This window comes from Lampetra fluviatilis, chromosome 46 (assembly GCF_964198595.1).
Source record: "Lampetra fluviatilis chromosome 46, kcLamFluv1.1, whole genome shotgun sequence".
Classification (NCBI taxonomy): Eukaryota; Metazoa; Chordata; class Hyperoartia; order Petromyzontiformes; family Petromyzontidae; genus Lampetra; species Lampetra fluviatilis.
The window spans coordinates 1,729,233-2,017,590 of NC_136320.1; the positions used below are offsets into that span (position 1 = coordinate 1,729,233).

Below are 288,358 nucleotides of genomic sequence, written 5' to 3' on the forward strand. Positions count from 1 at the left end.
GTGCCCGCGTGGCGATCACGATCTCCGGGTGCGGCGTGCGCTTGGCGAGGTCGAGCGTCGCGACGAGGCGCTCCCGCTCGGCGCCCGCGAGCGTCGCGATGTCGCGGCGCGCCACCGGAGCGCTCCGCAGCTCGCAGCGAGCGCCCGTCCATCCCCAGCGGCAGCGCGAGCACGCGGGGCCCCAGAAGGAGCCCGCGCAGGCGCACGAGCGGTTGAAGAAGCGAAGGGGCCATCGCTCGCGGTCGTCACGGCCGTCGAGCGAGAATTGGGGGCCATGCGGGAGGTCTTCCACCACGACGGGCTGATGAACAAAGACAATGAATTTCGATTTAAAGCTTCTTTCGTGACTGCAGGGATTCATCTTCTTGGTTCTTTCGGTAAAGTCACGTAGAAGGGAAATGATCAAATAATAAAAATAAAACATAATAAAATCATTCTCACGACGTTTCGGCCACAACGCAAGCAGCCGTCCTCATGTGAAGAATGAAAGCTTGGTGGTGTTTCATTCTTCACCTGAGGACGGCTGCTTGCGTTGTGGCCGAAACGTCGCGAGAATTATTTTATTATGTTTATTTTTATTATTTTATTATTTCACTTCTACGTGACTTTACCGAAAGAACCAAAAAGACAATGAAGACGACGATGGCTACGATGATGACGATGATGATGATGGATGGATGGATTATTATTGTCACAACGCGATTTATACCGCAGCACGATATTTCACAGACACGTGGCCGTGAGTCTTGAAGCGCGGAGCCGAGCTCTGCGTCACTGGAAAGTCTGCAGAAAGAGCCCTTCAAGAAAGAGATTGGGAATTTAAGTGTCTCTTAGAAGATCGGTGTCGAGTGAACGCTGCTGCTCCTGCTGCTGCTGCGAAAGTGCAACAGGAACAGCAGCAGCAGCAGCAGCGGCGGGACGACCACGATAATGATGGCCGCGTTCCAGACGGAAGGGGCTGCCACGGGGCAACGACGACGCCCGGCAGTGACCAAGGCCCCAGTTCTTGGCGATCCCTGGGTCCACCCTCAGTGCCCAAGACCACCAGTAAGCTGCACACGCCTCCAGCCAGCCAGAGTCCTAGCCATGAAACAGCCCCCGCATCGCCTGCATACTCGGTACCCCGCAGATTCGTCGTAGCCGTGGGACTTAGGTTCCCACCGATGACATCTCGTCGCGTGGTTGCGAAACGTCGGGCAGGTTGCCGACCGACACTCGGCACTGCCTGGTCGCGCATCGGAGAGATGCACAGAGCAACCGCGAAAACCGACGGTGCGATCACAGAAAAAATAGAGCGCTGCGACAAATGTTTAGGGGCCGTCCATAAATGACGTCACACGATTTTGGATGATTTTTGACCCCCCCCCCCCAACCTTCGTCACACGGCGTCACAAAAAGTCAGACCCCCCTTCAAATATGACGTCACAAAGCTCTGCACCCCCCCCCCCCTCTAAATAAAACATGCTTCAAATCGCTTTAAACTATTGTCATTGTAGTGCGTATTTATGGTGGCGCTGCACTCTGATGTTGTAGGAGAAAACATTTATTAAAAAGTCTATTTAATTAAGTAGAACGTGTTGTCTATATCTATTTAAAGTTGCGCATTTCTCACCCCCCCCCCCTCGTCACAAATGTCTGACCCCTCCCTAGGTGCGTGACGTCATTTATGGACAGGCCCTTACGCACAAGCCACGAAGAGCCACAGCGAGCCTTGACGAGCCGTAACGAGCCGTCAAAAGGCACAAGGAGCCACAGGGAGCAGCGCAGTTAAGACGCCAAAGCACGTCAGCACACGCATGGACACGGCCTATGGGGGGAATGCCCTGCCGCCTGGGGATGGAATGAGATGATTGCAAACACGATGGGCTATCGAACCGCCGGGCTCGCACGGCCATAAACACGGCGACCATAATCACAGCCGAGCACACCCGCTGTCGTGAACGCAGTCACGATCAATCTGGATTTTAAAATCAAGATTGAAAACTCATTTCTTTGGGGCGGCCTTTTTTGTCTTTAGGTTGTTGTCCTTCCCCCGCACATCCGATTAGCAACGGTTGGCTACGTATGGTGCGAAAGAAGTTAAATATACACACGGAGACCCATAGACACACACAGAGACCCATAGACTCACACAGAGACCCATAGACTCACACAGAGACCCATAGACTCACACAGAGACCCATAGACTCACACGGAGACCCATAGACTCACACAGAGACCCATAGACTCACACAGAGACCCATAGACTCACACAGAGACCCATAGACTCACACAGAGACCCATAGACTTACACAGAGACCCATAGACTCACACAGAGACCCATAGACTCACACGGAGACCCATAGACTCACACAGAGACCGGTAGACTCCCACAGAGACCCATAGACTCACACAAAGACCCATAGACTCACACAGAGACCCGTAGACTCACACAGAGACCCATAGACTCACACGGAGACCCATAGACTCACACAGAGACCGGTAGACTCCCACAGAGACCCATAGACTCACACAGAGACCGATAGACTCACACAGAGACCCATAGACTCACACAGAGACCCATAGACTCACACAGAGACCGGTAGACTCCCACAGAGACCCATAGACTCACACGGAGACCCATAGACTCACACAGAGACCGGTAGACTCCCACAGAGACCCATAGACTCACACAGAGACCGATAGACTCACACAGAGACCGATAGACTCACACAGAGACCCATAGACTCACACAGAGACCCATAGACTCACACAGAGACCCATAGACTCCCACAGTGACCCACAAACTCACACAGAGACCCACAGACTCACACAGAGACCCACAGACTCACACAGAGACCCATAGACTCACACAGAGACCCATAGTTTGTTGTCCTTCCTCCGCACCTGGTTTTGATATCACTCGCCGCTGATGTTAGCCGTGGCCAGGAATCGAACATCGGTTCGCCGGGTTCATAGTGCAGCCCGCTAACCACTTCGTCGCCACGCACAAATTAACGAGGATTATTGAATCTGTTTCAAAATATCGATCAATTTCCTCCCATCATCATCATCATCAACCACGACCACCAGCATCAATCATCATCATCAACCACGACCACCAGCATCAATCATCATCATCAACCACCACCAGCATCAATCATCATCATCAACCACGACCACCAGCATCAATCATCATCATCAACCACGACCACCATCATCATCATCATCAACCACGACCACCAGCATCAATCATCATCATCAACCACCACCAGCATCAATCATCATCATCAACCACGACCACCAGCATCAATCATCATCATCAACCACAACCACCATCATCATCATCATCAACCACGACCATCATCATCATCATCAACCACGACCACCAGCATCAATCATCATCATCAACCACGACCACCATCATCATCATCATCAACCACGACCATCATCATCATCATCATCATCAACCACGACCACCAGCATCAATCATCATCATCAACCACGACCACCATCATCATCATCATCATCAACCACGACCACCAGCATCAATCATCATCATCAACCACGACCACCATCATCATCATCATCATCAACCACGACCATCATCATCATCATCAACCACGACCACCAGCATCAATCATCATCATCAACCACGACCACCATCATCATCATCATCAACCACGACCACCAGCATCAATCATCATCATCAACCACGACCACCATCATCATCATCATCAACCACGACCATCATCATCATCATCAACCACGACCACCAGCATCAATCATCATCATCAACCACGACCACCATCATCATCATCATCAACCACGACCACCAGCATCAATCATCATCATCAACCACCACCAACATCAATCATCATCGTCATTCATCTTCATCTCCCCTGGACTCTCTTTGTCCACGTTCACTCCGGACCGCTCTTCTCGCATCTCAGCCTGCCCAGCCGCCCTTCAGTCTTAGATGCCGCTCCACTTCCTCGCCATCAACCTCCACAACCCGAAGTTTTCCTTCGCCCCGCTGTTCTTCCCCCTCCACCCACCCACCCCACCATCACCACCCCATCTTTCTCACTAACACCCTGTGCCCTCTGCCCGCAACCTCGATTCCCCACTCCGACTCGCCCCTCACCCCTGGGCCCTCACACCTCCGCCATCACCCGCACCCGACGATTCCACCTTGCAAAACATTGGGAACATGCGCCCTCTCATCACTCAGTCCACCGCCAAACTACAAATCCACTCGCTCATCTTTCACTCGGTGAGACGACTGCAACTTGACCATACTCGGTCTCCCAGCCCATAGCATCCATTCCACTCCAGCAGTTTCACAATGCGTCTTCTGCACGATTAGTTTACAAACTCCCACGCCTCTCCCGCACCTCGTATGGAAATGCACCTGGCTCCCCATCTACTCGCGGCGTCTGTTCAAGCTCCTTGCGCTGGTAGAGACAATCTGTCCGCTGCCTTGCCCCCCACCGCGCCTCGCTTCCTCTCCTCTCGCTGACGTCTCCTCCCGCCCGCTCCGCTCTCAATCTCCCCTCCTTGCACTCGAATAAACTTCCCCTCCGCGTGAAGCGAGGAGCAAGCCACCCGCCCTGTCGAGTTTCCGCTCTTTCTTCAAGACATTTTCTCCCTGCTCTTTGGTTCTTTCGGTAAAGTCACGTAGGTATAAAGTAAAATAAATCACGACGTTTCGGGCGCAACACAAGCGTCCATCATCAGGTGGGAAAGCACCGCCCCCTCCCATCCCTAGGCACCCGTCGTAATTCCCGCACCCACTAAACCTCCCAATACCCCATCCCCTATTCACCGCATCACTTGTAGCCACCCTCATTGTGCCACTCAAGTTTTCAAGTTTCAAGTTGCATTTATTAGGTATAGCCCTGTGAGCCATTCGGCTCTTGAATCGGGTGCAACCGCAACAAACAGAAAACAAAAACATGAACAAGAAAACATCTTAAAGTGACTATGTGCAAACAGAAAATCCAAGAAAAGACAACCCAGATTTGAAGCTTTCGTGACTGCAAGGAATCATATTCTTAGGTTTTTTCGGTAAAGTCACGTAGGTAATACAGCTATCGTGCTGTGACGGTTCCACCTGAAGACGGAAGCTTGTGTTGCCTCCGAAACGTCGTGATTTTTATTTTACTTTTATTAATTAAACATTTTTACCTACGTGACTTTACCGAAAAAACTTAAGAATATAAAAGACAACCCGTGTAAAGCGCCTCGCATCAAGGCGCCGTATAAATATACGACGAAAGCACAGAGAATGTGGTGGGAGAGGGGGCCTGTGTGGGGGGGGGGGGGGTGTAGGGGGGGGGGGGTACCTGGCAGGAACCTCGACCCTCAGTGTCTCCGCATCGGTCTCCGGGCCCTGCCCCCGGCATCGGCGGGCAGCAGTCACCGGAGTTGAGCGCTTCCACGGTGGCGCAAACTCTGGGGAACTGCGCGCGGCTGGAGATCGGCAGCAGCAGCAGGAGCAGCAGCGGTGCCGGCAGCAGGAGGCGAAGAGGCTCGGGGTGAGGGCGAAGCGGCGTCATGACGGCTCCGACACAGACCGCGCGCGGCACTCGTCAGTGGCCTCTTTAGTCCACCTCAGACGCCCTTTATTGAGCGGTGGGACGCGCGTATCGACGGAGCGAGTTTTTGATTTTAAAGAGCTGCGGCGCAATGGGGCAGAGGACGAGGGATGCGGACGTGGGATTTGACGCTGATGTGGGATGGGACTCAGACGTGGGATGGGACTCAGATGTGGGATGGGACTCAGATGTGGGATGGGACTCAGATGTGGGATGGGACTCAGATGTGGGATGGGACTCAGGTGTGGGATGGGACTCAGATGTGGGATGGGACTCAGACGTGGGATGGGACTCAGATGTGGGATGGGACTCTGATGTGGGATGGGACTCAGACGTGGGATGGGACTCAGACGTGGGATGGGACTCTGATGTGGGATGGGACTCAGATGTGGGATGGGACTCAGATGTGGGATGGGACTCAGACGTGGGATGGGACTCAGATGTGGGATGGGACTCAGACGTGGGATGGGACTCAGATGTGGGATGGGACTCAGATGTGGGATGGGACTCAGACGTGGGATGGGACTCAGACTGAAGAATGGGACTCAGATGTGGGATGGGACTCAGATGTGGGATGGGATCAGACTTTCGAGGATGCGACTCTGCTGAAGCGAGGAGAGAGGTGAAGGAAATGCGAAGAGAGCAAGCGAGCGAGCGAGCGCTGAGAGTGAGTGCACTCTCTCAAGGAGAGAGAGTAGGGGAGAGAGAGAGAGCGAGAGAGTAAGGGAGAGCGAGAGAGACAAAGACCAGCGGGCGGGTGAGTGGTCCCTTTAAGAAGCAGACGTGTCCCGTGATCACTCGGAGAGAGCGCATGATGAGGATTAAAATCCTCAGCCCCCCTCCCTCTTCTCGCACCCCCCGCCCCACCTCAACAGGGCCTCGTGGTGGTCACGACCAACGCAGGATGATGGCCAGTCTCGTGATTCTGCGTAAGGGCCGTTTGGAATGGCATTCGGCCAAACAATGACCTCCGCTGTGCCCCATTTGACCATACTTCACCGCGCCGGTCCCAGCCCACTCTGCCTGCAGGGAGAGTCTCGGTTGTCAAGTTCACGTCTCTCTCTATCACTCTCGCTGCACGTGACAGCGCGTGTCACCTGGTCAGACCTTGCAAGCTAAGCGGCGTTGAGCCTGGCTAGTTGCGGACTTGTATGGCAGGGCCACCTGGGGATACGATTCAGCAAAGTGATGACCAGGATATGCCACGTACAGCAATGGATTATTGAATCTATCTGTGCGGAGCCTTCATTTGGGAGTCAGCTGCCTTCGTGTTGCGGGCGATGGGTTTCCTTTGGGTTCGCCAGTTTCCTCCTCCCATCGCGAAGCCAAAAATCTCGTTTCTTGAACTGCCTCCCAAAAAAACATCCCCGGCAAGCAGGTCCCTCCTCAATTACGAGCCTTCGAGACTCGGCGAGACATCCCTTGGATACATTCTATTGTTCATTACGATCATTGATGAGGTAGTCGTTCTCTCCGCGGAGCGGTGGCACAGATATCGGTGGTTGTCTGCTCGACGCCGACAGGGCCAACCTTCGGTCACGGCACCGCGCGCGATCCTTCCGGCATGGGGGAGCCACTGGGAGCTTCTTGCACTTGTACATCGTCTCGATTGGGAACTCATTCCTTTAGGACTGATTCTTGCGTTTAGTTTGTTGTCCTTTCCCCGAACCGCCGACTAGCAATGGTTGGCTACGTACGGTGCGAAAGAAGTTCAACATACACACAGAGACCTATAGACTCACACAGAGACCCATAGACTCACACAAAGACCCACAGACTCACACAGAGACCCATAGGTTCACACAGAGACCCACAGACTCACACAGAGACCCAAAGACTACTCACACAGAGACCCACAGACTCACACAGAGACCCATTAGCTCACACAAAGACCCATCGACTCACACAGAGACCCACAGACTCACACAGAGACGCATAGACTCACACAGATACCTATACACTCACACAGAGACCCATAGACTCACACAGAGACCCACAGACTCACACAGAGACGCATAGACTCACATAGAGACCCATACACTCACACAGAGACCCATAGACTCACACAGAGACTCACAGACTCACACAGAGACCCACAGACTCACACAGAGACCCATAGACTCACACAGAGACCCATAGACTCACACATAGACCCATAGACTCACACAGAGACCCACAGACTCACACAGAGACCCACAGACTCACACAGAGACACACAGACTCACACAGAGACCCATAGACTCACACAGAGACTCATAGACTCACATAGAGACCCACAGACTCACACAGAGACACACAGACTCACACAGAGACCCACAGACTCACGCAGAGACCCACAGACTCACACAGAGACTCATAGACTCATACAGAGACCCATAGACTCACACAGAGACCCATAGTTTGATGTTCTTGTCCCGCACCTCCGATTAGCAACGGTTGGCTACGTAAGGCGCGAAAGAAGTTCAACATATATATACACACACATACGTTCCGTGTGGCGGCTCCCAAGCTCGCGAGGGACAACGTTTTGGACCACCACCAAATCACTACCGTAGTCCTCCCGTGACTCACCCTTGGACCTCAGATTTCCTCGCACGCGCACGCGCCCCCATTGATCGCTCCGCTCCGCGAGACGCCGTGGGTTATCAACGCGGGCTTGTTTATTTCGCGGAACAATCTCCAATGCCTCGCGGACGAGAGGCGTACGGCGCGAAAGAAATTCAACGTGCGTACGGCTACGTAGGGTTCTAGCCAGCCTCGGGGCCCTTTAATCCCCGGTGCTGCTTTGACCAGACTTGATGCACGACCCTGCATCTCGGAAACTGTGCGCAAGCAAGACACAGTTTTATTTTTGTTACACGCTTTTATTGAACTCTGTCTGTTGTTGTTGTTGTTGTCGTTGTTGTATCCTCAAATCTTGTAACTCAATTATAACCCACTTCCCAATGTGGTATCGACTGCAAACTTGGTATGTTTACGTCATACTGATGACAATACAATATTCTATCATAATACATTTTTTTGACATTATTTTTTAGATGTTATGTTTCGGCTTGGGTCTAATTGTCCACGGTCAACTGACGTTGGCTGTAATTGCCCACGGTCCCTTACGTGATGGCAAGCTTCGGGGCCACTTCCTGGAGTCGTGGAATTCTTCCATTACTAGTAAATTTCATAAAAGCGTGTTTTTCAAAAAGTTGTTTTAAATATTTTAACTTGCTCACGCGTCCCTCTGTAAACCCGGGGTGTCTGAGGGGTAACCGGGGTCCCCCAATTGGAAATGGGGCCATTCATTGCCCGATGGGGTTTCACCTGTGGCGTCACAGGTGAATCAAAACAAAATCGGAACCTCTCCCGGTCAACCTCCCCAACGCTCAGCGATCGTAATTGACGAGCGCGGGAGGTATGGTCAAAATACCACCCCCCCCCCCGCCCCATGATTTACATAGAAAACGAATTTCTTTAGAACTGCTTTTTGTGTTTAGCTTGTTGTCCTTCCTCCACCGCACCTACGATTTGCACGGTGCGAGAGAAGTTCAACAGACAGCACACACATAGCCCACAGAGCGTGGAGAGAGAGAGCAATGCACTGGCTGGCAAATTGTTGTGAATGACCGAATGGTTGTTGTGAATGACCAAATGGTTGTGAATGAACAAATGGTTGTGAATGAACAAATGGTTGTGAATGAACAAATGGTTGTTGTGAATGACCAAATGGTTGTGAATGAACAAATGGTTGTTGTGAATGACCAAATGGTTGTTGTGAATGACCAAATGGTTGTGAATGACCAAATGGTTGTTGTGAATGACCAAATGGTTGTTGTGAATGACCAAATGGTTGTGAATGAACAAATGGTTGTTGTGAATGACCAAATGGTTGTTGTGAATGACCAAATGGTTGTGAATGAACAAATGGTTGTTGTGAATGACCAAATGGTTGTTGTGAATGACCAAATGGTTGTTGTGAATGACTAAATGGTTGTGAATGATCAAATGGTTGTGAATGAACAAATGGTTGTTGTGAATGACTAAATGGTTGTGAATGACCAAATGGTTGTGAATGACCAAATGGTTGTGAATGAACAAATGGTTGTTGTGAATGATCAAATGGTTGTGAATGAACAAATGGTTGTGAATGACCAAATGGTTGTGAATGAACAAATGGTTGTGAATGATCAAATGGTTGTTGTGAATGACCAAATGGTTGTTGTGAATGACCAAATGGTTGTTGTGAATGACCAAATGGTTGTGAATGACCAAATGGTTGTGAATGACCAAATGGTTGTTGTGAATGACTAAATGGTTGTTGTGAATGACCAAATGGTTGTTGTGAATGACCAAATGGTTGTTGTGAATGACCAAATGGTTGTGAATGACCAAATGGTTGTGAATGACCAAATGGTTGTTGTGAATGACTAAATGGTTGTTGTGAATGACCAAATGGTTGTTGTGAATGACCAAATGGTTGTGAATGACCAAATGGTTGTGAATGACCAAATGGTTGTTGTGAATGACCAAATGGTTGTGAATGAACAAATGGTTGTGAATGACCAAATGGTTGTTGTGAATGACCAAATGGTTGTGAATGAACAAATGGTTGTGAATGACCAAATGGTTGTTGTGAATGACCAAATGGTTGTGAATGACCAAATGGTTGTGAATGACCAAATGGTTGTTGTGAATGACCAAATGGTTGTGAATGAACAAATGGTTGTGAATGACCAAATGGTTGTTGTGAATGACCAAATGGTTGTTGTGAATGACCAAATGGTTGTTGTGAATGACCAAATGGTTGTTGTGAATGACCAAATGGTTGTTGTGAATGACCAAATGGTTGTGAATGACCAAATGGTTGTGAATGAACAAATGGTTGTGAATGACCAAATGGTTGTTGTGAATGACCAAATGGTTGTTGTGAATGACCAAATGGTTGTTGTGAATGACCAAATGGTTGTTGTGAATGACCAAATGGTTGTTGTGAATGCCCAAATGGTTGTTGTGAATGACCAAATGGTTGTTGTGAATGCCCAAATGGTTGTTGTGAATGACCAAATGGTTGTTGTGAATGACCAAATGGTTGTGAATGAACAAATGGTTGTTGTGAATGACCAAATGGTTGTGAATGACCAAATGGTTGTGAATGACCAAATGGTTGTTGTGAATGACCAAATGGTTGTGAATGAACAAATGGTTGTGAATGACCAAATGGTTGTTGTGAATGACCAAATGGTTGTTGTGAATGACCAAATGGTTGTTGTGAATGACCAAATGGTTGTTGTGAATGACCAAATGGTTGTTGTGAATGCCCAAATGGTTGTTGTGAATGACCAAATGGTTGTTGTGAATGCCCAAATGGTTGTTGTGAATGACCAAATGGTTGTTGTGAATGACCAAATGGTTGTTGTGAATGAACAAATGGTTGTTGTGAATGACCAAATGGTTGTTGTGAATGACCAAATGGTTGTTGTGAATGCCCAAATGGTTGTTGTGAATGACCAAATGGTTGTTGTGAATGACCAAATGGTTGTTGTGAATGAACAAATGGTTGTTGTGAATGACCAAATGGTTGTTGTGAATGCCCAAATGGTTGTTGTGAATGACCAAATGGTTGTTGTGAATGAACAAATGGTTGTTGTGAATGACCAAATGGTTGTTGTGAATGCCCAAATGGTTGTTGTGAATGACCACTGTTATGGTGATGTTCGTATCGATTGATGAGGTCCTGCTTTGTCAGTCCACTGCTGAATGAGGCCCCGTTCCTGTGCGGGTGGTGGTGGTACATTTCGACCATACTTCACCGCGCTGGCCAGCGTGGGTTTTGACGAATTTTAACGGATGCCGCCGTGGCGAGAGGCTGTGGGGATGGAGTGAGGTGGTGCTGGGCGGGGTATCCGTAGGGGGAGAGGAGCTGACACGCCGCCAGGGAGAGCAAATCGCAGGTTTCACCTCGCTTTGTGGCCGTGATCCGTTTGTGCGATGTCGCGTCGAGCCGACAACCCCAACGCGACAAACGTTTAGGGGCCGTCCATAAATGACGTCACGCGATTTTGGACGATTTTTGACCCCCCCCCTCGTCACACGGCGTCACAAAAAGTCAGACCCCACCCCAAATATGACGTCACAAAGCTCTGCCCCCCCCCCCCACCAAAACGTTATTTCCATTTTGAAAATAAAACATGCTTCAAATCGCTTTAAACTATTGTAATTGTAGTGCGTATTTAATGTGGCGCTGCACTCTGATGTTGTAGGAGTGTTGTTATAATAATTAGTGTTGTTATAACAATTATATATTTATTTAAAGTTGCGCAATTTTATGTGACGTCACATTTCTCAAACCCCCCCCCCCCCCCTCGTTGCACATCGTCACAAATGTCTGACCCTCCCCCCCCCCTCTAGGTGCGTGACGTCAAATTTCGATTTAAAGCTTTCGTGACTGCAGGGATTCATCTTCTTGGTTCTTTCGGTAAAGTCACGTAGAAGGGAAGTAATAAAATAATAAAAATAAAACATAATAAAACAATTCTCACGACGTTTCGGCCACAACGCAAGCTGCCGTCCTCAGGCGACGGCTGCTTGCGTTGTGGCCGAAACGTCGTGAGAATTGTTTTATTATGTTTTATTTTTATTATTTTATTACTTCCCTTCTACGTGACTTTACCGAAAGAACCAAGAAGATGCGTGACGTCATTTATGGACGGCCCTTTTCTCGGCGGCTCTGTCTTACGCGCTGCGCACGCTACTTTGGAACGCATCTACTACCTCCCCCCACGCCCATCCGTCTGCCACGTGACCCGCAAAACTACTGCCCTCTGGTGGCCACCACGCGGAGAGCAACGTCGCCCCCCCGGCAGGGACGTTGGGACACGACGACCCGGAGACAAACCCACGAGCAGCAAGCAGGGGGGCTCAAGGGCACTGCTAACCAGAGGTGGGACAAAGTCATTGTTATGCAAGTCCAAGTCGAGTCGCAAGTCATAAAATTCATGACTCGAGTCTGACTCGAGTCCAAGTCACATGACTCGAGTCCACACCTCTGCTGCTAGCTTCAGTTTCTTCATTCGACGGGTGGGCACGACCCAAATTGTCGTCTGTTTATAGAAACACAAGAGACACACACACAATGACCCTGTCTGTACACACACACACAAACACAGTAAACTATTTAAAGTGTATCCGATTATATATTTATTTAGGTTTAGATCGTATTTCACGATGCCAGCATAGAGGCGGTCGCAATCAGATCACGGCAAGCGATGATGGATCACAAAGCGGTCTGTGTGCGGCGGCGCGTGCTGGCATGAAGTGTGAGGCGGGGGGGAGCGAGAGAGTGAGCGAGAGAGTGAGCGAGAGAGTGAGCGAGAGAGTGAGCGAGAGAGTGAGCGAGAGAGTGAGCGAGAGAGTGAGCAAAAGAGTGAGCGAGAGAGTGAACGAGAGAGTGAGCGAGAGAGTGAACGAGAGAGTGACCGAGAGAGTGAGCGAGAGAGTGAGCGAGAGAGTGACCGAGAGAGTGACCGAGAGAGTGAGCGAGAGAGTGAGCGAGAGAGTGAGCGAGAGAGTGAGCGAGAGAGTGAGCGAGAGAGTGAGCAAAAGAGTGAGCGAGAGAGTGAACGAGAGAGTGAGCGAGAGAGTGAACGAGAGAGTGACCGAGAGAGTGAGCGAGAGAGTGAGCGAGAGAGTGACCGAGAGAGTGACCGAGAGAGTGAGCGAGAGAGTGAGCGAGAGAGTGAGCGAGAGAGTGACCGAGAGAGTGAGCGAGAGAGTGAGCGAGAGAGTGAACGAGAGAGTGACCGAGAGAGTGAGCGAGAGAGTGAGCGAGAGAGTGACCGAGAGAGTGACCGAGAGAGTGAGCGAGAGAGTGAGCGAGAGAGTGAGCGAGAGAGTGAGCGAGAGAGTGAACGAGAGAGTGAGCGAGAGAGTGACCGAGAGAGTGACCGAGAGAGTGAGCGAAAGAGTGAGCGAGAGAGTGAGCGAGAGAGTGACCGAGAGAGTGAACGAGAGAGTGAGCGAGAGAGTGAGCGAGAGGTGGGGATTTACATAAAGCAAAGTTATAAAAAAAAAAATACGAAATGATGAACGAAGCTAAGTGCCGAATACACCGAGCATCTTCTTGTTTCCACTGATCGTAAAAAAGGAGGGGGGGTGGCAGGTGCACTGGTAGACAGGGACTCCTCTACATACGTGTTTAGTGTACACGCCGTACAACGTGTTTGGAATCGACGGGAGTAAAGTTGGACTTACGAAGAAATCGACTTATGAACAGAACTCTAGAAACTAACTCGTTCGCAAGTAGAGGAGTCCCTATAGAGCGATAAACCGTACACCCGACAATATCACCGATCAGAGATTTTCCCATATATGCTCACTGTGCATCGATCATCGAGATGAATTGCGTAACATTCCGCTCAGTCGATCTATAATAAAACACAAAATAAAAACCCGGGGAGGGGGCAGGCAGGGGTTGGGCTATTCTTCGAGCCCAGCGGATGGGGGAGCGCGCGCGCGCGCCTGTTAGCCAGGGTTGGTGGATCACGGAACGTATGTCGTGTGAAACTCCCTCCCCCGTGGGCGTCGAGGAGTACAGCCACACACACATTGCCCTGGCTCGCCACGAGTCGGCGGTCCAGCAAAGTTCGGGCTCATCTTCATCTGTAACACCCGCGCTCGTGTGCGCGAGTGTTGCCCTCCTCTCGCTCGCACCGCGTGCGTTTTCTCGAGGTGCTCCGGCTTCAATCCCCACGAGTACGGACGCTCGTGAATCGACTAACATCCCAGTATGTCGAGGACCTCCAGAACTCGGGCAATTATCGGTATCGCCGGAACACCGCCCCTGGCTACTGCCACCTTCTTGAGCAATTTTCGTTAAACGCCGACACAAGAGACTCGACATAATCATCATTTTACAGATGGGACACGGTGGTGCAAGGCTGCGTGGCTGTGTCGGTTGTGGAGGTCGGTCCATCCGTTTCTCTGGGTCAGGGGGACACTGGCGGTGCCTCGGTGTCCTGGAGCGATCTGCCGCCCACCGACAATACACAAATGGTGATAACAACCCCCATCATCATCATCATCGTGCTGCTGTCAACCCCCCCCCCCCCAATGGTTTAAAATGTGTGGCGGCCCTCACACTGATGATGTCTTATCGGCGAAAATGCCCCCCCCCCTCCAACTCTAAAAATTCGTGAAATACGTCGCTCTGGTTGGATGAGTCCTTGGGAGATGGCTGCAGGTGTGCCGACTTTGTGCACCAGCTGCAGGGTGGGCTAACCACTGCGCCACCGCTACAAAACCCACCAATTGCGAAAAATCAGGATTCGTTAAACCCACAACAACCAACGGCATAGAGTATTTTATTTGGCTCGCGGAGTAATTTCCACAGACTTATTTTCACGGAAAAAAAGAGACGCATAGACTCACATGTCCTTGAGATCTTAGTTGAACGGGTGGGGGCAGGTAGCGGTCAGGTAAGGTCACGTCACTTGTGCAGGTGTCAGGTATTGTGACCTCACCTGCAGAGACTCAGCCGTTGTGCTCCTGTGAGTCATGGGCTCACCTGTCACGGGACCGTACACCTGTGGTGTGACTTCACCTGGTACCGACGCTCAGCTGTGATGTGCTCACTCACGTGGCACAGTGACACCCCACACAGTGACACACACACACACAGTGACACACACAGTGACACCCCACACACTGTGACACACACACACACAGTGACACACACACAGTGACACCCCACATAGTGACACGTGACACAGTGACACACACACACAGACACCTCACACAGTGACACCTCCCACGTGACACCTCACACGTGAAACCTCCCACGTGACACCTCACACAGTGACAACTCCCACGTGACACCTCACACAGTGACACGTGACACAGTGACACCTCCCACGTGACACCTCACACAGTGACACACACACACAGTGACACTCACACAGTGGCACTCACACAGTGACACACACACACAGTGACACCCCACACAGTGACACACACACACCTAGTGACACACAGTGACACACACACACAGTGACACCCCACACAGTGACACACACACCTAGTGACACACACACAGTGACAACAACCGCCATTCGCCACTAAGTGGCGGTGACGTCACCACGACGCTTGTGCCAGGCCATGTGCACCTTGAGGCCACGTGAAGTGTCGAACGCCCGCTGGCAGGAGGTCACGGGGCAGACCCAGGTGCCACAGGTCGACTGACCGAGATGACCGAGATGACTGGCTGATGCACCACCTGTGCCCCCTACTGTACCAACTTGCTGTGCTTTAGCTACCCGGCGCTCCGCTCGTTGTTGTGAGCGTTGCTCCTCCGCCCTCCGTTGTTGCTGGAGGGCGACTGCCTCCAACTGCCCAGTAGCGTCCTTCACGAGCTTCCTCCACTGAGGCCGATCTTGACACCGCTGGTACCAGTCATCGGCAAGTCCACTCAGCTCCACATCCTCCTGTACCACATCACTCCATCTCTTCTCCAGCCCGTGCCGCGCCCGTTTAGCCCCCTCGATCCGGCCGAACAAAAGCTGTTTAGGCATGCGGTGGCTGGGCATGCGGGCTACATGACCCAGCCAACGCAGCCTTGCCTGCCGGAGGAGCTCACTGATGGGACTTTGCCCAGATCTTTCAAGGACTTGTGAGCTCCTCACACAATCCAGCCTGGTTAAACCCAGGATGGATCGTAGGCAGGCCAGCCTAAATGTTTCCAACCGGCGAAGATGCTCCACTAGGGGGGTCCACGTTTCGCAAGCGTAGAGAAGGGAGGGAATGACCGTGGCCGAGAAGACCTGAAGCTTCGTGCGGAGCGACAGACCACACACAGTGACACACATACAGTGACACACACCTAGTGACACACACACACACCTAGTGACACACACAGTGACACACACACAGTGACACACACAGTGACACAGCACACATCTGACACAGTATCGTTGCGTGCCGCATTTGCCATGCACAGCGACGAAGAGGCAGACGGGAGCCGGTGGGGAGATGTTAACACCTCGGGCTTTATTAGAATATTTGGCTAACAAATAAACACTTGTACGCGAGAGAGAGAGGGAGATAGCGCAAATCTAAAATAAAAAAAAGAGAGAGATGATCAGGGTAAAACATACCTGTCTAAGAGGTACTCGTCGTGAATATAAACGGAACCGATATTGATACCAGAAACAAAAAAAAACGATCCGTCCCTTATACAAAAAACTGAATCATTATAATAATAATCATCGTTATAATCATGATCGGACGCATGGCACGCAGCGACGGAGGCGAGGAGTGAGACGGCGTCAGAGGCGCTGCCGGTGGTAGGGGTACGAAGAGGGGACGACCCGTGCGGCAGACATCCCCGCACTCCCCACCGCGACCCCCATGGTCTACCCCCTCGCAGACCAAACCCCCCCCAACCCCGTACGTATCCCTTGCCCGCCCCCGCTGGACAAAGCCAAAGCCCCCGCCACCCCCCCCCCCCCCCACTTCATCTGACACACAGGCCACTGGGCCCAGGTCAGAAAGGTCAGAACCCTGAATTTTCACCCAGCAGACGATGGGCACGTCTCAACCGCAGGGGTTGCTGGTGCCCCGGCAGAATTAGCCGGGGGCTCCGAAGAAGCTCCCGGGGGGGGGGGCGGGGACCGAAACGTCGGCGGGCAGCGTGACCCTCTCCCAACCCCGGACCCCCCCCCACCGCCCCCTCACCGATAAACGTGGCGCGACCGCGAAAAAACCCACGCGATCGATAGACGTTTTCCCCCTTCCGCAACCCTCCGCGTCGCAGCCCGAGCGCGGCTTGGTACCTGCGCCAGCCGAACGTCCGCGCCGTACCGGATCTCCACCGTGGCTGCACGGACTGAGAGGGGGGGGGGCGGTGATCGCTCGGGGGGCCAACCCGATTCGCGGCCAACACCACGCAGCCGGGCCAGCCACCGCCACCACCATAACTGCGGCACGGCCTCTGAGATTCAACGGTGGAGCCAACAAGGGGGTGGGTATGGAGGGGTATAGTGGGGGAGGGGATGCGGGCGACAATGCCCCCATCCCCTCTCCTCTCCACCTTGAGACCCTGAACATTGAGGTACCGTAGAAAATACTTTGAATGAGTCCTGGATCGGTGGGCGGTGGGGGGGGGGGGGGTACCCTGGCAGGGGCTCTGCCTGCCCCCTCACCACCCCCGAGCGAGGACTCAGCGCCGCTGCTGGAGGTGTCGGTTCTCCGGACACCGGACGTTATAACAAAGCGACGGTGAAACGGGGACGTCAGGCGAATTGATGAATGTCGAGTTAGGGTGGAGCTCTGGTCAGGAGTGGGGCTTGCTACTCACGGCTGGTTGTCTGGTCGGTTAGGGTCAGGGATCAGTGAGTAGGCCGAAACCCGACTTGACAAACGAGTAACATCGTGATCCGCTCTGCGTAGGGTCGCCACCTGGTCCAGGTTTCACCCGAAGTGTCCAAAACTTGGCATCGGCTTGTGATGTGTACCAAGATCTGGTACCTGTATACTGTTGTGGGTTTTTTATTTATTGCAGTCGTTGCCGACAGACCAAACGCCAACGGAGAAACACGCCGGGGGGTGTTTGGCCTGCGGTGGAACGGATGGCGGATCCCAGCTCTGCGTTGTGTCTCGATTCCTCGAGGCGCAGAGAGCGCACGCACGCAAGACGAGTTCCTGTTCTTTTGGCACGAGTGGTTAATACGCGGTGCGAGCGAGTGGCGCTCGCAAACTCCGCACAAAAACACGCACACACAGGTAGACGGTGAAGGCGCAGCCCTGCGATTTGCCTTGCTCATGCGACTGGCTGGCGGCCTCCACTAGAGAGGGAGCTCAAGACAGCCCGCCCCCCCCCCCCCAACGTTCGAGTGTGTTTGGCCTCCTCTTCCGCGATGGCCAAACCGTCTTTAAAGACGAGGCGGGTGTACCCACACTTTACCCCACCGTATGCGACCTGCCGATCGAATACCTGTGGTTGTATCTACAACTTATGGGAGGACAGAGGAGGTGACGGTGAGACAGAGAGTGGGGGGGGGGGGGTATTTAAGAAACTTGGGCCATGGTATCAACTGCCGCCCAGGGAGACTGCACTGGCGACCTCTGTCCGCATCATCACCGTGACCTCTTCAATCCCATTAGCCTCGGCGATAAAGGCCTAGTGGGCCCGTGCCCCCCCCCCCCCGCCCCCCATGGCATGGCCTATTAGCCCCGAGGGTTGCTTCCCTAGACCACAGCCCTGTAGCATGGGGGGTATGGAGGGGGCTGGAGGGGGCACGGCACCCCACTCCCCAACATCTGAATTGTGAACAAGTTCCATGCAGAACACATGAGGGGGACCGACAGCCGGGTGTTGTATGATTGACTCACTCTGTTCAGCACTTCAACGTGTTTGTTTCACTCCGACCGTGTTGTGAACCACCCCTGAGTTTGTGAATGTCCCCCCCCCCAAACCTCTCCAACCCCACCCCCACCCCCCACAAGGCCACACTCCAGGGCTGCGAGGTGACCTCTCTGGGTCACGCGACGGGCGACCCCCCCCCCCCCCGGGCTGTGGCTCGCGACGTCAAAAACTCCTCCCGGCAACCGCAGGGCCACCGATCAGGGTCACACGGGCCCACCGGCGGCAAGGCCAATCCGACCGCGGAAATCTCCAAAAGTAAGAAGCGTAGCCCGCTAATATTGCCGCGAACGAAATCTCAGCGCGAAGCATTTCGAGTACAAAAATAAAGGGAGCGAGAGAGATATGAAATAAAAATACAAACTTAATTTTGTTTGTTGTTGCACGCGATTATACACACGCGGGGGCCTACACACGGGCCTGGCGGGAGACCACTCCGGACGTCGGCGCGGCTCGTGGTGATGGTGTGAACGGGGGATTGACGGCGACGGATAGTGGTGGTTGCGGTGTGGGTGCCGTGTGCGGTCGAGAAGATTTGTCGGGGCCGTAGCCCCTCCTCCCCCGGCACCAAGAGACGACGGCGGCACGGTTATCGGGAGGATGGAGTGGCCCGGTCTCACGCCGGGGAGGTGACTCGGTGTTGCGGTGTGTTTGGCTCGCACGCACAGTGCCCGTCCTCCTCCCACTGGGTCATACGAGGCCCCGCAACGCGACGCGGTGGCCCGCATCTCGCGAGGGCCTCCTTCCCACCTCCCCACGGCCACAACGCACCTTTGCAGAGTGAACCCACGTGGGCACCGAGTCACTGTACACACAATTCCTTAACCCGGGTCCCCCGTACGAATGGAGAAACGATAGCGACGACGACGACGACGACGACGTTTGACGATAAAACAAATAACGACGGCGACCATAATTGCATGATTAAAAGGTAAAGGGTGGGGGGGCACCTTAATTACCGTAACAAAATTACAAAAATAAAACGATAGAAAAAAAAGGGACCGCTTGTGTGTTGTCGTTGAGTGTTCAGCGGAGCGTGGTGGTGGTGGTGGTGGCGGCGGATGCACCGGTCGGGTAGCGCGCGGGAGTCGCGCGTCCATCTCTCGACAAGAGGCAGCTACGATGAATTGCACGGAAAGAAAATGTGCATCCAGGAATGACCCCCCCCCAACCCCCCCCAACCCATCCCCCCCCTTCCGAGACCAAATCACCCCCCCCCAAAACCACTGCGGGGAATTCTATTCCCTAGTGAATGCACACACAGGCACAGAGACTTAACGAACCAACCCTGACCCCCCCCCACCTACCCCCGCCCCACCCACCTTTTACCCCCCACCCCATACATACCACGCACAAACCCCCCACCCCCAACTCACCACTCCGGCGATGCTACGCGGAAAAAGTGTACTTACAGAGTTTTGCTCTTTAAAAATGTACATTTTAGTGTTACTTCTCTCTCTCAATAATAAAAAGCACAGGCTGGTTATAATAATAATGTACATTAAAAAAAGAGGGAAGGAGGAGAAAAAAATTTCAATCGTTTAGTGGTCGCCCGTTGGTTTTCATTTCCAGACTTGGCAGCGCGAAGAATCGCTGCATCCAATCGGGTGTCAGGAGATTGGGGGGCTGGGGGGGGGTCAGTGGGGTGGGGGGTTTAGTGGAGTGGGGGGGGTCAGTGGGGTGGGGGTGGGCGGCAGGGGGTGATGGAGGGCGGTGGTCTTGGCAAGGTGCTCTCGGACTATACCATTGGTGGCGGGGGAGTTTTTTTGCCGACAGGAAAGCGTCGTCCTGTGATCACGGAGACTCGACTCTCGTTCCGTCATCGCTGCCATTGCTTCTTGTTGCTTCCACAAAATTGCAACTCCGATTTTTCCTTCTTTTGAATATTCGCTTCTAAATCCCACCGCCCCCACCCCCCCCCCCCCCCCAAAACTGGTGCCGAAGTCCAGACCGAGTGCAGCGTTAATGACGTCAGTTCTTCTCCTCCTCCGCCCCCCTCCTCACCCCCCACCATCGCCTCCCATCCGCCCCCCCCCCCCCGTTTCTTCCCCCAGTGTTCCGTTCTTTCGTACAAAATAGCTTCGTCTCTTTCTGCTCTGTACAAGGGCACATCGCCAAGAGTTCTCAGCAGACGGGGGGCGCGTGTGAAAGTTGGCGGGCGAGCGAGCGGTCGGGCGGGTGAGCGAGCGAGCGAGCGAGCGAGCAGTCGGCCCGTGCTCACTAACGCCGCCCGTCTTCTCGCCCTCGCCGCCCAGGGCTAGGAGAATCCGAGGTCCGCACTGCGCCGGAAACGGGGGGCCTCAATTTTTGATTGGACGACGACGAGGAGGATGAGGACGAGAAGGAGGAGGACGACGAGGAGGAGGAAGGGCTCGGGTTCAAGTTTTACCGTTTGGCCAATCAGGAGGCTTGTAAGTGGGGTCGCCGTGGCGACACGGCCTTTATGTTGCATAGTGGTCGAAGCTGCCCAGGTACTCGAGCGCGGCGCGGTAGCAGAGCTGGTACTGATCCTGAAACGACGAACAACAACGATGACGACGACTCAGCACTCGTCCGTCAACCGCGCCACGCCAAAACGGAACAGTATTGTGACGGACGACGGTTCGGGCAACGGCCCTTCCTCAAAGCCCAGTAAGTGCAAGCGTGCGACTCAAGGCACCTCTCCCTTTGGCCGTGTGGCCCGCGTCTCCCAGTCCGCTTAAACAACGCCTGCAACATTTTTTGGGGGGGCTCAACCGGGATGCATGGCAGCCCCCCGTCCCTCAATGTCACGGGGTTATAGGTGGCAGGTCGGTGGGTCACGGGAGACGGGTCACAGGTGGATAGATCAATGGGTCACGAGTGGCAGTGTCAAGAGGGCCACAGGGTTATAGGGCCACAGGTAAGAGGTGAAAAGTGACTGCTGAAAAGGTCATGGGGTCACAGGTGACAAATGACAGACTCACATGAGACAGGTAACATGGTCACAGGGGCAAAGGTGAGACAGGGGCACAGGTAAGACAGGTCACCAAGTCAGATCCGAAAGGTCACTGAGTCATGGATAAGTTCACAGGGTGACAGGGAGTGTGTGTGTGTCTCTGTGTTTCTGTGTCTATGTGTGTCTGTTTCCGTGTCTTTGCATGTGTGTATCTCTCGCATCTCTGTCTGTATGTATCTGTGTTTTCGTGTCTTTTTGTGCATCTTTCAAGTGTCTATTGCTGCGTCTTTGTGTTTCCATATGTGTGCGTGTCTCCCGTATCTCTGTGGATGCCTGTGTGTTTCCGTGTCTGTGTGTGTGTGTGTCTGTGTATCCGTGTCTCTGTGTCGTGTGTCTTCGGTGTCTCTGCGTGTACGTCCCTGTGTTTCCGTGTCTCTGTGCGTGACTCACCTCCGTCTGGACGGCTGCCGGCCTCTGCGTGCGCAGCATCTTCACCGTCTGGAACACGTCCACCACGCCCTCGTAGCGCATGCGCTCCAGCACGATGCTCAGCGTGATGAACACGCCCGTCCGGCCCACGCCCGCACTGCAGCGGGGGGGGGGGGGAGCAGGGGTTGGTGGGGGGCAGGGAGTTGCAAGGGGAGGAAGGGGGAGTGGAGGATCAGGGGGGGGAGGAGGAGGAGGGGGGGGCATGGAGGAAGTGGGAATAGAGGGAGGGAGTTATGGAGGGAAGGGCACACGGGGGCATTGCGGTTGACGCGTGGCCGTTGTGGGCTGTGCGGAGGTTGGTGGAGTTTGGCTCAGCGGGTGACGGAATGGGTGACCGAGGGTGGCAGAATGGGCTTCGGAGTGCAGGAGAGCAGGTGTGGTGAAGTGTGAGCGGGTGAGTGGGTGAGCGGGCGAGCGGGGCGAGCGGGCGAGTCGGTGGGCAAGCCAGTAGGCGAGTCGGTGGGCAAGCCAGTAGGCGAGTCGGTAGCGGGCGGGCGAGCGGGTGAAGTCGGCGGTGTGAGTGCGGGTGAGTTGCTGGTGAGCGAGCGGGTGAGTCGGTGGCGTGAGTGCCGGCGAGGGTCACCTGCAGTGCACGGTGATGGGCCCGTCCTGGCCGAACTGCTCCTTGGTCTTGTGCACCTGGCCGATGAAGTCGATGAAGCCCTCGCCCGACTTGGGCACGCCCTGCTCGGGCCAGTCCGTGAACTGGAACTGGCGCACGGTGCGGGACTGCCCGTCCTGCGCACAGCAACCGACATACAGAGTCAAGACAGCCGGTCAGGCACACGTGCAGTCATGTGGTCGATCACACAACAGGTCACGAATTTGGGGAATCATTACGGTCAACGAACATAGACAGCCAGGCATATGGCCACACAGATGCACGGCCACACGGATGCGCGAGTGCGCAGGCGCGCGGGCAGGATGAAAGCTCCTACTCACCCTGGCGTCGGTGACCTTGAACTCGCGCAGGATGTACTGCGGCATGTTGTACTCGGCCATGGGGTCCACCACGAAGTACTGGTAGCGCGCCGAGCGCTCCGCCGGCCAGTACTGGTGGCACTTCTCCTACACTCGGGACACACACGGGGGACACACACGGGGGACACACGGCGGGAACACGGCAGGCACACAAGGGACACATGGGGGACACACGCGATACACACAGATACACAAGGGACACAGGGAACACACACGGGGACACACGAGGGACACATGGGGGACACACGGGGACACACGCGATACACACGGGACACACGGAATGTTATTAACGTATAAGCAACTGCCCACATTAGTCACAAAGATGTATAGCAGCTACGGGAAAAAACCCTAACCTTGCCTCAATGTCTGAATTGCCATTTATCATGACGTGAGTGAGTGTGCACGTGTGTTGTTTGTGTGCTTGTATGCCCGTGCGTTCAGACGAGTGTATGATTGTGTTTCTATCTAAGTGTGACAGAGAGCTGAGGAGCAATTCTCTAAACAATGAGCGGAGCCCTAGCGGGCCAAGACGCGGCAAGTTGGCACAGTAGGGAGCACAGGTGCTGCATCTGCCGGTCATCTCAGTCAGTCAAACCATGGCACCTGGGTCAGTGCCATGACCCCCTGCCAGCAGCGAGCCTTCCTCACTTCACATGGCACAAGCGGGATGGTGATGTCAGCTGTTGTTGTTGTGTCTTCGTGTGCGTGCTTGATTGTCCGTGTGTGTGTGTGCGTGCGCGCCTTACCCGTCCCATCTCGCGCAGCTTGGTGAGCATCACCACGATGGTGGAGTTGTGCTCCCACAGCATCCTCCAGAAGTCCTCCGTCGTCTCGGCCATCGGACCCTGCGTGGCGATGTACGCTGCCTGCTGCCTGCGCTCACGCGCGTACACGTGCACACACGCGTGCGTCAGTACGCCGCACGCAGCAACCCCATTGGCCAATTCCCACGAACCCTAGCCCAGAACCGTGCAACGATTGTTGGTTTTTATTTATTTATTATCAACAAAGTGCTCATTGAGTTGGTGAGCCAAGCTGGGCCAGGATTGGACAAGGACACGCGCACCACCACTTTGCACCCAGGGCAACTGGGAACACTTTTTTTTACGGACGTGGACCGTTATGATGCGCCTTCTGAAGGCTCGACGACGATCTGCTCCCTTGAGCTGCGCGGCTGAGCGGTACGGTGATACGGCACGGGGGAACGATAAAGTATGCGTTGGCGTGCCCTCATCTCGGTCGCTTGCCACTCAGCCACGGGACGTCCGCAGGGCCGACTACGCAGCGCCAGGGCGACTCCCTACGTGGCAAATCCTCGCCGGAAGCGTTTGTTGCTTCACGAGCACCCCGGACTGCTGCGTTAAACGAGGAACTGTCGGCGCTCGGGGACTTGCCATGATGGGCGATCTCGTGGCCGATCGGCGGAATTGCATTTGTAATGAATGGTGGGGGGGGGGGGGGGGCGAATCTACGATTGATGGAATACGACAACTGTTCAATGTCCAGTAGGCTCACAGCACGAGTCCACCGGATGGCGTTGCCGTCGGCTGGCCGGAGGTTACCCTGGCACGCGGCCCGGTGGCAGCTACCGGCTCGCCGGCAGCTTACCGGCAGCTGCCGCCTTAGACGTGTCGTTTCGGGCAATAACACTTCTTGATGGCACACACACACAGAGGCCAGCGAGGTAGAGGTCGCAATAGCCTAGTTAAGTTCAACTTAATTTTGTTCAACCAGAGGTGAGAACTCAAGCGAAATAGCGTAGTCTCAACTGCACGAGAGGCCTGGGGAATTAGTCGTATGTACGTTGAACTTCTTTCGCACCTTACGTAGCCAACCATGCCAATCGGAGACGCGGGGGAAGGACAACAAACTAAACACAAAAGGCAGTTTTCAAGAAATTCGTTTTTCAACCTGTCAGTCGGAGGGTTTAAACACCGGCCGGAGAGGCACCGGTGTGTGGGCTGGCGGGTGGGCGCCTGGCTGGCGGCGCGTACCGGTATCCGTCGACGAAGCTGGCGTTGATGTAGTCGGAGCCCTCGACGCCGCGGATCGGCTGCAGCGGCACGCGCGTCGCCTCGTACGGCATCACGTTCACCAGCCGGTTCTTGAACTTGTTGCACGGCAGGTTGGCGCTGATGAAGCGTGACGGGCTCGACTTGCCCAGTGCCAACCGCTGCACGCACGCAAGCACACGCACGCAGGAGAACGAGCGTACATCGCGAGGTCAGGCCACGAACTCTCGCGCACGAGGGATAAAGGTCGCGACCTCGCTTCGGGAGCGGCAGGCCCACGCGGCGGGTTCGTCGACGATGCCGTGGGCCCGGGAATAACCGTTCCGGACACATTTAAATCGGGGAAGAAAAATCATGCACGTGCAAGGATTCTGTGCTGCTCAGACACACACGAGCGTTTGTCCTCGGATGCGTTTGAGTCGTGACCACGACGGCAGCGCTCGCGCCGGGTGCGCAGGAAGCCGTGTGATCGTGGGTCACGGCGCGACACTGAGGCTCGGATAGCGCCTCTGCCGTGGAGGCAACGATGGGGCTACGCTTCGATCAGTGTGAACGGTTGTCTTTACAGTATCACAGCTTTGCCCTAACGTTTCGTTCACATCGCTTCATATTTACGAGACTTATCGTGGGCCCCCTCCTCCCCCGCCGCTTCAGACGGACTCCCGGACTCCCGAACTCCCGAACGACGGACGTCGGGACTCACCCGGAACTCGAGCTGCATGCGCGTGGTGTTCTCGCCGGGCTCCGCCGTGCCCAGCTGCTGCAGGTGCGCGTAGAGCGTGCGCGCCGGCACCTCGGTGGGGCCCGCCGTCGCCGCCTCGAGCAGCGCCTCGTGCACGAACACGTACTGCTCCTCCGTCTGCACCGTGTAGTTGCGCTGCGAGCGCAAGCACGTGACGAAGCCGTACACGTCCGCCGTGCGCTCCGAGCGCAGGCGCTCCAGGGTGGCGTCCAGCACGACGAAGCAGCCTGTGCGGCCCACGCCGGCGCTGCGGAACACCCAGGCGAGCGTTCGGGCCCAGAGAGCGGAGAGAAACAAAGGCCGAAGGTGAGGGTCCATTCCCCCCGCAGTGCGGTTTCGTACTGGGATTGGAACAAAAAAGTTTTGCGGGCGGGCCGGCAAGAGTTCAGCGGTGACGTCACCGCGCACACGTCCGCGTTTGTGTTCGGGTGGCAGGAATCGTGTGTAGTTTAGATTGACCCGGTGTAACAGGCTATAATAACCCCTGACCCGATTAAACCCGTGGATAGTTTGGCCCAGGCCAGAGTATACCCGGGGGGATGAAGTGTCCTAGGCTAAACTATACCCCCCGGGGGTTTAAACTTGACTGGGCCAGACTATACCCCTCCAGGCAAGAAGATGCCCCATGTGAAAGTTCAAACGAACTTCAATCGATATCTAAAAAGCATATAAATGGAAGTAAGAATCTCAATTTAATCAATTGAGGCATTTTTAGGGTTAGTGATAGGGTTAGGGTTAGGGATAGAGTTAGGGTTAGGGATAAGGTTAAGGTTATGGATAGGGTTAGGGATAGAGTTAGGGTTATTATTAAAGTTTTTCTGGTTGAAGCAATCAAAGTTTATGTGTTTACAGTTTTAAATAAAATGTTGGAAAAATTTAGTAATTCATTTGTATATCGCTCAACACACGGGGTAGGTGGTGGGACAGGGGGGGAGGTGGGGATGGGGGAGGGCGAGGGTTGAGGGGGGTGGGGGGCAGCACCTGCAGTGCACCACCATGGGGCCCGCGTCGGACGGGTTGCAGGTCTTGACGCGCCGCAGGAACGCCAGGAACGGCGTCGGGTACTCGGGGACGCCGTGGTCCGGCCACGCCGTGAACTGGAACTGCCGCACCTCGCGCTTCTCGTTGGAGCCGTTCTAGAGGGGTGGGGGTCGACATCGTCGTCGTCACTGGTCATCGTGCGTGCGGTCGTCAGCCACGTTCTCTCCACTGCCGGATGAAGGCATCCGTGTAATGCGTCGTCCGCGGTCTCGCGACGCAGCGATGTCGTGACGACGGTGAGAAAGGGCACGGAGGCAACAACGGGCGGTGTGGGTGAGTGTGTGGGCGATGGTACCAAGGTGTGGATATGTGGGTGAGTGTATCAGGATGTGGGTATGTGGGTGAGTGTATCAGGGCATGTGTGAGTATGTGGGTGAGTCTATCATTATGTGGGGGAGTGTATCATGGTGTGGGTGAGTATATGGGTGCCCCTACAGTCTGTTAAGGCTATATGGGGGATCTTTGTTTTTGTTTGAATGTACCAGGGTGTGGGTGAGTGTACTGGGGTGTGGGTGCCTATGTAGGTGAGTGTATTAGGACGTGTGCGAGTATGTATGTGAGTGTACCAGGGAATGGGTCTGATCACGTGGGTCAGTGTACCAGGGTGTTTGGTGAGTATGTGGGCGAGTGTAGCATGGTGTGGGTATGTGGGTGAGTGTATCAGTACGTGGACGAGCGCGTGGGAGCGTACCTGGGTGTGGGTGAGATCTTGTGGGTGAGTATATATAGGTGTGCGTGTGTGCGCAGTGGGAGAATATGGGGGAATCGTGGGTGGTTGGGGGGGTGAGCGACGGTACCTTGTGCAGCGTGAAGGTGCGCACGGCGTAGGAGGCGAGCTCCAGGGTGTCCACCAGAGACACCTGCACCAGCCCGTACGTCTCGCTGCCCCGCGCTGGCCAGTACTGGTCACACTTCACCTGCCGGGGGGCACGGGGGGTGGGGGGGGGGGTTCAGGGGGCACGGGGGTCAGCTGGCAGAAGCGGGGTGGCTCGGAGGTCAGAGACGCCGAGACGCTGAATGTGAATTCGGGATTCAGCCGCCCAACTGTGATTTGTGACTGGGATCTCTCGCGATGGTGAGTTGGTGGTCTCAGTGCGGTCACAAGTTCATGATGCGGTTGATCACAGGGAAATACACAGACGTCCGCGGAGATCCATAGACTCACACAGAGACTCAAAGACTGGACTGTGATTAAACAAGTGAGTTGATGGTCACAGCCCGGTGAATTGTTTTGGTTCGGCGATAAATTAGGCTAAATATCAGCCGCCGGAGATTAACCGTCCCGGTTTCACTGCCGTGCGACGAACACCGCACTTACGCGGCGGCCGCACGGGCACGCCCTGCCCTCTGCCGTGTCCACCAGGTCACCTGAAAGGATTTTTGTGCAGCTTGGGAACGCGACATCGATTGGCCGATTAAAGTTGACCGATCGACTGGACTTTTCGAATCGACTCTTTCATAAACGGCGGCAGTCACCACGTCCCTGCATTCCGAAGGCGGGAAACCAGCCAACGAGCCACACCCGGCGTGACACGGCCGATGATGTCACCAAGCCCTGCCCATCACCACCCGTCCAGTGGCACACATAGAGATCTTGCCCCGCCCCCCACCAAACTATTTTTCGTGGTATCTGATGGGTTGGGTACTTGAACTGATAATCGGAAGAGGAATCCGATTGGAACGTGCAGAGCTGGGCTCAACGCGTTTGTGAATAACGCCGCGGCATTAACGCGAAAAATACACAATATAAAAAAAATAGGCGACGTTTCGGGACATGGTCCTTCTTCATAGCATATAGATGGCAGTGCTCTTGGTGAACGTGCTGCGTTGTTTCGTTACGTGTGTTTGAGTCACCACTGCCAATGCACACTCACCAAGTGGATTTTGTTAAATCTCCTCTAGGACCCAATGAAAAAATAATCCCCATGCTGCTGCTGCTGCCTGCCTGCCTGCCGCCCTCTGCTGGCAGCAGGACATCATGGTACACGCATTGTCACGAGCAGCCTGCGGGCGCTCACCATCGCCCGGTTGCTACAAGCAACAGAGCGCCGGCGTTTGCGCACCGCCCCGTTCGTGCCGAATTGTCCCCAGGACGTGACCGGCTCGGACAGCAATCGCCTGAGTCGACCTAGGGGAGGTCCAGGACCGGTTCAGATAATCGTCACCGGTGTTGGCTGAGCGGCGATCGAAACTGGGGTCGCCGGGGTTTCGTAACGTGGAGCGCTAACCGCCGCGCTCCAGCTCCCCACGCACGCTCGAGACACTAACAGAGACAATCGGAGGGACACACGCCCAGACACACACAGACAGAGACGACGTGGTGGTGTCCCACTGCACACGGCGCGCGTTAGTTCTGGCTGGCGGGACCGGGCTCCTCTAGCTGTCTGCTCTCGGGTCGTTTTGTGTCGTTGTGGCGTTGTTTGGTACGATGTCCGACGTTTCGCCCCACGTGCTGGGCGCTCCTTCAAGCAAGCGGAACACGCCCGACTGCGATAGCAGCGTGGCACACGCTCGATTCGGTTGCCGAAGAATGTCTCGGCGTGGGGGGGGCGAGCGAAACGGAAACCGAATTCGTTTCACACGGGCACAACCCAAAAGGCACAGCACCACAAAAAACCTACGCTGGGTGAGAGAGCGGTGGGGGAAGGGGGGGAGGGAGGAGAAGGTTATTAGTGTTCGTGCAGGAAGAGCAGGGTGATGAGTGGGAGGAAGAGGAGTGGGCAAGAGGAGGGGGGGGGCACAACACACAGCCCTTGCCTTTTCAGACAGCACTGACTGGCACTGAATCTGAAAAGATGGAGAGGGAGCGAGAGGGAGAGAGAGAGAGCGAGAGATGGAATGAATGAATTAAAGATTCGAACAGATGAGCACGCATTCACACGGTCACACGCTCACACCGTGCGCTCCATCATCACGTGGTCACGCGATCACACGGGCGGGCGATCATCGCGGGGTGGTGGACGGGGTGCGGGTGGGGAAAGCGGGCACGGTGGGCGCACGGGTGGCGTGGCACGGCACCATTGGCTGGCGGCGGCGCACGGAACGCGCCACCGCAGCGCGGCCACGCCAACGCTATTATCCGCGCGAGGAGGCATTAAATATGAATAGGAGCGGAAAGCAAATAGAGAGGCTCATCCATTTTAATGCGAATGTAAATGACAGGTGTTTAAAATAAATATACGGACACCGGCAGAGACGGTCCGTGGCAGGGGATGGAGAGAGAGGGGGGGAAGGAGGATGGGGGGATGGGGGTCAGTGGGGGCACTTGAAACGAAGAACAGAAAAGTTGAGAGAGAGGGAGGGAGGGGAGGGGAGGAGGGACAGCAACCGACTGAGCCGACTCGATAATAAAAAATAAAAACCCCCGTGATTGGACATCAAGAGCAAACATGAAATATTGAAAAGCTTCTCCCAGAGCGCCGCACTGATGGGAAACGTAATTAGAGGCGGTGGCGGTGATTGATGGTGATGGTGATGATGATGGGGAGAGATGACGGGCGGAGGGGGGGGGTGACGCCTGCGATGGCCGGCGAAAGATGATGAATTTGACGAAGTCGATCGGTCGGCACGATCGAGACGAGGAGTCTATGGGTCTCTGTGTGAGTATATGGGTCTCTGTGTGAGTCTATGGGTCTCTGTGTGAGTCTATGGGTCTCTGTGTGAGTCTATGGGTCTCTGTGTGAGTCTATGGGCTTCTGTGTGAGTCTATGGGTCTCTGTGTGAGTCTATGGGCTTCTGTGCGAGTCTATGGGCTTCTGTGTGAGTCTATCTGTGTGAGTCTATGGGCCTCTGTGTGAGTCTATGGGTCTCTGTGTGAGTCTATGGACTTCTGTGTGAGTCTATGGGTCTCTGTGTGAGTCTATGGGTCTCTGTGTGAGTATATGGGTCTCTGTGTGAGTCTATGGGTCTCTGTATGAGTCTATGGGTCTCTGTGTGAGTCTATGGGTCTCTGTGTGAGTCTATGGGCTTCTGTGTGAGTCTATGGGTCTTTGTGTGAGTCTATGGGTCTCTGTGTGAGTCTATGGGCTTCTGTGTGAGTCTATGGGTCTCTGTGTGAGTCTATGGGCTTCTGTGTGAGTCTATGGGTCTTTGTGTGAGTCTATGGGTCTCTGTGTGAGTCTATGGGCCTCTGTGTGAGTCTATGGGTCTCTGTGTGAGTCTATGGGCTTCTGTGTGAGTCTATGGGTCTCTGTGTGAGTCTATGGGTCTCTGTGTGAGTATATGGGTCTCTGTGTGAGTCTATGGGTCTCTGTATGAGTCTATGGGCTTCTGTGTGAGTCTATGGGTCTCTGTGTGAGTCTATGGGCTTCTGTGTGAGTCTATGGGTCTCTGTGTGAGTCTATGGGTCTCTGTGTGAGTATATGGGTCTCTGTGTGAGTCTACGGGTCTTTGTGTGAGTCTATGGGTCTCTGTGTGAGTATATGGGTCTCTGTGTGAGTCTATGGGCCTCTGTGTGAGTCTATGGGTCTCTGTGTGAGTCAATGGGTCTCTGTATGAGTCTATGGGCTTCTGTGTGAGTCTATGGGCTTCTGTGTGAGTCTATGGGTCTCTGTGTGAATATATGGGTCTCTGTGTGAGTCAATGGGTCTCTGTATGAGTCTATGGGCTTCTGTGTGAGTCTATGGGTCTCTGTGTGAGTCTATGGGTCTCTGTGTGAATATATGGGTCTCTGTGTGAGTCAATGGGTCTCTGTATGAGTCTATGGGCTTCTGTGTGAGTCTATGGGTCTCTGTGTGAGTCTATGGGTCTCTGTGTGAGTCTATGGGCTTCTGTGTGAGTCTATGGGTCTCTGTGTGAGTCTATGGGCTTCTGTGTGAGTCTATGGGTCTCTGTGTGAGTCTATGGGTCTCTGTGTGAATATATGGGTCTCTGTGTGAGTCTATGGGCTTCTGTGTGAGTCTATGGGTCTTTGTGTGAGTCTATGGGTCTCTGTGTGAGTCTATGGGCTTCTGTGTGAGTCTATGGGTCTCTGTGTGAGTCTATGGGCTTCTGTGTGAGTCTATGGGTCTTTGTGTGAGTCTATGGGTCTCTGTGTGAGTCTATGGGCCTCTGTGTGAGTCTATGGGTCTCTGTGTGAGTCTATGGGCTTCTGTGTGAGTCTATGGGTCTCTGTGTGAGTCTATGGGTCTCTGTGTGAGTATATGGGTCTCTGTGTGAGTCTATGGGTCTCTGTATGAGTCTATGGGCTTCTGTGTGAGTCAATGGGTCTCTGTGTGAGTCTATGGGCTTCTGTGTGAGTCTATGGGTCTCTGTGTGAGTCTATGGGTCTCTGTGTGAGTATATGGGTCTCTGTGTGAGTCTACGGGTCTTTGTGTGAGTCTATGGGTCTCTGTGTGAGTATATGGGTCTCTGTGTGAGTCTATGGGCCTCTGTGTGAGTCTATGGGTCTCTGTGTGAGTCAATGGGTCTCTGTATGAGTCTATGGGCTTCTGTGTGAGTCTATGGGCTTCTGTGTGAGTCTATGGGTCTCTGTGTGAATATATGGGTCTCTGTGTGAGTCAATGGGTCTCTGTATGAGTCTATGGGCTTCTGTGTGAGTCTATGGGTCTCTGTGTGAGTCTATGGGTCTCTGTGTGAGTCTATGGGTCTCTGTGTGAATATATGGGTCTCTGTGTGAGTCAATGGGTCTCTGTATGAGTCTATGGGCTTCTGTGTGAGTCTATGGGTCTCTGTGTGAGTCTATGGGTCTCTGTGTGAGTCTATGGGCTTCTGTGTGAGTCTATGGGTCTCTGTGTGAGTCTATGGGCTTCTGTGTGAGTCTATGGGTCTCTGTGTGAGTCTATGGGTCTCTGTGTGAATATATGGGTCTCTGTGTGAGTCTATGGGTCTCTGTGTGAGTCTATGGGTCTCTGTGTGTGTATGTATGTTGAACTTCTTTCTCACTGTACGTGCTAATTGGAGGTGCGGGGGGAAGGACAACAAACAAAAAGCAGTTCTAAAGAAGTTAATTTTCGATGGCACGAACGACGCGGATCATTGTTTGGCATTCGCCCTCCGGCCTTGCTGTTTTCGGGCCGTGCCGCGCGTCGTTCCGGAAACCCCGTCCGACGTTTCACCGCCACGGGTCACCCGAAAGGGCGCTCCCCTTCCTTGGAATTCCTTGCCGGGTCCGAATAGCCGGACGTCGCGTCCCGAACGCCGCAGCGGCGCAGCCCGGAAGCGCGCGGCGCCGTCCGGGGGGAAGGAGGCGGGCACGCCGGACGGCTGGCCCTCTTGCTGTGGAGAGGCTCGCGGCACGGATCTGGCGGCCGCCCTGGTTCATACATCCGGGCGTACGAACCCAACACACGACGACGTGCCGTCTTCGCCGCGGTGGGCTTTAAAGAGCCCGCGACGTTCATTCGAAAATGAGCGGAGGGGCCAACTGTGCCTGGCGTCAAGACCCAAGTTTACTTCACTGGGTTAAACCACGCAGCGACATTGCCCCCTCCTGGCACACCCTTTATGGCACGGACATGGGAGGCCAGCCCGTGGCAGCCCGTGGCAGCCCGTGGCTTCCTTTGCAAGCGCTCTGATTGGCATCTCCGCCCAATTCGTCTGCATCTGTGGCCCCGACCCCTTTCTGACCTATGCCCCCACAGCCTCCTCCTACCCCTCCTCCTCCCCCTCCCTCCGCGTCGCGGCGGATTTACTCCCTCCCTCCCTCCCTGGTTCGGAGAGGGCCGCCTCTATCCGCGCGGAACGGACACCGAACAATTCCCATCGCTTGCATTTCACGCGAGCGGATTGCCATGCAGTCAACGCCACCGCCAATCCACCCCGTCGCGTCGTCGTAGTCGCGATGAAGGAGGAAGGAGGGAGGAGGAGGTGCGACGTTGCCCGCTCTCACCCGGCAGCGCTCTTCCAGGCGCGTCATCATGACGATGGTGGAACTGCGCTGCTCCCACACCATCCTCCAGAAGTCGGCGAAGGTCTCGGGCAGCGGGCCCTGCGTGGCGATGTAGGCGTTCTGCTTGCGGTAGCCGTCCATGTAGTTGGCGTTGATGTAGTCGCTACCTGGGACTCCTGCAAGGCAAGAGTGGGAGGAAGCAGGGGAGCACGGGGAGATATAAAATGACGACGATGATGATGATGACGACGATGACTCTTTGATAAGGGCCCTCCCACCCTTTAAGCCGGTGGGTGTCACGGAGCATTTCACACGTGATAAACATTTTGAAAGGGGCACCCCCGGTGGCAGCTGTTCCTGAACAGCACTCAAAGATGGGGCGATGATTGCCGCTGTGTGTAAACTCATTGAGTATTTCTCGGATTTGGTAAATTTTGGACCTTGATGCTAGCAGACAATGGCCGACTTGTTTCGACTGATGTCGACGTTTTACGCACAGCACCAGGTACTCATTTAAGGCCGAGTCGACCTAGGGGAGGTCCAGGACCGGTTCAAATATTCGTCGTCCGATGTTTGCCCGTGAGCGGAAATCGTTCCCCCAAAATGACAAAGATCCCCCAGTATAGCCTTAAAGACATACACACACACGGACAAAAATCAAAGACACACACAGACACTCACATACACACGGACACACAGACATACATGCGTACCTAGAGATGGACACGGAAACGTACGGACACACGCACGCACTGCCCTCACACACCTCCCCAGCCTGCCCTTTCCCCCCTGATATTGATTCATGTTAATGTGAGTTATTGAGTTATGTTAATATCGTAATATTGGATTATGTTAATGCAGGATATTGGATTATAATGCTTGCGAAATATTGGATTATGTTAATGTGCACGGTCAAGGTGTGCGCTTTATATGCGCCGCAGGATTTATGCACGAACGCTGCAATTTTAATCACGCGGCTTGCGCGGCGGAGATGCACTCGCCGGCCGCGGTTCTGGGCTGCGGTGGGGTGCGCGGGGAGAAGCGAGCGGTGCTGCCGCCGCCGTCGATTCTTTGCGACAGCGTCCATCCTCCCCCCCCCTCCCCCTCCGTTGCAATTGCACGTCGCGCGCAGCCCTCGTCCGCTCGCGCGTCGGTCGCCATTTAGTCCCGCCTCTGCACTCGTGCGCAGCGGCGCCACGGGGGGCCACGGCCTCGTGACTTTGTCGCTGGACGCAAATGAATGTGCGCATTATTAGGATTCATATTTGTCATACGTTGAATTCGTCGTGACTGTACTGCGATCGGTCTGAAAATAATCTTCCCCGAGTCAACGCACGCTGCAGGGAATTCATTATTGAACATGGATCCGTGCTCGTGCAATGTTATTTTTCATTTCTCACGTGACGACGCAGTTGTTTTTGCGCCGATTGCTATTCGCTTATTTCCTGAACTGGTGGCCCAGGCCCCTCTTGCGAATGAGACTTCCATCCCGGGTCTCTGGAATTCCCAACCGGGGTTAAACAAAATCTACTTGACTTGCATACTGTGCTGCAGCACATGCAGGACACTGCAATCGTGCCCTGTCTGCAACGTGTGCTGCTTTCTAGCCACGTGCTGCAGAGGCACGTGGGGACGGCTGCCGCAGTGTAACGGCTATCACACCGGACTTGCCATCCAAAGGTCGTTGGTTCGGGCCGATCGGGTGGCGTGGGCGGCACGTGAGATGTTTCACATACACGTGCGTGTGCACCCACGCACATGCGCACACACACGTGCATGCTCGTGCAAGCGCACGGCATCGTGTGCTTGTCCACAGTCACGTGTACGCTCACACATAAAAACAAAGATTCACCCCCACCCCCCCGCTTCACGTCGCACGCCACGTCGCGCTCGCTCGCTCACCGTCCTGCGTCTGCAGGATGACGCGCGAGTGGTCGTACGCGATGACGTTAGCGTAGCGGTTCTTCGGCTTGTTCACCTCCAGGTTCGAGTGCTCCCACGTGAACTGCTGCCCGGGGTCGATCGACTAGGGAGGGACACGCATCGCAGCCACGGTCAACCACACAGACACCGGCACAGTGCATCCACGGTCAACTCTACAACAACATCGTATTCATCGTCACCTAATATTTGCAAACTTCAACGGAAGCACTTCTCTTCGGAATGCCAGACGCTGGTGGGAGATTTACAGATCTCTGCGTAATCCACCAACCCTGAAGATCGCAAGGGCCTGTGCCACCACCTGGCCTCTTCCACTACGCATTGCCCGCTGCACACGCACAGTCATTTTTGCACGGGCGCTCAGAATAATCGGGGCAATGTCCACGAATCCGAGATCCAAAGTAAGGGCGCCCCATCCAACGGCACACGCTCTTCATGAGCTCGCACGGCATAAAAGCCGAGCCGAGCCCCCACCACGGCAACGTCAAAATGTCGCCGCTGCCTCTGCAGGGGCTGTCAACGGGGAAGATGATCACCGCCCCTCGTTGCTCATTTGAGGAGGAAATCGGCTTTGGTTTGTGATGGTCTCGTAAGCGACCGCCGTGCTGGGTTGGCAACGAGTCATCGCCTAACGGACACCCCACAGTGAATTCTCTTCGAATTGAGCACGGGGGAAGGGAGGGGAGGGGAGGGGGGACGAAATAGACGCAGCAGGAACAATTTGAATGATCGAGGCTGAAGATAAAGTGAGGGACGGAGCTGGGAGCTTTGCAAAGGAGGGAGAGATGAAGACAGAGATGACACGAGGAGGGAGGGAGGGGGTGATGGAGTGACGAGCGGGCGCGGGGCGATAAATCCGCCGCGCCGCCGTGCGACACGCTCGCAACGGTACATCCGTGATGAGAGAATAAAGAATAAGATTGGAGATAGGCAATTTGCATGGCGCATAAATGGATTAAGGGTTAACCAGTAAATATGATTTATTGGGGATTTTCCCCAAGAAGAATGAAATGGAGACGCATTCGGCCCCCCGTGGCAGTGAGATTTGAAAGCAGCCTTCGTGACGAAATAATATCAAACGCGCGCGGAACACAAATCCGACGACGCAGGATTTACCTTTGAGCGACGCACACGTGCGACCTTGACAGATGCGACTCAAGTACGTGGCCCGCATGACGTGCGTGCGCTCGTACGTACGTGCGGGGGGGGGGTGGGGCGCGTGTGATGCATGCGAGTGTGTGCACTCAGGCTGCACACGAGATATTTTCACGCACACGCACGTGCGTGCGCGTGTACGCTCGTACAAGCGCACGCATGCATGCTCGTATACGGTTACGCCACACACGTACGCTTACACATGCACACAAAGACAAAGATCCCCCTTTTAGGCAAAACAGACTGTTGGGGAAAGTGCTGTTAATGAGCACCTATGAAAGGCTGGCACGGCACACGAGGGGGTGGGTGGCCAGCACCACGCCACGTCGCCTTTCTCTCCCGAGTGGTGATGTTGATCTCATCGCACCAGGTACTCATTTAATGCTGAGTTGACTTAGGGGAGGCCCAGAACTGGTTCAGACTGGTGTTGGCCGTAAGCGGAATTCGAATTCTGGTCGCCGGGTTCGTAGTGCAGTAAGCTACCAAGACACCACCGCTCCCCACATGCACGCATACACACACGCAAACAACGCACACGCATACACGCACGCAAACAACGCACACGCATACACGCACGCACACGCAGGTGTCAAGCGGAGGCATCACATCAGCGAGGTTTTGTGTCACATGGAACTGAATTCTGCCTCCTGGCATCTGTGGCGCTGCGATGCACACACGCACACATCTGGCTTTCACTACGACACGCGCGTGTGTGTGCTTGTGCAAGTGTGGGTGCATGTGTGTGCGTTTGTGTATGTGCAAATGTGCAAGCGTGCGAGTGTATAAGTGTGTGCGCGTGTGCGCAAGCATGCACGTGTGAGTGTGAGTGTGCTCGCGTTCGCTTGTGTATGGGTGTGTGTGCAAGTGTGCATGCCATTCCGTAAGTGCGCGTGTGTGCGTGCATGTGTGAGTGTGCTCTCGTTCGCTTGTGTATGGGTGTGTGTGCAAGTGTGCGTGTGATTCCGCAAGTGTGTGCGTGCACGTGTAAGTGTGCAGACACACTGCGCGGTGTGGGTGAAGTGGAGGGAGGGAGGGAGATGTGGTGGTGGTTGTTGCTGGTGGTTGTTGATGGCGGTGGTGGTGGGGGGCACAACGGGGGGAGGAGGCGAGGGGGGTGGGTAGGGGATGCATTTGAACAGGCTTTGTTGTCAGAACTAATTTAAATGTAATTCAGTTATTCTTTCAGCTCAGCGGAGACGCGGGCGTCACAAATCTGCTGAATAATTGGACGATGATGCCCCCGGCGGTCACACAAACCTCGGCTCGACGTGGCCCCAACTCCCAATCAGGATGACATGGCTACCTGGGGGAGCTCTACCGCCAACACGAACATAAACCACCACTACCCCGAATACTACACCTAACCCCTAACACTACGCCTAGCAACTAACGGGAACACTACCCTACCGCTACACCTACCCACAAACACCACCACTACCAACGAAAGTACACCTAACACTAACACTCACACTATACCTGAGCGATAATGGATATCACTTACACTACCACCAGGCATAACCTCTACCCCTACCATATTCCTACCTCTACCACTATAACCGTACTCCACACACTTCCCAACCCTACGAATTCAAGTGGTAGGTAGCTGATTTTTACATTGTTTAATCCCACTTTACGTCTAACCGTAACCCCACCATAACCAGACATTTTAACCCCGAGCTTCCCCTATCCGTAACCTTCAGCCAAATCCTAACATTTGCGCTCACCCCCTAACCCGGTCTCATAACCCCAAGCCTAATACTATCCCCCTGCGTATAACGCGACCCCTAACTCCCAAGTATACCTGCTAACCCTAACCTCCGACCCGTTAGGACAAACAAAAAAGGCACGTGGCCTGTAGCCGTGCGTCACGTCACTCCGCACGTGACATTGCCCCCCCCGCCAACCCAAAGAGACGGCTCATACATGAATAAATGAATCTAGATTTGAAGCTTTCGTGACTGCAGGAATCCATACTCTCTGCTTTTTTTCGGTAAAGTCACGTGGGTGGGCACTAGTCTATTTTGCCGAGCTAATTGCATCCGCAGCGTTTTGCCATTGCTGCTGCATTGTCATTGGTGGCTTCATTGGCATTGCTGCTGCATTGGCATTGTTGCTGCATTGGCGTTGTTGCACCCCCACCCCGCGCACCCCCCCCCCCAGCTCTCTCAGCTCCGCCCACTTCCAGCCCCGCCCACTTCCCTCCCCCCTCCGTCCAGCTCACGTCCCTCTCCTCGCGTCCACGCAACGCCCCCCTCCCCCTACCCCCCTCCCTTGCCCCTCCCCCCTCCCTTACCGATATAACCTCTTATCCACGGCATCTCTCACCACTTCAGCAAAACAAAAACATTATTGCTGTGGTTTTCCCACCTGATGGTGATTGCTTGTGTTGCAATCGAAACGTCGTGATTTATTTTCGATTGTATTTTATACCTACGTGACTTTACCGAGAGTATGAATACATTCACTAACGAGTTCCATCCTCGTGCGAGATGGCAGCAGCAAGGTGGTCAGCAAGCTGGACGCCAACGAACGAGGTCTGCTCGTCACGAGAGGGATTCAGGAGAGAGTTGGCGTGGCGTTGCCGTCCCTCGTCCATTGAAGGAGCGCAGGCGACAGTGGGTTTCCATAACCGAGGTTTTGTTGGGTTAGATCGCGTAAATTAACACAGCCAATTGATGAGTTTTGTCATGTAAACAGAACGTGCCAATTCGTTACTAGTGGGTTTACTGAACGGTCCGTAGTGTCAATTTAACACGTAGGCTTTCGCGACCAATATTATTCATAATATAGGTTTTTGGGTCAGATCGCGTTATTTATAAATGTGTCGTAACCCTCCACCACCCAACACGGCCAAACAGTAAAAAATGTGTCACGTTTTTCAAAGGACAACATAATTAACTTCGTAGCGTCGCTTGCATGGCCGCAGTCGCACCGCTGTGGCTCGTGCCTTTAACTCTCCACTCGTGAGGGAGATGTGCGCATCGGCCTGCTGAAGTTCTGATGCGGTTGATGGTGACACCGATGAGATAATATGGACATGGTGCATGAACCTAAGTCAACGCATTCATCAATAACACCACGGGCCTTAATAAGCAAAAGGCGACGTTTCGGGAATGGCCCTTCTTCCCTGCACACAGAGAGGCCAGAGAAGGCGAGTGAAATTCACGGGTGCAGGAATCAGTAATTTAAGTTCACGGGACCAGTGACCATGACAGGAGCGATAAAAGAGTGATAAAGAGGCGGTCGGGCCTGCGAGGGAGGGGTATGCAGACAGGTCACAGGTCCGGTGGCTGGCACAGAGTGACCACAGGGAGGGGGGGAGTCGCCCCCAAGTCACCCGCGAGTCGCCCGAGAGTCGCCCGCAAGTCGCCCGCAAGTCGCCCGCAAGTCGCCCCCGAGTGGCCAGCGAATCGTGTGCATACCTCGTACTCCTGCGAGAACTTGAGGTTGTTGTTGGACTTGAGTCGCTCGACGTGGTCGGAGAGCTCCGCGATGGGGATCGGAGGGTGGTTGATCATGCCTGGGGTAAGGGGGGCACGGGGGAGTGGGGAGATGGACCACCGGGCCCATGCACAGCACACGATGCACAGCACGCGCACAGCACACGCACAGCACAGGACAGACAGCACGCGCACGTGTGATCGTCATGAGACAGGCTAAATCGCGCCATCGAATGGTCATTGGATGGATATTAGATGAGTTGAACATGTGTTGTCACGGGATGAGTAAACATGTGATAGGCATGACAATGGCAAACATGTGACCGCGAGAATGGTGAACATGCGATCGTCATGAGAAAATTCACTCACTATCGCCATGAGAACGGCGCACACGACAATCGTGAGAGCAGCACACGCGATCGTCATGAGAAGAGCACACGTGCATGGACGCGTCCGGCGCTGCACTCCGGTGTTAATGCGGACGGGGTTAATGGCGTGAAGATGCTGTGGCCGAGAAGCCAGGAAACCCAATAAACTAAACTAAACACATTTTTTTTGTTCCAAGGTAAGGCCCACCAATTAGCTGTATAGCTCGTTTTGAGGAGCGACCTGGCCACAAATGATAGCTCAATGAAGTGGCTTTTCGCGTGCAAATTTATGGCGGCCAAATGCTCTAAATGCACGTTGATTCTACATGTGGAGGGAAAAACCGGGGGACCTGGAGAAAAAGTCCAAGCGACCACGTGGAGAGAGAGACACGCAAACTCCAAATATGCAGACGTCAGGGTCGGAATCGAACCCATGACCTCCTGTATACCAGGCAAGGTGGTCAACACCTCGCCACCATGGCGAGATGACCTGTGACACGGATGAACCATGACCCAGGAAGCTTGCGGTGCAGCTGACGTGAGACCCAGTCCACCTCTGGACCACGTGACCTATGACCCGAGCGACCCGCGACCCGAGCGAGACGTAACAAGGCGGCCGAATTGGACGGGCGCGAGACGGCCGCGGGCCTTTTTTTTCCCAGATCGCGGGCCGTGGATCTTGGTGCCGTCGTCCATATGAACGCGGGCAGCCAGTGGGGGGGGGGGGGGGGGGTGGGGGTGGACGGCGCTGGTGGCAACCGGTGTCCACCAGGAGCATGGGATGGAGGCGGAGGCAGGGGGGGGCAGAAGCCGTTGGGGCCTCGGCCCCTCCGTGAGAACGGACGGCATGCGCGTTAGCGTGGCCGGCAGCAAACGGGGACGGTTACGTGGCTATGCGGTCGCGGCGAATGGGGGTCGCGGTTAAAAATGCGACCCGATCATTTCGCGGCTCTCGCCCTATGAAGAAAGAGAGAGAGGGAGAGAGAGAGAAAGAGAGCGGAGGGAGAGGAAGCCTGGGGATGGATGGCTTTAAATAGACACGCGTTCGCCAGCCACGCCGACAGTTAAAGAGGCAGCGCGCATGTGGAGGGAAGAAAGGGCGAGGGGCGGTTAGTGTTTCCGGCACGAGGCTGGAGAAATGACGCCGATTGGGAGAGACGTGAGTTGGTGCCGAGCGGGTGGAGGTCAGTGCTTTGCAGCCGAAATGGGGGGGGGGGGGGTGGTGGGGGGAGTGGGGGGCGGCTCCCCTAGGCCGAGGGGTGTGGGCGACCAACAGCACAGGACAGGCCCCCCCCCCCCCATTTTTGTCTCAGCAGATTGGCCCCTCATTGCACAAATGGCAAAGGGCCAGGGTGAGGAGAAAGCTAGTGGTGGCATCATCATCGGCTGGGGCCTGTTGGCTCGACTGGGCCCTGTCAGCCAAAGAATTATGATAAAGTGGGGGGGAGCGGGAGGGGGTGCAGGGATGCAGTTTTGAATGAGCCCCAGCGAACTTTTAAAAGAGCAGCCACCCGCACACCCTGGGCTCCCCACCCACCCTGGACCCTGCCGGGCCTCGCATGCCATGAGCGGATGGGAGAGGGCGGGGGTTGGAAAGGTGGCGGCGGTGTGTGGGGGGGGTTAACGTGAGTGAGATGGAGAGAGAGGGGGGAGGGTAGCGGACGAGGGATGGCGACTAACTTTGGGGGGCGGCCAGCTCGCCGGGCAGACTGCCTGCAGGAAAACCTGCGAGGAGAAGAAATAAAAAAAAATAACGGAGGGGAGGAAGAAAAAAACGGAACAAATAAAGGTATGAAAATAAAACGCACGGAGACAAGCGACAAAGGAACATCTTGAGGGAGAAGTAAATTAAAAATAACGGAGAACCGCCGACGGAAATAAAATAACGGCAACTGTAACGGTGCTCGCGGCAGCGATTTCCGCACGGAGAGAGCAGCTGACGCGGCGGGCCCCCCGCAGCGTCAAACACACGGAGAGGAGGCGGCAGCGGCGATGGTGGATAAAGGATGTGGGTGGTGGGGGTGGGCGGGACGGGGGGGCGGGGGGGGAGGTGGTGGTGGAGGTGGGCGGGGGGGGGGGGGCGGGGGGGTGGAGGTGGTGGTGGGGGGGGGGGGCGGCACCTGGAGTCTGGAAGTTGATCCTCCGCATCTCCACGGGGTCCGACGTGTGCAGTGGCGATGTCTCCTTCGCTCCTCCTGGCAGCATCGGCTTCCCCGGGTCCGAGTCACTCCTCTTCCTGTGGTGCCCGGGCAGGGTGGGCGGGTGGGGGGGGCAGCCATCGTAGCTCGTCAATGAAGGAGTTCTGACCCCGCCATGACTCCTGGCTGTTGCTTGACACCCCCCCCCCCGGTTAGATATCCTACACCCCCACTGGGACTGGGTGCCAACGCTCAAAATTGGGACGCGCTCGCTGGGACGCAGAGCCAATTCCGCACCTTGATTACTGATTGTTAAGGTTCCCAGAAGTGTTCGTACCTGTTGCCAGCTCGCCCACACTCTCTCTTCGCTCCCACCTGGTTCACGCTAGCTCAGGCTGTTTCGCGTTCACAGCTGGCACAAACTCACGGAGGAAACTACGAATAGTCGGGCATCGTCTGGGGATTTTATTTCTATCACGGTGGCCGGTGACGGCTGGGTGAGCGATGGCTTCCCGATGTCTTACCTGTCCGGTTTGCTGCGGTTTCCATGAGAGCAGAAGAAGGGGACAAGGACACAAACGTTGTTATCCACTGTCAACGACGCTGCCCGAAACTCGCGATTTGCAAGTGCGACACGGGGGGGGCATTAGTCCGCTGACCAGAGATGATCGCTACCTCCGTGTGCGCGTGTGTGACCCTAATTGAGAACATTTTGCGGTTGGTAGAATATCGCAATTGGCAAATTTGGACGCTGATGTCGGCACACGATGGCCTGCTCTAGCGATTGGCTGTCAGGGGTGGCAGGATCTTTAACGTCCACTGCGAGCGAAGCGGACGGCGCGTAGTCTCTTCACGGTTAACGCCCGCCGCGGCATTAACCAAGGTGGCCGCTTGATTCCAACAGTGAACCTTTGTAACAGAGGGCGGCGAATGCGCTACCGCCGGGGGCACGCCACCTGCTGCACCGCGTGACGTGAAAAAGATGGCCTTGTTGCCGTTGGCAAGCAGCAGCGCCGTGTGATGGATGGTGGCTGGCGACGTGGTGGGTGATGGCGCGTGGGTGGTGTTTTGGCGGGCTATCATAGCGGATATTAAAAATAAATGATCAGACAACGGCGCCCCCCGTCACATCCCATCGGCCGCACGGCCTTCTTGGCAGCACGCATTATGTTTTCGGCAGCATCGGTGGAACACAGGCAAAAAACGCCGGAGCGGTTTCCGACAATCGGCGCCTCGCCAGCGGCAAAGCCGGGCTCGCTTCGAACGGCGTGGGCGAGGGGAAGACGAAGGGACCGCACCTCTTGTAGAGGAGGATCGCTATGACGACGCAGATGATGAAGACGACGGCCAGCACGGGCCCCACCACCCAGAGCAGGCCCTCCTCCTCCTCCGTGATGGGCAGCGGCTCGGGGTCGGGAGACACGACGGGGTCCGAGTAGGGGCTCGCCACGAACATCCGCTAAACGAGTGCAGAGACGGAGAGAGAGAGGTACGACGCAACGGGGTCATTCACTCAACGCGCGGATTCACGAATCATCCTGGCCGGGTCGGCTCAGGGGTTAAAGATGCTCAGCCGGCACATGCTCATTATCCTGGCTCCGATTGCAGCATCATCATCGTCATCGTCTTCTTGATTTTCGTATTCTTCTTCGCTTAATATTCACACCTTTCCTGCCATGCCGGACGTGGCGACGCGTCATGCGGCAACAGACCCCGCCAGCGCAGATACCCAGTTGGGAATCCGCCTGCCAGCAAGGAGCGGCGTTGCTGTGGCTGTTTTACCGACTTAGCCATTTGCGAGTAACTCGTTAACTTTGGCGAACGTGGACCGCGACGCTGGGAAATACTTGGCCTACTGGTTCTCAAATAACCCCACGGAGATCTTGAACGTCCATTGCAGAGCAGACGGTGCGTATTTTTAAACGATGAAATGTATTTATTTATTTACCTGGTCAAGCCCACTGAGCTATAGGGCTCTTATTCAGAATAGACCTGGCTACAAATGGTAGTTCAAGGAAGTGGCTTATGTGGAAATTTATAGCAGCCAAATACTTTAAATGCATATTTCTTAAATGTGGAGGGAAACACCAGAAGACCTGGAGAAATATTCTACACAACCACAGGGAGACATGCAAACTCCAAATATGCAGGCGTCAGGGTCGGGATTGAATCCACGACCTCCTGCATACCAGGCGAGGGAGTTAACATCTCACCACCATGGCCAGATAACCTGTGACCCAGGAAGCTTGCGGTCCGGCTGACCCGAGACCCAGTCGACCTCTGAACCATGTGACCTACGATCTGGGTGACCTGCGACCCGAGCGAGACGCACGGCTCGGAGCGGCATTAACCAGGGCGGCCGTCGGGCTCGCACCGGCAGGAAGTTGGAGGTGGGGGAGGTGGCGGCGCGGGAGTGGCGCTGGCGGTACTCACGCTGCCCGCATCGTGTGGCTCCAGCTCGTAGAGCACGAAGAAGACGTAGTCCTGCCCGGCGGAGAGCCGGCGGTTCACGTGCCCGCCGTACTCCAGCCCGTCGCCCAGCGTGAAGTCGGCGGGGAGCCGCCCCCCCGGGAAGCGGGCCGCCACATACGGCCGCGGCCCCTCGACGTCCCGGGCCGCGCGCGCCACGGGCCCGTGCCGCCTCCGTCTCCTCCTCCGCTGCTGGTTGCCGCCGTCCACGATCTGCGGCGGGAGCGCGGTTTGTGGGGGGGGGGGGGGGGGGAGAGGCGAGCTGCTCGTTGTTGCCGTTTTTGGCCGGATTTTTGTTTAAAGTGGGGCGCGGCGGGTCGTGGCGGGTCGCGGCGAGTCGCGGCGGGTCGCGGCGGGTCGCGGCGGGTCACGGCGGGTCGCGACGGGTCGCGATGAATTGAATTGGCAATGGGTTGTCGCGATTCGGGGGGGGGGGGGCGGGGTTGGGTCACCTCGTCGAGGTCCAGATCGTCGGGAATCTCGGCTGGTTTCACGAAGCGGCCCTTGTGTCTTTTCAGCGGCACGACCACCACGTAGTACGCTCTGCGACATGCAGACGACACGCAGACGACGACGTGCAGACGACACGCGGTCCGTTTTATGGTTTCGTACGCAGACGGGAGAGATGGGCAGTCAGGGTGTGACGATTAACATGGGTTCTTCCGGGTCTAACGATGCATCGATCAATATCACAGATTTTTCTAATGCTTTGTAGCATCTGTCTGTCTGTAACAGGGGGGGGAAGGTCACGATAACTCTCGAAACGATGATCCGATGCCTGCGGCACTCTCGTGAAAAGTTGTGGCCTGAATCGGGCAGGGATCGGCAGCGCCGGGCAGGGCTCCCCCTCACCTCAAGCTGACCTCCTCCGGTGGGTCCGGCAGCTCGGTGGGCAGCGTGCCATCGGGCCGCACACGGCCCAACGCCAGCGGCTTTCCCTGGGGGAGGTCGGGAGCCGTGCGCACCCCCACCTCCTGCTGGAGCCCCCCGGCGCCGTCGCCGCGGCTCGCCAACCCAAAGTAGTACTCGGTGTTGGGCAGCAGGCCGGCGATGCGCTTGCGAGTCGCCCAGCCGTCCACCTCGATCTGCTGCCCGTTGTTCACCACGATCTGCCGTGGGCGGGGTGAAGAGGAGGGTGGCACGCGTGGGAACACGAGCCTCGAGACGAGTGGTGGAAATTCCAGATTCTTAAAAATATTCTATTTTTTCCAGGTAAGGCCGAATGTAGCTATTTTTCAGAAGTGATCTGGCCACAAATGATAGCCCAACGAAGTGGCTTATCATGTGGAAATTTATACTAGATTTGAAGCTTTCGTGACTGCAAGGAATCATATTCTTAGGTTTTTTCGGTAAAGTCACGTAGGTAAAACATCAAAATGAATGAAAATAAAATAAAATAAAACAAAAAATCACGACGTTTTGCATCAAGATGCAGCTAATTCGGCTGTGACGGTCCCACCTGATGACGGAGACTTGTGTTGCCTCCGAAACGTCGTGATTTTTGTTTTATTTTATTTTCATTAATTTTGATGTTTTACCTACGTGACTTTACCGAAAAAACCTAAGAATATGGAAATATATAGCAACGAAATACTCTAAACGCGTGATGTTGATTCAAAATATGGAGGGAAAATCCGGAGGACCCGGAGAAAAATCTGAGCGACCACGGGGAGAGAGATAGATGCAAACTCCAAATACACAGCAGCAGGCATCAGGGCCGGGATCGAACCCACCGCCTCCTGCATACCAGGCGAGGGAGTTAACATCTCGCCACCACTGGGCGGGTCGCGTAATTTTCGACGGGCTAGCCACGAAGTGGTGCGTTGGTCTATCCGTCCATCCTGGGGGGTGGGGGGGGGGTGGGGGGACGGAGCGAAGCGGACGGCACTCCGAGAGTTGGACGTCCAGCCAGTGTGCCGGATCCACATGGGCTCGTGACAACCGCAGAACCGTGACGGAAGGTGATGACTTGGGGGGCGGGGGGGGGGGGAAGCCTTCATCCAGCGGACGGACTGAACACGTCCGATGACAGAGGGATGACGAGCGGGAGGATCAGGGTTATGGGCAAGTGTTGAGATATGCGTTGTTTGTTTTTATTTGATGCTGTTCGGGCGTTCGAGTCAAGGATGAGAGCAGGCGGTGGGTTTGGGATAGGGCTAGGGTTAGTTAGGGTTGGAGATGAAGGTTAAGGCTAGTTCTAGAGTCAGGGTTAAGGGTTAGGGAGAAAAATAAGTTGAAGGTTGTGCTGAGATATCTGGCTTTTTAAGCTCTCGGCTAAGTATCACTATCACCATTGCTAATTATATTCTGGGTGTTGATTAAATGGCAGGACAATTTTATTTGGCTGTCTGCCACCACTATCACCACCACCACCAATATCATCACAACCACCACCGACACCCCCATAGTTACTGTCATCACCACCACCACCAATACCCACCATTCACGGCTAAGTGACAGGGATGCCACCACGGCGCCTGTGCCAGGCCAGGTGCACTTTGAGGCCACGTGAAGTGTCGAAGGCTCGCTGACAGGAGGTCACGGGGCAGACCCAGGTAGTGCCATGGGTTGACCGACTGAGATTACTGGCGGACGCATCACCTGTGCTCCCCACTGTGCCAGGCTAGGTGCAGGAGAAGGTCACGGGACAGACCCAAGTAGTGCCATGGGTTGACCGACTGAGATGACTGGCGGATGCACCACCTGTGCTCCCCACTGTGCCAGGCTAGGTGCAGGAGGAGGTCACGGGGCAGACCCAGGTAGTGCCATGGGTTGACCGACTGAGATTACTGACAGATGCACCACCTGTGCTCCCCACTACCACTGTCACAACCACCACCACTGTCACCACCACCACTGTGACAACCACCACCACTGTCACCACCAAAACTGTCACAACCACCACCATTGTCACCACCAACCCCACCGCCCATATCGTTTCCTTTTCCCGGCACTCATCGATTGATCGTGAACCCTTTTGCGGTGGCGTGGCGCCGGTGACGCCGTGCACACTTAACCTCCGACCTTTAGGGGTGTAGGAGCGGCCGCTGTGATTGTGTTTCCCGTGCCCCCCCCCTCCCCGACCCCTGCTAATGTCTACAGACAAGACGTGTCTCGGCGCTTGCTCTTCCGCCCGATCGAAGGCCAACCTCATGCCAGGGATTAATTGCTCGCCGAACATGTTCCGGCTCACTGTTCGACTGGAGCAGTTGGCACGTGACGAGTAGCCACAGCCATAGCGAGATGTATGGTGGAGGTGGTGTGCCGCATTTAGAAGCGACATGAATCCTAAATTGATCAACCTGTATTGAGGTTTAATATACCAAACGGCCCAGCCAAAGCACGCAAGTATGTTTCTACATTTATCTTGAGATATTTAACCGACTGTGCCTGCAGCATTCTTGATATGCCTACAACCCTATTCGCTCACTCACTCGCCTCCCGATCTACTCACCCACCGACAAACTCATTCAGCCACTCACTTAGCCAACCACCCACTGACTCCCCCACCCACTCGGCCACTCGCCCACTAACTCACCGACTGTTGCCAACAGCATTTCTCACACGACAGTTAGAAGAGGGAGTTACAAATGCAAGGAGCACAGCAACTAAAGGCCCATGCCCCGCAATTGCAAACGACTTCCGGGAACCGCCAGGAAGTTCTCCAGCAGCTGATCTCAAGGCGCGACTGGAGGCACCCAGTGCCGACAGTTCCTGCGAACATCAAGACCCCACCGCAGTTGGTCTACGGTCGTGGAAGAGTAGGCCAAAATACACTGCGAAGCTCCACTTAAGTAGAGGCACCTCTGCCAGCAGCAGCGCGAGCAAATATCAGCGCTGCGCAGACTTGCCAAAGTTTGGACCGTAACGGTAGCACACACACGTGGCCTCTACTTTATTGAAGCGGGAAGGGAGGGCGGGCAGGCGGGCGCCACGTTACATCCATTGCAGCCGCAGTATTAACCGGGGCGGGGGGGGGACACTGGGCTATAACCGCAAACCCGAGTGGCTGACGCTCCTAACGCTCGTGTCGTCGCCTCTCCCCGACAGTGCCCGGCCGGCCCCGTCTCTCCATGAGCTGCACCCAGGCCAACACGGCGCTGGTTGAGTGGCACCAGATCGTGGTGAATCAGGCTGAAGGCAGCCCGGGCTAAGAGGAAAAGGTAAAATTTGGCCGAATGAGTCCTTCCTTTGTGAAGAATGTCGCTGGCTTTTTTTTATCCGGGCGGGGGGTTGGGGGGGCAGACAAAAGTGATTGACCCCCCCCCCCCCAAGGTAGAAACACGCACGGGAGGGAGGAGTGGGGGGCCTGCGTAGCGAGATATGCTTGCCGTGGGAACGGCACGGCCCTGAGCGGGGAGCTGAGATGGGGGGGGGGGCGGTGCGGTGGGGGTGGAGACATGTGAAGAAGCGATAGGGCGGGGAAAGCGATGCGGAGCTTGAACCGCTGAGCGAGAGATGCAAGCGCACGGGCGGTTGGGATGCAGGAGGTATCGCAGGCGGAGAGAGAGAGAGAGACAGAGAAAGAGCAAGCAGAGCAGTGGCGGCCCTGTGTCTTAAACACGCGGGCGGGAGCACAACGCGCCGGATGGTGGAGCGAGCGCGGCACCAACCCTGCGCCGCTCCCATTCCAGCGCTCCCGTGCGAGCGCTCGACCGGGGCGTGGCGGTCGCACCGGCGGTGTTGACCATGTGGGAGTGCACGCTGGGCGGGGTGTCGTTATACCCCCCCCCGGTAGTGCCTTCGTGGTATTGCCCCATTGGTAGTACCCCCTTGGTCGTGTTCCTGTGAAAGTGCCCCCTGGTAGTACCCCCCCTTGGTAGTGCCCCTTTGGTAGTGCCCCCCCCCACCCCACCTTGAAGGGCTGCTGGGGGCTGTAGGAGTCCGGCAGCTCCCAGGTGAGCAAGGCCGAGGAGCGGCTCACCGACTTCACCCCAAAGTTCTTCACGAAAGCTGCTGGAGGCAAAAAGGCACAGGGCGGAGGAGGGGAGAGGGCGAGGAGGAGGAGGAGAGGTGGTGCGGCGGGGCAGGGAAGGGAGAACAACGGGGCCCAGGTGAGAAGCTCGTCAACCGATTTGCTCGTCGATCAGACGAGTGGATGGCAACCGTCGGAGAGGAGATGGAACCGTCCCTCCCGAGCACAATCCGAGACGCACACGCTCCCGCGATCGTGACGGGGAGTGATCGCAGCACGGCCTCCCGCTCCGATCGGCAACGAACACACTGCCGCGTCCTTCCCAACGAAAACAATCGACACCCTCTCGCGATTGAATTCCGGATCAGATTCAATCGCGCGTCGAGCGGGCGGCACCGCCGCACACTCGCTCGCTCGTTCGCTCGCCACTGTTCGCGCGGCCGTGAGTTCACGGCTGTGCGAACAAAAAGCCCTGAACGTCCGTGGGTTTGCCATCGGCCACCGGCAGTGACCCCAACCACAGATTTGCAGCTCCGTTGCAGAGCGCGCTCGCTCGCTCGCTCGCTCCCTGGCTTGCTGGCTGGCTGGGTGGTTCGCTCGTTCGCGACGGCCCGAGTCCACCCAACGCCGAGTCCATCCGGCACGGCGCAGTGGCAGCATCCAGGGTGGCGGCCACGAAGAGTCGGACCTGATCCTGATCATCTCTCGCCGAGAAGAGTTGCTCCTCATCCTGGCGGCGGCTGGAGGCCACGGGACCTGGCTGGCGCCGTGTACCGTGGTACCGGTCGCCCGAAGCGGCGGGGGGTGTGGGGGGGCGGTTGCGGTGTAGACGCTCCATCGGCCTTACCCCTGTCGCCGGTGCCCGATGGCGCAATTCGCGCCTGAATGCTGGGGCTGTAGGGCCCGGGGCCCTGCGCCGTGTGCGCTCGCACGCGGATGTCGTAGGTGGCGCCGGCGCGCAGCCCCGCAAGCGCCTGCTCCGTCGTCGCGTCGGCGCCCGCCGCCGGCTCCACCTCGGCGAGCTGCTCGGCGGCGCCGTCGATGTCGCGGCACGACAGCGTGTACCGCGACACGCGCCCGTTGCGCTCGGGGAGCGCCGGCGCCTCCCAGGCCACCTGCACGCCGGTGGCCGTCGCCGCCACCACGCGCAGGCCGCGCGGGAAGCCCGACGGCGCCGCCTCGGGGGTCACGACCTCGCGCGTGGCCTCTTCGCCGAGCCCGGCGCGGTTGCGCGCCGACAGGCGGAACGAGTAGACGGCGCCGCGGTGCAGCTCCGTCACCGTGTAGTGGTCCTCGCGCGTCGAGAAGTCGAGGGAGGTGGGGCGGTCGCCGTCAGCGCGGCCGAACGCGAGGCGGTATCCGAGCAGCGCGCCGTGGGTCTCTGTGGGCGCCTGCCACTGCACCAACGCCGTGTTGGCCTGGGTGTAGCTCACGGAGAGACGGGGCCGGCCGGGCACTGTCGGGGAGAGGCGACGACACGAGCGTTAGGAGCGTCAGCCACTCGGGTTTGCGGTTCGAGCCCAGTGGTTCCCCCCCCCGCCCGCCCCGGTTAATACTGCGGCTGCAATGGATGTAACGTGGCGCCCGCCTGCCCGCCACGTGTGTGTGCTACTGTTACGGTCCAAACTTTTCCAAGTCTGCGCAGCGCTCATATTTATTTTCTCACGCCACTGCTGGCAGAGGTGCCTCTGCTTATGTGGAGCTTTGGAGTGTATTTTGGCCTACTCTTCCACGACCGTCGACCAACTGCGGCGAATTAGAATCTGTATTTATACTGGAGGAATTCGATAAAGCAAATGAAGCTCTTTCTCACGGAATCCATTCCCACTGCTGGCTGCACAGGGGCGGTGGAGTGAGGGATTTAAGAAACTTTCAATCGCACCAATGACCTCTGGACTGCAAGTCCGGTGGCGCTGTTATCCATTGAACCGTGGAAGCCTTCGGAAAGAGTGAGTGCATGCATGAGTGTGCGTGAGCATGTGCGTGAGTGCGTGTGTGTGAGAGTGCGTGTGTGTGAGAGTGAGTGTGTGAGTGTGCGAGTGCGTGCATATGTGAGTGCGTGCGTGAGTGCGTGAGTGCGTGCGTGTGTGAGTGCATGCGTGTGTGAGTCTGTGAGTGCGTGAGTGTGTGAGTGAGTTCGTGAGTGCGTGCGTGAGTGCGTGCGTGAGTGCGTGCGTGTGTGAGTGCATGCGTGCGTGAGTCTGTGAGGGTGTGAGTGCGTTCGTGAGTGCGTGCGTGCATATGCGAGTGCGTGTGTGCGTGAGTGTGTGAGTGCGTGCATGAGTGCGTGCGTGAATGTGTGCATGTGTGTGAGAATGCGTGAGTGTGCACGTGAGTGTGTGCGAGTGTGAGTGCGTGCGTGTGTGTGTGAATGCATGCGTGCGTACGAAGCTGCGGGCTGGCGACGATTAGGAACTTCCCCTCTGATTTTATTGTCCTCCATTAAACCCATTCGGCCATAAAATCGACAGAAGTTTGCACTTTTTTTGTTTTGCCGTCGTTAAAGAGAAAAATTAAAATTTCGGGGATAATAGCAATAACAGAAAGAAAACCGCCACATGCGGCCGCACAGTTGTTTATCTGGCAATCTGTCTCGAGTAATCGTCTCGATAAATAAAAGCCCAGCAGGTGTTCGCCTGGCACTGCCCCCCGTAGGCATCGGCTACCGTCGGATCGGCCCTGAGCATTAGAGTGGTTGTTGTCCCTCCCCCGCACCTCCAATTCGCACGGTTGGCTACGTACGGTGCGAAAGAAGTTCAACGTACACCCACATACATAGACTCACACGGAGACCCATAGACTCACACAGAGACCTATAGTTTGTTGTCTTTCCCTCTGATTAGTACAGCTGGCTACTTACCGTGCAAAAGAAGTTCAACATACACGCAACAACAATGACCGCCATTCACCACTAAGTGGCGGTGATGTCATCAAGGCCACGTGAAGTGTACACTGGGCAGACCCAGGTGCGATGGGTCGATGGACTGAGATGACTGGCCGATCCACCACCTGTGCCCCTTACTGTGCCAACTTGCTGTATTTTAGCCACCCGGCGCTGCGCTCATTGTACTGAGCGTCGCTCCTCTGCCCTCCATTGTTGCTGGAGGGCGACTGCCTCTAACTGCCCAGTAGCGTCCTTCATGGGCCTCCTCCATAGAGGCCGATCTTGACACTGCTGGAACCGGTCATTGGCAAGTCCACTCAGCTCCACATCTTCTTTTACCACATTACTCCATCTCTTCTCTAGCCCATGCCACGCCTGTTTAGTCCCCTCTATCCAGCCGAACAAAAGCTGCGGGCTACATGACCCAGCCAACACAGCCTTGCCTGCCGGAAGAGCTCACCGATGGGACTTCATCCATATCTTTCGAGGATTTGTGAACCCACACAATCTAGCCTGGTTAAAACCAGGATGGAACGTAGTCAGGCCACATTTCGCAAGCGTAGAGAAGGGAGGACAGGACCATAGCCGAGAAGACCCAAAGCTTCGTGTGGAGCGACATATCAGGGAGCTTCCAGACAGCGTTAAACAGCCGATGAAAAGTTAATGCCGCTCGACTGATTCAGAGTGAGACCTCTGCTGTCAAACTGAAGCCGGTCATGAGCACACTCCCCAGGTATGAAAAACTCTCCACTCTCTCCACAACTGCCCCATCACCAATTAGGAGTTGTGGAGGTGATGTGTCTGATAGTCCAAAATACCCAGGCAGGTGCTTAGCTTTGGCGGGGCTAATGGTAAGGCGCCATCTGTTGGTGGCACATTGCAGGTTCGGCAGCAGCGCCTCAAACTCCTCCTCCGAGTGAGCAGCAATCACCAGATCATCGGAATACGTAACATGGTTGACCAATAGGGAGCCATCCCTTGACCGCACCTGGGCATTGATCAGCCTCCCTTTGGTTCTGTACCAGATACTAGGTGGTCGAAATAGATGTTAAATAATGTGGGAGCCAGAGGACATCCCTGTCACACCCCAAGTTGAACAGGGAATGGCTCCAACTCCTGGCCACGTCGTTTTACCCGGGTCTGCTCACCATCATAAAGGTCCTTAATGATTATGAGCAGAGAGCCATGGATTCCAAAAGCAAAAATAACAACTCAGAGCCCAAGCCTACTGATGGTATCGAACCCAGACCGTGGAGCGGGAGAGGCCTTGCCCACCTGCTCCGAGCGTGACGACCAGACGAGGTTTGCTGCGGGCCCCGTCTCCCTTGGCCGTGTATGCCGCCACTGTCACGGAGTACGTCGTTTCGGGGGTCAGGGCTCCGATAATCATCTCCTATGGGCACGGGGGGGGGGGTGTGGCAGGACATGGGGGCAGCAAGGGTTGGGTTGTATCGTGGGGGGCGAAGGGTAGAGGGAGGAGTGAGAGAGAGGCAGCGAGTGTTATACACGCTTCCCAATTAAAGTGGCGGGGAGGGAGGGGTGGGCGATAACTCTCATAAAGATGATGCAAAACGAACGACACTTTAATGTGGAGTTGTGTAGCTACTGGGGAATCACACTGGGGACCACTGCCACGTTGACCCAAGGATTTGCCTAAAACTCGCAGAGACACAAATGTGCTTTGCCTCGGCAGCCACCCGCCAGATTCCACGCTGATGAATTAAACCGTTCCGAGAAGTTGGACACAACCCGCGCTGTGTGGGCTCCCCCACCTTGACCATCGCACACTGACCAGCGCGGTGATGTATGATCAAACAACCCCCACGACCCGCAATGCGTGGGGAGTCGCTCATGGGCTGGACAATCACGTTGATTTCTCATTGCCAATCTCATTTAAACATAAATATGGGAGGAGGGGGTGGTTTATCTGCTTGGGGTATGGGAGTGGTGGCGCATTTCTATTCCAGTTGAGTGGTATGCGAACCAGTCTTGGGCCCTCATCGACCGAGCCGCCGAGCAGCGGATTGAGAATGGGCGGTGGGAGGTGCGGTGCGAGGGCTGTGTGGGCAAATCGCTGTGCTCACGTGTTCGGTGGAATCGCTGGCGTCCGCCTGGATACCGGCCGGCACGTCCGGGCCGAGGAGGGAAGAGAGGAAGGGGAGAGATCAGTGCGCGTGGTAAACATCGAGCGTGCGGTAAAACACGTGCGCGTGGCGAGAGTGCGCAGGTGAGCGCAGGTGCGAGGAGTGGTGCGTGTGCGAATGTGTGGGCGAGTGTGCAGGGCCAGCCCTTGTGTGTGTATGCACAGGCGTGCATGCTGACCAGTGCGCGGTTGAGCGCACGTGCGGGGGCTAGAATGCAGGCAGTGTAGAGGTTGAGTCGGGGTAAGAGTACGAGCGAGTGTGCGGGTGAGCGTATGAACGAGTGTACAGGCGAGCAGGCGGGTGAGCGTGTGAGTACGCGTGCGAGCGTGCGTGCGAGCGTACAGGTGAGTGCACATGCGCGCGTGAGCGTGCAGAGCGGCCGCCCACCTGCGCGTCGGGCAGCATGACGTCGCGCAGCTGCGTCGCTCCGCGCGGCTCCCCGTTGACGATGCGCACCAGGTGGACGTGGAAGCCGCGGACGGCTCCGTGCTGCCGCCCGGGCGCCGGCGGGCGCCACGACACGCGCAACGCCGTGGCGTTCAGCGGCTCCGACTCCACGCGGCGGGGCGGCCCGCTCGGCACTGATCCCCAGGCGGCGACACGGCACAGCTCAAACCGCGTACGTGCGTACGACCGCCCGATCCCATTGACTCGGGTCGCCGCGATACGGCGATGCTAACGGCGAATAGACATCGCACGATGCGAGATCCACGATCATCCGACGTCTAAGAAGGGGTGGCAGTGCCAACACTTTGCCCCTCTGCACGCGACCCGCCGATTGGCTAACCCAGGCGCTGGGTGGACAGGCGCAGGGCGATTGAGGAACCGTGCTCGTTGTTTGAACGGCCACACCGGGAGGTGGAATCGAAGCGGTGACCCCAGGATTGCAGGTCCGGTGTGCGAACCGTTCCACTTTCGGTTATTACGTGGCAAGGTCCACAGTGATCGCACCGTGCGCCTTCAGGAAAACATCTTCGTCTCGTGATTATCGGTGCCCGTTCAACTCTCATGAAATATTTTATCGACTGGCAAATTACCTACGCAACGTCAAGCGCAACAACAATTATTTTACGGTTCCAAGAAATTGCGCTCGCTCCATCGCCAAGGCAACGCGAGTTTCAGCAGCACTTTTCATCGTCACGGACGATGTTACGATTACCGTGGATCGCACATCGTACGACATACCGCAAGGTACCGCCAGCTCGCAGCGACCTGACTAACTTTACTATCACGGCCGACGGACCACGGCGGCCGTCCCCCGGGTTTGCCGAAACCGCGCCGCAGTGCAGCCGGATCCGGCAAAAGAGACTTTCTGCCAGGAGAGTTAGAGTCGCCGAGGGGCCGGACCGGAGAGCAAAGGAATGTCGCCACAGCGAAGAAGTTGGCGGCGGCGGCGTGAGCACCGGACACCAGAAAGCGGAGCACAAAAATACAAAAAGAGGGGCCTGGCGATGCGGCTGAGTTAGAATCCCAATCTTTTATCTATACAGTAAAACCTTGGATTGCGAGTAACTTGGTCTGCGAGTGTTTTGCAAGACGAGCAAAATTTTTTAATAAATATTAATTTGATAAACGAGCGAGGTCTTGCAATACGAGTAGCACGTGTTTACGCTTTGTCTGCCGAGCGTCACGTGATCACAACTGATATACGAGTGCTTTGATATACGAGTGCTTTGGATTACAAACACGTTTCCGGAACGAATTATGCTCGCAATCCAAGGTTTTACTATATTTACTTCTAGGGCTATGTTCAGGAGGAAAACTCGTACTCAGAGTGCTGTTTTAGGTTAGAGGTAATGCTAGCACGAGTGGATAATTGTTCGAGTCACAAATAGATGGAGGGCTGCAACAAGTGGTTGTTGTCTAAGTTGTTTTGGGGCTTTAAGCAGTGACAGGGCGAGCGGTGGTCGGCTCGTTGGTCAGGGTTCGTACTCGCGGCTGATTGGCGAGTTGGTTAGACCAGGGTAATTACAGGTGTGAGTTCGTCGCTTGGGAGTAGGGCCAGCATTTCGTACATCACAGGATTCGTTAGGTCGAGACATTGTTTGGATAGTTGGTTCGAGTTAGCGGCCGTTTAGGCTCGTCGGTCAGAGTCAGGGGTAGAGCTGGCGCCCGTAAGCCGGTTGGCTAAATCGGATCGAACTCGGACCGGGGGCTCGCGTTAGCATTTGACCAGCGGGTGCCCTCAGCCCTGACCTCCACCCAAAACGTCTCGCCCCTCACCCTGCCCCTCCCCATCGCCACGCATCTCCCTTCCAGTGTCCGCCCCGGCCAGTGCGGTGGTCACGTCGCCGTGCTGGTTAGTCCGGCGCGGGTGGGAGGGGTTTGAAAGAAGGGGGGGGGGGGGGGTCAAGGAGACAGCCAAGACACCGGCGCTCGCCGGGATGATTCCAGAAAGTCCTCTCGGTTTATTGCTTTTTTTTTTCTGGCCCCTGGGCACGGAATCACACTTGGCAGCGAGCGGCGGCCACGGTGATATATATATTTCAGCTCTCCAAGAAAACGGCACGTGCTCGGTTGTAATGGATTAGTTTATTATTTAATTCGTTGAAGAAGAAGGGAGGAAGAGGAGAGGCGATGAATTACAGAGACAGAGAGACATGGAGAGAGAGAGAGCGAGTCAAGAGAGCCAGAGAGAAGGGTTGCGGAAGAACGAGGCGACACGCAAAGCGTTTTCAGTGCCTCCTTTATTGGCCGAGCGCGCAGAGGATGCAGCAACCGGCGGTGCAGGTGTGCAGCGCAGTGCAGGTGTGCAGCGCAGTGCAGGTGTGCAGCGCAGTGCAGGTGTGCAGCGCAGTGTAGGTGTGCAGCACGCTGGGACACCGACACGGCACCACAGGCAGCACACGTGGTTAGGCAGTACAGGCGGTTGGTTATAGGAAGCACAGGCAGGCAGGCGGGGTTAGGCAGTACAGACGGTTATAGGCAGGCAGGTCGGTATAGGCAGTACAGGTGGTTTATAGGCAGTATAGGCAATACAGGGCCTTGGTTAACAGGCAATGGGATTGCTCGAGCATCATTAGGGGCGTCCACACTGTGTGTATGTGTGCGTCGAGGCCCAGATTGGAGAACGTGGGTTGCACGTGGACGGAGCGACGTTGGGGAGAGGAAGAGAGATGAGACGCATTGAGAAGAGAGACTACGAGAGATGCATTCAGACGACGTATGGGATGGAGATGGGAGGCAGTTTGCATTGGGAAGTGAGATCGGAAGTGCATTCAGCAGAGATACACAGGACATCTGTGAAAACTACTGGACGTCAGTGAAAAAGAGCTTTATAGCTCGTCGGATTCCTCCAGTATAAATAAATGTTCTGATTGTGAGACTCATCAGGAGGGCAGGTACGAGCATGAGAGGTAAGGAGATGGATCGAGAAGGCGAGGCGAAGAGGGGTCGCAAATTATTCGGAAGAGACGCACGCGCGGGCGAGAGCTGTACGAGATAAACGGGAGAGATGTTATCGGAAGAGACGGAGAGATGCGTGGATGGAGCGGGTGGGAAGAGTGCCTAATGCCACTCCACTGCAGGCCACGGAAAGGGAGGGGGGATGGTGGCCTGCATTATGCGATTACAACACCGACATACCCAAGCCCACGTGGTTGGACGGCGGGCCGTGTGAAACAAAATTCGAGTTCGCTAATTTAACTTCAAAGCCGCAGCGAGCCGCCTTTCACGGCTAAATGTGAGCGACGCCGAGGGCCGGATTAAGTGAGCTCATGGGCCGGATTTTGGGGGCCATTCCGCGCAAGTTTGGACAGCGCAGCCTCCCCCGGGGGTTAGTGGAGACTTGACTGTCACGGACGGTTCGGTTATCCAAGGGGGGGGGGGGGGGCTTAAGAGAAGTAACACGATGACGCGCAACGCAAGTGAGCAGAAGCAGGGGGCCCGGCGTACTGTGTTATTAAGGAGGATACGCAGACTTTGTTGTTAAGGAGGATACGGAGATTGTGTTAAGGAGGACACTGAGACTGTGTTGCTAAGGAGGACACGGAGACTTTGTTCTTAAGGAGGACACGGAGGCTTTGTTGTTAAGGAGGATACGGAGACTGTTGTTAAGGAGGACACTGAGACTGTGTTACTAAGGAGGACACGGAGACTTTGTTCTTAAGGAGGACACGGAGGCTTTGTTGTTAAGGAGGACACGGAGACTGTGTTCTTAAGGAGGACACGGATGCTTTGTTGTTAAGGAGGACACTGAGACTGTGTTGTTAAGGAGGACACTGAGACTGTGTTGTTAAGGAGGACACGGAGACTGTGTTGTTAAGGAGGACACGGAGACTGTTGTTAAGGAGGACACGGAGACTGTTGTTAAGGAGGACACGGAGACTGTTGCTAAGGAGGACACGGAGACTGTGTTGTTAAGGAGGACACGGAGACTGTGTTGTTAAGGAGGACACGGAGACTTTGTTGTTAAGGAGGACACGGAGACTTTGTTGTTAAGGAGGACACGGAGACTGTGTTGTTAAGGAGGACACGGAGACTTTGTTGTTAAGGAGGGCACTGAGACTGTTGCTAAGGAGGACACGGAGACTGTTGTTAAGGAGGACACGGAGACTTTGTTGTTAAGGAGGGCACTGAGACTGTTGCTAAGGAGGACACGGAGACTGTTGCTAAGGAGGACACGGAGACTGTTGTTAAGGAGGACACGGAGACTGTGTTGTTAAGGAGGACACGGAGACTGTGTTGTTAAGGAGGACACGGAGACTGTTGTTAAGGAGGACACGGATACTCTGTTGCTAAGGAGGCAACAGGTGGCTCAAGTTAAACTCTGGTAACCCCCCCCACCACTCAAACCCAATTATCAGTGTGGCATTTGTTGCAGAAGTTTGTGGTTCGATTCCAAGCGGTCGCCCTGGTGAATACTGCAGTGTGAATTAACTGCAAAAATACTACTCCTGTGTTACTCGCCGTCTGCCTCACTGCGGACGTTAAATATCCCACGGTGTCATTCGCAAGAGTAGGCCATTCTGTGCCGGAGGAACGGTCAAAACTACTTGAAAAATGACTCAATTGAGATTAAGCATAGCAATCATTGCACCATCCATCCCCCCCCCGCTCCCCCTCCCTCTCCTCCACTGCACAAAAAGACTTGGCAGGACCCGTCGTGGTGAGGATTTCTTCTCGCCAATTAATAGATTACGGAGCGGGGCAATCGGTGCGCGCAATCAATTCCGTTCATTTAGACCCGGGGGGGGGGGGGGGGTCGGCAAGCATAACAACAAGAGCCATTTTTTTTTGCGATTTCGGAACAACAAAAAACAAAAACTCAATGAATAACGCCACGAAGGAGTTCCTGAAAGGAGCCACCCGCGTGCGGCTCTGGAGCTGTAGGTTTTTGCTGACCCCCGATTTCGACGATCCCTGGAGAGAGCGAGCGAGCGAGCGCACAGCCCGCAGAGTGCGCCGGCGTGGCCACACGTGTCGCCCTTGCACGGGCTCTGCCAAGGGACAACCTCTCTCTTGCTTGCGGGACATTAGAACAATATATATATATAAATAATAATCCATGTCTTAAATCACTAAAAAAACATATTTTGGTCAGTCCAAATTTTTTTTTATTCCAGCCACCCGTCAAAGACGGTGTTCCTCCCGCCGCCACCTGTGGTTAGGGGAGCTGCTTGTTGTTGTTTAGTTTGTTGTTCTTCCCCCCGCACCTCCGATTAGCACGGTTGGCTACGTACGGTGCGAAAGAAGTGCAACGTACACACACACACAGAGCGCGAGACCGGGAAGCTTGTCAGGTAATAAGACGGTGTCACCGTGAGTGAAAGCCGACTGAGAAGGAGGAGGTTAATAAACAGGTGGTTAATAAAGACAAAGATAACATTCTGGCAGAAAGGCAACCGACCAACCCCACCCCCCCTCCCCAAACAATGCTTACATTTCAGCAGTGGTTGCAGGGGCTGCTTTCTAATTCCCGGGGCGATGTTTAGGAGACTACCACTACGGACCCACGGGCGTGCGCGCAACGAGTGATTGCAATCATCTCCCGGATTGCAATCCGACGTGGCGCGATGAAATAACGCGGAGTGCAATAAACAAACAAATAACCGCGTCTGATAACGGAAGCGATGGATGGTGGCGATGGCGATGTTGGGGATGGTGGTGATGGTGGTGACGACGATGTGGAGATGGTGGCGATGGTGGTGGATGCGAGGGAGGTCACCGTGGTAATGGTGGAGATGGTTTACGAGGTGGTGTTCAATGCTGGCGATGGTGGATTCGGTGGTGATAGGGGGAGATGGTGACTGTGGTGATGGAGGTAATTCGTGTGACCACAGTGGTGATGGTGGTGGTGGATGTGAGAAGGACAAACCATTGTGATGGTGGTGATGGAAGTGATCACAGTCGTGGTGGTGCAGATGATGGTGGTGATGGAGACCATGATGGTAATGGTTGTGGAGGCGATGGAGATGACGTTGGTCATGCCGATGGTGGTCACGGTGATGGGGAGGAGATCATGGCGACGATCGTGGTGATCGTGGTGATAGTCGCCACGGTAATGGCAGCGATGACTGCGGTGCCAGGAGTCATGACCCTTTGCGCTCCGTACCATCCTCATCCGTCCTCACGGTGCAGGCCCGGCTCTCTGGCCCGGCCCCCACGGCGGTGTAGGCCACCACCGTCACGCGGTACTCGGTCCACTTCTGCAGGCCCTGCAGGGTCCACAGGAGCTCGCCGCGGGCGGCCGCTTCGCCCGCGGCCGCCCCCATCTCGACGGCCTCCTCTCGCGTCGCGCCGTCCTGGCCCTGCCCGTCGGGCAGCGCCCGGTAGCGCACGGCATAGCCCACGATGGGGCCGTTGTGGGCGTGCGCCGGCGGCGGTTGCCAGGAGATGAGCAGCGAGGTGGAGCCCGGGCTCGAGCAGGAGACGTCTTGGGGGGCGGCCGACGGGGCTGGCGACGCGCGGCCGAGGTTCGTTCGTTCGAGGCGGAGGGAGGACGCGAGACGTGGAAGGAGGATGAGGGATGACCAGGGGATGGGGATGGCAATGGATAGAGGGCGGGAGGGAGGGGGGCGGCATGGGATGTCAGACGATGGATATAACGGAGCGTGGGATGCGCAAATCATATCTAGCGTTGAAGCCGCGTGACTCCGGGGTGGGGGGACGCCACAGCGGCTACACCGCCGCAGCCGCGTGGTAATTAGCGCGGCTTGTCGCTTTAATTGCCGTGGAATCGCTTCAGGAAGCGCGCGGCAGGCCCCGCGCCGACGGCGGGCGCCCCGCCGGGACGGCAATTGGCGGCGGAGTGGCCGCGGCGGCGCGGACCCGTTGCCCGTGCCATCGCGGCCGGATTAGTTGGCGTCTCAATCCTCGATCCGCGGGGGTTGCGCGGGCGACCCCCCCCCACCTCCCCCCACCCCTCCGCCTCCCACCCCTGAGGCGGGGAGAATCGCGGTAGCGATGGCCGCGGGGGGGGCGTGGGGGCGGCGCGGCGCGAGTGTGCAGTGGCACGAAACAAAGGGAGATGTAATTAAACCGCGGCGTCTAGGCCGCGGCCATTGTCTGTGCGCCACGGGAAGCGCGGTGCGATTCGGAGCGGTGCGATAACGCGCGGCCCGCGGTGCTGAGCAATCAACTCCAGGAGCGGAGGCAGACTTCCCTCGCCCCATCCCCCCGTTCCCCGCCCCCCTCGACCCTCCACCCCCCCAACTCGCTCGTTAATCCCCGTGACGAGCTGCCGGCGTCGACCACCGCAGCCCTCTTCCTCCTCCTCCTCCTCGGCCCCCCGCGAGCGAAGGGGGAGCAGAGCAGCATGGCGAGCTGGGTCACAGGTCACTCTCCTGCGGGACGGTGGTCGCCCTCCCCTCCTCTCGTTAACTTACCCGTCCTGGATGCCCTCGGGCTGGCCGCCGGCTGTTGCCGCTGCCGGCTGTTGCCGCCGCCGACGCAACAGGTCAACCGGAACCACCCCACACCCACCAGTCCCAGCCTTGCTCTCACCCGGCCGCCACCCGCCATCGAGGGTGTGTGAAACCGACCGGAATGCCGAATACGCGCCGTCGAATAGCGAGGTAAACATAAAAAAACGCGCCCAATATATATTTTTTTTCTCTCATCCTCACGCTCCCTCTCTTCAAAAGGAAAAGAAAAATCTAACAGAGGTGTAAAGCGGCGGCGTACGCGTCCGAACGATGTGCTGCCCCCCCCCCCCTCCCCGGTACGGCCAATCGACCTTGGCCTACAGCCGCACAGCGCCGGGCACCGGGAGGACGGCGACCGCGACCGCCACTGCTGCTGCCGAGCAGCGCGGTCGCCCAGGGAGACGAGAGGGATTTACTCGGCTTTTGTTTTCTGCGAAGAGCAGCGACGGAGTCGGGAAGGGGAGTGAGTGAGGGAGGGAGGGAGTGAGGGAGGAGGCGGCTAGGGCAAGGGGTGGTGGGGGGGGGAACATTTTCCTGGATAGGGCTTTCAAAATCCTGTTGGCAGGGGGCCACCACATTAACGCAGGCATTATATAATAATAACATCAATGTGAGAATTAATGAGGCTTCACCACCTTTATGTGAGTGCAACGCGAAAAGTTCGAAAGAAAGTGTCGTGGCCACATCGAAAATATTGCATTCTGGCGTCCGATTCGTGGAGCTGAGATCGCGCTCCAGATTCAAGGCTGCTGCGCACTTTCAACCCTTTGTCCGAGTTACGATTTCAAGAGAGATATTCCTTCGCCATTTCATTTTTATCCCCCCCCCCTCCAATAAAATGTTCGCAAGCATGATTTGATCGGCTATGAAAATCCCGTACGCGGTAAGGAAGGTGTCAAACCGTCGCAAGTGTGAACGCTTATATCGGTGGCATTGCCGTGACGGATGAACATCGCTTGCTGGTGGGGCCTCGTGGTGGCACAGGTTGTGTGAAATTAAGTAGCCAGTCGTATGTGGCCCGTGTCGCTGTAAGGGCTCCCCACTCCACGAGGGAGCCAGGGGAGACCCTGGGGAGACCCATGCCAAGGGGATACGTGACAGCAAACTAAGTTGATGGGGAAGGAGGGGCAGGGGGGGGGCAGGGGGGGGGTGAGGGAGGATTTGAGAGTGCGTGAGACACGGGGGGGGGCAGGACCTACTTGAGGGCAGCGTCTGGGCGGTTACGATGGAGGTGGCTGCCCCCAGGCCGTGCTCCGAGCGTGCCGCCAAGCGGAACTGGTAGAGCGTGTTGGGCCGCAGCCCCTCCAGCAGGTACGTCATGCTGGGTTCAAAGGTCACGACCTGCTGCTTGTTCGACGCACGCCGACGATGATCCGGCGACGATTTCGGTGGGGAGGAGGCAGATCGTAAAGGTGGGGGTGGGGGGGGGAAGCGATAAGACAGGGCAGTCACGCACAAGTAGAAATGTCCGGAGCATTTCTCGCCACGTCTTCCTGATAACTTAGAGACGTTGGATAACTGATCCTCGCAGCGGTTTCTGGCTCGCCATCGAACAAAAACGGTCGACGCATTGCGCACTTTCAGATGCGCTTCTGTGGCCATCTGGAACGCTCTTCCTTCCACTGGAGCTACGCACTTTTATGATGCTCGTGAAAGAAGCCACTTGGCCGAGTCGACACAGACGCACACGCGCGGGGGGGCGGGGGATGGGGGGGGCGGGGGATGGGGGGGGGGCGGGGGATGGGGGGGGCAGGGGAAGGGGGAGGACCCACCTCCTTGCTGAGTGGGCCGTCCCGGTAAAGTAGCTCGTACTTGATGATGGAGTCCTGCCGCGGGGGGATCCACGACAACAGGACGCTGGTGGCCGACTCGGCCTCCGCCTTCAGGTTAATCGGCTGGCTCGGCACTAACGGTGGGGACGGCGAGGAGATGGCGGTGATGACGACGCACGTCAGCACACCACGCAAACACGCGCACGCGTATTGATGGCGCACGGAGATTCATATGTTGGTGGGGGGAAAAGTTAGAAATAGTTTTGCCAAAATTGTGCTTGCAATGCGTAGGTTCGTATTTATTAGGGATCAGTGTGAGATGACATTCTTTGAGGTGTCGTGTTTTCCTATTTTTAAGGCCCAATTTCAGACTTCATATGATTTCTGGATAAGAATTGTGACCTTCATTGTTTCCGCACTAACGACTTTACGAATTTTTTTAGCATTTATAAATTTACTCGATTTGATTTACAAAATCGTTCCAACAGTGACATGGTAAGTGTCATGTTAACGTGTTAATGTTGTAATAATCAAAGCAAAATTTTCGTCACGTGACATTAATGAAGAGACATCACTTCTTGTGAAGTGAAACTTTCAGATCAGGCCAAAACAGACACTCAAATAGTTTCATTTAATATTGGCCCGATTTAAACATTTTTGACTTAATTTGAAAATCCGGAACATATGTCTCGTATATCTGAAAGTTTAAACTAAATGCACGAATACATAAACCTCGTACGGATTTCGGTAAACACAGGGGCTGGATGGCACAAACCTTTTTATCCAGGCCCTACAAATTCGCATTGAGTGGTTTTCCACCATAATTCAAAGTCACTCATCATATCTGAGCACACAATTGACCGCGTTATAATTCGCAAAACTTTCATTACCCTAATATTAACGGTGTCTGAATTGAAAAGGGCGTCAATAATCATTCATTATTCATTTTACAATTTCACGTTTTAGAAAAATCTCATAAATGGCCCACGACATAAGTCGGGGGATGTATGGATGGCGCCCTCCTACCCCCCCCCCGCCCCCCTCCCCCCCCAATAAATCGGCCGTACTGATTGATCGTGGAATTTATAAAACATAGCAGGGGGAGGGGGGGGGGCTCACGGAGGTGTGATGCGTTAGCCAATCGCACGAGGAGCGGGTGGGCGGCCATCGATAACGTCGATCGTCAAGCCAGGTCACACGGGGTCATTGTGCATTCACACTGTGTCATGTGACTTACTAACGGGCCCCCCCTCAAGCTCCCCCCCCCCGACCACCCCTTGATCAATGCGGCACCGCTGCAGACTTAGTACGAGCGAGGTCGCGTTGAGGAACGGAAAATAATGTCCGTCCCGCGGAATGCACAAAAGGACGTGTTGCACCTGCAGCAGAAGGGTCAAGCAACATGAAGGGGATGATGAGGTGGAGGATGAGCAGAGGAGCGGAGAGAGGAGAGGACGAACGAGCAGGAGGAGGAGAAGGAAAGGCTGGAGATTGTTGGAGGAAGAGCAGAGCAGCAGAGGAGTTTGGGAATGAGCAGAGGAGGGAGGAAGGGGAAGGAGGAGGGAGGGAGGGAGCGAGCGTGCAAAGAGCGAGCGAGTGAGCGAGCGAGGGAGAGACAAGGAGGACCCTCACCTCCCTGCTGCGTCTTGACGTGCAGCTCCGGGGAGTGCGGCCCGTCGCCCACCGACGTGAACGCGAGCACGCGCACCGTGTAGTCGGCTTGCGGCGTGAGGCTACCGATGGTGGTGAGCAGGCTGTCCTCCAGGTTGTGCTTGAGCCACGCGCTCACGGGCTGCCCGCGCTCCGTCGTGTAGTAGACGCGGTAGCCGCGGATCTGCCCGTTGGGCTCCTCGGGCTCCTCCCACGTCACCAGCATAGTGGTGGCGCTGAGCATGCGCGCCTGCACATTGCGCGGCGGGCTCGACGGCGCCTGCTCGCTCGTGCGCGTCAGCACCGCGTCGCTCTGCGAGCCGCGCCCGATGTTGTTGACGGCCGCCACCAGGAACTCGTACTCGGAGTAGGGGCCCAGGCCGCCCACCGTGTAGCGCGTCGTCGCCACGCCGTCGATCTCTTGGTAGTGCCCGCGGCCGTCCGGCGCGCCGCCGCCGCCGCCCCCGCCGGTGATGGGCCGGTAGCGCAGCACGTAGTAGGTGATGGGCTCGGCGTTGCCCGAGTCCCACGTCAGCGTCACGCTGGTCGCCGTCGTCTCGGTCACCACCGGCATTGACGGAGGCCGGGGCAGCGCTACGGGAGCGGAGGGGGCAGGCGTGGAGTACCAACAGCGGCGTCGTCATCGTTGTCATCGTTCGTAAGCGATTTTTTTTGGGTTAGGCCGCGACGAAATGATGTGTCCTAAGACCCACAACCACGCCACACCACGGCCACACCACGGCGCACGCCACGGCGCGACACCCGCGCGACTCCGTGCCCGCGACGCACCTTTGACGGTGACCTGCGCGGTGGCCTCGACGACCCCGAGCGAGGACATGGCGACGCACGTGTAGTTGGCGCTCTCGCGCACGTTGCTCAGCTCCAGGACGTTGCGCCCGATGGGCATCTCCTCCTCGGGGGTCAGGTCCTCGCCACCCGACATCCACTTGACGTAGGGCATGGGCGACCCCACCGCCACGCAGGACACGTTCACGCTGCCGCCCGGCATGATCTCCTGACTCTTGGGCGGAATGGAGAACCGTGGAGGAACGTGCCTCACTGGAAGGGGGGTGGGGAGTGGGGGGGGGGGGGGCGGTGGGTGGGGGGCCGTGTGAAGGGGGTTTTCGGGGGAGGGGCACGAGTTGAAGGTGGGGGGAGGGTAGGTTTACAGGAAGGGAAGAGGGGAGGGCGTGGGGGGCGAGGGGTCGGGGCGGGGGGGGGGGGCAGTAGGCAGTGCCGTGATATCCATGCAATCGGCGGGGCGCCGCCCGGGCCCCCCACGGTTCACTGATGCGTGTGCACGCGCGCGCGATATGCAATATACGTATGTGTATACGGCGGAAGCGTATACAGATATGTACGCGGGCGCATATGCGGCGGGCGCGCACACGCACTGCAGTGGCACCGTCGGTCCCGATGTAAATCGGTGGTCGCGTCGGCTCCGCCGCCTCGGCGATCCGGAGATGCGGTCGCATCGATGTTGGCAAGTTACATCCGAAATTGGACCGTTTCGGTACCGTGTCGGTACTGTATTGTCGGGTAAGCGTACAGAACTCGCAAGGGCTGATTTTTTTAAAATACAAATTTTGAAAGTTAGCTTACGAGATCAGAAATCCTTACGGGACCAACACTTTCAGGTTGTTATGTTACAAATAAATATTACAAGAAGATTGCCCCCACTGTGGCTGGTGCATAATCGATGTTGGCGGAAAAAGAGTAACGGGACCCCCCCCCCCCCGGCCCACCTCCCTCCCCGACCCCCCAGTTCCTCCTGTCGTCACGATCACAGGAGACACCAACACGCTATCGTAGGCACTGCCTCGTCACTTCCATAACCGGCACGTCTTCAACGATTATTGTGTGCAAATAATGGATCCATTGATTCTGTCGCGGTTTCACCCTAGAGGTATCGGTTACGTCGTTTTTTCGTGTTGTCGTTGTAAGTTTCAATCCAATATTGACTTCGGTGGGAGACTTTCCGGTGCCATCATTTGTGGGGGATCCTGTGACCTCCCCCCCCCCCCTGACCACCACCCCCCCCCCTCATATTTAACTTGCACTACCATCGAGGGCTACCCAATCAATTGATCCGTTATTGTGCGCGATGAATCGTTGAAGCTGAAGAAAACATTTCCCAGCGGGCGAACTTGAGACTGCTGGCATGCAGAGGGGGGGGGGGGGACTGGAAGGACAGAGAGGAAAGGAAGTCGGAGGAGGAACAAAGAGAGATGGTCCATGCACATCGTCATGATGAGGGGGGAGGGGGGGGGGGGACGGTAGGGGTGGGTGGGTGGGGGAGGAAGGTGGGAGGGGTTTGGCAGGGTCGGAGCGGGGGTGGGGACGGGGGGCGCGCTGGGCTCCTGGGGTAAGAAAGATTCGGAACGCAAAACGAAAAGACGCGGGAAACGATGGGAAGCAATCGCTGGGTCGATGTGAGTGAATGTGAATCCCCCACATTGTCACATCACTGCTGGAGTCGGGTAACAGGGGGACGGGGGGGGGGGGCTGGAGGGGCAAGGGGGGTCGTGGGGGGGTGGGGGCTGGCAACCACAGCCGCTCCGTCCTGAGTGACATTTCCCTCTCGTCGAGAGACGCCCCAGCCCGGGCGGCAGATTTCGTGCCGCGAGGGGCATGCGGGACGGCGAAGGTCACGGGGGATGAGGGGAGGATGGAGGAGGAGTGGTGGGGGGGGGGAGCCGAGGCGGCGAAGGGGACGACGATGGCAGATTGAGCAAGTCCGCTTGCTCGCTCTGCGGAAGCTCGGCTCCACCGTCGTGTTCATCCCACGAGGGGCCGCTTCCCCAATTGTGGAGCCAGCTTTGCCGCAGTGGGGGGGGGGGGGGGATGCAGTTGAAAAATAAAAGATTCCACATTCCCTCTGGCATTCTCGTGGCCACGGGCGTCTCGTCGTCGCTTTTTGAATGCCGTGAATGAATTTGCGGCTGAGAACGAGGCTCGGCTCAACGTTACGGAATCGACCGCGTCCCCGTAAGATGACGAACAAAACTGAAATAAAAAAAAATGTAAACGCCAAATTTGAAATCTCAATTTGGCGTGTATCGACACGCAGGTGCGTCGGGTAATTTGTCTCAATAATTTAACGCGAGCTGCCATTAATGGGGGGGCAGGGCTGGTGGTGGGGGAAGAGGTGGGTGGGATGGGCGGCGGATGGGGGGGGGGCGTTAGAGGTCAGGGTTATGGATCCGCGTGCGGAGTTGCCGCCAAATTCTGCCGCTCGGGAAGGGCGCTTCTCCTCCCGGGGACGATGCCATCGAGGAACGGGACATTTGGGAAAGAGGGGGAACAAACGAGAGGGTTTTTTGGGAAAAGGCGGTGGGTGGTGGGGGAGGGAGTTGGGGCGGGGGGGCTAGGAGCGGGGTTGGGGGGCAGGGGGGGGGGTTGGAGCAGCAGTGGGAGGACCGAGAAAGCAAGGGGAGTAGCAGGCAGGGATCACCGTTCCGCTTCCCGCTGGGGGGGACAGATAGCGCAAGCATTCGGCACGAGACAGAAGCAGCGGCAGCAGCGGCAGCAGCAGCAGCAGCATGGGCAGCAGCAGCGGTAGGAACATGCACGGCCTCGCGCACAAGGTCGCGAACGTCCGCCAGATCGATGCCTCCGCATCTCATTCATTACCCGCGATTCTCCGCCGAGCGGATTTGATAGGATCGGCTGATTTATCCGCTGTGGATTTGCGTCCTTTGTTTTTTGTGCGTTTTTTTTTCGCGTGAGAATTGTGGGCCGTTTTTCACGACGAACGTCATCGCGAGGGTGGGACGAGGACAGAGGAGCTCCCTTCCGGCGGGAGACCGTCGCTAGTATCCCGAAATTACCGCGCCGTCCTACGGAACACCTTCCGGAGCCTCTCGACACCTATCAAATACCGCGGTGTCTATCAAATAGCATGACAACTATCGAATAATTTGGAATCTATAAAATATGAGTTCTAACATTGAACTTGACAGACGTAAGAGCCTTTGACAGACGTCATGGCATCCCGACAGGCATCAAATACTACGACGTCTATCAAATACTTATGGGAAGATATCACATCCCAAGGTGTATTTTGAAAGCGATACCGTCCATCAAATCCGACGATACCTCTACAATACCACGGCAGCCTATCTGATACCGTAGTATTTAGGCTTCATAAGTAGCGTCTTTGTAATGGACCACGCGGCCTTATGGCGGATGGAGCGGCTCGCAATCGGGAGGATTACAAATTCAAATCCTGGTTTGGGGGTCGGGGGGGGGGGTGGCGACTCAGCCGATCATCATCCCTCTGCGGCTCCTAAAATAACTATCACTTTACGGTGAAGGCAGTCGTGGTTGTCTTATTAAGTGACTCGGTCCCACCATAGGAATATGAAAGGGCCTGACAAGGCTCGTTCGAGCAGGAAATTTACGTTTTTCGACGAGGAAAGTCAATCACCGCGGGTGTCTGCCGAATGGCGTTCGCCGCGTCTTTGGCACGGAGGTCATGGCTTTGACGTCGCTCCCCCGTGCAGCGTTCACACACACACACACAGCAGCAGCAGCCACAGCAGCAGCAGCAGCAACAAGCAGCAGCAGCAGCCAGGGTCCCAGAAGATCTGGCACCTTCAAGAGTCCAAGGCCCTCAACAATCTGGTTCTCGTCGACAGCCAGGTCAAACCAGGCTCTCCGAAATCCGATTCTCAGAATCCAGTGACCTGACTTTCAAGGACCCAGGTTCAAAGACCAGGATCTTAGATCTTAGGTGGCCATTTTTCTTCCACTGCCGCCGCCGAGCTGAGCCTGTGCGTGGGGGGACTTTCGCGGTACGTGGCGGCTGTCACGCCGAGTCAGAAACAAAACGCCGGCCTCACCGGAAGACGTCCGAGTCTGGCTCGTGGCCAAGCAGGGCCAGGGGGCGGGGGGCTGTGGACGTGTCAGTTGCGTGCGACGCCAGTCAGTAACAACTCAACCTGGCGTGGCTCGGTTGGGCAATGGAAAAACTGGACTCGGAAACCAGAATCTGAGTCCCCAGGCTTTCAGTGAGCCAGTTCGTCAGGAAACCCGGGTTTAAATGACCTGGCTGTGAAGGAGCAGCCTGTCAGACAGAAGGCATCATGGGCCGTGGAAATGTGGTGCGAGCGGGGTACGCAGGCACGAGGAGGCAGGGGGGGGGGGGGACCACGATAGGAGGGGAGGGGGGGGCAGCACGATAGGAGGGGCGAGGGGCTGCAGGCGCGGCAAGCAAAACGTGATTCACGGCGACCGCAGAGCTCCGATTCGAGAGATCAGGAAAAACAACAACCACAACAACTACAACAACTACAACAACTAGATCACAAGTGGCGGTTGAAACGATCCCACGCAATGGAGGAGGCTGTCACGAGCACGCGGTTGATGAAAGATGAAAGGGGGCAGCAACATGGCAGTGGTGGTGGAAAGGGGGGGGGGCGGTGATGCCCGTTCCACGGGTGTGCACGCACGCACGGGCAGACTTTTAAAAGCACTCCGCCTGTGAATTAGAATCTCCGGGGTTCTCGCGAATCTCGCCCGGGGCCGACACCAGTCGCGGTGTTTTTTTTTCCAGCGGCGCGGCCAATGTGGGAAAAGCGTGGCGAACCCCTTCACTCTGCGACGGCGCGTTACTATCCCTCGGCCGCTCTGCAGCAGCGCCGTCCACTCGACGCGTGTTTCACGTTTAACGATGCCTCGCGTCGCAGTGATCGTTACGTCCACAGTTATGTACCCGGCAAACCTGCGTGCCGTGCACATTTTTGTCTTTCTCCCCACTATACAATCCCAACTGTGAAAGAACAAAAACTATTGAGTGGGCACGATATATATATTTTTTTCAGGAGATGAAATTTGGATGGAAAACCCAACCCCGCCCCATCCCAACAAAATTTATTTTTGCTGTCGCCACCAACGATTGTGACAGCACCACCCACGTGACACACGTGGCACGTGGGTGGCGCTGGGGCTGCCCGTGCGCGCGGTGCACGTTCCCCCTTGGAGCGCTCGATGAAAAGTCGAACGAGACGAGGTGGGTAGAGGGGTTGAAGACGGCAAGGTGAGAGAGCGGGGATGTGGGATGGGGGGGCGCAAGCAGGGGATGTGTCCGGCCGGTAGGCAGGGAGCAGATGCGCAGCTGTGACAGCAGTGGTGGCAGCGGCGGCAGCAGCGTCACGCTCACCAGATACACCGGAGAAACCCGTCCACCCCGCCGCTCCGACGGCGACGGACGAGGCCATGAATTAATGACGCGCGGCTTGATTACAGAGTCACGACAATTGCTTCGTGTTTAACAGAGCAACTGTTCCATTACCTATTAATGGGAGCTGCCAAACAAGGAGGCTGTTTATGCCGCCAGGCACGGCAAGCAGCCCTTAGTGCGCACGCATTACAAATTAGCGCCGCTTCGTTTATTTAAATCGTGAGTAAAAAAAAATCTATGTATAAAAGAGTTTCATTCAACTCGCTCAAGCAATAATTATAAAGTGTAACTCCTCCACAGACCGGGGCTGCTGGGCAGCTGCGTAGCGGATTCGGTGCGGGTGCTCTCGCCAAGTAAGACAAAGGTGGGTTGGTGGTGTGGGGTGATGGTGGTGGGGGGGGGGGGGGTGGTCCAGCCACCTTGCCCCCCCCTCGCCATCCCCCCCCCCTCCCCCGTAAATCATCGTGAGACGAGTCGACCTCGTTAGCGCGTGAATTATCGTCGGGTCTCAATCGCCGAGGCCACGTTGGTGCAAAGCGAGGAGGAGGCTCGGATGCAGCGGTGAGGGGCGACGGGGGTAGGGGAAGGGGGTGGACGAACACGCACACACACACACACGGTATGTGCACCACGTACGTACGGCATGCGCACGAACAGCACCGGGGCGGGCTCATGCACAGTGCGGTGGTGGCCACAGGCAAGGCGGACAGGCACATGAGACTACCGCTAGGCGACTTGGGCGGGTAAGTAAGCGATAGCGCTCACCGTGTGGGTAAGGTGAGTGGCGTGAGTGGGTGGGTAGGTGTGCGCGCGTGTGTGGGTAGCGCAGGGTAAGGGGATGGGGGGCAGCTGGGGGTGTGGGGGGGGGGTGAGTGGGTACCTCGACTCTTTGAGGGTGTGGCACTTTAGTGTGCTTGTTTGTTTGTTTGTCTACGTGACTCGTGTGTCTCTCTCTCTCACGGCGTTGTTGTGACGGAGGGGGAAGGAAAACAAAGATTAGGGTGAAACACACCAACCTGGTCGCAGCTCTGGGGGGGTTGTGAGTGTTGTTGAGTGATGGTGGTGGGGGGTGGGGGGCAGTAGGGGGGGGGAGACGGGGCCGGGAAGATTGAATGCGCAACGAAACGAAAATGACGGAAGGGCAGGAAGAGAAGAAATAAAAGAGGAGAGGAGAGAGGAAAACAAAGAAAGAAAGAAAGAGAGGGGAAACAACAGAGAGAGTAAAACAGGCCGATAACAGGGCACATCGCACGTGGGGGCCACGCCGGCACGGCCTTCACAGCCAGGCCTGGCCGGCCGGCTCCACACGGCCACGACATCATCGACAACATCATCATCATCATCACCGTCACCAGCATCGACGTTATCACAACCGTCACCATCGTCATCATCATCATCATCATCCTCGCGTGCGCTGGTGGTTTTCGGGCCGTCCGGCGTCATGCTCCGCGTGCTGGCAGCTTTCTTCAGGAACGGAAATGCGCGGTAGCGAACTGTTGGACGCGGAGGTCACTGGGTGGGGGGCACGGTGGGTGGGGGGCACGGTGGGTGGGGGGCACGGTGGGTGGGGGGCACGGTGGGTGGGGGGCGCGTGGAGCAACGCGATAACGCAACGCATAGACAGACGCTTCGTACAACCCTGGAGGCACCTACAGAGTGGGTTACCCCCCTTTCTCCTCTCTGCACATTCGGTGAGCCGTGCAGACGGGGGTTGGCACCGGCGGCGGTGGTTGGCGACTGTTGTACAATTGTTGAACTTCTTTCGCACCCCACGTGGCCAAACGTGCTAATTGGAGGCACGGTGATGGTGGTGGTGATGGCGGCGTGGGGGAGAGGAGGAGAGAGGGCACCAAAATGAGATGCGCAGGCAAAGTCGGCCTAATGGGAACGTCTCATTACTCGTCATTTTGCACAAAGTCGGTTAGCCGCACATGAACAATAAATGGACAGGATCGCACGTCCACACAGAGCTGTAATGAGGCCAACTCGAGCCGTTTGGTCCAAATGGGCAGCCTGGAATTGCAATCCTGGACTTCAAATCCAGAGATTGCCAGTTTGGCTACATCTCCCGGCACGCTAGTTAAACCAATAAGGCAGCGTTTTTTTTCAATTTCGTGGAAAAAGAACAGCAATGCCGTCGTACTTATAATGACGGGGGCCTCCTCCTCCTTATCGCACAGCCGTGATAATGTCGGGAGGGAGCGCCGACGGTTTGCGGGACGTCGGAACGCACCTCCAGCGCTGTCTGGGGCTGTTATGGTTGCAGATGTTTCGCGCCGCCTCTGAAGGAGTGGGACGATCGTCGTGGAGGGGGGGGGGGGGGGGCGCTCGGCTCGTTAGCGGGGCTATCGGAGCGGGGATGATCGCGATGTCTCCCCGCGCCGCACCCGCCCCCCCCCCCCACGCGTCTCCAATTGAAACATTTCGGGCAGAGGCGATAAAAAAAGAAAAAACCCGAAATAAACCACCATCGCAAATTCCATTCCGCCTCACTTGAGATATACCACTGAGCAGAAACACAGCTCCTTTCACACGTGCGATTTCGCCTCGACGCACGCACAGGCAGAGTTCCCCCACATAGTCTATACAGGCTGTCGGGGCAAGTGCTGCTGGCGAGTATCACCTATGAAGGCCGGCACGGCGCAACGAGGCGGTGGCGTGCCCACAACACGACGCCTTTGACTCCCCAGTGCTGATAATTACCGCACTGGGTAATCATTTAAGGGGAGGCCGAAGACCGGTACAGATAAACGCATCACTGATGCTGGCCGGAGGAAAGAATTGCACTTTCGACCTGTCTACGGATAGAACACTTGATGATGATAATGTTAGCCACGGCTGGAAATCCAACTTTGGACGTCTGCTACATGGTGAAATTCGCTGCAGACACACACACTGACTGACACACACACACACTCACTCACCCACCTAACCATTGATCCCAGAAACCTCGTCTCTCTGTGTTAACAGACCCTCGCGATGGAGAACAAAAACGCGAGTACAGTGCGATGCCGTTACCATTATCTTTGATGCATCTCCTCTCAAAACCAACAAGGGCACAAACCCAGTCTGGTGCCCTCACCACCACCAATGGTCTCCCCCTCTATCGACACACCGCGACCGCTCTCCCCATCGCGTCGCACGCACGCGGCATCGCTCGAACGACGACGCCGGCGGGCGGTCGCGGGCGCGATCGGTCACGGAAAACCTGCGCCTCGTTTTCCAAACACCGCGGCCTGCCTGGCCCGCGACCCCCTCAACCGCACCGGCGAGCGGCCCCGCGGACGCCGCCGGCCGGCAGCGCGAACGAAGCTGGCAGGTCAAGCTCAGGCCAAAGTGTTGAATTTTCTCGTGCAGCAAAGCGGTGGATCTCTCTGGACGCCTGCGCTCTCTGCTGCTGGAGCCGGCGGTGCGGTGGGTTGGCGGAGGAGGGGGTAAGGTGGAGACGGTGGGGATGGCGGGGCGGGGGGTTTGCTGCCTTCAGCGGCTGCACCGAATACATTTAATTGGCTTGGCTCTTTGTTAAATTTTGCAGCCAGCACTGTGAGCGCGAATGGCGGGGGGGGGGGCGGCATGGGGGGGGGGGGAGCCATGCATTTTTCATCGTCGGTAGATCACGGCCGAGGAGCGCTAGCACCACGCTGGGCTCGCTACTCGTCGCCCGATTTTGTTGAGGGGTGGGGGTGGGGGGGTTACGCAGCGCGTGCCAGCGACTACACGGCAGACAACGGGAGACCCGACAGGAAATCGTCTTAAGGAAGATCGCGGGCAGCCAAGGGAAGCGCGAGGAGCGTCGAGGAAATTCGGGGCACAAATGGGGGCCGGCCGCATCCGCATCCGCGCCGCCGCCACCGCCCTCTCCGCGTGGCCAACACAGCCCCGGGGGGGGGGGGCTGCGTTCGCTTCACGTCTCTCCGAGCGGCGATCGGGGAAACTGAACGCGAGGGCTCCCGGCGCGTGCTTTGTTCGCGACAAACGCGCTCGCCGCACTCGTCACTGTTTGCTAGACGGTTCGTGGTCGCGGCTCCTTCCCGAGTCACACGACGAGTTTACTCTCCGGGGCTCTCGCTCCGTTCTATGCCCTCCTCCACCAGCTGCCTGCGCAGTGCTGCCCCCCAAGTCCCATTTGATCCATCTACCCCATGCTGCCCCACACCATTAATCCACTCCATGTCGCCTGCCGTCATCTCAGATCTCCATGCTGTCATTGGCTCTGTGCTGCCCTGTGTCTTATAGTTGTCCGACGCTGCCCCATGCCATTTATCATTCCCATGCTGCCCCATGCTTCCCGATGGCACGTATGAGCGCCACGCTGTCCCCCCCCCCCCCCCCCGTGTTGCCCAACATGCCTTGGCTAGCTGCACGTGACAGCGAGTCGGCGCGTTGGGGGGTGGGGCGCTTCATTAGGCAGATGTGTGTGTGTGTTTGAGATGTGTGTGTGTGTTTGAGATGTGTGTATGTGTGTGTGTGTGTCTGTTTGAGATGTGTGTGTGTGTGTTTGAGATGTGTGTGTGTGTCTGTTTGAGATGTGTGTGTGTTTGAGATCGGAGCTCGCTCCGTCGGCAAGCTGAACATTACCGGATTTAGTCAGCGGTGCGTAATTTTACAACTCATGAGTGCCTCTCTCTCTCCATCGCTGCCGCCGTGCGAAAGAGCACATTTAGGAAATTAGGGAGAAATATGCTATTTGAGATCGTGCCTGCTGAGCGAGCGCTCGTGATTGTGGCCGCGTCGAGGAGGGCTGGAGTACCCGCTGATATTGAAATAGTACACAGTCGCAGGCTCCGCGATGCTGCCCTCCATCCTCCTCCCCTCCACTACCAACTACCACAACAACAACCACCATCATCATCACAACCACCACCGCGTGCACAAGCGTCGAGGCGTCGTCGGTCGCACTCGTCCCACTCGTGTCTCGCCCCGCGGCAAAGGTCACCGACCTCCACGGCGAGACTCGCGGCGGAGCTGCAAACAACACGGCGAGCGGAAGCAGCGACGCCAACGCCAATCGACCGACGCAGTTAGAGCAGCGATGGTGGCGGCGGCTCCGTTGGCCACCGAGCCATTCCCTTTCACCCCGATCGGGCCGAGAGAGCGACGGAGTGGGGGAGGGGCGCGGGGGGGGGGGGGCAACGGACGGGGTCGGGGAGGTCAAGGCGGAAGGCTCCATACCTCTCACGTAGAGGTTGGCGGGAGCCGAGTAGACCGTGCCGACGTCGTTCGACGCCACGCACTCGTACTTGCCCTGGTCCGAGTCCTCGCTCAGGTCAATCTGCAGGGCGCCTGCAGGTCGGGGACGGTAACGGGGTCAAGAGTGCAGGAGGGGGGGGGGGGTCCGGGGTCAGCGTGGTTTCGCGTGTGATGGCGGCGGCGTCGCGTTCACCATCGTCGTCGTCATCGAATGGTCATTGACGTGGAGCAATTGAATGGGAGTTCCCCCCTCCCTGTCCAATTCCCCCCCCAACCCTCGCCCTCCATAGCCTCCTGCCTGGGCTCATCCACAGTCCGTGGGCACCGGTGCGTTTGCACTGCCCGCACACTTCACTGCTACGCCAACTGCCTGGGGGACACGGGGTACGCTACCCAGAGTGGGCCCCGTCTCCGTGAGCCACGCGGCTGCAGAGGGAGAGAGGGAGAGCGGTCGGCCACCCGGCGCTCGCTCCGAGACCGAGCTGGCCTCACGAAAAGGGAAGTCAAAAGCGCAGAGCGGCGAGGGACGTGCTGCGCTCGGCGCGCGTCCCCGCGCTTTCCGTCCGAACAATTTCAAACATTTCCTGTGAGCGCAGCATGGAGCTTGGCGGAACACAGCGCAACCGCGCTGGTTAATATTTGTTTCCGAGCTCCCCGCGAGATGTTTACTGTCTCTCTCTCTCTTTCACAATTTTCCCCTCTTTAAAGATTTTTATTTTGGCAGCCTCCCGCGGTGTCCGCGCTGCCTACGCGCTCCTCGCCGCCGCTAAGAGGAGCGTGACGCTGGGTGGCCTTCGCTTAACGAGACCTTTTTGGTGGTGGCGTGACAGGACGGACTCGCTCCGGACCCCGCTACCCCATCGCTCCGTTACATCCGCGTCAAGCCACGAGGCTTAAGATATCCATTTATATCCGGTGCGGACCAGTGTAGGTCTGACGTGCTAGAGAATGGGCAACGGAGGCGGATATCACAGGGCTACCTCCGAGAACCCTTTAAAAAGACTCATGGTCAAGACGGCAGAGGGCAGACATATCCCAACCCACTCGGCCGAAGAAAGCAATGTTCATGGAATGGATATGCAAGTGGGTATTTTTTTTTTAACGCCCACAGCTATACTTTAGCTAAATTAAGTGTAGAAACATTGAATGTGGGTGGGTAAATGTGCCGTTGAGCGGTTGGAGCGATGGAGCGTCGTGAGTGACGGGGGTTGGGGGGAGGGGGGATGTGGGGGGGGGGGGTCTACCGGGCATGGCCCAAGGAGAGTCCGGGCCATGTTCAGAGCCTCTTGAGCTACACAGCAGGGTCACTCGGCTACTGATAGTCTCATGGCACCCTTTCTAAACTAGTGATGATAATGGTCACAATAATCCCCCCCCCCCGCCTATTCGAAAAACACGGGGAAAGTAAATCAACAAATGCGAACATTTCCTCAGCGCAAGTCATTTTGAAAAAAAAAATGTAACTAAGAAATCCGCGTGGGGCAATTCATTTCCTATTGTAATGAAAGATGAAATAGCCGAGGCCTTTTCTGTGAATTTGTCAATTATTGTCGTACGCATCCCAGAAATGGGATTCTAAAGATGAACATTATATTTCCCCCCGCTGTATTTCTCCTTTAATGAAACGCGCAGGACAAATTGGTTTGGGGTTGTGGGGGATTGCGAAATATATATAAAGTAATTTCTGGAGACTGGAGGCAATGTGAAAGCCTCGATTTATATATATGTGAAAAGCTACTCTTGGAACTAATGTCACATTCCATATTTTTTTTTTGCGGAATAAAAAAAAGGTCAGAACGATGCAGGCAAAAAAAAAATCGGTTCATTTCCGAGCGACCGTTGCTAAAAATCCATTTCATGAAAACTGAGCAACGCGGCGATTAGAAGCGGTGGAGGTCACATTCAACAGGGATAGGGAAATTGGTTTTTAAAAGTTGACGATGATTTTTTTTTTAACATACAAGCACCAGGGAGGTTTCTGGTATGTGTGGCGGGCGGTTGGGGGGGGGGGGGGAGAGGGCGATGGGTGCCCATTTATAACATAAGCACGTTTAATTCGCCCCCCCCCCCCCCACGTGAATCATGAGTGGCAAGGAAAAAAGCACGCAAAAAAATCGATGCCACGGCCGATCAATCGCTTCCCAAAAAAATGTAATGGTAATGTGCGTCGGAACGCGCGATGCTTTCGTGTTGCTTTGAAATACACTCCGCGTTTATAGTTGAGCAATTTAGCGAGGTGGCATTTGTTTTCGTGCGAGAGGATTAATTAAAAACGCGTTTGGAAAAAAAACCCCCGCCAGGAACCGAGGTGAAAAGTTCGTGCCAGAGTTTTCTCGACGACAGAAGTGGCGGAAGGCTCCACTTCCTCGCGATATCACCGGACGCTGCTGCCTTTGTGTCACCACCGCCACCGCCACCACACGAACTGGGCCCAGGGATCGGCAATTATTTACCCAGGAAAGTTTCGCCGAGGCTCAGGGCCATTTTCAGGTGGGTCCTTGTTTGGCCAGTTCCATTAATGATTGAGCTACAAGTGTGGGGCTGGGTGTGAGTGTGGGTCTCTGTCTAGGCTTCCTAGAGTGGTGGTGCTGCGGTCAGCGCGCAGTGCTAAGAACCTGTCGACCCGAATTCCGATTCCCACTCACGGCCACCAACACCGGTGACGATTATCTGAACTGGTCCTGGGCCTCCCCTACGTCGACTAAATGAATACCTGGGGGAGTGTGCAAAAGCAATTCAACTGGACTGGTTCTGGCCTTCATAGGTGCTCCTCGCAAACAGCACTTGTCCCAACAGCCTGTGAAAGGATATACGGGGGATATTTGTCTTTGTCTGCTTAGGCCTCCTGTCGAGGTCACTTCAGTCAGCGTGGCACAACACAGACGTAAATAGCGCGTCGGTGTTCGTGCTCCTGCCGTATCGCTCTGCGATGCACTTTTGGGTCGACCCGACGTGCCGACGTTTCACTGTGCGTGCGATTCGGCTCCCGAGGAAGCTCCCAGCACGTTCGAGCGAAACGTCGAGACATCGTGTCAAACGGCGCACGGCGCGACCCGAAAACGCGTGTGTGCGTGGGCATATGGGCGTGTGGTTGCGTGTGTGCATGGGTAACTAAACAGTGGCCTGCAAGCGCTCGCGACGTCGACGGGGAGGAAGCGCGGAAACGTGGGCACGCACGGAACTCACTCACTCACACACGCGTTCACGCATTCACTCACGTGCTCACGCACGCACACACTCACTCTCACGCGTTCGTGCTCATGCACGCACAAATGCACGCACACACGCACTCAGCTGCACCAACGGCTCAGTGGCGGAAACGCTCACACGGCGGAGGAAGAAGGGCACAGGGATGGCCGGTGGTGGTTGTGATTGAAATCGTTGGTGGTTGTGGTTGGGATCGGTGATGGTTGTGGTTGGAATCGGTGGCGATGGCGGTTGTGGTGTGAATCGAAAGCCATGGTACATGATGGCACGTGACAGCACGCGGTGCGTGGAGCCGGCCTTACCTCTGATAGGGCCACTGCCTGGGTGTACGAAAGAGAAAATGAATAAACAAAAAGAAAACAGAAATAGGAGAGAGCGTTAGAGCAATTCGACAATTGTTAGGGGGCAGAGGTCGCTTTAGCGACCACCATGGGGGGAAGGGGAGGGTGGCTGCTGGAGGAGGAGGGTTCGTGGATGTTAATTCCAAGGGGATGGACATTGCCACCTCCCTTTTGTACAGGCTATGCCCGTCGCAGTGTCTTTACCTCTAAGATTGTCGCGGTTACCAAATGCGCTATATGGATACGTCGCAATTAACGGGACGTCGGCCAAGTCGCGCGACTATTCATTCGCCGCGGACACGCGGTGCGAGGGCCGTCGTCGGAATTGCCGCTGGCGATTGTTTTGAAAAAAAAAATCCTCCTTTGACTTCCACGGAACCCGGCCTCCTCCCGCGATCGCCACGACCGCCCCTGGGGCTCCCGAAACCCCGAGACACAAGCAGAAGGAAACTCGCGAGCACCTAGCGCAGACCGCACGAGTCGGGACGCGGGGAGCACGGATGCGGGGGTGGGGTAGGGTCGGTCAGGGCAGGGAACTTGCGAAGGAGGAAGGTAAGGGTAGGATCGGGTGGTGGGGGGGAGGGAAGGGTGGTGGGGTTAGCTGGTGCTGCTAGTGAAGGAGTGCCTGGCAGCTATGACCCCGATCTCATAATCAGAATCTTTACTAACACTGGAGGAATCCGATGAGTTATAACGCTCCTTTCCACGGATGTCCAGACGCTGCCTCGGAGGTGCCCTGTGGAAGGCGCGCACCGTCCACGCTTGCCAGGGTCGGTCAATAAATTGGGAAGCCACGTGGCAACTTCCCCCCTCCCCCACTTACTGGCAGAATCGGCGAAGTGATGCCATTCCCGGGTATGCATCAATAATACTTGCATAGTCTTCGCCTTGTGGCGTGCTCTGGTGTACGCACAACGGTGGTGAGACAAGGCCACGAAGAAGAAGGCCATCTCTGGTGTAGGCCAATCAGTTCCCAAGACAACGGGTACATGGGTCATCAGAGAATGTTTGTTTGCATGTTTCTGCAGGCGAGTATGTGTGGTTAATGCAGAAGATATCTTACGCACTGTTTGAACATCTTAACAGCTGTTTATTACCAGAAAGGGTCAAACCTTAATCTGATTTCTCATCATCCTGCGTCGGTTTACTCCGCCTAACGCTTAGTAGATCGACGAGAGAATTTTTTTTATGACGACTTTGGAAAGGTCCTGTATCCCGGCCGGGTGGCTCAGTGAAATAGCCAGTGGCTCGCGATCAAGAAGGTCGCGAGGTCAAGTCCCGGTTAGGAGGAGGGGGGGCGGGCGGATGAAGGGGGGGGGGTTGACTCAGCTCATCATCCCTCCAGGGTCGATGCAATTCGTGCCACCACTCTGTGGGCAAGTCAACAGTGGTTGTTGTCCTATGGATAGACTTGTTCCGACCACAGGAATGTGGAATTTCCAGCACTGGCTCAGGGCTGTAAACGGGAGATGAGTGCAGCCTCAATGCTCAATTGAGCAGGATCTCACTTTGACTTTTTAAATCCTCTCAAGGAGGTCGATTTGGCCCGGGGTCTATCGACTTTCTAAAGTTTTGTTTGACCTCCAACCAGAAATTGTCTCGCGACCGCCCCCACCCTCCCGCGGCCGCCCTCTCTCAATACAAACCGCCTCTCGCAATCGTAGCAGTGACATCTTCTCTCGAGAATGCCCCCCTCTTCCTCCTCCTCCTCCTCCTCCAGGAAGACGGGGGCGATTGTTGCTAAGCTAATAATTACCACTTGTCAGCTGCCGCTTAATTACACACACACACTCGTGTGCGCGCGCCGCCCGACGGGAAATGCCGCGGGGTTTTTTAGCGTCGGGAAAATTCTGCGGCGGCGGCGGCGGCGGCGGCGACGCTAATCCCCATTGCCCCTCCGCTCAGAGGCGCAGGAGTCAACTTCACACGGGAATACGGGGACCTGCCCCACCCCTCCCGGCCCCCCCCCCCCCGGCCCCCCACGATTCCCGATGGGTGACGTGCCGAGACCCGCTTAGCGATGGACGAGAAGCAGAGTTGGCAGCGGTTATGAAACGCGGTTGTGGTTGTGGATGCGGTTGTGGATGTGATTGTGATTGTGGATGTCGTTGTGGATGTGTTTGAGGATCTGGTTGTGGTTGTGGATATCGTTGTGGATGTGGTTGAGGATGTGGTTGTGGATGCGGTTGGATGTGTGCGAGCTGTGTGTCGGCCGTCACGGGCGAGAGCGCCGTGCGTGCGGGAGCCAAAGACCAAAGCCCCGCCGCGGTTGAGCTCGCTCGCTCGGCTGACTCCGAGCTCGCTCATCTAGGAGCGCACCCGCGAGCATCTCCGTCTGCTCCGTGAGAGTTTTTTTTTGTTTTGCGACCCGCGCTCATCCGGCTCGGGCTCGTTCCAGACCGAGCGAACGAACGTCTGTTGCCAGCGAAATGGAGGCGCGTGCACTCACCAAACGACTCTGACGACGAGGATGAAATGACAGACGGGGGTGCCGAAAAAAAATAGAGAGAGAGAAAAGACAGCGTGAGAACAGAAAACAGGCAGGAGTGAAAAAAAAACAGAAGGCCAATTGTCACCATGACACCCATCGCGCACGAGGGAGGATGACGCGGAAGGTGAGGCAGGGGGATGGAAGTCAACCTCACCTCACCTCACCCGTGTCACCGACAGGGAAGAGCAGCCAGAGGAGGTGGGGTGGGGGATACGAAACGCATAAAAATAGGGAACACACACGGAGGTGAAGAAAAGATGCGAAACAAGTCCAACCGACGAAATGAACCAGAGAAGCAGCAGCAGCAGCTGCAGATGGTGTTCGTGAAGGCAGCACTTGGAGGTGCCAAGAGCGGCGCGAGTGAAGGCGGCCCCCGGGCAGATCGCACGCACACACAGCCTCTCACACGCTCGCTCGCACACACGCGCGCACACGCACATGCCTGTGCACACGCACGGACGCGCGCACGCACACCCCCAGAAATGGCGATACACACACACAAGCAGATGCGCGCACGCACGGCACTCTACCCATTATTTCCCGAGGACATTATTGGAGGGGCCAAGCCGCTGCACGTGAACGTCTCGTGCATCGCAGCGGAGCCGCGCGTGAGCCGCGCGTTAGGGATTGCCTGGGAACAAAGACAAAAATCCCCCGTGTAGCTTCAACAGACTGCTGGGGCAAGTGCTGTTAGCGAGCACCTATGAAGGCCGGCACGGCACACGAGGGGGTGGGTGGCCAGCACCACGCCCGGCCGCCTTTGTCTCCCCAGTGGCTGATGCTTACACACCGCACGAGGTGCTCATTTGAGACTGAGTCGACCTAGGGGAGGCCCGTGACCGGTTCAGATATCCATCACTGGTGTTGGCCATAAGCGGGAATCGAACTCGGGTTGCCAGGTTCGTAGCGCAGCGCGCTAACCGCTACACTACCGCCCCCCCCCCACAGCCGCAAGCACAACAACAACAACCGCCATTCGCCACTAAGTGGCGGTGACGTCACCACGACGCTTGTGCCAGGTCAAGCACGCACACACACACGCACTCCGCCGTTACGGTCCGTGCGGTCTACTGCTGGGAGCAGGCCATGCGGAGCAAGGGGGAAGTTGGGCGGGTGGGGGGGAGCAAAGGTGGTAGCAAGGATGTAACCCTCTCCGCAAATGGGTTTTTTCTCTCGCTTCGAGGAGCAAAGGTGACGGGGGGGGGAGGTGGGGACCATAACATCGGGGCCGTAGGGGCCATGGTCCTCGATTTGTCTGGGCTCGGACGCCCTCGATGGGTCCGCAAGAGGGCGGCTTTGACTGGAACGCCGGGCCCCTCGCCGCTGGTTGTGTTGGAGCTGCGGGGCTCGGAGTGCTCAGGGTGGTGTGGGAGTGAAATCGTTCCCCCCCCCCACTCTGGCCCTGCTGTCCATCCCCCCCCCCTCCAATTCCCGCCTTCATAGCCCGTGGGTCCTGGCACAGTAGCGCCACCTGCACGCTGTCTGAACCCCAGGGGAGGCTTAGTCCGGCTCTCCAAGCCTCCTGAATTAACACTGAACCCCTTTGGCAGCCTTAGTCTGGCTCTAGGAGCCGCAGTGATTAACGCCCTACCCAGCGGCCTAGCGCGGTCAACACTGTTCCCTAGGGCCCCCCCCCAATCCCCTCCTGTACGATTCCCTCACCCCCCACTTTGTTGCCCGGAACCTGAGGCTGTCGGCCCTGAGGCTGTGGGCCACGGGTGCAATTGCACCGCCTGCACCCGCTCGATCGCTGCACGGCTGCTCAACGTGGACCACCGGGTTAACCGCGGGGACCTCGTGGGTTCCACGCAGGGACCAGCGCTCCCCGGGGTGGGGCGGGGCGAGATCGTAAGCGGCGGGGGACTCGGGCCACTAACTATTGAACCAAAATGATCCGCAATGGGGGGGGTTTGGAGCGGCAAGTTTTTATTTTGACGTTCGCGAAACCTCGAATTAAATTCCGGCTCGGCGAGTGGCGCTCAATCCGTTGTGCCCGCGCATGCTCTCTCATCGCTCGGCGGCACACGGGGGCCGAGCGCGTAATTTCATTCCTTCATTATAAACGATGGCGGTGACGTTTCATACAAACGCCGTGCTCCGGAGGGGGTGGTGGAGGAGGTGGGGGAGATGGGGATGTGCGGGGGGGGGGGGGAGTTTGCGCTTGGCGGTTGGTGGTTATGCACAGCCCAGGCCGTAATGAACTGAGCAGCTCCTGTAATCGTTTTCAATCTTCTCCCCGCGAATTCAATTCTAATGCTCATAGGAAACATAACAACTGGATGGTGGGAGTAGAAAAAAAAAATCACATGCGCACGCAAACATAAAAATGAGTTAGGGGATAATTCGAGCACACTCTCACGCTCGCTAATGTAATGAAACAAACAAATAACGTGCGGTAGAACGTGGCGATAAAATGATGGAGCGCCGCTTTCGAGCTCTCACCTCGTGGGCCACGAGTTCCCCCGCCTGGGCCTGGTGCTGGCACAGAGAAGGAGCCGGGGGAGGGGGGGGGCGGGCCGGGAGGCCGGCCACGTCGCAATCGCTCGGGGAACAGCGCGGCCTCGCGAGGATTATATTAGGTGGACCTCGGCGGGACTCACCCGGAGGTCTCTGCCTGAAAGCGCGCGCGGCGCCATTTAGATCGGCAACCAGGGGACGGGGCCAGCGCCGGTGCTCATCTAATTGAGTGAACGAACTCGGATGGCCGCGGCCAGAGATACGGTTCGGGCCCCTGAATCTAATCGCAGTCATCTCTGCACTAGCGCACTTGCGCCGCGCGCTCTGCATTCAGCCCCGGCGAATACGAAGCACCGGGACGAGCGAGCGAGCGAGCGTTGGAATGTCTGGCTCGTCGTGGACAATGCTCGCTCCCTCCTGGCCGCTCGGGTTTGTGACGGAGCCGGCTGTGCGGCACCACGGTCCCCGCAGAGTTGCACCGCCAATTACGGAGCAAATTTGATGTCCTGTAGCAAAGAAGCTCCCTTGGGTTGCAGTTGATATTTTTTTTTTTAAAGGGAGCGTCACTTTCACTTAAAAGGGTTGAATTGGAGGATGGGTTTGGAGGTTAGAGGTTTATGGGGTTAGAGATGATGGTTTAATGGTTAGGACTTAGGGTTTTAGGCTGTGGTTTAGGGATCAGGGGATAGGGTTTAGTTTCACGGCTTATATTTGGGCGTAATATGTTAGATTGAGGGTACGGGGCTTGGGTTAGAGACAGAGTTGGACTATGATTTAGGGGTAGGTTTAGGCTTAAGGGCTAGGTTTAGGGGTTGGGGTCATAGAGGTTGGATTTAGGGTTAGGGGCTTGAGTTAAGCTCCCCATGAACTCCGCTCAAATGGGCCCTCCCTCGCGACCACTACTGCCCGACCCTCTAACATCACCACCACCTTCCACAACGCACGGACATGGCGGAGCGACTGCCCCCCCCGGGGCCTCCGCCCCACCGCTCCTCCTCCCTCCACCACCCACCCCCGCCCCCCCCCCCCCCCTGTGTGCCCCCCACCCGATGGGGTGAGGGGTGGTCTCACGAGGACCGCCTACCGGTGCGGAGCTGCTTGATGCGCCCGGCGCTGGCCTGCGTGTCCACGGGGAAGAAGTCCTTGAACCACCGGATGTCGGGGTCCGGGTTGCCCGTAGCGGCGCACAGCATGGTGGCGGTGCGGGTCCGCTCCACCACTTTCAGCTGCGGCATCATGTCGATGCGCGGAAACCCGGGGGGCACCTGGTCCTCTGTGGGCGAAAGGCGACGAGGGGTGGGGGGTGGCAGCGCAGCAGGTTAGATGGGGCGGTGGTCGCGGCCTTTGCTGAGCGCGCGCTCGAAGATTGCTGCTGCACAGTCGACACGCAGCCGTCTAACTCGCTGGCCCCACCGCTGCTGGAACGCTTTTCTGTGGCCGTCTGGAACGCTCTTCCTTCCGATATTAGGAAGCCACTGGAGCTATGCACTTTTAAATAATTGACATTGAAAACTCGTTTGTTTAGAACTGCTTTTTGTGTTTAGTTTGTTGTCCTTCCCCCGCACCTCCGATTGGCGCGGTTGGCTACGTACGTTGTGAAGGAAGTTCAACACACACACAGACATACCAAGACCCCCAGAAACGTTTAGCGGCCAGCAACAAACAGCACCAATCAAAATTGTCACGAATAACGTGACATGCGTGTACAAGGGGCGGCGTGGCCGGCGCCACGCGCCTGGGTCGGCCGCGTTTGCCTCCCGAGTGCCGATGTTTCGCACACACACCACACCAGGTGCCCGGCAAGGCACAGGAACGGTTCGGACATCGCCCGCCACTGACAACAGCCGTGGCCGGCAATGGAACTCGGGTGTCTGGGTTCCCTTAGCACAGCGGTGTAAACCACTGCACCACCGCTGCCAGCACACAAACAAAGATCCCCCGTATAGCCTTAACAGACTGTAGGGGCAAGTGCTGTTAGCGAGCACCTATGAAGGCCGGAACGGTACACGAACGAGGGGGTGGGTGGCCAGCACCACGCCCGACCGCCTTTGTCTTCCCAGTGGCGATGTTTACACACCGCACCAGGTACTCATTTAAGGCTGAGTCGACCTAGGGGAGGCCCAGGACCGGTTCAGATAATCGTCACTGGTGTTAGCCGTGAGCTGGAATCGAACCCGGGTCGCCAGGTTCATAGCGCAGCGCGCTAACCGCTACACTACCGCTCCCCATGAGCACACAAACACACACACACGCACGTGCAAACAAACACACACATACACGTGCAGAAGCACGCACGCACACACGGAAAAAAAGCCGTCGGGGCACAAAAAGGTGACGTGTCTAAACTTGGCGTGAACGCCGCAGACAATGGTGTCACTCAAACACGGGCGACTTCGCAGTGTGACGGGCAGGGGAGGTGGGAGGGGTGCATTACGGGGGCGCACAGAGCGGGAGTGGCGAGAGGGGGGGGGTCGGAGGCATACGAAGTGGTGTGTTGGAGGGGGGGGGAACGCATAAACGCGCGCAAACAGCTTTTGCTTGCACGCGTCCTTGCGCGGGTATGCACACTCGGGGTCACATTGTCGCGAGTTGCTGAGAGACAAGGATTTCCCAGATAGCTGAAGCTCTTGTGTATGCCGTGGGCTGATGAATGGAGGCAAGTTGGGGGGCGTGGGGGGGGGGCCTGTGTACAGGGAAGTGGGAGGGGAGGGGGGCTGGAGGGGAGGCGGTGGTGGTGGGGGAGATGGGGACGGCTCACAGAGCAGCTCTGATGAAAAGCAGCCAGACTAGCGAAGCCTTCGGGGTCACGGGCGAAACATCCACGGCGACGCGAGCTCGCGGACGTGACCCCATTGACCCCTCCTCCTGCTGCTGCTGCAGCGAGACGCGACGGGGCCACGGGGCCGGAGACAACGAGCGCCGGACAGGCGGGCGGAGGAGGAGAGCCGTCGAGGACCACGGCGCAGAGAGATCGGCACTCGGGAGACAAAGGCGGCCGACCGAGGCGTGGCGCTGGACACGCCCGCCCTCTTTGCACACGCGTGACACGTTATTCGTGACAATGTCGATTGCTGCTGTTTGTTGCTGACCGCTTAACGTTTCGGCGGGGGGGGGGGGTTCTTTGTATGCCTGTATGTACGTTGGTGCGGGGAAAGGACAACAAACTCAACACAAATCTTGTCTCACAACAAACAAAGAGCCATTTGGGGTGAAAAAAAACCAGGACAGGTGGCAACCGCACCCACACCCCGGCGCGTCCCCACACCCCAGTACCCCCCCCTCCTCCAGGTGTCACCCCCCCAGCCCTCACCCCCGCCCCCCCAGCCCTCACCCCGCCCCTCCCCAAGCCCCCACTCTAGCCCACACCCCCCCATGCCTTAGGGGGTGGGGGGGATTAGGGCGCGCGCACGCGAGCTGACGTCATGGGCCTGTGGACCGTGAGAAGCGAAGCCGATCCCAGGCCAGAGAGACATTTGCAGCGATGATGTCACCGGCGCTCGTTTGTCACGCGTCATCCTCCTCCTCCTCGGAGGTTGCATGCAACTAAATATTAAATAGTGATGACCATAACGAGTCGTAACAAAGCGATGTGCTGCTCAAAACGGGCATTCGCGTCCCGATGCTCAACGTTCAGAGTCGGTGGGTGGGAAATTACACATTCCCATCCCACAAAGTTGTACTAATGTTCTCTCTCTCTCCCCTTGCCTCCTCCCTTTCTTACCTATGTAACCTCTTGCCACGGCAGCCCTCTCGCCTATCAGCATTTTCTTGCTGTGGTTGTTCCACCTGGTGAAGATTGCTTGTGTTGAGATCGAAACGTCGTGACTTATTTTATTTCATACCTACGTGAATTTACCGAAAGAACCAAAGAGTATGGACTCCTGCAGTCGCGAAAGCTTCAAATCAAGATTGTACTCATTTTATCGACCCCCGGAGGGGTGGTGAGCGGAGGCAATCCGCCTCCCTCCGCCCTCAACCAGCAGCCGCTTGCTCCACCGCTGAGGGACAGCACGCGGTTTTATAATTACACAGTGCAGCGTGTGTAATAATAGTGATTGAAATACGTTTGGAATTCACGCAATTGCGACAGCGCAAGCGGCTATCGTGAAGGCGCTGCTTCGCCTTTTAGTCTGCCAGTAAAGGGGCGATGTTGCCGTGAGCTTTCAACCCAATCTTTTAAAACATTTAACAGCGGGGCGGTGAAATACACTCGGCAGTATTTACCAGGGCGGACGCTCGGATAGATTTGTCAGAACGCAATTGCAAGGGGCGGAAAGCGCGCTCCCGGCTCGGCCATGTCACCCGCCAGATCAACACGTTGGTGGAAGATCCTAAGTACGTATCATGGGATCTTTATTTTTGTGCCAGTAGCAAAGTAGGAAAAACAAGAGTAGGTTTTTACCCTTTCTGGCAATACGACAGATACCCTGGTGAGACTTAAGCCATGAAGAAGGCTAATATCTCTGGTGGAGGCCAATCAGCCTCAAAGACAATGCCCATATATTATCATCGGATCACGTCTCGTTTGCACGTTCAACACAAGCACGCGTGGATACTGCAAACTTGATTCCTTGCAAAGGGCATCTTTTTTGTACTTGCATGATGAAGATATCTTGCGCACCGTACGTAACCAACCGTTGCTAATCGGGGCCGCGTGTGCATGGGCTTACGTAACGCTTTCCAACGTGCGTGTTGTCTTCGCAAGGTATTTAACTGGCGGTGACGGTAGGGGGGGGCAGAAGCCGACGGGTAGCTATGAGAGTTTTGATTGCCAATGCTTTGGTACGACGACAATGTGTCTCGGCCCTCACTGCCACTCGCGTCTAACAGAATCTCGCACGCGGACCCATCGTGGTGGCCACCGCCCCGCACCCAGTAAAGGACCGACACGACAGAGAGGGAGCAGCAAGCTAGATGCACCAAAAAATGGCTTTGAACACAAATCCCTTCTTCTGTTGGGACGCATTACAACGAGTGCTCCCGCTTGCCCGGGCGTGCCTTGAAAGCGTCGCTTCAGTCGCTTCACACCGCGAAACAAAACAAACGGATCGAGGGGGACCCTCCCCTCTCACCCTCTCTCTCCCCTTTTTTTGTAACCCCCCCAAAAATAGACACACAGCGTGGGCGTTGTTTGTTAGCGCTGCTTAATGCCCGCACTGTGTGCGTGCCTGCAAGGCGAACTGCCTCCCACGTTCATCGTTATAAACCGACCCCCCACCCCTCACCAGAAACGCTTCACAGACCGTGAGCGCCACCGCCACCTTTTGCCACGAGTGGGAATCACCGGAGGAGGAGGGGGAGGAGGAGGGGGAGCGAGATCCTAACGAGAGAGCGGGCACATTAAAAGGAGTCGGGGCCCCCTTCGCAATGGGCACGCCGGAGTCACGCGGACGTATTGATTAGGGGGTTACACGCCGCCGCAGCGCGCCTTGACGGGGAGTTTCCAAGAAACCTCGAAATCTGGAGCCAGAAATTGAGCGGCGACCCAGCATCCCTTAAACGTTTCCCTAATCCCGCCACCCCCACCCAACCGCCTCTGCAGGAGAGGCTCCATGTGCTGTCCGAGGTGACACGTGGAGCAGGGCCCAACTAGGTGACTCCGAGGTCAGAGCGCTGATCTGACACCGCAGGTATCACGGGTTCGAATCCATGTTTCAAGCCGCCCGTCATTACAGACCGCGTTCTCAATTGTAGCGAATGGATTTGTCTCGACGCGGTCACCGGCGACGGCACAGCAAGAAAATCGCGACGTGAAATATGTGGTTCTTCGCTCATTTTGATAATAATAATAATAATAATTATAATCAGCTCTGAGATTTGGTAAATCTGTTTGACCGTCACGTGACGAAACTCGCTCTCCTATGGCCGTGCGAGTGGGAAGTGCTGCCCCTCGCACTGCTCGGTGAGATTTCGGATTCTCGTGACGCTGACGCCGATCGATACGAATAGAGATGTAAAAAAAAATAATTTCGAAATGAAAAAGAAACAAACAAGACGACGCATGCCACTTTTCCCACGTGCTCTCGGGTCACAACCCCGCGATGTTCGGCGTGACGGCCGAGGTTTCGCACCACGTGACCAGCACGTGGAGCCAAACGACGAACGTCGTGCAGAACAATCCGCATGCGCGTCGGAGAGCCGCGCAGCGCAACAGCGAGAACCGACGTCGCTGAGATGACACGTGAATGCAGAATCTGTCATTTGCATTGTACACCCAATGCTCCCTCCTTCCAAGAGATCTATGCAATTTCACTTTTAAAATAATTATCATAATGTAACGGGTGATGGTATAAAGGGCACCGCAGTGAGCGGAAACTCCCACAGCGTTCAAACAGGGTCTTAGCCCATATCATAAATGTGGTTCTCTTTAATGTATTCACAACTCTCTCGCTCCCATTCTTCCTTCTCGCCGATGCCTTTCAAAAAGGTTGAAAGCGTTCGTGCATTAGCTCCGCACGTCTGTCCGTAATATGCGGGTCATGATAACTATCGCAAAGATGAGCCGATGTGAGTTAAATCTCAGTATACAGTCGTGTAGCTTTTTTCGATTTAAAGCTTTCGTGACTGCAGGGATTCATCTTCTTGGTTCTTTCGGTAAAGTCACAGACCTGTTCTTCACCTGAGGACGGCTGCTTGCGTTGTGGCCGAAACGTCGTGAGAATTGTATTTTATTATGTTTTATTTTTATTCTTTTATTATTTCCCTTTTACGTGACTTTACCGAAAGAACCAAGAAGATGAGTCGTGTAGCTATTAGGAACCTACACTTAGAAAAAACTAAAACCGCGCAAATTGATCGAGGAGTCACCCAATGCTTGACGATAAAAAAAATAAAATTAAACAATCGATAAGCCTTTTCTTCGGGCGAATTCGGAGGGTCGTGGTTACCACCGTCAATAAAACGCGAATTAAAGGCAAATCAAACGCTTCCGAGGAACACCAACGCACGCTGAGAAGCGCCACGGAATCCATGCAGCGACGGAGACGTCCTTCTCAATTGAGCATTGAGGCAATGGTGCCCATCTCATGTTTATAGTCCTGAGGCAGTGGTGGAAGTTCCGCATTCCTACGGCAGGTGCGAGTTTATGTACAGCACGGTGGGACCCAATAGCCATGTAAATCTAGATTGAAAACTTTATTTGATTTCAACCTGCTTTTTGCGTTTGTTTTGTCGTCCTTCCCCGCACCTCCGATTAGCACGACTGGCTACATACGGTGCGAAACAAGTTCAACACACACACACGTGCGGTAAGCGCTGTTTTTCTTTCTTTTTCTTTATTTATATCGGTCTCCCGCCGGCTGCTCCTTCGCATGGAAACTCGAGAGGCGGCCACGAGCGCGAGATTTACTGCGTCAATATCATCGCGCCTCTCTCCCCGGCCCCGACACTTAAAAGGCACCTGCGGCAGCGGCCGCGATTGGAGTTCCCTTCGAGCATTTGCTGACGGGAGAGGTTTTTCTGTGCGGGGTGGGGGTGGTGGGGGGGGGACCGGCCCCCACGCTCGGGTAACGACCTTCGCACGCGCGCGGGCCCCCCCCCCCCTCATTCATCTCGCTCGTGTCACTTTCTCATAACCGATTTGAAAACGGTAGGCGGGTAGCGGCTGTCTGTGCGTGCGCGCGGTGCCCGCGTGTACGCGGCGCAAGGCGCGCGTGCTCGCGACTCCTTATGCGCCGTACCGTGGTGGGGGGGGGGGGGGGTTAGCGTTGCGTGCTACGAACCCGGCGGCCTGGGTTCGATATCCCGTCCACGATCAATAACAGTGGGTGAATATTTAAACCGTTCCTGGCCATCCCCTAGGTAGACTCAGCATTGCACGAGTACCCAGTGCAGTGTGTAAACGTCATCATTTGGCAGACAAAGGCGGCCGGGCGTGGTGCTGGCCACCCACCGCATCGTGTGCTGTGCCGGCACTTGCCTCAATTTGCAAAGAGGGTTATCCACGTATATCTGTGTGCGTACGTGTGGGACAAATTGCAAGACGAGCCCAGAGCAGAGTCTTGTCACCTGGAGCGATGATCATGTCGGATAAATCAAATACCAGCGCCATGAGCATCTGTACAGGCCCCACGATGACAAACCGGCCCACGGCATCACGCGTCGCACACCCAGGATGCACGCATGGGTACACGGGCCCGGAGAAGCCATTTCAGTGCCGAGCAATGAGATGGCGCTCACAAGAGAGGCAGAGAGGGGAGATTCACTGCAGAGCCTTTCTCTTCAAAAACGCAGAATACATTGACCCAGCACGGGCAGAATATGACCACGTGCCACTTCATCGCGTGCCTGCAAATTTCCGTCGCGGTGAACGGATCGACAGATATGGGGCATTGCGCACCGGGAGGGCCGCTTCCACCGCTGATGTTCGTGAGAACGTGTGCCGCAACGCGGAAACGCATCGGGAGAGATAACCCATTTCGTCGCCTGGTAACTGCGGCCCGAAAATGTAAAAGCCACCTGGACGAAATTGGCCAAACCCATCATTGGAGGCCATAAATAAACCGGTGCGTGACTCGCTCATCACCGCTCGATTCCTGCCAACGCTCGTTTCGGCGGGGTGGCTCCGGCAATCATTTGCCGCTTCACAAGGCGGTGGACGTTTCCGCGTCTCGATCCGTGAAGGGCGAAACCGGAAACCCGACACGTGGTGGGCCCTTGCCGTCACTGTGGGTCCGGTCCATGACTCGGGGCACTTCACGGGGTCCCTGGCAGTAGCGCCTTTGAAGGCTGAGAGTGACCTCTGGGCAAAAAAAAAAAAATGTCTTCAGTTTTTTTTCTTTTTACCAAAAAAAACAAGGGGTCAAGTGTCACGGGGGGGGCCTCGCCTCCTGCGTGGCAGCGAACCCCGAACTGACAGCCACGCAGTCACTTTCCCCGTCGGGTTTTTCCAATTTTGCGAGCGGTTATTAGGCACGTGGAAGGTCACCCGCCGCTCACGAGATAATGACTCATCGCTATTTTAGAGGTCACGATGCGATTCGAGAATCCTTTTTAAACCACCGCGTCGCGTTTTTTCGAAGTTGTGCTGCGACGCGTTTTAGGGTCGTGCCGCTGCGCACTATCCGGCACGGTGTCCGACGTTTCGCTGCACGTGCTTCAGGACACGAATGTTCAGCTCTCCCATGCAGCAACGTGGATTGAAACACGGCAGGTCGTACCCAACAGCACGCTCGGATGTTGTTTTTATCCTCTAGCTTTCACCACCTCATTAGTAGCGTTTTCTCAAACGTTCTCTTCAATGTGGCACGTGCTTATAATTGAGGTGTAGCGTCGTTGAAAGACGAACCTCATTCATTGTACAAACAACGCCACCTCTCCCGGCGTAAACTCGCCACCGTTGATGCCTGAACTCGGCACTGGCAATCTTCGTAAGGCTCAGTAGCTGCCCGGGCTTGCTCCTATTGGTTGAGGAGTAAGCCGAATCAAATTGAATGGCCAAACTGGCCAGAGGGCGCCCTCTGATTGGCAGCCGATTCGAAATAGAGGAGGGCCGGGAGATACAAACTGAGGGCACTGTGGAATGTACGAGAGAAGGGGTGGGGGGGTTGAGGGGCTGGGGGGGATATACGAGGGTGAGGGCGACGGTGACCCTGGGCCCCCTGGCGTATCCTACGCGGCATTCTGGATTCTTTTCGCGGTGCAGTAAAATAACCCCGAGGGAGCAACTTCCCACACACAGAGGTGTCCTCGTGAGAACGGATGATTCGGGACTTGTGCAAGCGAGATTTTGAGGTTGTTACAATTCGGGGCTGATGTCACAAACAGCTGCGTACCCGGCGGCCCGACTCAGATTCCCGGCCGCGGCTCACGCCGACCGGTGCCTACCGAGCCACCCCACGCCCCGCTTCACCAACCCGCGCCGAACCGGCGTGGTGAAGTATGGACCACACAACCCCCCATGGCTGACACGGTGCGGGGGAGGCCTCCACCCCGTACCGATACGTTCATTACCACGGATATAACGAATTACCGCCGATAAGTTGATGTAAGATGTCATTGTTACGATGAGAACTGCCGCGAGCGTGGGAGTGGTTCAGTAATTCGGTGCAGGCTTATAGAGGGGGGAGGGGAGGGGGTGGCGTCGTACCAACAGGCCCCATGAGGGGACCCGCGTGCAGACCACGTGGCCCGTTCCTTTCACGAGGACGATAAGAGGGTGGATTTTTGTTAAAATTTTTATTTGGCGCCCTGCTGACGGGCAAACGGGCGGGCGGGCGCATGGGGCGGGGTGAGAGAGAGAGGCACAGTGTGGCTGACACGCTGGGCCCCCCACATCGCCACCCGCTCGACCACACAGCCCTCGAGCGAGCACCCTGTTTAACATAAGCGCCTGCGTCGGCGGGTTTTCTTGTTCCCCGATTTAGCCAAACGTGGCTTGGCCTTTGGCTTAATTAAATCAGAAAACGTGCTTCTTCCGCAGGTTTTCTCCTTTTGACGTCCCCACTCCCACCCCACCCCCCTTCCACCCCTCCCTCCCTTCCTACTCCCCCCCCACACCCCCCCCCCCCGTGTGTCCCTGAGCGATGCATAGCCAGGTGTCAGTCCTCCAGTCAGAATTGCGGTTCATTACAGCCGGTGATTTATTTGTCGCAAGAAAAAAAGGTTCACCGGTGTTTTTGAACCCTTTCCAACCGAGCTTGAAAGAGTTTCAGCTCAGCCTGTGGCTTTGTCTGCGTGTCACTGACGGCGGGTGAGGGGGGGTGGGTGGCAGAACGATAACTCTTTATTTATCCAATATGAACAAAACTTTGGGATGAAGTTGCCAAATACAAAGCAGACAAATTCGTGAGAGCGTAGCTCAAAACATGAAGACATACCAGCAACGCAAAGGAGACTATTTATATGTTTAGCTTGTGCGACTACCTCGCTTACATTCCGCTCAATAAATACATCCAACTTGAGTGCGCGTTGGCGAGCCTCGCAGAATCCATCCTTCCGCAGGATTATTCCTAATTAGTTTTTTTTGTTGTTGATGCAGTCGTGCGGCAAGGAACGTGAGGGCTGGCAGGTGGGGGCGGCAGGAGCCCCCCTAAAAAGGGTGACAGGTGCCAGCTGTGAGAATTTGGGGGGGGGCAGGGGTCAAGGGGTGCGATCCGAGGCCTTATGGAGCCTTCAGAAGAGGTTTGGGACGATCACTTGGGATGAACGACAGGAAATGGATCCAAGCCCGAGGGAGGGTTGGGGGGCTGGCGGTGGTTCATCCGTTCAGATAAACAGCACGTGCCGGAATGCCTCTCCGCTCCACTGTCGAGACATCATCGAGAGGAGAGAAACTCCAAGTGACAGCGACGCAATACGCACCCAGCCAGGGCTTCGTTTCCGACCGAATATGTTCCGGGTCGGCGGTCGGCTCGAGAGAAGCGTGGCATGCGAGCGGTGTAACCGCGGCCACAGCGAAAGGTGCGGCGGGTGTGGTGACATGTCGGGCTACCGAAATGCAATCCAGGTACGGAAATATATTCGAGGTCGCCAACCCAGCCGAAATCAAATCCCCCCCCACGCGCATCCAAGGGTTGAGACAGCAACCCGATATTGGCCAGTGCTAGGCGGCACCACCACCACCACCACCGTCGTCGTCATCCCCACGGACGGTTATTTATTTCCCACCACACAAGCCCTCGCTCGCTCGCTCTCTCTCTCTCATCGCAGCTTTGCAGATTTTCCCCCGCGCGTGTAAATTACGACGCTCGCGGGCGTCAGCGGGAAGGGGCCGTAAACCCGGCCCCTAATTCCCATTCCGCATGCGGCCCACGGGCCAGCGGCGACGGCGGCGGCGGCGGAGGCAAGCGGCCGACAGTTAAAGTCAAATCAGGCAAAACGACCTTTAGGGTTTGCGAGAAGGACGGCGGTGTGCAACAACTGTATTAATAATGCAAACAGCAGCCAGGTCGCATCAATCAGGACCCCACAATGCTAGTGCCATCCGTATTCATTACATCCCCCTAATGCACCTTTCCCCCCCCTCGACAACTCCATATATCTTTTCGTTTTTGCACCTCCCCCCACCCAAAGCCCCCCCCCAACCCCCCCCCCTTCTTTCCTCCCCGCCCAATCGCACGCCCGATCTCCGATCTCCGCGCGGGCTTCTGCAGGTTGTCTCGGTAATTACGCGCCGGACGATCGCGCAGAGATGCTTTCAATTACAGTTATGGGTTTGGTGCCCCGATTGGGAGAATTTAATCTGTTCAATGCTGCCCCACACGTCCCCTTCCCCCCCACCCCCCCACCCCACTACCCCAGCCCCACTCCACCCCCCCCGACTCCATCTCCTCCTCATCCAACCTCCCTGGCCGGGCCTCGTGATTGGTGCAGCTTAATTGACCGGCACACTCGGGGTCTGGACTGTGGAGGACCGGAGTAAATAATGGGAGACTTTCCAGAGGCTGGCATCTCGTGCGTGGTGGGGCGGTTAGACGATGCCCGTCTGCCGGAGTTATGCGTGCCGTGCCACCACGGACATCTCACTACAACCGCCGATGACATCATCGATGCTTCGCTACCACAGCGACTTTCTCCTCATCGGTGACATCGCTACCCGGGTGTCATCACCGCCAAGGTTGTCGCTTCATCCGCATCTGTCCGGGTCGTCATCCCGGAAAATATGTACGTGACCCGGCACACCACATCCAGTATACACCTTGCTCAAGCTGTGGCACGTACCACCTACTCCAGTCTCGCAGCGACCTGGGCAATATTTGGTCAGCAATTAAACCCTGATCACCACTCTAATCATGATCACCGTTATATTTAAAATAATAATACAATAATCTTGATTTGAAGCTTTCGTGACTGCAGGAATCCATACTCTTTGGTTCTTTTGTGTAAAGTCACGTAGGTAGAAAATAAAATAAAATGAATCACGACGTTTCAGGCACAACACAAGCGTCCCACCTGATGATGGACGCTTGTGTCGCGCCCGAAACGTCGTAATTGATTTCATTTTATACCTACATGACTTTACGGAAAGAACCACAGAGTACAGCGATACAATAATTCGCAGCCCTTTGTGAATCCACCGAGTCGGTCACAGCGCCACCGCTGCTCAACACGCTCATCCGTGGCGGTGGTGGTGGCGGTAAAGGGGCAGCATCCGCAATTGCTTGTGCGCGTGTGCTCGAAACTGCCTCCCACTGATGGGAGCTCCAGAGAGTCCCTCTGGAGGGAGAGCGTCCGAGTGGTGGCCTTAAAATATGGTTTTAATTCAGGAGAAATCCAGGAGGAGTGTATACGAAGCAGCGCGGGCCTTTGTAAACGTCCGGGAGCGGTGTGCGAGCCAAGAGGCTGTCACGCCGCACGTAGACCTGCGCACATAGACCTGAGCACGCAGATCTGCGCCGGCGTTAGCTGACGCCTCCGAGAAAGAGTGTGGGGGGGGGGAGGGATGCGGGATTTCTCAGGGCCACCTTTGTCTCCCTTTTGTTTCGTGTTGATTTTGTGTTGTTGTTCCGTGCGGCTCTCAAAATTAAAATCTGTTAACAGGACAGGGCCTGGAGAATGATGGCTGTGCGGACGCCTGCGGACACAATGGCCCTCTTTGTGCCCCGAGGGATGAGACGAGGGGGGACCGACCACACACACAAAGACAAAGATCCCCCCCCCCGTGAGGCCCACACAGGCTGTCGGGGCAAGTGCTGTGGGCGGAGTGCCGACGAAGGATGCGCTCCGCGATGCATTACGAATTGCTGTGCCATGGTCACACAGAACCTGTGTGCTCATGTTGAGAGTCCATGGGTCTCTACGTAAGAAAGGCTACGGGTGTCGACCCAATGTTAGTCTATCCACAGACTCACATGGGGACTATGGGTCACGATGCAGGATCACTGGTGACCGCATGATGCTGAGACCATCAACTCTTGATATTTGAGACCCTGGCTTAAAAAAAAAACTTCTAAAAGGAGAGTCTTGAAACTCAGGACGCCGTTATTGGATAAACAAAGGGCTAGTCTGTGTGGCCCTGTGGTGTCTCTATGCAATCTGGGTCTCTGCAAATCTACGTCTATCTATGGAATGCTACATTTCTGTGGGTGTCTCTGCATCCCTATTGGTTCCCGTGTGAGTGTTATAGGTCTCCGTGCGAGAGTCTGCGGATCGCGATGCCAGTCACCGCTAACCCGGGGGAGGGGGGGGTGAAAATCTTCACCGCCGTGCACTCGAGAGACGCGGTCGAACGACGGTCGTTCGTGCGGTCACGACACCCGGTCGAAGCGCAAGGCTCTCGTGACCTCAACACCCTCAACTCAAAAAGCCCTCCTTATCAGGCGACCGCGGCTGCGCCGCCGATCGAGCGGGGCGCGCGGACGAGGAGCACGAGGCCGAGGCGGAATGCCTTCCACGATGCCCGCCCGCACATTCCCCACCCCTCACTCCTCACCACCCGCGCCGTTGCCACCGCCGCCACGGGTGTGCGTTTCCGAGGGCTGCGCGGGGCAGGCGGGCGGGCGGGCGTTATTCATTTTCCCGCAAGCAGATGGCGGCGCGGACAGGAAGCGATGGAAGCGACGATAACAGTGGCGATACTCTGGGAGAAAGAGTCAATTTATTTATATTTTTTGGTCTTTTTATAAAAAGTATATATATAATTCGAAAACTGCAAGCCGGGACACGAGCCTGCCAATCAAAGCCCCACGGCTGGGTTAAGAGAGAGAGCATCAAACGCTCGATTGGAGCTGTTGTTTCATATCCCTCCCTCCCTCCGTGCTCAGGAGAGGCCACAGGGTGAGCTTGCCGGATCGCTGCCGTTCAGCGCTTCTCTTGCGAGGTCCGGGCCCAGGTTCAGAGCAGCCGCATCGGGCGCATTGCCTCGAGAACATCGGTGGAAGGAAACATTAGGGGGGCAAATGCACCTGCCCCCCCCACCCCCCAGCTTTTGGGCAGGGTGAACACGCTCTTCTGTTAAATGTATTCGTGGGGACCTGCTCCATACGAGACCCCCCCCTTGGTGTCTCGCCACCTCTATGCAACAGGGTAGATTAAATGAATTATGCTCACGTCACGAGGCATTATGGGTAGCTTATCTAATCCATGTCGACGACTGTAACCGAGCGACTGATGCGCTGCATTGCAACGCAGTGCCGCGTGCGTTTCTGTAGCATTGGCCAAGCGTGTGGCTGCAAGACGAGGTTTTTTGTTGATGTCGATAGAGGCAGTCGGCAAAGAGGCAGCGTTAAAAGAGAAGCTTCTGATGTTCATAGGGGGAGAGGGGGCGGGGTTTACAAAGCCCAAAATCTGGCACAAACATGGTCGAGGCAACGCTCACACCTGGGCATATCGGAAAGCGACACTTTTTTCAGCTTGGGTCTCGCAAAACAAATGTGTGGCCTGTGGTTTGATTGGTTGTCACGCACAGGGTAGAGGCATACCCTAACATCAAATTCAGAAGCTTTTTTCCCAAGTAAAGCCCGTTTAGCCGGGCTTTAGCTGCGCGACTCGGCCGACAGACGTGCTCAAATAAAGTCCCACGTATATATCCGAGTCTCGTGCTAAAACAAGCAAAATGTTTTTGTTTTGGTTCTTTCGGTAAAGTCACGTAGAATGGAAATAATATAATAATAAAACATAATAAAATAATAAAAGTAAAACATAATAAAATTATTTTATTATGTTGAATTTGTATTATTTTATTTCCATTCTACGTGACTTTACCGAAAGAACCAAGAAGATGAATCCCTGCAGTCACGAAAGCTTTAAATCGAAATTTTTTTTGTCTCTCGCGTTGGAACCATGAGCCCAACTCGACACGCAAACTCCCTTCTCTTTTCGGGGCCCACGGCCACAACCGTGCGGGTCGCACGTAACGAACGCGCGTCGCCGCCGATGATTTCTGGCGTCAATTGCTCCAAAATTGCCTCCCACCCACCCTCTGCCACCCCCCACCGTGCATCACGGCCTTTAATCTGTTCGGCGGAAGAACCGGCGACGGTGCATTATCGACCGTAATTTAACGGCCCGGCGTGTTTCACCCAACGTGGCAGATTTGCGGCCTGATGCGCGGACGCGGCGCGATGCCCGTGATGCCGCGGGCGATGATGAGAGGCGGCGGCAGTCGCCGCGGCTGCCTGGGCTGATGATGCTACATCAGCCGGCGCGGGCTCTAGCCCCCAAACACAAGCGGCAATCCTAAACCCCTACGCCGTATCCTGAACCCAGAACCCTTGCAGGTTAACCACAAAACCCTAAAGCCCGAACCCCCGAACCCCCTAACCTTATCAATTCGGACACCTAAATCCTAACCCGTACCCTAATCGCCAACTCCTTCCGAAACCCATACAGTTATACCCTTACCAATATCTCATGGGACTTCCTTTGCCATTACCGAAATATGATAATGGGGTTTTCCCCTTTATTCTGGCAACAAAAACAGGTGTTAAAATGTTAAAACACCAAACTGAAACCTTTAACAAGGAATCATGTCTGCATTAACCACAATATTTGTGGTCAGAATGCAAACAAAAAACATTCTCCGAGAATATATGCATTGTCTTTGAAACTGATTGGTCCACACCAGAGACAGCTTATTTTTTAGCCTCGTCTCAAACGGTGTTAGACCAGAGGACGCCAAAAGGCGTATAGCCCAAAGACAATGCACTATCAGAGTAATGAGAGCTCGGGGTGAGCATCTACAATTCTACATCATGGGACCTCCTTTGCCAGTACCAAAATATGATAATAGGTTTCTGACCACAAGCATTGTGGTTAATGCAGACATGATTCCTTGTAAAAGATTTCAGTTTGGTGTTTTAACATCTTAACACCTGTTTTGTTGCCTTACCAATACTGTAACCCTAATCCCCAAAACTATCCATAACCAATATCACTACGCCTAAACCCCTAACCCAGAAAACCAAGGAAGGATTAGACTATAATCCGGCCAATGATTGGATAGCCACTTTCAAACTTTAAATCACTGACCAGCCCGCCCCCCCCCCACGCCGCCACCAGGGGGCTAATAACCTCTGTGGCGATCAAACGAGGTAACTGCAGCGCTGGCGATCGGCGTAGTGGGGGCCCGAGCACCGTCAACCGGAGTTCCCGAATTCCTAATGCGGCGGCGGCGGCGGCGGTAGCTGGGAGCTGTCCCGTCAAGGCCACATGAGCACTCGACAACTTCCAGCTTCGCCACCACCGCCGCCACCACCACTTTACTAAACAAACTCATTCGTCACCATCGCCTGCACCATCATCGCCGCTCCCCACCCCACTCGCCCCTCCCCCCCGCCGCCACCAGCACAGCTGTCGTTGCCCCCGAGTGCAAAGAGGCCGATTGCCGCTGATCTTTTGCGCCTGACTCAAGGGGGAGGTGGGGGGGCCATCATCACAGCCGATCCGCAGAGGATGGGGAACGCAGCCGCGTGACTTAACTGGCGCTGGCGATCGTACGCAGACGGACACACACGCAAATTCATCACCAACCCACCCACACATCAGTACGCAGACGGGCACACACGCAAATTCACCGCCAACTCACTCACTCACCCACACACCAGTACGCAGACGGACACACGCGCAAATTCACCACCAACCAACTCACCCACCCACACACCAGTACGCAGACGGACACACGCGCAAATTCACCCCCAACCCACTCACCCACCCACACATCAGTACGCAGATGGACACACACGCACATTCACCATCAACTCACTCACCCACCCACACATCAGTACGCAGATGGACACACACGCACATTCACCACCAACTCACCCACCCACACATCAGTACGCAGACGGACACACGCGCAAATTCACCACCAACTCACTCACCCATCCACACATCAGTACGCAGACGGACACACACGCAAATTCACCCCCAACCCACTCACCCACCCACACATCAGTACGCAGACGGACACACACGCAAATTCACCACCAACCCGCTCACCCACCTACCCACATGCCGGTATTTTGGCCGTAACGTGGCGCGTTTGCCGCTATGCTGCAGACGTTTGCGATTTGAGACCAGCGGTCGCTCCGGCTAATTCCGTCAAGTTAATGGACAAAAATAGGTCATGTGCGCCAGGGTGTCATGCTCCAAGTTTGTCAAACGAGAAATGTTGCGTGCAAATGCACCGAAGCAAAGACCTCACGGCGAGACCAGCCCCCGTGAGAAACGGCGCCTTCCTACGCGATGGCCCTGCGCTGCGCTGCGAGGGCGATGCCAGCACCAAACGTTGCTCATCGTTGGTGTAAAACTCCGGGCAGAACAACTGCGAGGACAATACCAACGAGAGTGTGACAACGGAGACCTTAAAGAGTTGTACCGCCGCGTGCTATTTGGTATGAACTTTGACATGTCATGGAGTGGGGGGGTGAGTGGAAGGTAAGGGAGGGGGCAGTGGGGACAGCTGGGGGGAGGGCCTACGGAGACACACGGCAAGCCCTTAGGGGGAAGGGGGGGGGGGCAAGCCGGTGTGCGTACAGCCGGCGCGAACGACGAGGGGGCCCTTCGCTACTCCCGGCACAACGCGCGACCCCACGAGGCCGAGTGAGCGGCGGGGTGGCGATGGCGGAGTCCGTGTCTCGGGGAGCGCCCGTCAACGCGTCTCCTCCGCAATCGCCCGCGGCGACAGCGACGTCTCCTCCTCGTCGCCCCCCATCCCCCATCGCACACGTAGCCACCCCCCCCGCGCCCCCTACCGATCCCTACCCCCCACATCGTGCGGGCGCTGCGTGTGCCTTCTCTCACGGCTGTAAACGGTTAAACAGGAACCGTTTAACACCCCCCCACACGACCGCCCCCCCCCCCAAACGCCCCTTCCCCCCATCAGCAGGGTGGAAGGGCACGGCTGTAGGGGGTCGCACCCCCCCCCCCCCGCCGCTCTGTCACCTCGCCCCGTGTCTACACAGCCAAGGTCGCACAGCTCTCTCTCGCAACGATGCGACTGCTCCGATGATTTCTTAAAAAAAAAAAGTTTATCGCCGGGTCCGTCGAGGGCTTCACACAGCCGCCGCCGTGGAGGTGAATCTTCTCTCGTCTCTCTGCCTCCGCGCGGCCGCCGAGTTTCCTTCCCTTCGGCTGCAGGTCGAGGAGGCCGTCAACGACCACCCCCCGGGTTTTGCGGCGTCGGACGGTGACAGCGCCCGGCCGGATTTTCACCGAGTGGTTGGACATTCGCCGGAATGCGCTTTTCCACCGGGTTCTTTTCCTCCACGGCGCGAGCACACAGTGTGGGCACTCGTGATGAGCAGAGGCGCGGGGTGGTGGTGAGCGACGTGGGGTGAGCGATGGGATGAGCGTCAATGTTCAGGGTGAACATATACAGGCGGTGTCAAATTACCTGGTGACGCTACGTTGACATCGGCGCACGAGCACACACAAACACGTTCGCCAATAACAACGCCGTGACCTTAAAATTAAACGTACGTAACAGGCGTCATTTCGGGCTATGGTCCTTTTTCAGAGAGCATGGATGTTCAACACAGTGGTAGGGGGAGGGGGGTGTTGGCGGTTGCAGCGTGCGTTGCCGCACAGCCCACGGGAACACGCGGCAGCGGGCGAAGAGCGACAGCACGAGACGCGACGGGATAAGTGACTGGGTGAGCGATGGGACGAGTGGGAGGGTGAGCAATGGGACGAGCAGCAGGGTCGGCGATGGGGTGCATAACAACCGAGCAACGGAGCGAGCAACGGGGCGGGCAATGGGACGAGAGGTAGGATGAGCGATGGACAAGCGATCGGGTGAGCGATGGGGCGAGCCAAAGAACCGGGGAGCGAGGCACATGACCAGCATGCACGTTGGTGGGGAAACTTGGAGAACTCTTTAGATTTGCTGGGGGCAGGAGAGGAGGGGGTGGGGAGGGTGCTGAGCCTGGGAGGCGTGGAGAGGACCAGGGTTGGGCTGGGGGGGGGGCGGGAATTTGGGATTCTGGGAGCCTTCGGAGAGCTGGGAGAGTCGGGAGAAAGTCGGCGGAGCCAAGAGAGCGGAGAGAGGGAGAGCGAGCTTCGGAGACGGTCTCCTATTCCGATTCCGTCCGCCCGGACAACACACAGGCCGCTTTGTGCCGGACACAGCAGCGCTCATTCAACTTCGCTTGCAGATGCTTATCACGACAGCCACCCCAAGAATGTACAATTACGTTCGAGATGGAACAAAAGCCCATAGTTTAACCAAAAAAAACTCCTGCGTTGCGAGCGTGTGCGTGCGAGTGTGAGCGAGTGTGTGTGTGAGTGCTGCCTCTGAGTGATATCTGGGGTTATTGTAATAGTCTTGCTGACAGAACGCTTATCTCTCGCCCCCAAACTTCCCCCCAAAAACTTGCCGCGCACGATACTGATTTCAGGATGTCACCTCAAGTACTGACAAGCGGACGGCACTGTCAGCCGCCCACGCGCCGTTGAGGGGGGTGGTTTGAGGGGCTCACCCCCCGGTCGACCGCGTGGCCAGACGCCCCCCCCCACCTGCACCGCGTCCCAGAAGTTCGCTCCTCCGTGGGCTCGGCGTGCAGTTGGGGACCGAGGATGGAGAGTCGAGAAGTTCCCCGCACGACGTCGCCACATCTCTCAAAAAGCGTCATCCGGCTCATCTCTCTCATTCTCTCTCGTCACTCATTTCTCAACGTTGCACCTTCCCCTCTCAACAACGCCACCTGTCTCTAGAACGTCATCCATCTCTCAATCCCAGCCAGCTCTCTGTCGCATCACCCCCACCCACATCTCTGAATAGTGTCAACTTACTCTCAAAATTGACGCCCAATTCGCCCATTGCCACCCATCTCTACCCCTCGTGTCACCCTCTCTATCAACAAGGTCTCTGTCGGTACCTCGTTCTTTCTCAGTGTCTGTAATCTCTCTTAATAGCCGCCCATCTCTCCAGACATCTCTCCACCAACCCCTCCCCCCTGTCTCTCTCTGTATCTCCCATCTTTCCTCTCCTCTCTCCCGGGTCTTGGCGCTTCCCGCTCGGCTGTCCGCACGTCGCCCGGCCGATTAGCCGCGCCGAGCGAAGCGCTAATGTCAGAACCGTCGGCGTCCGTGCAACGGAGAGAAGGCAGTAGGGGCTGGTGGCGGGGTGGGGGTGGGGGGTGCGGGAGGGGTGTGAAAGGGGGGCTCGAGGGGGGCTGGGGTGGGCACGGCAGTGGGGGGGGGGAAGGTACCCAGAGTGCGGTCGCGACCTCCGGAATGGGCCACAATAAACATGAACAGAAGGAGCCCCCCCGTCCTGCAAATTCTAATTTCACACTTTAGTGCCTCTCTCATGTCGGCTTTTTTTTCTCTCCCTCCCCTCCATTCCCCGCTCGGCCACTTAAAACTGCAGCGGTGGCAGCGCTCAGCTCGGCGAGCGGCGGCGGCAAGTTCAGCGCCTGCGGCAATAACGGCCTCGTCTTTCCTCCTCCTCCTCTACCGCCGCTGCAACATCGTCACTCTCTCGCCCTCGCCTGCCCGTCCTCTCTCGCTCACGGTCTCCATCCCACCGCCTGCTCCCTCCATCACTCGCTTACTCTCTTTCTCCATCGCTCGCCCACTCTCCCTCTCGCTCACGGTCTCCATCCCACCGCCTGCTCTCTCTATCACTCACTCATTTGTCTCTCTCTCCCTCACTCTCCCAATCGCTCGCTTGCCACCTCTATCACGCGCGCTCTCTCTCCATCACTCGCCCACTCTCTTTCCCCAACGCGCACCTGCTCCCTCCACCACTCGCTTACTCCCTTTCTCTCTCCATCGCTCGCCCACTCTCTCTCTCTCTCTCCATCGCTCGCCCACTCTCTCTCTCTCTCACTCTTTCCATCACTCGCCTGCTCCCGATATCACTGACATACTCTCTCTCTCTCCGTCGCTCGCCCGCTCTATCGTTCCCCTGTTCCGTATTTTGGTGCTCGCCTCGCGCTGCACACGTGGCCACATCGACACATCTCCGACATCAGCGTCAGTGCGCGTTGTACGGCACGGGCAGAAACCATCGCGTCTGCTTGGAGACCGGACCATTATCACAGCCACAGCCACAGCAGACGACATATACAAAGCCCCGCCCCCCGTATAGCTGACACAAACTGTTAGGGCAAGTCGCGCTAGTGAGCACCTATTAAGGCCGACGTGGTACACGAGCGGATACTGTGGCCAGCAACCGGCCCAGCCAACATTGATTCCCCCAACCCTGATGTTTCATTAAACATGGCGTCAGCTACTACTTTAAGGCCGAGTTGACCTGGAGGAGTCCCAGGACTGGTTCAGACATCAATTGCCTCTGACAATAGCCACAGCCGGGAATCAAACAGAGGTTGCCGAGTTCATAGGGCAGCGTGTGTGTGTGAACTACTGTGCCACCGATCCACACCCAACACTCTATTCTGCAAGAACGCGTTAACCCTTGCAGCAAGCGGTTTGTTGTGGGAGAAATTGTGGGTAACCCACAGTGTCTCATTCGACAGGCCACAAGTGCAGACACACCCCAACAAAGGCAAGAATCCCCCGTATAGCATTCGCAGACATTTGGGGCAAGTGTCGTCACCACTACATACACACAAAGACAAAGATCCCCGGTATAGCCTTGCCAGACTCTTGGGGCAAGTGCTGTGAGTGAGCACCTATCAAGGCCGGCACGGCACACTGGGGAGGGTCCGGTGGCCAGCACCACTCCGGGCGATGATTACTCCTCACCCGGCACCAGGTCTGTACTCACGTGCGGCTACCGACATACACACGTGCGCACGCACGGACCCACGTGCGCGCGCACGGACCCACGTGCGCGCGCACGGACCCACGTGCGCGCGCACTGACCCACGTGCGCGCGCACTGACCCACGTGCGCGCGCACTGACCCACGTGCGCGCGCACGGACCCACGTGCGCGCGCACGGACCCACGTGCGCGCGCACGGACCCACGTGCGCGCGCACGGACCCACGTGCGCGCGCACGGACCCACGTGCGCGCGCAAGACTGGCCTGCGGAGCGACCGACGCAGCGGGCAAGGGAGGTGCGGCGAATCGGCCGGCGGAGTGACAGCGAGAAGCGGGAGGGAGGAAAGGCACACAGCAGAGAGAGAGATGTACATTATGGTAACAGATTGCTACACGCCACATTAACCTAGCAATATATCTGTGGACCGAAAAACCGTTTCGTTTGCGCCATCAATTATCTGGTGGGCTGAGGGGGGCACCCCCCCCCAACCCCCTGACCAGCCCCCGCCTTACTCCCCCCCCCCCCCCGTCGCTGCTGCCCCCTAATGCTTGAGTTCATACGGCACCAGTGTCCACCGTGGTAGGGCGAGGAGCACCTGCCGAGGTGATCACGGCCATCACGTCGGCCTTGTCACGCGTGTTTTCCCTCCGCATTTATAATCGACATCACACGTTCCGAGCGTTTGGCTGCAATACATTGCCACGTAATAAGCCGATTCGTTGAGCTATTCTTTGTGGCGAGGTCACTTCTGAAGAGCTACACAGCCAGTGGGGGCCTTACATGGTCAAATACAAAATTTGTGGTAGTTTTATTTAAAATAGTGAATAGTTTGCTGTTTGCATAGAGATCTCGCCCGTTGGCGAAGCCCTTGTGAGAAGGGAATTGCAGGGCTGCGCCTTCATGACGCCGACAGAGCCTCGAAGGAAGCGGCTTCATTTCCGCAAAGACGTCTCGCAGACAGCGACAACAACCGTGACGCGCTCCTGCACGGCGCGCTCACGCCTCGTCAACACCTCGCAGCAGCTACCGCAGCAGCAGCTACCGCAGCAGCAGCTACCGCAGCAGCAGCTACCGCAGCAGCAGCTACCGCAGCAGCAGCTACCGCAGCAGCAGCTACCGCAGCAGCAGCTACCGCAGCAGCAGCTACCGCAGCAGCAGCTACCGCAGCTGCTCCAGCAGCTACAGCAGCAACAGCAGCTACAGCAGCTACAGCAGCAGTCACAGCAACTACAGCAGCTACAGCAGCAGCTATAGCAGCAGCCGCAGCAGCAGCTACCACAGCAGCAGCTACAGCAGCTGCTCCAGCAGCTACAGCAGCAGCTACAGCAGCAGCAGCCACAGCAGCAGCTACAGCAGCAGCAGCCACAGCAGCAGCTACAGCAGCAGCAGCCACAGCAGCAGCTACATCAGCAGTCACAGCAACTACAGCAGCTACAGCAGCAGCCGCAGCAGCTACAGCAGCAGCAGCTACAGCAGCAGCTACTGCAGCAGCTACAGCAGCAGCTACTGCAGCAGCTACCGCAGCAGCTACAGCAGCTCCAGCAGCAGCCACAGCAGCAACAGCGACAGCAGCAGCAACTACAGCAACAACTACAGCAGCAGCAGCAGAGGCAGCAGCAGCAGAAACAGCAGCAGCTCCCCACATCGCCTTGCCCGGCGGCGAGGGACGAAGGCTGCGTTTGTTGAATAGCCAATCCGTTTACTCCGAAAGCCGCGGGGGGGGGGGGTTTGTGAAGCCAGCTCCCTCCCTCCCCTCCACCCCCTCGTCACGCGGACGTGAAGGGTGGCCTACTAAAGAGAGGGGCAACACCGCAGCGACTCCATTTGCTCGTCTCTTCCCGGATTAAGTTGACGGCCGGTTAGCCGCCGACGCCGCTGTTGCGTTCGCATCGCTCACTCGCGTGTTGCCCATCGCGCGTGGCTGCCCATCGCGCGTGGCTGCCCGCCAGGGTGGATGCCTGTCCAGGGTTTTTTTTTGTTTTACCAGGAGCGCCCTCTCTTGTTTAGGGAAGTAACACAAATTAACTATCTGTCAGTACATTCCCGGGCAGTTTGAAACATTCCTGGATGTTTTTGTTGTCAGCTGCCTAATAATTACTCGACAGGTTTGCCCCCTCCCCGCCCCTCGCTCGCGCTACGCGGCGCAGTAGTAGATGCGTTCTCAAAAAAAGAAAAAGGGCGCACGAAGGGAAATCGCGTAGCGTGGAGCGCGCACACAGCCACCCAACCCACAGTGCACCGCACGAGACAGCTGCCTGCCGACTAACGCGCACAGTACACGCAACGATTCTGCTCCACGTATGACCGCAAAGCCGCATCTGAGTGAATTCAAACCGGAGATAGCCAATTTTGAGGCAGTAATAGGTTCGCCGCACAATACGCGGAAATCGCACGAACTAAAACCCACGCACACCTCGTCGGATTCCTCCGGTGTGAATGCGCGTTCGGATTCCGAGGTCAGAGACGTCAGAGTTGAAGCCACGAGACCGAAGCTCTGGCCCTGGATGGGTTACAGATCGAGCGATGCCAACGGGCGATGGCGAGACAAGCGGCAGCGGCGGCGGGCACCCAGCGGACACAGCACATCCGATGATCCCTGGGGCAGCCGCTGGCAATGCGTAAACCAAGCTCCCACCCCGACCACCAAGCACACCCCCAAGACACCCGCCCCCCCCCCCGACTGCGTTGTCACATGGTCGTTAAACAGCAGTTAAAACAGCCTTTGAGATGTTCGGCCGATAGGGCCGCAGATGTTGCGGTGGCTCGGAAAGCGATGGCTTTCATTCGAAGCTATCGCCACCGGATCGTGGCCCAGTGTCTCACAAGTGTTTTCATTTTCAACTATCACTGGATCTTAGCCACTGTTTTCAATTTCAGCTCGCCGCGGCCGAATTCGGCTCTGCGTGTGTACGTGTGTACGCGTGTGTCTGTGTTGGTATCCGTGCGTGCGTGCGTCTGTGTTGCTATCCATGTGTGCGTGTGTGTCCGTGTTGCAATCCATGTGTGCGTGTGTGTGTCCGTGTTGGTATACATGTGTGTGTGTGCGTCTGTGTTGGTATCCATGTGTTTGTGATCCGTGAACACGCGCGCCTGCAGTAGCGGTGGGCGCGCTGCTGACTTTGAGAAACCCGGCGAGGCCTGAGTGCAATTCCCGCTCACGGCCAACATCGGTGACGGATATCTGAACCGGTCCTGGGCCACCCCTAGGTCGACTCAAATGAGTACCTGGTGCGATGTGTAAACATCGCTACTGGGCAGACAAAGGCGACCGGGCGTGGTGCTGGCCACTCACCCCATCGTGTGCCGTGCCGGCCTTCATAGGTTCTCCCTCACAGCACTTGCCCCAACAGTCTGTTAAGGCTATTCGGGGGATCTTTGTGTGTGCACGGTTTTATGTGTACATGTGTGCGTGCAGGGTGCATGTGTGTGTGTAGGGTGTGTGCGCATGTGAGTGTGTGCAGGGTGCGTGTGTGCGCGTGTGTGCGTGTGCGTGCAGGGTGTGTGTGTGCAGGGTGTGTGTGTGCAGGGTGTGTGTGTGCAGGGTGTGTGTGTGCAGGGTGTGTGTGTGCAGGGTGTGTGCGTGCGTGTGTGTGCAGGGTGTGTGTGTGTGCAGTGTGTGTGTGTGTGCAGGGTGTGTGTGTGTGCAGGGTGTGTGTGCAGTGTGTGTGCAGGGTGCGTGTGTGCAGTGTGCAGGGTGCGTTTGTGCAGTGTGCAGGGTGCGTTTGTGCAGTGTGCAGGGTGCGTGTGTGCAGGGTGCGTGTGCAGGGTGTGTGTGTGCAGTGTGCGTGCAGGGTGCATGCGTGCAGGGTGCATGCGTGCAGGGTGTGTGCGTGCAGGGTGCGTGCGTGCAGGGTGCGTTCGTGGAGGGTGCGTGCGTGCAGGGTGCGTGCGTGCAGGGTGCGTGCGTGCAGGGTGCGTGCCTGCTGCTGGAGAGAGGGAGAGAGAATTTTTCACGCGCGTTTTGTCGAGTGCGCCGTCGAGGGCTCTGTAATTCGCGTGTCGGCTTCGCGCCATAAAGTGGCTCCTAATATTCTACAGCAGCACCCGGGGGGGGGGTGGTTGTGGTGAAGAGAGGGGGGGGCGTTGGAGTGGGGGTGGCCCTGGCTGTGTGCAGCAGGGGGGGGGGGGCAATTCTCCATCTCTCTGCCGCCTGATCGTTGCGACACATAGAGTCAGCCGACCCCCCCCCCCCTACCTGCCCCCCCTCTCGCCCCAACGTCGCGCGACCGCCGACGACGGTGGCGGCTGCGGCAGCCGACGACCCGCACCTCCACGGCGGAGGTGTCGCTCTCAAAAACAAACTTCCACGAGTTTCCTCCACATCAGAGGCGCGCCGCGGCGTTTGCCGCCGCCACGGCGGGATGCGAAAGAACAAAGAAGTTCAGACTCACGGTCACCCCCCCCCACCCCGTGTTGGCAAGGTGTGCACCCACACGTGGTGCCCTCCATTTCCATAGGGGTGCCCCCCTCCCACCACCACCACCACCCCATAATCGTCTGTGCCTGTCACTCTGTGCGTCTCTCTCTTTGTTTGGGGAGCGGCGGTAGTGTAGTGGTTAGCGCGCTGCGCTACGAACCTGGCCCAACCGAGTTCGATTCCCGCTCATGGCCAACACCTGTGAGGATTATGTGAACTGGTCCTGGGCTTCGCCTAGGTTGATTCGGCCTCGAATGAGTACCTGGTGCGGTGTGGAATCATCGCCACTCGGTAGACAAAGGCGGCCGGGCGTGGTGCTGGCCACCCACGCCCTCGTGTGCCGTGCGCCGGCCTTCATAGGTGCTCGCTCACAGCACTTGCCCCAAAAATCTGTAAAGGTTATACGGGGGATCTTTGTCTCTCTCTCTTTGGAGAGGGGTGGTGCAGCGGTTCACGCGCTGCACTACGAACCCGGCGACCCGGGTTTGATTCCCGCTCACGGTGAACACCGGCGACGATTTCCTTCAATCCTTCTTCAGTCCCTTTGTGTCAAGTGCAAATCTACACCCCCCCCCATGAACCCTGCCTCTCCGTTCATGTGTACTGCGCGATTCCCAAATCGAGTAATTTCCCGGTGTAATTCTCAAACGTGACACATCACGGACCCTGTCGCCGGCACGCAACTGAGACGGTCGCTCTTGCGAATGGCGTCACGGGATCTCTACCGCCCCTCTCCCTCCCCCCCTGTTAAGCAGTTTGTTTCATTGGCAGTACCATCAGCCAGGGTGACCCGTTTGGACTGGAACTGCGAACCCCTTGCCACAAGCGGGGGAACGAGCCACTCACCGCCGCGCCACCAACACCCACCCCCTCCTCCTCCTCGCTTACGAAGGGGCCAGGAAACTCGAGACTTGAAGCCAAACGCAGGGCCACTCGTATCTCTAGGAACCCATCGTTCAGCGGAGGGGAATTTTAGTTTTTTTTATCTGCCTCGACATTTACAGGCACAGCCAATAATAATAATCAGCCAACGAGGGGAAGAAAAACAACAACCCTCCCCTCGTAATCTGGACGGCTTTAAAATAACCAACGAGAAATGTTAAACAAGCAGCCACCACAACCGCCGCCCCCTATCGCCCTTCACCCCCCTCCAACCCGCGGAAGCAAAGTTTGTTTATAAAAAATAATCAGGTTTGATTTCCGTCGGCTGGCAGGCACGCGACGCGCACGCAGACCAAACATCGGAGCGATCCACCCCATCCATATGGTGGCAGGGGCAGGGGTGGAGAGGGGTGGGAGGTTGTCCCTGGCACCGAACGTTGGCACAGGCGCTGCAACCGGCCACTGCCATCGAGAGGAGACAGTGGCGGCGGTGGGGCAACCCGGCTTGCGCCCCCCTCACCAATAAACTCGTCACCTTTTTCCACTGTGCAGACCAAAACCCAGACAGCATTATCCAGTTAGCGCGGGGTCTATTACACTGGTCAACACACTTTTTCTGGCATAAGGTATTTCAACGGTTTTAAGGTAATTTTGGGGTGCGATCACATCAGGTTTTTGAGATATAAAATATTGCATTTTTAATAAAAACTGCAGAAGAAAAATATTAAATAAATGTGGATATCTACATAAAATGATATTATAAACACACTATCCTAAAAATACAGCACCATATTTTAACACTAAAGCAGTCACTGACTGGCAACAACTTGCGATCATAAGTGACAGAGTTAATTTCGGGTAAAATCAATAAAAATGGGGTATGCCTATAGCATAAAAATGAGATGTGATAGAGCAAATATGAGATGAGATTTGGAATCAGCACCCTGAAATTAGTCTAAAACAGCTGCAAAAGTCCAGGCCAGAAATTTTGTTGTTGTTGTTGACCAGTGTTATCAACGTTGTGCAGCAATCAAGCGACGAGGTTTCAACATGACGCCACCAATCCTCGGCCACAAATCAGTCCCATGCCACGGGACCTTCTTTGCCAGTACCGAAATATGAGAATAGGTTTTCCCCTTTTTTCTGCATTAACCACAATACTTGTGGTCAGAATGCATTGTGACCACAAGTATTGTGGCTATGACATGATTCCTTGTAAAAGGTTTCAGTTTGGTGTTTTAACATCTTAACACCTGTTTCGTTGCCAGTTAAAAGGGGAAAACCTATTCTCATATCAGTTCCTGCCAGTCAAACGCGGACAGGTGGAAACTCGACCTGCCAACAAAAACAAGTAAACTGGGACATTTCATGGCAATAAGAACAGAACTACAGGTAACCGCCCTCTGTAGTGTGGCACGGTGAAATGTGCAACATTACATTGTCCTGTATGTTGAACCTCGTTCACATCATACGTAGCCAACTGGGAAGGCTTACAGATTTACCTTCCCAGGATTGCTATCCTCTGAAAAGCAGGGCAATCGTGGGTATATTCCAGGACAGGTGGCAAACGTTGACGAACACAGGCGTCCATGGGCGTCACGGTGGCGAGATGTTAACTACCTGGCCTGGTATACAAGAGGTTCACGGGTTCGATCCCGACACTGACGCCTGCTGTATATTTGGAGTTTGCGTGTTCTCCCTGGGATCGCGTTGATTTTACTCCGGGTTTTTTCCCCCTCCACATTTAGAATCAACGTGCGTTCAGAGTATTTGGCTGCTACAAATGTTCCACGTGAGAAGCCACTTCGTTGAGCTCTCATTTGTGATGGGCCAGGTCGCTTTTGAAAAATTAGCCACTTAGCTCAAGGGAGGGGGGGGGCCTTACCTGGTAAAACACAACAATTGTTTAATTTTATTGTTTACATTCTATGCAATGAAGTACTAGCACCGGCGACCACACGCCCGGGCATTTCGTGGCATCGTTTGGGTCGTGGAGTGAGACTCCACAAGGTGGCATCGCCGAATGGAGCACCGTGCAGTCTGGGAGAATTTCCGCGCAACCCAGAGACAACCGCGTCTTGTTGAGTGTAAACAAAAAGAGAGAGAAAATTAAATTGTTTTTTATCTAAATGTTTTTGGCCGGAACCGGAAGCACAATCTTACAGCCAGCAAGTTTACGGAAGCCTGTGAACGTGAGGCTGGAGCGACGATGCGCACGGATGATACCGTGGGAATGGGGCAGATAAATAAGCTGCGACGTATTCGCCCGCTCACCACGTCCGGACACAGATAGCAGGCCCCCGGATTCCCTGCGCGACCGTGGTTAAGTCTTTTAGCGAGATAACCATCCGCTTCAACCGGTGGGTTGCAGGCGGAGGTAGACGCCGCCCGGCCACGGAGGGCAACTAACAAACAGATTAACGGCGCTGGTGGAAGTTTAATGCCTCTGTCAACACACCTGACGTAATCTAAGGCAATAAAGTTTGTGCTAAGAAAAATAAGCGCCCGCTGTCAATGTCCCGAGCTTGCTTATCGCCGCCACCATCATCATCATCGTTTAAGTTCAGCTTTTACCACTGAAAGCACTCGAACTCACTCTCGCCCGCCCGCCCGCCCGATTTACAGTTTGAAATCTCGGTCAGCGTAGCAAATTTTCCTTCGAGAAAGAGAGAGAGAGGAAAAAAAAGAGTTTTAAATTGGCGGATGTTACCCACTGAGAGATAACGGATCATTAACGTGGACGTCGGTGAAATAAAATGAAACTAAAGCTGAGAGGGGGGGGGGGAGGGAGAAAGTGGATCAGGGAAGGGGTTCACGTGGAACGGGTAAACACTCCGAAAAGGAATGTGAAAAAACATCGCAATGTAGCGGCAACCCTCCCTAGAACGAGTCCTGAGACTCGGTGAGCCTTTGGTGGTTGATGATCACAGAGGGCATTGTTGTTATTTTATCAACCAGCGGGGGGGGGGGGCATAGAAATGAATTATTTCCAGGGGAGGAGCGCGCACCTGTGTAGGGGGGTAGGGGCTGTATTCCCCAGGTCGAGCCGAGGCTAATTTAATCTGCGATGTCTGGTATATGTCTAAATAAATGCCGAGTCAGCTGCGTTGGAACCACATGAATATTTACGACAACGTGTGAGCTACGTACGCGGGGTGCGTGCTGGGGCGAGCGTGTGTGTGCTTGTGTATCCACGTGTCTGTATGTACAGTATGTGTACAGTATTTGTGTTTGTGTGTGGGCAGCGGTGGCGTAAGTGGTCAGTGCACTAGATCGACTCAGCCGCAAATGAGTACCTGGTGCGGTGTGTCAAAAAATCGCTACTGGGGAGACAAAGGCAGTCGGGCATGGTGTTGGTCACCCACCCCCCGCGTGTGCCGTGCTGGCCTTCATTACTTCATAGGTGATATTCGCAAAACGCACTTGCCCCAATATCATGTTAAGGATACACGGGGGACCTTTGTCTTTGTGCGTCAGACGGCAGGACTTTTACTCGCCCCCAAAGACAAAGATCCCCCTTATAACCTTAACAAACTGTTGGGGCAAGTGTTATTAGCGAACATTCATGAAGGCTGGCATGGCACACGAAGGGTTGGCTGGCCAGCACCACGTGTGACCCCCTTCATCTCCCCAGTGGCGATATTTGCACACCGCACCAGCTATTAATTCGAGGCCGAGTCGACTTAGGGGAGGACCAGGACCGCTTTAGACAATCGTCACCGGCGTTGGCCGTGAGCGCGCTTCGAATTCGGGGAGCCGGGTTTGCAGCGCAGCGCGCTAACCGCTGCGCCACCGCTCCCCACCTCCCCCTCCCCCCTAGTGGCTACCAGCACGGGCAGGGCCTTCACTGGGCCCAGCCGTGTCTCGTAAATACCGCAGCGGGGCTGGCGGGCCGCCCTCCATATGCACGGGTCACGGCACAACGCTTGCGGGATTTTTTATGCCAGCGCATAAAAGCCTGATGTTTGACGTTGCTTTACTTTACACTTCACTATAAAGCATCCCGTGTACTGCAACAACCGCGCGTCATCGCCTTTCCCCCCCCCCCCCTCTCTTTCTTGATAAAAATAAAAACAAATATAAAGGAATTTTTTGAAAAAAAATACTTTTGACAAGTCCCGCGATGCAGCGGTGTGAAAGTGTAAATATTGCTTTTAGCATACGGGGCTTCTTCCAACCCGCGCCGAGTCAGCGTGGTGAAGTACTATCAGACAAGCCGCCCGTCCCCCTCTCTCCGCCCTTCACAAGACCGATTGATACTGCACGGGGAGGCCTTCATCCAGCAGTGGACTGACAGAGGGTTGTACGTCGACTTTATTGTGAGTGGTGGTGTGTTCACAGTGAGCACGAATGCAATTGCTGGATTTTACTTTTTAAATACCACGGTTTTTGATAAATATCCATCCATGCCTCTGTACCTCCTAGTACAGGGTAGCTCAGGGTATTGTTTTCTCAAACTTAATTCCGCTCGAAATGTTATGAAAGTAATTTGACAGAGCCAGCATGTGTATTTCGTGGGGAATTAGATTTTTTATTCAATATTGACAAACGTTTGCCCAGCCCATTCTGATCTCTCCCCCCCTCACTGCTGCAATGCGTCTGTTTTGCTGCAATTTTCTTTTCGTTTCTCACTGTTAATTTCTTTAGAATTACTTTTTGTATTTCATTTGTTGTCCGACCCCGCTCCTCTGATTAACACGGTTGGCTACGTACGGTGCGAAAGAAGTTCAACATACACACACTTACAATTCGTTGTATTCCTTTCCGTCATTTTGGCGACCGGGCCCGCTCTCGCAAACGAGAAACCGGCTCTTGGGCTCGGTAAATATTAACAAAATAAAATCGACAAACTTAAAAACCACATTGAGTTTGACAAAAAGAGCGTGTGGGTAAATCGGCCTCCCCCTTATTCATCTATTTATTTATTTAAAAAGAGGAAGGCCAAATCAAATGCGGCTCACAAGACGGGGAGGATGAGAGGAAAAACGACGGATTTAAAAAACAATAACACACGCCTCTCGCGAGGTCTCCGATAAAAGTTTGCGATCGAGCGCTCGGGGAGGCCGTTCCTAATGTGACGTGCGCACACCAACAACGCCAGCCTCTGTTGACACACACACTCACACAAACAGAATTGCGGCCAATTTTGTACTCATTTCATTGATCGTTTTTCAAGAATTCTTTGCCAAAACGGAGGAATAGTTCGAAGGCGGCTGGAAATTGGAACACCCGAGGACAACAAGATGGGGCCACACCAGGGCCACGACGGCCTCCTTCCAGTTCATTAATAAATGGAGATATTTGGAGTGCAGCGAGTCGACTGGAGCCATCGACGGGCTGAGATTTCCCCACCGTTGCAGTGGTGGCTCCAGTGGGGGCAGGACCCACAGAAGGGAGGAGGGAGGGGGGCGTAGAGCGATGATAGCGATGATTGTTATGCCGTCGAATAAACGGCTCGATGCGCAATGTTTCAGCCCACAGCCCCTCTGGCGATTTAATTAATTGTCGCATTTCAAGGAGAAAATTCGATAATTTAATATACGTATATATATACACTTTTTTACACGGTGGTGAATGCAGAAATCTGATTTTGGTTTGTTTGCAGCCCTCTGGGTCAATCCGCTGCCGGATGAAGGCCCTCCCGACGTCATGTCAGCTGTGTGAACTGTTTGGACATACTTCACCACGCTGGTCCGTGCGCGTGTTGGTGAAGGCGGGGCGAGAGAGGTAGGTGGAGCGAGGCTGGGAGGGGGGGAGGCCCAGGACCGGTTCACATTTCACTCGCCACCGATGTCAGACGCGGCCCCGGTCGCCACGTTCATAGCGCAATGCGCTCGCCGCTGCGCCACGCCCTCGAAAGAACAAACGTCAGCAGGCGACGGCGCCGATAATTAACTGGAATCTAATTAAGAAATTTACGAGAGGGATTCAGGTGAAAAATGCCAACGGGGTTGATATCAAACGTCACGTCGCGCTATAAATACTCGGGAGGCGGGCACGGTCCAAGCGAGCGTTGTACCGCACCTCCCCACGCGCGCCGTGCCGACTGATGCACGCAGACCACCGTAGCCGGTTCCATGTACCCGCACATTCCCCCCCGCCGCCAACGGCCCCACACAGCACGCGGAGGACACGGAGACAAGGCAAGGTCCCCCCCGCCGCTCTCTGCGTCTCTACACGTAAATGACAATGTTTTTTTTCGTGTTTTTGTCTTGCTTTCCCGTTGGCTCCACAGGCCAAACTATAACGCTCATTCATTCATCACGCACAGTCGGCGAAGGACCGTTGCCGCACACGTGTGACCTCTTGCGACAAGCGTTCGCGTGAACTGCTCTTGTTGCCATATTCCGGTGTGTCTCTAGTGATTTGTTTGATCCACGGATCACGCGGTGGGGGGGGGGGCGAGCACGGGGGCAGTGCCATTCCTTCGAGGGTCGTGATCCACTTCGAACGTCGACCGCCAACGGAAGGAAGCGAGCAGCAGCATTTGCTGCCGGAGTTTGTGCATCGAGACGGGGCGACGTCGAACGGAGCTCTCGAAAGATATCCTGAAGCAGAAGATTGGTGCGCTGTATACAATCACCTTTACAAATGTGGTTTTTTTTTACACTTTGATCCTTACCATCCCACTCCCCCGCTCCCGTGTAGTATCGATGGGCCAATTTTTACGTGCAATTTTATTAAGGGACTGTGGGTTGTCTTGCTGCGGTCTGGGACTGTTCTTGTTGTTTTACTGCCTTGTCCAAGCTCGCACTTGGTGTTGAAATGTCGGCAGGCATTGATGTGCAATTTAGACTCACATAATTTATTTACATGTATTTTTTTATCGTGACTTGTTCACCTTTTCTCTATTTTGTAACTTGATGGCCCATCCCTAACTGGACATCTGGACCACGCCAGTTTTTTTTTCAACAACCAGAATAATCGACAAGCCCCTTCGGTCACTCAACACTGGCTGTACGGAGTCGCCCGCGACACCGCCTTTAGGTCACGGCGATTGTTTGACCATACTTCACCACGCCCGTCAGGATGGTTAGTGAGAGTTGGGTTGGGAAGGGGGGGGGGTGTTCTGGTACCCGTTAAGGCATCACCTGCGATTGATGGTCAAGCCTTGCCTGGGATTCGAACTCAGGCGCCCGCGTTTAGACCGCAGCGAGCCTAACCGCTGCGCCACCACTCCTCCACCGCTCTAACAAACGAAAGCTTATTCCATCCGCCACGGTCGGCGCACGGCTCTCGCAAGCCTCCATCCCCCACCATGCCTCCCCGCGTCTTTCTTTCTCTCCCACCCTTCACGCGCTCGCTCCCCACGTCTATCCATCTCACTTTCTGCCTATCTGCAGCGCTTCCCTATCTATCTCAATCACCTCAACCTGCCCCGCCCCCCCCCCGGCCCCCCCCCGCTTCGCTCTCCATTTGCCCGAAATGTCTACGGTGTCCGCGATGTCTCCGTCCGCCGCAGCCGCCCCCTGGGTCCCAACAGCTCCGTCAAAACAACGGTGACGTCAGCCGCGCTTAAATCTCGTTGCTTGTCGGTGGAACATTACGGGATTAGCGCTTGTGGAGTTGCAGCGGCGTTTGCCCTCGCCGTGCCGCTTTGAAACGGGGGTGGGAGGTGGGGGGGGGGCATTTGGGACCTCTTTGATGGGTTTAGGATCGCGGGTGCCCACAGCGGGGCGATGCCCAGCAACGTTTACACAAATCGTGACAACGAGCCGACGACGGCGTCTCTCTCACCGATCTGCTCACTCGCCGACTACTCACTCACTCATTCGTGAAAAAAAAGTGACAGTGATTAGAAGACCCGTTGCAGGCGCTTGTTGAGTGAACCGCAGTTCACATCGCGTGGTTTCATGTTCCATGGCACTCGCGGGCTCAGAGTTTGGTGTGGGGGGGGGGGCGGTTATAGACGTTCAGTGCAACTGCTATTGGCTAAACATCTCACTGCCGAACAACTACCTGCGAAATAACTCAACTGAGATCTCACACAGCAGGAACATCGTCGCTCCCCGACTGCGATAACTTAGCAGGACCCTAACTTAGAGGATTGCTGCATCATTCATCGACCTGTTCTCGTGCTTATTCACCTCGCTCGTTAACCATTCATTCACTCACCGACTTTACTCGCTTACTCACAAACCAACTACTCACTCGTCAATCACTGCCTTTTACCGACCACTTGCTCATCTGCTCCCTCACTCCCCCACCCACCCACCAAGTCGCTCACCCACCCACCATGTTGCTCACCTACCCACCCACCCACCAACTCACCCCCTACCCACCCACCAAATCGCTCACCCATCCACCAAGTCGCTCACCCACCCACCAACTCACCCTCCCACCCACCCACTCACCCACCCACCCACCCACCAACTCGCTCACCCACCCTCCATGTCGCTCACCTACCCACCCACCCACCAACTCACCCCCTACACACCCACCCACCCACCCACCAACTCGCTCACACATCCACCAAGTCGCTCACCCACCCACCCACCAACTTGCTCACCCACCCACTAACTCGCTCACCCACCCACCAACTCGCTCACCCACCCACCAACTCACCCCCCACCCATCCACCAACTCGCTCACCCACCCACTAACTCACCCCCCCACCCACCCACCCACCAAGTAGCTTACCCACTCGCCCGCTCACTTGCAACTTTGGCAGGTGATGCGTTTTGTACTTTGGCAGCAGCAGCAGCAGTTTTTTTTACGCTGCGTACCAGAGATCACTTTCGACGTTGACGCACAAGGTGCACAATTAGTTTTCTTCTTTCACCTTCCACGATTTGAAAGAAAAAAAAACAAAACAAAAGAAATGTCACGCCGCGCGTTTCGGGTGCGGGATGACGATCCCGGTTCGCCGTAAATCATAAATCACCGCTCACGGGGCGTCGTCTACAAGCCACGGGGCCCTCCTTCACATTCTTGCACGCCTGCCCATCGCGACGGCGCGTGGCCTATGACCTGCCGCCACGCCCGGCCCCGGCACCGACCCCGGCCCTCCCCACATCCACTCCCTCGCCCGGGCGGCATTCCTGCGCCCGATACCATCTGCCGCATGGGAAGGCAAACATCCGAAACTAACCCCAATACGCGCTTCGCACGGTGGCCCCTGGCCAACCCTGGCGGCCACTCTCGCACGCAGTCTCACGCTCTCTCGCTCTCCCTCCCCCCCTCTCTCTCTCTCCCTCTCTTTCGCTCCGTCTCGCTCGCTCCCTCTTTCTCTCTCTAGCCCCCCTCCTCTCTCTCGCCCCCCCCCCTCTCTCTCGCTGTCTCTCTCGCTCGCGCCTCTGTGGGTTCAGTGCAATGTGAAAATGATGGCACAGCCGGGCATGCAGCGCAACCAGCAGATGTGGCTTTAGTGTCGCTACCCTAAACACAAGGCCCTCTGTACATCAAGCCATCTACAAACCAGGTCATGGATAAACAAGATCATCTCCAAAGTAGATACTCTTCAAAATACATCTCTCTCTCTGAACCAGGCACTCGCAGATGCAGACGTTATTTTAGCCAGTAAGGCCCATTGAGCCAAGCGGGTATTTTACACGGACAATCACACTTTCCAAGCTAAGAATAAGACAGGTCCTACATTTTTACTTAAAACTTTCGTAACTGTAGGTCCTCCCTAAAACATAAGCCAGACTCCTCTCTAACTCAAGCAATCTGTAAACCAGGTGATCTATAAACTAACATTATCTTGAAAACATATTTCTAAGAGCCAAGCCTTCTATAAACTGGGCCGTCTGTGAATCAAGTTCTCTTTAGACCAAACTTAATTTCAAGCACGTCTGCTCAGCAAGAGGCTAGGAATGCTCCGGATAGGAAATTGGCCTGAAGCCTTTTGAGTTCAGATGACAGGCCAGGAGAGTTTGCGACAAAGGCGTGTGGGGAGGTGAGAGGGTTAACACCGCAACCCCCCCCCCCCCCCTCTGGGCCCAGCGGCGCGGGAGCGGCTCCAGACAGCACCGCGCCCAGCGTCACGGCGCGTGACGCGAGGCCTCGCCCTGGGCGGCCAGGCCGCGGTCATCACGGCCGTCCCAACCGTCTCACGCCGGCGGCTCGCGGCTAAGGGACCGCGCGGACTAGGCGCGCATTCCCCGACTGGTCCGTGGCGGCTCTCACGTTGCCACCCGGGGCAGGTCGGGTTGCTGCTGTCCCCGTGGTCGGATTGCTGCCCCGTGGCTGCTGCCAAGCGTCGTCGGCTTCTGCGGAGAATTGCATTCTGCCACGTTGGCAGCGGCAATCCACAACCGTGGCAAAATACAAAAGCAGAGAATGCCACCTCCTCTGCATGAAACACATTTTTTTTATCAGCCACATGGCCCTTCTGGGAGTGTATAATTTTATCAGCATTCATTGGTTCAACAGAAACAAATATATGGACCGGTTTTGATATTCAGTGTCTCATCAGCACTGTCAGGCTTGCTTGAATCAATGTTGGAGAACCTATCAGCCACATGGCCCTTCTGGGAGTGTATCATTTTACCAGCATTCATTGGTTCAACAGAAAATAATCTCCGGACCGGTTTTGACATTGAGTGTCTCATCAGCACTGTCACGCTTGCTTGAACCAACGCTGGATAACTGCCCAGATGTTTATAGGCAATGGTCCACTCCGTTAGAAAACACAACACAAAATAATCATTATAATCACTGCGGATAATTAAAAAAGGCAGATAATGTAATCCTTCACAAATCTGTCCCTCAAATGAAGATTTGTTCTACGAAATAAACACTTCACGAGACTCAAACATTGCATCTCCTGGCTTTGACATTCATGCTCCTCGAAGACACCGGTGGTGGAACCATGAACCGCACATCACCGGAACACCAACAGCAGGCCGATACTGCACCGCATCTCCTTCATGAATGGGAAAACTAAGAGGCACGAGCCACAGTGGTGCAAGCGTGGCCATGCGACACAAACTACGGACCACAAAGTAAACCCACAGAGATACAGAGGGATGCCCAGAGACCCGCAGAGATGCGTAGTGAAACATTAAAGACAGGCCACAGCGGTGCGATTGTGGCCACGGCAAACCAAAACTATGATCAATACAGCAAACCACTGCACTCCTTCAAACGGAGGAATCGCAAAAAACCATGCGCTCTTTTTTTCCCCCCCCGAAGCCATCTCGAGGCTAGCAGACTACGATGTTGTCGTCTAGCCGCTGGACGTATTGCCGCTCGCAAGGAGAGACGGAACATTGAGCACTGCGTTACCGTCTCCCAGCCATCTCGCAGTGAACATCATGTGTAGATGTGTATTTGTCGTGACATCGCTGGATGCCAACATGTTACATGTTGTGGGTGTGGTACCGGCCTTAGAGGGGCACGGTGTGCGCTGAATAATAGCGCTGGATGGCACCAGGTCTCAAGTGCAGTGCCGGCCCTACACGACAGGGTGTGTGGGTGCCGACCGAAGGATGAGGTCATGTGAGGCCATGGCGCTCTGGTTGACCCGGGAGGACACGTGACCGGGTAAGTTGACAGAGGGGCCCCAAGAGGGGGCTGGGGGGGGGGGGTCACGTGATTGGGACCCAGATCCTTCCCGAGGATTCTGGAAGGTGGACGTGGCCAAGGGTGGAGCCGGCCACGCCACAGAGAATATAAGCCGGGTCCACCGGCTTATATTCTCCAGAGGGACCGGGGAAGTTGTTCATCTTGGAAGAAACCCTTCATCTACGATCTCCGTTCAACGAGTCTCCAACACGTGGACCCGGGCCGAAGCTGTTGGTCACGGTCTGTAGTAGCAGTTACGTTGTAACTAGTGTAGCTAGCCTGGTGGTCACCACCCGGTTAACTACACCAGTTACGTTGTGACTAGTGCAGTTAGCCGGGTGGTCACCACCATAGGTTGTTATTCTGTTAAGGGGAAGTCACCCCGTGTGTTGGAACTGAATACAGTTTTGTGTTGTGTTACCTCCAAGTCTACGTCTGCGTCTTGGTTGAACCCAGTGCATATTTATAAAAAAAAGACAAAGATCCCCAGTATAGCCTTAACAAGACTGTTTGGGCAAGTGCTGTTAGCGAGCACCTATGAAGGCCGGCACAGCAAACAAGGGGGTGGGGGTGGCCAACACCACGCCCGGCCGCCTTTGTCTCCCTCGTGGCGATGTTTTATTTTTTTTACACATAGCACCAGGTAACTCAATTGAGGCCAAAGTCGACCTAGGGGACGCCCGGGACCGATTCAGATAATCGTCACCGATGTTGGCCGTGAGCGGGAATCGAACTCGTGTCTCCGGGTGTCGTAGCGCAGCGCACTGACTGCTACACCACCGATCCCCATTATACAATGCGCACACACACACACGCGCGCACGTGTATGTTTACGTCGCTAATGTATTATTTACGTAAGCTGCCGTTACCATTGCCGCGCGCGCCGTGCGTGTTAATTACGCCGTGTTTGCGTTGCTCATTAGCGGGCCTCGTTAATAAAGCCCCGGCCGTCACCGCTCGCTCCCTCCCGGGCCACCATCCATCGACCACTTCGGCTCGCAAAACTCCCAGCTCGCGGGTAACATAAATACACAAACAGCGACGCACACCGCCACCCCTCGATTCCCGCCGGGTAAACAAGCATTGGTGCATTAACACAATCTCGATTAACGGAGGTTTTTTTGTTGTTAAAATAAACTAATAAATTATCATACGATGTTATGAAACAAAAAGTTTTGCTGGCTGTCTGGACACGTTCGAAGGATGCGCGGGCTCCAAGAATATATATAAATTGATGAAAAAAAAAAACAAGTGTGGTGTTATGGTCAGCACACTGGACTTGTAACCCACATGTCACGGGTTTGATTCCATCTCCCCGGAGCGGCATTTGAAACAATGGAGGCGAGTTTCCCAAATCCCGCCCACCGCCCCACACCGCCTCTGTCCACCAACGAGTATATATATGTAAAATAAAAGACTTCACCATGGGTGAGTCGATCGGCAGGTCATGTGTGGTGGGGTAAAGTGTGGGCACTCCCACGTCGTCCAAGATGTCGAGGCAGCATGGAAGAGTAGGCCAAAAATACCCTCCAGAGCTCCGTCTGGCGCGAGAGCCGGCAGTGGCGCGAGAGCCGGCAGTGGCGTGAGTGGGACATTGCAAGGCTGTGCCTCTACCACCTCAAGGGTAATTCATTCCGGGAGGCTGCCAGGGGAAAGAATCAATGCCCAAACTAAAGGGAATGAAAGTGTTGGAAAACGTGATGCCTGTCACAGCTAACGATGGGAGGAGAGAATCCACAGTGGAGCAGTGCAGTGTGGCGAGTGAGTGCGTGGGTAAATGAGCGACTGAGTGTGTGGGTGACTGAGTGAGTGGTGGGTGAGTCAGTGGGTGGGTGAGCGAGTGGGTGAGTGATTAAGTGAGCGACTGAGTGGGTGAGTGAGTGAGTGGTGGGTGAGTCAGTGGGTGGGCGAGTGAGTCAGTGGGTGGGTGACTAAGTGAGCGACTGAGTGGGTGGGTGAGTGGACGAGCGAGCGAGCGTGTTGCTGTGACCTGCAGTGTACTGGGGTCTAACACTGCGTGCGGGAGGCAAAAGAGTCAGTCTGGGTGGACCGAGTCCTCATCAACCACGGGGTGGACGTTAGTGGAAACCACGGTGGTGGCAGCGACGGACGATGAACAATCATCATCGCATCGTCTGGCCCAGCGGTCGGCGCGAACGGGAACAGAAAAACGTGGCCTCGGCATCCCCCCACCTCTCCCGGGACCCCTGCTGAGCCATCCTGCCGCGCGCACCTCGATCCTGACGGCGCGATCGTTCCTGATATCCGTCACCGCATGGAGCCTGCGCAGCCCAGCAGCGGCGTGCAGCGCGGCGCCGTTTAAATCCCACGTTGCGCTCTCCCCTTTCCTGCTCTCTTCTGCCGTCATGCTTGTACCCTCCTCCCCAACCCCACCGACCAGAAAATCTAATTGCTGTGCCTCTCTGGGACATGTGTGCCGCGACTCGTGCTCTAAATCTACTTCTCACTTGCGTCGCTTCACATGCGCCACACTCCCTTTTAATCAGAGCCGCCGATAACAACAAGCGGGACCCCCCCCCCGCTCTCTCTCTACCCCGCGCGTCTCGCGCTCGCACCACCTCCGATTCGTTCGCTCCAAGCGAACGTCCTTGGGTCAGAGAAACAAAGGTGAGCCCCCCCCCCTGCCTGCCCCCCCCTGCCTGCCCCCCCCCCTGCCTGCCCCCCCCTGCCTGCCCCCCCGCCTACCCCCCCCGCCTGTTCCCCCCCGCCTACCCCCCCCGCCTGTCCCCCCCCACTGCCTGGCCCCCCCCACTGCCTGGCCCCCCCTGCCTGCCCCCCCGCCTACCCCCCCCCCGCCTGTCCCCCCCCACTGCCTGGCCCCCCCTGCCTGCCCCCCCGCCTACCCCCCCCGCCTGTCCCCCCCACTGCCTGGCCCCCCCTGCCTGTCCACCCCTGCTTGCCCCCCCGTCTGCCCCCCCGCCTGCCCCCCCGCCTGCCCCTGCCCCCCCCATCTGCCCCCCCTGCCTGCCCCCCCATCTGCCCCCCCTGCCTGCCCCCCCATCTGCCCCCCCTGCCTTCCCCCCCCATCTGCACCCCCCCCCCCCCGCGGTAAAACAACGACGGCGGCTTGCGGTTGTCCGTTGCTGCTCCTGCTGTTGCTGCGATCATCAAGCGGCAGAGAGAGAGAGAGCGGTGGGGGGGGGGAGAGCGGAGTCGTCGGAATCGGTTCCCCTCGCACGGCTCGCCAGGGTACGGCCACCGCCCTCGTAGCAAGCGGCGTCGAGAGAGAACGTTGCTTTTGAGCGAAGGTCACGAGTTCAGCCGCACGGATAGATTTTTTGCCCACTGCCGCTGGCCTTCGCCGGGAGGATGCGAATCGACCGGGCCACGTTACGGCGCGCGGCGTGGCACAACGGTGGCTAGGAGATGTTATCTCCCTCGCCTGCGAAACAGGAGGTCGTGGCTTCGATCCCGACCCTGACGCCTGCTGTATATTTGGAGTTTGCGGTGTCTCTCTCTCTCTGTGGTTGCTCCGGGTCCTCCGGTTTCCCCCCTCCATATTTAGAATCAACATGCATTTAGAGTAATTGGCCGCGATACATTTCCACATGATAAGCCACTAAGTTGAGCTATGATTTGTGGGCCAGGTCGCTTCTGAGAAAAGGAGCTATATAGCTCAGTGGGCCGTACCTGGTAAATAAAAAATTGTTGAAAGTTTACAACGGAAACCGCAATGAAGTATCCGTGCCCTTCTCGTTCCTTGCTCCTGCCAAATAGAAAATGCGGACCGGCTGTTTTGGCTGGGCGGCCCTCTCTCATGGGTAGCTCCTTCACTGTCATTGAACAAAGGTGCAGCCCTGCAACTTGCCTGTCCCCGCTCCCCACCCACCACACCTCCGATTAGCACTCCTTGACTACGTCCGGTGCAAAAAAAGTTCAACACACACACACACGCGGAAGGGCCTTCCCTGCAGGAACCACCAGAGATCTCGTCTCGAGGGTTCCTTGGCCTAATCTTCCACACCGTCACAGACAGATTACCCCGCCGCACACAACATGCCGATCGCAGACTAACCTTGGCGTTCCGATTGCTGGGGTGGACATTTATTTTCTCCGGTGGGCGGGGGGGGGGCAAATGGGGGGGGGGGAGGGGGGCCTCGTACTGCTTCGTACGGCAATGTTAATTCATTACAATAATAACAACAATAAATATCTATTTATTTACATCGTGGGAGGAGAGCTCGTGCTGCTTTGCAAGGCAATGCTTTTTTTTAAATTTGTAAAAATAATTATAACAATTACTGTTATTTATTTATTTACGTTCACTTCTCGCGCCACCGATGGGAGCTCGGTGGTGACGGCGCGTTGCTGACACCGATCACTTGCCAAACTCGCGCCGGGCCATCAAAATATTAATCTCGATATTCATTTCCAGCCACGATCAAACTCTGGCAGGACCTTGAAACGGCGCTATAATAATTGCCGTAATTGGATCCTACAGGATCTATAATTAGCGTTTTCTCACAGCCGTTGGGCCAGGAAGCCGCTGCAGCCAGCTGTTACGGGCAATTTTACTGCTTAATTAATCTCGAAATGACCTTGCGAGTATTTACTGTTCGTTGTAATTGTTTTCTCCTCCGTTCACATTTGAATATAGAAAAAAAAAATTTCACGCCATGCCTCCTCGGATTCCCCCCCGAAAAAAAACCCACACATGACCCTGGGGTTTAATCTGGAAGCGAGCAGAGTCGGCCGGAGGGGAGACACGGATCGTTTAATCCTTAAACGCCCAAACAAGGGCACCTGGCCACGCCGAAACACCTTTAATCCGTCAACACCCGCGGGTGGCCGATTTTGCTCGTCGTGCCGCGGAGATGAGCCGACGTCTTAATCCTCACCGGCCTCCCCCGTGCTCGCAGCCCACAGAAAAAAAAGTGGGAGAAGGGGGGGTGGCGAGGGGGGGGGGGGCACACGTCCGCCCCCACCTTCAACTCTCAGCCGCCCCGTTGTCCCGTAGCACCCCCCCCCCCCCGTGCTCACTACGCATCGTTAGACGCCTTAACCCCCCCACCCCCTGCAGAGGTGACGAATAACGCACGCCGTGTCGATTGTTGTTGTTTTATCCCAGTTGTGCTCTCTCTCTCGTCCCTCGGGTTTATGGGGGTGAAGTCGACAGTGGGCGGCTGTTCTGCTGGCTCATCACGTGGCTCCGTGGGGGCAAAGTGCCGCGGGGAGGAAAAGAGCCCAGGCCGGAGTTCAAAAAGAGCTACTTCTCTCTTCGCCCACGTGTGCCGCTGGATGGGAGGTGGTTGGCGGGAGGGGGGGGGGGCTTAGCGGCACCATCAGCATCATTGGTCGCGTCACGCCGGGCGCTGCTCGGAGAGGGGTTTCCTGCCTTCAGAGGACAGGATGTGGGGGGCGGCCGCCATTTTTTACGCGAGCAGAGTAGTCGATTGCAACGTTTTGCGGATGAATCGACACAATCGAGTGAACGAATGATTGAATGAGCGAGCAGTACACGAATGAGCCAGCGAGTCAATGAATGAACGAGCGAGTTAGTGAATGAATCAACGAGCGAGCGAGCGACTGAACGGTCGAGCGAGCGCTGCAGGGGTTGACATCACAATTAGGCGATGCTTCACGAAATAATAGCATGCGACTCGCGCGTAAATAAATAAATGCACTAGCTTGGCGGGGGGTACTGTGGATGTTGGTATGCGGTGGGGGATGCGGGGGGTGGGCGGGAACGTGGGGGGGGGGGGGGAAACAGGGTAGAGAGGAAGGGGGGGTCTGCAAGGTGCTGCATTTAGAAAAGAACATCTCCGTTTCCATGACAACCCGCCTGCTTCCAGCCACGTGACACGTGCCGCCACGCGCAGCCATCTGCGGGGGGCCCCCTGGGAGCCCGCCGGGTCCTCGCGAGCTCGCCCGATAAAATATTCATGCACCTACCCTAGTTTTCCCGTATTTCATTTCACGTTATCACTTTCGACTAACGTTTATCTTGCATTCCCCCACACCCCCCCCTGCTAGGTGTGGCCTCCCACCACCAAACACGAGGGACAGGTGCCCCACCGTGACCTCTGGCCCCCTGCTGACCCCCGCCCCCCCGCTGGTAGGGTCACAGCAAAGTGGCGACGGCTACGTGATTGTGAGTTCCACCAAATCACGCCGGTGCTGCGTCGTCGGGGAGCGCGGGGGGAGGGAAGGGGGGGGGATGAGCATCTCCCCCCCCCCTACACTCCAACTTCCCCCACATCACCCGCCACCTCAATTCCTATAGTCGTCAAAAAATGTTGGTTACGAAAATTAGTATAATTAAGCGATGGGCGTAGCAGCCGTTCTGCGTACGCACGGGGGGTGAGCGCCAGAGCAGAACGCTCGACAGACACCAGCGGATCGTCGCATCGTTACTCATTCCGTTTGGCATGTCTTATTTATAAAAAGTTTGTTTAACATTCACTGATGTCGTGCCCCTCTTCACAGCCGACCACCCCCCCCTCCTTCCCGCTGAGCTTTTGAATGGCCACCACGGCGGTTGGCTTCTTCGCTTGAAACGAATAGGGTCGCTCGGGGCCGACCGAAAATAAGGACGACAATCACGGTGACGTGTGACCTGTGAACTGCGACCCGTCCGGGGGCCGCGCACCGCTGCGATCGATTCCGCACGCGAGAATCAATCGTCGCCTTTTCCTTTCTGTTAGATGCCTTCCCTTCTTTCTCCCTTTCTTTCGGCGGCCGACGCCGCGAGAAATTCCGATCGCGGCAGGACAATCAAGAGACTCGCAGGGCGACGGGCCGGCCGAGGCTGCAGACGCCACGAGAGGAAATGTGAAGCTGCAAAAGAGTCGTGGTTTTCCTGACGACTCTCTCCCAGTGTCGTGCCCCCCCCCTCCACAAGTTTATTTCAGTTCCTCTTCAAATTGACGTGGGCCCTGTGAAATTTCGCTGTGCAGCGCGCGATGAACACGAGACAATGCAGAGAATACGCAAATAAACAATCGGACAATAATTCGACGACGATTCCCCCCGGTGACTGTTTGGGTTTTGCGAAGCCGCGATGATCGCATCGCACTGACCGCTGCTCGAGCCGTGGACGCAACCCCCCCCCCACTCCTCCACCCCCCCCCCCTTACCTGCAGTCACTCGGGACGCTGTCAATCACCGACCGAGGTTCATAAACGTAAGGCTCAAAGGGCTCTTGCTTACCTAGTTGAAAATAACGGGTTCGATTTACCTGGTGTGGGGACTGGGGGGGGGGTGTGTGGGGATGGCAGTGGGGGGGGTGGGAGGTTGGTTGGGGGGGCAGTGTAAACGGTCACGCATGGTGGGGTAAACCGTGGGTATAACTCCTTACTCTTCCAAGACGTTTGACTGGCATAGAAGAGTGGATCTAAACACCCCTTACGCAGGGGGAGGGAGGGGGGAAGGGAGAAGGGGGGGGGGCTGTCTTTAAATGAATTGATTAAAAACTGCTTTTGTATTTATCCATTAAAGAGTTTTTTGTTGGGTTAGATCGCGTACATATAACAGTGTCGTTAGACCCGCCACCACCCGCCACAGCCAACTAGTAAGCGTTGTCACGTAAGCAGAACATTGATATATTTACGCGATCCAACCCAAAAAAACCCCTCTATTATGGATGATATTGGTCGCGAAAGCCTGCTGCGTGTTAAACTTAAAAGCCACTATTTTGCGTTCAGTACATTAAGCTCCCTCGAGTTGGAGGCTCCTTCGGGCGGCAGCCTCGCGAGCGAGCGCTTGCACGGTCTGCGCTTGTACCTTGACCGATTCAACGAACTCCCTGGAGACGACGCAGGCTAAGGTGCGGGGTGGGGGGGGGGTGCTCGCGGCGTCGTGCGGAGGACGTCCCGGAGATTAGAGGGAGAATCCACCCCGAACCGAACGGCAAAACAAAGCGCAGCACGATGCTCGCGTCGATAATACAGGGGGGGGGGGGGACGGAATTGGTTTCCATTCGTGATCTTTGAAGAAATCTTAAGGAGAGGCCAAATCCGAGAGCGATTGGCGGGAGAGGCCGGGGGGGCCGCGAGGGGCGGGCGAGTTGCACCGGGGCTACCGTGGCCCCGGGCCGGTGGTGGTCGCGATGTCTTTCTGAGATTGCCGAGATTAGCCGAAACATCGTTACCCCCCCCCTCCTACATCATCCCCTCCTCCTCCTTCTTCCTCCTCGCTCCGCTGTTTTTAGCGGTGCTGCGCGTTACGCTGGAGTCCCAGCGACAGAGAGCAGCCCTCGCTTTCACCAAACCATTTGTAAAAATAAATGAATGAATGAGTGAAGAATTAAACAATGTATGTACATGTATGTACGTATGTTGAGCCGCTCCCTGTCCACCCAGCGGTGCAACGTCCGTAACTCTCAACTTGTACGTACGTGTGTTGTACTTTTTCTGCACCGTACGTAGCCAGCCGTGCTAATCGGAGGCGCGGGGGAAGGACAGAAAGCTTAACACAACAACAAGCAGTTCTAAACAAACGAGTTTTCAACCTAGAGTTACATGGCTATTGGGTGCTACCATCCTGTACGTAAACTCGCCCCCGCCATAGGAACGTGGAACTTCCGCCACTGCCTCGGCACTGACTATAAGCATGAGACGAGAGTGATTTGCCTGAATGGCCACGTGAGAAGGGCATCTCCGTCACTTTGGAATCACGCCGTCGATGGAGGCTCCCGGTAGACGTGGAGCATTGGGCCACAAGGTTGGGCCACAACGTTGGGCCACAACAATGCCAACAAACAATGCCAACCCACTGTGCCAACGTTGGGCCAAGGTTGCGTGTTCGCTGGTCGTTCGTAACATCCAAACCGCCCGGAGAATGCGTCCGGTCTCGCCACATTGCGGACGCAAAGCAGGGGTTGAGCCTGGACAGAGCTTGGATGGGCCACCACCGTGCGTATTGTGTTCGGCAGAGTGCGGCGCATTGTGTCCGTCTATGATGTCGCATCTACACTTGCACGGTGAGAGGAGACGGGACTGCAACAGAGAAAACTCACCTTGCAGGCAGGGAGATAACACTCAAAAACCCCGCACGAATGGACTCACGAAATCCACCGTTTGTACTGCCATCAGCAGGTGGTCTACACCAACCCCCACCTCCACCCTGGCGGACGTGGGCATCAGTGAGTCTGTGGGTCCATGGGTCTGTCGGTCCGTGTGTCTGTGTGTCTGTGGGTCCCTGCGTCTGTGGGTCCATGAGTCGATGAGTCTGTAGGTCCGTGTGTCTATGGGTCCCTGCGTCTGTGGGTCCATGAGTCGATGGGTCTGTGGGTCCGTGTGTCTGTGGGTCCATGAGTCGATGAGTCTGTGGGTCCGTGTGTCTGTGGGTCCCTGCATCTGTGGGTCCATGAGTCGATGGGTCTGTGGGTCCGTGTGTCTGTGGGTCCCTGCGTCTGTGGGTCCATGAGTCGATGGGTCTGTGATTCCGTGTGTCTGTGGGTCCCTGCGTCTGTGGGTCCATGAGTCGATGGGTCTGTGGGTCCGTGTGTCTGTGGGTCCCTGCGTCTGTGGGTCCATGAGTCGATGGGTCTGTGGGTCCGTGTGTCTGTGGGTCCCTGCGTCTGTGGGTCCATGAGTCGATGGGTCTGTGATTCCGTGTGTCTGTGGGTCCATGTGTCCGTGAGTCCGTGTGCGCGCGTGGACGTAAGGAACAGCGCGACACTCACCGCGCAGTACCCTCAGCTTGACGCTCTTCGAGATCTGGCCGAGGACGTTGGAGGCGACGCACTCGTACTCGGCTTCGTCACGCGCCGGCCGCAGCGGCTGGATGCGCAGCACTGAGCTCGCTCCGTTGTCGTAGTCGATGATCTGTGCATGCGGGGGTGGGGGCGGGGCACGGAGGAAGGAGGGGGGCCGTGTCAAGACCGAAGGCACGCCACGCGCCGGTCGCCTGCGATCGAACCTTTCACAAACAAACGACGCGTCGTTGATGTTTAGAAGGTGACGATTATCACGAGAGCGGGCGGGCGGGCACCGTCGCCGCGTTGTTTGGACCCTGCCGGCCGGCGGGAGAGACCGGAGGTCACGCACCTCGAACCTCTGGGAGCTCAGCTTCTTGCCCTTCTTGGCCCAGGTGATGTTGGGCTTGGGGTCGCCGGTGGCCCGGCACACGAAGGACGCCACGCCGCCCGACACTCCGACCTGGCTTTCAGGTGGGTGCGTGAACCGCGGTGGCGCTGCAGGAGTTAGGTGGGGGGGGGGGGGGCGGCACAAAGATGCGGGCGTCAGCATGGTGCCGGGACGATCGGCGCAAGCGACGGACGTTTCCGGAGTTGTTTGCGGTGTCAATCACTGACAGGGCTGCAGACAGATGCAGCGAGCCACAACGCTAGACGCTGGCAGTGTCAGTCACTGCTTTAGTCATTTACGGCACTAGCCACACTCTGCATTACACACGGCAATAAAGACAAGATCTCCATTTAGGCTTTTAGACTGTTGGGTTAGAATTCTGTGAATGAGCAGCTATCAAGGCCGGCACGGTGAATGAGACAGTGGTGTGGCCAGCATCATACCAGGCCGCCTTTGTCTTCCCCGTGCTGCTGTTTACACACCTAACCAAGTGCTCATTTTTAAGTAGACCGAGCAGAGGAGGTCCAGGATCAGTTCGCTCCAAGTACTCATTTGAGGCTGAGTCGACCCAGGTGAGGCCCAGGACCGGTTCAGATAATCATCACTGCTGTTGGACCGTGAGTGGGAATTTAACTTGGTTCGTAGGTTCATGCACAATTGCGCTAGCCGCTGCACCAACGCTCACACTATTCACACAGCACGCACAGCGCCATGCACCCTCTCTCCTAATCACCAACACGTTCATCCATTTACTTCAAACAATTTGCGTTACTTTACGGGCAAAGCACAAATGACTGCAGAAAGGTCAGCCACTCTGTTACTGTGCCACCGCAAGCCGATTATTCAGAGATACGCTGAATATTAAGCTCTGCTGAAAGTAAAGACACCAGCCACAGTTGCGCAATGGTGTCCATGCAACCCACACTGTGGGCCACACAGTAAACCCAGAGACTCACAGAGATACATAGAGATACATAGAGATCCATAAAGATACGTTAAAGACACAAGCCACAGTGGTGCAATTGTGGCCATGCCACCCACACTGTGGGCCACACAGGAAACCTATAGAGACTCACAGAGATACATAGAGACTCATAGAGACCCATAGAGATATATTAAAAACACAAGCCACAGTGGTGTTATTGTGGCCATGCCACCCACACTATGGCCCACACAGTAAATACATAGAGACTCACAGAGACCCATAGAGATACATTAAAGACACAAGCCACAATGTGGCCATGCCACCCACACTGTGGGCCACCCACACTGTGGGCCACACAGTAAACCCAGAGACTCACAGAGATACATAGAGATACATAGAGATCTATAAAGATACGTTAAAGACACAAGCCACAGTGATGCAATTGTGGCCATGCCACCCACACTGTGGGCCACACAGGAAACCCATAGAGACTCACAGAGATACATAGAGACTCATAGAGACCCATAGAGATATATTAAATACACAAGCCACAGTGGTGTTATTGTGGCCATGCCACCCACACTAGGGCCCACACAGTAAATACATAGAGACTCACAGAGACCCATAGAGATACATTAAATACACAAGCCACAATGGGGCCATGCAACCCACACTATGGTCTACACAGTATCCACACTGTGGTCTGCGCCCCTTCAACGGAGCAGGAGGAGGAGGAACAGCAACACCACACAAACTCTCTCTCTGCTGAAAACCTCTCGTCGTGCCAGTAGCACCTCCACATTTTACATCAAAATCCTGGACATCGTTGTTGCTGCTACTGGTGAATTTTTTCCCCAAAATAAATCACACGCCTCTGTTCGTTCTGAAGAAGAAGAAACACGGCAATTTTTGCCGATGCACCTGAACATTAAAAGTAAAACTTGCTTGTCTGTGTCAACCGTCCCACCAAGTGAGCGTTCTTGTCAACAAATGCTACCACCACCCCTTCTCCACCCCCATATGGCCCAAACAACCCCCCATGACTACTGACACGGTGTGCGCAGAGGCCTTAATCATCCAGCAGTGGACTGACGAAAGGGGCTGTAAACGATGACAACTTTAGTAAATTGTAATTTAGCAGGCACGTAACGACCAGTATCAATTCTCCGGTTTCCATTCTCATGCTCAAGATGCTAGAAATATATTACAACGTATGCAAATTATATGCAAACGAGATGATTATATCACGTGTTGGGCTAAAGGTGTAAAATGAGACTACAAATGAGACGGAGATAAAAAAAAAAACCTCGACAAAGATATTTTATTCTGTGAATCAAGAAAGGGACCTCAAATCACGATAACTGAATGACTTCAGGGGCCAGGAGAGTGGGAGTTAAGTGCTTAATTAGGGCTCCACGGTAGCGAAATGTTAACTACCTCGCCTGGTGTACAGGAGGTCGTGGGTTCGATCCCAGCCCTGACGTGATGCCTGTATATTTTGAGTTTGCATGTTCTCACTCGTTTTCCCCTCCGCATTTAGAAACACGCGTTTAAGAGTATTTAGCTGCAATGCATTTCCACATGACGAGTCACTTCAATGCGCTATCGTTCGTGATGGCGTGGAGGCCCTCATCCAGCAGTGGACTTACGAAAAGGTCGGGCGCGTTATGGTTTTTCCGCTACCGCACAACCTTTGTCTCTAACCCCACCGGCCATGTAGAAGACTTGCCGTTGCAACGTTTCGCCAAACCCGCTGACCCGCCCATACTGGACATCTGTGTAAAAAAGAGCTTCATAGAATCGTAATAAAGATTACGATTCTTTCGGTCTGCTCATAAAAAAACGCGTAGAAGGCCGCACCGCGTTCAGGACGAGTGCGTTTCGGGGCGCAGACATCAGATGCGCAGCCCTCATCTTCGACGATGAGGTGGGCTAAATTATTATTTTTTTAAACATGAAAGACAGGGGTGGGGGAGACGAACGATTGGGAGCAGATGGGCCTAAGCACGCTCCCAATTATTTCATATTACTGGCTTAGTCGCGCCCGTATGCCGGCACCACTGTCCGCTGCCAGTACTCTAATCCTGGCCACGAAGGGGCCCGGGCGTGCGGGGCGTGCACGGCGGGGCATGTGTGGCGTGCGGGGCCAGCTCGAAGCTTCCACGGACCCTGCCGCTGGGACGGTGGGCGCCAAGGATACGCCAGCAGTGGACGCCGGCTGCCACCCTCTCCTCTCTCCTCCCTGCACACCCCGGCGGCGCCGCTTTCGTGAAGGGTCGCGCCATTCGTGCGCTCGCACTTTGGAAATATGGCACCCGCAAAATGTTTCAATGAAACTGTGTTAAATTTGACAAGGTAAGGCCCCCTGAGCTGTGCAGCTCTTTTTTGTTTGAGAATTGACCTGGCCACAAATGATAGCTTGAACGAAGTGGCTCATCACGTGGACATTTATTGCAGCCCAAATACTCTAAACGCACGTTGACTCTAAATGCGGAGGGAAAAAAACCGAAGGACCCGGAGAAAAATCCACGTGACCACGGGTAGAACATGCAAACTCCAGGGTCAGGATCGGACCCATGACCTTCTGTATATCAGGGGAGGGAGTTAAAATCTCGCCACCGTGGCGCCCCCTGATATGGCTAAGAGAGTTCTAGACACTCGCACCGAATTGTCAATGGAATTTCATCGAGCGCTTCACTCCACGCCCCCTCCCTTCAATGAGGCGACACTAATGCTGATTGTGCTGACGATGGGGCCTTTAAATGGTCACGCACGGTAGACTTAGCGCCGCGCCAGTAAGCAGGTCGTCGCGTAGATTTAATATGATTAGAATTCAGCAGAACCCCTCCGATCAGCGACAAAGTGGAAGGGCGAATTTCCCGCACCCTATCTGTAATCTAATCAATTAACAATATTATTGCGTTATACGCTGCGTCAATGGCGCAATTGAATCTCGGAGCGCCGTCGATCGCGAGCCACAACGGCGCGCGAGACGGAGCGTCGGGGGACACGACACGGACGCGGACGCGGTCGCGGGAAGAGAAGGCACCGGAGTAATCCGGCACCCCTCTAAGGGACGGAACGCGTCCGGAGCGGGCGTGCGACGCAGGCAGACGCAGGCCCTATACGGATTGCTGCACCGTGAGGACAGCAAAAGATGGCGGCCGCTTGGGGAGGCCTTCACCCAGCAGTCGATAGATCACGACCGACGATGGTGGTGACGAGAACCGGCCCCTTCTACATTTCGCACTCTCTCACCGTCGTCCCCGTCTGTATGGCAGCATCTATTTTGAAATCCCACTATTCACCATCATCATCGTCGCTGTCATCTACAGCCAGGATCATTCCACTGCTGGATGAATGCCCTCCAAAGCCATCCCCATCACTCGCGGTCTTGGAAAGCAACAATGCATGTAACAACTGCCCCTTCTATTCGACACCCTCTCTCCTCTCCCACTGCTTTTTGTGTTTCGTGTTGTTGTCCTTCCCACGCGCACCTCCGATTAGCGCGGTTGGCTACGTACGGCGCGAAAGAAGTTCAACATGCATACACGCTATTGATTACGACTCATCCCATCCTACCTGGCATCCTCAATTGTTTACCTGTTACTCGGTTTCATCGTATCTGGGGGACCCCTTCCCTCCTGCACCGCTATTCGGCATCACAAGCCCTCTGTGACCCAAGGGGGTGGGGGGGGGGATCGCCACCGCCGCAGCCGCAGCAGCGGCAGCATCGTCAGCGTGCTGACAAAATCCATAATGCCACGCGCTCCCAAAAAAAACAAACATTGATACAGAGGCTGACAAATAAGCGTGCGGCGTTGATAACATCGGGGCCAACCCGCACAATCACAGGACTTGGGGATTAGCGCGGATCTGATATTTTTGATTTTTCCATCAGCCCCGCTGTTTCTATTCCCTCGGCGTTTCACGAGGTTATTCAGTCAAAACCAGGGAAGTGGGGGTGGGGGGCAGAGGTGGAGCTGTGGAGGCGGGTGGGGGGTGATGGGGGCAGAGGTGGTGGAGCTGGTGTAGTGGGGAGTGGGGCAGTGGTGGTATAGCGGTTAACGCGTTGCGCTACAAAACCTGGTGACCCGAGTTCGATTCCCGCTCACGGCCAACACCAGTGACGATCATCTGAACCGGTCCTGGGCCTACCCTAGGTCGACTCAGCCTCAAATGACTACCTGGTGCGGTGTGTAAACGTCGCCACTGGGGAGACAAAGGCCGTCAGGCGTGGTGCTGGCCACCCAGCCCCTCGTGTACCGTTCCAGCCTTCATTGTTGTTCACAAACAGCACTTGCCCCAGCAGTCTATTAAGGCTATAACTTTGTCTTTAGTGGAGCGCAAGGGGTTTGGAAATTCGATAATTGGAGCGGCCGCCGGCTCATCGTCGTCATCAGGTGCAATATATCTGCCACCATCTCTTGCTCGCGGTCGCGCGATGCACCGATCTGAGAACCCGTGGTGCACGGTGGACGTCCTCTGAGCCGCTGCTCCGTGACAACTCTCGACCATCGGCACGGACGACCCGGGCAAAGAGGCTCGCAGGGCCACACAAGCTGGCCACCCCGTCACCGCCAGCAACAGCAGCAGCAGCAGCATCAGCACGTGCGCGTTCACACGTGCACACGTGCACACGCACGCCTCCGCTATCGGGCGGATGAGCAGCCCGTCTAAAGTTACTCGTGCCGTTCCCTCCCCGCACTGTATGTGGGAATCTCTGGAGCCGATCATTCTCACGCCGCCTCTTTTTTTTTGGACACGAGCCCCCCCCCCTCCTCCAGCCCAGCCCTTGTACCCCCCTCCCCACTTCTCCCCACCCCCCCCCGTGGACTCACGCTGCAGCCCCCCCCCAAACCCCAGCCCGTCCACCCCGAGCAAGCCCCCGTACTCTCGCACTTGAGTTTGACCGCGTGGGTACCGTGGACAGACCAACCACACCCCCCCCTCCCCGACCCCTTCTCTCTCTCCGAGCTCCCAACTCGTTCGCCACTTTCACTCAAGCCCCCGAAAATTTGCATCCAAAACACTCGTAACGCACAAAGCCACCGCGGAGCGGAGGCTGCGCAAACGAGCAGAGCGCAGCACGACGCATCCTAATGGCGCTCGGGAACAAACGCGCTCTGTGCGGGGGACCCTTCATGCTCGCTGCATCCACACCGCAGGGCTCTCACTCCCTCCTACCCCCTAGCTGACCCACCCCACTCGCCCGTTCGTCCCCCGGAGGCCCAAAACGCTCACTCGTTCACCCACTTGTTCACCCGCTCGCTCGTTCACCCGGTAGCCCGAACCGTTCACCCGTTCACCCACTTGTTCACCCACTTGTTCACCCACTTGTTCACCCGCTTGATCGCCCCGTTGGCCCACCTGCTCGCTAGTTCACCCACTCGCGAGTTCACCCGCTAGTTCACCCGCTGGCCAACAACGCTCGCTCGTTCACCCACGTGTTCACTCCGCTTGATCGCCCCGTTGGCCCACCTGCTCACTAGTTCACCCACTCGCGAGTTCACCCGCTGGCCCACAACACTCGCTCGTTCACCCGCTAGTTCACCCGCTGGCCAACAACGCTCGATCGTTCACCCACGTGTTCACCCACTTGATCACCCCGTTGGCCCACCTGCTTGCTCGTTCACCCGCTAGTTCACCCGCTGGCCCGCAACACTCGCTCGTTCACCCGCTAGTTCACCCACTTGCTTGCCCCACACAGCACGGTTGCCCGCTCGCCCACCCAGTTCCTTGCACTTCCGCTTGCCCCTTCCCCGCCCATATGCGACATTAACCGCCTTGACGCTGCCACCCCGCACCCAATCACCGGTCTCTCCATCCGCGACGAAGTTGAGCTCGCAAACCATTAACCTTAATTGCTCGCCAAAAGAAAAGACCCCGTTAGATGTCGTTAGGAACGAGATGCGCGGCTGAAACGAAGGTCGGGGGGGGGGGTGTAAGGGGCTGCCTCGTCGGCCGGGAACGCGTCGACGTCTCTGTCGGACAGGGGCACCCTGGGGGGCACAGAGGCGCAACAAGGCGGCAAGCGGGCACACGAGTGGCACACGAGTTCAGCGAACCGGCGAGAAGGGACCAATGAACTGCAACAAATTATCAAGCAACATAGACGCCAATTAGCGCCACTGATTTACCGAACGGAGCCCTTCTGCTCACGGGCACCGCTAAAGGCTCATTTCTCTTCGCGCACCTGCGTATTTATTTACGTATATCGGGATAATGACGTTGATAATAATAATAATACAATATCAAGTAAATGAGATACCGTTTCAACACGTGAAAATAAAATAACGTTTCGGGTTCAATCAGTCCAGTGGCGTAGCGTGGCTGCCATCACGGGCCCTGGCGCAAGAAGTGAAATTGTGGGGGGCCCTCGGTCCAATTTCACCCCCCCCCCACACACACATCTGTGTATCTCGGTTCCTTGGCCTCTCCAGCCCATGGGCCTTGGTGCAATTGCACCGCCCGCATGCTTACATCGGCCATACGGGCCTTCTGGAACAAACCCTGGACTGTATTCGACTTCTGTCGTGGTGGTCCGGTGCAGGAGTCACTGATGATGAATCCACTGCTACCGCAATCTAGTCACACTCAACGTGATCGACTGGCAGGCGTCGTCAGGGAAAGAGTGTGTAGCTCCTTCAATGTGGAGCCAGGAGCTATGACTGGCGACCGCCATCAACACAAAATGCGAGACCTTTATTTTGCACAATAACAATTTGTATTTTTTATTTTACCAGGTAAGGCCCACTCAGCGGCAATATAGCTATTTTGCAGAAGCGACTTGCCCATCACAAATGATGGCTTATCATGTGGAAATTTAGAGCAGTCCAAATACTCTAAAGGCGTGATGTTGCTTCTAAATGTGGAGGGAAAAACCAGAGGACCCGGAGAAAAATCCAAATATACAGCAGGCGTCAGGGTTGAGATCGAACCCACGGACCTCCTGTATACCAGGCGAGGCAGTTAACATCTCTCCGATTAGGTCACCGGGAGCTGCCGTCTCTCTTGCAAGGGAGTATCATAACGTTTGCTGTAGCGCAGAGGACGCCGGCCAAATAAAACACAAAATAAACATCGCAAAAAACATAAAACAACACCGAGTGGCAAAACGGGGTGCCAGCGTGGCGAATCAACGTACGGATTTGAACGTCGTGCGAGAGTGGACGGATAACGTGACGGGCATCCGGAGTGGTCTACAGTTGCGCACAAAAAATGGAAAGCGTGGCGCTCAAGCATCGCGGACTGCATGCAGGCAGCAGCAGCAGCGGCGGCAGCGAACGGGTTACGCGGAGCGGTGAATTAAAACGCAGAGCTAAACAAATGGGAAAAGGATCAATATCATACATTATTAATACACAAAGTAAAGAAAGGATCCAAACTGTAAACAACAACAACAGCAACAGCGACAGCAAACGTAAGGCTGAATTTAAAGCCAGTATCTTCAATACAATATTAAAACGTCAAGGTTTTAAGTGAGTGGTAATTGGTTTAGGCATAGTGAATCCAATGCGAATAATTCAATAACATTTTAGAGCCTGAAGTCAATCAACTGCAGGATAAACGGCTTCCGATACTGTGTCATCCACGGGGATAATTTGACCATACTTCACTCTGATGGTCAATGCAAGTTGGCGAACACTGCAGGGTGCCCAGAACCGGTTTTGGATGAGCCACGGCCGGTTATCGACGTCGGATCTCAAGGATCAGTCGAAGCCTTTAAGTCTGGGCCCATCAAACCATCATCATCATTATCATCGCCGTCGTCATCATCGTCGTCGTCGTCGTCCTCGCAACTGAATATTCACACCGCCGCTCCCACGCAGTACCCCTCGAGGTGCCCTGTGACAGGGGATCCCCCGGTGGCAGCTGTCCCACTGCGGCACATGGGAGGCCCATTGCGGTAGCAGTGGGGGGTGGGCGCGTAATTTTTATTATTAAAATATATTACCCGACTAATCTCTTGAGATTGAACATTTCATTTGCAAGTGCGCCCAGCAGGGTCGATGTCCCTTCCCAATGAACTCATTTACGGAGTAGAATTTTCTTTTTTAAAATCAAAGTTCAGAGCCTACGCCGCAGTCCACTTTTCGGAGCGCTACGTTGGAGTTGTCGCCTCTCTGCCACCGCTCTCTGGTGTTGGGAATATCGAACGGTTCAGTATCCCCGCACGGTTCTGATCGTAGACCGAGCTGCTTGCCCGGTGCTGCATGGGGATTCCGCGTAGTCCGCTAACTGGACCTCTCGAGGAACAAGGGTACTTAGGAAGGGAAGCCCCGTTAAATTTCGATTCAAAGCTTTCGTGACTGCAGGGATTCATCTTCTTGGTTCTTTCGGTAAAGTCACGTAGAAGAGAAGTAATAAAATAATAAAAATAAAACATAATAAAATAATTCTCACGACGTTTCGGCCACAACGCAAGCAGCCGTCCTCAGGTGAAAACCAGGTCTGTCAAACGCTGTCGCCTCGACAGACCTGGTTTTCACCTGAGGACGGCTGCTTGCGTTGTGGCCGAAACGTCGTGAGAATTATTTTATTATGTTTTATTTTTATTATTTTATTACTTCCCTTCTACGTGACTTTACCGAAAGAACCAAGAAGAGGAAGCCCCGTTTTTATATATTTTATTACACTTTCATTTAACGTGCCCGTTTATATTCTTTCAAAGCTTTGACACTTGATATCGTCGCATCAACGAAGCCTAACGAGTTGCAATGTTGGACACAGACTCATCGTCTCGCGTGACAATTCAAGATTTCATTTAAAGAACCGGTCCAGGTCCCGCCGATCCTGGGCCCCCTTCGTGTTTTTCACTAAATTTTTTTTCTCCGTCTTAAGGAGAGAAGTGCGTGAAAATCCGCGACTCATTTGCCCATAATGAAGACCACAATGACCTGGTCGGGGGACACGTGACCTCCACTTTTAATCAGCCCGGGCGCAATAGCCTCGAGTGCCAGTGTCAGGTGCCGGGCCGAGAGATTTAATTGGATGACTGATTGTACGGTACACAATTTAAAATTCACATTAACTCTGCGGAGAAAGGCCCGGGCATCGAGCGCTAGATGTGGAGGCACAGTTATTTCACCTCTTGCCTCGTCTCAATTAATTTCAATGCATGAGCTGCGCAGGCAGAACAGCCAGTCCCCCCTCCCCTCGCCCCTCGCCCCACACCCGCGGCCCCCCACCCCACCACAATCATCCACCCCCGGCTCCTACCCCCTCAACAACACAGGCTGCTGCTCCCAAATGCGTGATGAATTGCCTGCCTCCCTCCATCTCTCCATCCCTCCCCGCCACCCCTCTCCCCCCTTCTGCCTTCCCTCTCTCCCGTTCGATGATGGCAGGAGGCACTACCCCGTGGCGTGGGGTGTGTGGTTTGGCATGGGCCCAAACCCAGTGCGAGGAATTAAATGCCCCCCCCCCACACCCGCCATGTCCAGTTTTGCCCCCCTCGTCGTAGGTAGGCGCACAGCGGCGCCCCCTTCAGGCTGGATGCGAGATTATTGCTACCGCCGCTCATGAGGTGATCCGCTCACGAGACATTCGAGAGCGGCGTCCTTCATTGGAAGGCCCGCGGATCACTGGCAGCCCCTGGTGGCCTTAAGTGCGACCCCCCCCCCCCCACCGGCAAGCGGACAAATGTGAAAACAACCCCTTGCAGGCGGTGTGGCGGATCTCACACTGATGATGTCTTACAGGCAAAAGTGGTTACCCCACCTCTGAAAATTTGCGAAGAACACCGCTCTAGAGCATCAGTGTGCTGAACCACTACGCCACTGCACCCAACGTACGTACACCATACACACACAAAGACTGCTGGCTTATAAACTCTGGGGGCAAGTGCCAGGGTGGTCCGAGGCGGGGTTCAGTGATCACCTGCCGCAGATGTTAGCCGTGGCAGGGAATCGAACTCGAACTCGGCAAGTCGCCCGACTCTTGCTGGATGGAGGGAGGAGGGTGACCCAGTCCATCGCACCTCGCCAGCATGGCCCTGATCCGTCTCCCGCTCGGTTGCGAGCGACTTGCTGTACGCACAGCGAGAGCGGACCAATCAGCTCATTTGCATAAGCCAGCATTGGCAGTGTTGCACTTCAGGGCCGTGAGTGAGAGAGATGGCGATGACCTGGGGCGGCCTTCACCCAGAGCGGCGGATTGATGATGGGCGATTGTGATGGGAGTCCCACGTCGCTCCGCGGTGGGACCCCTCGGCAGCGACGGGGCAGCTGGGCGTGGGCGAGTCGGGGATTTATTTTCGGTTTTAGGGGGGTTGCCCCACTTTTGCGTGGCAGGTGGCGCCATGGGTAATCCTCATCCTCTGACCGGCGCGGCGCGGCTCTGCTCGGTGGGGGCCACCGCCTAATCCCCTTCGTTTCACCGGGACCCCCCCCTTCCTACTGTACAGACACTCAGCTGTGTGTGTGTGTGTGCGTGTGTGGGTGTGCGTGTGTGGATGTGTGTGGGTGTGCGTGTGTGGATGTGTGTGGGTGTGCGTGTGTGTGTGGGTGTGGGCACGCGCACCGCGATTCCCGAGTTCAACTCCCGCTCACCATCAATAACATCGGCGAATATTCGAACCGGTCCTGGGCAGCAAGTTGGCACAGCGGGGAACAAGGGCAGTGCGCATCTGTCAGTCGTCTCAGTCAGTCAACCCATAACGACACCTGGGTCTGACCCGTGACCTCCTGCCAGCGAGCGTTCGACGCTTTACGTGGCTTCAAAATGCACCTAGCTTGGCACAAGCGCCGTGTTGACGTCATCGTCACTTGGTGGTGAATGACGGCTGCTGTTTTGTACGCGCATGTCTGGGTGTTTGCGTGCGTGCGGGCGTGGCGCTGGCCACCCACCCCATTGTGCGCCGTGCCACTCATCATAGGTGCTCGATAACAGCATTTGCCCCCAAAAGTCTGTTAAGGCTATACGGGGGGGGGGGGGGGTCTTTTGTCTTTGTCTCTATGCGTGTGCGCGAGCCACTGCCCCTGACGCAGCCCAATTAGGACCGCTTAATTGGAGCGCTGCCTCGTGGCTGCAAGGAAGCTTTCACTCATCGCTCCGCCGTCGCAGCGGCTCGGGGGTTAGTGGGGGGTTCGTTGGGTGGGTTAGGAGGGGCAGGAATGTGGATGTGTTCACCCAGGGGGGGGGGGGGGTCTCTCCCCTGCGAGCCAGGTGTACGCACAACGAGGCACAGCTACAAACATCCGACGGGCTCTCACTCTCTCTCTCGCTCACCGAGAGGAGAGGGGAGGGAGGATGGGGCCGTGTCCTGGAACCTGTCCCGCTTGTATCGTTCGCGAAATACCCATAACCATATACGATCGTTTAAGTGCTGCTTGACACGGGCAATTATATGCCACCCTGAGTTGTTTTTGTATTGCCAACCCCCGCCATCCCCTTCTCCCTTTAAAGTTACAGATTTTGTACCACTCCCCCCTGGGTTGTCGGGACGATGCCGGATCGAATTCCTGGCGCGGTCGTTGAAGCAATTTCGCGAGTTTCTAAAATCCACCCTCCTGCCTCTTGTCCATCCCACATTCAGTGGCGTGTGCCCCCATCATTTCCAAGACGTTTGCACAACGTGGGAGAGTAGGCCAAGTAGCTTTTAGGGGGTGAGAGCAGGCTCTCTAGAGCTTCCTTGCTCTGATGGAGGTCCTTTCTGCCAACAGCATCAGCAAGGAATTGCGGGGGGCGGGGGGCACCTTTACCCCATTTATAGTTTCCCCGTTATGCCCCCCACTGCATCTGGGGGACGCGACCATCCACACCGACTCTAATGAGGCACCTAAAGTCCCCCCCCCCCCAACAACAACAACCGCCATTCGCCACTAAGTGGCGGTGACGTCACCACGACGCTTGTGCCAGGCAATGTGCACCTTGAGGCTAGGTGAAGTGTCGAACGCCCGCTGGCAGGAGGTCACGGGGCAGACCCAGGTGCCACGGGTCAACTGACTGAGATGACTGAAACGACTGGCTGATGCACCACCCATGCCCCCTACTGTGCCACACACACAGACACGCACACACGCACACATGCACACACACACGCACACACACGTCTCTCGCCTGGCGTTCGAGTCTACAACGATCTTGGCTCTTCCGCCACGCCTCAGGAGACACGGTGAGCAAAATATCATCATCATCATTACAATTATAATGATTAAAGCAGGCCACGATAATTTGGGGGCAGGGGGAGGAGTGGGGTCGCGTCCCCCACTCTCAACGCAGCTCCGCGTCGCGCTGCGAGCCGCTGGAGGCGCGGCGGTTTGAGAAGGCGAGAGGCGAGAACACCATCGGCGCTGCGAGGGCGATATCGCCGCTGCCCCACCCCCCTGTACCACACCCCCCTCGACGTTCTCGGCTCCCCTCATGTCCGAGTCTTTAAACTAAACCGTAACGAACAACAGCAAGAAAAAAAAATCTGCATCGTTAAGCGGAAAGTCCGTGGCGTCCCCTGCTAATCTCCGCGCACGCACGCGAGTGGTAAGCGCCGTTAATTCCTCCAACTGCGCTGCGATGCACAGGCCACAGATTTGCCAAGCCTTGTGGGTGGGTTGGCGTGTGGTGGGGTGGGGGCATTCACTATGCCCCCCCCACCCCCCAATGGAGAGATGACCATCACCTCTGTGGGAGGCAACACCTAGGGTTGATACTTGTGTCGGTGGTCCCACACGGTGAGTGGTTTGCCCCAGGCCCTGCACGCCCCCCTCCAATATGGACGGCCCTGGCAGTAGGTACACCGCACGTACAAATCATATCTCGGTGCAAATAATTTCTAACCACCACCCGAACGTAAATGCCAATTCCGTGATAGTCCCGGGTCAAACCCGTACAGGTTGCAACAGTAGCACCACCGAATGTTGTGAGGCAGGGCCACCCAACACAACGGCCTCTCGTGGCTGCAGCAGTCACGTGAGCCCATTAGGCACAAATAGAGCACGTACGAACAAGCAGGGCATTGATTCAGAGCGTGTTTGGTGAGCATAAGAATTGATGATTCATCCCATCATTACAGCCCTGCACTCCCAGATTCTCAAAGAAATTGCCTCTGAATTGGAGGCACATGGGGGTGGCAGGGGGGTGGGAGAGATATCTCCAATTGTTTATCTTCGTGTGGAGAGAAGGGGTGATGAATTGATAGCCGATGGTCAAGACTGTTGACAGTGGCAGCCAAGTAATTGTATTTATTCAGAACATTTCACCTGGAAAATCCCTTGAGATGGAGCACCTCGTTGTGCAAGGGTGTCCAAAAGAATGGTAACGCGTCTGAGAGGACGACGTGGGGTCGGCACAGATGGCACCGATGAAATCAGTTCTCGCGTGGGTGGCGATGCAGATTATTCCATCGCAAGATTGCGAGAGATGGTAGTGGTTTGGGGGGGGGGGGAGTCCTTCATCCAGCAGTGGAATAACCATGGCAGTTGGTGACAATGATGATTGACGGTGGGGGTTGGGGGGCATGGCACCCCCTTACATTCACTCGGCCGCGTCAGTCAAAACCACGGCAAAATGTGGAACAGCATATTTCATCTCATCTCATCGTCGCTCTGCGGGAAATCTTTTGCCCAATGTTGCATAACGATTAAGTGACACTCAGCTGCCCAGCTGGGGCTGGAGGCCAGGGACTGGGGGTTGGGGGCTGGGGTCTAGGGTCTGGGGTTTAGGGGCTGGTGCTGGGGTCTAGGAGGTGGGGGCTGGGGTCTCGGGGCTGGGGGCTGGAGGCTGGGGACTGGAGGCTGCTACAGTTGGGATGAGCGGCCCCACGTGACAGGCGGGAGGGGCGGGCGAGTCTGAGCGAGTCACCGGAGTGAACGCGTAAAAAACAGAGAATGAGATTATCGCGGCATATTGTTTAGATGAATAAATGAATGAATATGAGAACCATCTAGACGTCGTCAGCGTTATCACGGCATATTGTTTAGATGAATAAATGAATGAATATGAGAACCATCTAGACATTGTCAGCGTTATCGCAGCGTCGGCTGGCCGAACATCTGTGATCGCTCCGGCGATGTCACTGTGCGTGCGAGCGAGCCAAGCGCATTGTTACTCGAGTACGTTGCGAAAGGGATTTGAACATTGACCCGTCGTATTCAGGGGGCGCCGATAATTCGATCTTCAAACCCAGATCTCTGCTTCAGCCTCTGTCGCGAAAGGCGGCGACCAGCGACGGGGCCGGCGGTTTCGTGCACATTAGTGATCATCAACCGCAGAGCGCCGGGGACAGAGTAAAAGTCCATGAGGGCCGTGCTGGGGTGTTGGTGCGATCGGCAGGCAGCTTAATGCCGTGGCCACGGCGGTGGAGCCAGCCCATTGGAGGGGCCTGAACAATCAATTATGTTTGTGTGCATCACGTGACTAGACATTGCATGATGGGTGATCACAGTTGTGCGAAATGATTAAGGAAATGGACGAATTAAATTTAAAATAACTTTTCAATGGTGTTATTAGAAGGATGCGATGTTACTTAAAAAAAAATCAGGAAATGAATTCTGGCTGATCTCTAGTTCACTGCTATTTTTTTTTACGCTTGAATTTAGGTCGCAGCCATGAGCTAATTGGGAGACCCTAACACTTTTGCTTGTTTTTTTTGCTTCATGACGAGAACCTCTATTGCGCGGCAAACCCTAAATGGACCGACGTCACGATAAACAACAGCTGGCGGCAGCAGCTGTGACCGAGCTACCTTCGCCGTAAGCCACTCGAGATTTCATTTAGGGAGACAATGCCACGTTTTTGGTGAAGAGCCTACGGCTCAAGTTGAACCCCATCGCCGAGCCTCGTGAGCAACCACGCTTTGTACGTATGTACGCTGAACTTCTTTCGCACCTCCGAATAGCACGGTTGGCTATGTACGGGACGAAAGAAGTTCAACATACGTAACAAATTGTGCTAAATCGGTGGTGCGGGGGAAAAGGACAACAAACTAAACACAAAAGAGCAATTCCTAAAGAAATTATTTTCCAATCTCGATTGACACGGCCCAGTCGTGGCGCGATTGGCTGCTTGCTGCAGAGGATTGCGGTGCGAGGCCTGGCTGCCGCCCCGGTTAATACTGCGGTGTGCATTAACCGTGCAATGCTGTGACGTGCTCGTCCGCTACACAGCTGACGTTAAAGACCCCGTGGTGTCAATCGAAAGAGAGTCCTTACATGAAATGTTACAGCGACACAAGACAGCGGAGCGATGGGCATTTTATTCCATCTGTGTAGTGCTTGGAGTGTTGTCCCCCCAGGTGCTCTGTGAAGGTTCATCCTACATGCGAAACGTCGTACTCAGATTGTAAATGTTGTGGCTTGGCTCTCCAACACACCGGTGTGCTGTACTAGTGACGAATTGGCCACGTTCTGTTTACGTGACAACCCTTACTAGTTGGCTGTGTCGGGTGGTGGCGGGTTTAACGACACATTTATATATTTACACGATCTAACCCAAAACAAAAACCTCTATTATTGTAGGCGTTGCATACCGAAATCAAAATTCCTCTACTCTCCTACACTTTGGGCCCATCGCGATTCTCATCTCGACGTAAATGTAATTTTCTCCAGAATTTTTTGTTGGCAAGCAAAAAAAAACGCGTGTCGGTGCCTCCGATAGGAACAACGGCGACGATTTGGCGATGCGCGTCGCTCGTTTCAGCGCAACGCGAACCTGCCCCAACCCCCCCCTCCCCCACCCATGCGGTTTTTTGAGTTTTTTTGTCTTTCTTGATTTGCAACCCAAATGTTCCAGACCACACGGAATTTGAAACTATTAAAAGGCCCGCTGGGCTGTATAGCTCTTTTTCAGAAACGACCTGGCCACAAATGATAGCTCAACGAAGTGGCTTATTATCATGTGGACATTTATCGCAGCCAGATACTCGAAACGCGTGATGTCGATTCTAAACGTGGAGGGAAAAACCGGGAGGACCTGGAGAAAAATCCACGCGACCGTGGGGCGGAGAGAGACGCGCAAACTCCAAATATTCAGCAGGTGTCAGGGTATGGGATCGAACTCACGACCTCCTGCATACCAGGCGAGGGAGTTAAAATGTCTCCACCGTGGTGCCTAAAAAATAAATCAATAAGTTCGCCGGGCACTGGAGAGATAGCCGCTCGCAAGTTAGGACAGCGCCGCGTCACATGCTACAGTTATTTTTTTTTATTTCATTCTCTCTTTATTCCCCCGCGCGTGAATTTCAGCAGCGACGGTAAACATTTGTTTCCCTGCCAAACAAATTAGTGTCGTCTCGTCGGTTGTCCGAAAAGAGAGCCAATTTAGCTTGCAAAGCAGGCAGCGTGCGACGCCCGAGTCCACCTTGCAGTCAAGAGGTTAGAGAGAAGCCAGGCAAGGAACGTCTGCTAATTAAATAACGAGGGTGGGGGGCTGGTGAGGTGACGGGGGGGGGGTACACTTGAGCGGCCTGTGAGCTCATGAAAAAAAAATCATTACACGTAATTAAAGCGAGGCGGTGGAGAGATTAGTGCTTACGTACACAGGAAAATTAGCGAAGCTGCCGCCGCACTCTTTGGTAATTATGGCGGACGCATATAAAAAAAAAATGCACGCATCAAAACGAAATCTGCGCGGAGGCACAATTCGCAACGGCATCCCGCGCACGTTAAACGGCCGATGTGATTTGCACATCAATTACGAGCAAACTTAGAAAACAAAGACGTTTTAAAATGAAATGAAACAAAAAACAAACCCCGACCGTTGGAGGAGTGTTTGCGTGAATGCGTGTGAGCGAGCGAGCGATGCGTTGCGGTTTTCTTTGTCCCGTTTTCTGTGCCGCGGCCGAGATAATGATGGAACCGGGATGGGTGGCCGCGCTGGGAGAAGTGGGTCTGACCGGAGCTCCATTGCCACGCAGTGGAGGAGGCAATGATTCAGTGACCGATCTTCCCAAGTGACTTGACGAATTGTCAAGATTGTGGGCTCACGGTTTGTTGACTCGGTGTTACCCCCTCATTTGCATGGCATTGTTCCGTTCGCTCGATTAACGTACGCGAACAATTTGGCGAATCGTTTTGCGAGCGATTGGCAGAAAATGTTGACGATTGAATCGTACGCGCGCGTTTCGAGGCGCGTATGATGAGCACGAGAATTTACTTTTCTCCAAATTACATTCCTATTACTCAGACACACAGACATCACGGATCACCATCAGCACTCAGACAGACCACTATCGCCGCTCATCCAATCTGGTGAAGCATGAGATCCCAGGACGAGACGCGAGAGGAAGTCGCACCATCATTTGTCAGCCGTAATCTCCGCCATAATTTGCCTAATCGTGTATAATCGCACAATTATATTGGGTGGAGCACTGCGCTATGAACCCGGCAACCAGAGTTCAATTCTGGGCCACGGCTAATGTAAGCGGCGAGTGATATCCAAACCAGTCTTGCAATTCCCCTCCACATTGCCCCCCCCCACTACACCAGCTCACAAAAGCCAGCGTGGTGTTCATCTTTCACATGAAGGGGATTTCTTCAGCAGCGTCTCTATGTTCGTGTCGAGGTTGGCGAGAGAGCCATGCGGACAGCTTCAAGAGTAGCCACGCGGTGACTACCCGAGACGCTGCCGGAAAATGATGAAAGAGGCCTACGGTTTGAGATAAACAGACTCACGCGGGAGAGTCATAGACTCGCACAGGCGCTCAAAGACCCACACAGTCACCCACAAACTGACGTTTGATACCTTTACTCGCACACACAGACACCCCGTAGACTCGCACAGGGACGCAGAGACTCACACAGAGACACCCACAAAACTCCCCGTTTTTAAAAATGTTTTTGTCAAAATAAAAACTCACCATTTCAAGAGCCGCAATGCATCGTTGGTGAACTATAAATAACGCCACGAAGCAGTCCTGAAAAAGCCGCGCGGCATAAAAAATTCTGTAGAGTAGTGGTGAAGTATGGTCAAACGATCCCCCGGGGGGAGGAATCGACGCGGCATGGAGGGAGGCGCTCGTCCAGCAGTGGACTGCCAAAAGGTCTGTAGATGATTTAATGTCGCGTGTTAATTGGGCCGCGAACAACAGTGAGAAAGAATGCAATTATCACCGGTCTACCCGGCGATCACGATACGCAGATTCCCCTCGAGTGCGAGTGTGTGTGGAGCGGTGGCGCAGCGGGTTGCGTGCTGTGCTACACCTTGTGACAATTATCTGAACTGGTACTGGGTCTCTCCTAGGTCGACTTGGCCTGAAATACGTACCTAGTGTGGTGTAAACATCGCCTTCCTAGAGGTACTCGCTAACATCACTTGCTGGCAAAAGTCTATTAAGGCTATACTGGGGGAGCTATTTCTTTTGTGGTCAGGTGTAGTCTGCACGTGTTGAGCTGTCGTTTCTACTACAGCTGTCTTGATGGACATCGATTCATCGGTGAATATGGATTCGTGAGCCCACGATGAGCATGCCGAATCGCGTGTTCAAGTATCAGAGGTGCAACTACTGACCAACGGAATATGGGACTGATCCATCGATGATTTTTCTCCGACTAGCCGGTTAATCATATGCAGAACGAGATTGCGCTTTTGCACAAACAGTAATTGGCATGGCATGAATACGAATTGATATATTTTGATTTAATACATGTTGCACACAATAACAGACGCAAATTTTTTTCGTTGGATTTACACGGCGCTTGCTTGAACGCCTCCTCAATTCAAAGTGCCTTAACATCGCATCTCATCTCCAACGTCCGAACGTTCGCTACGAGTTCCATTAACGGCCACGGGATTTCCATCGGTAGCGACTGCCATCAGAACCAGTCCTGGGCCACCCCCGCGGGACATCTCAGCCTTAAATAAGTCTCTCTTCTGGATAAACCCAAACCCTCTCTCCCCGCTGTGTGCCGTGTACAAACATTAACAGTACACTCGCTAAACAGCACTTGCGCTCACGGCATGCTGCTATAAATGCTATATTCAACAGGGCGGTGGCTGATGGGATGTATACCAAAAAAAACGCTTTTTCTTGTAAGTGGGAGGGAGATATGTGAAGGCGGCGGTATTGTATACTCATTTACACAGCAGGGGGGTCGTCGTGTCTTCTGTACGTTATAGATGCGCGAGTGCGCGTGTACGCGTGCGGGGAGTGGTAGTGTAGTGGTTAGCGCACTGCGCTATAAACCTGGCGACCCGGGTTCGATTCCCGCTCACGGCCAAGACCCTGTGACGATTATCTGAACCGGTCCTGGGCCTCCCCTATGTCGACTCAGCCTTAAATGAGTACCTGGTGCAGTGTGTAAACATCGCCACTGGGGAGACAAAGGCGGTCGGGCGTGGTGCTGGCCACCCACCCCTTCGTGTACCGTTCCGGCCTTCATAGGTGCTCGCTAACAGCACTTGCTCCTACAGTCTGTTAAGGCTATACGGGGGATTTTTGTGTACGCATGCACGCTCCAAACAGCCGATGTGCGACAACCGCTCTGATCATCATCATCGTTGTTGTTGTCGTCGTTGTTGGGAGCACGGATGGCGAGACGGGGAGCACGGTGACAGCCGCCATTTTCTAAGAAGAGCTCAGCTAGACCCGGTGGACACCACGACCCCCGCGCCCCCCCTGCCCCCCTGCCCCCTCTCCACCCGGCAGCCGCCCCGACCGACTCCACGCTTCAACCTCCCGCGCGGTCACCATTCAATTAAGCGACTGCCCCCCCCGCATCCCCTACCCCCCCCCACCCACCTTTGTAATGCAATCTCGGCACGGCTCATTATTCAACGGCCCCCCCCACCAACCCCAACCTAATGTCGGCCTCCTTATCGCGTGCCCCGCTCAAACTTTCCATAACTTCCCCGAGACAAAGGGGAGGCGAAGAAAATCAATCGGCTATTGGCGCGGCGCGGTTATCAGCGCCGCCGCCGGGTAATTGGAGGTGAAACAAATGTGGTCGATGGGCCCCGCGGGTGGGAGGGGGGGGGTTAATGAGGGGGAGAGCCCTCTCCGAGGTTGCCGGGGTGACCCGTGACCTCCACCCCAACCCCCCCCCCCCCAACGGCGCCTATCGGGGGGGCATTGTGCTGAACTGAGCCAATTAACTCCATGCAAATAGGGGCTCCCGAGGAGGGAGCCACGATGGGCAATGATTTTGTGAACCAATTAGCGCCTCCGCCAAAAAACGTCGGACGTTTTCGGAGCGCGAGCGGCGCACAACCGCAGTGCCTGAGAGCAGCTCCCCTGCATCCCCTCCCGCCGCCTAACCCCACCCCACCCTACCCCGTTCCTCGTTAATGGGATATTCAGATTGTTCTTGTCTTTAATCAACACTACGGGACCCTACCGGCATGCTGGGAACAATCGGAATCTGCACCTAAAGGGGTCAAAGGTCGCACCGGACCAGAAGCGCCGCACGGCCGTGGCGGTCACGCGGCCAGAGCGACTCTCGCGCGGAGAGCCGGCCAGGAGATGGCAGCACAGCAAGCGGGTTGCATCGATCGGCGTGGAGCTCCCTCGAGTCTTGTCCCGACCACGCGTGCAGACGCGCGGTCGCTTTTTCCTCCGGCACAACCTCGGGTCCCCTGTCCGCGTGCACTAAAAGCCGATTGATGAAATTGTCCAAATATCCCAAATCCAGGAGCCCTCCTGAGAATGGGTCTTGGGGCTCCGTGCGGCTTTTTTCTCTGGATAAACAGTGCACAATTATTATAGTAATATTATTATCCTGACATTATTATAGGTCACGACCCATGGGCGGTAATTGGCCATGACTGAGCTAACATACTTGGGGAAGCCCCCCACCCCGCACCCCCCCCCCTTGCGTTTCCCCCCTCGTGTCACACGTGGGTCCTCAGATGCTCCGTGTCACCTTCTCACACCCACACACACCGCCCAACCCACACCCAACCGCCAGTGCCCCCCTCCCCGGTCAAACACAGCATCGCACTCTCAAACGTAATTGCAACCGCTCCCCGATCCCCCAATACAACCCACATGCTACGAGAAAAGCCTAAACACTGTCATATATATGCTCACTCACAACCGAGCTCTCTACTCTCTCTCACACACACACAAAGACAAAGGTCTCCCCGTATAGCTTTAACAGACTGATGGGGCGAGTGCTGTTAGCGAGCACCTATGAAGGCGGACATGGTACACGAGGGGGTGGGTGGCCAGCACCACGCCTGGCCAGATTTGTCTCCCAAGTGGCGAGGTTTACACATCGCATCAGGTACTAATTTGAGGCTGAGTCGACCTAGGGGAGGCCCAGGGACGGTTCAGATAATTGCCACTGGTGTTGGCCGTGAGCGGGAATCAACTCTGGTGTCAGGGTTCGTAGCACAGCGCGGTATTCCACTACACTACCGCTCCCCTCTCACTCGCAGACACTCACTCACTCACAGACACACACACTCTCACTCACAAACACACACACACACACACTCTCACTTACAAGCACACACACACACACTCTCACTCACAAGCACACACACACACTCTCACTTACAAACACACACACACAATCTCACTCAAAAACACACCCTCTCACTCACATATACACTCTCACACAATCACATACACACACACACACTCTCACTCACAAACACACACACACCGTCACTCAGACACACAGACACACACTCTCACTCACAAACACACACTGTCACTCACAGACACACACACTCTCACTCACACACAGACACACACTCTCACTCACACACAGACACACACACTCTCACTCACAGACACACACACTCTCACTCACAGACACACACACACTGTCACTCACACACAGACACACACTGTCACTCACACACACACACACTCTCACTCACACACAGACTCTCACTCACACACACACACACTCTCACTCACACACAGACACACACACTCTCACTCACGCACAGACACATCACCCTCACACACAACCGCACACATCCACATACATCCCAACACACCATCCACATCTCCAATCACAATCGCACATTCCCACATGCTCCGAAAACACTTGTTACTACCGCTCGTAAAATACAACAAAAAATACACAAACAATGTTCTTCACGACGATAATATCCACGTCTGTGTTACGTCCCAACCGCCAACAACCACCGGGGAGTGCCAAAGATGGCAAAATTTAATAAGTCACTCGTAATGTAAACGGGTGGATTTACGACTAAATAGCAAAATGAGCAATCACAATAATAAATGTCAGATTTATTTTTAAACCGAATGTGGGTGTGTTTTAATTATCAGCATTCGACCTTCACCCGGCGCACAGAATGCCAGCCGGCATTACGCGGAAATTTAAAAAACATATAAAGACAAATGCAATCACTGAAATCATTCATCGTTCTGCTTCGTGCATTTTTTTTGTCTTAGTAAGTCTAACCTAGGACCTTTAGAATACGTCTCATTGAGCCGATGGGGAGAAGGGACGAACAAACACGTCCACAAAACATTTATTCGCGGCAATCACGCCTCGCCTCACACTAACACACACACACTGCCCACCTCATACAAACACACACACACTGCGCTCACCTCACACTAACACACACACACTGCCCACCTTATATAAACACACACACACACACTGCGCTCACCTCACACTAACACACACACACTGCGCTCACCTCATACAAACACACGCCTCACCTCACACTAACACACACACACACTGCGCTCACCTCATACAAACACACACACACACTGCCCACCTTATAGAAACACACACACACTGCCCACCTTATATAAACACACACACACGCCTCACCTCACACAAACACACGCCTCACCTCACACTAACACACGCCACACCTCACACTAACACACACTGCCCACCTCACACTAACACACACACACTGCCCACCTTATACAAACACACACAGACACACACAACAACCGCCATTCGCCACTAAGTGGCGGTGACGTCACTTAGTGGCGAATGGCAGACACACACACGCCTCACCTCACACACACACACAAACGCCTCATCTCACACACACACATACACGCCTCACCTCACACACACACACATACGCCTCACCTCACACACACTGCGCTCACCTCACACACACACACAAACACCTCACCTCACACACACACACACGCCTCACCTCACACACACTGCGCTCACCTCACACACACACAAACGCCTCACCTCACACACACACACACAAACGCCTCACCTCACACACACATACACCTCACCTCACACACACACACACGCCTCACCTCACACACACTGCGCTCACCTCACACACACACAAACGCCTCACCTCACACACACTGCGCTCACCTCACACACACACACACAAACGCCTCACCTCACACACACTGCGCTCACCTCACACACACACACAAACGCCTCACCTCACACACACACACATACACGCCTCACCTCACACACACACACATACACGCCTCACCTCACACACACACACGCCTCACCTCACACACACACACACACGCCTCACCTCACACACACTGCGCTCACCTCACACACACACACGCCTCACCTCACACTAACACACACACGCCTCACCACACACACACACATACACGCCTCACCTCACACACACACACATACACGCCTCACCTCACACACACACATACACGCCTCACCTCACACACACACACGCCTCACCTCACACACACTGCGCTCACCTCACACACACACACAAACGCCTCACCTCACACACACACACACACGCCTCACCTCACACACACTGCGCTCACCTCACACACACACACAAACGCCTCACCTCACACACACTGCGCTCACCTCACACACACTGCGCTCACCTCATACACACACACATGCGCGCTGCTCACGCAAATCCATCAGCAGCCCGTGCGGCAACGCGACTCTTTGTCTTATTGTTGCTCTGTGATGACATTTAAGAAGGGACAGGCACAGGTTCCCGCGTAAGCTTCCCTGCTCGTGCGAGTTGCCCCCCAGCTGTGATTTAATTAGGGTCGGGCTCCTTCCACGATGTTATCGTTCTGGCTGCTGCTGGCGACCTCCCCCCACTTTCACTCCCCCGCACCTCCAGCCCCCCCCCACCTACAATCCTGCCCCCCCCCACATCCCACCCTGCCCCCCCACCTCCAATCCTGCCCCCCCCACCTCCAACCCCGCCTCCCCCACCTCCAACCCTGCCCCCCCCACCAACCCTGCCCCCCCCACTTCCACCCCCCCACCTCTAATCCTGCCCCCCCCACCTCCACCCCCCCACCTCCAACCCTGCCCCCCCCACCTTCAAACCTGCCCGCCCCATCTCCAACCCCCCACCTCCCACCCTGCCCCCCCCACCTCCCACTCTGCCCCCCCCACCTCCACCCCCCCCACCTCCAACCCCCCCCACCTCCCATCCTGCCCCCCCCACCTCCAACCCGAGCGCGGCGGCTTTGCATTTCACCGCTGGTGCGCGGCGGCATCTGAAGACCCCCCCCCTTCCCCCCCCCACTCCCCAACTAAAAACCACCCTCTCCCCAAGACGTGTCACAAGTGATATATAGCCTTTGTTATCTTTACCCAGGCAGAAAATGCACCACTACCCACCCTAGGACGTGGCGCTACCGCCCCGCGCCCCCTAATTCATCCGCCCGCTCACGCCAACTCCACCCGCCCCTCCCACTCCACAAAAAGCCACCGGAGCGGTCGCAACCAGTTGCACGGGTACCACCTGTGCCACAATCGCCACAGGTGCCCCCCCCTCCCCAACACCGCCACCCCCGGCTGACTTTTCCCCATTCCACACTGGGGGCGGCAAAAGAGACAGAGCCCCTCCCTGTCCTCCCTGGGTCCCCAGCTCTGTATCCATAGCAACCCCATCCTCCGCATCCTCCCCAAAACCCATGGAACTTGTCTGCCCTTACCCCCCCCATCCCGCCGCCCCCACCACCTGGTTTCCACGCCAACCAACCGAGCCCTCTGTCTCCACGGCTTTGTAGTTGCCGTCTGTCTTCCCCTCGCATTGACACTCGGCGCAAAGAGCGCGGGACTGCCGCTGGAACCCAGACGCACCAATCATCGGAGCGCGGTGGCGCGCGCGCGCGCGCGCGTGCGTCGGAGCAAGAGGGATACGGGGAGGAGAAGGGGGGGGAGGGGTGGGCGTGGATGAGAGCGAGGGGAGCAGCGAGGAGAGGGAGTGGACCAAGGGAGGAGAGGGAGTCATAGGGAGCAGGGGCCAGGAACGAGACGGAGAACAGGAAGGGGAGGGAAGACGTGGAGGAGCAGGGAGGCGAGGGGACACGTGGAGGTTGGAGGAGAGGGGGACAGGCAGGAGAGAGGGGAGGGGGAACAGAGAGGAACGGGAGAACAGGGAGGAGAGTTGGGTGGGTTGATAAGGGGGATGGGCAGATGAGGCACAACACAACAGACTGTGAGCGCGAGTGAGACGGGAGGTGGAGATAGAAGGCAGCGGAGGGGGGGGGCAAAGCAGAGAGGCCGGTGAGGGGATGGGGGCGAGGAGGAGCAGGAGGAGGGGTGCCGATCCGAGAGTGAAGCGACCACCAAGGCCACGTTGTCGCTCATTCACGCTTTCTGAATTCACGGCCAGGGCGTAAAGCACACGAACGCACAACAAACGAGCAAAATAGAAAACGCGTGCCTACACAACGAGCAAAATATAAAACACACACACACAAGGACAATATGAAACACGCACACGCAATTTTCCAAATATAAAACACACACACACAAGGACAATATGAAACACGCACACGCAATTGTCTAAATATAAAACACGCACACACACACAATATAAAACACGCGCACAACCAGCAAACTATGATCACGCAGCTCGCGTTGAGGAGTCACTGATGAGAGACAGAGGGACGCATTCCTGATTACGATGTGCCCCCCTCCCCCCCCGATGGAAATTTAACGCATGGCCATGGGCCGGCTCCGTAGGGGTCACGGAGCCGAGGGAGTTCGCGCCGCCGCCGCGGTGTTTCGAGTCGGCGTGCCCATTACGTCAGCCCCCAAGCATCTGTACACCCCCCACCACCACCACACACGGCCTTGGACAAACACGCGGTCACAGCGCGGGGTAGAGGCGTCGTCGGCGGCTTTATCGCGCGCCATAAAGGCAGGTCCCGGGAACATTACGGCACCTCTCTGGCACGCGAAGGTGCCTGCGTAAGAAGAGGTTTTTTTAAGAAATAAATAAATATTTTAAATTGGGTCGCACGCGTGCTGTCGCGCACGTAAAACCATTGACGTCCCCCCCCCCTCGACAACGACCGGGTCCGCGATAGACAACGGGGAAGGAGGAGGTGAGTTCGGCTAAATCCTAATTGGCAATCGACTGGCGAAGTGTCAAACCGATCCCGCGTGCTAATCATGCGCGGCACATCCTCCCCGTCACCCCCCACCCCCCCCGACAGAAACTGCTGCTGTGTCCACGTTCTTGTGGCAGCAGTCCTCGACTTAGGGTTGCCACCTGTCCCAGGTTTTTTTACCCGGACAGTCGTGAGAATTTCGCATCTGGTGTTCGGGTGTGGGGCCAGACATCGATTTGCGCCCGAGATCTGGTCCAGCTATTGCTGCGTTGAACTGGCACGGTGTTGATTATACACTATGTAACACAATTTTTGTTCCTGGGTACTAAGTGTTACTTCTTAATTGCTTATGTCCTTAAAGTATAAAAAATGCCTATTATGCCCCACAAACTTTCCTTTTGTGACCAGGACTTTATGCGAACGAAAGACACAAATGCACACGTTTTATCATTGAAAATAGGTACATTTCAAAATATCAATGTCCTGGTCACAAAAGCAAAGTTTGTGGGGAATAATAGTCATTCTCTGTACGATTGAGGCATAAACAATTAGGAAATAACACTTACTACCCAGGTACAACAACATGTTTCTTGTTAAACAGTGAATTATATTATAGACCTTGTGTCTGGGTTTAATCTACAGTGGGAAAGGTGTTGGCCCTTCCACCACTGTTGGCTATCATCACCATCGTCACCATCATCACCATCATCGTCATATCCCAACAGCTGCTGCTGCTTCCGTGTCATTCATCTCCTCTCTGGTGCCTCCTCTTCCTCCTCCTCTGCGTCGTCGCTCCATCGCTCCCTCTCGTGCTCATCCTCCTGTCCCCGTCGCTTCTGACACAGCCGCTTCTCACTCTCTCTCTCTTAGCGCTCGTTTAATCTTCACATTAAATCTGAGCACTCTCATTTCAAATTCTCTCTGACCTTGTTACTCTGAGTGTGTTTTTTGACAGCGTGTCATTTCCAGGTGCCCGTGGCTGCATGCTGCTTCACGGGGCCTGTTACCCAGCAGTGTGGAGGTGAGGGTTGGTGGAGCACACACACACACATTCGTGAAACTCCCTCCCACCATATCTTGACTAACCACGGAATGATAGCAGTGCAGCAAGCGGGTTTTTCCCATCTGTACGTGGAATGAGTGTTACCACCCCCCCCCCCCCCCGATATAGGGGACCGCAGAGCTTGGGCAATTGTTGGTAGCGCCGGTTCTGGCTGCCTTCTCGCTCCGAATTCTCCATCGTTGTGAGATGCAACGCGCACGAATGACGCACGATAGCGTCATTGAAACCATCATCGTAACGATTACTCTGATTATTATTTGCACAACTATAGCAGAAAAAACACACACAAACGTCACGTCCATGACCCCCCGCGCAAGCAAGAAGCGTACGGAGAAATTCAAGCCAACCTGGGTGGCATGCGCTGTGCCCTCGCCCCCCTCTCCCCAACCGAGAAATGACAGCTGCCCTCCCGCGCTCCGGCCGCTTAGCGGCTGCGGCGGTTTCAACAAAGGCTTTCCGTGGATTTCCACGCGTGCACACTGATTATACAACACACTTTGGATTTATGGCGCATCCCCGATGCGATTTACGGAGCGTCTCTCTCGTGCTCTCTCAAGGCGCCGCTCGCTCAGAGCAAGGGGTAGCTGCATGCCCATTTTGGGAGCTGGTGGGGGGCGGTGGGGGCGAGGTGGGGTTCTAGGGATTGAGGAATTATTCTTTGGGCTATTTTCATAGCAGAGGTGCGAAGGCGAAAGGGGGGGGGGGGGCTACGGGACAGAGAGGGAGAGGAGATGCCAAGTGAGATGAAGGTAAGAATGAAGACACTTCATAGGAGAGGAGAGGCAGCGTGTCATAGGTAGAGCCAGCGAATCCTTTGATTCTGGACTTGAAAAGAGAAAGGAGATGGAGTGAACAAGTGGCAACAATCAGGGGAAGGACTTTTTAGACTTACGGGCGGAGCAGCAGCACATAAAGAGTGACCTCTCATTGAGCAAAGGCTTCTACAGAGGGAAGCACAGTGATAGAGTATTGTATGCATGGGTTTTCTCTAGGTGCTCTCCTTTCCTCCCACATACCAAACATTACCTGAACAGGTATTGGACAGATATCGTATTGTATAGGTATTGGCCAAACTTGCCAATGCAGGACCCAGAGGGAGAGAATTCCTGACTCGAGCAACTTTCTTTGCGGAGTCTATACCTTCTCCCTCTGTTCTGTGTGGGTTTCCTACGGGCTTTCTGCTTTCCTTCCATCGCTAAAAACCCCCACACAAGTGTACCTGGGAATTGGCCAAACATCCCAAATGCTAAAAGATTACCAGCAGATCACATCAAATGGGACTACACAGAGCAATTTTGCCCCCCGACTGTTAACGAACTTGGCATGACCCTCCGAGAAAAGGGTCATACGCGGAATAAACACGTTATGGGGTGCAGCAGAGGAGAAGGAGCGACCTCCCAGCGAACAGATGTGGAACATGTACATCATTCACCGCTTTCACATGTGTGTGTGGTGTCATGTGTGTGTCGTGTGTGTGTGTCAAGCATGCCTTACAGATGATCTAAAAGCAGCACAGCTGCAGCTGCCCACGATTTAGCCGGGATCTCATGTGTAGCGAGTGAATGGTCTAGGCCCGGACACCACTGACCATGGGAATATTTTACAGTATTTGGAGTTTTACTTGTTTCGGATGCATTTTGGCGACGGACAATTTTTTTTCTGCCAATAGTGGTTTAACAGTCGTACCTTTCGCAGAGTTTGTTTGACCATACTTGACCACTCTGGTCAGTGCGGGTCGACGGTGGTGGTGGCTGGAATCGGTTGGGAATCCGCTCGCAACTGGTGCTGGCCGTGGCCCGGGAATCGAACTCAGGTCGCCGGGCCATAACCACCGCGCAACCAACCGGCGCTGCACAAGCCACGGACAATTATCGGCAAAGTCCGTCGGCTGTGTATACGACGACGTATGGCGTATAACACGCGATAGGTTTAAAATGCCACGACTGCGATGCATGGCATTTGAACACACACACGCACACACACGCACACGTGCGCACAACACGCACGCTGTGCGCACCACACACACACACAGCCGTCACGGTGAACTCAGGGGGAACATGCCGCGCCCTTGCACCGATTTGGCGTTCGCACCGCATCTCAAGTTGCGTCAGCGGGCGGCGTGAAATGTTTTGGACGGTGGACGGGTTCCTGGCGGTCCCGGCACACGGCACCCAAGCTCCCCCCCCTCCCCCGCTCCTTGAGTGCACATTCCCTGGCATTAGGCCCCCATCCCCTCCTCAGCTAGGGTCTCTCCACCGCTGGATTAATGCCTCCCCATGCCGTAGCCAACATTCACGGCCCCGGCGCCGATGCCATCAATCTCGCTCCTGCACGTGAAGCGACTTCATCGCTCCATCTCCCGGAATGCTCGTTCCCTTTGGACGCCTTAATAGACCCGATAGGGACCGACGGATGCACAGCCGCGCATCCGACGGAAAGCGGCCGAGGGTGAGAAGAGAGACGACGTTTAACTGGCGCGCACGAGGGCCGTGAAAATGTAACGACCGGGGCGAGAATTACGATCCTCAAGAACCCGATAACAAAAATTGAACATTAACGTCCAGATAAGCATTGGCTGGGGGATGGCAAAAGGGGTGCGTGTGTGTGTGTGGGTTTACGTGGGTGGGGAGCAGTAGTGTAGCGGTCAGTGCGCTGCGCTACGAATCCGGCGACCCGTGTTCGATTTCCGCTCACGGCCAACACCGGTGACAATTATTTGACCTGGTCCTGGGCCTCCCCTAGGTCGACTCAGCCTCAAATGAGTAGCCGATGCAGTGCGTCAACCTCATTTCACGCTCATCGAGATCTGTCAGCATTAGCAAATGCCGAGTCAGTGTGCATCTGTAAATCTAGCCGGTGACCTCCGTCAATTGGCCAGGTCAATTCTAAAACAATAAATTAATACCTCAGGGGGCTTTAACTGGTGGATGTGGATGATTTAGTTTCATGTGTACGTGTTTGAGTGATTTGTTTACCTTTCTTGTACTATTCACTACTATCATGTTCTTACACTTTGTTGTTGGAACGTTCTTAACTGGCTCCCACTAGCCATCTGTGAAAAAGAGCTTTGTAGCTCATCGGATTCCACCAGTATAAATACATTTTCTGATTCTGTGTGGCTGCTGCATCGCCCGGCAGGGGCCCAGCCTGGGGTATCGCGATTCCCAGGAGCCGTGGCACAAACGCACGTGAAATAAATACAAGGGGGCCCTCTCTCTCCGCGCCGTCCCGTGGTGCCCTCCGACCTTCCTCCGGTTGCCGCCACGTTGCCGGGGAAACGCGGGGAAAGAAAAAAAAATTCGCGCTGCGGATTGTTGGCGGACGTGCGCCGCGGCGCCTCTGTCCGATGTCCGGAACCGTCTTGTGGTGAAAAAAAAACTACGGTCCAAAGAAAAAAAAATACGAACGCGCGCTCGCGCGCACGGGTGTCGAATTTATCTCGAGTGCGGCAGTGGACTTCGCTTTCGCGGCAGGCGAGGAGGAGCGGAGGGGGGAGGCGGTGACGAACCGTAAGTTATGTGCGCCCTCAGAATCTGTCTACCCCTGCAAGAGGCCGGCCCTGCCTCGACACGATAACGAGAGTGCTTTACAGCAAAAACCCCACATAAATAAAACAAAAAAAACAAGCGCCAGGAAACATCGCAAACGCTCGGCTTTATCTCGCATTCCAAAAGCACCTCCCCGCCTGCTTTTCCCACCTGCGCTCGTGTCATTCCATCAGCCTGCCCTGCCTGCCGATCTGCTCGTCCGTCTGTCTTTCTCTTTCGTTGGTTGATTGTATATTTCTCTGTCTGTCTGTCTGTTTCTGTCTGCCTGTCCTGCCCGTCTCTCTCTCTCTCTGTCTGGTGCCCTCTCTGCCTGTCCGTCTATTACTCTGTGTAATTGTTTGTCCGTGTGCCTGTCTATCTCCCTGACAGTCTAGCACTTAGTCACACCAAAAGACAAAGATCCCCCGTATAGCCTTACCATACTGCTGGGGCAAGTGCTGTTAGTGCGCACCTATGAAGGCTGGAACGGCACACGAGGGGGTTGGGTGGCCAGCACCACGGCCGGCCGTCTTTGTTTCCCCAGTGGCGATGTTTACACACCGCACCAGGTACTCATTTGAGTTTGAGTCCACCTAGGGGAGGCCCAGGACCGTTTCAGATAATAATCGTCACTGGTGTTAGCTGTGAGCGGGAATCGAACCCGGGTGGCCGGGTTCATAGCGCAGCGCGCTAACCGCTACACCACCGCTCCCACACACTACACACACACACTACACACACTACACACACACACTACACACACACGTCCTCACACACGCACGAGTCTGCACACCAGTGGGTGCCCACACATTAAATTCAGCGCCTCCGCCAGGGCAAGGGAGACGTGATGCCCCCTTGTCCACGATCCATCCCGGCTCAATTTGCCGGGGACACACACACACCCCCCCGGTTCGAAGTCGCGCGTCTGACATGCGCATCGCGAGCCTTGCCAGTTTAAAAACCAGACCGGGCTAAGCGAACGTCTCCTAGCGCGGCGCGGGCGATGTCAGGAGGCGCCGCGTGCCCCGTGAACTCTCGCACGGAGGGTACGCCAATTACCCCGGCACGCCGCTCCTGATCCGGCACACGCAGAACCGGAGGTTGACGGTCGCGGGGAGTTGGGTTGTCTCGTTGTTAGCGCGAACCCCCCGCCCCCCCCCCCCCCCGAGGGTCGCGAAGAAGCACAGCCCTTGCAATTGCTCGCTCGCACACACCGCTGGCAGAAGGGCCTCCCCGGACTCGATATAATCTTCGAGGGCTTCCGGACGTCTCGGGCGAGGTGGGAGCACTCCACGTCCTCGTTTCACCTGACCACACGCGGACCTGCCAGCACTCAATAGACTAACTTAATTTAAGACTAACTGTCGTGAACATTGTCATGCTGCTGGGTGGACAGGGCGCAGGGAGGTGTGTGTGTGTGTGGGGGGGGGGGGGGAATTTAAGAAACTTGCACCATTGCACGCAACTGCTGCACCTAGGAGATCGAACCGCTCCCCCCCCTCTTTCCACCCATCGGCACAACGTCCATAACTCTCAACTCGTACGTGCGTCGCACTTCTTTCGCACCGTACTTAGCCAACGTTGCTGATTGTTAACGAACGAAGGTGCGTGGGCAGTGGGGGCACCAAACCTACCACGCGGAGGAAATCTCATCGGACCGGTGACCTCTGGATCGCGGGTTCAGCATGCTCAACCATTACGCCACTGTCGGCGGCTGCCCTTAAATCCCTTTATCGAGGCCAATTTAAAATGCACGCTAAGGTGCATTTATTCCGGGCGGAGGCTCGCAATGCGATGTGGGTGATGTGGGCGATGCGGGGCGAGCAGTTACGACCACGTTACGCATTCGCCGCACGGCTCTGCGGAGGAGGTGGTGGTGGGGGCAGGAGGCGGAGGGAATGGATTTCTGCTTATCGTCTCTCTCGAAATTTTGTAATAAAGCATCTCTGTTTCTCAAAAGCACGGCTCGAGATGCGCCCGCCCTCGACTTATTATCTGCACGATCTGAGCCCGAGGAGGAATGGACCCGAGTAGTTGGGGTGGTGGCGGGGCGCTCGCAGAGAGAGAGAGAGCTCATTGATTGAGAGGTTTGTAATCAGTCGACGCCCGTAATCCACACCAAGGACAGCGTGACATGGCCCCGGAGTGGCCATCGCCGCCACAAACCATTCCCCTCCCGCTATGCCCACCGTGGGCTCGTGGTCCACTCGCGGCTACTGCTGCCGCCGCTGCAGCCGCGTCCAGTAGCATTTCCATTACTCATAACGATACTACTACTAATAATACTAATATAATCATAACCATGGTAGCGTTGCCACCGGTCATGGTTTAGCTCGGATTCGAGGTACATATCCTGCTGAGAAATCTATAAGTCTTCCCCGCGGCATTAAAAGCCCTGTTTTTTTTTATGTGGCCGCTTAATAATCCACCACTCGATCACGACACAATTTATTACGCGAAGTTCTGCTACTGTGAGATAATTCTTCGTATTCTTCTTCTTCCCATGACGTGTCCTCATTTTTTTTGTTTGCACCTCAGGAGGTGGCAACCCTAATCCGTAAGCCATTGCCTATTGTTCACATGCTTCCTTGGCCTTTGACTTTCAACTTTTACTTGAGATTGTTGCCAAGGCCTGCTTCTGCCTCTTGCTAACGCCTGCAATTCGCCTGTTTGTTCAGGCTTGCTGCTGCCTGTTATCTGCCATAACTGCCCGCTTACTTCCGTGATAGCTTTGTTTCATGTAATACATAATTAGTATGATTTTAATCCCTCAGAGGACCATGCATAAGTACGTTTATAATTCATAGCACTCTCCCGAACCACATCTTAAGACGCTTTGCCTTGAAACACTTCATATTCAAGCTTGCATAATCGTATTATTCTTCTTCTTCTTTTTTTTCTTTCTCGCAAACAAAAAAAACATTGTCTCGCTTCGTGTGATGTCTGTTTGATCTCGAGGCACTGGGGATCGTTGGTGCATTAAAGCATCCCGAGGGACCGGCTCCGGTTGCCACCACCGCCCCCCCCCCCCCCCAATGGTACCAATAATTATAATCTCACAACATCAGCGGGAAGGAAAAGCGCGCCGCCGCTTGTAAACGCATCGCCTTGGAGTTGCAAATTAGTTCGGCCAGTCCTCGTTTAACACGCTTATTAGTGGCAGATGCGTTCCTGAAAAATGTACCGCGTTCGACAACGTAGTAACAATGAATTTTGGGGAGATGCGATGTGCTCCTACTATACTACGCGCACCACGCAGTGAGATGGCGGGACAAATAACGGGTGGTTGGCCGCCACTGTGTTTACTGTATCACTCCGTGCACTGTATCACTGTACCGCTCAGCTGTGCAGCTCAAAAAAGTAGTTCGTGGTCGACCGCTCAGAAACCGCGTTATAACGGTGCACGCATTCCGCGTTATAACGGTGCACATATTCGGGTTATAACGGTGCACGGTTCCACGTTATAACGGTGCGTGCTTTCCACGTTGTGCGAAAGGTGTTCCCGAGGGGAAGAACCACGTTGTAGCAAAAACGCGCTGTGATGTCAACACCGCCACGCGTTAAGCGAGGACTTGCCATATGGCTAAAATAAGTAGCGCAACTCACAAAAGCCAGGAACGTTTGGATTTCCCGGGGAAGGCTTCGAGATTTCCCAGAGGACACCAACAGCAGCTACCTCTTTAAAAAAACGAGGACAGTCCTGGGAACACCGGGACAGATGGCAACTCCAACAGCGGCCTCGTAGCCAGTAGACAGAGTGCTAGCCGGCTGGAGCCTCCACAACCGGTGCCGTGCAAGTCCATTTCCCTTCTCCCGTTCTTTCGGCTTCTCTCCATAAACTTTGATTTGTGCGATGAGAGGCGCGTTTACTGCGATTGTTTATGATAACGGTCATCATAATGCATTATGGTTGCTGAGCCGGCGCGCGTGCCGGTGCTTTTAATGCCCGGGGGCAGGACTCGGGGAGCCGATGGCGCGCGGGAGAAGCGGCGGAAAAGTGACTTGAGAACTGGCGGCGCCGCAAGCATCACCTAGCACGCGATCGCGCGCAAGTGAGTGAGCGCGCGGGTGAGCGAGTGAGTAAGTGAGCGAGTGAGTGAGCGAGTGAGCAAGCGAGCGAGGGAGTAAGCGAGGAAGTGAGTGAGTGAGCAGCACGGCCGATGAGTTGAGCAAAGGAACACAGTAATCCATGAGCCAGAGCAGAACACGGCTCCGCGGGTGATGGCTGGGGTTGCTACCTGTCCGGGAATTGGCATCCATGTTCAGGTGGTGGCACGAATAGATTTGTACAGAGACCTCATATCAGTGTTTTGCGCTGCACTCGTTTCGTGCTAACGGCACGGTTTTGATGATAGGCCCGGTGCTGACTTGAGGGACATGCCTAGGGTTTTGTCCAGAGCGGGAAGAGGTTGCGACCAGAGCGGTGGGAAATATGCAGGGGTAACGTGTGCTATGATGAATGGTGGAGGTGATAATGTATATCTATTAATTACGGTTATGGCAAATTCACTTTATTTGCCAATTTATTGATGTTGGTGTAATGCAAGCGCTGCCATCTCAGGTCGTATCAAAGAGTTAAATGGTTGGCTTGGGCCTATGGACTGCAGCCCCCAGAATGCAACCGGGGCTGCTGAGGGGCCAATAGAACATTGGCCTTATCACCCACGTGTTCATGACTGAGCTTATACTATTTTTTTTAATCCTAGACAGCCCAAAAGCTACATTTTCAGAGACGCTGCATCAATTAGGATGCTTGGTCAATTTCTTATAATTATTTTGTGATACAAACTCCACTTTAAATGGCCCACTGCCCCATGAGGCATCTCACTTTATCCGTTGCTTAAAGCATCTCGGCCACACTAATCAGGTACTTGGGCGGGGATATTTCCCACCTGGCAACACCATCTAATATTAGCACGCTCAGACACTTCTGCCACCAGGAGTGAGAGCAGCGGCTGTGGTGTGCGCTACTGTGTGGCTGCCCACCAAAGGTATTTGAAAGTCACATTCAGCCCTCATTACGGACCACAATCATCATCCGTTACTTACGCCCAGCGCTTCAACGCAGTGCCAAGAAGGTTCCCCGCACCTGGCCCGGAGTGATAAAACTAAAGGGAGCGATTTCGATTTAAAGCTTTCGTGACTGCAGGGATTCATCTTCTTGGTTCTTTCGGTAAAGTCACGTAGAATGGAAATGATAAAATAATAAAAATACAACATATTTTATATTATTATGTTTTATTTTTATTATTATATTATTTCCATTCTACGTGACTTTACCGAAAGAACCAAGAAGATAAAGGGAACGACTCAACTGGAGCTTAGACAGGCGGTCCAATGTGTCCCTAAACCGCAGACCCGGAGGATTCGTCGGAAGGCAGAGGCGACTCCAGCCCACGCTTGCAAGATCGTTTGGTTGTGGCAGCGGCGGTTGCGGCGGCGTCGCCGTGGGTCTCGTTAACTCATCCCGTGAGCCGCTATCGCCGCCACCGCTCGCCGAAGATTTCTCACAAACGCAGCGGCACGGCGACGACAACGTTGGCGGCGGCGTTGAGACGAACAGCTCCTCCATTACTCACGCGGCTCCTCAGAGGGAGCCTCGCGCAGTTTAAGGTTCAAAACGTCCAGAGCGAGCGAGCGAGCGAGCGTCGCGGCGGTCGCAGCTAAGCCTGTGATAAATTGCAAATTGGAGGGGGAGCATTCCCGCACCCCCCCCCCCCCCCCCGCTTCTACCCCTGGGAGGAGCGCTGCGCCCTGCGCCGGTTCTGAATAAACAGCGACGTTTTTTTCCCGCGCAACTCGCGACAGAAAGGTCCGGCGACCTCGCGATCGCAATCCGCGGCCTCAATTAAGCGAGCGCGGTGTTTCATTAACCCCCCCCCCTCCCCGCCGACTCCTCCGCCTCCCCCCACACCCCCACCTCCCTTCACCGCGTCGTTTCCCGGAGAGCGCGATTGTAGCGTCGGATTCTGCTCGTTTGTGTTGCATCCCTGAGGCCGGGGCCAAATTGCGGCCGCCCCCCCCACCCCGCCGTTCCCCCCGCCCCCCTCCCACGAAGCGACGACAGCCACTACCGCCCCCTAGTCCCTCGCGAGATTTGTCGCTTCCCAATGGACATTTATTCATCGCAGCCAACTTCACAGCCACATCAAATTCACACATGCGGCCGGTACCATTAGCATGCCAATTTGCATGTCATTATGGTTATCTGTGGCGGTGGTGTTTTGCACCGAGCCAACTGCCCTTACTATGTGTAATTTTACGCAAAAGTGAAAACTTTAAATGTCATTTCTGGCTCGTCTTGTCCAGCCACTGCTGGACGAAGGACCTTGTCGCACCGTGTCGGTCGTTGGGGCCTGTTTGACCGTACTTCACCGGCCTGGTCTATGCAGGTTCGCGAAGGCGGTCATTTTGTGTAAACATGCAAATCGTAAAATAATAAACATGTGCAGTGCGCCGTCAATGTCATTCAAGTTATCAGGGAAAACCTCACCGAGTCTCAAGACTTGTTTTTTTAGGTGGGTCCTGCATTGGAACAATTGGCCGTTGCCATTTTGAACATTCTTGTGTGTGGGTGGAACACAAAAAAAACGCTTTTGTATCTTGGTAAAAAAACAGAAAACAGTTTCTCTGGTCCGTGGCACCAACCACCCAGCGGAACGTGATGCAGAGGGAGTCTTGTTGGGGAGGGCACGAAGTGCCGCTGTGTGCCCATTTCTGCCATCTCAAGTAAAACTATAAAACATTTTTTTATTTTACCAGGTAAGGCCCATTGAGCTATTTTCCAGAAACAAGCTGGCTTTCACAAATGATAGCTCAACGAAGTGACTTATCATCGTGTGAAAATTCATTGCATCCAAATACTCTAAACGCACATTTGTAAATGTGGAGGGCAAAACTGGAGGACCCCGAGAAAAATCCACTCGACCACAGGGTAATAAACACGCAAACTCCAAATATACAGGTGTCAGGGTTGGAATCGAACCGACGACCTCCTGTATACCAGGTCGAGGTAGTTAACATCTCGCCACCGAGGCACCCCTAACTTACCCCGCCCACTATCTATGAGCCTCATGAAGAATGCAAATAAAACCCACCACACGGAAGGTGATCTCCACGATGACCTCCACGCCAACCGGCTCGCGAACCTACCTGAGGCACTACCGCCTCCTGGTCACCTCGTGAGTTTCACAAATCTCTACGGGATCCGCCAAACCCCTTGCCTCCAAGAGCGCTCGATCACGGGCGTGTTGCCACCACAAAGCGAGGCTGTTGGTGATGAGCCTCAGCAGCAACTCGATGATCACCCGGTCTCTGGGTGGTGTAAACACCTGCTGTCTCCGCTTGCCAGAGCGATAAGTTAAACAAGTTTGGGAAGAAATTACACCGATGCAATTCGCGTGGATTATGTAACGTTTTTTTCCCCTGCGCGCGTTTGTCTTCAGACGCATTTAATTGGCGCAAGGGAAGCTGATTGGTAGCTGTCAGGGCAAAAAAACATGTATACGTCTGTAAATAGCCCCTTAATGCTCTGATTTGAGTCTCCATGGTTTGGGCAAGGCTTTGATTAATCTGGCTGATGTTCACTTAAGCCCTGAATAGCAACATAATTGTATTCCAAAGTTTGCCTCGTATTAATTTAACACGTAGTAGGCTTTTTCGCTCAATGTTACTCATTATCACGTTTTTTTGGGTTAGATCGCGTACATGTAAACGTGTCGTTCGTTAACCCATCTCCACCCGACACAGCCAATTAGTAAAGTTCGTGACGTTGTGAACAAAACACGTTCATTAGTGACTACTCCAGCACGCCGGTGTATTGGGAATTAAACCCACGACGTTTTACAATTTGGCTTGTATTGCATCATCTTTCAGAGATTCATTGTGATCTCCATTTTGCCAATGGACGGACGAAGCGATAACGCCTTCAACCTTGGTGGGAGAGCATAAAAAACTCGTTGACCGGTACGGTGGAATTGGCAGTCTATCGTGCAGGCCATGTAACTGCACCAGGGCCCACGTGCCGGAGCGGCTCTGCCACCGGAGGAAAACTGGGCAGGTGAAGGGCGGACCCCCCCACTTAATCGCTTGCACCAGGGCCCTTGTCATCGCTTGAAGTTCATGCCAAGCCGCTTTTGGACCCATGCGCTTCACCTTAAAACAATGCGAATTCAACCCCTGATCAAGCCTGGAGAGTTGGATGGAGTTCAAATGAAACTCGCGAAACAAACATATTGTGAAAGACCCAACGGTTTGATCTTCCACAAATCTCACCCGAAATCGCATCCACTGCACAAACTATGGCAGATACCTTATGCACACACGGAAAATGTAAAACTCTCCAGCATGGGACTGTGGTCATCCAGAACAGACCATACAACATATCACGATGTAATGTCCGATACACAAATACGAAGGAGACATTGCAGCGATAACACTCCGCTGTTCCCGAAGGTAGTTACCTGGCCTGACCACCTGAATGTGAGATTGTAGTTGCAGCTCTGCATCTACATCAGCCGTACGAAAGAAAGAAGACCACCTGAATGTGAGATTGTAGTTTTTGCTCTGCATTTACATCAGCCGTACGAAAGAAAGGAGACCACCTGAATGTGAGATTGTAGTTTTTTCTCTGCGTCTACATCAGCCGTACGAAAGAAAGGAGACCACCTGAATGTGAGATTGTAGTTTTTGCTCTGCGTCTACATCAGCCGTACGAAAGAAAGAAGAAGGGCCAGGGCACCACGCAAAGCCACGCTGCGCCGATGGGCCATGCGGCTTTTTGATGGGCGTGGAGGGGTGAGCCGCTGCTACTCACTCTCGGCGCGGGAGCAGGAGGCCAGGCAGACGAGCAGAGCTCCGGCCACCATGGCCAGCAGCGGTAAGCGGGCGAACACCGGCGACATCCCGGACGGCTCGGGCGATCGCGGGCGGCGGGTCAAAGCGGAGGGGAGCTGCTGCGGACCAGAGTCACCTGGTGCTCTCGACGTTCTGGATCAGACAAAACCTGGAGAGGGACAGAGGCGGGAAGGAGAGAGTGGTGTCATTGATGGGCAGGTGGGGGATGTCTCGAGAGGGTTACTGTTGTCATCGTCATTGTTATCATCATCAGTCTCGTCCATCACTTCATGAGTGATGGTGGGTCTGAAAGAATTTCGACCGTGGTAATTGTTTTCTTTAGACGGTATCACTACTTCGTTCAATCTCGATCATCTTTCTTCTACCACTTTTCTCCCTGCATCCATCCACCTGGTTTTATGTTTTTGGGTCACTGCGAAGCCACACATTTGCTGGGAGGCTCAACTAGGACACAACATGGAGTTGGCAGCCCCTTCCTCTGTGAGCCCCACCCACTATTAGAGCCACGCCCACTCAGTCACTAGCACCGCCCACACAGGAAGCGGCCTCCTCACTCTTTATTATAACCACCAGCCCTTTGCCCGTCCAAGGACGGGTGTATTTCAGGAAATCTGAAACTTGCAAGCGAAAAGCAGACGTGATATTAATTGCATCAATTCGTGTGACACAGACTTCTTTCATTTAAAGGTTACAATCCCTTGTTCATCATGACGTCCTTTTTATTTCTGTCTCAATAGCGTTACGGAGATCGCGTGACGTGAGGGTTATGCCTTTGTAGTGAGGGTTGTAAGTTGAACCTGAGGAGGGGGGAGGAGGCGCCTCGCCTCCCCATGTGGAGTGACGTCACCCGCTAATTATTATTAATGGAGGGGGGGGGGGTGTCCATTTGGAAGACGTCAGCTCTTCACGATTATTAATGAGGGGGCTCTTCGATGTGGAGTGACGTCACGCATGGGACGCACAGATATTCTTGGCTCATTATAGTAGTAAATGAGTGGGAATCGAACCTGATTAACAAAGCTCGTAGCACAGCGCGCTAACTTCTCCCCACACAAAGACAAAGATCCCTCCGCATAGCCTGAACAGACTGTTGGGGCAAGTGCTGTTAGTGAGCTCCTGTGAATGCTGGCACGGCACACGAGGGGGTAGCTGGCCAACACCATGCCCGGCCGCCTTTGCCTTCCCAGTGGGCAGACACACACATATACACTACGACATACACACACACACGAGGCTGAGATCATTGTCAGCTCAACACCCCCTTCGAACCAAGAACCAAGTACAAACCAAGCCCTGGGGGGGGGGTGGGCGTGGGGGGGCACGGGATAATGGGATCAGCTCATTTACGCGTGTAGCAATTCCGCACCAACACGGCCGGCGCCACGAGCAACAACACAACGGCCGCATTCATAAGTGGTGGATTAAATATATTCAGTGTGAAATCCGAGCGCTTGTCGAGAAATCTAAATCGAGGGGGGGTGCCGGGGGGGCCCTCCCCAGCCGACCCCGTCTCCCCACGCCAGCCATACCTTCCCCCCGAACCTAGATCCTCGCTGGCCAACGCCGCTCCTGAATTGCCCGCTAAGTGCACGCCGGTAATTCCTGCTCTGCCCTCCCCTGCCTCTGCCTCTGTGTTCATTCACCGCACTGCAGGTCACAGCAACACGCTTTCCTCGCTCGCTCGCCCGCCCGCCCGCCCGCTCGCACGCTCGCACGCTCGCCCGCTCGCCCACTCACTCACCCGCCCGCTCGCCCACTTACTCACTCACTCGCCCACCCACTCGCTCGCCACACTGCAGGTCACACCACTTCTCTTTCTGCTTCTTGCCTCGCCACTGCTCCACACTGGAATTCCCTCTCCTCTCATCACCGTCGACATCATTGTCGTCACCACCGTCTCTTTTCCACAAGCTCTTATATAACCGGGCTCAAGTCAAGACACGTGGTACACAGTTTAATAGTGCTGTTTGTTGCTGGCCGCTTGGCATTTTGGGCCACTGCTCCGCAACAGTGATGAGAAAAAATGTAACACCTTCCTCTCTCTCCGTACCCCCCCCCCCCACCTTTCCGTACCCCCCCCCCATCATCGCAAACGCCTCCACGTTGTTACGTGACGCAGGGCGATCCATTCACGGATACCCCACTAAACTAACCTGGAGGCATTTTACCTTCAAAGCCTCCTCTCACGCGTCTCCCGCGAATCTCGAACACCTCGACAGCGTTCAAACAGCCGTTGGGAAGAAACAGGGTCGTGCAAAACGAGTAGGGTATCTTATTGACGGATCACCCTGTCAGATGCAATGACGCTGACGATGACATAAACAACAACGTACAGCAGCCCGCTGTTAATCGACTGCTGGATGAAGGCCTCCCAACCACCCCCCCTCCACCCCTCCAAGCCGTGCTTTCGCGTCGAGCCCCCGGGGGTGCGGCGCGAAACGTCGGGCACGCCGTCCGCGACAGACAAACAACGCGGCGTCGGGGAAAGCTGCTGCGGCCGGGACCCCCGGAACTCGGCTCGCGAGGTTCAAGTGCGGCGCACCAACGCCGGCCACGGCCGCTCGCGCCGGTTAATTGTGGGGGGGGGGGGGGGGGCGAAGGGGGGGGGCATCGTCGTTAGCGGCTGTGGACCTAGCCGCCCCCGCCCCCCCTGCTTAGGGCAATGCTCCGTCCACGCTGGTAATTGCCGCCCGCCGCTGATTTTGGAGCACCGTGTGGGCTGTCAGTGACCACGTCCATCGATCCGCGAGGACAGAGCCCACAACACCCCCCCCTACACCCTGCACAGTCCTGTAGCACTGGGTGGGGGGGGCGGGGGTTGGAGGGGGCTGACCCCCCCCCCCCCCAACTTCGGAAGGTTCAGTCCCCCCCCTGTAAAGAATTCTGAAGTCAAAATTAAGCAATGGCAGCAACGGGGTGAGCGCCAGAGCAGAACGCCCGGTAGACGCGGGCGGGTCGCGTCATTACTCATTCCTTTGAGCGTTAAACATCACTTTAAAGTTTGTTTAACGCTGACTGTGCCGAAGCGCCCCCCCCCCCGCCCCCCCATGAGTAATTTAACCCCCCCCCACCACCACCCCTCTCGTGCAGCCACCACAAGCAGCAGGGATTGCTCCAACCTTCGCTTCTTTTCCCTGTGTGTGTGTTTTTTTGAATCTTCAAGAGCGCACGGCGTTTTTGTTTTGCTGCCCCAATTAGACGTTCGCTCCGACTCCGCTTTGCTTAACGATGTCTGTGAAGCCGCGGGTTCCACTTGGAATGCGTTCGTTAGGGATGCGGGCCCGAGATGAAGCCAATCTCAGCTGGGCTGACACTGGCACGTCCTCCCCTCCATCCTGATACGATCGCTCCCCCTCCCTCCTCGTCATCCACCGCCACACCCAGACTGTTTCTCTGCTCACCACTTTTGCGCAATGCCTCAGCCCCTCCTCGGTCGCACGAAGACATCAAAGCCTCCACCAGGCCCCTTCTGCTGGAGGAAGGCCTCCTCCCCAAGTCACGGTGCTCTTTGTGGTGGCATTAAAAAGTCACGTCTTTTCCCCGAAATGATTGAAATTGTGCTTCCGGCGTCGTTTAACGGGATAAAATTCCCGTTTTGGAAATCTCATGTGAGAGAATGGTCCGCTGAATGAGGTAAAACAGAACTACTTCTGAGATCCAGCCGAATCATTTGAATTCTCGGGGCTGGAATTTCCCCCCAATTCAACTGCGAATCCCCAAATGCGACGACGATGGGTTTTGTATCACCGCGCAGTTGGTGGCAGGCCTGACAGCGCCGACCGTCGTCAACTTACCGCACTCGCAGAAAACGAGCTGTAACCCCAGACGCGAACCCAGGCATCTCAGCGGTGCCGGCTCAAGGGTGCCCGCTGATCCCCGAGCCATTCCTTGTCACCCACCTCCTCTTTCATCGAAGCGGCGCAAGGAGAAACCGCACGCAGCCCAAAACGCCCACTTGCTGGAGCAATCCTTCGCAAACGTCCGGCGCGTTTGATTTATGCGAGCGCCGTAATGGCTCGAGTCGGGCAGCATTCCCACTTGGGGCGGGGGGGCTCGCACGTGATGGAGAAGGGGGGTGGGGGTAAGCAGTTGGGGGGCGGGAGAGGTCGGGCGCGGGAGCTTGGCCGTGATCTGCTACCATGAGCATCCAGTGCCATGTGGGTTTACTGCGGCCTATTTCAATCCCCCCAAATCTCCAACTGTGGCCCAACCCTGGACAGATTTAGATCCCCGGCTCTGGCATTTCAGCCTCGCGTGCCATGCGCAGTGGGTAAGAGAGAGATAAAAAAATTTATAAACTTAAAAATAAAAGAGGGCCCAGACTGGGGGAGGGGTGGGGTGGGGTGGGGGGGGCATGTGGTCCAAAGTTCTGGCACACGTCTCATTCAGTTATTTGATGCTCTTTGATCAATTTTCTGCTGGATGATGGCCTCCCCGCGCCTCGTCTCGGTCATGGGGATTGTTCGGGAACACTTCACCACGCTGGTGGTGGACGAGGATTGGTCGGTAAAAAAGTCAGGCTTGCGTCCATTGTTATTTCGTGTTTAACTAGATTGCACGTGGTGTGCCACGCGCCGAAATAATTTCTGGGTTGCCGACTCTGACCATTGTTGCCCCTCCATCACAGAACTACGGGGACCATGAAGCGCATTTTCCGTGGCACGGCCGTTCATACGAGCGGGCAACTGAGCGGGCGAGTGACCTACCCACGCGGATGACCCCGGCAATGCTTGGCCAGGTGTAGGAGGGGGGAAATTGGCTCTCCCTGTAGGTCCGCTGCTGCACCCTGCTCGCCGCGGCAACGCTTCCTTGGTTTGCGTACATGCCGGTGACTCGACAGCGGACGTTTCAGATTTCCGCAAATAGACCTCCGCCCGCGTCAATCCAGGGCTGGCGCAGGTACTTTGGAAGGTATTCACGGTTAAATCCACCACCACCACCCCCCCGGGTTATTTAGAGGAAGAAAATGCCTCGCATTCCGCGTGCGTGCCAGACAGGTCATACATTTTTTGCATGCTATTTTACTTCTGCCATAGGATGAAATCGTTCTAATGAGAAGGGCTTTAAGCATTCAACTTTTAACAATGGAGAAAAAAACCACTTTTCTTCACTAACAATCACAGTTTAACTTTCGCACCGCAAATAACACCCGATACGAACATTGCCAATTATACGTTCATCCGGTAGAGGCCTCCGAAATCCCAAGACGATATATTTTTTCTCGCTACATCAGGGGTGGGGGCGGTGAATTTCACCAACGACAGTTTTCCTTCGTGTGGGAGGAAACGCCGCCATTTACTCACAACACATCTCAGTCCCACACTATAACACCCGGCGAGGCCTGAGTGTGCCACCCACACAGCGGCATAGTTACCGATTGTGTCTATGGGCTGGTGCCCGCCAGCCTCCAAGGGCAACGGTGGGAATTTGGCGAGGTGAACCTTTTCATCCACTGCACAAGAGGGCCCATGCCAACCAGGGCTATGCCAACTGTAGTGGTGCACGTACACCACTAACCACGCCCGACCCTGCGTTAGCTTCCGAGATCTGACGGGGGAATAGTTAGATGACGAGAGATGCTGCCACGGATTAACGGTTAGCAAGCTGGACTTGCCATGCAGAGGTCGACGGTTCGATTCCATCTGCTTGGCGCGGGAGGTTAAAACAGAAGGGCACGTTTCACGCCTCTGTTCACCCAGTGGTATAGAAATGGATACGTGTATGCATGCACGTTGAACTGCTTTCGCACCGCACGTAGCCAACCGTGCTAATCGGAGGCGCGGGGGAAGGACAACACATCGGAGGTGTGGGGTAAGGACAGTGTTGGGCGATCAGTAGATCGCATGCGGTGGGGTAAAGTATGGGTACTCCCACTTCTTCCGAGACGTCTTGGCCAGCGTGGAAGATTAGGCCTAAACACCCTCCAAGAGCTCCCTCTAGCGGAGGCCCCTTCCGTCAGCAGCGGCTTGTGGCAAACAATTTGCAGGTCCGCACCTTCCCCCCCCCCCCCCTTACGAAAACGGCTCCGAGTGCGCGGAACGACGTGAGGTTGACGTAACGCGCGACCGGTCAGTACTAGGGCGAGGGGGGGGGGGGCGCTGTGGCCGCCCGCCCGACCGCCCACCCACCCACGTTAATCGCAGTTCTTAGGTACGGTCCTGCTCCTGACGCTGCTTCGCTGCAGCTCTGCAGATCTCCAAACCCCCCACGAAAGACGATCCACGTTCCCGGGCCACCCTCATCATCAGCGTCCCACATGCCGTATTTCGCCCCGTGTCGATTTGCTGCCCGGATCCCTCCCCCCTCGCCCCCCCCCCCCGCCCCCCTGCACAGGCACTCAATCTCTGAACGCAATTAACATCCACGCATCACTCCCGTCGCTTTTATTCCTCTCGCTTCCAAGGGGTTTCGTCCCTGGAGACGCGGCCCGTCTTTCCCAAAACTGTGAGCGCAGCACGGACACGGAGGAAGGGCTGGGGAGGTGGTGAGGGGGGGGCTGAGCAGTTGGTTGGGGGGAGGGGGCAGTGGGCAGTTCTGGGGGAGGCGATGGGCAGAAGCGCCTGGCGAGGGTCCGTCGGACGTTCATGGTGGCGACTGCATCTCACGGTGCGCTGCGATGGCACGGACTGAAAACGAGAAGTAATTTGCAGCCTCATCGGGCTCTGCCCTGGTCACGCACAGCAGAGGCTTCGGGCGAGCGAGGTGCCGGTTAGATCGCCAATGCAGGCATCCAGAATCCTAGTTTACACTGATGAGCCATAGCGCTATTTTTCACAGATGTCCAGTAGGGGCGGGTCAAAAAGTTACAACAGAAAACATCACATAAACGCGACGTGAGTGCAAAGTATAGGAGAGGTAAGCAAATCACGATTTTTGTTTTTAACCAGGTAAAGACCACTGAGATACGAGCTTTTTACAGACGCAACCTGGCCACGAATAACAGCTCAACGAAAGTGGCTTATCATCGCGTGCACATATATAGCAGCCCAAATACTCATCTAGGTGGGGGGGGGGGGGGTTAATTTGCACGGTACCGAGAGACACCGACAAGCGACAACAACCTTCAACGCAGGCATCACATCTGGTGCCCCATCTCGCCGGGGAGATCCAGTCCACCTGGAACCTGGTACACCTGCAACTCAATGCACCCGTGACCCAGTAATCACGATTGGGTAAAGGTGGGCGGCTCCTTCGTGGTATCTTGGGCATTGCATTTCACGGGCACAAATTGCGTTCTCCCAACGCTAAGAGAGAGAGAGGCAATCGCCACGGCTATAAAGATATCAGTGTTCTTCACTCATTTTCAGAGCGGGAGGGGGGGTGGGTGGACACTTTCGGTGATAAGACATCATCAACGTGTTGGCCGCCACACATTATTTAAAACCATTGGGGCTTGACAGCACGATGATGGCGGGTGTTTTCACGTTTGTGTATTGTCGGGGGGCCCGCACATCAGTAGCCACACTAAAGGCTACCAGGGGCCGCCAGTGGCACGCGGGTCTTGCAATTTTAAAGACGACTTGACACACTTCTCTTGAGATGGCACTTTAGTGAAGAGCCGTTCACTTGACATCAGGCGGAGACCCCACTGGAACAGCCCCGAGTCTCCTGCGCATCTCCCTTATATACGGACCGAGGCCACGCCCCCCCCTTCCCGAACCTTCTCGCCAGCTCTGGACGCTCGCTCCACCGGCAGACCCCATCATTCTCTTCCGTCACCTGACCACGCTCCCTTCTCGATCATTCCCGTAGCCACCAGTCCCTTCACACTCTAGGCTGACTCCCCCGTCATTACCTCCCGTGGCCACTACTCAATTCGCACTGCAGGCTGACTCCCCCTGTCATTACCTCCCGTGGCCACCAGTCCACTCACACCGCAGGCCGACTCCCCCTGTCACTACCTCCCGAGGCCACTAGTCCACTCACACCGCATGCCGACTCCCCCTGTCATTACCTCCCGTGGCCACTAGTCCACTCACACCGCATGTAGACTCTCCTGTCATTACACAAAGAAGAACACTGAACTACCACCATAACGAAGCACGTGATCATGCCCCCCCCCCTATTGCATTAACCTGATGCTTTACAAATTTTTACAAATGCCACCTGCTCTGTGGCCCGAACCATGAGCAGGGTCGCCACCTATCCTGCTTTGTCCAAGGCATCACATCCTTTTGTTGAGGTGGCTGGCGATAAAAGTCCCGGTGTTGTAATACGTCAGTTGTGTCATGGTGATCACGACAATAACGACATCAAAAATACTGCAACCACTCGGGGCTAAGAGTGCAAACGCACGTGTGGTTCTCCCCTAGGCTCGTATCGTGTGAGAGGCGCAGCTCTTCGTCTTATTCTCATCATACGTCCCGTTGTATTTGTATCTCGGATGTGGCAACTAATTCGCCGTGGGGAGCCTCCGTCTCGGGACGATTATTCTGCCCCCCCCCCACCGGAGCCCGCGTGAGAGGCGTCACCGCGTGCCGGGAGCAGCAGGCAAGAGCGCAGGCTCCATCGGGCCCATCCCTTCCGGAGGCAAAGGGAGGGCCCGTCAAACACGCACGTCTGCTGGAAACGGTTTACACAACCTGGACGACAATTTACATAACCTATTTGGGCATATGTGAAAGAGAGCTTTATAGCTCATCGGATTCCTCCGGTGTAATTGCAAAACTAAAATCTAATGCTGAACAACACGTGTTTGACAGGGCAGGCTTAGCACGAGGGGTTTGGGGTTAGGGGCTGCTACCCAGGACCTCAAATATTGAGCCACCCTCCTTACCCTGACCCACACACTGCCTCCCAAACATGTGTGTGCTGCTGTATAACAGATTTAAATGTAGTCAGGTGACTCAGCCTATCATCCATCCCTCCCTCTGGGGGTCGATAAAATATCTACTGTGCCAAAAATGTCCCTGTTTTTGTTGTTGTTGCTGCAGAGCCTAAATAATGTTGGATTCTCTGCCAGTTGCTCAGGGCTGTACACGCGAAGATGAGCGACCACATTTTTTTTATGCTGAAACGCAGCACAAGCGTCGTGCTAAACCCTCAGGTAACGTGACAATTAAAGCCATAGCGTCACCTTGTGCATAACGTTGCCGGTTATGTAAACACAGCTTCGTCATTTCCACATTTGTTTCGCTTTACAATTTTCTTTGCGTATAAAAACAAACCAGAGCCGAAATAACCAAAGGTGAATAACGGTGGAGTGTGTATTGGCGTTTGGGCGTGGGTTGTAGAAACAGGTCAACGGAAGGAATTGAAAATCCCCCGCAAAAAAAAAACCGACATCCAGGCCTCGTGTATCGAGTGCCGTATTAGTTTTCAATTAGGCGTTTCGTTTGTTTGTACGCATCGGCGCTATTTAGGGTGTCGCGGTGAATGAGGAGGAAGTACAACGGAGCGAGGTTTAATTGGGAAAAAGTGGAGCGTGGGTGCGCGCCGATGGATTTATATTTATATTTTTTTTATTTAAGGAGCCAGGTAAAGCAAACAAAAAAACCCCACCGTGCACACTGGTAGATTATACACGAGCCTCGTTCGCACACGCAGCATTTCATTAGCGGCACGGAAGATGACGGGAACCTGTCAAAGGGCGACGCACGTTTTAATGTCTGAACTGACTGTGGGGCCTTTTAGCGCTGGTTATGGGGGTCTCCCAAGTTTTGGCCTACGCTGTACCCAGTTTTTTTATTGTGGAAAGCCTCTAACGCCTCAAGTTACGCTCATATTGGATCATCTTTACAAGAGTTATCGTGATCCCCCCTGATAACAACAGATGGAGAGACGGACGGACGGAGCTAACGCAATAAACGCTTTCAGTCCCGGCAGTTGTGAAGCGTTGGCGTCATGAAAGTCGCCACAACTAAAAGTAAGACTGCTACGCGCGTCTCAGCCTCTGTGCAAAGTTTGCCGAAGGTAAACAATCGCGTCGCAGCGTCTCAGTCGTTCGTGTTCCGCGCGTTGTGGGAGGGAGGCGTTTCCACGGTGGGAAAGATCTTCTTGGTTCTTTCGGTAAAGTCACGTAGAAGGGAAATAATAAAATAATAAAAATAAAACATTATAAAATAATTCTCACGACGTTTCGGCCACAACGCAAGCAGCCGTCCTCAGGTGAAGACCAGGTCTGTCGGCGTCTGAAGACGCTGTCTCCCCGACAGACCTGGTCTTCACCTGAGGACGGCTGCTTGCGTTGTGGCCGAAACGTCGTGAGAATTATTTTATTATGTTTTATTTTTATTATTTTATTATTTCCCTTCTACGTGACTTTACCGAAAGAACCAAGAAGATGAATCCCTGCAGTCACGAAAGCTTTAAATCGGTGGGAAAGATGTTAACTATCTCGCCTGGTATACAGGAGGTTGGTGGGTTCGATCCCGACCCTGACACCTGTTGTATGTTTGGAGTTTGCATGTCTCTCTCCCCGTGGTCGCGTAGATTGTTCTCCGTGTCCGCCGTTGTCCCCTCCCGCATTTAGAATCAACGTGCGTTTCGAATATTTGGCTGCTATGAATGTCCACACGAGAAGCTACTTTCGTTGAGCTATAATTGTGTGGCCAGGTCTGAAAAAGAGAGATACAGCTCCACAGGCCTCACCTATTAAAATAAAAAGTTTTAGTTGATTTGGAGTCCCTTTGTGCCGGGCTGCCCGGCTTACCGGATCATTGTCTGCCATGGCGAGGGAGCAACTCAGAGCTACGCAAACGGCGAGGAAAGTAAAAAAAAAGACAAACTTAGCGGGCGAAACGTGGGTGGAACGCGCGTGTGATGCTTCATATCCGGGCTTACCAAATCCCCCCGCCCCCCCCCCACGAAGCGTGGATTAATTTTCATTCCCATGCAAAAAAAAAGTAATTCCAAGCTTACGGCGCTTTCCCGTCGTAAACGGTCAGCACACTGCGTTTGCAATCCCGCAGTTCGATTTCAACTCCTGAAATAATGGGGAAAGTTTCTTGAATTCCTCCCCCACCCCAAACCCCTCTTGCCTTTGTCCCAGCCAGCCGTGTAAATGAGTTGTGTGTGGTGGGGCAAAGTGTGGGTACGCGAATCTCTTGCGACACATCTGGGGTCAGCAAGGAAGAGTAGGCCAAACCAAATGCCCTTTGGGAGTTTGCTCGCTATAGTGGAGGCTCCCCCTTCCGCCAGCAGTGGTGCAAGCCAGCAATTGCGGGGCCGCGTCTTTACCGATGTATGCACCGCAATGCTGCAGTTGAATGAGCGTCCCGGAGGAGGGTATGGCCAGGTTTTCTCCACCTGCTTCTCGTCCTGCCATCTACGATGGTGATCGGAAATGTGGCCACGTGACTGCAGATACGCCCCTGGTGTGTATATCTGGTTAGTCGACGTACACATGCATCACTCTCATCCACGGCCTGGTGGGTTTTTTCTAGCTTTATTTCGGCTCTGCAGAAAAAACAAACAAACTGGGACATTTCATCGCGGGAAGAAGAATATTATCTCGCATCGGAAGTGGGGAGCGCCATGTGTGTTAAGAGCATTGCTTTCAGTGGTGGGATTAGCAACTGCATCATTACGCAACTGACGAAAACCGGGACTTGCATCGCTCCGGGAAGACAGAGATTTCCCAGGACAGCAGCTGGGCGAGCCGCAGTCAAAAACAGCGGGCTTACAGCTAGCCTCACTCTCACACGCGCGCACACACGCAGTGGTGAACAACAAGAGGACGACCGTGGGAAAACCAGGACAGCTGGTGAGCCGAACAGGGACAAAACCATCATCGTCTCCCCCCCCTCCATCTCCCCCCCCCTCCATCTCCTCCCCCCCCTCCATCTCCTCCCCCCCCTCCATCTCCCCCCCCCCACCCCCCCCCCATCCCCCCCCCAGTTGGCAGGACCACTGACATATGAGGATGCACGAGGCCTGAGTTGGCTCGTTTGTCCATCGACTACCCCCCCCACCACTTATTTATTTATTTACCGATGAACCCCCCCCCTACACCCACCTTAATCAATTAATCATCGCTGTGGTTCAGTTCAGTGCAATGCGTGCAATCACGCAGGAGGAGTGGGGGGGTGGGGGTAGGAAGGGGAAGTCCGTTAAGTTCCTTTAACTGACAGCGTAACCGTGGCAACGGGGCCAATCAATGACCGCCGAGTGCTAATGTGAGCTCCTTTGCCTACCCGCAGTTAGAACAACGACAAAGATCCCCCGTATAGCCTTACACGGACTCTTGGGGCAAGTGCTGAGAAGCGAGCAGCACTTATGAAGTCGGGCACGGCACACGACGGGGTGGGTGGCCTGTCTCCCCATTGCTGATGTTACACACACCACACCAGCTACTCATTTGAGGCCGAGTCGACCTCGAGGAGGCCCATGACCGGTTCAAATAATCATCACGTGTAAGTCGAGTCACAGGGTTTATAGCGCAGCGCGCTAACCGCTACACACACACACTCGGACGCACACACACATTCATGGGCACATCAACAAAGCTGGGGTTTGCTGGAATCCAAACTCGAGGCTCTGTTCAGAGAGTCGTGGTCGCTTTCAGAGAGCACTTACAAACTGTGAACAAATCGCCGGGAATGTGCCAGATCGTGGGCAGATCTCGCCAGATCTTTCCAGATCTCGCCAGATCTCGTTAGAGCCTGCCAGATCTCGTCATATATTTATTGCCAGATCTCAGCAGATCCCAAGCAGGGTGGGGAGGAGTCTGGATAGTGATTCGATGGGTGACCACCACCATGCACACACAGGTTGTCATAGGGCTGCAGGACGACGCAATGGGAACCAGAGTGGTGAAGTATGGTCATATAATCTCCACTCGCATGGGCATGCCAAGGAAGGCCTTCATCCAGCAGTGAATTGACAAAAGGGCTGTAGGTTTATATACGATTAAAAACGATATTTTATTATTTTATTATTTCCCTTCTACGTGACTTTACCAAAAGAACCAAGAAGATGAATCCCTGCAGTCACGAAAGCTTTACATCGAAAACAATTTTACGATTACAAACTTACACGGAAAATGTCTACCGACTGTGCCTGTGACCACATAACCCTGAATGCGCCTGATGCCATCAGATATTGGAAGCTAAGCAGAGGGCTTCAGCCTGGCTAGTGACCGCAAGGCGTTGTTCTCGGCGTGGGCTGTGAAGCGAGCAGGGTACGGCAGCGCCGGGTGTCACCCCCTCGTCTGCAGCGTGGACGCTAGATGTTCTTCCGGGGTCTCCGGCTCATGATCACACGAAGGCAAAATTTTCACCACTCGAGGGAATCGTGGCCACACATCCCAATGTAGCAGGGCCCTCCTGAATTGTCGGTTCTTGAGACCGAGTGCGGTTTTTTTTTATTTCTCCAGCGGTTAATACATCGCCGAAATTTTTTTCCCCATTCACTACGGTTTACAACGAATATTGAAAGCGACAGCGCGTTGCATTTGTCTGTTAGCCCTATCGTGTTGTCCGTTAACTTGCGGGATCATGACGTCACTCGTAATGACAATCCTACGTCAGTGAAAAGCGGGTTTTAAACTCTTGTTGCTATTCACGACTTGCCCCCCCACCCCCCGAGAGAAAACCCGGGCAAATTGGTCAAAGGTTTGTTCTTATCAATAACTAAATACGCAACCAAACACAGCCGTCACGCTCTGTCTATTTGATGCGTGTGATGGTTGTAATCGTTCTACGATCAGTTTAATCGCAGTCGGCCCGGGCCGACTTGTGTTTGCGGGGAATGTAATTGTTTATAACACGGAATAATGTTCGTACTATATTTTCGATTTCTCACGTCGTGACAAATGAGGCAGTTGGTTTTTTTATTTGCTCCGGTTTCTATTTGCTTCATGGCTGTCACTTAATCTCGACTTGTTTGGCTTTTGTCAAGAGGTTACTCTTGACAAATGAGACTTCTATCCTGGTCTCCTCGAGTGTCTCAGCTGGCCACACAACAATATAAACCCGTGTCACCTGGTTACACAACAATATCAACCCGTGTCACCAGGTTACACAACAATATCAACTCGAGCGACCAACCGACTGTGGGGCCTTGCTGACAGCACACGGAGCGAAGCGAGGCATAGCCGGGAGAACGCGGTTGTTTGGCATCAGGAGCAAACCTGCCGTAGGGGTGACCAACAGGGGAAGAAAAAAAAACCTCAGCTGCGAGCACTCGCCACGGCAATAAAACTTTGCTTTATTCTCAGCGCTCAAAAGGCAAAGAGCACCCCCTGTGTATAACTGTATACGACCCAGCTGCCATTGTGCCCGGGCTTGAAAGTGGTTAAAGCAAACGGAGGGGCTTCCGCCGGGTTAACAATCGCGGCGTTGTGGTGGCGATGGCCTCGGTTCCACCGCCGCGGACGTTAACGCGGCAGCCGCAACAAGCGCCGATGTGAGGAGCCAGGCGTTGCCCGTGGCCGGGTTGACCCTCGCGATCCGAGGTCAATTCCACCAGCTGGACGGAGAAACCTCCGCTGCCGTCGCCAGCGCCACCACCACCACCGCCACCACCTCTAACGATCCAGCCGATTTAACAATCCGGCCAGCACTTGCGCACGAGCCATCGTCCCCATTCTCGCCAAAACTCAGTTATTTTTAAAATCCTTTATATTAAGTTCACTTGCTTGCGCGCTTACGACCGTGCAAATCTTTCGGTCGTTTTTTAACTCACTTCCCGTGATCCAATCGAGCTGACATTTTGCACACAGACTCGTTGTGCGTGACAATTTATTTTCGTGGAAATTTTTTTCCATAATTTTACACTTTTTAGGAAAAAAGAAATTATATTTAATTACCAATTGCTTAATGGTGGCAGGCAATCATCTGACCCATAGGTGGCAGCCATCTCAAGCTAGAGGACGAGAGGATTCTAGCCGCCACGCATATAAAGGATTCATAGTGAAAAACTTTGTTTTTACGGGTTAATTTTTTAATTAACGGTGTGGACGATGTCATTGCCCTGCACGTGTTCTCTAATCCTTGCGTTTCTCTTTCAGCCTCTCAATGTCATTCCAAGCATGTATCTCTCCGTGTCACCACCGTGTGTGCACTTTGTGACTTGATACAAAAATAACACGTGTTTAGTTAATCCCAGGTCTCCCTTTATAAATAATCTTCTGGTCTCAAAGGGCTCTTAGCTTATCATAAAGGTCATCTATCTGCCCATATAGGTCTATGAGCCTCCACCTAAGTCTATGGGTCTCCTATGTAAGTCGGTGTCTCAATGTAATTATATGAGTCACTTTGCAAGTCTTTGTGCAAGATGAGTCTCAAAGTACTCGATGTGTTGATATGTCAGGTCTTTTATGCAATATATGGGTTTCTCAATTAATGGTTCTTTATGCACCTCTATGGGTTTCTACGTAAGTCTTATGGGTCCCTATGTAGGTCTGAGGATTCCTTTGGAATTATATGGTTTCCTATGCAATCTATGGGTCTTCACCTAAGGCAATGGGTGTCTATACGAGCCTTACGGTCTTCAATTTGTATGAATGTTATCTCTACCAGCCAACTATGCTTTAATGTAGTGTTTTTTTGCAATGTTTCATGTGTTATTTGTGTTCGGTTATCTCCATTCCAATTCTCTGCCCAACTCCACCTGAATGCATCCGACCTTGTCCGACCTTTGAAGCTAAGCAGGCTTGAGAGCCGGCACGGTGCTCGTTGGGTGATCACCACCATGCACATCAGCTTATTATAATAGGGCTGCCGCTGGGCTACTTGGTGGCCACCACAGAGGGCAGTGTAACAAAACGAAATAGTTGTACCGCACTTTCTGTGCGCCCACATACATTCTCAATGGCATCGCCAATCCGCAACTGACCAGGGCGGTGAAATATGGTCAATCGCCCTCCTTGACCGGCACGGTGTGGAGTGGCCTTCATCTAGCAGTGGATTAACCAAGGGCTGCGGATGAATTGAATCATTACAATTGACGGTGTTTCTATTTTTGAGCAATGACGTCAACGTTCCGTTTCATGGGAAATATATTTCATGATTACAATTTTACTTTTCCTTTCGAGCAAAGTCATGGTTGAATTTTTATCGTATATTTTTTGTATTTTTAAGCCCATGCGTAAGCTCCCGCGGCAGATGTCATTATTTGACTGTACTGCGTGTGCATTACGCACTATATTACTGTGTGCTTTGTGTGTGCGCGCACAAAGATGATCACGTGGCACAGACCTCGACGAAGATTTACCACCGAGCTAATGTTGTTACTAATTCACAGGTTTTAGACTGCAAACAAAAAAATAATGTGTCGCAAGCAAAGTGTTTCTCTCTCAAGCTCTACGTCTTCTACGCATGGGCGAGCGGTAAACGAACCTGTGAATGTGTAACGCATTAAAGAGGGTGCTGCCCTATGGAACAATGCCGCCACCCCCCCCCCCCTCATTGACTCCCTTACCCCGCTCCCAACCCAACTACCCCCCCTCTTTCCCCTGGCAGTATTTACATCCTAACCACGGGGGGGGGGGGGTGTGGCTGGGGATGTTCTGTAGGCACCCATTAAATGGAACAGCGGCTCCCTGGCGCGTTTTCGTGCTGTGGCCGGGAGTCGTTCCGAAAGATGGTCCGACGTTTCGCCCCCCCCCCCCACGTGCTGGAGCCAAATATGTTGCAGAGAGCCGCACAGCAATAAACAAAGACAACGATCCCCCGTGTAGCTTTTAACAGACTGTAGGGGCAAATGCTGTTAGCAAGCACCTATGAAGGCCGGCACGGCACACGGGGGGGTGGGTGGCCAGCACCACGCCCGGCCGCCTTCGTCTCAAAAGTGGCGATGTTAACACACCAAACCAGATACTCGTTTGAGGCTGAGTCGACCTAGGGAAGGCGCAGGACCGGTTCAGGTAATCGTCACCGGTGTTGGCCGTGAACGGGAATCGAACTCGGGTCGCCGGGTTCGTGGCGCAGCGCGTCAACCACTGCACCACCGCTCCCCCCCCAGCAATACCACCACGGACACTTACGAGCGGTGAGCGAACGGGCGACACGGCCGTGTAACGAGCGAGCGCGCGGTGTTCAAGCCCGAGCGAAACCGCATTGCAGCGGGCCCAGAATCCATCGCGAATCGTGTCGTGGTGTTAGCCGCCGCACGCGCACATTCATTTGGCATCATCGTCATCGGCCATTTTCGATCCACTGCTGGATGAAGGCCTCCGCCCCCCCCCCACCCCACCCCCGCCACCACCAAGCCGTCGCCAACCTCTTAACTTGCCGATCCGCACCGACCGCATGGACACCTGTGAAAAAGAGCTTCATAGCTCGTCAGATTCCTCCAGGATCCGTCGATGTTAACAATCCACCCAAGCACCTGCCCCGCAGGGCTTAATTTTACGAAAAATACAATAATCTAGAGGAGGGATTGTTTTAGCACGCAGAGATGAATTAAAGTTAACACACTGTGTCCAACAGCCCTATGGGCTTCATCTTCTTGGTTCTTTCGATAAAGTCACGTAGAATGGAAATAACAAAATAATATAAATAAAACATAATAAAATAATTCTCACGAATTCTCACAAGCCCTATGGGCCTTTCAGAACAATGTGTCCCGAGCAGCACTTTGCGTCAGGGGGTAAATCTGGGAAGCGGGATTGTCTTCTGTGGGTCTCATCAGCAGAGTGCGGCCCATTAAATGAATACTTCCAAACCAATGCTGAGTGCATCCAGAGGGACTCCACTAGAGCACCCTGTAGTGGAGGCCCTTCCACCAACAGGGGCATGAGCAAGGAATTGCGAGACTGCGCCTCTATCTCACCTATTTATTGTTACCATTGCCCACAATGTAGTAGCGCGTAACACACTTCCGTACAATTTGATTCGGTATTTTTTTTTGGTTTTCTACAGAAAATAAAAAAGATAATAAATGCAAAGACTGCCGCCCCACTACGGTATCGACGCTTCCCAGGGGGGGGTGGGCAGCTCGTCTCGCAAAAGAGAGAGGTGATGAATCTCAATGGGGTCTCTCACCCGACTAAATAAAGGACAGCGACGGAGTAAAGTGCATCGTGATCCAGACCCTTAGAGTCATGAATCATCACATGCAGGTCAGAGCGAAGGGCTCGCCTCTCATTCTCTTTCGCTTTCATCCTTCCGACGCGCAGACACAGCGGCGCGGCGCGTTCCCCTCTTCCCCGCGAAGCAAATGTCCCCGATTAGGTTCAACGAGTGAGCGTCTCGGCTTGACGTGTCGAATGCTGCCGAAGGAACGCGACGCGTTCGAGGGATGCGTCCGCCCAGGTGGTCGGGAGGGTGGAGATGGAGCGGATGATTTCTGCACGCTCGAGAGATGGCTGAGTCAAAGCCGATGACGACGGTGACGGCGGCGGCGGTGGTGGTGATGATGGTGGTGGTCGTGATGATGATGGTGGTGGTTTCAGGACGGGCGATAATGCGTGAGCAGCATGCGGATTAATTTTTTTTTTCCGGAGACGTCCGCTCGTAACGGCGAAGCCGTCGGTCGTGCGTGCACATCAGCGGATATCTGCCGAATTAATCCGCGACGGCGTCGGATGAAAAGAACCGTCATTCATCGTCCGTCTAACATTCTCTATCCACTGCTAAACGGTGGCGGCCTGCAACGAGTCAGTAGACCCGCACTCCAATCACGCCCCTCACCTAATGACATTTCACGAAGGGTTTCTGCCGCATATTTTCTGAGTAAGTTGAATTTGGATGACAATGAGTTAGTTGATGGCGGTTGACGTTTGATTCAAGGTCAATTAAAAAACTAGAGATATATTTTTACATTTTACCAGGTAAGACCCACTGAGTTATACAGCTCTGTGTCAGAAGGGACTTGGTCGCAAATTACAGCTCAACGAAGTGGCTTATTGCATGGAAACGTATGGAGGGAAAAAAAAACAGGGGACCTGGAGAAAAATCCATGCGACCACGAGGAGAGAGACACCCAAACTACAAATATACAGCAGGCGTAAATGGTCGAGATCGAACCCACGACCTCCTGCATAGCAGGCGAGGTAGTTAACTTCTCCTAGCCACTGTGGGCGCCCTCTGAAACCATGCGAGAGGCGCCGTTAACTGCGCGCATCCCCTCCATGTTGACACCGCTATCATCTCCCAAGGCAGCGCAGCTGAAAGCAAAGTGGGTGCATTGCCCCCCCTCACCTCCCTACTCTCACCCCACCCCCCTCCTCTTGCCAATGCCAGCCACACGGCACAGGAAATGCGTGTGCCACACAGCTGAGCCCACAGCCCACTTATCCCGGAGCCAGGGTGCCAATGGGAAATCTGGGCCCGTGTCCGGGCTGCCCGGTTTTAAAACCGCTCATCGTGCAAATGCAGGGCCAGATGTGCAGCTGTTCTCTTGGGTTATTCGTGAGCACTTTCCTAAGGCCGGAAAAGGCCCCGTTCCCAGTGGTCATGGGAACGCGGCGCTCGTGATGCGGTAACAGCGCCCACGTGGCTCCCCGGGACGAGGGGATGAGCCTGCAGTCATCCACCGAGCGAGCAGACGCAACCGGAGGAAGCAGCGTCGACGCAATTCCACTCAGCTCCTTGCCACGCACGCTGCCGCCAACCCACCGCCACCCAAACCTCTCCCCGTGCACCCCCCCCCCCCAGCAGCAGCAGCAGCAAAAAACAGCAGCGAGCTCGCGCACGCCACTTAAAATCAATATTCATCTGCAAGAAAACAAAGTACCACTTTTATTTATTTTTCATGGCTATTGTGCGCCGCCCGTATAAATAATACATCGCGCCTGTGACGGAGGCGGAGCGGGCGGGGAGGGAGGGAGGCGCGATGGATTCGTGGAGCCAGCGGCATAGCGGCGGCATTTCGTGGAAGATGGAGTGGCGCGTGAATGCCAGCCTGGGTGCCCCCCCCCCCTCCCTGGGTGCCCCCCCCCCTCCCTCCCACCCCCTCCCACGTCTCGACAGCTCCATGGGAGGGAAGTGGCAGAGGAGTGGAGGGGCTTATGGCTTGCGGGGGGGGGGGGGGGTTAAGCACCCCCGGTTGTTAAAGGTCAGTGCCCCCCCTTCTTATAAATTCGCATGCTGTTATATTCGCGCGAATGGAAATGTATCGAGGGGGAGTTAAATGGATACAATTCTTAAGGAGACTACACGGGGCGTTTGCTGTGGAGCCGTATCTCTGTCATGGCAGATACACGGATTCTCTGTCTGCACGCATTCAACCGGGGTGGTGTTTGCAGGCTTGATGAATATTGAGTCTGCAGCTAAGCCGACAGGCCCGATGGACTTAAATACGATGTTGTTTTTTACGTGTAGGCAAAACACACAAGGGAGTTCTGCGTATGTTGAACGCCAAGTCATCTGATATTATTGTAACGGTACAGGATTAATAGACCGTTCGGGCACACTTTGGATGGGAGCTTGGCAAAACGGCGAAAAACAATTGACTGTTTAACATTTAGGCTTTCGTTACCAATATTGTCCATAAGAGGCTTTTGGGGTTAGAGCGCGTAAATATAAATGTGTCGTTAAACTCGCCACCACCCCACATTGTAAATATTGTGGGTTTACTCTGCAACACGCCGGTTTGCTGTACTAGTAACGAATTGGCATGTTCTGTTTACGTGACAAACCTTACTCATTGGCTGTGTTGGGTGGTGGTGGGTTTAACAACACATTTATATTTACGCGAACTAACCCCAGAAAAACCTCCATTATGGATAACAAGGAACCAATGGGCGACGCCTGTGACAGCTGTTGTGGGGGCGATCATGATGGCAAACGGCTTCCAGTGTCTGCGGACTTGGCACTGATGAATACAGTGCTCAGGGGGGCAGGATGGGAGTACAGGGTAGACTTCGCGCCGTTCTAGAGTACCAGTGTTGAGGCAGTGGCGTGGCCGTGCTCGCAAGCTCGCAATGGGCTCACGTGCCAGACAAAATTGAACAATAGGCCCCATTTCTCAACGGAACATTTTTTTTTATTTTGGCAGGTAAGGCCCACCGAGCTATGTGGCTCTTTTTCAGGAGCGACCTGGCCACAGGTGATAAGCTCAATGGCTTATTACGTGGAAATGTACAGCAGCCCAAAAAATACTCCGAACGCGTGACGTTGATTCTAAATGTGGAGGGAAAAACCGGAGGACCCGAAGAAAAATCCACGCGACCGCGGGAAGAGAGACACGCAAACCTCAAATGTACAACAGGCGTCAAGGGTTGGTATCGAAACCCACGACCTCCTGTAGACCTGGCGAGGTAGTTAACATCTCGCCACCGTGGCGCCCTTCTCAATCCTTTGCACCAGGGCCCTTGCCAACCACACCACGCCACTGAGTTCATAGGAACTGATCTAGCGGAGTGCAGGTGGTGATGGGGGGGGAGAGTGCGTGCCGCAAGGTAAACAAGTGTCAGGGAGTACAGGGTACAAAGGTTCAATATACACGGAGTTCGGCAAAATAGGTACAGGGGTTCAAGGTATACGGGTTGTAGGAGCACGTGCGGGGATTATACAACCTAGGTCTGTCCTGGCACATTGATTTTATTTTATTATTCGCAGCAAAAAAGACAGATTAAAGACAACCAGTGCAAATAAAAAAAGAAACAAGGTAAAAAAAAGTGCACCAGGTGAGGTTTCAAACCCAAGAGGGCTTGGCTTATATGAAAACCACACACCAAAATAAAATAACGATGTATATGCAAAACAGATTGTTCAATCAATTAAAGTTCAAAAAAAAGCAAACCGATTACAACTAAACACGTTCAACTCAGTGTCCAGTATGCCTCGGACCCGTGGCTACTGGTCACGCAGCCAATGCAGTCAAGTGACAAGTTCCAGGTGTATTTGTTTGCTTGCAGGCAGGTGAAGCGAGTATCGAGTCTCAGTCGCAAGAGCGACCCTGCGTCACCACAGCGACACGAGCGGCACAAACATCGTAAACATGCAGCAGGGGAGCGAATAGAACCCAAGAGCAGTCAACCGGCGACCCGTAAAGTATCAAGCGCGATCTTTAGCCCCTGAGTTACAGGAGTGCAGCGTACAGGGGTTCAGTGATACAGGTGAACAGGCAGAGATGGGCAAATACGCCCACGAACTGCAAGTTACTGGAGTGATGTAACGGGGAGGTCATTATGACCAAGTTCAACCGTGTCTCGTGTAATTCGGATGCAAATGGAGTTTTTTTTGCATCCCAAATTTAACCGTCGAATTAAATGAACCCATTTGATGATGCGAATTATCTGTGTGGTTCATAGAGCGGAGCCGGCCATCGACATTCAAGGTGGGGCCCCCCTTGTTAAAAAAACAGGGTCCGAATTGGCCAGGTTCGTAAATTACGCCGCAAATGACTCACTTTGGACCACACGCAGCAGCAGCAGCGATCATCGCCCCGCTACAATATCGGCTAATCTCCAGGCCAGGTACCGAAGTCAACCCTTGCGCCACGCAGGGACAGCTGCCACTGGGGGGTGCCCCATATTTCTAACGTGGCGAGATGCGATGTGCAAGCGCTCAGCCGGAGAGCGGCCCACGTGGGTTCACCACGGAGTGCGCGGGGCCTGCCGGCTCAAGCACCGCACAGCGCACGCGGTGCGCACGGTTCACGCGAAAGAGAAGGGCGCTTTACAAGGGGAGCCACGAGGGGTGTTGGGGACGGCTGCGGTTAAAGCAGCTGCTCGAGTCACCCCGACTGCGATGGTTGCAGGGCAACCTCCCTCCCCGCGAGACAAAGGGGGGTAAAGTTGTTTGGCTGCCTCCGTGGAGTACCGAAGCGTGTGTGTCTCTTAACAACACCGGGTGCAGCTGGGCAGTAAACGTAATACAATCTGATGCTTTTCATTATTATTTTATATTACCACCGCTACTACTACTACCGCCACCACTTCTTTCTTTCGTCCGTACGGCTGATGTCGATGCAAAGCAACGACTGCCATCTCACGTCGAGGTGGGTCAAGGCAGATAGCCACGTCAGGAGTCGCGGAGTGTGATCGCCGTGACGTCTCCCTCGTACTTGTTGATTGGAGGCGGGGGGGGGGGCATTCGCGTGATTCCACGTTGCACGGTCCTGTTCTCGATGACCGCAGCCGCACGCTGCTGGGAGTTTTTCATGTTTACGTTTGTGCATCATCAGCTATCTGCTGCGGTTTGTGCAGTGGATTAGGTGTAGGGTGGACCATGAGCTTCGTGGAAGATCAAAATCAGGGATCTTCTGCGTTGGTTCTTTCACTGCTATTACCCTTGCGCTGCTGATGCTGCTGCTCTTTCCAACGACCCCTCCCGTAAAGGAATTTTCGCCGAGTGGTAGAGATGATAAGGGTCCCACGGTAACATGCTGGTGTCTGGAAACTTGGCCTGCCCCGTGTGTGCGCACGTGCGCGCGTCTGCGTGCCAACATCAGCGGCGAATATCTAAACGGGTCCCCGGGACGACCCATGCAACGTCAACTCCCTCTTTAACGAGCACCTGGTGCGGTGTGTAAACATCGCCACTGGGGGAGACAAAGGCGGCCGGGCGTGGTGCTGGCCACCCACCCCCTCGTGTGCCGCGAACAGCACTTGCCCCAACAGTCTGCAAATGCTACACTTTGTCTTACACTTCGATGCGCTTTTGGGTCACACCCTGCGTGACTTGGCACGATCCCTTTGACGTATTCGCTGCACCACAACATCTCCCGGCTGGAGCGAAACGTCGGACATCGTGCCGTACGACACTCGGCACAACCCAAACACAACACGAGGGAGAGGCTGTACACAGCATGTGAGCGGCGGGGTGGGGGGGAGGCTGGTTGTTTGTGTGCACGCGTTGGTTGGGTGGGGGGGAGTCAGCCGTGGTTCAGTCGTGAATATTTGGTGGCGAAAGTGTGGCGGGGTTGGCATCGACACCCATCCCCCGTCCTCGAGTGCCATGCCAGTCAGCGATGATGCTGGCATCCTAACCCTAACCTCACGGCGGTTCCCCTGTGCCCACACAAGTGGCACAGTGTGGTTGGCACGGACGCTGGTGTGAGGATTTAAATGCTCACCCCCCCCCCACCGCCCTGTCCAAATGTATCTTACCACCTCTTCGTAGCCCGACGCCTGGGGTCCCTCTGAGCCGTGGGGGACCTGCACATCGGCACTGATTGCTCACAGGATAGCTATGCCAATGACTATCCACTCAGCTCTCTAGCCCTTCTATATCAGCATCATCACCATTATAATATACAATCATCACTCGGCTGTCTCTACCCCTTTCTGAACATCATTCACATCAGTCACAGTGGGGTAGTGTTGCTGGCGTGGGTGGGGGCCCTGGTGCAAGGAATTAATTGTGTGTGTGGGGGGGGCATCCTTTTACAATCCCCCCCCCCCAACTCTCAGTTGATTGGAGCCTGGATGCCTCTGCTGCAGTCAGACCGCCTGTACACTCAGTAGCTGCGTCACTCACCGGGATTTGAACTCCGGTCGCCGCCGGGTTCATAGTGCGATGCGCTAACCATTGCATTACTTCTCCCTCCAATCGTGTGAAATGGGCGTGTGTGAAAGGTGTGCGTGTGGGGAGCGGTATTGTAGCGGTTAGAGCGCTGCACTGCGAACCCGATGACCCGAGTTGGATTCCCGCTCACGGACAACACCAGTGACGATTATCTGAACCGGTCCTGGGCCTGGTGCGGTGTGTAAAACATCGTCACTGGGGAGACAAAGGCGGCCGGGCGTAGTGTTGGCCACCCACCCCCTCGTGTGCCATGCCGGCCTTCATAGGTGCTCGCTAACAGCACTTGCCCCAACAGTCCGCTAAGGCTATGGGGGGGATCTTTGTCTTTGTCCTTTATATATGATATGAACCCAGGTCTCACCTGATAAATTGGGCTCCCACCTGGCTTCAAATACAGTAAAGGTATTGTGTTTCCGAACGTGAGGACGAGCCCGGTGCGTGTAAACAGGGCTCAATTTCTCACCGAATATTTCCCTCCATGTCACTGGGAGAATAATGCACGTGGCACATTGCTGGTTGCTACATTTTGTTCCCATCACCACTACCACGGTTGCTGTTCCTTTGGACTTCCCTCGAAGATTCCTCCACCCAAGTTGAGGACTCAGCCGACCTGACACTGACTCTTCCGTCTCATCCACACTGTCTTCAACCACTACTACCACCACCAATGGCTGCAGGCCTCAATAACACTTACTCAATCACCCACCCACTCACCCACACACTCAAATCACCCACCCACTCACCCACACACACACTCAATCAGCCAACCACTCGCCCACTCACCACACCGCGGGTCACCTCACTGCTCTTCTCTACTTCTTCCCTCGCACTGCTCCACTTTCGAATTCACTCCTAACCGTCATCGTCGTCTCCTTTCCCCCGAAGCTTGTATAACAACGATAACCTTGCTAAACTCAAGAAACGTGTTATACTCTTTAGCTCTGGCAGCTTTTAGAGCGTGCAGTTTGTTGCTGACCGCTCGGAGTTGTGTGGCCCTATCGGCCTGTGCTCTGCGTCCACGATAAAAAAAAACAAATCCAAGCTTCCAGACCACTTTGTCATAATTTACAGCAGCTCATGCGGCATTGACTGCAGGCTGGTATCTCGCACGACGGCTACTCGCAAATTATCCCCCCAGCGATGAATCACGCGCTCCCTAACGCGGGCCCTCCTTGTGAAGTCCACGCACGTGGGGCTGCTGAACGGGCCAATTACGGGAGGAATGAGTACAATTGACCGGGTCTGGATGCACTTCCACATCGGTTCCTCAGTGGAACGAATGTGAATTCTTGGGGGTGCAAATGTATTTTTTTGGGGAGAGAGGGAAGAAGAATGAATGAGAAGCGTGCTGTCGTGGGGGTGGTTCATTTAATTTCGCTCCGCGTCTTATCGAGAAGGGTGGATCCAGGATTTGGGACTTATGGGGGCTACCCCAGTTGCCTCGGCTGCCCAGGATGCCCCAGCTGCCCCGGCTGCCCCTCGGGGCAGTTGTTGGTTGCTGCCCGCCGGTTGCATTGCACCGGGGCTGCGCTATCGTTTTTGTTTCGTCTCTCCCCCATCGCTCGTGTTTCCCTGCCCTGTCCCAACCCGTCCCACCCACCCCACTTCTACCCTTAAAATAGAGCTCACCTTTGCACGGCGTCTGCAAGATACGGCTGCACTCAGGGACGCTATAAAAATCGAAATCCTCCTCGCTGTTGACGTTTGGGTTGGCCGGGTCCTTGCCGGGTCTTTGCCCGCGCGAGTGGCCAATTCTCCCCCGACGGCGGCAGAAAAATCATGGCGGTCGTGGGAAATATTCTCCGGCGTCCTTCACGGAATCTCTCATTGCGTTCTGGGAACGCGGTTGAGGCCTCTTGTGCGGAGGTGCATGGGCGTGTGGGAATGGATCGCGTGACCACCCCGTTGCCCTGCAGCGACAGGCCGTCACTCAGCCGTGCTCCGTTTTCACCGCTCTCGCCCCCCACCCCCCCAAATCCTCTACCCCCCCCACCTCCGCCAGCGCCACCCCCCACCAGCACAACTATTTTTACGAGCGAAAAACAATTCTAGTTACTTAGACGCAACTCCGCTCCGCGCGCCGTCGTCATAACCCCGCGCTCGAGACTCGACCCCCGCGGGACGAAGATCAGCGAGCGTTGCCGGAGAGGAGGCGTGTGACCTCCCGTGACCTCCCGTGACCTCCCGTGACCTCCCGCGGCCAAGACGTAGAGATACCACAAAGGGAATTCTGGGCCAACAGGTCACTTGAAGGGGTCTTGGAGGTAGCCCTCAGCGCAGTCTCTCGGGGTAATTCCGAGCGTGCGCCTCCAACCACGCTTCTTCGCTCAACTGTTCAGATTTTTTGTTCCATTTTCTTTGTCGGTGTCCACGTGTCAAGTCCGTGCGTCACAGCAAGCAGGTAAATATTCACGGATTTGAATGCCCGTACACGAGCGGCAATAACAGTGGCAAATGAAAAACACATGGGGTGAAAGTGTGTGTGGGGGGCGGGGGTAAGTATTCTGCTTCAGAGCAGTGTGGAACGACGGAGAGATTTGACTGGCTTACAGCGAGGGACCCCCGCACTTTGCCTAGATGGCAGAGTCTTGGAAACAATGGGAAATTTCAATAACGTTTACATGCGACCAGCTTGCCTTCAATCAAATCACCCCGGCATGCATCTCACCTTATCAGATCTCGGAAAGCTAAGTGGGGACGAGTCTGCACAACGCGTGGACGGGCGATCACCTTGCGTAAACCTCTGTCACGCTGGCCCGACGTCTTGTGAAAAGAGGCGTGTTGTACCCACACTTTACCCCACCACTCGCGACTTGCCGACCGTAGACTCAACTGTGGTTGTTACCCATTTGCACCGGCTGGCTGGGTGGACAGAGGCCGGCCCGGGGTGGGGGGGGTGGGTGATCGGGCGGAACTTGAGAAAACTCGCCCCCCCCCCCCGCCCCCATTGCTTTGACTGCCGGTGCCGAGAGGTGGAAATCGAACCCTCAAACCTCCGGCTCTGCGAGCCCAGTGCACTGCTGACCGTCACACCGCTAGCGGCGGCGGCAGCAGCGCCCCGTCACGCTCATTTCTCATCGCCAGTCACCGGCAGCGGCTCGACGTCGCTGAGTTAGGACTCGGTCGAGCGGCAAATGTTAGCCGGTTAACCTGAACTACCACGGCGCGGCTCAAGCCGGCGAGGTGCAAGCGGAGCTTCCACCCCAACCGGGGGGTGGGGGGTGGGGGGTGGGGGGGGTGTGCGCAGCCATTGACTGTGAGTGTCTTGGGGCTTGGGGGGGGGGGGGGTCCGGACACACTCCCCCCCCCAAACATGTTCAGCAAAGGCCAAGAGACACGCACAACATGCATTTTATGGACGAAAATAGCGGTGTTTTTGGAGTGCTGTGTTTTTTCTCCCTCCAGACAAGGCGACGTCAAACTCCCACCGCTGAGCGAGGAGGACTGCGTGCAGGAGACGGGAACTGCCTCCATGCTCGCTTCACGAGCGAACTAGACGTTAGCACTCGCGTTAAAATCTACTCTTCATCGACACACTGCGGGGGTAAGTTACAGTGTTACAGATGCGATGACCGCCCCCCCCCCTTTCTCCAGTGTGAATAAATCACTTTCACTTGTAAAGGAACTCTGAAGTCGAGGTAGTGGGGGGGGTGAACGCTGTGCTAATCTAACCACTAGCCATAGCTGGCAGTACACCAGTCAAACTCTCTGTGCGGCGGGCCGCGCGGTCGCCGGCGTTCACCGACCACGCCACAACGACAACCGCCACCGCCGCCGGCGCCAACCGCAGCAGCAGCAGCCACACCGCCGGAGAGGTCATGAACCCGACACCCGAAGCCTTCACAGCATCATCCTCTTGTGGGTCCCCGCCGACAGCTCCCCCCCCAGCCCCTTTTATCTGCGCCTGCATTCCTCGGGAGAGGGATACGCCCTCTAAACGAGCCGGCGTGCCAGTGACGGTGGGAGACCTCTCATTATTATTATCATCATCATCATCGTCGTCAAACTTCGCCGCCACCGTGGAACGCATTGGGAGTGTTCGGTGGCCTTCCTCCCGTTTGGCGGCGGGGAAAGTTGACCAGCTTGTCGAGAAAGCTTCCGGGCACGTGGAGCGAAACGTCGGACATCGTGCCCGAGCTAAGTGCGGCAACACAACTCGGTCCGAGAGCTATAGAGCGGCGGCAACTGCGAAAACCCACGCCGTCAATCTTTGCCTCGAAACGGATTCCCAGAGTCATTGGAAAGATGCGGTGGGCCGCGGGGAGAGATGCTGTGGGAGGGAGAGACGCGGTGGTTACAGGAATCCCACACCAGTGAAGGATAACAGCCTTCACCCAGATGCTTGTTCATGCCTGGCAGATAAGGCCACGAAGTTTGCTGGGGTATGATTTAGTAAAATTCACAGCCAAGGTGCAGTGGGGGAAAGAAATACAACCTCGGTAATTCACGGAAAACGTTCATTCAACAAATATTTTCTAATTCGTGGACTCCGTTTAGAATTCACGAGGGATTTACAGCCAGTTGTCGTTAATTCTCTGCTGGATGCAGTCCTGCGTTTGAATCTGCGTGTGAGCCACCCTTGATAAAAAAAATAAAAAAGCAGACTTCTCAATACATTCCCTCTGCTCCTCTGCCGATGACCGAGTGTTTCTTTCTCTCCGTAAAAATAAATATCCACACCGATTTTTGCGCGGCGCCTGGAGACGTGGTTACATTTATGCGCCGCTACATAAATCCACATTGCATTGGAACGCATCAGGCCTGTCTGATCATACTTCACTCGGTCACAGTGCGGGTTGGTGGTGAAGGTGGTGGTTGGTTGGTGGTGGTGGTGGTGGTGTTGGTGGTGCGGTGGTGGTGCGGTGGTTGTGCCCAGGACCGTTTTGGATATCATTCTCCAATTGATGTTATAGCTGCGTGCCTGGAATCGAACTCGGGTCATGTAGACTCCCAGCGCAATGCCTTTCAAGGCAAATCATAAAAAACACATGACTGCATGAACACAAAAGTATGCGGACCAATGGAATATATGAAAGACGAACAAAAAAACCCTATAAACATGCATCAATAATACCCCAGTAAACGTGCAACATTGGGCCAACGTTGGTGGGAACTGTTGATCCAACCTTGACCCAACGTTGATCCAATATTGATCCACCGTTGGATCAACGTTGGATCAACGTTGAACCAACGTCAACGTTTGGTTGAACGTTGGGTCAACGTTGAGTCAACGTTGAGTCAACGTTGATCTAATGTTGATCCAACGTTGTGTCAATGTTGGATCAACATTGGGTCAACGTTGGATCAACGGCTCCCACCAACGTTGACCCAACGTTCAACGTTGGCTCAACTTTGACCCAACATCGGCCCAACGTTTCAAGTCTTCTGGGTCTGCCTTTAAAAAGGAAAAATAAAAATAGGCGACGTTTCGTGCAATGGCTCTTTTTCCCACAGCACATAAATGACGAAGGGGAGACACTTATGTCCCATGATGAATGAACCGTTGCTCGAAACGTCACCTGTAATATACTGTACTTGTATTCCTTTTAAGGCCACGCGCACACGCGCGCAGTCTGTGATAGACGAGCGCGTTGAGTTTTTGCGTCGTTATTTTGCGCTCGTGCTCCGATCGCTGCCAGGGCAGCAGCAGCAGCGGCGGCGGCGGACATCGGCGGACGATTTGTTTATATGACGCGCACGCAAAATAGACGCGTCCATCACGCGCACGCGCGTGTAGCGAGATAGAGCCAACGGGAGCCGCTGCGGCGGCTTACAGAGACGGATGGCGGCGGGCGCGATACCGCGGCAAGACTGAGCGAGGACGCGTCCCGGAGAACGCGTTTGACTTTAACCCGCGTCATGCAAAAGGGAGACCGCCGCTCGACCGTCGATAAAAAGATTAAAGCGCAAAAACCAGCCACGCGCGGCGCGTCGCTGGCGCGTCCGCTCACGGCGGCGCGCGCACGAACACGCGGACGGATGGGAGGGACGATCGCGCACCTGCGGAGATGTTCGCCGACGCGTACGTACGTAGGTGCGCGTGTGTGCGTACACAAAAAGAAAACAACGAAAATCCTGGAAAGCGGCCAACTTACCGCCCAAGGAGCCATCACTCAGCCACCCCGCACGACACGCTCGCTTGCGCGCACGCACGCACGGACGCAACGGACGCACAGGCACGCACGCACACGCGATGGGGGTACACGCCAATGCGTTGAACGGGGGGGGAGGGGGGGGGTTTACAAGTGTGACGTGCGTCAGGCTCAGTGGCCTCAGCGCCGCATGGATTGCCCCGTGGGCATGGGGGCACCGGGGCATGGCATGGGTGGGGACTGGCGCCAGGGGCACGGGAGAGGGGGGGGTCAAGGTGTGCTCACAGGTTCTTGCCGGGGTGCGGTGGGAGACGGTGAATGGCTGTCAACAACCTACGGATTTACATAGAGACCCATAGACTTGGAGACCCATTACATAGAGACCCACAGACTTACATAAACATCCATAGACTTACATAGAGATCTGTAGACGTACATAGAGACCCACAGACTTCCATCGAGACCCATCGGCGTACATAGAGACCCATTACAGAGACCCATAGACTTACATAGAGACCCACAAACTTACATAGAGACCCACAGACTTGCATAGAGACCGCATAGATGTACGTAGGGATTCTGAGACGTACAGAGACCCAGGGACTGGTGTGACGCAGGTGGTGTGACAGCTTTTTGCCAGGGATGAGGGGGCTATGGGGGAGGCATGTCAGGAAGGTCACCAGTGAAAGGGAGATGCAATTTATCAACAGCAGAGACCCATATACATGCATAGAGACTCATACTTAAACGGAGACCCACCAACTGACACAGCCTCATTAGCATGCATAACGACTTAAAGACAGATAAGCGACAAATAGACCGATACAGAGACTTAGATATAGTGTAGATGCACAGCCTTGCATTTTTGACCCTTAGTTTGACATAGTCCAGTAGACATACGGTACTTAGAGACCCATAAACCTTTGACTAGAACGAGACGTACACAGAATCATTGAATAACCCAAACGGTAATGAGAATCCATTGTCATTTATATGCATACATTAACATCCCCCCCCTGATTGGCTCACGACTGATGACATCACATACTCTTTGGTTCTTTCGGTAAAGTCACGTCGGTAGAAAAAGAATAGATCACGACGTTTCCATCGCAACACAAGCAACCGTCTTCAGGCGGGACAACCACAGCAAGAACAACTGCTGAAGTAGTACTGACGACGATTGCTTGTGTTGCGATCGAAACGTCGTGGTCTATTATTTTTCTACCTACGTGAGTATGGATTCCTGCAGTCACGAAAGCTTCAAATCAACATTGATGACATCACATGTATCTGTTCTATTTAAGACAGACCGAAGCAGCAGGAGGAGGATGTCTCCGCAACTCTGGCTGTCGCCTGATGATGCTGGTTGTTGCAATTACCGGCGAAACGTCACTGGTACTCGGAATGCAAATGTTGCGGTGGGTTTGCTCTCCAACACACAACCGGTGTGCCACACTAGTAACGAATTGGCGTGTTTTTTTTACGTGACAAACCTTACCAATTGCCTGTCGGGTGGTGGCGGGTTTCACGACACATTTATATTTACGCGATCTAACCCAAAAAGAAACACCCCTATTATGGAGAATTATAGACTTATATAGAGACATATATGCTCTACAGAGACACACTGGTTTAGATATCCATGTACACTTATGGGAGACGCGAAAACCGACACAAAGACCCAAATACATACGCTCTATAGAAACCCATAGACTGAAAGAGATCTAAAGATAAACAGAGGCTCTCACACCCACACAGAGACTCATACATGTGCAACGACACAGACATACTTTGAAACCCATATACTTGCAAAAAAGGGTCATAGACCTACACATAGATCCATATACTTATATAGAGACCCATAAGCGTAACAAGCGCCACTGACTGACTCAGAGAAACACTCAGTCTCGCCGAGATCCATATACTACAGAGGCCCATAAACTTACTGACAAAGAGAAAAACTTACACAAAAAACACAGACATATTTTGAAACCCATATACTTACAAATAAACCCATAGACCTACGCAGAGACACTTAGGCTTGCAACAGAGACCCCGTACACTTGCACATACGCAACAGATGAATTCTCATCCTAATGCACATACGTAGATTCACACAGACTAACAATGACAGACGGCATTCATGCGCTTGTACGACGCTATTGAGACAAAGAGTCCTCTCTCTCTCTCTCTGTCATGCTTGGCCTGAGTTCCTGGGTAGAAGCGAGGACAGCGAAACGGCAAAAAAATCTAATTTCTGAGCAGCACAAAGGACAAAGACACCACGTGATAGAGGAAGTGAATGGGACACGGGGCATTCCATCGCGCCTCCACCCAGCAGTCAAGAACCAATTCATGCACTCATTCACCAGTTGTGTTCATCTCACGAGCATTCCTCCATCGAAACCCTCTGTTGTATGAAGGGCTCCCCTTGATATGCGGTGGCGAGATGTTAACTACCTCGCCTGGTATACGGGGGGTTGTGGGTTCGACCCCGACCCTGATGCCTGCTGTATATTTCGAGTTTGCATGTTCTCCCCGTGGTTTATTCGATTTTTCTCCGGGTCCTCCGGGTTTTCCCTACAAATTTAGAAACACGCGTTTAGAGTATTTGGCTGCTGTAAATTTAAACAAGATAAGCCACTTCGTTGAGCTGTCATTTGTGACCAGGCCGCTTCTAAAAAAAGAGCTACATAGCTCAGTGGCCCTTACCTGGTAAAATAAAATATTTGTTTGTTTTTTAGTTTTAGTTTGTGTAACCATACTTCACCACACTGGTCAGTGAAGGTTGGTATAGAGGGTGCCGAGGATGAACCTGGCACAGTTCAGATAATGCTCACCACTGATATTAGCCGTGGCAAGAAACAAAAACAAATTTGGGTTGCCAGATTCATTAGGCAATCTACTGTGCCAACACTCCACTACCTATACACTATGAGATCTCTTTTACCAGTGGCAAAATATAATGGTAGGTTTTTACCCTTTTAACTGGTACAAAACTGACACCTTTATTCAAGGCATCATGTTTGCAATGACCACAACACAAGTAGTCAATAAAGCAAACAAAAAGAAGCAACTCTGATAAGGATAATAATATGCACTGTCCTTGAAGTTGATTAGCCCACACCCGAGACGGCTTTCTTTAGAGCCTAGTCCCCATTGGTGTAGGGCCAGATGACACCAGAAGGCGTACAACTCAAAAACAGTGCAATATCAGAGTATTGAGAGTTCGGGGTAAACATTTACACTATGAGATCTCTTTTACCAGTGGCAAAATATAATGGTAGGTTTTTACCCTTTTAACTGGTACAAAAAAAAAAATAAAGGTGTCAGTTTTGTACCAGTTAAAAGGGTAAAAACCTACCATTATATTTTGCCACTGGTAAAAGAGATCTCATAGTGTAAATGTTTACCCCGAACTCTCAATACTCTGATATTGCACTGTTTTTGAGTTGTACGCCTTCTGGTGTCATCTGGCCCTACACCAATGGGGACTAGGCTCTAAAGAAAGCCGTCTCGGGTGTGGGCTAATCAACTTCAAGGACAGTGCATATTATTATCCTTATCAGAGTTGCTTCTTTTTGTTTGCTTTATTGACTACTTGTGTTGTGGTCATTGCAAACATGATGCCTTGAATAAAGGTGTCAGTTTTGTACCAGTTAAAAGGGTAAAAACCTACCATTATACTCCACTACCTTACACATGATTGTATATATACTTTATAAAAAAGGCAACAAAGATATAACATCACATCAGCAATTATCAATCCACTGCTGAATGAATGCCCCTGTAGATGTATATCCCAGTGCGCTAGCCACCACGCCACCACTCCACCCCATGGTATACGGTATTTGTATTTTTTGCTGGATAATTATTCTTCGTTGGAGTGTAAACCATTTCATATGGTGGCGTGCGTGCGTGTTCTTTGTTTTTACGCGCTGGGATCGGTTCGGGATTTTGTTTTAGAGGTAATTAAACCCAGACGCCCCTTGAAAGAGAGACTTCGAGCCTCAATTGGCTCCGCACGTGCACACACGCAAGTACAGCCCTTGGTCAATCCACTGCTGGATGACAAATACAAAGAGAAAGACCCCCCGTATAGCCTTAACAGACAGTTGGGGCAAGTGCTATTAGCCAGGACCTATGACGTCCGGCAAGGCACACGAGGGGGTGGGTGGCCAGCATCACGCCTCGCCGTCTTTGTCTCCCCAGTGGCGATGTTAACACACCGTACCAGGTACTCATTTGAGGCTGAGTCGACCTAGCAGAGGTTCAGGACCAGTCCAGATATCACTTGCAACTGATGTTAGTCGTGGTCGGGAATCTAACTCGGGTGACTGGGTGCTTAGGGTATTGCGCAAAAGCACGAAGAAATATACAAAACGTATGAATTATGTATCCGCCGGCTTATAAATCTCCAGCGCGCTCTGCAAATCACCTGTACCAGCTGTGGGCAGCAGAGACAGAGAGAACAATGTGAAGGCTGCTTCCAGAGGGATGGCACCACGGTGGCGAGATGTTAACTACCTCGCCGAGTATACAGGAGCTCGTGGATTCGACCTCGATCCTAATGCCTGTATATTTGGAGTTTGCGCGGTCTCCCCGTGGCCGTGTGGATTTCCCTCCCGCGTCCTCCGGTTTTTCCCTCCACCTTTTAGAAGCGTGCGTTTAGAGTATTTGGCTAATATAATTTTATACGTAATAAGCCACTTCTTCATTGAGCTATCATTTGTGGCCAGGTCGCTTCTAAAATAAGAGCTATGTAGCTCAGTGGGCCTCAGCTGGTAAAATAAAAATAAAAATTGTTCAGTTAAAATGGGATTTTTGTCCAATTACACCTGCAAACGAATCAGAATGATGCTCGCCTTGGCCGACGAAAGGGTGAGAGTTCACGCGAGGAGTGGGGTAAGGGGATCGGGGCGGGGGGGGGTCTCGCTTCATGCGCCTGCAATTCGCAAATCCCGAAGCGGACTTTTCATCTCCAACTTTCACACAAATCTCTGCCCCTGTAATCCACCGGCTTGTTTTATCATTCGAAAACAACAACGAAAACGTACAGAACCCGCCCGTTCTCGGCGCACATTACGTGCCTGTTATGGCATCGGCTCGCGGAGTAATATAAACATTTATGCCGAGCATTTACTCGCGAAAGCGGACGACCGTAAGCCGCTGAAAAGGGCAGAATGCAGTGTTTGGACAGGGTCCGTCACTCCTGGGGCGCGAAGAATGTGCGATGCTCACGGCAGCGCCCGGGAGACTCGCAGGGACCTGGCAGGCTCCATCCTCTCTGGGTTGCTTCCACACTTGGGCGCGAGTGCATTCTTGTCGGAGGAGGCATTCCGGTAATGTCAACACGGCTCCTAAGCACACACACACAATCCCCGGACAGCCTTCACCCATCCGGGACCCCCCCCCCTCTCTCTCATGGGAGCCAGACTGCCGCCCCGTGCCGCCCCGTGCCCCCCCCCCCCTTTCACCTCCCCCCACCTCCATCACCTGCACCCCCCCACCATGGTGGCGATATTAATGGCCCATTCGTGGGAGAAGTGGTGGGGGGGCATACATTATTTCTAGATTTGAAGCTTTCGTGACTGCAAGGATTCATACTCTTAGTTTTTTTTATTATTATTTTATTTCTATTAATTTAATTTTTTACCTACGTGACTTTACCGAAACACTAAGAGTATGCATACATTATTTGTTGAGGCCACCTCGTTTAAATGTACAAACTCCGAGTGAGATGAGATAAGAGATATAGGCGAGAAATATGCAGCGTTGTAGTGAGATGAGAGACACGTGGGACGAATTATAGAGCTGCATCGAGATGAGAGTAAAGAGATGCAGATGAGACCAGATGTAGTGAGATAACAGGAGAGAGAGAGATGAGATATGATTCAATTGTTTTTGTTAATTGCATTTTTACAGAATTAGCATCTGAAATTCGAGCAAATTTTTTGTGGTTGTTGGTGAATTATTTGTCTTGCTGTCACAGATCCGTGAGCCTCTCTCTCAGCTGCTAGAGGGCCCTGAAATCTCGACTCGGTTTCCTTACGGGCCCATTTGCCTCCAGGACTGCCCCCACCCACCACCACCACCACCCCCGGGCAGCCCAGAACCACCACACACTCGTCGGCTCAGTCGCGCATGCCTAAACTCCCGGGGTAAACGTCCAAACAGCATCACTTTTCACACTAAGTACTGCTAACTCACCACAGCTGTTACACAAGCGGGCAGAAGGGAGCAACCGGCGTTCGGCCTGGAGAGAGAGTGGGTTGGGGGGGGGCTCGGGACCCAATCGCCAGGGCCCCCACGTGTGAGGCCCATGTGTAAAAAAAAAACCACTCAGCGCTCTCATTCCTGGCATGGCTTTTCAGCATCATCATTCACCGTGATCGTTATCAGCCACGATATATCCACTGCTGGATGAAGCCCCCCCCCTCCCAAACCCAAAGTCGTCGTGACAACTGTCGCGGTGCTGCGATGCAGCAGAAGCCGGGCTCACAGCCAAGGTGCGGCTCGCGTCGTCATCGTCATCATCATCGACGAGTTCACGCACGCCAGAGATGAGATCAGCTGCGTGGTGCTCGCTATGCATCGCGAGGCCACGGGGGATGGCCACCGCCAGGGGAGGGGCCTTCACTCATTCCAGCAGCAGAGAGATCACGGCCGATGACGATGATGATAGGGCCTCGGCGGGCGGCCGGAGCTAACGGGAGCATCTGCCACGGAGATGGAGCGATGGAATCAGCTCACGTGCAAGGCGTTGGATGGATTTGTCTCGCTGCAGGACTGTGAGAGGCGGGCCGAAAGCTTGGGGTGAGGCCTTCATCCAGCGGTGGATAGGTCATGGCTGAAGACGTTTAATGGCGATGGTTCGAAGGAGCCTCCCCACCATCTGGCTTCTGATAACGGAGCTGCGTCGGAGCAGACGAATGGGCAGGAAGTTCACGTGGTGCTTGTAATTAATCCAGCAGTGGATAGACAATGGCTGACGACAACGGCGGCGGCCGTGGCGGTGGTGGCTGCAAGTTCGATTTCGCACCACCGTTCTAAAAATAAATAAACACCTTGTTTTGTTTTAATTCCCCGAAGTTTCCTTCTATTATACGGCACTGTCAACGCGTATCATTTGTTAATTTAAACAGACTCGCAGCGCTTTCCAACCGCCACGGCTCGAGAACATTCCCCGCAAACCGCCGGTGGGGAAACAATTGAAAGCGAGCGCGACTGCGTGGTGATGTTCACGTGTATGAATGGTGTGATGTTTGTGCGTGTGAATGTGTGACGTTCACGCGTATGACTGCCACGCGATGTTCACGTGTGTGACATTATACATGTGCTTGGGCACTGAAGATACGTGTACAGTACGAGTTGTGGATTTTACAGCACGTGTACACACACACACACGTGTACACACACACACACACGTGTACACACACACACACACGTGTACACACACACACACGTGTACACACACACACGTGTACACACACACACGTGTACACACACGTTTGCAGTGTGCGTGTGCGGCATGACACAGGAGAGAATGGGTGGAGCACACCACGCTTTTGTCTCCCTAGTGGCGATGTTTACACACTGCAACATCTACTCATTTGAGGCTGAGCAGACCTAGGGGAGAACCAGGACCGGTTCAGATAATCGTCACTGGCAGTGGCCGTGCGCGGGAATCGAACTCGGGTGGCCAGGTTCGTAGCGCGGTGTGCCAACTGCCACTCTACCGCTCCCCACCCACAATCAGACAAACAGACACACATACAGACACACACACACCGACATATCATCCTATCAAACATTTATTCTGGACGATCAATGTCCCGTGCCACCAACTTGATAATTACGAATCGTGCACCTGCACACACACACACACACCCGCGCATGCACACACAGACACACGTGCACACGTGAGCAAAAAAAAACCACACAGAGTCCTGGGGAAACGGATCCACAAACACAGGTGTTGTTTGTCAGCTGTGGGACAAGCTGACGGGTTCCTGTGGCCCTCTTCCAAATGATGCCCCCCCCCCCACACACACTCACACGGAGTCCACGCTGTGAGAGAGACCCCCCCCCCCCTCAGTATTAACCCGCACCCTCCCCCACAGGATTAAGGCCACCCCTTAGAGATCTTGGCCCGGTGGTCGAGACTAACAACGGAGCGACAAACCAAAGGATGGAACAAAAAATAACCACATGGCCCGAGATTTATGTAATCTCGTTGAGCTATCATTTGTGGCCAGGTCGCTTCTGAAAGAAAAGCTGCTGATGGCTCATTGGGCTCTACCTGGCAAGCTAACAAGTAGTTCAGTTTTATTTGTATATTTAAAAAAAAGGTTATTTGTTTTACGTATCCTATACTTTTCACTCCTACCGTGTCTTTATATTCTTTGTTGTCGTAACGTTCTCACCCGCCCCAACTGGACATCTGTTAAAAACAAAGAGCATTATAGCTCATCAGATTCCTCCAGGAGAAATCAATATTTTGATTCTGAACATCGACCGCTGAGACGGATCAATGGAAGCAGCTTCGGTGCTCCGGAGTTGGGAATCGGGCAGGACGGAACCGCCTTCATCCAACAGTGTATAGATCACTGCTGCTGCTGATGATGGTCGTGATGACGACGCTAACGATGAAGGATCTTTGGCATCGGTGTTTTCCTCTCTGGGCAGCAGAGCGAGCCGCTGCCAATCGAGGCCTCTCGTTCCACGCGATGCCTGCTGACGGGGGGCGGTGGGTGTAGGGGGGGGGAGAGCTGAACCCGATGTCGTTGGGGCATCTCCGCCGCTATTAACTTGTCAGCACAAATTATTGAATCCCGAGAGAAAGAGAGAGAAATCGCGCCGTCGCTCCCCTTACTCGATCTTCACAGCGGCACGTCTTCCGCGGCACGTAACCACCGCCGATGGCTTTGGAAGTGTCACTGCAAATGACGATGGCGAAGTAGATTATAGATATATGTACGTGTGGGAGAGAAAAGGTGGCCGTGAGGGGTGGGGGGAGGGAGGGAGGAAACCCACAACCCCAAAGCCACCAGTGCCATTTGAATTCACACGTTCCCAGCTCTTCCCACCTCACCGCACCCTCAACTCGTCTCGTTTGTACAGCCTCGCTCGGGTCGGACGGGAAGGGGCCTGTGCGGGCGGTGTCCTCGGAGGCCTTCGCGAGATTTGATGGAGCCCGGGCCTCCCCCCACCCCCCGCCTGGCCCAACCTCGCGATCCGTGTCACGCTCCATTCGCGCGTCGGCGTCGGCGGCGGCGTCGGCGTCGGCGGCGGCGTCGCCGCAGGGAAAACGCGGTACGGATTCCGTCACCGACGCTCCTACTTCTGCTACCGCCGGGGCTGCTGCTCCCCGCGTCATTCTCGCTGCAACTGTTGCAGTCGTAAGTTGCTGTTGCTGCGTCTCGGTTGGTGCCTCCTGCTGCCGGCGCTGGTGGTACCGCGTTGATTGAGGCCGGGGCCGTGGCCAGGGGTGGCCCAACTCCCGACGGCAGCCACCCCGCACGGAGCACCCCGAGGGGGCCAGCTCTCACGCTCATCTGCGTCTCTCTGGCCGCGGTTCCCATGAGCACTTTCCCACTAGGCCCGGCCCGGTTCAAGATCTCTGGGCGGATGGGCTTCTGCATGAACGTGAAGCTGTTTTAAACTTTGGCCTGCGTGGCCTCGTATTTATTTATTTTTCCGGGGTCACGTGGCTTAGTTTGTAACTGTGGCTCTGCGTCGTGATCTCGTGGAAGAAGAGCGTCTCGCTGAAAGCGCAGCTCTGTGTGTGTGTGTGTGGGGGGGGGGTGTTTCTATTAAATGAAAACATGATGGGAAATTACGACAACAACAAAAATTACTCATTATCTCGGGAGAGCGCAAGCTAACCCGAGCACATGTTAAACTTCGTTAGAATTGATTTTTAACGATTACGTGCGCGTCCCCCCTGGCCGCGAACAGAAGGAATAGGCAGAATGCGGAAGAAACAGGATGCGGAGATGGGGGGGGGAGATGAGTCCATGGGAACTCGTGTTGGGTGGGATAAAAAACACGTGGACCGAATTGGGCTGATCCGGGAAAAGTCCAGCACGGCTCGTGGTTAGCTTCTAAATTGCCGTGAAAACCCAGCGGCTCTCTCACTCAAAGGCAAAGATCCCCCGTGTAGCCTAAACAGACTGTTAGAGCAAGTGCTGTTTGCGAGCACCTATGAAGGCCGGTACGGCGCACGAGGGGGTGGGTGGCCAACACCACCCCCTTTGTCTCCCTCGTGGCAATGTTTACCCACCGCACCAGGTACTCATTTGAGGCTGAGTCGACCTAGGGGAGGCCCGGGACCGGTTCAGATAATCGTCACTGGTGTTGACCGTGAGCGGGAATCGATCCCGGGTTCATAGCGCAGCGCGCTAACTGCTCACTCACTCGCACACACACACACACGTCCCCCATCGCATGACACCCTTGAAATTATCTGAACCGGTCCTGGGTCTCCCCTAGATGGCACAGGAGCGCACCGCCGCCGCCACCCACCGCCGAATCCCCCGTCACAGCCAGCGCCGCCACACCTCGTCGGGACGTGCCCTTGAGGAGCCCGGAGCTATTTACGTTGATGCACGAGCCGCCCGCCCATTATTGACCCGTCTGAAAAAATTGCGCGAAAATTAGTTAGCCCCAGACACGCCGAATCGCAGCAGATGTCGTATCGACCGAGAGCCCGGAATCCGCTGCATGCATTTGCACGGCGAAGGCAAGCGCGTGGCGTGGCCAAGTAACCCCCTCGTCCATTTGTCTGCGGCCAAATCGCTCCAAAAATGCGCCGGCTCTCGGTTAGCACTGCTTTGGGAGATCACCGATGGCTTGCCAGGAGTTGTAGGTGTGGGGGGTGTGGGGAGGCTGCGAAGCGTGGCCAGCAGAAGAGAGGGTGCCGAGTGAAGCGACGTTTCCTCGTACGTGCGGTTGCTTGTTATTTGTTCTCTCTCTCTCCTCGTTCGCTCCGCACATTTTGCTCGCGCGTGAAGCCGCTCCCTCATTGACGTGGCCAAACTCACCGGCAGCGCGGGGGGGACCCCGCTGGCATTATCACGGCCATCATCATCGTCGTCGTCGTCGGGACAGAAGTATTTGTGGGATTTGCAAACCCGCAGGGCCCTCTCTTGGCTCGGCGCGATGCGTTTCTCCGCGCAAGCTGCTGCGGCGCGCAGGCTCCTGAGCGCGAGCCTAATTAGCCGTAATTGTTTCAGGAAGAAACACTGGCGGTAAAAAGGGGGGGGGGGGAGAGGTGGGGTTCAAGCCGTCGATCAATTAGGCGGCAGCACGGAACCGCCGCTTGTTTGCATCAGCTCCCGGCGAGCGAGGCCTTGTCCACGAGTCTCGTCACAACAACACCGCCGCGCCGGACACCATCGAGATGCTTGCGTTGAGACGGCCGTGAAAATTAAGGCGTTTCACATTCTCGCTTTTTCTATTCAAGCGAGGACCGGTTATTTGAGTAAAGAAGTTGCTTATTTTTGTTGGTGGCGAGTAAAAGGTGACAGCGCCAAGTAAATATTGATACGAGCTTTCAAATGACGCATCCTGCTTGCTTTAGGAAGATAACTTTACGTCATCCATCATCATCGTCATCACCAACATCGTCAGCCATGGTCAATCCACTGCTGGATGAAGGTATCTCCCAGGCCACCGCCACTTCTCAGGATCCCCACAATACAGCAATTCACACAGCGCCTGTGCGTCAGCAATTTTTTTTTACCACATCAGTTATTCCCCTCCCCCACCCCGATTGCACGCATGGTTGCGTGCGGCGAATGCGTTTTCTAAGTGGAAAAACTAAATAAAAGTCACACGCGCGGCAGATTTCATCCAATCACGGAGAGTTGTACATTTCCACGCCAATCGCCATCGCACGACGGCAGTGGCGGCGGCTACAGGGGAACAATTCCGTCGATTTAAATGGGACAATTTCTCAGCTCGTGCAAATACACCTCGATTCAAATAAACCGAGGTATTACTCACGCTTCTCTGTGGAAATCCAGAGCGTGACTTTTTTTTCTGCTCATTGTATGCATCTATGTTGAATGTCTTTCGCCAACCGTGATAATCAGATGTGCGGGGGAAGGATGTAAAAACTGAACACGCAAAAAAGCATTTCTAAAGACATGAGTTTTGAATCTAGATGCTTTAAAAGTGTGAAGCTCCAGTGGCTTCCTGACATCGGAAGTGCATTCCAGACGGCCGCAGAGGCAGCGGATCTGAAAGCGCGCGAATCAGTGGCCGTTTTAGTTTGACGGCTAGCCAAAGAAAAATCCCCGAGTTTATTTCTTTGGTGCCACCAAAAATACAGAAAGATACCGGCGGGCAGCCAGGCATTAATTCCATCCGGAGCTGTCTGGGGCCTCTGCTCCAAAAAAACATTTATTCGGTGGGGTCTGAGGGGTGGATTGGGCTGCGGCGTTTACCGCGTTCCACGAGAAATTCAAGCCCCTGCTGCCCACCCGTGGAATTTGGTCGAACAAAAAAAGGAGGCTCAAGCAGAGAAGGTATTTAACGACGACCATTCCACGCGGCAAAGCCACGGCAAACAGAGGATAAGCACAGCACGGCGAGGAACAGAGGAGCTCGTTTAGGGCACGGACGTGTTATGTTAAACAGCGCGAGGCATGGGGAGTGGGGGGGTCCGTGGCTTGAAAGGCCGGGGGGCGTCTGTGGCCGACCGTCTGTGCAAACATCTCTCGCGTTGGGCTAAGCCCCGTGCAGCGTAGATGGCTTCGATCGTTTTCTCGCTCTCCCGCCCGCCCGCCTGCCCTGCCCGCCCCGGCCAACACCTTGACACGGCACCTCAACATTCCGGGGGGATGATGAGGCACTTGCCGCCCCGGTCCTCCATATGCGCAAGAATGTCATCATCGGATTCCTCTCCCCGGACGCGGGGAGGAGGGTCGGCCGGCAGTGGCGGGAGGTGGGGGGACGGGGCAGACGCTCGACGAGGAGGAGGAGGCAGAGGAGCAGGGGGTTGTGCGCAGTAACATTCAGCATGAGAATCCCCGTGGCAAGTGACCCAGCGACTTTGAATGTCAGCGGGCAGAGCAGATGCACTGGGCTGCCCCCACTTCCCGTACGCGCACTTCACTGCTCCAGCCCCACCTCCTCTCCCTGCTCTCAAACATCCTTTCTCCTTGGGACCCGATCCATACCCACACCCCCCCCCCCAAAACTTCACCACCCTCATTCCATCCAAGAATTCCCCCCCCCCCCCCCCAAAAAAAAAATGAACTGGTGGAACCCAGGCCGCCACATTCTTGGAATCCTCCGTGCCGTTTGTAGCAACAATGCGTCAAGCAGCGCGGTGCCCCGATTGCTCTCCCCGTGACCTCTCTGCGTGACCTCTCGACATTCCAGGGTACATTATTGCTGTGTTTCCACGGGCACTAACAGCAACCACGGACTCAAACCAATCTTGACCATTCCGGGGCCACGGCCGTTGATGGAACGGCATCACATCCACATCGGCCACGTCACGACGTCACTACCGGTTAAGGGGGGAGAGCCAGTCGCCCCCGCCACCTCTCCCTCGTGAAAGAAAACCGAGCTGCCTGGAGTACGTGTGCTGCACAGCTCGGTAATACCTCTTTTTTCCACAGAACAACCGAGCCCTGCCACGGCCCTGTCAAGCCAGCCCAGCACAGCTCGGGACGTGCGAGGTTGTTTTTGTTGTCGTTTTCCACTGCAGAAGATGCGTGCCGACAAACTCTGCGCCTCTCACGTCGCAGTGACTGACGTCCAAAAGCAAAGGACGCCGTCGTTAGCCAACGCCCCTGGCCCTGCTTGGCCCAAAGCAAGATTCAGACGCCCTCGTGAGACCAGCGTAGCACGCTTTGGGCTGAACAGATCGCCAGTGGAAAACACCTGGAGCTTGATACGTCTGCTCAGACGTACCAGTGGCAAAGGTGTATTTACTATCGTTGTGGGAAATCTGAACGAAGCCTCCATGCCCGGTTCGTGAACCCGGGGCCGTGAACCCGGGGTCCGGCTCGCATTCTAAAGTGGTCATGGGAACGCGGCATTCTAATAAAAGGTCGAGTGTTCACGTCCCGGATTACCGCGAGAGAGCGTCCGAGGGGGGGGGGAGGCGCGCCTTGTTGGCAGCCGCCTCGCCTCGGCACTCGTGGGAAGGAGGAGGAGGCGGCAGCAGCAGCAACACCGGGCGTGTTTTGTAAACATTACGCACGCCGGTGACGTCACCATCCAGATAGACATTATTTCTTTTCCATTTGCGTGAGCACACGCACGCACGCAACACACACGCACACAGATAAACAAAGACAAAGATCGCTCGTATGTGGTCTTCACCAAAGTATTGGGGAAAGTGCTGTTTGCGAGCACCTATGAAGGGCCGATATGGCACCAAGCTCGGCCGCGTTTGTCTCCCCAATGCTAATGTTTACACGCCGCACCCGGTTACGCAACTGTGGTTTCAGCCAGCCTACGGGAGTCCCGGGCAGGACGGGTTCAGATATTCGTCAGCGATGTTTGGCCGTGAGCGGGTAATCGAACTCGGGTAGGGTGGTCGGGTTCCGTGGCGCAGTGCGCTAACCGCTGTGCCACCGCTCCTCGCGCGCACACGCAGACGCGCGCGTACGCACACGCGCGCACGCTGTGCGACGATCCGGCCACAATAGCCTGCGGCGGGACGGGTTGGGTGCGACCTCTCCACCCCCAGCGCACCTCACCTCCTCACCGCCTCACCGCTCCGATGCGCGCCCAACCAGTTATGCTAATTCGCCACCACCAAACACGACACTGGACGCGGGCGCTGGGCGGGGTGGTGGTGGGGTGTTGTTGGTGGTGGTGGGGTGTTGTTGGTGTTGGTGTGGTGGTGGGGGGGTGGTGGTGGTGGAGTGGTGGTGGGGTGGAGTGGTGGTGGGGTGGAGTGGTGGTGGGGTGGTGGTGGTGGTGGGGTGGTGGCGGTGGTAGGGTGGTGGTGTTGGTGGGGTAGTGGGGTGGTGGTGGAGTGGTGGTGGTGGAGTGGTGGTGGTGGAGTGGTGGTGGTGGTGGGGTGATGGTGGTGATTGGGGGGGCAGTGGTTGGGTGGCGGTGGGAGACGGCCTCGGCTGTCGAGGGAGCAGTCAGTGCCACGTTCAGCTGTTTGGCCACAGCCGGCTACGCCCGGCCTCGAGGGGGGGTTAGGAGCCTTTGACCTCCAACGCCCCCCCCCACCCAGTCTCGCACCTGTGTTCTGTGACCCCCACCGCCCGCCAACGATTGTACGGTTAACCCTACACACACATCATTATCATCATCATCGTCAGCCACGATCTATCCACTGCCGGATGAAGAGAATTGCTCCAAGCCGTCGTAATTCTCTCAAGGCACTTTCAATGCAAAACAATCCACCCAGCATCTCAGCAACACGAGATGTACTGCATCGCTCCCGGGCGCGTTCCCTCTGGTAGCTGCCAACGCCGTCGTTCGTCACGACCGCGAGCCCTCGTCCTGTCTGGTGACGAGTTCCTGCCCAGGCCCCACTTGCGAGATGTTAACTACCTCGCCTGGAGTACAGGAGGTCGCTGGTTCGATTCCGACCCTGACGCCTGGTGTCTATTTGGAGTTTGCGGTGTCTCTCTCTCCCCGTGGTCGCGTGGATTTTTCCCCGGGTCCTCCGGGTTTTCCCTCCACATTTAGAAACATGCGATTGGAGTGTCTGTCTGCTATACATTTCCACACGATAAGCAACTTCGTTGGGCTATCATTTGTGATAGCCAGTTGGGGCCTTACATAGTAACATGTTTTATAGTTTTACTTGTCTTCCTATGTTTCCTGCTCCAACGCATCTGGACGTCTGCGACAAAAAGAGCTTCATAGCTCATCGGATTCCTCCCTGTCCAAACAACGATTCTGATTCCGCGTCGGCAGCAGCGAGCGCTCGCAAAGAACTCACGAACCGAGTCCACGTCAAGAGCCACGCACGCTCTGCTCTGAATCGCAACACCGGTGCAGAACAGCGCACCGGTGTACCCAATCGTGAAAAACAACGGCAGTCTCAGAGCGGCAACGCCTCATTGCCATCTCAAGATCATCATTTTTGTTTCAGGAGGCCTCCGGCTAAAATGGGATGTTTGGCCAATTCAATTAACGGAAGCTCACGCACGAGGGGGCTGGGGGTTGGGGGGGGTAACACTGCCACTGCCACCCCCCCCATGTCTGTCACCGCACTGCACCTGGTGGGCTCCCATCCGTGTACTAACGAGGTTCAAACCCCTCCTGCTTAGCTTTCCGATATTTGACTTGTTCGCAATTTGCCAACGCTGTACAGCAGGAACAAGACGTTGGTCTACGCCAGTGGTTCTTCTTAATCTGGGGTGCACGAATCCATTGCGGGTGCGAGATGCCCTTTCTGGGGGCTGCGGGACATGGGCAGTTATTTTTTTTTTAGAAGCAAATCGTCGAAAAAACACAAATTAAGCACGGGCACGAAAGTCACACCTTACTTGTGTCCCATCAAACCCTGTTGCATGCATTAACGTTGTAACATCTTTGTAATGACTGGAGATCCCAAAGGGGGTGCATGGCTGCAGTGAAGGTTAAGAACCACTGAGCTAGGACAACAGCTGTGCTGGTTTGACCGTCCCCGCTGCCGCTGTCGACGAAGAGCCAATGGGCGCAGCCGGGTATAGGTGCGATGTTGTTGAGAAACACCGGGGAAGAGAATGGGGGGCGAGCGGTTGGGGGTGGGGGGGCAGCGTGGGGTGGGCGGAACGGGAGGGGTGGGGTGGAAGTCAGCAGTGGGAAGCAGCTGGTTCCATTTGCACAAATTAAGCATTGCCACGTAAGTACAAATACTTTGTTTCATGAAACCCTATGTATCTATTAACATTATGAAGGGGTGCAAGGCTGCAGTAAAGGTTAAGAAGCGCTGGTTTACGCCCTGGCATGTAACACAGCGTGCGATTGGCGAGGATGTTATTTTTTTCTCCGCCCACGAGTCGGGCATTCACTATAGAGTTTGTTTTTTTGCTTAGATCGCGTAAACATATAAACGTGTCGTTAAAACCCTCCACCACCCGACACAGCCAACTAGTAAGGGTTGTCACGTAAACAGAACGTGGCCAATTCGTCACTAGCACAGCACACCGGTGTGTTGGAGAGCCAAGCCACAACATTTACAATCTGAGTACGACGTTTCGCCAGTAATTACAACTAGCTTCATCAGGCGACAGCCAGATTTATGGAGAAGTCCACCTGTTTCGTCGGGCATTGCTCACTCGAAGGTGGGCGCCGTCTCGCTTCGGTTGCGCTCATATCGTCTGAATTTCCCGTCCCCCAGCTGCCCATCCTGTCGACTCCCCTGCCCAGGCCTTTTCTCGAATATATAAAACAAAAATTAATCAGGCTAGCAGCCACATGAATCAGCCTGTTCGAATGTGCCTGACAGCGTAGCGGTTAGTGCGCCTCTAGGTCGACTAAGCCTCAAATGTGTTCCTGGTGTGATGTGTAAACGTCGTCACGAGGGAGATCAAGGCAGCCGGGCGTGGTGCTGGCCACCCACCCCCTCCGTGCGTCGTACCGCCGGCCTTCCTATAGGTGCTGCTACTCGCTAACAGCACTTGCCACAACAGTCTGCTAAGGCTGTGCGGGGGATCTTTGTCTTTTGGTAACCGCACGTTCTCGAGCGAAAGTAGATTATTAATCGGGACGCCACACGCGGTCCGCGATACTTTTTTTTTAATTTTTTTTCAAACATCAACAAACCAAAGAGGCCTCTTCCGAAATGAGATTCATAATCAGTTTGACCTTGTCGCACCTCTGACAGCAACCTAAAGTGAGTGCTCAGATTAAAAAATATATATAATATATAATTAATGAGCACTCAGACTCGTCGAGTCGTGCGCGGCTATAAGAGACAATTAGCCGACACGCTCTTAATTTGCTTCATTTGGAACTTATCTCGCTGGGGTGGGGGGTGGGGGGTGGGGCGTGTGGGAGTGGAGGGGAGGGGGGCAGTGGGGGCGAGGTGCTATTTGGACACAGAGGCCACGCAGCTGTGTTTGAGGCAGGGTTCACAAACAGGAATGTTTGGGGTCAATAATGACAGCGCGCGGGCAGGCGGGCGGGTGAGAGCACGGTGCGAATTTGCCTCTCGTGCCTTCTCAAAGGAGGCAGCCGTAGCGGCCGCGTCAGATCGACTGGAACAAGGGGGGGGAGGGAGGGGGGTACTTGCGCTGATCGCACCACCACCGCTCCCCCCCTTTCACTGCAAAAACGTTGCACGCGGCGAATTAAACAAAAAAATGTTTTTGGTTTTATTTGAGCAGGTAAGACCCACTGATAATCACTTGATTCAGCTATCGTGCTGTGACGGTTCCACCTGAAGACGGAAGCTTGTGTTGCCTCCGAAACGTCGTGATTTTTATTTTACTTTTATTAATTTTAATTTAATTTTTTTACCTACGTGACTTTACCGAAAAAACCTAAGAATATGAATCCTTGCAGTCACGAAAGCTTCAAATCTAGAATTACGACCCACTGAGCTATGCAGCCCTTCTTCAGGAGCGGCCTGGCTATCGCAAATAATAGCTCAGCGAATTGGATTCTCATCACGTGGAAATGTTTCGCAGCCACATTCTCTAACCGCGCGATGTTCATTCCAAAGGTGGAGAAAAAAACACGTGGACCCGGAGAAAAATCTACGCAAACCACGGGGAGAGAGGACACGTGCAAACTCAAAATATGCAGGCGTCAGAGTCTGGCTCGAACCCACCACCTCCTGTATATCAGGCGCCCCAAAAAGGGGAGGGGGGCACTTTCGTTGATCGCCCCCCCCGCCCCCCACCGCGAAAATGTTGCACGTGTCAAATTGGTGGCAGACCCAACGTCCCGTGACTACGGACGCACCGCAGAGCACACGGTGCACTGTGGGGGTGACACGAGGGGGTGACACGCGGGGGTGACATCTATAGACTCACGGAGACCCATGAAACTCACACGGAGATCTATAGACTCGAACAGAGACCCATAGACTCGCACTGAGACCCATAGACTCACACAGAGACCCATAAACTCAAACGGAGATCTATATATTGACACTGAGACCCATAGAGTCACACTGAGACCCATAGACTCACACAGAGATCCATAAACTCACATGGAGACCCATAGACTCACATAGGGACTCACACAGACATATAGAACCATGGCCATGCATAGAGACCGAGGCTCACACGGGCGTCTGTAACAATGGAGGAGGCATCACATCGATTCACCACTCCGCTCCTCCCGACGCAATCGCCTGGCTCATCAAGCACCTCGACGTGAAATTACAGCCGTGGCTGTCCATCAGCGTCATCAGCGGCCGCGCAATTGGAGAAGACGAAGGCGATGGTTGCATTCGAGTCTGACGTTCGACAACGATCTGCCACAACGGCGCCCCGATTGGCGATGCCTCTCAGCCATCTCCCGAAGACGCCAAAAGCCACGGATGATGGCGCGCTACTCGCCTCCTCTTGATAAAAACGTTCGATAATACTACACATTTCACGGCCCGCTTTGTCAGTCTGCTTGCTGGATGACAAATACAAAGATCCCCTGTATAGCCTGAACAGACTGTTGGGACAAGTGCTGCTAGCGATGCTCCTATGAAGGATGGAACGGTACACAAGAGCATGGGTGTTTCTCCAAGTGGCGATGTTTACACACCGCACCAGGTACTTGTTTGAGGCCGAGTAGACCTAGGGGAGGCCCAGGACCGGTTGAGATAATCGTCACTGGTGTTTGGCCGTGAGCGGGAATCAAACCCGGGTCATGGGTTCGTAGCGCAGCGTAGCGCTAACCGCTACACCACTGCTCCCCCGACGTGGTATGCGGCGGTCACTTATTTGGCCGTACTCCACAGCGCCGGTCACCGCGTGTTGGTGAAGTAGCGGGGGAGGGGGGAGCCTGCTGAGGAGCGGTTCAGGTCATCGCTCAACTCTGATGCTGTTAGCCCGGGCAGGGAATTGAACTCAGGTGGCCAGGTTCACAGCGCAGTTCTGCTTAACCACGATGCCGCTGCCGTACGCCATGTTGATTTTTCACATCTCGTTTCCGTGCTATTCTTTAAGATGTTACTAAAAAAAACACCGCAGCGGAAACACATCTACATATTACATACATGCGTTTCGTACGTGGCTATACATTCACCATAATCACAACTCCTCAGGGTTATACACAACTCCTAAGGGTTAATTACAAGTAGTAGGGGTTAATCACAAGCCCTAAGGGTTAATCACAAGTCCATAGTTTTAAACACAAGTCCTCAGGTTTAATAACAAGTCCTGAGGTTTAATCTCAAGTCCTAAGGTTTAATCACAAGTTATAAGGTTTAAACACAAGTCCTAATGTTTAATCACACGTCCAAAGGGTTAAAAACACAAGCCCTAAGGGCGAATCACAACTACTAAGGGTTAAACACAATCCTAACGTTTAATCACAAGTCTTCATAGAGAGGAGGACCGGGAGACTGGGGATGCTATGCAGTCCACGCCGCCAGACAGCTGTCAGACAGCTGTCAGACAGCTGTCAGACAGCCGACCCGCCGATGCTGGGGATGCTGATGGTGCGTTCTGTCCCGCGAGTGTCAAAACCATCGACGAATTCCTTCAACAAGCTGTCCGTACGTTATGGATCAATATGTAACAAAAAGTAGTCGGCACATTCCATCAGTGGCAACACATTTATTCAACACATTCACCTCGTGTGCTATGTCATCGCCTAAAAAATGCCGCCTGTCATAAATTTGTTTCACTTGTGACGCTACACAGTTGTTGTTGTTGTTGTTCTTCACGAATGTGTTGAGATTTTAGTGTTGTTGGTTGTCCACGTGCACCACTGCCAAGCCAAGCATCACCAAGCAGGTCACTCGCTCCGCGCTAGCGAGGCGTCGTGTGCCGTACGAATGCACCGGGTGCTGAACTTCTTTCGCACCGTGCTTAACCAACCGAGCTCATCGGAGGTCCCGTGTTGTGTACGAGTTCGTGTGTTGTTGTTGTTATGTCCATAAAGGGCATTTGTGTCACGTGCTCATATCAGCTGTGTGCTTTGTCGCCGCTAACCTGCCTTCTTACATCCGCCCCTGCGCATGCAAATTAGAAATTTCTCCTGCACAGTATCCGTGCCGTAGCCTGTGTGTCCCCTGCCCCCCACCCTGGAATGACCGGGAGAGGCGCGACCCCCCCCCCCGTCCCTGCCACCCATCGGCTGCGATCCGCATGACAGAGGGAGCGTCGCTGCAGACGCCAGCGTGTGCTTCACACGCGGCTTGTGGTGTCCAACTGGGACATCTCTTCCTCGGCGGTTAATTTTTCATTCGTCTCCAACCCCCTCTCCAACGACGGCGGATTATTATATATTTAACGATAGCTGCCAACGCCTTTTTAATAGGCGCGCGACTATTTCGTCTCCCTCCCCCCCTTTGCTGCTTGGCGACGGGAGCGGATTGACTGTCAGACACCGATCCCGATTGGCGCCACGTGTTGGGTGCGCGGCAACACGCGACTCCGTCTCGTTCGTGTTGTCCGCCTCGCTTGCCCCCCCCCCTTCTCAATGGCATAACGCCACCCCCTCTCACCCCGTCCCTGTTGTTCGCCCGTTCGCTCCGTGAGCCCCCGAGGGCAACATTTGCCGACGATTTGCGTAATCCATACCGACGCGATTCTTGAACACGAGCACGATTTTGTGCGCTCGTCGCGAGCGCGTTAATCGATGATTGGCATCGGCGCATCAACGCACACACACACACACGCGTGTCTGCATTATAACTTCAATCCCCGTACCTGCGGGGTAAGTATTGACTGAACGACAATGGGGCAGGTATTTTGGTGGGGGGGGGGCAGGGTGGGACAGAGGACAGGGGCAATGAAAACAGCTGGTCCGAATATCCACCACCAGCTCAGATCCGTCACAGGTTTTTTTATGTTACCTAAATCCTTCCCAGCCATGTGCGCCTCACAGATAAGACGACTCCACAGCCATCACACCTGTTACCTGTTCGGCAACACCTGTGGGGGGGGGAGGGGAATTTCCCGCCCCAATCCCAACCGCACCCCCGCCGCCACCCTCCCCCAACAAAGGCAACAGCAGCGGATCGATTCCCCTCTTCGCCATGCATTGTGCAGTGGGGCTCAAGGGGATGACAGCGAGGGGGGGGGTTTGGAAGCCCCGATTCAGGCGCCTTCCACAAATGCACAGACATCGCGGCTCTGCTCCGTGTAGATTCCAAACAAATACCCCATCGGTAAAGCCTCGCAAGACGGCAGAGGGCAAAGCGGTGTGGTTAGCGAGCACCTATTAAGGTGTGGCAAGGGTGGTGTGTTGGGGGCGGGCGGTGAACAGAACCACGCCCGGCCGCCTTTGTCTCTTCGTCGCCATGGCGAATGGTGTTTTATCAACAATTGCAACTCGTTTCAGGCTGAGTTGATGTAAGGGAGGTCTGGAACAGGTGTGTATATACTACCACACACACACACAAAGACAAATATCTCCCTTTAGCCGAACAGATTGTTGGGTGCAAGTGCTGTTTGCGAGCACCTATTAAGGCCGGCGCGAAAGCGGGAGGGCTGGCTGTGGTTTTTACACACCGCCACTCACTATGTTTTTTTAGGCTGAGTCGATCTAAGGGAGGTCCGCTCTGGTTCAGAAATTCGTCATTGATATAGGCCGCGGATCAAACCCGTGTTGCCGGGTTTGCAGCGAAGCACGTTCACCACGACGCCACCGATTTTACAGACAGACATATAAAAGACAAATATTCCCCATATAGCCTTAACGGACTGTTGTGGCAAGTGCTGTTTAGCTAGCACCTATGAAGGCCGGCACGACACACGAGGGGATGGGTGGCCAACAGCACGCACGGCCAGCCTTTGTCTCCCCCGTGGCGATGTTCACACACCGCAATCAGGTGCACTCATTTGAGGCTGAGTCGACCTATGGGAGGCCCAGGACTGGTTCAGATAATCGTCACTGGTGTTGGCCGTGAGTGGGGTTGTAGCGCAAGTGCCCTAACGGCTACACAACCACTCGCCCTCCCCCCAGACACACACAACGCACATAGATGGCCACACCTCACCCGGTAAGCGAGTGAGGTGTGGTCGTCCGTGTGTTGTGTGTGTGGGGAGTGAGCCACCCGGCAGGACGACTGACATTGGGAAACGCAGTGAGCACATCATCCATCCCGGACCCCTCTCCATCCCTCGCAGCTCAAGATCACCCTCTGCAGCTTCCTTCCTCGCCTCTGCCTTGTACCCCCCCCCCACCTCAAGCTCACCTCTCCCTTTCTCTCTCCCTCGTCGGCGGAAGAGTTACAAGAGAACGACCGCCGGAGAGAGGCTTAGGTTAGGGGCGAGGCGGAGATGGAACGGCCAATTCATTGGTGGGGTGAGTGGGGTGGGGTGGTCTCTAGCTGGGAGCGCCGAGGTGGGATTCCTGGTTGCGTGAGAAGGATGAGCGCTGGGGGGAGTTTGTTGGACCGCATTGCGAGAACAAAGCGAGGAATGGATGCGTTTTTTGCGTTTTTTTGTGTGTTTGGCAACGTTCCACAAAAAAAGTCTTCCCCGCAGGCGGACTCCTCCACGCGTAGAGAGGGAGAGAGCCAACACTGACATTCCTTCCCCGTGGCGGGGAGGCGACGTGGCCCCCGAAACGTCGGACACTTTTGCAGAGGTGAAGGTGCAGGAAAAGCGATTGTGAAGCGACGATGTTGAGGACCGCTGACATGCCAGCTGTCTGACAACTCATTCCTCCTCTCTGGACAATCGTGGAATAGTAGGTCACGTGGCCCGAAACGTCGAATAGTAACCAGCAGTATATATGTAAAAAAAAAATAACTATAAACATTTTGAGCGATGCTGGCAAAACGCCGATATTCAGGGCCGAACCGACAACCGACTTCATTGTCTGTCCGTGCGGTCGTCCCAATTGCCCCGCGTCAGGGCTACTCGCGCGAAACGTTGAACAGTAAAAGCTTGGGGAAGACAACCCCAGCAAGGGGACGAGAGTTGGCAGGGGGGGGGGGACGCTGGCTTCAGGATGGATGGATGGCATCGAAGCCGACACACTCCTTCTGCTTTCACTCCGCCGTACAATCGGATCGCGTTGCGCGCCACTGATGCACGCTCAACCGCACTATTTATCGAGCGCGTTGCTAATATAGCCCCGGCTAAACTTTTCCAGTATCGATGTCCCACCCCCCCCCCAATTTAGACGACTTCTCCTGTTGCCCAGGTGACCCACCTCTAAACTGGTTCTGTCATCGTAACGAGCGACTTGCCCGGACTGTGTGAGTGTGTGTGTATGAGTCTCTGGTTATTGACCCACTGCATGTCTATAAGGCGGGGAGCGGTGGCGCTACGCTGCGCTACGAACCCGGCGACCCGGGTTCGATTCCCGCTCACGGCCAACACCGGTGACGATTAATCTGAACCGGGCCTGGGCCTCCCCTAGGTCGACTCAGCCTCAAATGAGTATCTGGTGCGGTGTGTAAACATCGTCAGCGGGGAGACAAAGGCGGCCGGGCGTGGTGTTGGCCACCCACCCCCGCGTGTTTGCCGTGCCGGCCTTTCATAGGTGCTACTCGCTAACAGCACTTGCCCCAATAGTCTGTTTTAGGCTATACGGGGGATTTTTGTCATTGTATGTGTGTCGACTCGGTCTCACATGAGTACCTGGTGTGGTGTGGAAACATCGCTATGAGGGAGACAAAGGCGGCAGGGGGGGGGGTGACTGGCCCAGCCACCCCGACGTGTGCCGTTCCGACCTTCATAGACGCTGGCTAAACAGCACTTGCCCCAACATTCTGTTAAGGCTATACGGGGGATCTTTGTCTTTTGTATATATATATGTGCGTGTGTGTCCGTGCGTGGAGCTGGCCACACCACCCCCCCACCTCTCGCTTGCCGTGTTGGCCTTCTTACGCGCTGGCTAAACAGCACTTGCCCCGACAGTCTTGTTAAAGGCTATACGGGGGGTCTTTGTATTTGTGTGTGCTACTGTAAATGCCACGGCCGCAGTGCAACGTGACGGCAGAGAGAGAGAGGGAGAAGAGACGAAGGGCACGGGGCGAGCGCGACTGACTACCACCCATCGCACCTCCGGCGAGCCATCCGCCGTCTCCTCCTCACGCCCTGCTCACGTCCTCCTCCGACTGAAGGCCCTTCGTGACAAATGACGTCCGATACACCCCACGTGCTCCCCGCCTCGTGTCATTCGAATGACGTCCCAAGCAACACCCGAGTCGTCCTTCGCCTGACATTCTGCAACAAAAATCCCTCCACCAGACGTCCTACTGATGTCACCCGTCTGACTTTCTACACCTGATGCCCTCCACGATTCGTCCTACTGATGTCACCCACCTGACATTCTACACCTGATGCCCCTCCACCAGACGTCCTACTGATGTCACCCACCTGACATTCTACACCTGATGCCCTCCACCATTCGTCCTACTGATGTAACCCACCTGACATTCTACACCTGATGCCCCTCCACCAGACGTCCTACTGATGTCACCCATCTGACATTCTGCAACTAAAATCCCTCCACCAGACGTCCTACTGATGTCACCCATCTGACATTCTACACCTGATGCCCTCCACCATTCGTCCTACTGATGTCACCCATCTGACATTGTACACCTGATGCCCCTCCACCAGACGTCCTACTGATGTCACCCATCTGACATTCTGCAACTAAAATCCCTCCACCAGACGTCCTACTGATGTCACCCATCTGACATTCTACACCTGATGCCCTCCACCATTCGTCCTACTGATGTCACCCATCTGACTTTCTACACCTGATGCCCCTCCACCAGACGTCCTACTGATGTCACCCATCTGACATTCTACACCTGATGCCCCTCCACCATTCGTCCTACTGATGTCACCCATCTGACATTCTGCAACTAAAATCCCTCCACCAGACGTCCTACTGATGTCACCCACCTGACATTCTACACCTGATGCCCCTCCACCAGACGTCCTACTGATGTCACCCATCTGACATTCTACACCTGATGCCCTCCACCAGACGTCCTACTGATGTCACCCATCTGACATTCTACACCTGATGCCCTCTACCATTCGTCCTACTGATGTCACCCACCTGACATTCTACACCTGATGCCCCTCCACCAGACGTCCTACTGATGTCACCCATCTGACTTTCTACACCTGATGCCCTCCACCATTCGTCCTACTGATGTCACCCACCTGACATTCTACACCTGATGCCCCTCCACCAGACTTCCTACTGATGTCACCCATCTGACATTCTACACCTGATGCCCTCCACCATTCGTCCTACTGATGTCACCCATCTGACATTCTACACCTGATGCCCTCCACCAGACGTCCTACTGATGTCACCCATCTGACATTCTACACCTGATGCCCTCCACCATTCGTCCTACTGATGTCACCCATCTGACATTCTACACCTGATGCCCTCCACCATTCGTCCTACTGATGTCACCCATCTGACATTCTACACCTAAAGCCCCTCCACCATTCGTCCTACTGATGTCACCCACCGCACATTCTACATCTGATGCCCCTCCACCATTCGTCCTACTGATGTCACCCACCTGACATTCTACACCCGATGCTGTCCACCAGACGTCCTACTGATGTCACCCATCTGACATTCTACACCTGATGCCCCTCCACCAGACGTCCTACTGATGTCACCCACCGCACATTCTACACCTGATGCCCGTCCACCATTCGTCCTACTGATGTTACCCACCTGACATTCTACACCCGATGCCCCTCCACCATTCGTCCTACCGATGTCACCCACCGCACATTCTACATCTGATGCCCCTCCACCATTCGTCCTACTGATGTCACCCACCGCCCATTCTACACCTGATGCCCTCCACCATTCGTCCTATTGATGTCGCCCACCTCACATTCTACAGCTGACGACCCCAACCTGATGTCCCACAGTCAGCCGAGACCGTTCAACCGACGTCCTCCGCACGAAGTCATCCACCCCACGACGGACAGCCGACGCCCTCCCCACACCGGGCAAACCTCCACCGCACACGCGCGTTCCGTCAGCGCACCCCGCCTGATGTCCCCGTACACGCGGCACCGCGGATCTGCGATCCTCCACCACGTCCCCGCCGCCTCCTCCTCCTCCTCCGTCTGCTCCCCTCCAAATGAAGTCAACGCATCTACACGAGACGCGCTCCGCCCGATGGCCTGCACCTGCCTTCCTCCACCCGGTGTCACTCCCTTCACCTCGAACACAAACGCGTCGAGCCTCTCCGGCACAAGACCCACGCTACCACCCGGCATCACGCCGCACCTCCGATTAGCACGGGGTTTGGGTACGCACGGTGCGAAAGAAGTCCAACGTGACGAGTACTCGACTCGTGCTGTCGCGACGCGCTCAATAGCACCCTACGGAACAGGTGTTCAACCGATGCATCTTGACAATGGGGGGCGGTGGACGCAGATAGGAGGAGGGGGGGGTACGTGTCCTTTATTTCAACCAGGTGAGAGTCGAATGACATACCCGAGTAGTCATCTGCCAGGTGAGACGTGGGATACAAAGGCGGATTTCACGCCGAGACCACACAGCGGCTGGGTGCGTCCTGCGCTTTTCAACCGGCGTGGGATCACAACGCTCGAGTCGACGACCACCCCAGCCTGGGTTCGACTCCCCACATCGCCCCCCCCCCAACTCAAATGCGTGTTGGGGTCGTTTCCTTGTACCACAGGGGTGCTTCCCTCCCCTCCACACGAAGCAAAACTGTGAAGCCACCCGGCCAAAGCGTTCACCGATTCGGGAGGCAGTGAATAGAATCGGTCAAACATGGCCCAGGATCCTCCTGACAAGCACTGCCGAGACTCCGCGAGGCTCTCCTGGGTGTGTGTACATAGCCACAGAACGTTATCAGCACACGCATTGTTGTTGCTGTAATTCACCGAAAGTCGTTGCGCGATTTTTCAAAGCCGTGCACCGAACGCGCCCCACAGTCGCAGGGTCAAGGTTAGACTCCTGCTCCGGGCGACGACATCGCGACTCGCTCGGGCTTAACCAGACGGGAGAGCCACACGCGGACCTAAACACCTCACCCCTTGCGGCCACGTGGGAGCACGGTAGGGCTTTGGAAGTGGGGGGGGGGGTCCAACGCCACTGATGGGTGACCGCGCACCCCTCTCGGCTCCGCGGGGTACACACGGAGCCAAGCTGCAGACCCCATCCTCAGCGTGTGCGCCTTCCTCCTCCTCCTCCTGCTGCTGCTGCCTCGCGCCATTGTTTAGCACGTTGAGAGAGGCGAAGCAGAGGGCCGGGGCAAGTGTTCCCAGGGTGGGTAGGGACACCCAACTAGAGGGGGGTACCCCGATCGAGCGAAGGAGGGTAGAAGAGGGGTGTGGAGTGGGGGGGGGGAGTCCTCGCTCGGGGGTGAAGAGGAGAGAGGAGGGGGGGGGGGGTCCCACTGCGCTCACAACCGGCACGGCGGAATCGCAGTGCGGAGTGGCTCTCACTCGCGCACTCACCAGTCGCTCTCTCGCTCTCTCTCTCCCGTTCTCGCCACTCACCTTGCCGTCGTATCACCCGCCCGTTCGACTCTCCGACATATCTTCACGATCCACAACCGCGGCGCGCGCGGACCCCGGCACTCCCGAGATTTTATTTATTAATCCGCAACGGAATCTTGGGCTGGACGCGCGCGGGTGTGCGCGCTGGTGCGCGCGCGCGCGCGCGTTCGCTGGCTCGCGAGAGAGAGAGAGAAAGAGAGAGAGTCGAGCGGGCAGCCTCACGCTCGGCTCGCCTCTGTCGATCTGTGCAGAGAGCCGAGCGCTGCAGCTGCGAGCGGGGAATGTGGGAGGTGTGTCCACGCCTAGTCCCCTCCCCGTCTCCCCTCCTCCTCCTCCTCTCCCCCATTAACCTCCTCCTTCTCCTCTCGCCCGCGCCGGCTCCCTCCCACTCTTTGCCTCTCCACCCCCCCACACCCCTCCCCGCAACACCCAGGCTGCTGTCTGCCCTCTCCCTCCCCGCGCTCTCTCCTCGCGGCATCCCTCTCCCCCGCTGCTGCCTCTTCCCCCTCTCTGCGACTCTCCCCTCTACCCCGCATCGCGCCGGCTCCGTCTCTCCCACTCCCCGACGCCACTCACCGCACGGAGAAGCGGACTGGCTCCTTTTTTATTGGAGCGGACAGCAGCCGGCCACATCGACTGATTTCTCCCCCTGCCTCCCAGAAATCCGTGGCTCTCTGCTCCCTAAAATCCGTGGCTCTCTGCTCGCCGTGGCTCAGTGTTCCACGTGGATCTCTGCACCCCGTGGCTCTCTGCTCCCCGTGGCTCCCAGCTGTGTGGCTCTCTGCTTCCCGTGGCTCCCAGCTATGCGTGGCTCTCTGCTCCCCGTGGCTCCCAGCTATGCGTGGCTCTCTGCTCCCCGTGGCTCCCAGCTATGCGTGGCTCTCTGCTCGCCGTGGCTCACTGTTCCACGTGGCTCCCAGCTATGCGTGGCTCACTGTTCCACGTGGCTCCCAGCTATGCGTGGCTGTCTGCACCCGTGGCTCTCTGTACCCCGTTCCACCCCTCCCACCTCCCAGGGAGAGCCATCACTCTGGTTTTTTTTCATCGCATCCCTAGCATTTATTTGGATCTCTCCGCTCTGAAGAAGGTCCATTGCCCGACACGTCTGCACACGATGTATATTATTTACATATTCTACAAGGCCAAAGAACGCCAATGACGAACATTGCGATTGGAGTCCTTCATCGAACAGTGCGTTGACAATGGACGGTACATTAACGAGTATGATTTAATTAACTTAGAATCCGTTAATCTCATTTATATAAGACAGTGTTGACGACAGTCCCGTGATGTGTGTGGTTGTGCGCGCGTCTCCATGGGTGCTCAGCACAGACCCGAAGGTCCAAAACGCAAAGCGGTCAGTGACAATCAGCACTCTCGGGGTCGAGTTGAGAGGAGCCTTGAAATGAGCAACGTCACGCGAGCTTGGGAGAAGGAGACTGACTGATGGGAAGGAATTCCAAAGTTGAGCGTGTGTACATATGCAGAGGCACGCTCTATTAATTAATTAATTATCCGCTCGAAATAGTGGCTGGTGAGGTGACCTTTAGCTGCGTGCAGTGTACGGCCTTGTGTTAAATCGCTGTGAATTGCGAGAGCAATTTACTCCTAACGAAGATAAAGTGAGTGGGGCCACCCGGCTCTCCCTCCCCTCCACCACCACCACCACGCTCTCCCTCCCCTCCACCACCACCACCACCACGCTCTCCCTCCCCTCCACCACCACCACCACGCAGCTCTCCCCTCCACCACTACCACGCTCTCCATCCCCTCCACCACCACCACCACGCTCTCCCTCCCCTGCACTAACACCACCACCACCACGCACTCCCTCCCCTCCACCACAACCACCACGCACTCACTCCCTTCCCTCCACCACCAGCATCACCACCACCTCCACCACCACCACAACCACGCAGCCCCCCCCCCTCCACCACCACCACGCCACTCCCCCATCACCACACAGCCCCCCACCCTCCACCACCACCACACTCCCCCTCCACCACCACCACGCAGCCCCCCACCCTCCTCCACCACCACAACCACGCACTCCCTCCCCTCCACCACCTGCATCACCACCACCACCACAACCACGCAGCCCCCACTCTCCACCACCACCACCACCACCACACTCCACCACCACCACCACGCAGCCCCCCCTCCACCACTACCACCACCACCACCACCACGCTACTCCCCCATCACCACACAGCCCCCCACCCTCCTCCACCACCACCAGCACACTCCCCTTCCACCACCATCACCACCACAACGCCACTCCCCCACCACCACGCCGCTCCCCCACCACCACCACACTCCCCTTCCACCACCACCACGCCACTGCTCCACCACCACCACCACCACACTCTCCCTCCACGTGCCACGCTGCCAAGCGCGTACATCAATCACCACGGTTACTCACTGACAAAGATATACAGACGCAATATACACATATGCTATGAAGAAGGGCGATTGCCCGAAACGTCGCCAATTATATATTTACATTTCTTTTTAGGCAACAGTGTTCCTGAATGATGTGCATGAGGTTGTTTTGTTATTTGTGCTTTGGCACAAATCATCATTAAATATATGTATGCCCTCCCATCAGCCACAAATACACAAACAAAGACAAAGATCCACCATATAGGCTGGGCAGGCTGTTGGGGCAAGTGCTGTTAGCGAGCGCCTATGAAGGCCGGCACGGCACACGAGGGGATGGGTGGCGTAGCACCACGTACAAAGACACACTGACACACGGCAAATCTAGACACAAATCATACACACACACACTGACACACAGCGAGGGATACTTCAGACACACTAATAACTCAGTGACTCAGACAATCACAGCACACCACGAATGCACAGACGAGACACTTGACTAATCAGACAAAGACACACATTGACACACCCAACCAATATATGTTCTGTATCGTTTTATAGACTGGGGGGTGTTAGCGAGCATTGTTAAGGTTGGCACGGCGCACGATGGGGTTACCGTGGTCAGTACCGCGCCCGGCCGCCTTTGTCTCCCCAAATATTGTCGTTTACACACCGCACCCGAACGAACACGTACGTACAAGGAACGAAGACACACACAAAGAAAAATATACCCTGTATAGCCCGTAACAGGCTGTGGGGGCAAGTGCTGTTAGCGAGCACCTATTAAGGCGGCACGGCACACCAGGGGGTGGGTGGCCAAGACCACGCCCGGCCGCCTTTGTCTCCGTAGTGGCGATGTTTACACACCGCGCCGGGTACTCATTTGAGGCTGAGTCGACTGAGGGGAGGCCCATGACCGGCTCAGATAATTGTCACTGGTGTTGGCCGTGAGCGGGAATCGAACTCGGGTGGCCAGGTTCGTAGCGCAGCGTAGCGCTAACCGCTGCACCACCGCTCCCCACACACACAAACCGACACACAGACCAATAATTCACACGCACCGCTAATTCCTACAAACACACACGCACTTTAAGGAAATCATATAATAATCCACACACACACATCCCAATACACGTCCATCCACTCATTATTCACGTACCAACTCTTGCGAATTTACAGACGTATTTATTTACATACCACAAAGACACACACTGACGCACCCATACTATTGTGCAGTATTTTTATTCATAAATAGCCCGTATAGCCTTCACAGACTTTTGGAGAAAGTGCTGCGAGCGAAACATCTTTGAAGGCCGGCACGGCCCACACAAAGGGGTTGGGGTGGCCGGTACAACGCCCGGCCGTCTTTGTTTCCCCAATGCTGATCTTTTCACAACGCATCAGACAATCATTTAAGGCTGAGTCGGCCTTAGGGGCAGGCCCGAAACCGGTTCAGATATTCGCAACTTTTAATGGCGGGAATCGAACTGGGGTGGTAAAAGCTTGCAGTGCGCTAACCATTGCGCCACTACTCTCCACGAACTCACACAAACAAGACAAAGATCCCCCGTGTAGCCTTAACAGGCTGTTGGGGAAAGTGCTGTTAGCGACCACCTATGAATGCCGGCACGGCACACGAGGGGGTGGGTGACCAACACCACGCCCGGCCGCCTTTGTCTCCCTAGTGGCGATGTTTGCACATCTCAGCAGGTACTCATTTGCGGCTGAGTCGACCTAGGACCCGTTCAGATAACCGTCACTGTTGTTGGCTGTGAGCTGGAATCGAATTCGAGTCACCGGGTTCGTCGCGCAGCGCGCTAACCGTTGCACCACCGCTCCCCACTAATGCACGCACACACACACACCGACACACACACACACCGACACACACACACACCGACACACACACACACCGACACACACACCGACACACACACCGACACACACACCGACACACACACACACCGACACACATATCCACTCTACTAATCCACGCACACGCGCACGATGAGCTCAAGGAGGGGTGCCGCCGGAAGGAAAGTGGGGGGGTGATTGGTAGGGTCTGGTGGGGGGCAAGTGGGGGGGGGGGGGTCAACCACCACCACCACCACCAACCACCAATCCTAGTTACAGAGACGCATTAGCGGTGATGTCATTATTAGCGGAGAGATCGCTCTGTACGTGCCCGGCTTGCTGAGCGCGCTGGCGGCAGCGATGCCAGCCAAAAGGGAACGCGTAGCCCCCCCCTCCCCCCTGCGTTTAACACAGAGTAGTCGTGGGGAGAGGGTGTGGGATACCGTAGTTCAGATGGAGTGCTCCTGCCAATATCAAAGTGTGGAGCGCTGCGGCAGTGGTGTTTGTGTAGCGGAATTATCGTCGTAGTCGTGGTTTACAGCACGTGCTCCCCGAAGCCTGCTGAAGCTACACGGGTGATCTTTGCCTTTGTTTGTCGTGGTGGGTGGTTAACGGGCTGCGGGATACGAACCCGGCGACCCGAGTTCGATGTCCGCTCACGACTAATAACGATGGCGAATAATCTGAAGCGGTCCTGGGCACCCCCATCGCCACCCCCCCCCCCCATGTCAACTCAGCCTGAAATGATTACCTGGTGTACGGTGCGTGAACATCGGCAGCGGTGAGACGAGACGAAGGCGGCCGGGCATACATGATGACCACATCACCCCACACGACTGCGCCGTGCCAGAGCCTTCACGACTGGACATCTGCGGAGAAGGGGCTTCACAGGCTCATCGGATTCCTCCCGTGAATACAGTTTTTTTATTTTCAGTTTCATTTATTAGGTGTAGCCCCGTGAGCCATTCGGCTCTCGACTCGGGTGCAACCGCGACAAACAAAAACATGAACAAGAAACATCTTAAAGTGACACTATGAGACCTCCTTTACCAGTGGCAAAATATAGTAATAGGTTTTAACCCTTTCAACTGGTACAAAAACTGACACCTTTATACAAGGCTTCATGTTTGCAATAACCACAACACAAGCAGTCAAAATGCAAACAAAAAGAAACAACTTTTGGCGTCATCTGGTCCAACACCAATGGAGACTAGGCTCTAAGAAAAGCTGTCTCGGGTGTGGACCAATCAACTTCAAGGACAGTGCATATCATTATCATCATCAGAGTTGTTTCTTTTTGTTTGCATTTTGACTGCTTGTGTTGTGGTTATTGCAAACACGATGCCTTGTATAAAGGTGTCAGTTTTTGTACCAGTTGAAAGGGTAACAACCTATTACTACTATCTTAAAGTGACAACACGCAAAATGAAAAATCCAGGAAAAAACAGCAAAGTCTTCAGATTTGGAGTGTGATGTAGGCGCTCGACAACAGCACTTCTTCCCTAAAGCTTGTTAAATTCCTTACGGGGGATATTCGTCTTTGTATGTGGTGTTGGTGGTGAGAGCGTGGTTTCTGTTCAAGGTGAGGAGGAATGCATGATGGACTTCTTTCGCGCCGTACGTCACTAACCGTCATCGGAGGTTCGGGGAATCGGCCGAACTTCCGAACGCTTAGCGCTCCTTGAAGTGGATTATTGAGACTCACCGTTAGTCTAATTGTGTGTACGTGTGAGTGTATGAGTGTATGTATGTATGAGTGTATGTGTGTATATAAATGTGTGTATGTATTTATGTTCATGTATGTATATGCATGTGTGTGTATGTATGTGTGTATATGTATGTGTGTGTATGTGCGTGTGTATGTATGCGTGTATGTATGTGTATGCATGTATATATTTGTGTGTGTGGGTAGCGGTAGTGCAGCGGTTAGCGCGCTGCGCTACGAACCTGGCTACCCGAGTTTGATTCCCGCGCACGGCCAACACCAGTGACGATTATCTGAACCGGCCCTGGGCCTCCGCTAGGTCGACTCAGCCTCAAATGAGTACCCGGTGCGGTGTGTAAACATCGCCACTAGGGATACAAAGGCGGCCGGGCGTGGTGCTAGCCACCCACCCCTTAGTGTGGCCTTCATATGTGCTCGCTAACAGCACTTGCCCCTAAAGTCTGCTAAGGCTATACGGGGGATCTTTGTCTTTGTATGTATATGTGTGTGTCTTGAACCGCTTTCCTTCCAGCTTCTCTGGACCGGAGCTGGGAGGCGACCAGCGCGCTTTGTGCTGCTTTGTGGGCCCTGAAAGCCGCCGCTCAAATAAAGGAATGAATAAATGAATGAAGGGCACGACTGCATGATTGAGATGTAAATGAGATGCGGTGATTGATGCACCTCACGCACGCACGTGGTGGTGGACAGGGAGACAAAGGCGGCCGGGGGTGGGTGGCGCTGGCCACCCATCCCCCTCGTGTGCCGTTCCGGCATTCATAGGAGGTTTGCTAAGAGCACTTGTCCCAACAGTGTGTGAAGGCTATACGGGGGATCTTTGTTTTTGGTGGTTGTGGTGGTTGTGGTGAATGTGAGACCGTGGCCTGTGCAAGTGCAGCGGCATTTACACTGACACACAACGCACACCACCACCATACATCCACACACACCCGCATTGTCACACACATCACGTATACATTAGTACACACACGCACACATCACACACACGCACACATAACACGCGACATCACCGCACACGACACAGCAGCACCACAAGCGTGCAGCACATGGACACAAACACCCGTCTCTCCACACCACCCCAGCATAGACCGCCAATGTAACCACACACACACACGCTGTCAGCACACACACCCCACATCAGCACACACACACACACCCCACGTCAGCACACACACACCATGTTAGCACTCACACACACACTCCACGTCAGCACACACACACACCCTATGTTAGCACTCACACACCATGTTAGCACACACACACACCCCACGTCAGCACACACACACCATGTTAGCACACACACACTCCACGTCAGCACACACATACACCCCCCACGTCAGCACACACATACACACCCCACGTAAATACACACACACACCCCACGTCAGCACACACACACCCCATGTTAACACACACACCCCTCACGTCAGCACACACCCCACGTCAATACACACCATGTTAGCACACACACACACACCCCATGTTAGCACACACACACACACCCCATGTTAGCACACACACACACCATGTTAGCACACACACCATGTTAGCACACACACCATGTTAGCACACACACACCATGTTAGAACACACACACACCCCATGTTAGCACACACACCATGTTAGCACACACACACACCATGTTAGCACACACACCCCATGTTAGCACACACACACCATGTTAGCACACACACACCCCATGTTAGCACACACACCATGTTAGCACACACACACACCATGTTAGCACACACACACACCATGTTAGCACACACACACACACCATGTTAGCACACACACACACCATGTTAGCACACACACACCATGTTAGCACACACACACACCATGTTAGCACACACACACACCCCATGTTAGCACACACACACACAGCGGCGCGGGTCACAGTCGTGGAGACGTGGAGCAATTCAAACTTCTCATTTCTCTGAATTGCAATTACAGCTGCTTCAGCAAAGTGCCCATTCCATGAGCGTTAATTACGACTGCAGGTCGTCACGAGAGTGGACAATTGTCAGTTACCCGCGAGCTGCGAGACCACGGGGGGGGGGGGGGGGGATGCCGTGGCGACTGATACGCGGTCTGGCCTTGCGTAGCCGAACACACTGGCGGCTCCGTGTGGGGGGGTGAATGGTGTGTGTGCGTGGTGTGTGTGTGGTGTGTGAATGGTGTGTGTGGTGTGTGTGTGATGTGTGTGTGTGTGTGGTATTGTGAATGGTGTGTGTGGTGTGTGTGCGTGGTGTGTGTGTGGTGTGTGAATGGTGTGTTAATGGTGTGTGTGGTGTGTGTGTGATGTGTGTGTGTGTGGTATTGTGAATGGTGTGTGTGGTGTGTGTGCGTGGTGTGTGTGTGGTGTGTGAATGGTGTGTTAATGGTGTGTGTGGTGTGTGTGTGATGTGTGTGTGTGTGGTATTGTGAATGGTGTGTGTGGTGTGTGTGCGTGGTGTGTGTGTGGTGTGTGAATGGTGTGTTAATGGTGTGTGTGGTGTGTGTGTGATGTGTGTGTGTGGTATTGTGAATGGTGTGTGTGTGTGGTGTGTGCGTGGCGTTTGTGTGGGGTGTTTGTGGGTTGTGATGTGTGTACGGTGTGTGTGATATGTGTATGGGGTATGTGTGGTGTGTGGGATTGTGAATGGTGTGTGTGTGTGGGGTGTGTGTGGGGTGTGATATGTGTATGGTGTGTGTGTACGGTGGGTGTGATATGTGTTTGGGGTATGTGTGTTGTGTGTGTGTGTGGTATTGTGAATAGTGTGTGTGGTATGTGTGGGGTGTGATATGTGTATGGTGTGTGTACGGTGTGTGTGATATGTGTTTGGGGTATGTGTGGTGTGTGGGATTGGGATGGTGTGTGGTGTGTGTGGTGTGTGTATGTTGTGTGATTGTGGTGTGTGTGTCGGTATGTGAATGGTGTATGCGTGTGTGGTGCGTGTGTACGGTGTGTGTTATGGGTGCATATATGTATGGGGTATGCGTGTGTCGCGTGTGTGTGTATGGTATGTGTAATGTGTGTGTGTAATCGGTGTGTGTGTACGTAATACGTATGGGGTGTGTGATCCGTGTGTGTGTGTGCTGTGTGTATGGCGTGTGTGATCTGTGTGTGTATGGTGTGTGTTTTTATGTGGCGTTTAAGCGTTGCGTTTGAGTGTATGGTTACGTATTGTGTACTGATGTTATGCATTGAGAGTGGTTATGTATTAACTATGCCGGTTCGATTATCTGAACCTGTCTTGGGACTCCCCTAGGTCGACTCAGCCTCAAACGAGTACCTGGTGTACTGTGTAAACATCTCCGCCGGGGAGACAAAGGCGGCCGGGCACGGTGCTGGCCACACACCGCTTCGTGTGTCGTGCCGGTCTTCATCGCTGCTACTCGCTAACAGCAGCTTGCCACAAATGTCCCTTGACAGTCGACACGGAGGGGATGGGTGGGGGGGCGAGAGGAATCTTGAGTTAGTGTCCTGCTGTGTTTAGGATTATTGCTTGTAAGTTTACGTACCGAGTTTGTATGACTGTGTATGCCCACTTGGGGGGGGGGGGGCTGGCGGTTTGGGAGGGGGGCTATTGTGCTCTGTTGTTGATGCGTGGGTCTGTGAGTGATTTCTAATGCGTGGAGGGGCTCCAGCCACGCACAGCTAACAACCCAGGTGAGTAACTGGAACAGGCTCGGCCAGTTTGGACCCAGCAAGGCGGCATTTGACATCAACCCGACTCCCTCTCATTCACTCGTTTGTCGTACACACGATTCATTATTCATCGAGCCGTTTATGCGAGGTGCCGTGACAACACCGCCGAGTGATTAAAGTGATCTCAAGCGGGTTACCTTGCCGCTCAATCAGTCGCTCATTCGATCGCTCGTTGAGTCGCTCATTCGATCACTCATTCAGTCGCCCATTCAATCGCCCATTCAGTCGTCCATTCAATCGCTCATTCAGTCGTTCATTCAATAGCATATTCAGTCGTCCATTCAATCGCCCATTTAGTCGTCCATTCAATCGCCCATTCAGTCGTCCATTCAATCGCCCATTCAGTCGTCCATTCAATCGCTCATTCAGTCGTTCATTCAATAGCTCATTTAGTCGTTCATTCAATCACCCATTAAGTCGTCCATTCAATCGCTCATTCAGTCGTCCATTCAATCGCTCATTCAGTCACCCATTCAATCGCCCATTCAGTCGTCCATTCAATCGCTCATTCAGTCGTTCATTCAATCGCTCGATCGCTTACTCGATCGGTGACTGAGCGACTGAATGAGCGACGGAATACAGCGACGAATTATCCGGCGCATGAATGCACGAGCGAGCGAAACGAGGAACGATTGCGCGATCGAATGAAAAATCGAATGACTGAGCGGCTCAACGACGAGTGAGTCGGGCGAATGGTATGCGCACATTTCCCAAGCAAGGTCATCGTCATGACGGCGGTGACACGTGACACGTGGCCCTAATTGCGCCGTTAAAATTCAAAAAAACCATCGCCTCGCCGCCAACCGCGCATTGTTACGACTCGTCCGCGCGTGCGTCGTCTGTGTGTCTGTGTGTCGTCTGTGTGTCTGTGTGTCTGAGCGTCGTCTGTGTGTCGTCTGTTAGTCTGTGTGTCTGAGCGTCGTCCGCGTGTCTGAGTGAGTTCGATTCCCGCTCACCGCCAACACCGGTGACGATTATCTCAACTGGTCCTGGGCCCCCCCCCCTAGGTCGACTCAGCCTTAAACGATTACCAGCTGTGGTGTGTAAACATCGCCACTAGGGGACACAAAGGCGGTCGGGCGTGGTGCTGGCCACCCACCCTCTCGTGTACCGTTCCGGCCTTCATAGGTGCTCGCTAACAGCACTTGCCCCAACAGTCTGTTACAGGCTTTACGGGGGATCTTTGTCTTTGATATATATATGGGGGTCTGTGTTCAGGCTGGCTAAAAGGTTGGTGCAGTAACAAAGAGGATTTATGGTTGTCTCAGGCAACGCCTGACATTTTAATCGCGTGTAATTTTGATAACTGCTAATTATGAACACTCATCGTCGCGTGTCGTTACGTTTAAGCTCACGTAGCGACAGTTTTTCTTTTCCATAGCGCGCGCGCACACAGACGCGCGCGCGCGTGCGCGTGGCGTGCCAAGCCACGCGCGCGCGCAGTGGCGGCGCGGCACGAGTTAATTCGGTTAACGAGTTAACTCGAGTTAACTCGGCAAACGAGTTAACGAAGGCGTGGAGCGTGAACGTCAGACTTCAAGTGGGTTGAACGTCAATTGTGTCCCGCAGCCATAGCGAGATGTATGGTGGATGATGGTGTGTGCCCGAGTGAAGATTGTTTTTTCGTGCCGGGTTGCTGTGTGAGATTAAGCCCCTGGGAATTTGCATCTCGAATCCTGCTGTGCCCAAGGTTAGAAAAATATAGAGCAACACACGTGTTGCTCTTCACAGGATCTAGATTAATGATTTCACATGTAACTTGTGCTGACCTGTGTTCCAGATCTGATGCTGTGGGATTAAGCAAAGTTGCCTTCACGAAGCGATGGCTGGTAGTCGAGACTAACGGTGGAGTGACAGCTCACGGAGGGAATTGCTCCCGAGTGCACGTCCAAGGCGGAGACGGAGCGATTAAAACCAGATGGTTAGATGCATCACGTGACCGTGAGAGATGGTCATAACGACGGCGGCTCGAGGGCGGCCTTCATCCAGCAGTGGATCGAAGACGGCCGCCGATGGCGAGCGGCGGCTCATCGCGACGGGTGACAGCCGAAGGAGTGATCGCCCATCCACGCGCTATCCAGGCTCAAGCCCTGCTTAGCTTTCGAGATGCGACGGGGATTGGGGCGCACTCGGGGTGACCTGGTCACAGATTAATATATTCTTGGGTTTTTTCGGTAAAGTCACGTAGGTAAAAAATTAAAATTACTAAAAGTAAAATAAAAAAATAAAAAAACAGGTTAACAGTTTGCCACCGTGGATGTGTGAAGCATCGCAACTCGTCGTGGCAACGAGAATATCTCACGCGGCCGTAGGAGCTGCGGGTCAATGCGTCTTCTTGATCGGTGCGTTACCGCACGCACCCGGACTTTTAATCTGCCGGGCAGACTCACACATTTCCTCGGAGAGCAGTGAGCTACGTCGTCAACGGGCCGGGTACGATCCTCGTGACAAACAAAATATAAAAAAACCCCAGGGCAGGGAGGCAACCGACCTCTGACAGCAGTGCCGCATTACACTGGTCAACAAAAAAAAATTCTGGCCTGGACTTTTGCAGCTGTTTTAGACTAATTTCAGGGTGCTGATTCCAAATCTGATCTCAGATTTGCTCTATCACATCTAATTTTTATGCTATCGGCATACCCCATTTTCTTTGATTTTACCCGAAATTAACTCTGTCACTTATGATTGCAAGTTGTTGCGAGTCAGTGACTGCTTTAGTGTTAAAATATGGTGCTGTAGTTTTAGGATAGTGTGTTTATAATATCATTTTATGTAGATATCCACATTTATTTAATATTTTCTTCTGCAGTTTTTATTGAAAATGCAATATTTGATATCTCAAAAACCTGATGTGATAGACAAAAACTGATGCCAGATTTGGAATCAGCACCTCAACATTTCCTTAAAAAACGTTGGAATACCTTATGCCAGAAAAAGTGTGTTGACCAGTGTTATCGGTGGCGACGTAAGTGCAGGTAGGGGAAGAGTAGAAGAGGGTTCATATTCTTAGGTTTTTTCGGTAAAGTCACGTAGGTAAAAAAATTAAAATTAAAATTAATAAAAGTAAAAAAACATCACGACGTTTCGGAGGCAACACAAGCCTCCGTCTTCAGGTGGAACCGTCACAGCACGAAAGCTGTATCTACGTGACTTTACCGAAAAAACCTAAGAATATGAATCCTTGCAGTCACGAAAGCTTCAAATCTAGACGTAGAAGATGGCTTCGACCCACCCACCGTGGAGGGACGCGAGTAGCGACGTGCACAGCCGGTCTGGAGAGACGCGAATGTGCGCCCTGACACATGCGCGCGCATTGTTCCTCGCCGCTAATCGCCGACGTGGACGCGAGATTCAAACCCCCGTGGCCGCGCGCGAATTGTGCACGCGCGTGAGAGTTGAGTGAGAGGGGAAGGGAGGGAGGGTCGGAGGGAAGGGCGAGGGACGGCGGGGGGGGGGCGGACTTTGCGTACAGGAGACAAACGCGTTGTGGGGGAGATGGTCCTCGGGCACGGGTCGCCTCGGCCACGTGGATTCCTAAATCCTAACCCCCACCCCCATGCAAGCGTGCCGTTACCGTGCCGCTCTGCTGGTGAGATTATGACGACAATGACGATGACGACGACGATCGTGATGAACGCCAGCAGCAACCCCCCGAACTCTCAACGCCCAGGACACGCAAGTCGCGTCACGGTGTTTTGGGCCAACTATATAAATTCAGGTAAATTGTAAAACACGCCGCCGTGTGCATGTGTGTGTGCTTAGAAACATCGTCACCGGAGTGGACCGCGAGCGGGAATCGACCGTTCACGGCCAACACCGGTGACGTTTATTTGAACCGGTCCTGGGCCTCCCCTAGGTCTACTCAGCCTCAAATGAGTACCTGGTGCGGTGTGTAAATATCGACCCTAGGGAGACAAAGGCGGTCGGGCGTGGTGCTGGCCACCCACGCCTCGTTTGCCGTGGCGGCCTTCACAGGTGCTCGCTAACAGCGCTTGCCTCAACAGTCTATTACAGGCTACACGTGGGGATCTTAGTCTTTGTGTATACACACACGCATTCAGACGCTGTCTTTCCGACAGACCTGTTCTTCACCTGAGGACGGCTGCTTGCGTTGTGGCCGAAACGTCGTGAGAATAATTGTATTATGTTTTATTTTTATTATTTTATTATTTCCCTTCTACGTGACTTTACCGAAAGAACCAAGAAGACACACACACAAGCACTTTATAGAGAACCTCCGACACTGCATTGTGTACACGCGTGTGCGCGTAGCAGATATTCAATGGGGGGGGGGGCGGCGGAGACAAATAGCCTCGGCAATCGAACACGAGCACCCATTGCATACGACGAGCTTGGGAGCACACGCGTCGCGTTCACTCGGAGAGATTTTTGGGACCTTGAATTAACTCGAGCAGAGGGGCCCTCTGCTGGCGACGATGAATCCCGTGGGACGAGCCGTTGTACACCGCGGGACAGGAGGAGCGGTGGCTCGGTGGTTAGCGCGCTGCGTGATTGGGCCGTGGCCGTGACGCGGCCCCAGCGGGAGACGAGCAGAGGTTCGCGCTTCTAAACCCAGCGTCCGCCCTGGTTATTACTGCGGTGGTGAATGTTAACCGTAAACAGAAAAATAATAATAAACAAACCACGCCGCCTGATTCAATGCGGACGTTCATGAACCTGTGACGCAACTCGCAAGACGGGCGTCACGTTCAAAATGTGGCAAATTTGAAACAAATAAATACCCTCAAATTACTGAATTGGGATTACGCATGGCCAACATCACCCCCCCCCCTTCTACTGGGATAAAACTTGGCAGGACCCTCCTGACAAAGAGTCATGAGACTCGGTGAGGCTTTCCTGGGTAAAGTATAGATTTGATCGACAATTGCCGGACAACCACGCACGCTCAACACACGCACGCTCAACACACGCACGCTCAACACACGCACGCTCAACACACGCACGCTCAACACACGCACGCTCAACACACGCACGCTCAACACACGCACGCTCAACACACGCACGCTCAACACACGCACGCTCACACTCACCTACTCACCCCCCCCATACAGCCGACGTCGACGCGCTATGAGAGAAGACCTACGAAAGGCGGTACGATGTTCGAGGGCGACGGTGCGTGTGCCCAGCACCATGCCCGGCCGCCTTTGTCTTCCCAGTGCTGCAATGAGGCCCCCTACCAATTCGAATGTGTTGAGAAAGCAGGGCGACACCCAGGATAAAGTGCGACAACAAGACGGGGGTAGGAGATGACCCTGTGAAGGGGGGGGGGGGGTTTCTAGGGGGGAGGGGTAGGGGAGCTGTGGGGGAGATGGCCCTCAGAGCCCCCCCCCCACTGCCCCTCCTGCATCTCCGCCACAATTAACTCGCGTCTGCTGCTTCTCGCAAGGCGTTGATCGCACGCTGCTCGCTTCCAATATGCCAGACCGGCAGAGGCACCTGCCGGCACGCGATTGGCAATTTGGCTAATTAGGGCATGGGCATTCTAGCGGTGGGCGGGGGTGGGGCGGGGGAGGGGCGGGGGCGGTAGTGCTGTAAAGAGGTGGTGCGACGGAAGTTGCCACCTGTCCGGATTTGCGCCCGGACATTCCGGCAATTGGCGTTTGCGCTCGAGGACGGTGGCTGCGATGGAATTGTACCGAGATCCCGTGTTGTGCGGACTGCTCTGTGGAAAAGGTGGCAACAATGTTAACCATCGCTTTCATAAGCCACGAAACAAAGACAAAGACCCCCCCCCGTATCGCCTTAATAGTACGTTGGGGGCAATCGTGAGCGAGTACCTGTGAAGGCCGGCACGGCACACGAGGGGATTGGTGGCCAGCACCACGCCTGGCCGTCCTTTTCTCCCTTGTGGCGATGGTTACACACCGAACAAGGTACGAATTTGAGGCTGAGTAGACCTAGAGGAGGCCCAGGACAGGTTGAGATAATCGTCACTGGCATTGACCGTGAGCGGGAATCAAACTCGGGTCGCTGGGTTCGCAGCGCGGCGCGTTAACCGCTACACGACCGCTCCCCACACACAACAACAACCACCGCCATTCGCCACTAAGTGGCGGTGACGTCACTACGACGCTTATGCCAGGCCATGTGCACCTTGAGGCCACGTGAAGTGTCGAACGCCCGCTGGCAGGAGGTCACGGGGCTGACCCAGGTGTCTGACTGAGATGACTGGCTGATGCACCACCTGTGCCCCCCCTACTGTGCCAACTTGCTGTGCTTTAGCTTTAGCCACCCGGCGCTCCGCTCGTTGTTGTGAGCGTTGCTCCTCCACCCTCTGTTGTTGTTGGAGGGAGAATTCCCCACACACAGACACACACACAGCCACACATACGCGCGTGCTCAGGTGACACCACTACAGCCCACGAGGTCTGTCTGTCCAGACAAAGCACATCTCCACGCGCGTGTACACAAGAGCCCTTCTCGCGTCATTGTCTCGAGTCGATTCAACGCTCACTCGTGGACGACAGCCAAACATCTGCTGTGTGGAACCTTTGGGTAATCACCCCAGCCTTGACAACGCCAGCGCCCGAGAGCTATGATGGAGGCGATGTGGGTGGGTGGGAAGAAACGCGTCTTGTCGACGGCGGAATCCGTGACGGCGGGAGACGGCGTCCGATTGGGACGTGTTCCCAATTTTCGGGTTAATCCCTAAATAAATAAATAAAATCCCCCCCAAAAAACAGGGCCTAGGCAGGGCTTAACTTCTCACTGGGATATGTTCCGGTACGATGCTGTAAAAGGGTGGCTTTGAGCGAGCAGGATTATCGGCGTAAGGCACTACGACTCAAGATCAACACGTCATCGCGGACTTAGCTGTTGATGCCCTCTCCCCCCCCCACCATCGCCCCAGCCGCACCTCATCCTCGCTGCCCCTCCACGAGAATTCCCGCAGCTGCTGCAGCGTCGACACGCACCGATCTGACTCGCTGGCTCGCCCCGACGGGGACCTGCGGGGGTGGCTTCGTGGAAAGACGGCAGTGGTCACCGCATCGCGCGGTGCTTTCAGATGCGCTCCTGCGGCCCCCTGGAACGCTCTTCCATCCGATGGCAGGAAGGCACGAGGACATACGCCCTTTGAAACCGCCTACATTGAAAACTCATTCCTTTAGCACTGGCCTTTTGTGTTTAGTTGATTGCTTTGTCCTTCAGCCGCATCTCCGATGAGCAACCGTTGTCTGCGTGCGGTGCGGACGTTCTCAGGACTCCGAGGTCAAGGCTCTGTTCGCAGACTATGGGACAACGCTTTGCCTTTGGTCATCACACAATCAGAGTCGTCGGATATATTTAAGTCTGTATAGTGGGTGAGTGAGTGAGTGGGTTGGTGAGTGAGTGGGTTGGTGAGTGAGTGGGTGGGTGAGTGAGTGAGTGGGTGAATGAGTGGGTGGGTGGGTGAGTGGGTGGGTGGCTACAAATGATAGCTCAACGAAGTGACATCATGTGTAAATGTATAGCAGTAGCCAAAAACACTCAGCGCGTGATGTTGATTCTAAATGTGGAGGGAAAACCCGGAGGACCCGGAGAACAATCCACACGACCACGGGGAGAGAGAGATACACAAACTCCAAATATACATGCGACAGGTTCGGGATCTAACCCACGACCTCCTGTGTACCAGGCGAGGTAGTTAACATCTCTAAGTCACCGAGATTTTCCCTTTACCGCCTGCCCCCCTAGTTTTGGACATGTACCCGTAAGGTTTTGTTTATTTTCTACCGTCAATGTACGGCGGCGCATTGGGATCCACCGATGAAATGCGCCACTATTGCAAATGTAGATTATTATAACTTTTAATTGAAATGTAACTTTACATTTTTTTGAGTGGGGGATTGGGGTGGAAGCGTGCCCTAACGTTAACCCTAACGACGTCACCTCGCATCGCGCTCGCAAGGAAGCAGGCCAATACAACTCAGCCGCCGCCACTGAACACGATGCCGCGCAGCCAAAACCCAGGGCATGAGTCCCGCTCGTCTTGCTAATTAATTACAAAAACAGCCGTCGTGTCTCCGGACTCCTCCAGGATCGCGCGCATAACCCCCACCACCACCACGTTCCAGCACCTACACGATGATGGCGTCATAAAGAGAGCGTGGCTCGGTTTGCGAACGTGTGTAGTGCCTCCGATTTGTAGGGTTGGCTACGTACGGTGCGAAAGAAGTACTGCGCATACAAAACGACCGCCGGTGCCAGCATCGGTAAGCAGCAGTATCGGCATCATCACCAATCCAACAACACCGTCAACAACACCGTCAACAACACAGCCACTGATGCAACCACCACGACTGCCAACAGCATCATCACGACTAGAACGATCCCCCTGGTATAACCTAAAAAGACTTTCGGGGAAAGTTGCTGTTAGAGAGCACACTATGATGGCTCGCACGGCGCACGAGGGGGTGGGTGGCCAGCACCACGCCCGGCCGCCTTTGTCTCCCCTGTGACGATGTTTACACGCCGTACCAGGTACTCGTTTGAGGCTGAATCGACATAAGTGGGGCCCAGGACCGGTTCAAATAATCGTCACTAGTGTCGGTCGTAAGCGGGAATCGAACTCGGGTCGCCGGGTTTGTAGCGCAGCGTGCTAACCGCTATCCTACCGCTCCCCCATACACCCCCATACACATGCACAGACATACACACACATCCTCCCACACACACATGTAGTGAGTTACTTCGGAACCACTAGTCAGGAGGCAGCAAAGTTAATTCTACATTACATAACACCGTGACACACGGGACTACAACACACCTGCCTCTTACACTCGTTACACACGGGACTATAACACGCCTATCTCTTGCGCAATACGGGATAACTTATAACCGGGTCAGAGCAGTCAACGTGCTGTCTGACCCACGACGTCAGAGACGAAGAAGAAGTTGTCGCAATTGGGTTCCACTTCACCTGCAGACAGCCCCGATATGCGATCGGGGCTCCCCTTTTATCCCTCTCGGCGCGACCTGGCTCCACCCTCGGCCACGTCCCCCTCTGCAACATTCCCGAAGGTTCTAGACGACCATATTCTTGGGTTTTTCGGTAAAGTCACGTAGGTAAAAAAATAAAATTAATAAAAGTAAAAAAAAAACACGACGTTTCGGAGGCAACACAAGCTTCCGTCTTCAGGTGGAACCGTCACATCACGTTTGCTGTATCAAGTAAATTTACTTGATACAGCAAGCGTGCTGTGACTTGATACAGCAAGCGTGCTGTAACGGTTCCACCTGAAGACGTAAGCGTTGTGTTCCCTCCGAAACGTCGTGATTTTTATTTTATTTTAATTTTATTAATTTAAATTTTTTTACCTACGTGACTTTACCGAAAAAACCCAAGAATATGAATCCTTGCAGTCACGAAAGCTTCAAATCTAGAATTCCAGACGACCTTGCACGTGTCACCTGCCTGGCTCCGCCCTTAACCACGCCCCCTTCAGGTGCTCTCGTCAGAAGATTCCCGGCTACACTTCCCGTGTCCCCTCGGTCACCTTTCACCCCCCCCACTCCTCACCTCGTCCTCAGATGACCCCCCTCCGCCAGCAGCCCTCACCACGCCCCCCGCCCCGGGACTAAGTATGTGACAATTACTCGCTGCCCTGGCGGAGTGGCGGCTATTCCCGACTCTGTCGGTAGGACTCATCAGCCTCTCTCTCTGCAAGCACCCGGTACCACGCCCATAGTGACACACTGCATGGTACTGCACGGTGTGCTCGCCTCTGCACCCGTATTTACATCACGACACACTCACACACTGCTACACACATACTCCTACACACACACATATACTCCTACGCACACTGCTACACACACACATACTCCTACACACACCCACTGCTACACACATACTCCTACACGCACATACTCCTACACACACATACTCCTACACACACACATATTCCTACATACCTATTTATACACATATATACTCCTACACACACATAAATACTCCTACCCACATACATCTATACACACATACGCCTACACGCACACACACACATACTACTACTACACACACACATACTCCTACACACACATACTCCTACACACACATATTCCTACACACACACATATACTCCTACACACACACACCTCGCCTCGGGCTGGGTGCGTCTCCATCACGTCCCCTGCGTCCCCCCTCGCTCGCTCGCTCCTCCGCGTTACGCTTGGGCGAGTGGTCCTGGAACCGCGAGCCGGGAAGGGCTGTCGAGTTTTGGGGGCTCCTAATTTGCAGCGCAGCTTGCAACATCTGTTGCCGCCTTGGGCCAAGGGCTTCCTCGCTGGGCTGAGCCGGGCACATCTCTCCACCCCCCCCCCTCCATCGGACCGGCCCCGACTGTTGCCTCTATTCGGATGGATCTCCGCTCATCATAATTCCGCCCGTCTCGCTCCCCTCCTAAGCCTCTTCTCTAATCATCATGAACATCGTCGTCGTCTCGCTCATCACCCCCCCCTCCACCTCCTCATTATCCTGCTCATCATCTCACCTCATCCTCAGACGGCACGGTTCAACAAAACGCCCTCCGTGTTGCTTACTCTGGGCAAGAGCTCTTCCCGTTCCACCGCGGATGTTCGTGCGCTTCTCTTGGCCAAAGAGAGGGGGGGTGGAGTTTCGCTCGCCCGGTGCGACATGAAATGAACGGCACTTCGGCGGCTACCCATGCCTCGATGCGAGCGACCAACCGGTGTGGGATGAGTGCATCATTTGCACGTTTTCCCCATTTGAAGATGCGAGCACCGATGAAGAATTGCAATTTTCTGATCCGGTTCACAGACTTAATGAGTGCGCATGTTCTGTTCCTCGCCCTCCTGCAGCGCCTCTCTAATGTGTTGTTGTTGTTTTGTAGCAGCTCGATGCATTTAAATCGACCAAAAATGGAAGCATAACACAAGTACAAAATTAAAACCATACACACCAATTAGCCAAATATTTGTGTGTGGATGGAGGCATTTCGCGAGTAAGCGGAAACATTCGGTTAAGGAAGAAGTGAATACATAAGACGAGAGACAGGGGCCACGCCGACGCAGCTGCTGCCGCTGTTCGAGCGAAGGAGGTGGAGTGGAAATGGGACATGGGGAATGGGGTGGAGCAGCGTCTTGAGAGAGCGACTCGCGAGAGGTGAGAGACGAGACCAACCCCGGAGCGGGGAGTAGAGAGGAGGGGAAGAGACGCCGGGGAAGGGGGGGGGCAGGGGGGAGAGGGAGAAACGTGGTGGGGGGTGGGGGGAGACGCCGGGGAGGTAACGGGGGGGGGGGGAGAGGGAGAAACGGGGCGGGTGGTGGGAGATGCCGCGGGGGCGGGGTAAAACGGGGGGGGGGGGACGCTGGGGGGGGGCGGGGAGGGAGAGCGCGAGACGGGGGGGGGGGGGGAGACGCCGGGGGGGGCGGGGGGGAGAGGGAGAAACGGGGGGGGGGGGGGGGGGTGGACGCGGGGGGGGGGGGGTAGACGGTGGGGACGACCTCGGAAAATCCGGAGGCCACGGGTGGACACGAGCAGCTGGGCAGAGCGAAGTGGGACAACGTTACAGGCCGTCAACAAGAACACCGACAACAACAACAAACAACAACAAACAACAACAACAACATTACCGATAGCAGCAACGGCAGCGCCTAAATGGGGCGAACATAATGGCATGTGCATAAAGTTTAAACATGCAAGCCATCTCGCAACAACAACAACAACAGCAATTTTATTAAAATGCCACAGGTCAAGTTTTGTACCAGTTAAAAAAAAAACTTTTAATAGTAACAACTGCAACTCATAAATAACAACCAATTATTTACGAATTGGTAGAACAATCACAGCGCGGGCACGCGGTTGTTTATTGACCTGGGAGGTTTTCCAGCTCAGAGCACGTGCCCCAACAGTCCGCATTGGCGGCGACGCGCGGCGGAGGGGACTTTGTCTGTGAGCAGGAGGGAGCGGTGGCGCCGTGGTTAACGCGCTGCGCGAATTCGATTCCCGCTCACGGTTTAATAAAATCCGAACAGGTTATGCGCTGCCCCGAGGTCAGGGTTAGGTAACCGAAATAACAAGAAGAGGCATTTTTTTTCCGAATTCGGTAAAACATTTGTTTTACATATCTTAGAGCCGCATTGCATGTGGTGAATACGAGACGATGGGCCTTCAAAAACACACGCCACGACAAAGTGCTGTGAGCGAGCAGCACCTATGAAGGCCGGCACGGCGCACGAGGGGGTGGGTGGGCCAGCACCACGCCCGGCCGCATTTGTCTCCGCAGTGGCGAAGTTTGCACACCGCACCAAGTACTCATTTTATGCTGAGTCGACCTAGGGGAGGCCGAGGACCGGTTCAAGTAATCGTCACCGGTGTAGGTGGCCCTGATCGGGAATCGAACTCTGGTCGCTGGCTTCGTAGCGCAGCGCGCTAATCGCTACACTCCCGCTCGCAGCAAAGACAAAGATCCCCCGTATAGCCTAAATAGACCGTTGGGGCAAGTGCTGTTAGCGAGCACCTATGAAGGCCGGCATGGCACACAAGGGGGTGGGTGGCCAACACAACGCCCGGCCACCTTTGTCTCCCCAGTGAAGATGTTTACACACCACACCAGGTACTCATTTGAGGCTGAGTCGACCTAGGGGGAGGCCCAGGACCGGTTCAGATAATCGTCACTGATTTTTGACGTGAGCGGGAATCGAACCCGGGTCACCAGGTTCGTAGCGCAACGCATTAACCGCTACACGACCGCACCTACACGCGCACACACGCACGCACACACGCACACACACGCGCGCACACACGCACGCACACGCACGTACACACATGCACGCACATACAAGCACGTACACACACGCACGCACGTACGCACATGCACGCACACACACGCAAGTACGCACATGCCCGCACACACACACACGCACGCACACACACGCACGTACACACACGCACGCACGTACGCACATGCACACACACGCACGCACACACACGCACGTACACACACGCACGCACACACACACATGCACGCACCTGTCCGGGCGTCGAAGCGCGCGGCCCAGCCGTTTAGCACCTCGTTAGGGCAGTCACTTCTGACTGTCGGGCTAATATTCGTGATTGTAATTTCAAAAGCCAGAGCTAATGCCACAGCAGTCGTGTGCAGCGACGGAGCCGGAGTAATTTTCCAAATGAATGTGCGGGATGGGCATTTTACTTGGGCCCAATTTTCCAAAAGGCTGACGTCGAGTTAAGAGCCTCGTTCCAAATTAGAATCGCCGAATAAAAATTGTGCTACAATGCGAATGAGGAGGAGGTGGTGGGGGTTGGCGAGTGCGATGGAGGGAAGGAACAAGTGCTTTGTACATTTCACTGACACGTCCTAATAAGCAAACGGGGACTGGAATTACCACCAGAAGCTAACTTGTCTCGGCCGGCAATGTGTCACACGGCAAGAACGTGACCTGGGTTCGATTCCCAACCCGGCCGCCTTTTCCGCGTGGAGGGAGTATGTTCTAACCCCTCCCCCGCCCACGTTTCAGCATGGGTTTCCAGTGTGGTGTGGTGAAGTATGGTCAAACAACCCCCGTGACCTACACGGTACGTACGAGGTGGGGAGGCCTTCACTCCAGCATTGGATTGATGCAGGGCTCCACAGTACACACGCAAGGCTAAGGTTATAAACTTACATGAATAATTATTAATGGAATTTCGAATGTGTGCTGCTTGTAAGTCCTCGTTTAACGCGGTAGATGGGTTCCGGAAAAGTGCCAAAACGCATTAAGCGAAAAAATGTCCACATAAATGTAACGATACAGTTTGGCGAGATACTGCGAGATGGCAGGACAAATGGCTGAAGGTACGCTTCCAAATTACTGTGTAATTCCGCGTACTGTGTTGTACTGCTCTGCCGCGCAGCCCAGGACAGCAGTTCGTTGTCGACCGCTCACAAATCCGCGTTATAACGACGCGCGTTCCACGTTATAACGGGTTGTGTGGAAAGTGTTATAATAACCGCGTCATAGAGAAAACGCGTTATGTGAACACGCGTTAAGTGAGGCCTTAGCGTACACCGCACTCCTCCACAAATCCCCCCAACTCCACCCCCCCCCTCACCACTGCCTGCCCCCCCCCCTCTTGCCTGCCCCGCTCCCCCTCCAAAATATAATTTAGAGTAGGGCTATTGATATTAAACTGTGTTTTTGTAAACACAGGCAGGTGGTGCATGAAGCGTATAATTAAATGTTTATGCAGCCTGCCTCGCGTTATCTCCTGCATTTTCCAAACGTGATCCACATACATTAAGCAAATAGCGCCGTGGCAATGAATCAAAAATAGATATGTAATTGAATAGAGAAAAAAAAATAATCCGCACTGTTCATTTGAAAGTTAACTAACTGGAACGTACACGGCGAGAGACATTTATCCTCAACACGGGTGCGATGCAGGAGTGGAGAGTGAGTGAAGCGATAGTGAGAGAGAGAGAGCGAGAGAGAGCGTTCGGTTGTCTGGATGTTGAAGTCGGCCACAAGAGAGACAAAGAGGTGGTCGACTCCATCGGAATCTTGGAGCAGAAATGAATATCTCACGCACAAAAAAAACCCCATGCACACGTGGGACTGTCTGGACTAGAGACTCGCGGACTCTCTACAGAAATACACTGACTCATTTGTGAAATATGGGCTCGACAAAGACATTCTGACTCTCTCTCGAGAATGTTCTTCATCGCAAAGGCTCGCGGGCCACTGGCGGCCTTTAGTGCGGCCTCTGACGTACGGCCCCCGACAATACACAACACGTGAACTATTTTGCCTTGCAGGTGGTGCGGCGGCTCTCACACACTGATGTTTTATTGGCGAAAAATTGCCCCCCCCCTCCCACCCTCTGAAAATTAGCGGAGAACACTGCTCTACAGAGATGCCTCAAACTATCCACCGACATATTGACTCTATAGAGACAACCCTGGCTCTTACAAGCATCCTGACTGTGTTCAGAGACACACTGACTCTGCGTTGATGCTCTGATTCCCGAGTAAAGTAGAGGCTTCATAAAGAAGCTGTGACTTTCTGGATACAGACACGACAGAGATATTCTGACTCTGCGAGGGATGGATGTCCTAGCCCACGTCAACCTCTTTGTACCGTTCCCAGCATTCCTCTGTCCACGTATGCTTGTCCTTCCCATTGTGTTAAACCAGAACGCGCATTACACATATATAAATAATAATACAAGATATAGATCCCCATCCGATAGAAGGACAGAATGTTGTTGCAAGTGCTGTTAGAGAGCACCTATTAAGGCCAGCACGTCACACGAGGAGTCTGTGTGGCCAGCCCTTGTCACCCAGGCACTGATGTTGGTTGACGAACCGTAGCAGATAGGCACGTAAGGCCGAGTCGACCTAGGGGAGGCCCAGAACAGGTGCAGATAATCTCAGCCGTCGCTAGCCGCAGTCGTGAATCGATCTCGGGTTTCTTTGTTTGTAGCGCAGTGCGCTAACCGCTCTGCCACTGCTCCAGGTCAACGACTCAAAACGTACACGAGCAAGGACTGTTACATACAAACCAGTTCAGAGGCAATTGCGCAACTCCCGGGCTGTCGGAGAGGCTGCCACGTGCCACGGGGTGGTTGCTCATTTGCCGTTTGCGTTGGAGCGTCTCTACACGAGGAGGCCCCACCCGGAAGGTCAGAGGGCTGAGCCCCCACCGCTAAGATCATGGGTTCGAATCTGGGTTTCAGACGCGTGTGATGATTACATTGGTCAACAAGAAATTTTTTTTTCTGGCCTGGACTTTTGCAGCTGTTTTAGACTAATTTCACGGTGTTGATTCCAAATCTGATCTCAGATTTGCTCTATCACATCTCATTTTAATGCTATCGGCATACCCCACTTTCATTGATTTTACCCGAAATTAACTCTGTCACTTATGATTGTAAGTTGTTGCGAGTCAGTGACTGCTTTAGTGTTAAAATATGGTGCTGTATTTTTAGGATAATGTGTTTATAATATAATTTTATATAGATTCCCACATTTATTTAATATTTTTCTTCTGCAGTTTTTATTGAAAATGCAATATTTGATATCTCAAAAACCTGATGTGTGATAGACAAAAACTGATGCCAGATTTGGAATCAGCACCCCAAAATTACCTTAAAAAACGTTGGAATACCTTATGCCAGAAAAAGTGTGTTGACTAGTTTTATCGGTGGCGACGTAAGTGCAGGTAGGGGAAGAGTAGGAGAGGGTTCATATTCTTAGGTTTTTTCCGTAAAGTTACGTAGGTAAAAAAAATAATAAAAGTAAAATAAAAATAAAATAAAAATCACGACGTTTCGGAGGCAACACAAGCCTCCGTCTTCAGGTGGAACCGTCACAGCACGATAGCTGTATCTACCTGTTATAGCTGGATCTTCAACTCGCGGATGAGTTACATCGAAGGCCGTATGCTTACAATTACATCGAGGCCCATGAACTGAGTTGTGATTATTACCGGGCTTTCAACTGTAGTGAGATGATGCCACCAACGTGGCCACCAATGAATTCCACAGAGGCCCATAGATTTACACAGAGACTCCCATAGGCTTACAAAGATACGCACAGACTGAGTTGTGATTAAACCGGGTTCTGAAAGTGTCGTGAAATGATGATTCACAATCGGAATTAATTTGGTCTGAAAAAATAAAACGTAGGATGCATTGATATAAATACAGGACGACGTTGCAGATGCGGACTATCGCATATCCGCACTGACCAATTTGTTAACCGCCCACGCCCTGTGCGTTATCTGCGCTTGGCGTTGTGGCTGTAACATTGTCTGCATAGACGACCTGTCACACCGCATCCGAATGGAGCTCAGTCCCCAGCGAGTAGGATGGCACGTGCGTACATGTTGCGGTGCAGTAATAGTGATGATAGCAATGGTAATACCTGCCGTCGCGGACGCATCTGCATCGCTTCAACGAAGACGTCGGGCAATAAGGTCGCGCAATCGACCGACTGTGAAAAGCATTTTTACACAAATTAAAGTTTGTTTCACAGTCGGTGGGGGGCAGAGCCGTCCCTAGGGTGCGGCGAAACGGGGCGATCGCCCCGGGTCCCGCGCTTTGGGGGGCCCCGCACCACTCCCCCCCCCCCCCCCGATGGGGGTGAGCGGTCTTCGTTCAGTCCGGCTCGATTCGCCGCGCATCTGTCACGCAAATCGTTCGCAGTTTCTCGGCGCCGAAATACAAAAAAAAAACCGAGTGAATTAAAAAAGATACATATATATTCTTGTTTACAAATAAATGAAACAGTACACCGCAACCCCTTACCTTTTTCAACTTAAGCGAGGGAGCGAATGAAAAAAGAATGTAGATCTGCCTTTTTTATATTCTCGGCGAGGAACAAGAGATCAAACGCTTCCGCTGAAGAGGCTGAGTGGGTATTGCGGCACTAGAGGATGTATCTTCTTAGGCAGAGGGATGCGGGCTTGTGGTGGCGGGGAGGGCGGGGAAGAATGCGTACAGCAGGGGGCTAGAGAGGAGAGACGGGGCGTGAGGAGTGGTGGTCCCAAGGGATGGGGTCTTGGGACAACGTGTGCACGCTGAACCGCTTTCGCGTCGTGCATGGCCAACTGTGCTCATCGGAGGTGCGAAGGACAGCACAACGAGCTAAAGGCACCAAAAAATACGTGCGCGAAATCGTCCCGCTATTGAGACCCCTGTACATTGGGATTCTATTGCTATTCATCGTACAAAATGCATGGAATGCTTGTTTCTTGTTCTTCATCATGCAGAGCCACCCCCCCCCTCCGTTGAGAGACTGACACAGCAGACGAACCGCAGACAGGCAGCGGACACAATAATTATCAACATTTATAAAGCGCCCTTAAACAATCCTTCTCAGGGCGTGCTTTGCGGTACAGCAGAATAACTGAGTTGGTATCGCGCATGAAGAGACGGGGAGAGGCCGGTGGGTGGGTGGGTGTGTGGATGGGTGGGTGTTGGAGTGGATGGGTGGGTGGGTGGTGGGGTGGGTGGGTGGTGGGGTGGGTGGGTGGGTGTGTGGATGGGTGGGTGTTGGAGTGGATGGATGGGTGGGTGGTGGGGTGGGTGGGTGGTGGGGTGGGAATGCTGCTGAGGTGCAGCTGGGGGGACACGAGGGAGGGGGCGGTGAGAAACAACTCAGGGTCGAGGTCGTTAGGGATAATGGGGGAGCTTCCATCACAGACGGCGGGAGGGTTGACCCCGCGAGTGACCCCCCCCCCCCTTGCGTGCCAATCGCACCTGGACAGGGTCACCTGGCAGGTGAGGAGGCTGTCGCTGGAGCGGGCGGCCACTTGCGGTGAGCCAATTAGCGCTAATTACCAACGCCGGCTGATCACGCTGAGCCACGCGCGGGCTGCTGCTGCTGCCGCTGCTGCCGCTGCTTCCGGGAATGGCGATTAGTGGCGGTGGGACGCATCTGAAAAAAAATTGTGACGGAGAGAGGGATGGAAGTAGGGGGGGGGGGCTCTGTGTAGATACACGCAGAGGCGCAGCGTCTCTGCGCGCCTTTGTCCGCTTGCGTTAGGGCTTACAGCGAGTCATCGGCAGCGCCCGATCCCCCACCACCACCACCACCACCCCCTTCCCTATCTCCCCGGGTTCAACTTAGGAGGCAAGCCGAGCGTAATCATCTGTCCCAAACGCAACGCAAGATCCCATCATTAGCCTCCAACATGTTTGCGACTAGGGACCCCCATCCTCCCCCCCTCACTTCTAACAGAGAGGCGATGGGGGGCGACCGGGGTGGGGGGGGGGGTGATGGGTCCGTTGCCTGTGAACATCTGGCTGTTCACCACCGTTGCTCCATGCAAGGCTGACTGATGAGACATTGCGTGCGTTGAACCAAGGCGACTGAAGTTGGCGGGTTGCTGATGGGATGCCTAAAAAACAACAACAACAGATGTTTGTATGGAGGGACAAAATCTGTTGTCTGTGTGTCTATCTGTACATGCAGTCTGTGCACATTCATTCGTTGGTGAGAAATGCTGCTGCTGCTCCTTTGGTAGTGGTGGACAACCAGCAACAACAACAACCTCAACACCTCCGTCAATAATAACACTTTGTGGCCGTGCTTTTTCTCGTCTCCTCTCCTTTCTGCTCCGCTCTCTCCCCTTTCTGCGTCTTTCTCTCATCCAATTTCTGCTTATCTCTCCTCTCCTCCTCTCTCTCTCCTCTCTGCTTCTCTCTCTCTCTCTTATCTCCGTTCTGCGTCTCTCTCCTCTCTCCTCCGTGTCACCCTCGCGCCTTACATCACAGACCGATTCTGCTTCTCTCAGTCCGCCTCGTCTATGTCGCATGTGGCCAACCCTTTGCATCCATCCCGCCCGCGTTGTTTTTACACCGTTAAGCTTTGCCGAGGAAATAAATAAATAATGTGAAAAATTTTCCGCGTGGTATCTAACGCTGGGGGAGGGGAGAGGGGGGGGAAGAAGAAAAAAAACGTCACAATGTACCACGTGTGCAACTTACTCGACGCGGCCTCGTATCCTACAACGGCGTGCGGCGGGTACAATGGCTCTTATTAAATCATCGCTCTCTTCATAACGTGACATGTACGGAGCACCCGTGGGTGTGGGGGAAAGGGGGGCAGGGGTGCGTGTGTGGGGGGGGGGGCAGCTCGTACGTCTTGTCTCGGCATAATGGGAAATTACAGAAGGTATCCACCCCGCCCGCCCGCCCTCCCGCCATCCTCCACTTCAAATCCGCCACGGCTATTCTCTCGTCGTCGGAACTTCAGAAATACGAGGGCTTTACCCTTGCGCGTTGTGAGAGTTGGAAGGGGGGGGGGCAATGGAGAGAGGGAGAGAGAGGGGGGAGAGATGGAAATCACCGCCAGCGTCTCCCCCGAACAGCCCCCCCCACTCCCCACACACATTAGCGGTTGTCAAGAGCCACTCGGTGATTCACTGACGGGGCGCGATTGTACTGCGAAATCCGCGTGCTTGGCGCCTACAATCAGAGCTTCCCGATGGCTCTGACCGGGGGCCCCCGGACAGACGACGCACGAGGAGGACATTCCATTTAAATGGTCATTTGAAAGCTAATAACGGCGAGGGGGGGGAGAGAACGATGCATTACCCTCCGAGGTGTGTGCTTTACGCAACCGGGCCTGGACGTAGCGGCGGGGAGCCGGGGTCACGGTGAGACGTCGTAAAACTTCTGCGGGACATTAACGGAACCGTTGCTCGGTGATTTACAAGCGGGTGCATCGCAGCCACTTTAAAATGAAATGCTTCACGCCGGCGTTATTTATTTATTTATTAATGCATAAACGCCAGCCACCACCATCACCAGCACCCAGTTTTCAATTTTGTGCTGCCACAACAGTTTCAGCTCACGGTGGAAATTACACACCTTTCACAATATTTGTGTAACATTATTAAAAGGGAGAGGCGGGGTGTGGCGTGGCGTGGTTAGGTCGGATGGGGGGGATGGTGGGGGGGGGGTCGATGGTTGGGTTTATGAATAAAGTAATACATGGAATTGGGCCGCTTCGCTCGCTCACTCGCACGATGGAAACGAATCGGTTTATTATCAAACGCGTCTCTGGCTCGTCTGCTTAAACAAAGAGGCCCAATAGCAGTCTCTCGTTCTCGCAGCAGCAGCAGTGTCACAGCGACCCTTCTCCCCCCTGTAGGAAAAGGCGCCGCTTGCGAGAGAGGGACACCTGGATTGGAGAACACACGCGGTGTTACATTTGACCCAATTCATCCTCTTCTTTGTTCTTTCGGTAAAGTCACGTAGAATGGAAATAATACAATAAGAAAAATAAAACATAATAAAATAATTATCACGACGTTTCGGCCACAACGCAAGCAGCCGTCCTCAGGTGAAGAACAGGTCTGTCGATAAGACTCTGTCTTATAAGACTCTGTCTTATCGACAGACCTGTTCTTCGCCTGAGGACGGCTGCTTGCGTTGTGGCCGAAACGTCGTGAGAATTATTTTATTATGTTTTATTTTATTATTTTATTATTTCCATTCTACGTGACTTTACCGAGAGAACCAAGAAGATGAATCCCTGCAGTCACGAAAGCTTTAAATCGAAATCCAATTCATCCTGTTGAGAAAAAACTGAGCGTGACTCGCACGTGACGCCTCGCTACCAGAAGACGGTGGCGGTCGGTGAAGAAGAGTGTCCGTCAGTGACAGGCAGAGGGATGGAACGCGCGCGTGGCAGCGCGCGATCCGCCGGGGAGATGGAGCGACGACAAGCGGCTCGCGTGCAAGTTTGCCGGGCGGTTTGCTGTCGCCCTTCCTGAAATTGCGGGAGGCTTTCATCCAGTAGTGGATTGAGAATGGCCGTCGCCGCAGCTGATGATGATGCTGATGATGATCGTGATGAAACTATACTCAGCGGATTGTAGGATTCGGCGATGTTAATGCTCTGGTGCAAGCGATGAAATCAGGGCCTCCCTCCCCTCTGTAATTTTCTTCCCCCCTTCCTTCCCTCCGCCGCATCTCTCTTCGCTGGCCCCTCCAGGCCCGGGGGCCGCGGTGCAGTTGCACCGCCTGCTTCCTCGACAGCTCTGCCAGGCGCCGGTGCGTGTGGCCGTGATGGCCCCAACGGCGCTAGGATCTGAAGCCAGCGCAATATTCGCTCGACTGTGGAAGAACGTTGGTAGGGCTTATTTAAAAATTAATGTGTCACATTGCCTTGGCTTGACAGGCCTTAGCAAATCCTGTCCAAATACTTGGAAATTAATAAGTTGAATTTCCTGGACTGCAAACATGTTATGGATGTCACGCTCAATTTTATACCGGTTGAACAGTTATTTTTTTTTCATACTTGCACTTTTTTGGGGTGAAAAAAATTCTGGCTGTCGTGTGAAGTGTTCGGGCCTTCCACCAGAAACCACCTGTACACTGATTCGTAATTAGTTTATTTTGGGCTACATCGTGTAGGCGCAATGCCAATTTTTAACTGTAACCCTCCGCCACCCCGACACATCCAATCAAATCAAGTTGTCACGTGGGCAAATATGCCAGTTGATTTGCTTCATTAGCAACACCGGAAAGATTGCATAAGCCGAAAAGTGCGCAAAGAAACGCGGGCAGCTGAACGGATCGGAGTGAGCACGTACGTGCGTACGCGCACGTTGGAGACGTCACCATGATTGATTGTTAAGTAAAGGTCGACTTGAGCAGCAGGCGTTACTGGATGCGACGATGAACAGCGGTCGAGACTCATGAAGGAGTAGCAGCCACAGGGGGGAAACACACGGCCCTGAGAGAGATCGTTGACCACGTGGATGGAACCGAGATATCAGCTCGTAGGACCGTGAGAGATGGTGACGGCCTGGGGTGGTTTTCATCCAGCAGAGGATAGGTCCTGGCCGACGACCACGATGATGATGATGCTGATAGTAATTGTATTAAGCCAAGCAGAAACCACCACGTGATGTGTTTGACTCAGGATCAGTAACGGTGGATCAGCTGCTGATGCTGGGGCGTTTAACAATGCACATGGCAGCTCGCACACCACGCCTCTGTTTCTTATGGATATTTCCAGGTGGCCATCAATCTGAGTCGAGAATGGCGAGCTGATACAACCGGAGGTTGAAATAGAAATTCCGTCTCACGAGGAGGTTGCCAGCGCGTTCAGGTCAGAGCGATGAGTCGGTACTGCTGGCATCCTGAGTCCAAAGTCTGGGGCAGCCCCCGCTATTAAAACCACAGTCTGAAGTCGCGTGAGTTAATGACCTCAGACTCGTCGCCAATTACTTACACAGAGACCATTCGACTTACATAGACACATATAGACTTTACACACATTCCAATGGACTCACGTAAAACTGAGCTGGGATTAAACCAGGTTCTCGAGTGAAGTGAGTTTATGGTCTCAGCCTGGTCGCCAATTACTTACACCGAGACCGTTAGACTTACACAGAGACCGACAGACTGTCATCGACACATATAGACTTACACACGTACTAATGGGCTCACGTAAACTGAGCTTTGGATTAAACCATGTTCTCAAGTCAAGTGAATTGATGGTCTCAGCCTGGTTGCCAATGGCTGCACCAACAAGTCATCGTATTACATTCGGATTTCAGTCATGAATCGTATTGCGAAGCTGATATTTAACAAACACTGGCTTGACCGACTCGTGACAAACATCGCTATAGGTTGGCGCGTGGGAAAGTGCTGCCCCCCCCCCTCCCCCCGCCGTGTGACGAAAATGTCACTTGAATGGATCCCAGGAGTAGTTCTGTGACATCTACTTCCGCGGATCGTTCTCCGACACGGAGGCTCACGGTGCTCTGCGTGAGAGTTCCGAATGGAATCGTCGTCTCGTTACCACGTGACGCAGACAGCACGGATCGTAATGAAATTTGGTGGTGGGGGGGGGGGTGGAAGACAACCGGAATATAAAAATTCACGGAAAAAAAACTTGCATCGATCAACGTGAGACGAACGCTGTCAGCAGAGCAAGAGACGAAGTGCTGACGTTATCTGCTGTGACTGTTCTCATCACACGAGCTGCGTAATCTCTGACGCGTGAAAGGTTTTGATCTCAGGGCGGCGAGAGCATTAATTGGAATAAAACTCGCAAATGAGCAAAAATAAAAACGTGTACGCGTTCGATGATCCGCATTGTCCGGGTGGTAAGACGCTCGGGAAAGTTCGACGCGCCCACAATGCCGAGGATTATTGGCAAGGTCCACGTTGCGACGTTTCCAGAAGCGAACGATTTTAAGCGAAATTGTCATCAATTGGAAAGTAAACAAAGAATAGAAGCGGGCTCGGCCGGACTTTTGTGTTCGTTGGGGAAGCTCGGAGCAAAAGGAGATAAACATTTTTGACTTTGTTTGTTTTCCAAATTCAAGTTGGCGTTGGGTTTAACCCAAGCAGCCAAAACACGTGGTTACAATCGACCCCGCTGTTGACGGAGAGTTGTAAAGAGCCCGCCACGTGTTAACCGTTATGCATAAATGTTCAAACATGGGTCCGACGTTGCACATAACCACTTGCTCGCTCGCTCGCTCCTTCGATCACTCGCTCGCTCGCTCTTCAGCGCGAGAGGGTGACACTACGTAGGGTTGGGGTGATACAAAAAAAATAAACACACCACAGATGAATAACAGACCGTATGTATGCTGAACTTCTTTCGCACCGTACGTAGCCAACCGTGCTCGTCGGAGGTGTGATTATCGATTCGGACTCGTCTCCCGCTCAAGCGGCATAGGCGAAGTTGCGGACGTGGCTGGAACGAGCGAGACTGAGCATGGCTACCAGAGGCTCCGTACAACCCTTTTCCACTGCACAACGAGCCGTGCCGAGCCAACTTGGTCATGGCGCAGGAGGCGCCGGTATTGATTCTCCCACCGCAAAAAAAAGCCGAGCCGTGCCGCCGATGCCACATGGCAATGGACGGCTGGAGGCGTGGATGTGAACCGTCGTTCACCACTAAGTGGTGGTGATGCCGCCACTGCGCTTGTGCCATGCTAGGTGCACTTGGAGGCACTTTGAGAGTGGCAGAGCGAGAGGCCCGTCCTGCCGCTCGTGCAGAGAGAGAGAGGGGAAGAGAAAGGAACATATTTAACGACACGCTACGATGTTGCAGCATCGCACGGTGCAAAAGCTCTCAGCCTTGCGCAGACCACCAGCTCAACGGAACTGAATGTGTGGCCTTTTTGTTGTTGTTGTCGTCATGCTAGACCATTGTTTTTCTATTTGAGTGGGTGGGTGGTGCAGTTCTCTCGAGCTGGTGGTCTGCGCAAGGCTGAGGCAGCTTTTGTGCATGCGATGCTGCGCGTCTGTGTGTGGTGTTGAATATTGTCGGTGTTTTCTGGCCTGCGCTAATGTTTCTGTTGGAACGGGATTTCCCCCTGTCATTTACAAATTTAAACGACTTATGCATAGGAGGAGACATCACTTGTATGTATACTCACACGTGTGGACGTACGTACACACGTGCATACGTATGTACACAGCCATAGAGACATAGATCCCCCGTAGAGCCCGAACGGAATTCTGGGGCAAGTGCTGTAAGCGAGTTCCTACGAAGGCATACCTACATACACGCAAAGACAAAGATCCCCCGTATAGCCCGAACGGAATTTTGGGGCAAGTGCGGTTAGCGAGCAACTGTGAAGGCCGACACGGCATACGAGGGGGTGGGTGGCCAGCACAACTCCGGGCCACGTACACGATGAGTCGCGTACAGGAGCGAGATAGATTGCTACGTTTCACGATAGAGGTAGCGACTGCTTGAGTTTTATTTTCTCCATCCAGCAGTGGATAGATCATAGCTGATGAATACGAAGATGATGATGACGACCCACTTCTAACGAAATGCGCAGTGTCCGCTGGGGTGTAAGGGGCATGGTGTGTACCTGGCACCAGCGGCGTAGCGCAGGTGGTGCGACTGCACCGATGCCCACGTGCCCGGGAGGGAGCCGTGGCGCGGGCTACGAAGGGGAAGGGAGCCTTGATCCAGCAGTGGATCGATGATGGCTGGAAGATGATGATGATGATTGATGATGACGTGATTAGTAACCAGCACCGTCTCACGGTACCACTAAACACTATGTCACCAGCTAAGGCGCGTTGATGAGGCCCAGGGTGACGTGGCTCAGCCGAAGAGAGCCAATTCAGTGGACGCGGTCAAATCTGAGCTGAGCGAGTGTTTTTTTTTATTCTCTCCCGCTCCTCCACCTCCTCTCATTCTGCAGCCCCGGCTCTAGCCGCCTCTTCCCCCTCCTCACCCCCCCCCCCAAGCCAAGAGGCAGGTGCTGGGGGCACAGAGGGGTCCTGTAACCACTAGGGCCCCCTCCCCCATCACCACCCCCCCCCCCCCACAGTCGAGGATGTCCCAGCATGCAGCGGCCTGCGGTACCGCAGCTGCTGCCGCTGGCTCGAGACTCGCATTCTTGAGAAACAACTGCCTCTTGCAGCCGCTTTGAGAGCACGGTGCTTGTTTTTTGTTTGTTTGTTAAGCAAGCAAAGAACCCAAAAAAGACGATAATGTTCATGCGTTAATTTGATTATTTTCCCTGCAGAGTATCTAAATACATTTATTTTGTTTCAACGTTTGCTCGCGGGAAACTTTCCGCCCCCGCCGCCTTCCGCCGCCGCCGCCACCCCCGATGATGATGAGGTGTCGATGCCAGAAATTATACCGCAAATTACTTAATTAGGATTGCACAGCAGCAGCAGCAGCAGCAATCACCGCCCACTCCTGCCAGACTAATAGTTGCCCGCTCGCATGCCGGGCGCCGAGTCACCTTGTGCCGCACACAGGGGCAGCTGCCGCCGCTGGGGAGGGGGGGGGGGTGCCCCTGAAAATGTTTGAGATTTGGGATGCGATGCGATGCGCGGAGGAGTTGCTGCTGCGGCGGCGTTTTAAGGAAGCGGTCGCGTAAAAAAAAAAGAAGAACGCGAGCCCCAAAGACGAAACAAGAACGATGCTGTTCCCTCCACCACTTGCGCAGGGTGGTTCCCCGAAACAACGGCCAAAAAGTGAGGCGCGCTCTGCCAAAGGAAACGTAAACAAAGGGAAGCAGTTTTCGCGCGAGCAACGCCACATCCGTTTGAGGAGCGGAATGTGTCCGCGAGCACATCCATCGGGGACAGATGGAGCGACGGTCCGTGAGGCGTGGTGAACATTTGAGGAGGCCTTCCATCAAGCGGCGGGTTGAGCGTGGCTGATGATGGTATTTCGGGTGTCGCGGTGGCGAGATGTTAACTCCCTCGCCTGGTATACAGGATGGACGTGGGTTCGATCCCGACCATGACGCCTGCTGTATATTTAGAATGTGCATGTCTCTCTCTCACCGTGGTCGCGTGGATTTTCCTCCGGGTCCTCCGGGTTTTCCCTCCACATTTCGAATACAAATGCGTTTAGAGCATTTGCCTGCTATACATTTCCACGTGGCGATAAAGCCACTTTGTTGAGCGATCATTTGTGGCCAGGTCGCTTGTGAAAAAGAAAATCTACGTAGCTCAGTGGGCCTTACCTGATCAGAAAAAAAACCCTTTCAGTTTAGTTGAGACCAGTGGTTCTTAACCTGGGGTGCACGCAACATCTGGGTGTGCAAGATGCCCTTTCTGAGAACCAAAGGAGTGCAGGCTGCATTACAAAAACATCCCACTGGTTTAGACGCTGCTAGGATAACCTCCCGGCAATGATGAAGTCACAACGGCCACACCGCTGCCAGCCGGGTCCCCGTCACACGAAAACGCAACGCTCCTCCCTCCCCTCCCCCCCCAAAAAACTCCGAATAATCCCAACACCGCGGAGCGTGCCCGGTGTAATTGGGCGAAATTCGGCTCCGACCAATTTACCGTCGCGGAAAATCTATGCGGCTGCTTTCGTCGCGTCTGCCTATGCTGTTTATATGTCGCATTGAGCGACCTTTCATTGTTGGCCGGGTAGATCTGGCTGGGCCGCCCCACGCGATTGATGAGGGTTGCCGAAAGAAAACAACAGTTCCGAACGCTCGCACCCTCCAACTCTATTCACCTCTCAAAGGCAATTTATTGTTTTACCGATATCAAACGCAGATAGGGCGCAAGACAAAGCGTGGAGGCAATTACGGGCGGCAGGCGGTGCGAGCGAGGGTATTTAATCAACGCGCCACACTTTATCCCACGCAAAAAATAAAATATAAAAACTCGCTGGATTTTTTTTGCTGTTGATGTAAAGAAAGAAAGAAAGATGTATTTATTTTAAAAATAGTTCACCTGGAACAGCTCGTTCGCAAATAGTGTCCACGGCAAGCACCACGCGTGATGCTGACAATGACTCGAGTTGGGAATATAGCCAGCAGCAGCAGCAATCATCGACTCCCTCCCTCCCCCCCTCCCTGCCCCCACCACCCCCACCAGCTCTCCTACTGAGAACACTTGGCAGGACCCTCCTGAAAAAAGAGTCGTCAGACTCAGCGCGAGGCTTGTCCTGCGTAAACAAGCGGAATGAAACAATAATAATGAGTAACATCTGTAACTATTGCCGGTATGTACTACGCTCTGAATTTGTATCACACCCAGTCATACGCGTATGGCCCTGCCAGCTCTGCCCATAGACAGAGAGAGACGCCGTTCCCGTTGCCACCTCGAACGTTCGTGTCGGGCACCCGGCAAAATATAAAATCTCTCGGAAAAAGGGTAGCGATGGTGGATGCAACAGCGGGCGCGCCATCGGGTGGAGATGACTCACTCGCTGCGTCGTGATGATGCGAGATGATCCGGGGTCAAACCGACATCATCAGCAGTAACAATAACAAGTAAACCCGTAAAAACAAAGTTTTTCACTCTAAATCCTTTATATGCGTGGCGGCTAGAGTCCTCTCGTCCTCTGGCTTGAGATGGCTGCAATCTATGGGTCAGATGATTGTCTGCCAGTATTAAGCAATTGGTAATTAAATATTTAATTTGTTTTCCCTAAACAGTGTAAAATTTTGGAAAAATTTTTTCACAAAAAATTAATTGTCACACACAACGAGTCTGTGTAGAAAATGTCAGCTCGATTGGATCACGGGAAGTGGGTTAAAAAACGACCGAAAGATTTGCACGGTCGTAAGCAAGCAAGCACGCAAGCAAGCACGCAAGCAAGCATGCGAACTTAATATAAAGGATTTAAAAAGGACCCCCCCTCCAAATAAAACTCCCACTGGTACGCGGGTGCGGGAGGGAGGGTGGAGGCGTGGAAGGAAGGTTGGTGGTGAGCGGGGAGATGCCCAAACGAACCGAGGAGCTGTGTGCGTGTTGTTTACCGGAGCACCGTTCGCCGATCCATCAGCGCGCACCGCAAATCACCGCCGTAATGTGGCGTGATCGATGATTAATCATGAATCGCCGGCAGCACCAGCAGCCCCACCAAACCCACAAGCACCACCAGCACCGCCACGGCCGCCGCTGTCGTCATCAGCCGCTGGCGTGACCCCTGTTGAGCGTTGCAGACCCGTGGGCACTTGAGACTGCAGCAGCAAAACGACGGGATGACTGTGAGATGGGAAGCGTGCGGGTGGTGGTGGTGGTGGTGTCATGTGGGGGTGGGCGGGGGACACTGATGTTGGTGCCATAAGGAGAGGGAAATGAGGCAGTGAGTGTCCTGCAGGGAGGGTTACATCATGCGGCCTGTATCAACGACAGGACGTTATCTCTCGTGAGAAGGAATGACGCTGGTTCTGGACGATGCTGCTGCTGTTGATGATGTATGAAAGGATAATGTTAACGATGACAAACCAGACGACGATGATGATGATTTTGATAACGCAGATGATTGTAATGATGCTGAAACAACGATGGCAGTAATAATCCTGCTGCTGATAGTGACGATGGTGACGATGCTACAAAGTATGATGATGCAAAACATTATGTTTATGATGATCATGATGATGATGCTGACACAACGATGGCGACAATAAGTATGCTAGTGATCACAGCGATGACGAATCTGCAAGTGATGACGAGAAAGAATAATACTGCCGCTGCTGTTGCGTTTGCCCATGATGATGATGATGACGATGGCGATAATCACCTGGAACAGCGCGGCCTGCCTGCTGACCAACACGTCTTTTTACGCAAATGAACAAAACCCGACTCTGCGCTGAGATGCCATTCGGCAGAAAATTAATAACTAAATTCGGGCCCGCGAAACTTCTGAAGGAACAAAATTGAGCGTAAACACAGTTTTAATATAGAGCGCTTCGCTTGATGCTAACGACGCAATGGGGAATGAATAAACCTCTTAATTTTTTTTTAAATAATTGCCTCATCTGTAACTTGGAGCCCGTTCAAGATTTGGGCGACAGTTGGCAGCTATTTTTTCACATATACTCGTTATATTTTGATATTTTAAATATAAATTTTTATTTTTAAATATATTTTTACATATTTTTTAAAATATTTTACACGGGCCAGCTCTGCTGCAGCTGTGTGCCAACTCCGACGATAGGCGGGCGAAACATTTAGACACACGCACACACAACATTAAAGCAAAGAAGAAGAAGACTACAAATGAATAGCCATCCTGTGAACTCCGCTGGAGAACACCTCAAGTCAGTGGAATCGAGACGGAGTATTTAGCGCCAGATAGGGAGGAGCGCCCGCGGCTTTATCTGAGCCCAGCCAGATTCCCGGACAGGACCTGCTCAAGGGCCACCCTCTTCTCCCTCCCTCCCTCCTCCCCCTTCCTCCCTCCTTCCCCCTCCCACTCCTACCCCCTCCTCCCCCCACCTCCCCCCGTCCTCCCCCCTCCTCCCTCCCCCTTCCCCACTCCTACCCCCTCCCCCCTCCTCCCCCCCACCTCCCCCTCCTCCTCCTCTCTCCCTCCCTCTTCCTCCCTCCTTGCCCCCCCCCCTCCTCTACCTCCTCGCTCCTTCCCCCCTCCCACTCCTACCCCCTCCTCCCCCCTCCTCCCTCCGCCTTCCCCCCCTCCCACTCCTACCCCCTCCCCCCTCCTCCCCCCACCTCCCCCTCCTCCTCCTCTCTCCCCCCCTCCCTCTTCCTCCCTTTGCCCCCCCCTCCTCTACCTCCTCGCTCCTTCCCCCCTCCCACTCCTACCCCTCCCACCTCCTCCTCCCTCCTTCTCCTCCCCCCTCCCCCTTCTTCCCCCCCTCCTCCTCCCCCCTCCTCCCTCCTTCACCTCCCTCCTCCCCCCTCCCTCCTCCTCCCATTTCTCAGTCGCAATCTCGAGTCGCCGCACGACGTTTCCCCCGCCGCCCCGCGATGCCTCTCCATCCTTGGCCGCCGGCGACAGCCGCAAGGTGCCTTGCAAATGGCCCCAGCTGCTTGCCCACTGCTGAACCCCCCACCCTCCCATTCCGCCCACCCCACCCCACGCCGCCCCCCCCCCCAGGACCCCCGCTCCCCCCACCGCTCGCCCCCCATTCTCTTCCCCGGTGTTTCTCAACAACATCGCACCTATACCCGGCTGCGCCCATTGGCTCCTCGTCGACAGCGGCAGCGGGGACGGTCAAACCAGCACAGCTGTTGTCCTAGCTCAGTGGTTCTTAACCTTTACTGCAGCCTTGCACCCCCTTTGGGATCTCAGTTGTTACAAAGATGTTACAACGTTAATGCATGCAACAGGGTTTGATGAGACACAAGTAAGTTGTGACTTTCGTGCCTGTGCTTAATTTGTGTTTTCGATGATTTGCTTCTAAAAAAAATTTCTGCCCATGTCTCGCAGCCCCCGGAAATGGCATCTTGCACCCCCAGGGGGTGGCGTGCACCTCAGGTCAAGAAGAAGAAGAACCACCGTCCCAGCTGGATAAACCTCCGCCCTCGCCACATGAATGGGGGAATTTTCCGCCACTGGCGTCAAGGCTGCGAACGGGAGATTAGCGCCGTCTCAAAGCTCGCCGGAGCAGAACTCAATTATTTTGAGAGCGACACGCTCCCAGGTGAGTCGTTGGCGTGAGCCACGGCGAGGGAATTTCGGCGGCGAGGGTCAAGAATGGATTCACGGCGAGAGCTACGGCAAGGGTCACGGCGATGGTCACAGCGAGGGTCACGCCGAGGGTCAAGAAGAGAGCCGCGGCGCGCGGTTCTGCCGTGCGCACGAGCGCCGCGCCGTCGTGGGGTAGCCGCCCTGATGCATCAACGACATCGCCACGGGGCCACACAGCGAGAGGCAGGAGGAGAGACGAAGCGAGCGAGATGAGCGGAGGGAGGGAGGGAAAAGATGAACAAATATGCACTCTCTTGGGGAGTGCCGAAAACATGAAATAAAAATAAAGCCGCGCGGGTTTTTTTTTTTGGAAGGTCCAGACGAGAAATGGGTCAAGGTTGCGCTAGAGTTTTTTTGTTTGGCGAGCATTGATCGGGTGAGGGTTCAACACTGACAAGATTTATCGGTCAGATGAATATGGAGAAATTAGAGCGCGCGCCGTTGCCCTGTCGCGCGCCCTCGATGAGCCGTGGCTCGCCGCGATTCAATCCGCAACATCATTGAAATGGCGTTTCTGAAATTCTTATTATTTTCTCTTCAGTCCCACCCACCCACCCACCAACCCACCCACCCACCCGGCAAAACATCAAAACGCCCATCTCAACGGCGCGGTGCGCATTTGATATTGCCTCGTGGAAAGAAGAAGAGAGAAAAAAAATTCCCATCAGCTGCTGTTTCATAAATTCACGGGGAAAATCAATGGCGAGTGATATAAGTATGAGTGCTGTTTGGTAAATCGCGCTCTCTTGTTTGCCACGGCGGCGCTCGGCTTGCGTAAATTATTGTTATTCCCAAATCAATCTATATTAATCAAACGGGGAGCGACTCGCTGTAACGGCGTGTAGTCTTTTCGATCGTAATGGAAATCCAGAGAGGTCTTCTCATCGAGCTGGTTCAAATAGGGCACTTCCAACGAATCCATTATCTGCTGCGCCTCGCCACGAGAATGACGGGTTTCGTACATTCGTGGCCACCAGGTCACCAGACCTTCATGATCCCACGGCGCGTGGAGAACACGTGAGGTCGGGTGGAAGATACTACTCCACCCCTCTCTCTAGATAAAGAGGTACCAATGTGGCTCAGGGGTCAGAGACGCTGCGAGCAACGTGGGTTCAAAGCCTGCATGGATCCAGCCGCCGCACCCCGAGATTATTAGCACGGCTTGCTTTGTACGGCGCGAAAGAAGTTCAACGTAACATACACACACACTGACTTGAACCGGGTTCTCAAATGCAGCGAATTTCTGGTCTCAACCCAGTAGCTAATAACTTATAGAGATGCCCGTTGTCTTATCGGGACTAACACAGCGACCTATAGACACGCATAGACTGAGCTGCAAATGACATCACGTTCTCAAAGCTAACGAGGCGGTGGTCTCAGCCCAGTCACCAATAACTTACAAAGAGACCAATAGACTAGCATACATATTTCTAGACTTTTAAGTACAATAAAAAACTGAAATGTGAATAAACTAGGATCGCAAGTGCGGCGAGTTGTGTGAAGTCAATAATTAGAAAAACATCACCTGGAAAAATAGTTTTGTTCCCAAATGAGCAAAACATGCATGCTCCGATAACAACGCAATTAATCATACCGGCGTCACTGTCGTCAGACGAACACTACTCTCTGTAGCAGAGCGTGGTGGTGGGGGGGGTGTCCCCTACTGCGCGTGGATCATGGGGGGGATCTCAGAAGTAGCTCTGTGTGATCCGTTTCTGAGCGGTTTGGGGGGGTGCGTTCTCTAGCATACAGGGCGGCACCGCACTGCAAAGAGATCTGAACGGATTCTACATCTCGTTACACGAGGCCGAAATCTTAATCTGGCGCCACGATGGTGAGATGTTAACTACCTCGCTCGGTATACAGGAGGTTGTGGGTTCGATCCCGACTCTGACGCCTGCTGTATATTTGGAGTTTGCGTGTTCACTCTCCTCGTGGTCGCGAGGGGGGGGCCTTCGGTGTTTCCCTCCACAATTAGAATGAACGTCACGCGTTTCAAGTATTTTGGTTGCTATAAATCCTCCACGTGATGATGATGAGCCACTTCGTTGAGCTGTCGTTTGTGGCCGCCCGGTCGCTTCTGAATAAAACAAAAGAACGATACAGCAGCTCAGCGGGGCCTTTCCTAGTAAAATGGACGTGGATAAGAAACGACACTGAACCACGCCATCCCCGCACTCTCCACAAACAATCGCACACACGCAAGACATAGCGATCCGCTAAGAGTCTCCGAGCATCTGTGCCCCCGCTGAGAGCAATGGTGGCGTCGTCTGAATGCACCGCTAACTGCCCTTCAATAACAATTACCTGTCCCGCATGTTGCTGGTGAGCCGAGCTGCTTTTTTCAGAGAGCTGTCCCCCGGATCGCTCCAGGGGGCAGCGAGCCGCAATGTGTGGGAAGGAAGACCCAGGGAGTCGGGGGTCGCTTATAGGCGGGGTTTGGCTGCTTCTTGGCACGGCCAATCGGGAGGCGGTGGGTTTCAATGCCCAACGGTTTGTTGAGATCCTCTGACTCCCTGAGAAATGCCCCGATGGATTCTCTCGAGGAGGTTGACGAGCGAATCGTCGCGTCCAATTGCTCACATTCGGTTGCGATCATTTGTCCTGCGGCTTTAACAGGCCGTGAGCCGGAGCGGTGGCTGTGTGTGTGTGTTTGTATGTTGAACTTCTTTCGCACCGTACGTAGCCAACCGTGCTATTTGGAGGTGCGGGAAAAAGTACAACACACCAGCTCTCAAGTTCGTTCCATTTGCGTCGGTTGGTGGAGGGGTCTTGTGACAAGACGACATTGGTCCGATCGTTCTGCAATGTAACCCCCAAAATGAACTATAATTCTAAATTATTTTTGTTTGCATGAACGGTTTACATACATTATCCGTTCGTTCGTTTCTCAGTCCGCTTGTCCTGGTGAGGGTCGTGGCGGCAGCGTGTTGAGTCGTTGTGGTCCATACCTCCCTTTCCTTGGCGACAGACTCCAGCACTACTACACTATACACTACTATACACTACTACACGATACACTATACACTACACTTTACACTATACACTACACTATACACTACACTATACACTACTAGACACAGACTCTCGCTCTTCCTGGGGAGTTTCCAGGCCAGCTGAGCGACGCAGTCCCGCCAGCGTTTCCTGACCCGGCCCTGGGGTCTTATTAATATTATCATCATCATCATAAAGTTGTGTTGCTACGAGGTACATAGCCTATAGACAACCGGGCAAACAAGCATGGCAACAACAACAACAATAATCCTAGATTAACGAAGAACACATCCACCTCGGGCTACCTTTCGTTACCTCGTTCCCCGCTCTGTGCTTGCACGTCAAAACCCCTGGCCCTCGCTGACATTTCACCCCACGCAGGCGGCGGCTGCTGCTGGAGTTCCCACCGCCTGCTGCAGGAGTCACGTGCTCGTGTTCGCCGGTGATTGCGGTTTAATTTGCACGTCGGACGTATCGCAATTATTGCTTTTGAAAAAGAAGCAAAGACAAAGATCCCCACCCCGGTATAGCCTTTAACGGAATGTTGGGGCAAGTGCTGTTAGCGAGCAACTACGAAGGCCGGCACGGCACACGAGGGGGCGGGTGGCCAGCACCACGCCCGGCCGCCTTTGTCTCCCTTAGCGCCAATGTTCAGACACTGCAGCAGCCAAGGTACTCATTTGAGGCTGAGTCGATCTAAGGAAGGCTCAGGGACCGGCTCAGATATAATCATGGCTGGCGTTGGTGGTGGTCGTGAGCGGGAATCGAACTCGGGTCGCCAGTGTTTCGTAGAGAAGTGCGCTGACCGCTGCACCACCGCTCCCCATTAGAAAGAACACACACGCCACACTCTCACTCTTCTCTCACGCCGCGACGTTTACTGGCGCCGTGGCTTTAATGCGCCTCCATCGGTCACGATATATCCACTGCTGGATGGATGAAGGCCGCACCGCCCCCACCCCACCACCCCTTCCCCAAGACGTGGCCATCTCTGACGATCCCTTGATGTCACAATCCGCCAGGCATTTGCCGGCACACACAAGCTGATATATTTGTCAGGGTGATTACAACAATAAAAAACACAATTTATGAGTACAGGGCCAAAGGCCTATCAACTAACAGCGTCATTTCTTGGCTTGATAAAAGTTGTTATGACAAGTTTGGGGGAAAAAGACGAAGATGGGGGTGAGGGAATTGCAAAGTGGGGCAGTGGCGAGGGAATAAGTAGAAAGAGAAGTGATCTGCAGTGTGGTGAGTGGGTGGGTGTGTGGATGGATGGGTGAGTCAGTGGAAGGGTGAATGAATGGATGGGTGAGTGGGTGGGTGAGTGAGTGGATGGGTGAGTGGGTGGATGGATGGGTGAGTGAGTGGATGGGTGAGTGAGTGAGCCGGTGAGTGAGTGAGCCGGTGAGTGGGTGGGTGAGTGAATGTGTGAGTGAGTGGATGGGTGAGTGAGTGAGTAAGTGGAAGGGTGAATGAGTGGATGGGTGAGTGGGTGGATGAGTGGTTGGATGGGTGAGTGAGTGGATAGGTGAGTGAGTGGATGGGTGAGAGAGTGAGTCGGTGGATTGGTAAGTGGACGGGTGAGTGAGTGGATGAGTGAGTTAGTGAGTGGATAGGTGAGTGAGTAAGTCGGTGGATGGGTGAGTGAGTGGATGGGTGAGTGGGTGAGTGAGTCGGTGGATGGGTGAGTGAGTGGATGGGTGAGTGAGTGAATGAGTGAGTGGATGGGTGAATAAGTTGATGGGTGAGTGAGTGGATGGGTGAATGAGTGAGTTAGTCGGTGGATGGGTGAGTGAGTGGATGGGTGAGTGAGTGGATGGGTGAGTGAGTGAATGAGTGAGTGAGTGGATGGGTGAGTGAGTTTGAGAGGGGTGGATGGTGTGGGGGCGTTCGCAGACAGGTCCGGCTGCACGGTGCGGCGGATGCGGCGCAGTCGTGGAAAGAAACGAAACGGAAACGCAAAGGAAAGACCGCTGCTCGCACAACATCCACTGCTACAGTCGGCCAAGGTATGGGGGGGGGGTGAGGGGTGTTTGACCATACTTCACCACGCCAAACAGTAAACCGCGCTAATGAGAGCGCACGTGTTTCCACCGCGCGGCCCCGCGTGGGAGTCGCGCACATTCTCCTCAATCCCGTCCGACGCTTTCTGGAAAATGGGCCGACACGCACGAGTTGCAGACGGCCCTGGTGCGGGTGAAGGTCACGCCGATGACTCTCCACCGAGCGGCTGTTACACTTCCTCCTCCTCCACCTCCTCCACCAACTCCTCCTCCACCTCCTCCACCCCCACAACCCCCACCCCACATTGAAGATTTTACTAAAATCTTGATTATGTCTCTCGTTTAAAGGCGCTCCAGCCTCATGCTTAATTTACGATGGTGGGTAAGGTGCGGGGCTACCTGGGCAGTGGGCGGGGCTACATGCGATATGGGCGGGGCTATCTGACCAATGGGCGGGGTTATCTGGTCAATGGGCGGGGCTACCTGGGAAGTGGGCGGGGCTACATGAGCAATGGGCGGGGCTACCTGACTAATGGGCGGAGTTACCTGGGCAGTAGGCGGGGCTACATGAGCAGTGGGCAGGGCTACCCGAGCAATAAGCGGGGCTATCTGGACAGTGGGTGGGGGCTAACTGGTCAATGGGCGGAGTTACCCGAGCAGTGGGCGGAGTTACCTGAGCAGTGGGGGGTGCTAGTCACCGAGCGGGCGGGGCGTCGGGGGGTATGTGAAAGTGGGCGGGGCATAACGTCGGTTCTAAAACTTGGGATTCCTAAACATTTAAGGGAATAAATCAATGGCCACGCGTATAACTGGTTGCCAATCGCGTTTCGCCACCTAAATCGCTGTCATCGTCTGCCCCTGTCACTCACGCGTGGCCGTCTCCCGAGCTGCTGATACGAGACTGGTAAAAGATTAGAAGCCCATGAGCGACACAAAATCACCAAGTGTCACATTGGCCGCTTATAACCCGAGTGTTGATTGTGCTCATGCTTCAAAGAGGAGTTGCTTCCAGCGCAGTCTGCGCATGGGGCCTGATGGGTCGATTCGTACTCTTTTCCGTATGGTGTTTGGGCCACTGCATACCCCCCCCCCCCCACTTAAAAGCCAACCGGCCATGTGGCTCAAAAGCTTGCGCTTGCGATCACTGGACATCTGCGAAACAAAGAGCTTTACTGCTCATCGGATTCCTTCCAATGTAAGTACATATTCTGATTTCAGAATCGTGGTTGGGAGGTCGACTGAGCCCATCATCCCTCTCGGGGTCAATTTCAATTGGGAGCACTTTCTGCGGAAGTCATACGACGGTTGCCCTCTGGACAGAGGCTCCACAATGCTCATGCGAGAGCAAGAACGTCGCTCTGACTTTGGACTCTCATCATCAACTCGCTGTGGCAGGGGGGGAGGGGGGAGATGGGATTCCTGCGTGGATCGGCCGTTCACCGTCAGCATCGCCCGAGTAAAGTGGGTTTCTGTTTCGCGTCGCCGGTCCGACGAATGGGGAAATACCCTGCGAGGTCTGCAGCCGGAGAAGTGACGAATTCGATTCTTGCAAGCGACGGCCGCAATGGGGAAAGAGGGGCGAGGTGGCGAGGAAGAAAGCCGCTGGGACGCAGGGGCAGAACTGCCGAAAGTGCCGAATATGCGCCGGGAGCTCTTCCAGTGACATCCTGAAGAAGCCTCGTGGACAGTACGCGGAACGTCCGACACCGCACCGAAGCTGCCTCGGGGCACAATGCCGAAACGAAAGCGCATCGGAGAGCTGGGTGCAGCATAAGCCAAAAGCTACGAGGTGGTGACCGAGCGAAACGTCGAGGTTACCCCATAGCGGACGTCAACGAGTCATCGCCGATGATTATGATGCGGGATATTTGAAGAAGCTAGCGGTGGTGGTGGTGATGAGAGAGCAGTCTCTCACCCCCCACTCCCCCCACTTTCCACACCCAAAGCTCCACCGTAAAACCAATCCCGCTCAACAGCTGATCCTCCACTCCCCCACATGTCTCGCTCGCTCTCACGCTCACTGTTTCTCATCTGTTTAACGCCCTCCCCAACGCGCCCACTCCTCGTGCGTGTTGCTGCGAAGCGAGCAGGTTGAGCAGAATCGCGTTCTGTCGTTCTGTTTCGACGCATTTGTTTTCTTCCTTTCCCCCTGAAGACGCCCCTCGATATTTCCTTGGTTAGAGCCAATTTCTCTCCAGGCACATGTGAGATCCATTAGCTTATCAGCAGAGCTGGAAACGATACATCTCGCTGTGGCCTGAGGGTCTGTGCTGTGGGGGGGGAGGAGGCGAGAGAGCGGTGTGGTGGTGGTGGGGAGGGGAGGGAGCGGTGTGTGGGTGGTGGTGGTGGGGAGGGGGCGGGGTGTTGGCGAGGGAGGGAGTGGTGTGTGGAAGTGAGAGTGCGATGTGGTGGGAGGGAGCGGTGTTGGTGGCGGAGAGGGGAGGGAGAGCGGAGTGGTGAGAGGGAGCGCTGTAATGGTAGGGAGGGAGTGGTGTGGTGGTAGGGAGGGAGCGTTGTGGTTGTGGGAGTGGTGTGGTGGTGGTGGGAGCGGTGTGGAGGTAGGATGGAACAGTGTGGTGGTGGGAGTGGTGTGGTGGTACGGAGGGAGCGGTGTGGTGGTGGGGAGGGGAGAGAGATAGCGGTGTGGTGGTGGGGAGGGAGAGGAGAGGTGGTGGGGAGAAAGTGATGTGGTGGTGGGGAGAGAAAGCGGCGTAGTGGTGGGGAGGGGAGGGAGCGATGTGGTGGTGGCGAGGGGAGAGAGGGCGGGGTGGTGGTGGGGAGGGGAGAGAGCGGTGTGGTGGTGGGGAGGGGAGAGAGTTGTGTGGTGGGGAGGGATCGGTGTGGTGGTGGGGAGGGGAGAGAGAAAGCGGTGTAGTGGTGTGGTGGGGAGGTATCGGTGTGGTGGTGGGGAGGGGAGAGAATGGTGTGGTGGTGGGGAGGAGAGTGAGCGATGTGGTGGTGGGGAGGGGAGAGAGCGGTGTGGTGGTGGGGAGGAGAGGGAGCGGGGTGGTGAGAGGGGGGGGGTATCTCTGTAGGCGTTCGTCGTGGTGCGGAGCTGTTCCGCGCCGTTCAATATTTATTTACGTTTCAAATTTATTTTCGGCAAAAAAAAAATTACTCGCAGCGTAAACATTTGATATTTTCTTCTTTCAAGATCACAGGGTACATTTTAGTTCTAAAAGTTCTCGGCACAGCGCAGTCCACTCGGAGACAGTGTCAGAGTCATTAAAACCCCGTCGGAACGACGCGTGGCGATTTTTCTCTCTGCACAAACGCGTCAACTTAAAGTGTCCTCAAGCTTCTAATGAACACGGCCGACACGGGGGGCGGCGTGTAAACACCCTGAGACGCGTGGCATCGCGCACGCGAGGTGCGTGGGGAGGGAGGGGGGGTATGCTTCTCTCGTAAATAGTTGCATGCAACAAACTAAACTGACAGTCAAGAGACGTTGTGGCATGGGGTAGAGTTTGGAGTTCGTAGTTTAGAAGCACACACACACACGTTACATCCATTCCCGTTGTGTGACGGGTCAGCCTGCCCACGATTGTTAGCTCTACCGCTGACCATCACCTACACAAACCAGCCACTAGCATTAGCCCAGTCAGCAGCTTTCACGTTAAACATTAATACTGGTAGGAACCCACTGGTTCCACCAGCCCACAGGGGATTATTGTGTCCGTCCGTCGTGCAGGGAGGGCTGGGTGGGGAGGGGGTGGGTGGGGAGGGGAGGGTGGGGATGGGCTGGGTGGGGAGGGGAAGGTGGAGAGGGGCTGACTGGGGAGGGTGGGGAGGGGCTGGGTGGGGAGGGTGGGTCTGGGTGGGGGGTGGGGCTGGGTGGGGAGGGGCTGGTCACCCCGTGGTGCCCTTATAAAACTCAACGTTTAACCTACTCACGCCGGCCTGTGCCCGCCCTCACAGCCGGGCATATTTGCGGAATACACCACGCCGCCGTTGACCCTGGCCATTGACCGAGCCACCCAACGTTCCTACCAGCTCCCTCCGCAGGAATGTGTTCAAAACAGCCAGTAGTGCTAGCTCTCACACTGACCATCACCTACACAAACCGGCCACGAGTATGAGTCCAGTCACGAGCATTCACACCAACCATCTACCCAAACAGCCACGAGTGCTAGCTCTCCCACTGACCATAACCCTAAACTCACCAACCAGACGCTCGTACGAGGTCTAATCCTAACAAAAATAAAAAAAATCCTATCAACACATTCGTCACTAACGCTGTGTCCTTCGAGTAAATAATACCTAATCTTCGACGTTTCCGGCAATGGCACTTGTTCATGGCTCATGAAGCCCACCCCCCCTCTCCACACACACACACGCATCTATTATTGACGAATGTATTGAGTTATTTTGTGTTGTAAATGTTTGCTTGTGTACCACTGCCAGTGCAGCAGCAGCAGCAGCATCATCATCATCACCTGTCGATTTGTCCAACCCTCACCACCAAGTAGCCAAGGGGCCGTCCATAAATGATGTCACGCACCTAGTGGGGGGGGGGGGGGCGGTCAGACATTTGTGACGATGTGTGACGAGGGGGCGGGAGGGGGGTTGAGAAATGTGACTTCACATCAAAATGCGCCACTTTAAATAAATATAGACAACACGTTCTACTTAATTAAATAGACTTTTTAATAAATGTTTTCTCCTACAACATCAGAGTGCAGCGCCCCATTAAATGCGCACTACAATGACAATAGTTTAAAGCGATTTGAAGCATGTTTATTTTGGGAGGGGGGGGCAGAGCTTTGTGACGTCCTGTTTAAGGGGGGGGGGGGGGTCTGACTTTTTGTGACGCCGTGTGACGAAGGGGGGGGGGGGGTCAAAAATCGTCCAAAATCGCGTGACGTCATTTATGGACGGCCCCCAACTGGACCGGGTGAGAAGGGGGTGCAGTCATCGGGCTATGCAGAAGTTGGGGAGTGGGAGGTCAGGTAGTGGGGGGGGGGGTGATTGACACGGGCATCGTGACACCATTTCATGAATGGTGAGTAGCAGGTGACTCAGGGGGGGAGGATGCGAGTCAAGGGAGTCGGGTTGGAACATCGCGCCTGCGATACGAACCCGGCGAGTTCGATTCCCGCTCACGGCCGCCACCATCGCCGGTGACGATTATCCGAGCCGGTCCCGGGCCTCACCTAGGTCGACTCAGACTCAAACGAGCGCCCGGTGCGGCGTGCAAACATCGCGGCTGGGGAGACAAAGGCGGCCGGGCGTGGTGTTTTGCCACCCGCCCGCTCGCGTCGTCCTGCCCTGGTCACAGGCGCTATTCGCTCACAGCACTTACCCCAAACAGCCTGTTGAGGCTATACGGGTGACCTTTATGTTTTGTTGGGGGCAGTGAGGGCATCAGGGAGCGCTGCCCTCGCAGCTGTGGCGGAAAGGACCCCCCCCCACCGCCCGCTAACGACGAAGGGAAATAGGTCCTCCTCGGCAGGGCTGCCACGAGTGAATAATGAGTTCACTGCCGGCAGCACTAATTCACCATCACTCATTAGGCCAATTCATCATGGTTAGGAACGTAAGGATTTTGGAACAAAACGCAGAGACCCAGAGTCGGACTCGGGTTCCTATCGGCTCGTCGCACTCCCCTCTCTCCTCTCCATCTCCTCCCCGCTCTTTCTCTCTCTGTGTCTCGAGACTCCGAACCACACTTTTCCCGGGGCTACCATTCTCGGAACAACACGCCGCAGGCAACTTTTGCCACTAAGTGGCAGCGATGTCACCGCCGGGGTTGTGCCAGGCTGGGTGCACTTTGAGGGGTTGTGCGGGGGACACGCCCACAAAACGAATGGGGGAGAAGGGCACAGCAGAGGTCAATGTCAAACAAACGTTAAACAAGCGTTCAGATCTATGATTGTGTCTGCCATGCAATCTGCTCTCGCTCTCGCCCCTGTGTATTATTGTACATTTCTTTACTCCACTAAAGTGCTTGGGGAGGTGGGGGGGCTGCTGCTAACGTACGAATATCTACATCCATCCTAAGCCTCCATCCACGTAGGTGTGTAAACATTGCCACTGGGGAGACAAAGGCGGCCGGGCGTGGTGCTGGCCACCCACCCCCTCGTGTACCGTTCTGGCCATCATAGGTCCTCGCTAACAGCACTTGCCCCTACAGTCTGTTAAGGCTACACGGGGGAACGTTGTCTTTGTCTTGTTGTGCTATTGGTGGTGGTGTTGGTGGTGTTGTTGGTGGCCGTGGTGGTGTTGGCGGTAGTGGTGGTGTTGGTCGTGGTGATGGCCGAGTTGGTGGTGGCGGTGTTGGTGGTGTTAGTGGTGGTGTTGGTGGCGTTGGTGTTGTTGGTGGTGTTGGTGGTGTTGGTGGTGGCGGTGTTGGTGGTGCTGGTGGTGGTGTTGGTGGCGTTGGTGGTGTTGGTGGTGTTGGTGGTGGAGTTGGTGGTGTTGGCGGTGGAGTTGGTGGTGACCGTGTTAGTGGTGGCCGTGTTGGTGGTGCTGGTGGTGGTGCGGGTGGCGTTGGTGTTGGGGGTGTCGTTGTTGGTGGTGGCGGTGATGGTGGCCGTGTTGGTGGTGCTGGTGGTGGTGCGGGTGGCGTTGGTGTTGGGGGTGTCGTTGTTGGTGGTGGCGGTGATGGTGGCCGTGTTGGTGGTGCTGGTGGTGTTGCGGG

At 54.8% G+C, this 288,358-nt stretch overlaps 2 protein-coding genes across 25 annotated transcripts in view; both read right to left on the reverse strand.

The window, feature by feature from the left end:
• Positions 1-5,821, reverse strand: part of TYRP1 (tyrosinase related protein 1) — a 26,774-nt gene extending 20,953 nt beyond the window's left edge. The window contains exons 1-2 of the mRNA XM_078876890.1: positions 5,328-5,821; positions 1-301 (exon numbers count right to left, since the gene is read on the reverse strand). The exon at positions 1-301 is cut by the window's left edge and continues 15 nt beyond it. Of these exons, the coding sequence (XP_078733016.1) occupies positions 1-301; positions 5,328-5,540 (514 nt within the window). The 5' untranslated portion in view covers positions 5,541-5,821. The remainder of the gene's footprint in view (positions 302-5,327) is intronic.
• Positions 5,822-21,018: 15,197 nt separating this feature from the next.
• On the reverse strand, positions 21,019-235,931 carry PTPRD (protein tyrosine phosphatase receptor type D). 24 transcript variants are annotated; one of them, XM_078876892.1, is made up of 36 exons: positions 235,681-235,931; positions 176,615-176,803; positions 136,031-136,176; positions 135,667-135,808; positions 87,688-87,876; positions 81,617-81,634; positions 78,090-78,200; positions 67,523-67,792; positions 66,716-67,327; positions 65,084-65,217; positions 64,511-64,655; positions 62,000-62,341; positions 55,834-56,027; positions 55,387-55,413; positions 54,578-54,695; positions 51,266-51,874; positions 50,359-50,456; positions 46,356-46,612; positions 45,956-46,046; positions 45,468-45,716; positions 44,333-44,493; positions 43,559-43,570; positions 43,017-43,132; positions 42,577-42,621; positions 40,511-40,608; positions 35,895-36,018; positions 33,993-34,168; positions 27,961-28,080; positions 27,104-27,258; positions 26,084-26,369; positions 25,363-25,541; positions 24,115-24,241; positions 23,330-23,455; positions 22,971-23,125; positions 22,349-22,484; positions 21,019-21,491 (listed from the first exon to the last, which is right to left on the reverse strand). In XM_078876892.1, the coding sequence occupies exons 2-36, from the start codon at positions 176,700-176,702 to the stop codon at positions 21,423-21,425; spliced, it is 5,925 nt and encodes a 1,974-aa protein (XP_078733018.1). In that variant the 5' UTR covers positions 176,703-176,803; positions 235,681-235,931; the 3' UTR covers positions 21,019-21,422. The 24 variants fall into 24 exon arrangements, with proteins under 24 accessions (XP_078733018.1, XP_078733017.1, XP_078733020.1 ...); XM_078876891.1 differs by having other exon boundaries at positions 50,359-50,459; XM_078876894.1 differs by lacking the exon at positions 81,617-81,634 and having other exon boundaries at positions 50,359-50,459.
• Positions 235,932-288,358: the final 52,427 nt, after the last annotated feature.

Excerpts from the sequence above, each read along its gene's own strand:
- PTPRD (XM_078876891.1), bottom strand. The coding sequence starts at position 176,702 with ATGTCGCCGGTGTTCGCCCGCTTACCGCTGCTGGCCATGGTGGCCGGA. Across the intron at positions 136,177-176,614 it reads CTCCTGCTCCCGCGCCGAGA|CGCCACCGCGGTTCACGCAC; the intron begins GTGAGTAGCAGC and ends TAACTCCTGCAG. Across the intron at positions 54,696-55,386 it reads CCAGCGATTCCACCGAACAC|GAGATGATTATCGGAGCCCT; the intron begins GTGAGCACAGCG and ends CCGTGCCCATAG.